The sequence below is a fragment of the Acomys russatus genome, chromosome 27 (genome assembly GCF_903995435.1).
Source record: "Acomys russatus chromosome 27, mAcoRus1.1, whole genome shotgun sequence".
Lineage (NCBI taxonomy): Eukaryota > Metazoa > Chordata > Mammalia > Rodentia > Muridae > Acomys > Acomys russatus.
Genome location: NC_067163.1, coordinates 55,950,832 through 56,195,338, shown reverse-complemented (window position 1 = coordinate 56,195,338; position 244,507 = coordinate 55,950,832). Strand labels below are relative to the sequence as shown.

The window sequence follows — 244,507 nt, the reverse complement described above, 5'->3', positions numbered from 1 at the left end:
GTTGAGGCATAGGTGACACTTTTGAATGAAGGAAAGCGTATTGTGAATGTGTTGGTAAGGTTTTTAAAAATAGGGTGATGTTGCTTTTTGAGACAGAGACGTGGTTTGTCTTATAGTCCTGGCTGTCCTACACTCACTCTGTAGACCAGGCTGGCCTGGAATTCACAGAGATCTGCCTGTCTCTGCCTCCCAAGTGCTGGGGTTAAAGTTGTGCACTACCATGCCCAGCTAGCAGCCTGTACTTTTAATCAATTTATCTGTAAGCTGAAAGTTGTGATAAGTCTGTGTTGCTGGTCTCTTCCTGTAGGGCCAGTACTCCTCCAGCCTTTGTGTTTCCTACCCAGCAGCCCCTCTACTGTGGACTGCAGCCCAGAGGCAGAGAGATAGCCCCTTTCTGAACTCAGCCTGGTGGGAAGCTGGTCCACAACCCCTTTTTCTGTTTGGTTTTAGCTGTGTGATTGGTTTCTTTGTTTTTGCTGCTGCTGCTGGTTTTTTTTTTTTTTTTTTTTTTCCCCTTAACGCTCCACAGACTTGCCTATAGGTCTATCCCCATCCCATCCCACCCCCTTCGAGACAGGGTTTCTCTGTGTAGCTTTGCCTTTCCTGGACTCACTTTGTAGACCAGGCTAGCCCAGAACTCAGAGATCTGCCTGTCTCTGCCTCTAAAGTGATAGGATTACAGGTGCCCGCCGCCACCCCCAGTTGTACAGGCCAATTTTATAGAGCTGTTTTCTTTTTATTTATGAGTGCTTTATCTGCATGAACACCTGCAGGCCAGAAGAAGGCACCAGGTCTCATTATAGGTGGTTGTCAGCCACTATGTGGTTGCTGGGAAGTGAACTCAGGTCCTCTGGAAGAGCAGCCAGTGTTCCTAACCGCTGAGCCATCTCTCCAGCCCTCGTTTTTGCTTCTTTTGAAGGCTCTGTGGCACTGCAGTGGCCAACCTGAGCCTCCCAAGAGCTGGGATCACAAGCAAATCCCACCATGCCTGGCTTTTGGAGTTTGGCTTTGGGCTTTGATTGGAAGGGAGCAGAGCTTTTGTTTTTTAGACAGTATCTCTTGTTTGTGGATGATCTTGAACTCTGATTTTCCTGTCTCCACTGGGATGGCAGGCACGTGCCACCGTACAGGCTTTGCCTGGTGCTGCTAGGTTGGCATTTTAGCTAGCTAAGCCATGGTGTGGTTCTCTGTCTTTAGACCCTCTATGAAGGGCATTCTGCCCTTCAGTTCCAGTACACAAGCCTCTAGACAGGCTTTTTTTTTTTTTCTTCCCTATACGCAGGTAATACCTGCTAGTCCTCATTTCTTTTTTTTTTTTTTTTTTTTTTTTTGTTTGTTTGTTTGTTTTTCTCTTTTTTGTTGTTGATTTGGTTTTTGGTTTTGGTTGTTATTGTTGTTTTCTTTTTTTTTCGAGACAGGGTTTCTCTGTGTAGCCTTGGCTATCCTGGACTCGCTTTGTTGACCAGGGCGGCCTCAAACTCACAGAAATCCTTCTACCTCTGTCTCTCGAGTGCTGGGATTAAAGGCATGGGGGTGCGCGCTAGTCCCAAATTCTTAAAAGACAGAGACCACAGGATGTGGTGGCGCGTGCTTGTAATCCCAGCACTCCCGAGGCAGAGGCAGGTGGATCTCTTGAGTTTGAGGCCTGCTGGGTCTACAAAGAGAGTCAGGACAGCCAGGGCTACACAGAGAAACCCTGCTTTAAAAAACAACAAAGCTGGGTGCAGTGGCACACACCTGTAATCCCAGCACTTGGGAGGCAGAAGTAGGCAGGTAGCTTTGAGTTCAAGGGCAGCCTGGTCTACAAAGTGAGTCCAGGACAGCCAAGGCTACACAGAGAAACCCTGTCTCAGGGAGAAAAGAAAAACAAACAGCTGGATGTGGTGACTCACACATGTCAACACAGCGTTTGGGAGGATGAGTTGGGAGAAGCACTCCAAGTTCCATGCCAGTCAGGGCTACAGCAGTGAAATACAAGTAAACCAATAAAAGAATGCCTGGGCCAAACCCTGTGCCCCAGAGTGCGGAATTTGACAGAAAGGTTTAGATTGCTTTGTTTTTGTGGCTTGGTTTCAGGATCTTCATCCTTGAACCTAGGAAATTCTTAAGCTTCAACGCAAGTTTCTGGGACCGTAGCTAGCACCCCACTGTGCCGCCTCTCCAGGTACCTTTTTGTATTTTTGTGCTTTGCTGAGGTGGAACCAAGGCCTTGTGAACAGCAAGCACATCTCCTTCACTGAGCTGCACTACAGCTTCTCCCTGGGGCTCACTGTCCAGACCTGTCAAGACCCCAGTGCGCAGAGGACTCCAGGGGAGAGCCTCCACTGTCCTTCCTGAGAGGATTCCAGCTGTGTGTCCCATTGTCCACACCTGGGCACAGCTGCCTTCCCAACTCAGCCTAAGCTGGATTTCAGGTAGATTCTGCACATCCATTGTCAACTTGAAAGTTTTGTCCTCAGAACAGGCCAAGGGCCTGGGTCCTACCTCCCCAACCAGCCTCTGGAGGGATGTGCTTCTTGGAATCTTGTGCTTCCGCAGCGTGTGCCTGTGGCAAGTCCACAACAGAACTGCTGCCCTGTGACAACAGATGTCCCCATCTGTGTGATGTGATTCTAAGCTGTCTGAGAAGTTACCTCAGAGGTTGAGCATAGGGCTAGTTTTCTCATGAGAGTGGCTTTCCATCCCCAATAGCAAAAACACCCTATAGCCAGGCAAAGTAACATATACCTGTGATCCCCGCACTTAAGAGATAGACACAAGAGAGGTTCAAGATTATCCTCAGGCCACTCTGGGCCACACAAGGCCATGTCTTTACAACAGAACAAAAACAGCTAGAGGAGTGGTTCAGCAGTTAGGACCTAAGGTTAGTTCCCAGCACCCTTGTCAGGTAGCTCCAGGGGGTCTGACACCTTCATCTTTTCTCCATAGCTACTCCAACACTGGTAGCCTTTACACCTGATTAAAGATAAATCTAAGAAGTAAAAGCCCCTAGATCCAAGTCAAGTCACTTGTTAAATCCCCAGAACCCATGTAGAAGTCAACTATGACTTGGCAAGATGGCTCAGAGCTGACATAGTGGAAGGGAAAGTCAAGTCAGACGTGAGCCCAGCACTCTGGAGGCAGGGCCAGGTGGATATCTTTTGAGTTCGAGGCCCACCTGGCCTACAAAGTAAGTTCAGGACAGCCGGGGCTGTTACACAGAGGAACCCTGTCTTGGAAAAAAGCGGCGTAGGGGATCAACATTGTGGTTCAAGTTTGTAGTCCCAGCATTGAGGAGGACATGGAGACAGTTGGATCCCTGGCGCTCGTTGGCCAGCTGGCCTAAGCAAAGTAGATGGAGCCTAAAAGGGCATGTACACTTTCCCTTTGGCTCTGACATGCTTTTGTATAAATACACACAGACCCCAAAAAAAAACCTGAGTGCTTTTAATCCCAGCAGTTGGGAGGCAGTGGCAGGCGGATCTCTGTGAGTTCAAAGTCAGCATGGTCTACAAAGCGGGTCCAGGACAGCCAAGCCTACACAGAGAAACCCTGTCTTGAAAAAACAAAAACAAAACTGAAAGTCAATCAGCTCTAGAGACTACAGTCTTCAGGAAGAATCTGGTAAAGCTAGGTGTTGTATAAACAAGAGTTTGGGCATCATATATATAAACAGGACATGACTGCTCTAAGGTCTGGTCTGGGGAAGGTTTTTATTGTAGATAGGAGTCAGAGTACAGCCTCTGCATTTGTACACAGCAGGGAGAGAAAGTAGATGGAACATGGTTAGCAGCCTGGATTTGGCCATGAGAAAGGGAGGGAGAGCAAAAAGAAGAGAAGGACATGATCAAAATAGAGGGGCCCAAGAGAGGAAGACCAAAGAGGAGCAAGAGCAGGGATGCTCTAAGTGGCAGGCTGACAGAATGAGAATTGGGGGAGGGGAGCCCAGGAGCTGGAGAGGCCTAGGGTAGGGTCAGGGTGGGCAGAGCCCTGGTTAGATGAAACTGAGGAGGCCTGGAGGACAGCTGCGTTGATGGACTCATAGGTACCACATACAGCTATTTGTCCTGTTTCTTTTGGGCCTGACAGGCATAATGGCATTTGCCTTTAATCTCAGCACTTGAAAGGCAGAGGCGGGCTGGAGAGATGGCTCAGCAGTTAAGAGCACTGACTGCTCTTCCAGAGGTCCTGAGTTCAATTCCCAGCAACCACCTGCTGGCCCACAGTCATATATGATGTGATCTAATGCGCACTGTATACATAATAAATAAATCTTTAAAAAAAAAAAAAAAGAAAGAAAGGCAGAGGCAGGCCTGGTCTATACAGTGAGTTCCAGGAGAGCCAGAACTACACAGTGAAACCCTGTCTCCTGAAACAAAAAATTCATTGCTCTGCATGTCACCCAAGACTAGGTCCCACCTCTGGTGGCAGTTCAGTACAACACACCTGAGTCACTGTATAGTCCTATTGATAGGTTTCCTCCCTCATTTCCCTAAAGGGTTAAGTACAAACTGCTCCAACGGGTTGCTGTGAACCCGGAAGTGCATCTTTCACTGTCCTCATCTGCATGTTTACCATGGGGGATGGGACATGCTCCTACACTGGCCACCAGAGGTCAGGACAAACCCAGGAGCCAAAGACAGCTCAGCTTGTTCCTGCCCAGTAGGGACACTGGAGACCTCAGCCTGGAATGAAAGTAGCCAGATTGAAGGGTGGGAAGGCAGGGACAGCGGTGTATTTAAAAGCAGTGAGTGGGGGCTGGAGAGATTGCTCAGAGGCTTAAGGTTTAAGAGCGTTTGCTCTTCCCAAGGTCCCAAGTTCAATTCCCAGCAACCAGATGGTGGCTTACAACTACCTGTAATGAGAGTTGATACCTTCTTGTGGTGGGGAGGCATACGTGTGGGCAGAATACTGTATAAATAATAAATAAATCCTTAAAAAAAAAAAAGCAGTGGGTGAAGGGGCTGGGCATGGTAGTGCACTCCTTTAATCCCACCACTAGGGAGGCAGAGGCAGGTGGATCGAGTTCAAGGCCAGCCTGGTCTACAAAGTGAGTCCAGGACAGCCAAGGCTACATAGAGAAACCCTGTCTCGAAAAACCAAGAGTAAAAAACAAAAATACTGGGTGGCCTGGCGTGACCAGCATTTGGGAGGCAGAGAAACCCTGTCTCAAAAAACCAAAAAATTAAAATTAAAAAATAAAAGCACTGGGTGGTCTTCCAGAAAATCTAGGTTCCATACCCAGCACCCATATCATAGCTCTCATTTTCATTTGTAACACCAGTACCTAAGGACCTAGTGTTTTGGTTTCTGTAGGTATGCACATTGTGCATAGACATACATGTATACAAAACACTTACAGAAATATATATGTGTATATATGTACACATAATGTTATGATTAAGCCGGGCGTGGTGGCGCACGCTTTTAATCCCAGCACTCGGGAGGCAGAGGCAGGTGGATCGCTGTGAGTTCGAGGCCAGCCTAGTCTACAAAGTGAGTCCAGGACAACCAAGGCTACACAGAGAAACCCTGTCTCGAAAAACCAAAAAAAAAAAAAAAAAGTTATGATTAATAATTAGAGCCGGGCGTGGTGGCGCACGCCTTTAATCCCAGCACTCGGGAGGCAGAGGCAGGTGGATCGCTGTGAGTTCGAGGCCAGCCTGGTCTACAAAGTGAGTCCATGATGGCCAAGGCTACACAGAGAAACCCTGTCTCAAAAAACCAAAAAAAAAAAAAATTAGATAAGGTAATAAGGTACCAGATGCTAGATATTATGTAGTAGAGAAATTTATTAAATGAGCATGGGGTGGGGGCTGGAGAGATGGCTCAGTGGCTAGGAGTGCTGCCTGCTCTTCCAGGGGTCCTGAGCTCACAACCATGTATAATGTGATCTGATGCCCTCTTCTGTAGATAAAGCACTCATATACAATAAATAAATAATATTTTACAAAATGAGCATGAGGGGAAAAGGAAAATGGTTAGGGGTATCCCAGACAGAGACAGAGACAGAAAGAGTAAGAAGATGGGGGAGGAGCAGAGAGGGGGCCCATGGATGGTTTGTCCTTTTATATGGCCCTGGGCAGGGTCACACCCCTGTGGCAGGTAAGCAATGACATCATAGGTAAGCAGACTGAAGAACTCTAACACAGACACTTATACACACATATACTGGCTTTTCTGTGTAGCCTGGCTGTCTTGGAACTTGCTTTGTATAGCAGGCTGGCCACTCAGAGATCCACTTGCTTCTTCTGCCTGCCCAGTGCTGGAATTAAAGGTGTGCAGCAGCAACAACAGCAAAAAAAGACAGACGAGAAGAAAGGGGAAGCCTTGGGGACAGGGAAATGAGCCTGTCAGTCTGGAATCTGATTGAAGCCTCCAGCCAGTAGGAAAGCAAGAATTTCAGCTCAGTTGCTAAGTTCTTAATAGCCTCTTGCCCCTTCCCTGCTATCACTTGGAATTTCTGTAGGATCTCATAGGGAAAGGATGTGGACATCTCCCGACACCCTGTGCAGCCCTGGTGGCCCTGTTTCACTTCACCATATCCCATCCAGGGCCTCTGCAGAGCCACCCCACCTCCTCCAGAGGAGCAAGAAGACGCCTGCAAGAGCTCAGTGGGTAAAAGTGGTTACAATCCCCAGTTCAATCCCCAGGACCTACATGGTAGAGGGAGGAAACTGATTCCTGCGACTTGTCTTGGTCTTCAAAATGAGTTCCAGGACAGCCAGGCCTACACAGAGAAACATTTGTTTGTTTGTTTTTTCGAGACAGGGTTTCACTGTGTAGCCTTGGCTGTCCTAGACTCGCTTTGTAGACCAGGCTGGCCTCAAACTCACAGCGATCCACCTGTCTGCCTCCGGATTGATGGGATTAAAGGCATGCACCACCACGCCTTTTCTTAAAAAAACAAGGGCTGGAAAGATGACTAAGTGATTGGGAGCACTGATATTCTGGCAGAGCATCACTCACATGGCAGCTCACAATTGTCTGCAACTCCAGTTTCTGGGGATGCAACACTCTCATACAGATATGCTGGCAAAACACAGTGCACATAAAAATACATTATTTTAGCAGGGAAGTGGTGGCACACACCTTTAATCCCCAGCATTTGGGAGGCAGAGGCAGGCAGATTGTTGCAAGTTTGAGGCTAACGTGGTCTACAATGTAAGTCCAGGATAGTCAAGGCTACACAGAGAAGCTCTGTCTCGAAAAATAAAATAAATTCTTTTAAAACTAGAAAGCCAGGGGCTGGAAAGGTGGCTCAGAGATTAAGAGCACTGACTGCTCTTCCAGAGGTCCTGAGTTCAATTCCCAGCAACCACAGGGTGACTCACAACCATCTACAATGAGCTCATGTAGGTATACATGAAGGCAGAGGACTATATATACATAATAATAAATCTTTTAAAAAAATATAAAACCGAGCCGGGCGTGGGGCGCATGCCTTTAATTCCAGCACTCGGGAGGCAGAGGCAAGCGGATCATTGTGAGTTCGAGGCCAGCTTGGTCTGCAAAGTGAGTCCAGGATGGCCAAGGCTACACAGAGAAACCCTGTCTCGAAAAAACCAAAAAAAAAAAAAAAAAAAAAAAGAAAGAAAGAAAGAAAGAAAACCAGGCCAGAGAGAGAGAGATGGCTCAGAGATTAAGAGAATTGTCTGTTTTTCCAAAGGTCCTGAGTTCAATTCCCAGCACCCACGTGGTGGCTCACAACCATATGTAATGTGATCTGATAAAAACATATTTTAAAGTCTCCTATCTGAAGGAGGTGGCCTGATGTGTCTATAGAGTCCCCAGCTGTTTCTAATCCTCCATGTGACCCTGTGCCCTCTTGTGGCCTCAGAGATGACTGACATACATGTACATACTTATACGAAAATATACATACACACATGCATGACTAATTAATAATAATAAAACTTTAAAAGATATTTAAGCCTGGCGCAGTGGTGCACGCCTGTAATCCCAGCACTCAGGGAGGCAGAGGCAGGTGGATCTCTGTGAATTCGAGGCCAGCCTGGTCTGCAAAGTGAGTCCAGGACAGCGAAGCATACACAGAGAAGCCCTATCTTGAAAAAAACAAAACAAAAAAAGATATATATTTAATTTTTTTTTTTTGTTATTTATTGTCACATAGTCTGTGTAGCCCTAGTTGGCCTAAACTTGCTCTGTGGGCCAGGCTAAGTTCATAGACATAGACATCGCCCTGCCTCTTACCTCTTGAGTCCTTGCATTAATGGTGTATGCCAGTGTGCCCATCATAGAAAAAAATACATGCCTTTAATAAAATCTCCATCTGAGATTCATGAACTGGCTACTCCCCCAAGAAAAAATCCAGGGTTTCCAGGTGCCAGCATGACATCCCCTCAGGGACTGGACAGACACTCCCAGAGCGACTCTGTGCCAAGGCACTGGGGAAATGGCTGGAGACCCTGTAGACACATCAGGCCACCTCCCTCAGGGGACTTTGAAATATATATGTTGTTATTGAGGAAGTGTGTGTGGCAGAGGTCAAAGGACAGCTCTGTGCAGCTTATTCTCCTTCCATCTTTATGTGGGCTTCAGGGATCAAAATTAGAGTGTCAGACCTGCTCAGCACATCCACCAGCCCCAGAGAGGGGACATAGGTCCAACATATGGGAGATGGGGACAAGCAGGGACAAGTAGGGGCAAAGAAGAGATATCTTGGCCAAGGCAGTCATTCTGGCGTTGCAGGAGGGTCAGGAGTTCTTGGTTATCCTCAGCTATGCAGAGAGTTGAGGTGAGTCAGGGCTCCATGATACCCTGGCTCAAATACTTGGGAGAGGGATGAGCCAGAGAAATGGCTCTGCCATTAAGAGCATGTGTTGTTTTTGCAGAAGACTGTGCACGTGTGCATGTGCATGCACACGCACACGCGCACACGCACACACACGCACACACACGCGCACGCACGCACACACACACTTTTTTGTTGTTTTATTATTTTTTAATTTTAATTTTTCAAGACAGGATCTCTCTGTTAACCTTGGCTGTCCTAGACTCGCTTTGTAGACCAGGCTGGCCTTGAACTCACAGCGATCTGCCTGCCTCTGCCTCCCAAGTGCTGGGATTAAGGGCATGTGCCACCGCATCTGGCCATATTTTTGTTTTTCTTTTTCTCTTTTTAAGATTTACTTATTATTTATACAGTATTCTGCCCACACGTGTGCCTGCCCACCACAAGAAGGCACCAGATCTCATTACAGGTAGTTGTAAGCAACCACGTGGTTGCTGGGAATTGAACTCAGGACCTTTGGAAGAGCAGACGGTGCTCTTAACCTCTGAGCCATCTCTTCAGCCCCCATATTTTTGTTTTTCTAGACAGGGTTTTTCTGTGTAGCCCTGTCTATCCTAGAACTAACTCTGTAGACCAGGCTGGCCTCTAACTCAAGAGATCTGCCTTGTCTCTGCCTCCCAAGTGCTGGGATTAAAGGTGTGGGCCACCACCACCTGGACCCTTAAGTGTTTAACATTTGCTTTTGTTTTATCTTATGTGGATAGGTGTTTGGCTACATGTATGTCTGCATGCCTGGTACCCACAGAGACCAGAAGAGGGTATGAGCAACGGTATTCTGCCATATGGGTCCTCTGGAAAAGCAATGGTTACTTTTAACTGCTGACCCCTTAACATTTTGTTTTGAATATTAATTTTTTAAAAGGCAGGGGGCGGGGCTGGCTGGGTAGTGATGCCTTTAGTCCCAGCATTCAGGAGTCAGAGGCAGGTAGATTTCTGTAAGTTTGAGGCCAGCCTGGACTATAGACTGAGTTCTAGGACAGCCAGGGCTGCAGAGAAAAACAAATGAGTGAATAAAGTGATGAGCTGGGGAGATCAAAGCATGAGGTCCTAGAGCTCTGACTCCCAGAACAGTGAGAGCAGGTGGGCATGGCGGCCACCTGTCAGCCCAGCCAGTGAGAGCCCAGCCAGTGAGAGCAGGTGGGCATGGCAGCCACCTGTAAGCCCAGCATTCAGGAAGTAGAATCAGAAAATCCCTAGAGTATAGGGGTCCAGCTAGACTAGCAGACTCAGTCAGCTTCCTGTTCAGGAAGATACCCTACCTAGATTTATAGGGTAGACACATTGAGGGAGACAAGTGACATCAACCCCAGGCCTCCACACATGGATACACACACGTGTGCACACACGTGTGCACACACAGAAGACCACTTACCTGTTTGTGTGTGTGTGTGTGTGTGTGTGTGTGTGTGTGTGTGTGTGTGTGTGTGATGGAGATGGCTCAGGGCATAAAGGCATTTGACATCAATCCTGATGAGCTGAGTTTGATCTCCAGGGTCAACGTGGAAGGAGAGAACAGACTTGTGTAAGTTGTCCTCTGGACTCCACATGTGTACCTGCACCATAGCCAACAAACACACACACAGACAAATAAATGTAATAATAAGCTAGGTATAGCCGGGTGTAGTGGCGCACGCCTTTAATCCCAGCACTCGGGAGGCAGAGGCAGGTGGATCGCTGTGAGTTCGAAGTCAGCCTGGTCTACTAAGCGAGTCCAGGACAGCCAAGGCTACACAGAGAAACCCTGTCTCAAACAAAACAAAACAAATAAGCTAGGTGTGGCTTTTATTTTTATTTATTTATTTATTTTGAAACAGGGGCTTTCTATATAGACCTGCATGTCCGGGAGCTCACTATGTAGACCAAGCAGAGGCAGGCAGATCTCTATGAGTTCCAGGCCAGCCTGGTCTACATAGTGGGGTTAGGACAGCCAAGGGTGCACTATGAGACTGTTTTTTAAAGGGTGGGGGAGAGGAGATAATGTAATAAAAATAGAAGCCAGGTGTGGAGGTACATGCCTTTGATCCCAGCACTCAGGAGGCAGAGGCAGGTGGATCGCTGTGAGTTCGAGGCTAGCCTGGCCTATCAAGCAAGTCCAGGACAGCTAAGGCTACACAGAGAAACTTTGTCTTGAAAAACCAAAAAAATAAAAAATAAAAAATAAAAATAAATAAATAATAAATAAGTCATAAAAATAAAAGAAGGAACAAGAAGACAGAAAATGTACTTTAAATAGTAAACAAAAGCGGTTGGAGAGATGGCTCAGAGTTTAAGAGCACTGCTCTTCCAAAGGTCCTGAATTCAATTCCCAGCAAACACATGGTGGCTCGCAACCATCTATAATGAGATCGGGTGCCCTCTTCTGGCCTGCAGGCACACATGAGGGCAGAATACTGTATAAATAATAAATAAATCTTTAAAAAACAAAAAAAGCTCCCTCGCCTGGCTTTCTGCTCTAGAGGGGACAGCAGGTGGACACAGGCTGCCGACCCCATTATTGCTGTTTGTGGAGGTCCCCTGTCACCTTGCACATCACTGACATCTACAGAGACGTCCTGAGAAGACAGAGGGCTGGGATAGGTCAGACGTCCTCCGAAGGGAACAGAAGGATTGTCCAACATCTGCCTAGAGCCCTCTCCATGCTCTGGTCCCCAGTTCTGGAACCAGATCCTGTAAGTGGTGGTGGCATATCGAGGCCACATACGAGACCTGGAAGGAAACAGGCTGAGTCAATCCTAACCCCTGGAACAACGTGTAATGGCACAGGCGGGACCCAGAGGCACAGGGATGTGGCTGGAGAAAACGCAAGGAATGCCTCAGGGCTGGGACCCAACCCAAGTACCTCAGGAGCCCCCATTCACTGTTTTCCCTAGCCTTCCCCAGGAAAGTGGACTGCAACTCTCCAGGAAGCTCTGCCTCCAGAACATTCTCTGGCACTGAGAGAAGGAAGTCCCTGTTGGGCCACACCCAGGCCCCTCATTCACAAGATGGATTTCTCTCACCAACGAGTCCTTAGACTGAAAACCTAGATGACAAAGCATACTTTCTCAGAGCCTACCCCAGGTCATGTGTCACTTGAGTCTGAGTGGCTTTTGCATACAGTATGACCCAGAGACAGCAACAACATGATCCGATGAAGCAATTTATGACCCACGGCCACTTTATCTTTCTAGAATCCTCCAAGATTGTACCCAAACACTGCCATGCTCTCAGCCTTAAACTCCTGGACATAAGAAATCTTATTGTGTCAGCCTCCTGAGCAGCTGGGGCATTGATGTGTTGTGGGTTTGTTTGTTTGTTGATTGCTTGAGACTGAGGAGGATGGAATTAAAGGCAACTTTAGCTATGGTGCTTTTTCAGTGACGTCTTTGATCCATACACAACAGCAGGGGCCTCTTACACCAGTGCTCAGGAGACAGGATAGTTCCAGGTCAGCCTGGGCTACATAGGGAGAATTTTTTTAAAGGTGGGGACGGGGAATCCTAACATTTGGGAAACAGAGGCCAGCAGGAAGATAGCTGTAAGTCCAAGGCTGCCCTGGGTTACAAAGCGAGACCTTGTTTCAAATAAAATCCAACAGAAGCCAGGTGTGGTGGCATAGGCCTTTAATCCCAGCACTCGGGAGGCAGAGACAGGAGGATCTCTAAGTTTGAGGCCAGCCTGGACTACATAAGCAAGTCCAGGGCAGGCAAGGCTATGCAGAGAAACTCTGTAACTCTGTGTGTGTGTGTGAGAGAGAGAGAGAGAGAGAGAGACAGACACACAGAGAGAGAGGGAGAGAGAGGGGGAGAGAGAGACAGAGACAGAGAGAGAGAGACAGAGACAGAGACAGAGAGAGACAGAGACAGACAGACAGACAGACAGAGACAGACAGAGACAGAGAGAGAGACAGAGAGTTCAGTGTCATTCAGAGCTCCATAGTAAGTTTGAGACCCTGATCCAGCTGCACCTGTGATCTCAGCAATTGGGAGGAAGAGGCAGAAGAGTTCTAGGTCACCAATAACCCATGGGAAACTTCCCTAGGAGACACTCTGGCCTCACTGCCCTCCTCCAGGCTCTCAGACACTGTGTGGAAGTCCTCAGGACTGAGCGTTTGAGGGGTTGTCCAGTTGGCCACACGTGTCCCTTAAGCGAAGGACATTTCTTTTTTTTTTTTTTTTTTGGTTTTTCGAGACAGGGTTTCTCTGTGTAGCCTTAGCCATCCTGGACTCACTTTGTAGACCAGGCTGGCCTCGAACTCACAGTGATCCACCTGCCTCTGCCTCCCGAGTGCTGGAATTAAAGGCGTGGGCCACCACGCCCGGCTGCGAAGGACATTTCTAAATACAAGATCTGCTATTTCTCAGTGTCTTCCTCGAGACTTCCAGACCAGGCTACTACTGGGAGCACCCATTAGTTTCTGACAGGACCAGGCCTATCCTTGCAGCCTGGACACAGATACGCTCTTTGCTCACTAAGGCTCTGATTTGCTCATGCTCTATCTTTCTAAGCATGAGAAAGCACGAAACTTCTCTTTCTCAGTGTCTCTCTCTCTTCCTCCCTTCCTCTGTCTCTGTCTCTGTCTCTGTCTTTCTCTTCCCTGCCCTCACTCTCTCCTTCTCTCTCAACTTGTTTCTGGGGCTGGAGAGATGACTAACTCAGCAGCTAAGAGCAGTAGCTGCTCTTTCAAAGGACTGGGCTTTGACTTCCAGCCCCCAAATTGGAGGCTCACAACAGCCAGGCAGGACTTCAGGTAAACATCCAAAGAGCAGGTGCATGGTGCAAAATGTTCCAGCAGGGGGCAGTGTCCTCCAGACAGCAGAAATCTGAGACACCCACCCCAAGTGATCACTCTTTGGGTTGGGTTCAGTTACCTGTGAGAGTGAAAGAAAGGAGGGAATGGGGAAGGAAGAAAGTGAAGACACCACCCGCCCTAGGTATCTCTCTCTCTCTCTCTCTCTCTCTCTCTCTCTCTCTCTCTCTCTCTCTCTCTCTCTCTCTCTCTCACACACACACACACACACACACACACACACACACACACACACGTCCATACATAGGGAGGCAGAGAGAGATGGCCGCTTCTCATCCACGGCACAGAGCCTAGAAACGCGGGAGACAGAGACACCTTTTCTGTGCCTCAGCTCATGTGTAAACAGGTGTGGAGACGCTGTCTTCAAACCCTACAGAAGCTCCAGGTGGCTGTGAGTGAGTTCACTTCCTCCCTTCTTCCGGGGCAGCTTTCTCTTTCAGAGACTGAAGTGCTCTTCGGTCCCTGTGGCTCACTGGCTAAAGCACTTGTAGATCAGCTGACACACACATGCCTGAGCCCACGTATCACGTATGGGTGCACATGCCTGTCGTCTCAGCAGCTGGGAGGTGGAGGCGGGAGGATCAGAGGTTGGTAGCCATCCTTGGCTACTAAGAGAATTTGAGTAGAGGCTAGCCTAGGTTGCATGAAACTATTTCTCTCTCTCTCTCTCTCTCTCTCTTTTTTTTTTTTTGGTTTTTCAAGACAGGGTTTCTCTGTGTAGCCTTGGTTGTCCTGGACTCACTTTGTAGACCAGGCTGGCCTCGAACTCACAGCAATCTGCCTGCCTCTGCCTCCCGAGTGTTGGGATTAAAGGCGTGCGCCACCACGCCCGGCTTTGCAGGCACTCTTAAAGGACAGACCTTGGAGCTGGACGTCGAGGTATCTGGGTGATCTTCAAGAGCAGCAAGTGCTCTTAAGCTCCCAAGGCATCTCTCAGCAGCCCACTTCCCTTTTCTCTCTCTTCTTCTCTGTTTCCTTTGCTAACCAGGCTATTCTCACACTCCTCTTCTGAAGTGTTGGGGTTGCAGGTTTGAGGCAGCACACATCTGCCTTTTGTATTGTTTCTCAAAAGAGGGTCTCCGTTGCTCAGGCTAGAATTCAGTATCCCTCCTGCCTAAGCGTCCTGTGTGTTGGGACAGGCCTGGGCCCTCGCGGCTGTAAACCTTCATGCCATGGCGGTCATTGTCAGTACTGGTGGAACCGCTTTCTCTGCGGAGGAGACTTCTGAGGAGGAGATCAGCAGCGGGTCTCCGGCTGGCAGAGGCCCCGCCTTCCCGACGCCTGTGGGGCCCGACCGGGCCAGTTCCCACTTCCCTATATGGGTGTGAATGTCACTTGGCCGGTTCGCCGACTTGGTTTCCCAGACCCAGGAAGGGCCACGCCTTGGTGAAGAGATAGATGCAATCGCAGCTGCCACTAGGAAAAGGAAACCCATCCTTTGGTCACGTGGCTCGCTCGTGCTTCAGTTTTTATTTTCAGAACTAGGTCTAGCTATGTAGCCCACGGTGGCTTTGAACTCCCTGAGATCCTCCTACATCGGCCTCCCTAGCGTTGGGATGACTGTTGGCTACCACCTCGCCAGCTCATTTTGACCGAGGTCTTTTGGGTGGTTTGGGCCCTGGGCAGCCTGCCACCTGGCCTTGGTGCTGAGGTTCTGGAAATTTCACTAGGACATCTGCCCCGAGTCTCTCTGCAAACAGAGTTCATTCCAGAGAAAGAAAAGGTTTAGGGATGACCGTAGGCTTCTGGCTTTCCTGCCTCCTTTTCCTAAATTCTGGGATGGCAGGTGTGCACCAGCAAGCCTAGTTTATGTGGTGTTAGGAATGGAACCCAGGACATTGGGCACACTAAGCAAGCCCTCTATCAACTGTATTGTATCCCCAGTCTAAGCTCAGGAAATTTGTTGGTTTGTTTTTTTGTTTTGTTTTGTTTTTAAGATAGGGTTTCTTCTGTTTAACCTTGTCTGTCCTAGACTTGCTTTGTAGACCAGGCTGGCCTCGAACTCACAGAGATCCGCCTGCCTCTGCCTCCCGAGTGCTGGGATTAAAGGCGTGCGCCACCATGCCCGGCCAGGAAATTTGATTATTTATTATACCAGTACAGGAGTAGTTTATTTTGTACATTGATTTTGTGTGGGAGCATACATGTATCACAGAACACATGAGGAGGCTGGTGAGCAGCAGCTTATGGGTACTGGTTCTGTCCTTCCATTATATGGGTGCCAGGGGATCAGACTGAGCTTGTCTAGCATGCATCTTCACCTCCTGAGGTAGCTTGCTGGCTTCAGGAGTGGTTTTCTGTGAACACTGTGGGCAGTGTAGTGAGCGAGACGGTAACGAAAGGGTTTCTGTGTGTTATCCTGCCTGTCCTGGACTCGCTTTGTAGACCAGGCTGGCCTCAAACTCACAGAGATCACCTGCCTCTGCCTCCCGAATGCTGGGATTAAAGGCATGCCCCATCATGCCTGGCTGATTTTAAGATTTATTTATTTATTTATTTAGGTTTTTCGAGACAGGGTTTCTCTGTGTAGCCTTGGCCATCCTGGACTCACTTTGTAGACCAGGCTGGCCTCGAACTCACAGCAATCTGCCTGCCTCTGCCTCCCGAGTGCTGGGATTAAAGGTGTGCGCCCACCACGCCCGGCGGATTTTAAGATTTTTTTTTTTTTTTTTTTTTTGAGACAGGGTTTCTCTGTGTAGCCTTGGCCATCCTGGACTTACATTGTAGACCAGGCTGGCCTCGAACTCACAGCGATCTGCCTGCCTCTGCCTCCCGAGTGCTGGGATTAAAGGCGTGCGCCACCACGCCCAGCTAAGATTTTTTAAAAAGAGATTTCTTTATTATTTATACAGTATTCTGCCCGCATGTATGCCTGCCTGCCACAAGAAGGCACCGGATCTCATTACAGATGGTTGTGAGCCACCATGTAGTTGCTGGGAATTGAACTAGGGACCTTTGGAAGAGCAGACTGTGCTCTTAACCTTTCAGTGCATTTTGTTGGGTTCTTTCCCTCCCTCCCCCAGATAGGGTTGCTCTGTTTAGCCTTGGCTGTTCTGGATCTCACTCACTGCTCGTCACTCTGTAGATCAGGCTGGCCTTGACTTCAGAGATCTGCCTACTCCTGCCTCCCTGAATGCTGGGATTAAAGGTGTGTGCCACCACCACCAGGCCAAGATTTAAAATGTTATGTCTGTGCATGCTTTGTCTGTTTGTCTGTCTGTAAGTGTGCCACATACACATACCAGATCCCCTGGAACTGGAGTTACGGAGGTTTGTGGGTCATCGTGTGAGTGCTAGGAGTCAAGTCCAGTTTCTCTGCAAGAGCAAGTGTCCATAACTGCGTCTAGATTTGAGATTTAAGTAACACAAGCTTCGGCTAAGATGTAACATTACAGCTGGTGTAGATCAGTTGCAGTCGCTGTGTGTACCCGCCTCTGGTCTCTTCTGCGTGCAGTGGAGGAGTCAGAGCCCAACAATAATTGCTGACTCAACAATAAATGGTACATGCATAGCACTAGTGAAACTGAGGCAAGAGGACTATGTGTTCTAGGTCATTCTGGGCTATATAGTCCTAGGCTAGCCTGGGCTACACAGTCAGACTGTCTCTCAAGAAAAACAAGAAAAGTCATGTGTAGAGTAGTAAGGGATCACTTATGGAGGCTGATTCTTGTGCTTGCAAAGCTTCTCAATTAGTATCAGGAATTAAAGTAGCATTTGTACCCTTCTGTGTGCCAGTACAAGGCACTTTTCACATGCTCAGCGCAAGCCTTTGAGGTTTCCGGTTTTGTTTGAAGCAGGGCCTTTCTATGTATCCCTGGCTGGTCTAGAACTTGAGATGCTCCTGCCTCAGCATCCCCAGTGCTAGTATGTGCACCATTAGGTCTGGCTCAGGGTTTTCTGATTTTGTACATGTGCCTGGCCTCTTTAGGAAGTGGCGGGCATGGGTTTGTCCCCAGTTCTGCCAAACACCAGGCTCGACATTACCAGAATGTGGTAGCTCCTGGAGCAGAGGTGCCAACAGCGTGTAGGGAATATCTTCTCTTCATGTTGACCATGGCTGCCTTCCTCAGCCAGCGACTCTGTGTTGGCCTTGTCACTTGGGGACAGTTTGAGCTCACTCAAGGAATCATGGTGCTTCACCTCCCCCGCCTCCTATCCTTGTTACTCTTTGAATTTACTTCTCTTCCAAATATTTCAGCTTACTTGTCAGCTTAAGTCTAGCCCTTCTCACACAAGCACAGGGTTCAAGGTTTACACACTCAGAGCACTTGAGTTTATTCTAATTCTCAACCCATTATCTTATTTGATGGCTTCCTCCTTAACATTAGTACAGCAATTTCTTTGTTCCCAAGTTCTAGGATCCCCCCCCCCCCCCAAGACAGGGTTTCTCTGTGTAGACTTTGCTGTCCTGGACTCGCTTTGTAGACCAGGCTGGCCTCAGACTCACATCAATCTGCCTGCCTCTGCCTCCCAAGTGCTGGGATTACAGATGTGCGCCACCACACCTGGCTTCCAAATTCTAGGATTACAGGCATGTGCCCCCAGCGATGGAGCCCAGGGCCTCACACCCACAAGCAATGCTCAATCACTGTCACCTCCTCTCTCTAGTCACACAGCAATCCCTACATTTCCCAGGCTTGTCTCTTGGGCTAAAGTGGTCCTTGTGCCCCAGCTTCCCAGGTAGCAAGGACAACAGGTGATCAGTGTCACTGTGTCTGCTCTACTTATGGACTAAGGTGTGTGCCATCAGAGCTAGCTCACCAGATGTAATTTATTTTTCTGTTTTTTGTTTTTGTGGTGGTGGGGGGGGGCGGTTCAAGACAGGGTTTCTCTGTGTATCCTTGGCTGACCTGGAACTCAGTCTTTCCTTTTCTTCTTCAGACAGACAGACACACAGACACAGACACAAACTGACAAGGTCTCACTATATATGTCCTGAAACTCACTAGGTATACTAGGCTCACCTGGAACTCAGAGTTCAGCCTGCCATGGCCTCTCAAGTGCTAGGATTAAAATATGTGTCACCACACCCAGCTACACAGAACCATAATTTCTTGTTTTGTTTTTCTAGACAAGGTTTCCTGTGTAGCCTTAGGTGATCTGGAACTCACTCTCAAGACCAGGCTGGCCTTAAACACAAAGATCCACCTGCCTCTGCCTTCCCAGTGCTGAGTGCTGGGATTAAAGGCGTAAGCCAACACCTGGTTTAGTATAGCAATTTCTTTTCTTTTTTTCCCCCCAAGACAGGGTCTCTCTGTGTAGCTCTGGCTGTCCTAGACTCACTTTGCAGACCAGACTGGCTTCAAACTCACAGAGATGGCCTACCTCTGCCTCTCCAGTGCTGGGTAGCAATTTCTACTATTGCTTTAATGTAACATTCTGCCTGGTGTAATCGGCTTGTTTCCCTTTATTGCATTTTTTTTTTCTTGGCTCATAGATTCCCTCCAGTGACACGTTCCCTTTGGTAACGTGTGCACCTGGCCACGCCTGCGGTACAGAGCACTGGCCAGCATTGGTCGCTGTGTGCATCTTGATCTGGAGGTCTTTCTCATCACTGCCTTCTGCATTGCCTTCACTCAATGGGCTATTTGGTTACCTGTTTAGACAAAGCTGGGCCCTGGGGCGGGGGTTGTAAATCAGGCAAGGGCTCTGGGATTGGGGGCCAGGCATGGTAGTGCACTCCTGTCATGTATTTATTTATTTCTGGTTTTTCGAGACAGGGTTTCTCTGTGTAGCCCTGGCTGTCCTGGACTCACTTTGTAGACCAGGCTGGCTTCGAATGCACAGCAATCTACCTGCCTCTGCCTCCCGAGTGCTGGGATTAAAGGCGTGGACCACCACACCTGGCTTCACCCCTGTCATCTTAGTACAGGAGAGATGGAGGTAGAAAGATTAGGAGAGAGAAAAAAAAAAAAAAAAAAAAAAAAAAAAAGAGCCGGGCGTGGTGGCGCACGCCTTTAATCCCAGCACTCGGGAGGCAGAGGCAGGTGGATTGATGTGAGTTCGAGGCTAGCCTGGTCTACAAAGCAAGTCCAGAATAGCCAAGGCTTCACAGAGAAACCCTGGCTCAAAAAACAAGAAAAAAAATAATCAAAATTAAAAGAAAGAAAGAAAGAAAGATTAAGAGTTTAATACTGGGGCAAGAAGAGATGCTGCCTAAGAAAACAGAGGGGCTCTGGATGAAGTGCATGTAGTGAGGTGCTTAAATAGCACAACGTTGCAGAAACTGGGTGTGGCGGCTCATACTTGGCATACTTGAAGGATCAGGAATTCAAGGTCTCTCTCCGTTACCCTGACCTTTTAAGGCCAACCTGGGCTACATGAGATCCTGTTTAAAAAGGAATGGGGGAGGGGTGAGATGATGACTCAGAGGTCAAGGGCACGTGGCTGTGGCTGCTCTCCCAGCCCAGGTTCGATTCCTAGGATCTGCAAGGCAGCTGACAATTGACCGTGACTCCAGTCCCAGGGGATCTGACACCCTCTTCTAGCCTGGGGGAGGTAGTACACTGTACTTGGTACAAACGGGCAGTCAAAGCAATTGTTCACATAAAATACTTTAAAAACGGTAAAGCAGCCGGGCGTGGTGGTGCACGCCTTTAATCCCAGCACTTGGGAGGCAGAGGCAGGCGGATCTCTGCGAGTTCCAGGCCACAAACAGGGTGGGCGGGATGGCTCGAAGTGTGAAGGTTCGTGCCACCGAGCCTGAGGCCCTGAGTTTGATCTCTGGGACGCCTTCAAGTTGTTCCTCAGCTTCACACGCTTGTTATGGCATGCACACCGGCACCCAATAAATAGAATAAAAATGGACGCGCCCGTCCTCCCAACCAAACAAGATAAAACCGAAAGAACTCAGAAGGCAGAGAGAGGCAGGCAGATATTTGTGCAAGTTGTGAGTTCCAGGTCAGCGGGGGGCTACATAGTGAGGCCTTGTCTCAAAGAGGGAGATAAAAAGTTAAAAGGGCGTGGTGGTGCACGCCTTTAATCCCAGCACTTGGGAGGCAGAGGCAGGCGGATCGCTGTGAGTTCGAGGCCAGCGTGGTCTACAAAGTGAGTCTAGGACAGCCAAGTTAACAGGCTACACCGAGTAAAGGGGTGAGAGGAAATGTAGGGCCGCTCCAGCCCCACATCTGTCCCCCTGGTGTGGCAGCATGCGATCGACAGGCCTAGGGTGGGGCTTCCTCTCGGAAGCGCACGCGTCCCAGTAGCATTCAGGAGATTCAGTGATGCTGAACCCCCACTTAGTATCCTCATCCAGGCACTTCTCAGAAAAGCAGGCGAAGGTCGAGCTCGCCGACGGCGTCCTCAGAAGGGAACCAGCGGCGCGAACCTGAAAGATTCTCCTCCGAACGGGGTGGGGAGGAGGGAGGGGGCCGCGTCCCGGGACTCTTTTCAGAAGGTGGCCGCGACTCCGCTGGGAAGAGCGTCTGCGCTCCAGCCGCCCCGGGTCTAACTCAGAGGCTGCCGTCAAGGCCCCACGGCCTCCGGTGCATTGTGGGTGGAGCGCCCCTGCTGAGCACGGCGGGGGAACCCTCCGCTCAGCCAAGCTGCTGGCCGCCCGGCGGTCCAGCCGAACCGCCCTCCAGGGTCCCAGCCGGCCACGACTTGACGTGTCCTCCAAGACCGCACCCCTCGCGGCATGGCATTCCCGCCCCAAACCTAAAGCCCAACCCCACGGCGACTCGACTGGCCCTGCAACCCGCTGCGATCTTCCATTGGATGCTTATCTGTCAATCATCCTGTCCCATCGCCCCCTCCCTCGGCCCGCCCCATCCACCGGCGCGAGCCGGAGAGCCAGCCGGCCGGCGCGCTCATTGGCTGCTGGGAACTGTCTGTCCGAAGTCTGGCCACACCCTCCGTGGGGTGCGGATCTTGAGCGCCCCGGCTAGACTTCATTGGCCTGCGGCGCCGCCACTCGGAGGGACGTGCCTCAACCCGGAAGTGTGAGAGGCAAAATCTGCCTAGCAACCGGGGAAGCCGGGCTGTGAAGCGGGCAATTTCAGTGTGAGAAGCAGCGGTGAGACCGAGCGGCGGCTCCGAGCGCGCCGCGGCAGCTCCTTCCGCCCGGGGTCAGCGCCCCGGCGCGCGCACGCGCACCCTCGCTGCCTTGAGCGCTCCCCGCGTCGCCCGCGCAGTCGGTCCGTCGGTCCTCTGTCGTCCTGTCGCCGCCGCCGCCGCCGCCTCAGGCGCCACCCGAGGGAGCCGTCGCCGTGGGACGCGACCAGACCAGACCCGAGCTCTCTGCCCGAGTCCGGCCCGGGGGCCCAGCTGCCGATCGCGCGGAGCCGAGCAACTTCGGTGAGTGCGGGGCAGGCGCCGCTGCCGGGGTCCCCGGCTTCCGGTGCCCCGGGCTCCCCCGGCTTCCGCTTGGCCGGGCTGGTGCGGTTTCCCTACAGGACTCTTTAGGGAACCCTGGGTCTGAAGGTCCCCCTGTTTCTGAGAGCTCCCGTTCTCTGCGGAGGAACCCCGCGTGCCTGAGAGTGCCCTTTTTCTGGGGTACTCCTTCTTTGAGGGCACCTTTTTTAGGGGACTTAGTGTCTGAAGGTGCCCTTTCTTTATAGGACCTCACCTCTCTCTGAGGGTGCTCCTTCTCTGGAGAACCCCTGCCCTTCCGAGAGAGTACCCCAGAAAGGGGGACCCTGTATTTCTGAGGGGAGCACCAACTTTTCTGAGGATGTAACCTGAGGGACCCTTTTTTATCCACATTCCCCCCCACCCCCACCCTTGTCCGTGAATCCCTACGTGTGAGGGGGAACCTCTTTTTCCGAGAACCCTCAACTCTCTCAGGGAGTCTCTCAGAGACATCTACCTTCTGGAGAGGACCCCCATTTCAGACCTCCTGAGTTCCCAAGGGGGGAGCCCCTATTTCTGAGACCTTTACCTCTCAGAGGTACCCTGCCTCTGTAAAGGTCTGCAGTCATTCTCTGAGCCTCCCCGTCCCCCCTTTTCGAGGGTCTCTAGCCTCAGCCCCTGGATTCTGTGAAAGGTGGCATTTTTCTCTGGTGAGCGCCCCCTCCCTTCCTTTCTGGGATTCCTTGCCTCCCTCAGGAAGGTTCCACTTCCCTTAGGAGACACTTCTGAGGACCTCTTTCTTCTATGGAAGATGTCTGTTGGGGAACCCTTCCCCCCAATATTCATTCTTTCTTTCTCTCTCTTTTCTTTCTTTCTTTCTTTTTTTTTTTTTTTTGAGAAAGGGTTTCTATGTGTTACCTTGGCTGTCCTAGACTCAGGTTGTAGACCAGGCTGGCCTCGAAGTCAGAGGGATCTGCTTGCATCTGCCTCCCAAGTGCTGGAATTAAAGGTGTGTGCTGGCACCGCCACCCCCCCCCCCACCAGCTGCTCCCCCCCCCCATCTTCTGACAGATATTTCTCTGAAATTATCTCCCTGCTTTTCTGCCCTCATTTTGAGTGACTTCTTTCTTTTTCCAAGTTTCCTCAAATAATCTAAAGTGCTCCTTGGAAGTTTCCCCGACTCTTCTGAGCTGTCCCTAATTTTTTGGCAAGCCATATCCCCTCCGCTTTTCTGGTGGTGTGGGGGTCTCACTGTGTAGCTCTCACTGGTGGCCTTGAACTCATAGAGTTTTGGCTGCAGAGACTCTTGTGAACTGGAATTAAAGGCTGGTGTCATCATGCCTGAGCTCCCCACATTTAAAAACATTCTTATTTTTTTATAATTTATTTTTTACTTTTACGGGCACTGGTGTTTCATGGGCATGTGTGTCTGTGTGAGGGTGTTGGCTCCTCTGGAATTGGAATTACAGATAGTTATGAGCTACCATCTGGGTGCTGGGAATTGAACCTGTGCCCTCTGGAAGAACAGCCTGTGCTCTTACCTGTTGAATCATCTCTCCAGCCCTTTATTCATTTATTTATTATGAGGTTCAGTCATGTTACTTTATAGTGTAGGCTGTCCTTGAATTAAGATTTTTTTTTTTCCAGCCAGGCATGGTGGCGCACCTCTTTAGTCTCTGCAGTACTTGGGAGGCACAAAAGATTGTCCTGGCTCAGTCTAGTGAGTTCTGAGGTTACGAGCACTGTGCCACCATGAGGGCATACTATTTTTATTTTTCTGGGTGATCTCTAGGTCCCCCTTCTTATCTCTCTTTCCCTCTTTCCTTTTTTTTTTCCTCCTCTGTTTAACTCTGGATGTCCTCGAACTTGCTCTGTAGACCAGGCTGGCCTCAAACTCATAGCAATCCTCCTGCCTCTGCCTCTCAGGCGCTGGGACTAAAGGCGTGCGCCACCGTGACCTGGTCCTTCTTTCTTTTCTGAGGCAGTGTCTTACCCAGGCTGGTCTGGAACTCACTCTGCTCCCAGGGGAGCTACAAATTCATGGTCATCTTCCTGCCTCAGCCTGATGAGTTACAGCATTGCAAGTGTGAGCCACTGTGCCTGGCCATTGTCCCCACTTTAGCTAGGTATCCCTTTTCCTTATAAAAGATGCTGTGCCTTCCTCATTTTCCTGCAGGGTCCTGCAGCATCAGAATTCTACCTGCTTGTCTGAGATTTTTCCCTTCGTGAGATTCCCCTCCTCAATCTCTGTGGGAGAGAGTTATCATTTAACCTTGGAGCTGTCAGTTTCAAGACGCCTCTATTTCTGTGTGGTATTCAAGTCTCTATCATGAGGGAAAGACTTCGGGCCTGGGGTTTCTCAGTGGTCATTGTATTTTACTGTGTAGCCCAGGCTGTTCTCAAACTGCTCATGTATGTTGCTAGGCTGTCCTTGATTAAGCCTCCAGAATGTTGAATTTTTTCCCCATGACTTTTATATCAGTTTTCAGAGGACTGAGACTTGGGGCTAGAGGGACCTATATGCAAAAAGCAAAACATAGTCGGGCATGGTGGCACATGCCTTTAATCCCAGCACTCGGGAGGCAGAGGCAGGTGGATCTCTGAGTTCGAGGCCAGCCTGGTCTACAAAGCAAGTCCAGGACAGCCAAGGGTAATACAGAGAGACCCTGTCTCAAAAAACCAAAAAAAAACAAAAAACAAAAAAAAAAACATCTTCTTCCCTTCATGTCTTTCTAAGTCCTGCGATTTGAGGTTGTTTTTCTTTTCTTTCTTCTTTTATAAATTGGTTTTTCAAGATAGGGTTTCTTTGTGTAACAGAACTCCTTCTGTAGACCTGGCTGGCCTTGAACTCACAAAGATCCACCTGTCTCTGCTAGGATTAAAGGCGTGTGCCACCACTGACCAGCTATCTATCTATCTATTTATTTATTTTTGGAGACAAGATCTCTATTATGTAGCCCTGGCTGGCCTGGAACTCACAGAGATCTGCCTGTCTCAGACTCTGAAGCACTGAGATTAAAGTCATGGGCCACCATACCCAGCCTTCTTTCTTTCTTGGGACAGGGTCTTGCCATGTACCTTAGACTGACTTCAGACTTTTGGCAGCTCTCCTGCATCAGCCTTTTGGGTGCTGGCATCACCATGTACTGTTACATTCTCCTGACATGCAGGCCAGTGTCAGAAGACTGTGGGCCTGAAAGACAAGGCAGAAACATTGTCTCCCTATTATCACAAGGTCAAGCCTATGGGACGAACCCACTTCCTGCCCTGTCCCTCAGTCCTCTCTACAGAGAGAGAACCTTCCCTTCCTGAAGAAAAGAGAAGAAAGTGCTCCTTTGCTCTTTCAGGGCTTCCTGCTGCCTTGAGCCCTCTGATTCACCCCTTGATCAAAAGAGGAGCCCCAGGTTGTGGCCTTGGTTTGAAAGGACAAAAGCAGGAAATGGGTCATCCTAGATCTGGAAAAGGTGCAAAGGGGGCAAGGGACAGACGGCTCAACTACATTTCTGTTAGTTTTAGGTGACTTCGGCCTGGCCCAAGGGAAGGTTTTCCATGGTGTTTACAAATCTCCTATGTGCCTTTTTAGTGGCCTACCCTGGATTCCAAGTTCACTGCAGTAGCTAATTTTATCTGCTTTGCCAAAGGTAGCGCTCTCAGGAGCCTCAGGAGATGAATGCTGGCATTGAGAGATGGTCCACAGGACAGAAATGAACTCAGTTTGAAATCTGAGTAAGTCCTAACAGCCTGGAGTCCACAGGCTGGTTTCAGGCTGGGAACCCAGAGGGCTGGTATGAGCAGAGCGCTGACACGGGTGAGCCTGTGGTTTAGCATTCCAACAAGTTGTGTCCCCCTGATGCAGCTCGACCTGGCCTTCTCTTTCTAATTTGACTTAATGCAGTCTCTCCCTGTTCCTTTCCATCCTGGTCTTGCTTAATTTGAGTCCTTTGTGAAGACTCCTGCCGAGGCTATAATTTGAGTTCTAAATCTGTCGGTGGACCATGTGGACACAAGTTTCAACTCGAGCTATTTTCTTCTGTGGAGAAGCACTTGGAGAGTTTCCTGGGTCCTCAGCTTGTGGGATAGTCAAGCCCAGGCAGGAGGCTGCTGCAGACCTGTTGCTTTTCCATTGCTTCTTACTGGCCATCAGTAGGCACTGGCCTTAGTGAGGAGGCGCTTGGGTTTAGGGCGTCCTGGGATGACATGTGCATGTATAATCGCTTGAAATCCAGCACATAGAGTGTTAGAAAATGAGGTGGTGACTTTGAAGGAAGAATTGTTTGTTATTTGTTACTGTAACAAAATGGCTGAGTCAGGCTACTTTATAAAGAGGTTTATTAGCCAGGGGGTGGTGGTGCACGCCTTTAATCCCAGCACTTGGGAGGCAGAGGCAGGAGGAGCACTGTGAGTTCGAGGCCAGCCTGGTCTACAGAGAGAGTTCCAGGACAGCTAGAGCTGTTTACACAGAGAAACCCCGTCTCAAAAAATAAAAAAAATTTAAAAAAAGGTAAAGAGGTTTATTGGCTGCTGAGATGGTATAGAGTATTACATGGCAAGAGACAAGGAGCAGGCTATTGGTGTGTGTAACTGTACATATGCACACATGTACTCTTTCTTAATTTTTATCTATCATTATTTTTCTTTCTTTTTTTTTTCGAGACAGGGTTTCTCTGTGTAGCCTTGGCTGTCCTGGACTTGCTTTGTAGACCAGGCTGTCCTTGAACTCACATCAATCCACCTTGCTTCTGCCTCCCGAGTGCTGGGATTAAAGGCGTGTGCCGACGTTTATGTATGTGTGCATTAAGAGGGAGTTGGCTCCTCTGGAACTGTGGGTACTGGGAAATGGACCTGGGTTCTATGGAAGAGCAGTAAGTGCTCCTAATTGCTGGGCCATCTCTCCAGCTTTTCTCTTAAAAGGTTGCCAGATTAACCAAGGGGGCTTTATGCTGAGGATTAATTTTCGCTAATTCCAAAGCCACCCCTCATATTGGTGATTGGACCCAGTCTCTCATACATGCTAAGCAAGTACTTTTACCATTGAACTGAGCTGTATCTGCAGTCTTTAAAATTTTTACCTATGTATTTTATGTGTAGCGTGTTTTGCCTGCATGTCAGTCTGTACACCACATTCATACAGTGTCAAAAGAGGGAGCTGAATTCCTGGAACTGGACTTGTAGGTAGTTGTGAGCTGGGAATTGAACCCTGGTCCTCTAAAAGAGCAGCCAGTGCTCTTAACTTCTGAGCCACCTCTCTAGCCCTCCCACCCCAATTTTTTCATTGTGAGACAATATCTTGAAATGTTGTCTAGTATGACTTTGAACTCACTGTAGCTCAGGAAGGCCTTTTTTTTTTTTTTTTTTTTTTTTAAAGATTTATTTATTTATTTATTTATTACATAAAGTGTTCTGCCTGCATATGAGCCAGAAGGCCAGAAGAGGGCACCAGATCTTATTATAGATGGTTGTGAGCCTCCATGTGGTTGCTGGGAATTGAACTCAGGGCCATTAGAAAAACAGCCAGTGCTCTTAACCTCTGAGCCATCTCTCCAGCCCCGCTCAGGAAGGTCTTGATCTTGGAATCTTTGCAACTGATATCACAGGCTTGCACCATTAGCACATCAGATAACTTGGTTAAATTTCCACCTCCTTTTTTTGTGGAGGAAGGGCATGGTTGAGACAAGGTCTCAGATTGCCTCTGGAGTCACACTTGCTACATAACCAAGACTGGCCTCAAACTGCCAATCCTCTTGCCTCCCATCTTTCCAGTGCTAGGATGAGGGACCACCACACTTGGCTTTTAGCTTAGTAGTAACAGCACAGCTGTGATCTCTGTGCGGGGGTGGGGTGGGGGGCACTTAGACCTCATCTGTACCATTGCACACCAACACCTCCTTTCTGGAGGCTTTCCCTTTGATGCTTTTTTTCTTTTTCAAAACAGGGTTTCTCTGTGTAGGTTTGGCTGTCCTGGATTCTCTTTGTAGATCAGGTCGGCCTTGGACTCAGAGAGATCCATCTGCCTCTGCCTCCCTGAGTGCTGGGGTTAAAAGGCTGCGCCACCGCACTGGCCATCCCAATCTAATGGAGGCGTTTTCTCAACTGAGCCACTGCACCCAGCTTCCTTTGATTTTTTTTTTTTTTTGGTTTTTCGAGACAGGGTTTCTCTGTGTAACCTTGGCCATCCTGGACTCACTTTGTAGACCAGGCTGGCTTTGAACTCACAGCGATCCGCCTGCCTCTGCCTCCCGAGTGCTGGGATTAAAGGCGTGCGCCACCACGCCCGGCCTTCCTTTGATATTTTAAGGGAGATGTTTTTCCTAGTTGTGTGGCTTACCAAGTTATAACACTAAACTAGCATGCTACTAAATTTTGTACTGCACACTGCTGTGATAGAGGTGAGGACGCCTGCGGCCAGGAGGTGCTTGGTAGCGTGAGGCGAGGGGTGAACTTGAGGTAATGGACTGGGTGGTTAGCACAAGTTGCTTATGAGGTTGAGGCCCTGGTCGGGGCTCCCAGACCAGAAGGGGCTTGATATTTTGCCATGGCTAAATATCCTCAGACAGAAACAAATGTTGGAAGGTTTTCAGTTTTTCTGTGTTCTGTAACCAGGTGTGAAAAGGATTTGCTATGTGTTTGCTTTGGCCTTGGCGTCTCCCTCCGTCAAATGGGGTAATTTGTGAGTGAAGGGCAAGCAGAGAGATGTATAACTAATTAGACCGGAGGCAAAATAGAAGATTATAATGAACTTGAAGAATTGTGGGAAGCCAAAAAGTAGGTGAGCTGTAATCTTAAAGCCAAGTATAGGACGCAGAGCAGTTACCTCCGAGCTTCAGAATCTTGAAAAGTGAACCTTTGTCATGGCAATGATCAGATTTGGGAACAAAAGCCTGGGAAAGTGTAGTACAAAGGCATTTGACTACACACAATAACAGCACTTTGAGAAAGCCAGCGTGTGGCTTAGTGCCACAAGGAGATCGGAATTCACCTGCGCCCCAGGGCCCAACAACTCTAGAGAGTTGTGGGGAGGCTAACTCAGCCTCTGGCCTGAGAGGAGTCTGTGGCAAGGTGGACTGGAATCGAGGGCCAGGACACTTGTGTCTTCACCTCTGCTTTTTGGGATAGGTTTTTCTATGCAGTTATGGCTGTCCTGGTACTCACTGTGTAGCCTAGACTGGCCTCAGACTCATGGTCTAACTTCTGCCTCGTGAGGGCCAAGATTATAGGCATGTGCCTCCATGCCCACATAGGATACTCTTTATTTTTTCTTAGTAATTAGCGAAAGCCCTATAATCACGGTGGGTGAATAGTGTGGCAACAGATGGATAAAACCCAGAGGGGGAGTAATGGGTGAAAATCTGAACCAGGCCCTCCTACGTTGGAAAAAAGTCAATCTTTTATAGCCCAGGCGGGCTTTAAACTCCACACCTAGCCAAGTATGGCTTTCCTCACTGCTCCTTCTGCCTCTACTTCCTTAATGCTGGAATTACAGAAGTATACCCTGTGTGCTTAGTTACTTTTTTTTTCCAGCAGTGTCTCACATAAAATTAGGATTGTCTGTCATCTATCTATTTAAACAGGGTATTAATCTGTAGACCTGGTCAGCCTTGAATTTACAATAATCAACCTACCTCTGCCTCACAAATGCTGGGATTAAAGATGATGCTACCATGCCTGGCTTGACTTCTGGCTTTTAAGCTCCTTCCCTCCCAAACACTCTGTTTTTCTTGTAGCCCTGACTGTTCTGGAACTCAGTCTGTGAACTAGACTGGCCTTGAGCTCACGGGGATCTGCCTACCTTGGCCTCCCGACACACTGGGCATCTTTAACCTGGGTTCTGGGGCTACAAGACAGTGATTTATTGTGTCACCCAGGTTGACAACATGTGACAATTCTGACTTAGTTTCCTGAGTGCTGGGACTATAGACATGAGCCAGCTTTGTTGTTGTTGTTTTTGTTTCTTGTTACAGGGTTTCCCTGTGTAGCCCTGGCTGTCCTAGACTTGCTTTGTAGACCGGGCTGGCCTCAAACTCACAGCGATCCACCTGCCTCTGCCTCCTGAGTGCTGGCATTAAAGGCGTGCGCCACCATGCCTGGCTGAGCTAGTTTATTTTTACTTATTTAATTAAAACATCTTACATTTATTTATTTGTGTTTGTGTGTGTGTGTGTGTGTGTGTGTGTGTGTGTGTGTGTGTGTGTGTAAATAAGCAATTTAGGGGATTGGGATTTACTCTCCCCCTGAAATTACACTATCTCTTGAGTCACAGATGTTGCTGTGGCTGGTGGCGCCTTCACCACATCCGAACTCTTTTTTTTCCATTTGAAGGATCTTTACAGCAATAAAAAGCCTTGAGTAGTTAGAAACAGTATTGATTTAGGTACTTTTATACAGCCGTAATGTAACGTGGTTATCAGTTGGTGGGCAGCGCTGAAACAAATGTGGGCACAAGCATTGCGCCTGTCCAGCTCTGGCCTAGGAAGTGTTGGTTTATGTAACTGAAATAGCCAGGGAAGTCAGGGTTTCCTTCCTGCTGGAGACAGTACTGGGGCATTTGTTCCCTCTGGGGTGTTGAGGATAAAAAATAAGCAGCCTCTTTGGGAACTGTCTAAATGAATGGAGGCGTTATTTGTACTGTCCAGTGTTCTGGCTTGCTCTTGTTTGCAACCCTGCCCTTGGTGTGTAGTGGTGTATCACTGAGGGTGGATAAACTTCTGTAAACTGGCCTGTCAAGGGTGTGTGAGTACTTAAGAGTTCTAACCATGTATGTACTGAACGCCAATACTCCTAGCACTTGGGAGGCTGAGGCAGGCAGACTGTAAACCCAGCCTTGGCGATTCAATGAGACTTCTCACTCTCTCCCCCCACAGAAGATCTCTGCTTATGGCAGGTTTTTCTGTGTGGCTATCAGTAACATGGCTTTATTAATTTATTTATATTACGTACATTTATTTTTGGGAGGGCATGTGGTTAGAGGACAACTTTTCCGGTGACTTACATCCTTCTACCATATGGGTCCCAGGGATTGACCTTAGGTTGTCAAGTGAATAGTGTTGTCATTCATTTGTTGAGGTTCTAAGGATGAGAACCTAGCTTCTCATTCTCACCAGGCAAGTACTCTTACCAGTGAACTACATCTCCAATACCATTTAAAATATCATTTTTAGCCGGGCGTGGTGGCGCACGCCTTTAATCCCAGCACTTGGGAGGCAGAGGCAGGCGGATCGCTGTGAGTTCGAGGCCAGCCTGATCTACAAAGTGAGTCCAGATGGCCAAGGCTACACAGAGAAACCCTGTCTCGAAAAACAAAAATAAAATATCATTTTTAATTATATTTATTGATTGATGGCTTAATTGATACAGGGTCTCATTGTATAGCCTTAGCTGGCCTGGTACTCACAGAGATCTACCTGCATCAGCTTCTGGAGTGGTGTGTGCCACTGGGTGTGGTACCACTCACTGTTAATCCCAGAACTTGGGAGGCAGAGGTAGGCAGAGCTCTGAGAGGCCAACCTAGTGGTCTATGGAGTGAGCCTCCAAAAAAAAAAAAAAAAGCATGTAGTACCACACCTGGCCACTGCTGCTATTCATCCACTTATTTATTTTTGTTTTTATGAGATAGGGTTTCTCTGTGTAGCCTTGGTTGTCCTGGACTTGCTTTGTAGAACAAGCTGGCTTTGATGGGCAGTAATGGCTAATGCCTTTAATCCCAGCACTCAGGAGGCAGAGGCAGGCGGATCTCCATGAGTTTGAGACCAGCCTGCATTACAGAGTGAGTTCCAGGACAGCCAGAGCTGTTATACAGAGAAACCGTGTCTCGAAAAATACCCCCCCCCCCCCACCGCCACAAAAGCTGGCTTTGAACTTACAGCAATCAGCCTGCCTGTGCTTCCTAGTACTAGGATTAAAGGCGTGTGCCACCACGCCTGGTGACTGCTTTCTTATTGGTATTATTGTGGTCCTGGGGATCAAGTCTTGGCGTTGTGGTGTTTATTAATTATTTAAAATACATTTTATGTATATGGGTTGTATTAAGGTTCTCTAGAGTAACAACATATAGAATGAATCTGTCTGTCTATCTATCTATCTATCTATCTATCTCTGTAGAGAGAAAAGGGGTTTATTGGAATGACATAGGCTGCAGTGCCTAGCTGTGAGTGCGAAGTCCACGCAGCCAGGAGCTGCTCAGTCTTCAGGCTTGACGTCTCAGCTGGAGTCCTGAAGAAGTAGGCTCTCACCTCAGTGAGGCACGGACAGGCTAGCAAGGCAGGGGAAGCAGGCAAAGAGCAAAAGCTTCCTCCTTCCGCGTCCACATACAGATTTCCAGCAGAAGGTGTGGTCCAGATGAAAGGCAGGTCTTCCTGCTTAAAGATCTGGGTCAAAGGCCTGTGTCTTCCATGTTCAAGGTCCTGACTAGAAGTGGACTCACCCACTTCAAACCGTGGGGGTAGGGGCTGTAGTGGTGAAATCTCTCACAGGTGTGCCCTTCATTTTTGGGTTGTAGTTCATTTCAAATGTAGTCAGGTTGACAACCAAGAAAAGTCATCGCATGAGTGTTTGGATTTTTGTATGTCTCTGCACCACATGTGTTCCCGGTGCCTAAGCAGGCCAGAAGAGGGTTTAGGATCCCATAGAAGTAGAGTTACAGATGGCTGTGAGCTGCTGTGTAGGTGCTGGGAATGGAACCTCGGTCCTCTGTCAGAGTGGCCAATGCTCTTCACTACTGAACCATCAACTCCCGCCTCATGAATGCCTTACCAATTTGTTGCATTTGTTTGTTTATGTACTTATTCATTGTGTATATGTGTGGGTGTTCAGTGCATGCCGTGGCGTGTGTGTGGAGGGCAGAAGCTGAAAGTCAGCAGTTGGCCCTTTTCTGCCCTGTGGGCCCAGGGGATTAGCTCTGATCATTAGGCTTGGGGCAGCAAGTACCTTTCCCCGCTGACCCATCTTGCCATCCCTTCCTTCTGCCTTTAAAAAGTAATTAGAACAGGGTGGTGGTGGTACACGCCTTTAATCCCAGCACTTGGGAGGCAGGCAGATCGCTGTGAGCTCAAGGCCAGCCTGGTCTACAGAGGACAGCCAAGGCTACACAGAGAAACCCTGTCTTGAAAAACCAAAAGAAAATAAAAGAAATTGGAAGTTTACTGTTTGATGTAATTTCTCATGTCAGCAAAAAAAAACCTCAGCAATGATAGCCTGCCTGAAGCGAGTGCTGGGTCTCTCTGGCCTGGAAGTGAGCAGAAAGGTTGCTCTTACTGAGCTGCCTGTCCAGGTCCAGGCAAGGAGACAAGCCTGAACGTCACAGGCTTCCCTGGAGAATGCCCCTCCTTGCTGCAGCCAGTCTCTGGGAGTCTGGGTGTCAATTTCTGGGAGGTTTCGAAGTGAAACTTCACCACTCCTCTAAGTTCCTCACCTAGCTTCTGTTTCTCCCCTGGAAACAGGCCAGGAGGTTCTGTGGCATTTGAGAGGTTTATGACGGCTGTTGGCAGTAGCTGATCCATGGCCATTGGCCGAAAAACAGGAGAGTCTGGGATGGTCCCTGAGAGCAGAATGCTCAGTTCCTTGAGGCTCTGGCAACCACCATGCTGTGTGTTCTAAGTTTTATGGTTTTTTTTTTTTTTTTTTTTTTGGAGACAGGGTGTCTCTGTGTAGCTTTGGCTGTTCTGGACCCGCTTTGTAGACCAGGCTGGCCTTGAACTCACAGTGATCTACCTGCCTCTGCCTCCCAAGTGCTGGGATTATAGGCGTGTGCCACCACGCCCGGCTATTGTTCTAAGTTTTATGGCATGCCTTTACACAGAGGTAACAGCTTTTTTTTGTTTTGTTTTTGGTTTTGGTTTTTCCAGACAGGGTTTCTCTGTGTTAGCTTTGGCTGTCCTGGACTCACTTTGTAGACCAGGCTGTCCTTGAACTAACAGCTATCCGCCTGCCTCTGTCTCCTGAGTGCTGGGATTAAAGGTGTGCACCACCACGCCCAGCTTTGTTATTGTTTTTTGTTTTTGGTGCTGAGTGTGGAAACCAGAGACCTGTTCATTTTAGGCAAGCCCCCAGATACACAGCTACTTTCCTATCTGCACTTCCCACTTGCTTTGATTAATTTTTGACAGGCCTTGCTGTTCCAGGCTGCATAGAACTCCATCTTTCTGTCTCTGCCTACTTTTGGCTACAGAATTTCAAGATCTTCCTTTGTTGCATAGGTTGGTCTCCAGACCCTGGGCTCAAAGATCTCTCCACTGTGTATTCTCAAGTACCGGGGACTGTAGGACCATCTGTTTTTTGTTTTGTTTTGTTTTTATCTTATGAACTTATCATATGGCCTAGGCCAATTTGGAATCCAGGGATCCTTGAGTGTTCCTGGCATTACAGGTAGTACCGCCATCCCTGGCTGTCCTTAAATGCTCACAGCCTTTCTCTCTCACCCTTACCGTTCTGGAATTATAGTGCTCACCGCCCTATCTAGTTTGATGAAAAAATTCAGGGCAGGAGAGATGGTCTAGTGCTTAAGACTGCTCCCTGCTCTTCCAAGGAGTCAAGTTCAGTTCTTACAATTCACATTGCTTACAGCCACCTATAGCTACAGCCCCAGGGGACCCAATACCTCTTCTGGCCTCATTGGGAACCTGCAGACATGGATAGACATCTTACACGTCTTATAAATAAAAATACAATTTTTTGGTTTTTTGTTTTGTTTTGTTTTTTAAGACAGGGCTTTTCTATGTAGCCCTGGCTATCCTGGAACTCACTCTGTAGACCAGGCTGGCCTCAAATTCAGAGTTTTGCTTGCCTCTGCTTCCTGAGTGCTGGGATTACAGGCGTGTACCAGTACCGTCTAGCATAAAAATAAATCTTAAAAAAAAAATTAGCTGGGCCTGGTGGTGCATGCCTTTAATCCCAGCACTTGGGAGGCAGAGGCAGGTAGATCGCTGTGAGTTCGACCAGGATGGCCAAGGCTACACAGAGAAACATGTCTCAAAAAGCCAGGAAAAAATTCAGACAAAGGAGATACTAGGCTTTTCTTTCTTTCTTTCTTTCTTTTTCTTTTTCTTTTGACACAGGATCTCTGACCCAAACTCACGATGGAGTCCAGGGTGACCTTGAACTCCTGATCCTCTTGCTTGCACCTTAGTGCTGCACGATACGGATATGATACTTGACCAAGTTTGTGTGTCCTGGGGCTAGAACCTGGAGTGTGTGCACGCTAGTTGAGGGCCCTACAACCTGAGCCCCTTGACTCTTGCGGACTGTAAAGTTAGGAATGCATATGCCCCCTCTTTTATCTGACTAGGAAGGTGCCATTTTGACATTGCTGTACTGGGGTGAGGCTTGATGTTAATCCTCTCAGGTCAATGATTGGACAGGTGTTTACCCTTGAATATGGGTTGTGTGTCAGGGCTGAGGTCAGAGAACAGAAGTGGGGCGTGTAAAGGGCGGCAGGAAGAGGGCGCTAAGGAGAGTCCTGCTAACTCCTCACTGAGCTGGGCGATTGGAGACAGCTTGGAAGTCGCCATGGAGGAGTAGTGCCACTGTGCTGTAGCTAGCTCTCACCTCTGGGCTCCCGCTGCTCCTGAGAAGTGGGTACTGGCCCCTCCTTATTTTTTGCTCTTGTGCCCCAATTTGAGCACAGAAAACCAGTTTATGCTCTCCTTTTTTAAATCATAAGCTTCTTTGTGAGAGGGCCTGGCTGCTGTACCCACAAACTCAGAGACCCTGAAGGGCAAGGTGGCCAGCCAGAGCACTGGTGTCCTGTTGTACTGTTACCAGGTGACCTTCAGGGACATGCTTTTGAGGGGCTGCCAGGGAGGTGTGGGGAGAATTAAGAGGCAGACATAGGCAGTGCCTCTCAGCGTGTGGCAGTGTGGAGCTGGTTCCTTCCTTCCACATATATGTTCTGGGATAGACTCAGGCCTTTCTGTCTCACTCGTGAAGGCAGTTGTGCCTTTGTGCTGCATGAACGGATTGTTGGAAGCCATGCTTTCAACACAGCCTTGCCGCAGACTTGAGCTGGAGTGTGGCTAGTGCCTTCTGCTACCCGGTGACCTTAGGAAACGTACCTAATTACATAGTCTCTGCCACTGTGTTCTCACCTGTGGTGTGGGTGTGGAGGACACAAAAGGTGCTCCATTAAGTTGCTGTTACAGAGCTGTAGGACAGCAGACTGCGTGCTTGAGGTCGGCCAGGGTTGAAGCTGCCCAGGAACAAGCCAGTCCACTGCTGTGTGACAAAACTTTTCCTGGGGGATACAATGCACATGTCCACTCACCCCAGGTAGGGACCCCACAACACACCAGTGCAGGTCCTACTAAAGTTCAACTCGGTGAACCCCTGGGTTTTTATTGGGGTTAGTTATAGAAGCAGAAATGACTTGCAGACAGCTGCATCACCAAAGCCCACCCTAGCTTGGGTGACAGCACACAAGTTGGGAACCTGGAGCACACTGCATAGTTTTTGGCAGCTCAACAGGTTAGAGAGTAACTTTCCCGGCAGCTCAGATGGTTTCTGCTTCTTTCAGGCAAGCTGCTCTGCAGCTTAGTTCTGCTTACTCTGGCAAGGAGGGTCCTAGAGAATCTGCTCAGTTTCAGGGACTTCCTGAAGCTGTTTTGAATTTTTTATTTTCCTGTTTAAGGAGCTTTGCTGCTGGATAGAATGTTTAAATCTCAGAGGAGAGGAGGGGAGGGAACTTAGCATCTGTGCTGGGCTGCTGGCTAGGTGTTTGCCACACAGACTTGCAGAAGCATAATAAGGTGAATGTTGCTGCTGCATGTGCCCTTGCAGAGACCTCACTTCAAGAGTGAGAGCAACCCTGGTCTGACTTGCTGAGGGTCAGAGATGGGGCTGGACCAGAAAGTACAGACAGCGCTGCAGCAGGGACGGGGAGATGAGAAAGGCCTATGTAGTCGGAGGCTGGGTATTCTAAGAGTGTGGGCAATGAGGTCTTTGACTTCCTTTGAAGTCAGTGATGGAACTCAACATTCTGCATAGAAAAGCCCAAAGTCGCTGCTGGTGGCGCACACCTTTTATCCCAGCACACAGGAGGCAGAGGCAGGCAGATCTCTGAGTTCAAGGACAGGCTGGTCTACAGAGTGTGTTCCATGACAGCCTGGGCACAAGAGTGAGACCCTTTGCCTAAAACAAGTAAAAATAATCAGGAAGTCAAATTAAATAGATTGAATTTAGCCCTGTCAGACATTTAGGCTTCTTGTAAGGATCTGAAATCCTTACAAGGATTTATCCTGGAGTGCTGCTGGACTTTCTAGGGGGTGAGAGTTGAGGTGGGCAGGCTTTTACCCAGTATCCCAAGCTGTCCTGGAATTCATGCCACCAACACCCAGATATTTGACTTCATATTTAAGCCTTTAAACGCCTCTGTTGATGGTTGCTTTTCTTTTTTTTTCTTTGAGACAGGTCTGGCTGTGAGCTGGGGTTTGCCACAGACTTGTAAATTCAGCCTTCTGAATTCTTGGTTTGTACATGTGTGCCGCCATACCCAGTAAGGGCTCACTCTTGACATACGTGAAGTTATTCCCCCTGCCCCATTGTATTGGAAATGGAATCTGGGGTCTAGTGCATGCTAAGCGAAGCACCCTACCTCTGAACTAGTTCCCAGCTCTCCTTTTACTTGATTGAGTCACCAGCTTCAAGACTGGCCTTGAACTCCTGTAGCCTAGGCAGTCCTGTCTGAGCCACGGGAGTCAATGGGGTCCCCAGCCTGTGCGAGTGGGCCTTCCTGTCTCATGCTGGAGCATGCTGCCTTGGGGAGGGTTGTGTAACCGTGAAGGAGAACCTAAGTGTTCCGTGAGTGTGGAGCTTCTAGTCCTAGGAGGGGCACGGTGCATGTTTTCTGTTCTGGGTAAGGTTGAAGATCTGCTGCTGAGCAGCTAGGGGAGGGATGTGAACTGATGGGAAGGTTTAGAAACTTAGTTTCCTTAATCTGTTTCCCAGGGGTATTTATTGGCTATCAGGGTCCATCAGGAGACCGAGCCTTCTCTGAGCGTGAACATGCCTCCTGAGGTGCTGGTAGCTAGTCTAGACCTCTCTCCTTTTTTCCCCTTCTTCCTTTCCTCCCTCCCTCCCTTCCTTTTTCTCTCTTCCCCAGCCTGGGTGTACTTTTTGTTTTGTTTTGTGAGACAGGCTCTCTCTCCCTCCAACTGGCCTCAGTTTTAAGCAGTCCTCTTTCCTCTGCCTCCTGAGTGCTGGGGAGTTATGCCTGTGCCACCACACTTGCCTTCTTTATTCCCTTTGAGATTTTTCTGAAGAAACACGCGGGGGCCTTGCAGCACTGTTTGATAACAGTAATCTCAAAATTGATCAAAGCCTACAGAGTCAGTTCTGCTTTGCTTGGGAACCTACATAGACACTTCATTATGCGTTTTTGTTTATTTGGTTTTTGTGTTTTGTCTTTGAGACAGGGTCTCGTTGTAGCCCTGACTGTTCTGGAACTTGTAATAATCCTCCTGCCTTAGCTTTCCAGGTTCTAGGGGTAGGTCTAGAGGGATGGTGCAGCATTTAAAAATACTTACTCTGGGAGACTCGAGAGATGGCTCAACAGTTAAGAGCACTGATTGCTCTTCCAAGGACCTGGATTCAAATCTGAGCACCCACATGGCAGTTCCCGACTGCCTGTAACTCCAGTTCCAGGGGATTTGACACTTTTGCACAGACATGCATGGAAGCAGGATACCAATGTGTAAAATAAAATTATGTATACATATACACACACACACATACATATATACATACATACACGTTGGGTGGTGGTGGAGCACGCCTTTAATCATAGCATGCAGGAGGCAGAGGCAGGCGGATCCCTGTGAGTTCAAAGCCAGCCTGGTCTACAAAGTGAGTCCAGGACAGCCAAGGCTACACAGAGAGACCCTGTCTCAAAAAAACAAAAACAAAAACAAAAAACCCAAAACCAAACAAAAACCCTTACTATGGAGGTTGGAAAGATGGCTCAACAGTTAAGAGTCACTGTCTGGAGCCTGGCGTGGTAGCACATGCTTGTAATCCCAGAACTCAGGGAAGCAGAGGCAGGCGCAATGAGTTCCAGGTTAGCCTGGTCTACAAAGTGAATCCAGGACAGTCAGGGCTACATAGAGAGACCCTGTCTTGAAGAACCAAAAAAGGGAAGAAAAAAAAAAAAAAAAAAAAAGAGTTACTATCTGACTATCTGCAACTCCAGTTTCAGGAGATTCAATACCCTCACACAGGCAAAACAACAGTGCACATTAAATAAAATAAGATTTTAAAAAAGTATTTCCAGAGGATCCAGGTGTGGTTCCCAGAACCACATGACTGCCCACAGTTATCTGCTCACAGTTCCAGGGGAGCCCTTTCTGTCTTAGGCAGGGTCACAGTTGCTGTGATGAAGCATCATGACCAAAGCAAGTTGGAGAGAAAGGGTTTATTTGGCTTATACTTCCAAACCACTGTTATCATTGATGGAAGTTAGGGCAGGAACCTGGACGAGGGTGCTGCTTACTGGCTTGCTTCTCATGGCTTGCTCAGCATGCTTCCTTTCTTCCTTTCTCTCTTTCTTTCTTTGAGACAGGGTTTCCCTGTGTAGCCTTGGCTGTCCTAGACTTGCTTTGTAGACCAGGCTGGCCTCAAACTCACAGCGAACTCTGGTTGTTCTATCTTTCTGCCCCACTCTCTGTCAGCTTCTAGAGTATGTGCCTGCTGGCCTCTCACCTGTCATGCTCTTGGGACTGGTGTTCTTCTAGTTTTTGCCCAACAGTTAGGAATGCATTTTAAGTTTTGTTCACCAGAAACTTGAAAGGAACTTTCGAATAGAGAAGTGCCGTGTCCAGTGGGGCACACTGCACTTGCTGAAGGTCCTGGGACCAACCCCAGCCTCTGCTGTAAAAGGAGACCCCAACATGGAATTTAGCCCTAACCTTTTTTTTTTTTTTTTTTTTTTTTTTTTTTGCTTCTCTTCTTCAGTACCTTCAGTGTGTAGGAACAGGCTTAGATGTTAGTTTATTTAATAGTGCGTTTAAAAGATATTTAGACTATTTTTTTTTTTTTTTTTACAGTGGTTGGTGTGTAAGGAGGCCTGGCTATTATTAGCAAAGGTCTTCCCCCCCCTCCCCTCCTCTCCTTCTCTCTCTTTGTCTTCCTCTTCCCTGGGGTTTTGGGCATGCTGGGCAAGGACTCCACTGTTGAGCTACAGCCCCTGCTAGAGAAGTGTTTTGAAAGTGTTTCACTAACAGCTCGTTCTTAGAGCAGAGGAAAACACAACAAGGCTGGTAATTAGGGTGTCTGCAGCATGGACAGTGGTGTGAGCAGCGGACGGCCTCATGTTTCATAAAAGCCAGCCCAAGGCATCGGGGCAGGGCGGGTTCCACCCAAGCAGCTGACCAAAGGCCTGCACTTACTGTCACTTCATCATTTGTGCCCCTGGCTCCATTCCTGTCACAGAAGGAAACCCTGTAGTGTTTCACCTTTGCTCTCCACCCAGTACTTTCTCAGCTGGAGAAGTTGACACTGCCCTTTGCAGCAGCCCACCTGTCACCAGGCCACATGGCTGTGTCATTAGTATGACACAGCTGATGCCTCCTTCTTTAAGCAGGACTGTTTGTCACCTTGGTGACTCACAAAGGGCTCAACAGCTCAGACTCTGAAATTCTTACCTTGGCCTGGAGTTTCAAGGTTCCCACTTGACCACAATTGGTACTGTTCATGGCTAATTAAGTTGGTATTAATAGGAACCAGGTGAGGTACGTGAGGTAACATTTTGCTTGTTTTGCTGTAATGCACACCATCTGATTAATCACTGTGGTACCAGCCGCTCTTAGAGAGCAACAGTGCTGTGTGCAGCAGAGGACCTGGATACTGCCTACCCATCCTCGCACAGGGATGGAGTAGGAGGTCTCTGAGCTACAGCTGGTCAAGTTTGAGAGATTATTATTATTATTATTTTGGCTTTTTTGTTTTTTTGAGACAGGGTTTCTCAGTGTAGCCTTGACTGTCCTGGACTTGCTTTGTAGACCAGGCTGGCCTTGAACTCACAGTGATCCAGTGCTGGGATTAAAGGCCTGCGCCACCCCTGCTGGGCGTGAGAGATTTTTGTTTCAGCTGAAGTATTTGCATTTCTTTGCCAGGCCCCCGCCCATTGGTATTTTGTATATTTTTGAGCTTGAAGAATGCTTCTCTCCTGAGGTTCTGCAAGATGCTGCTTTAAACTTGGAAGGCTTAAGTGTGGGGAAGAGTCAGTGACAAAGCTGCCAGCCCGTATGTGGTGTGTGGAAGGACCCACAGAGAACGCGCAAGGGCTTCAGGAAGGCAGTGCTGGGGGCGAGGGTTTTTTTGTTTTTTCAAGACAGGGTTTCTCAGTGTAGCCTTGGCTGTCCTGGACTCACTTTGTAGACCAGGCTGGCCTCGAACTCACAGGATCCACCTGTCTCTGCTTCCTGAGTGCTGGGATTAAAGGTGTGAACCACCATGTCCAGTGAGGGTGAGGATTTTGTAAGGCTGTTCCACAGGAAATATTTTTCAAATTTGGAGTGAGACCCACTCATGGGTGGAAGTTTTCCCAACTAACACAACAGAAGTCATCAGATTACGTTACAGTTGTGCACTGACACCTGTTTCAGTTACGTGTGTTACAGAAAAGCCACTTCAGTAGTTTTCAGGAGTCCAGGTATCTGTTTTATCACCATTTTAAGGCTGGAATAGGAACATTGCGGGAATCCATTTTGGTGATTCTGATACTGACAACTGCCTTGTGACATTAGGCTTTCTTTTTTCTTTTTTGTTTTCTCCCCTGCCCCTCCCCCTTAAGACAGAATTTCTCTGTATAGCCTTGGCTGTCCTGGAACTCAGCGACTCACCTACCTGAAGGCTTTAAAAAAAAAAAAGATTTATTTATTTATTATTGTATACAATTTTCTGCCTGCACTCCATAAGTGGGCACCAGATCTCATTATAGATGGTTATAAGCCACCATGTGGTTGCTGGGATTTGAACTCAGGACCCCTGGGAGAGCAGACAGTACTCTTAACCTCTGAGCCATCTCTCCAGCCCCTGCAAGGCTTTCTTTTATTTTTTAATGTATTTTTATAGATTAAAAAAATGATGTGTATGTGTTTTGCTTGCATCGGCATCTGTGTACATGTGCTTGGGGACCAAGGAGGTGGAGAGCCTCTATATAGGTGCTGGGGATAAAACTCAGGTCTACCACAACAAGAAGTGCCTTTAACTATTGAGCCAACTCTCTAGCCCTGGGTTTTTGTTTGTGTGTGTGTGTGTGTGTGTGTGTGTGTGTGTGTGTGTGTGATGTCCATTGGTGTTTTGCCTACGTGTATGTCTGTGTGAAGATGCCAGATCCCCCTGGACCTGGACCTGGAGTTATAGAGTTGAAAACAGCCATGTTGATATTGGGAACTGAATCTGGGTCCTCTGGAAGAGCAGCCTGTGCTCCTAACTGCTGAGCCATCTCTCCAGCCTGGCTTTCTGTTATTCTCTCTCTCTCTCTCTCTCTCTCTCTCTCTCTCCTCTCTCCTCTCTCCTCTCTCCTCTCTCTCTCTCTCTCTCTCCTCTCTCTCTCTCTCTCTCTCTCTCTCTCTCTCTCTCTCTCTCCTCTCTCTCTCTCTCCTCGTCAGGGTTTCTCTGTGTAGTCTTGTCTGTCCTGGACTGGCTTTGTAGACCAAGATGGCCTCGAACTCAGATCTGCCTGCCTCTGCCTCCCGGAGTGCTGGATTACAGGCGTGTGTCACAGTGCCCGGCTTGGCTTTCTTTTCTAGAGGTTTCTTTATGATGTGTATGAGTGTTTTGTCTGCATGCAGGTCTGCTTGTGCACTAGATATGTGACTGAGGTCAGTAGGCATAGATCCCCTAGAACTGGAGCTATGGACGGTTGTAAGCCACTGGAGTTTTCTGCAAGAGCAGCCAGTACCCTTAACTGCTGGGCTCCAGATGCGTGTGCTTTCGAATTAACACATTTCACTTATTTATGAGCATGTGTTTGTGCGGATGGAACTCGGGTAGTTAGGTTTAGTCGCGAGCTTCTTTAGCCATGTTGCTGGCCCGAAATAGGTTTTCTATGAACTTTGTACTTTATTTGTTGAATTGTAATTGGCTTTAGGTGCTTCATAACCTCCCAAACGCGCTTTCTTTCTGGTTATATAGTCTCCTCGGTGCTACTGGAGAGGGCTGGGTGCAGGTTTGTGGGTTTGTTTTTTTTTTTTTTTTTTTTTTTTTTTTGATTCAGTCTTCTCCAGAGTCACAGGCCAGATGTGGGTGACTAGAGGGGGACAGTCGCCCACCTCCGTGTCTGGGAGTGGGTAAGTTGAACTGTCCGTGGCTCAAGGGAGGAAACTGCTCAGCCAATCGCACCCTCTCACAGGAGGTCAACACTAAAGTTCCTGAGGACCTCGGGAGGCTCAGGGCGCAAGTCTAAGAGTTGCCAGAGGTGGCCGCGCAGGGCTGGGCGAGGTCAACGTGAGTCAGCCCTGGGCGCGGCCGAGTAGCGCGCGCTAAACTGGCTATGGCCTGCGGGGCGCGCAGCAACCGGTGTAGAAAACCCAGCCGCCTAACTCAGAGTCGCGGGTCTTCAGGGCCGGGAGGGCGGCGCTTCTGGGGAGCCCCGCCCACAACAGGACACGCCCACGAGAGTCCCTTCCCCACCGGGCCCCGCCCATCCGGGCGCGGACGGGCGGCGTCGCCTTTAAGAGCTCCCCGGTGTTTTGGGGGCCGCGGGCCGGGCGCGCTGACCTGGTGCGCATGTCCCGGGCGGTGACGCCGGCGCCGGGCTCCATGTGTGCGGCCGAGGGGCGCATTATCTGGCCGGCGGCGCGGGCGGGCGGAGCGGCGAAGCGAGCGCCGCGGGCCCGGGCGGCCCCTCAGGCGCAGCGAGCACGCGCGGCCGGCGCCCCCCGCCCCCCGCCCTGTGGACACGCACGCTGCCCCCGGTCCTGGTCGGCGCGCGGCCCGGTAAGTTCCAGCAAACTTGGCAAGGCGGGGCGGGGGCGCGGGAAAGTGGGAGCGCGGTCGCATTCGGCGAGCTGCGCTCCGGTTCTCTCTGCTCGCGCCGCAGGAAAGTTCCCCGCCGCCCGCGCACGTGGGGCTGGGGGCCGGGGTCCCGGAAAGTGACCGAGCCGCTTCGCTACCTCTTGAGCTTTTCGGACAGGGAGGCCGCCCCGGTGGGGGCGGCCGGCGCACAGCACGTGGGCGAGTGGCGTGGGGTTAGGGTCCACGCGAGGGTCGGGGGTCCCGGCCCGGCGGCGGCGTTGAATCCGGCAGCGGCGGCTGCTGCGGCGGCGGAGGATCCCGTGTCAGAATAAGAGTCCCCGCGCGCCCACGCCTGCAGGGCCGGCCCTCCCCCCCGCCCCCCCGTCCTGCTTGGGCTCGCGCCCTTCCTGCTTGACCCCGGGGAGCCACGGGACCCTTCCCCCTCTCTTGGTTCCTGGCTTCCTCGTGGCCCTCCACTTTAAATTTGTCTCCCGGTCTACGAGGTAGCCCCATTAATTTCTTTTTTTTTCTTCCACCTGGAACGGGTTGGCATCAGTGACTAGACAGCAGCAGCTGGCCTTTTAAAGGGATTAATGCCAAGAATCGGAATTGATCACTTCAACAAGGAAAGGCTTCTGGGCAGGCCTCAGCCGCAGCCGGACACTGATACTGGTCTGCGCTCTCTGGGACCCAGAAATGAATGGGAATCCCTCCTTAGGACCTGTGTGGCAGCCTGGGGTGCGTGTTTCCTCCTTGCCCCTGCAGTTTAGCAGAGGCCGCAAGTTCTACCTACCTGACCCATTGCAGGTAGTTTACCCTTATCTTGAGGCTTTGGATTCTTTAGGACAAAGTCCGGGTGAGTCTCCTGAGTTTTAATTGTTTTCCTTCATGGCATTTACTTCTTTTTGCCTTCTCAGAGTACATAGCACTCCCCACTTTCTTTCTCTTTCTCACTCTCTCTCTCTTCCCCCCTCCCCCGCTCCGTGTGTCCGTGTCCGTGTGTGTCCGTCCGTGTGTCCGTTCACAAATCGACACCTGGTTGTGGACTTGTTCTGGTCTCTTTCTGTTTTTCCGTGGTTACAACTTTTCTTTAAAGCAACATAATGCCACAGCACTGTGTGTGAATACCCTTCAGTCCGTGGCTTAGACCTGTCTCTCAGATATGAGAACCCACTGTGTGGGAGTGCCAGGTTTCTTTTGCAGTTATAGCAAGTATCAAAAAGGATCCCTCAGTTGTAGGGTGTGTAATGCCTACTTTCCAGTTGGGTTGCAGCTTCAGAGGTCCTGCTGTCTCCTGGAGCTGCTTAGTGGAGGGACAGAGGTGGGCTCGGGGTTCCCTCTCTGCATTAGAGCTGGGGAATGCGGCTGTTTTCAGCTTGCCTCTGCGAATTCCCCCAGCTCCAGAATATGAGGCAAGCTCCTTGTACCTCTGCATGGAGGCGTAATCTGGTGACAGAACAGCATGCCAGCCTTGCTGTGTCCCCAGAGAACAGAATCCAGCTGGTCTTTGAGGGGCGCAGCCTTTGAAGGGCTGCTCCTTTTGACTCAAGAGTTCTCTAGAGGAAGCAGTAAGTGTGGGGATTTTTGAGAGCAGTTCCCTAGATTTTCTTCACTCAGGACCGACTTCTCATTCTTCATTTGCTCCCTAAAATAATGAAACATTAAAAATAATGTTCCTTTTGTAAGTTTGTTTGTGCTCACGGGCACGTGTGGAGTCAGAGGACAACTTTCAGGAGTTGCTTCTTCCACCATGTAGGTTCTAGAGAGCAAGCTTAGGTGCTGAGGCTCGGGGCAGGCATCTTTTTACCCGAGCATCCTGCCATAGCCCTCTTTAATTCCAGGGTTGCCTTTCTTTTTGGAAGCAGTGTAGGGCAGGAAATGGAGTGTTTGCGTGTTACTGATTGATCGCCATGCCTTATTAGTTCCACTTTGATGACATTTCTTTAGTGTCATGTCATCTCTATTAATGTGTCATTTGGCAGGTCCTGTGATGAAGCATGTTGTGATGGTGAGGATCTGTACAGTGTGGGTTCAATCCTCCTGGGGAAGCTTTCTGGAAGCTGTGTGTCTTATGTGCCGCCCCACCCCCCACCAAGGAGCTATTTTGTGTTGTTTTGGTTTTGTTTCCTTTTGAGACGGGATGTCACTCTAGCCAAGGCAGTCTTAGAACTTACTCCATAGCCCAGGCTGGCCTCAAACTTGGTACAGTCTTCAGCCTTTATTTGAGTAATAAAGCATGTTGTGTTAAGACTTAGATGCTCAATTCTCCAGTAGCTGTCTGACTTGTTCTGCATCATTTATTCTGTGAATTTCTGGTATTGCAAGTAGTGATTTGCAGATTGATTTATTCAGTGCATGTCAGTATGTATACTATGCCTCTGGCTCTATACTGGGAAGCGCTGCTTGGGAGAGGGGCAGTAAGGTTAGTGGGCCAAGAAAACTGAGAGGGGAGAAGGGCTGAGTAACCCTGTGGACCTGAGATGGGACTTTTCCCATTTGGAGTCATATAATAAGTAGGGGTTGAGTGCATCAAGAGAAAAAAAGAGTTTCTGAACAGAGAGTGCTTGAGCTGAAGGAGGACTCCAATTGTTCAGCATGTGTGTGTGCGTGCGCACGCGCGCGCGTGCGCGTGTTCGTCCATCAGTCCGCCCATGATGGGGGGGGCGCGCGGCCCATCCCCAACAGGCTTGGCAGGCTGGCAGCTGGGATTTCCCCTGAGAACAGTGGGACTCATCAGAGGGGGCCAGACAGCCCAGGCCAGGACCTCACTAGGTCTGAAGAGACAACTGAAGGATGTGGGTGGGAAAGCAGCCGGGCACTCCAGCAGTGGTACTGTTGTCCTAGGTCTGGAGCCTTGGTGTTCAGCCCTTCCTGAGAGGGGGGCTTAAAAGCAGCCCCAGCACAGCAGCTTACTGCCTGGACTCCAGTGTTTCTGTCCCTCTCAGGGAGTGGCAGGGCTATTTTCTCTGCCCTTGTAAGTGAAGTAATTTATGCTCAGTGTAGAGAGCTGGGAAGATTATGAAATAGGCTGGTAGGTGCAGTTTTAGAGGAGCATGGCTGGGGTTTCCTCCTGAGAACCAGAAGAACAAGTTGTCAGTGCCACGGTTGGAGGCTGAGTGTGGGCATGGTCAGCGTGGATGCTGCTTTAGCAGCTGGCAGAGGGTCAGGTACCGCTTGGATACAGTGCTCTTTGGGTTGAACTAGGAAGGCAGTGGTTGAGCTGATCACAGCAAAGTAGCCATCCCTGTTCTACCTGGTACCAGAAGACTCTGCCAGCATGGTCCAGGGCTTTTCAGTCAGGAGAATATTAGACCTGATTCCCCGTTCCTCCTCTCTCCAGCTTTCCAGGCTGTGTTTGTGACCTCTTTTTGTCTGATGAAAATGTAGGTTACTCTTTTAGAAGACAGAGGAATTTATTCTAATAGAATACCTGTAGGTAGCCTCAGTGTGGGGCTGGGAGACCTCAGGTTGCCTAGTCAGAGCCTCTTGTCACCTTGTGGGCTGCACTGGTCTTCTCACTTCATCCTTGTTTCCCAGGCGAGATCTTTAGGGATTTACATTCCATATTCTGTTCTAGTTTCAGTTCTGGGGGTCTTCATATGAAAGGGCTGGTGACACCTCTGTCAGAGCCTAGGGCACCCATCTAGACTTGGGGGTGGGGAGAGGAGAGGAGCTCCTAGCAGGTGGAGGTGGGAATTATGGTGGTTTGAGGTTGTAGGACTGGAGGCTGCTTTCCTCAAGGGTAGTGAGATGCCTACCAGGTAGAACTGCAGCTGGGAGAGAGTAAAGGCCACTTGTTTGAGGGATTTTCTAGCAATTCCTCTTGCAGTTCTTTGCAGCTCTGAGCATGACCCCACCTGGCTGGCTTGCTCTTTCTGTTCCTATAGCCTGCCTGAGGTGGTGCCTTTGAGTGCTTTAGACTGCTGCATGGCCTGACTGAGCCTGCTCTGTCAGCCTTTGAGCCCCGCCTGCCACTGCTAGTGACTGGCTGCTGCTGAGTCGCCCTTTGCTCTCCTTTTCTGGAAAGGGGTGGTGCTTCCTATCTGCTTGGGGAAGCCGTGTGGAGAGTTAGTGAGATCAAGAATGCTCACAATCTCTTCATGCCTGGGGTGTGGACATGGGCTTCACAGTGGAGTGCTGTGAGGGGTCAAGCCATAGGGCATCCTGCATAGAGCACCTTCACTGTGGAACCAATCGTCCATGTCTGTGTACCCTGTGGAACCTCACCTCAGCCTTGTGCTTGGCCTCGTGTTCCATCCAGATGAAGGAGGCAAAGTCCGATACCATGAGGAGGTGCTTGAGAGTGTCACCTTCTGGGCTGTTCTCTGAAGAACACATCCCCCACCTCCCCCTCTCTTTTCCCGTCTCTCCCTCTCGCCTCAGGCCTCTCTGGCAACACCAAATGGCCAGATTGGCACTGTCCTTCGTAAAGATCCCAGCACCTTGCTTCAGGGAGCCTTAGCTATTACTAGGCAGACCTGCCATGGGCCCTGGAAGCTTTGTATCCTACTTAACTGTCTCTGTCAGGGTGTAGCCGCTGGTGGGTTGTGGGGTGGTGCACACAGTGGCCCCTGGGCACTCTAGGGACCTTGATTTTTCTAGAGTCTCGTCTAGAGAATTGCTCTTCAGCCAGCTTGAGTAGGCAGAGCTCTCTTTCATTGCTCAGTTTAACCTTTTTTTCACCTTGGGTGGGCCACCTGGCCACATAGCCTCAGCTTGTTCATAAGTTGGCAAGTGATTTCTTATTTCCTAGGATGGCTGTAAGGAAAGTGGGAAGTGTCAACAGTGAGTGTTTCCATCCTCTGTAAAGCCTCCCCAGTGAAGTACTCAGATTCAGCAACTGGGCCGGCCTTCCTTCCTTTCTTTTTCTTTGTTTGGGAGGGGATAGGGTTTTTCTGTGTTAACAGCCCTGGCTGTCCTGGAACTCACTTTGTAGACCAGGCTGGCCTCAACCCTCAGAGATCCTCCTGCCTCTGCCTTCCAAATGCTGGGATTAAAGGTGTGTGCCACTACTGCCTGGCTAGGGTATTTCTTTTTCTTTTCTTTAAATTTTTTACTTTTGAGACTGGTTACCACTGTGTAGCCCTGGCTGCCCTGGCACTTGGTATGTAGACCAATCTGGCCTCTTAATTCACAAAGATCTGGCTTCTCTTTATGGTGGAGTCCCACCACAAGCCAAAAGTGTGCAGGTTCGCTTGTTTGTTTGTTTTTTTTAGATGTATTTATTTTATTTTGTGAATGAATGTTTTACCTGCAGGTATGTCTGTCCCAGGTGTGTGCCTAGTGCCTGTGGAGGTCAGAAGAAGGCAGCAGATCCCCTGGAACTGGGGTTACAGGTGGTTGTGAGCCACCTTGTGGATGCTAGGAACAGAACCTGGGTCCTCTGCAAAAGCAGCCATTACTCTTAATTGCTGAGGCATCTCTCCAGCCCTGAATGTGGAGGGTTTGGGAGTAGGACTCTCATCTACATGTTGGTCAGACTTTCCTGGGGGAGAGAAGAGCACCTGTGTGATAAATCAGCTTTCTGCCCTACCCCAACACCGTTGTAGACACAGCCTCACCTTAGCTGGCTGCTCACTTCAGCTGGGGAGCTGAATTCAGGTCTACATTTCTGCTCCTTTGAGTTTCCAGGTATGGGTTTTGTAGAGATACAGAGCTGTAGCTTCCTGTGTGCCCATCCTTATTCTTGGTCACAAATGGAACAGTTTTTCCCACCTGCTTTTGGAAGTATGACTAGGGAAACAAATCAGCAAAAAGCATGCACATGTGTGCACTGCTGCTGCACATGCTCCACCTTGTCCTTTGAGACACTTTCTCCTTGGGCCCGGAACTCACTTATTCTCAGCTTGGCTGGCATCTAGCAGGGCCCAGCAATCTTGATATCTCTGCTCCCACCACAGCACTGGGGTAGGCAAGGAGCTGTGCTCCAGTTGTTACATGGTGCTGGAAGCTGAGCTCAGGCTCTTGTGCTTGAACAGCAAGCAGATCCTTTTACCTTCTAAGCCATTTACTTAGCCCCCTGCTTCCTGGTTTTTGACAGTAGCTCAGGCTATACTTGAACTTGTGGTGTTCTGCCTCTGCTTCCTAAAGGCTGGAATCACAGGTATGCACCCTAAGTGCTTGGTCAAACCAAACTGTCTGAGAGCTGGATTGAATTGGTTGAGTCACTTAGCCTGTGGCATACTTGACTTGGGTGCAACTGACTGGATGCCTGCACTTTCTCAGATGTCTCATTTGGTGCTCTATCTTGTGAGTAGGTCAGCTCTTACAAGTGGTGGGGTTTATTCAGGGGATTTTTTTTTTTTTTTTTTTTGGTAAAGCATTTATTTACTTATTTGTTTGTTCATGCATGCACTATCTGTATGTACACTTGCATGCCAGAAGAGGGCATCAGATCCCAGTATAGATAGTTATGAATCACCATGTGGTTGCTAGGAATTGAACTCAGGACCTCTGGAAGAGCCATCTCTCAAGTCCTCTCCTCAGAAGATTCTTTTTTGCTTTTCCTGAGACAGGGTTTCTCTGTGTAGCCCTGGCTGTCCTGGACTTGCTTTGTAGACCAGGCTGGCCTCGAACTCACAGTGATCTGCCTGCCTCTGCCTCCTGAGTGCTGGGATTACAGGCGTGCGCCACCACTGCTTTGCTTATTATATAATTTTTTGAGACAAGGCCTCACCATGGAGCTCACTGACCTGGCTTCATGAGCCAGCTCCATCCTGGGGCCTCTCTCATCCTCATTGATCGGAGCATAGTTATGGTGTGTTTGCAGTTTCCTTTTTCTTTCTTTTTTAACTTTATTTTTTATTTTTATGTGTATGAATATTTTACCTGCATGTATGTATGTGTGCAGTATGCTTGCCTGACACCAGAGGAAGCCAGAAGAGGGTACCAGATCTTCTAGAACTGGCGTTATAGATGCTCGTGAGCTGCCATGTGGATGCTAGGACTAGCACTCCTGTCCTTATAGGAGCAGCCAGAGTTCTTAACCAGACCTGCAGTCCCGCCTGCCTTTTTCTTAACTTACTTGGTAGATGAACTTTTCACTCTAGGAAAGTTTGCTTGCTTGTTTGTTTGGGACAAGGTCTTACCATGTAGCTCTGTCAGCCTAGAAATTGCTACGTTGACCAGGTTGCTCTCAGACTCACAGAGATCTACCTGCCTCTGCCTCCTGAGTAATGGAATTAAAGGAATGTGTCACCATGCTCAAAAGGGATTATTCTTTTTTCTTTTTAAAGATTTATTTATTTAGATGTATACAGTTCTCTGTCTGCATGTACACCTGCACACCAGGAGAGGGCATCAGATCTCATTATAGATGGTTGTGAGCCACCATGTGGTTACTGGGAATTGAACTCAAGCCCTCTAGAAAAGCAGTCAGTGCTCTTAACCTCTGAGCCATCTCTCCAGCCCCAAGATTTCCTTCTTTCTTTCTTTCTTTCTTTTATTAAATGTTTGTTTGCATCAATATGTATGGGTGCTGTATGCCTGGTGCCCATAGGGACCAGAATAGGGTGTGGTATTGGAGTTATAGATGGCTGTGAGCCACCATGTGGGCTCACATCTGGGAACTGAACCAGAGTCCTGTGCAAGTGCAGCCAGATCTCTTAACCACTGAGCCACCTCCAACCTGTGTGTGTGTGTTTGTTTGTTTTTGCAGCAAAGTTTTGCATAATCTTTTCTCCTGTCCACCTGTAGAAGTTATAGTTCCTGGTTCTGAATCCTGGGGGTGAGATGAGCGCTTGACATCAGTAATGAGTGGTACTGCCTGGCCTGCTCGCTCGCTTTCCTTCCTTCCTTCCTTCCTTCCTTCCTTCCTTTCTTTCTTTCTTTCTTTCTTTCTTTCTTTCTTTCTTGTTTTTTGAGACAGGGTTTCTCTATGTAGCCCTGGCTGTCCTGGACTCACTTTGTAGACCGGGCTGGCCTCGAACTCACTGCGATCCACTGCCTCTACCTCCCAAGTGCTGGGATTAAAGGCGTGCCCCACCACTGCCCAGCTTTAATGTTTTCTTGGTATAAGGTCCTGTGTATGAGTTATAGTGTGACTATATTTGTCAGGCCATTGCATTAGAAGTGGAACTGTTAGGCCAAGGGTGCTGCTTAATGATACTAGCATGCTTAAGGCCCTGGGCTTTGTGCCACAATATAATAAAGAGCACCTTTTTGGGGCTAAGGAGCTAGCCTAGTGGATAATGCAGGTGTGAGGACCTGAGTTTGGATACCTAGAATCCCAAATAAAGCTGGACACAGAGCATGCACCTGGAATCCTAATGCTCCTACAGAGATGGAAATGAATACAGGAGAACACTGGGCTGCTCAAGGGGTTAGCCACCCTGTTGTAAGTAGCAGTGAGCACTTGGAAAGGACATTCTATATCCAGGTGAAACCTGAGGTTGGCTCCCTTCCCCTGCATAGGAGCTTTGACATGCATGCACCTGGATTGGCACACAGGAACACACACACACACACACACACACACACACACACACACACACACACACACACACACACACGGGGGGGGGGTGCAGATTTTAATAAATAGCTTTTAAGGTAGCAGACAGATGTAGCATCCCCAGTGGGCTTTCCTCTGTGCTCTGCTCTGCTGAACCTCATACTTCAGTGTGAGCCAGGAAATTCTTCATGGTATAAACTGGAAATTAGGGCCCCCAAAGGGGAGAGACTTCCCACTTCTGAGTTGCAGAAGGAAGGTGCCTGCCAGCTGGTCCCTCCTAGAGTATCCCTGGTCAGACTGTCTGACCTGTCGTTTATTTTAGATTTGCTCAGTTTTTTTATATAGGTCCACTGGCCAGTTTCCTCCCTCCTGGCCTTGTCTGCTTTTGAGCCTAAGGTCATTGTCGGTGTCTGCTGAGGAGAGGACAGGACGTGGGAAGGAAGTGATGTAGGGCTGCTTCAGGAATCTCAGGGCTTCCTGCCCCAGAAATCCAGTGGGTGATGATTTAAAGCTTAAGCAGCCCTTCCCTGTCTCATTAAGAAAGTAAATCAGCTAACTGTAGGTGCACTTGAGGTCCAGAGTTGGCCCTGCCAATGGGAGCAGCAAGCAGCACACCTGTCAGCCTCACAGCAGCGTTAGCAATGCCGGAGCTAGTCCAGGGGGAGGCAAGATTGGCACGTCCTGCTAAGGGTGATGTTGGCACAGCGCTCGGTGTCTTGCACAGTCCCTTAATCTGTACTGGAGTTAGAACCCCGGGCCCTTTGCATGCTGCCTTCTTGCATGGTTTTTATGTAAGGAGAGGTCCAGTCTGGTTACTGGGGTGCTTCTCACAGTGTCACAAGAGAGGGAGCTGAGGGGCCTCCAGCGCCCTAGGTGAGCCAGGCTCTTGGCTTGGGATTGAGTAGGTGACTTTTCTTATGTTAGAGATTTTGGGGAGTGCAGAGGGGGTTTTCTCTTTCTAGAGATAGAGACAGAAACAAGGACAGGTGGCCCCAGGGATGGAACTTGTGGAATGAGTGGCCATAGGCTGCTTCTTGCTGGCAATGGTGGGAGCTCCCTGTATGTTGTCCTGACTTGCTGGAGTAGTAGGAAGGAGACTGAGCTGCTCGTGGTCATCAGTGAGATTCTTGAGTCTGAAAGCCACTGTTGGCTGCTTTAAAAGTTACTTATCTTTTTAATGGGGTGTGCGTGTGTGGAGCCCAAGGCCTTGTGTGTGTTAGGCAAGAGCATTACCACTGAACGGGCTCCCTCCCCTTTTGAGTTATTTTAAAAGTTTATACAGAGGCTGGGGATAGAGCACTAACCTAGCATACCTGAGATTCAAACCCACAAAAAACAAAAACAAAAACAATCCATGGACATATAAGAGCCTGAGCTACCATTGTGGTCCTGGAGTACAGTGCAGCTCAGGCTTTTCATTCCCACTGTGAAAGTGACTGGACAGAGGGGTGAGTCTCTGAACAGACAGCTGCTTAAGGCAGGCCGGGATGGATGATAGAAACACAAGGGTGGCCAAGTGGCCCCAGTCCCTGCCCAGGCTGTGAGGAGCCTCTGCTCACTCTAGGGTTCAGTAGGGTATCTCTGGGCCACCCTCTTCTATTCTGGGCAGGGATATGGTTTCTTAGGAGCAGTGGAGCGGCCCCTTCACCTCTGGACCTGGAGTTTATGGACAGTGTAATGGGCAGTTGTTGGGAAGCACAGGCTGTTAGTCACTGTTGAGCACTGTTCAGCACAGGAGCCCCTGAAGTGTACCTGTACAGGACGGTGTGAGCTTCTGTGCAGGGAAGCCCTGGGGAGGAAAAGGCCATTTGCCAAGGCAGATTGGCACTCCCACAACCATGGGTTTGCCTTCCTGAATAAAAGAGGATAGGTGTCAGAGACAGTGGACCGATTGGTGGTCGTCAGCTGGAGTCAGAGACTAGGGAAGTTTGTCCATTTGCTTGACAGCTGTTGGGAGTTTCTTCAGGCTCTACCCCTGCTGAGCCCTGGGATCCTGTGATAGGAAAGGTGGTCCTGACTTGACTCTTGAGGGCACTGAGCTGGGGACAGGGAGGAGGCATAACAGAGTGCCCTGAGACAGGAAGGACAGCGGAGTGTTCGGGATGGCAGTTGAGTAGGGACTGGAGGGTAATATAGTCCAAGATTGGCTTTGAGTTTTAGGGGTGCATAATTGGTAGTTAGGCAGAGAGGGAGAGACTTGGGTCCTAGAGAGGCAAAGAGTGAGTGAGGTAGCCCAAAGCTCTGGGTGGCCTTTCTCTCTTTGTTGCCTTGAATGGAGATGTGGTGAGCCCATGTGACTGTCTGCTCTGGTAAGCTCAGGGAGTGAGGCTGACCCTGGAAGAGGTGTGTTTGCCTGTATCTATCACTTCCTGACCAAACAGTAATGCTTGTGCAAGGTGAGAGTGTGGGGAGAGTTAAGATAAAGGCAGGGTTCTTGCATATGCAGGAACAGCCTGCTGTGTTTTTCTTTCAAAGAAATAATAAGAGAGGCAGGTGAATGCTTACCTTAGCTGGGAAAGCGCTTTCCAGCAAGTCCAGGGTTTAGGAAGAGGCTTGGGTCTGACACTAGAGCCCTGAGAGCTGGTTGGGAGTTCATGTGTTCTATATTCTGAGGCTATTCAAATTTGGAGGATTTTAAGTTGTTACTTACGTAATTACTTTTTTGAGACAGGTCGGTGTAGCCTAGACTGACCTGGCACTCACTGTGTAGTCAAGGCTAGTCTTGAACTCCAGGTCTCCTGCTTCCATATCTAAGGAGCTGTGGGTCACTATATCTGACCTGGCTTTTTATTTTGAGACAGGCTCTCATTGTAGCCCAGGCTGGGCTCAGATTCAGTGTCGTCATGCTTTAGCCCTCCCAAGCGTGAGCCGTTGTACCTGGTGTCCAACTTGAGTTTTCCAGAAAGACCCAGGGAAGTGGCTAGGATGATGACAGGTAAAGATGTTTGCTGCCAAACCTGGCAGCCTGAGTTCCATGCCTGGGACCTGTATGATGGAAGGAGAGAACTGACGGACTCATCTCTGCCTGTGTGAAGTGTGACATGCACATCTCACTGACAGACAGGGTGGGTGGGGGCTAAAGAGATGGCTCAGCAGTTAAGAGCACTTGCTTTTCTTCCAGTGCACACACATAAGACAATCTGGGGACTGGAGCGACGAGTCAGTGGTTGAAGTGCTTGCTATTCAAGCATGAGGACCTGAGTTTGGATCCTCAGCAAGAACTATGTCTGTAATGCTAGCATTCACTGTGGGGTGATGAGCTGGGAACAGGAAACACTCCTGGTTTTCACAGCCAGCTAGCCTGCCATAAGCAGCAGTAACAGTTGCTGCCTTAAGGTGGAAGGCCATCTTTGACATTCACGTGCTTACACACATGTATATACAGTAGTGGCTGTTGTGACGGTGTTGTGCGCTGCTCAGGCGATTTGAGTTCTGACTCTTCTGGTAGGCTTGAGGAGAGATGGGTGTTCCTCTGAGGACACTGGCTTGAAAGTGGGGAGGGGTGTGGTTGTAGGTAGGAGACTTGGGTCAAAATGACTTAACATATAAGTGATCACTAGGTCTCTGTCAGGGTCCTGCTTGGAGGCTGGGTAGGAACCAGACTGTGCTGTGCTCTGGTGAGAGAAGGCCTCTGCACACAGCTTTCCCCCTCTTGAGACAGGTCTCCCTGTGTAGTTCAGACTGGTCTTAAGCTTTGGATTCTCCTGTTTCAGTTTCCTATCACTCTGGCTGCAGACATAATTCGTGTGACTCTAATTAGCTCCTGTGTTGTCTGTCGTGTGCTCTCTCTCTCTCTCTCTGTGTGTGTGTGTGTGTGTGTGTGTGTGTGTGTGTGTGTGTGTGTGTGTTTGTATATCTGTTGGAGACAAGGTAAAGATGGTTGTTGGCTTATGGAACCGGGAACCAGCCTGGGCTTTGTCTTTAGCTCTGCAGACCCCTCCTCTCTGCTTGCAGGTTGGCAGGCAGGCGCTCTGAAGTTCGTGTCTTGTCGGCAGGGTCTGGTGGTTGTGTTGGGTGTGCTTCTGGGACTCACCAAGGCTTCTAAGAGAAGAGGCAAGGATTGATCTGCAGCAGCCTCTGAGTCTGCCTGGAGCTCCCCAGGTCATGCAGGTGTACACAGGGCGCCACTGGGAGTCCCAGGAAGGCTAGTAAAGGGTTAAGTCAGTGTGTATATTTAGGAGGGGACTCTGGTCCGATATGCACTTCTTAGTATGGGAATGTTTTCCCAGCCATGGGGCAGTCTACAAGTCTGATTGTCTCTGGTGCTGAAGTGGTTCAGAGCTCTGTCTGGGCCTGGTCCATGGAGAGCCCAAGGCTAGGGTCCCGTCAGAGTCGGTAGTAGAACCCAGGCCATCAAAGGCAGAGCAATCTGAACACCGTCCACACCTGAGAGGCCTAGGCCTGGCTCTATGACTTAGCTTCGGAGGTTTCTCATCTGCCAAATGGGATGTCAAGGGAAGTGCTGCGTGTGAAAGGGTGTCATGGGTGGATGTCGGTGCTATCTCTTGGGGGTGGCTCTGGTTATGAGGATTAAAGGATAGATATTTATTGGGCATAGATAATAAGGGCAAGAAGACTAACCCTTAAAAAGCTATCAGCATGTAGACCATAGTTACTTGTTCACCATCTTGGATTGCCAGCTTGGTGCGGACTTGAGCTTGAAACTAGCAGAGATTCCTGAGGATGTAGGTCTGTCTGGTGCTCATAGGCCCCAAGTCCTGTCATCTGGGAATGTGGAGGGGCTAAGGTTATAAGGTCATTCCTGCAGAGCTGGGGTTAAAGGGGAACAGTCTTACTCTAGACTGCAGATCTCTCTGTGGCCATTTCTTTAGTTAGACATGCTTCCTCCCCACCCCCTTCCTAAGACGCTTTTGCAGGACAGTGAGCTGTCTCAGAAGGTAAAAGTGCTTGAGTTCCATCCCTGGGTCCCACATGGTGAAAGGAGAGAATCAGCTCCTAGACAGATTTAGTGAAGGGGTCCCAGGCAGCTAGAGAGGTGGCTCAGTAATTACGGGCACTGACTACTCTTACAGAGCACCTGGGTTTGGTTTCCAGCACCTACTTGGTGGATCACAATCATCTGTAACTCTACTTCCTGGTGTTGCTTTATCAGTATGGCCTAATAATGTTTATTATTTGGCCTATAATTATTGCGGCAGTATTTTCTAACCCACTAGCAATCACTGAAGACACAGACACTTGTTATATTTTAAAATAGCCTTAGTTAACCTGGGGGAGGGCAGATATTAATCCCCTAAACTACCTCCCATATACTTCCCAGGTATCCAATACCTGCCCCAACCCCATGCCATCTGGTTCTAATAACTTCTATCAAGCTACCTCCCATCCATAATCCCAAATACTTGCAAATGTTTTTCCTCTGGGCCAAGTCTCCATCCACGCCGGCCATGTGCTTCTCCTCCACATAACCCTTGGCACAGCCTTCTTCCTCCTCTCCTCAGGTCTCTCTTCCTCCCAAGATTCTCTCTGTTTTCCCAAGCCCTGGAACTTTAGCCACACCTGTCCCATTTGCCCTGCCCAGGTGTGATAGCTGTTTATTGGTCAAACAGGTTAGGCTCTTAGGCAAGGTGGATCACAGAGACAGCAAACAGTACTTAGCATCAAAATATACTAGACCAACCTCTAACAACTTCCATGAGATTTGATGCCCTTTCTGGCATCTGTGTGCACCGGACATGCACGGGGTACACTGAAATACAGTGATACAAAATAAGTATCACTGAGAGGCAGACCGGCAGATCTTTGTGAGTTTGATGCCAGTCTCATCTATTAATATCAGGCCAGCAAGGGATAGACACACAGACAGACAGACATACCCTGTGTTGTGTTTTGCACATGCCCTCCACGCTGGACTCTGCCTGTGGGATAGGCTGCCTTGGTGCTCAAGGTTCCAGGCTGTGGATAGGCATGATGGTGCTCCTGTGTTCCCTCTCCCTGGCATCGTTTGGTGGGGGAATCTGTTTGTTTTGCCCCCCTTACATGGAGTTGGATGTGCTGGGAGCTGCTGGGTCTCTGACCAGCACAACGTTTTGCACACAGGCTTCCAGGAGATTTGGGGTGTTCTATTTAAGGGAAGAGCATGGCCAAGATGAAGTGGTCCTCTCTATTCTCCTGGCTTGTATCCTGGGCTTCTCTTGCTTGTGCTGTAAGGTGAGGTTGGGATAGGTGTATCCCCAGGGAACTGGCATACTGTAATAGGCCAGGGCTGGCAGGGAAGGCAAGGTCTAAGGTACTTGGGCGCTGCTCTTTGTTTTTGTTTGTTTTGGGGGGCGCCGCTCTTAGATCACCAGTCACAGACTTTCCTGTTCATTTGGGACATTGCAGGGATTGGTTGATGCTGGGGCTTGTCTGGGTGTGGTAGAAAGCAGGTCCTAGGCCCCCTTTGCAATGTGACATCCCTGTGCATGCAGGGCCCTGGAGGGTTCAGTGGCACAAGTAGTTTAATCTTGAAATCGCATAACATGGCTTAGATCCCCAAGAGCACATGTGTGAGTCCCACCCAAGAGCTCCCTGGAATAACGCTGTCCTTGCCAGAGACTCCGGCAGGGACAAGTAGTAGGTGTGGAGTTTCACTTTTACAAGTTCTCTAAACTACGGTAGTGTTTCTACTTTTAATTTTATGTTTCATTCATTACTGTATAGGCATGGGAAGGATTCAGAGGACATCTTTCAGGAGTCATGGAATTTTTTTTTTTTTTTTTCTTCCTTTTTTGGTTTTTCGAGACAGGGTTTCTCTGTGTAGCCTTGGCCATGCCATCCTGGACTCACTTTGTAGACCAAGCTGGCCTCGAACTCACAGCGATCCACCTGCCTCTGCCTCCCGAGTGCTGGGATTAAAGGCGTGCGCCACCACGCCCGGCTAGGAGTCACGGAAATTGACTTCAGGTTTTCAAGCTTGGCAACCTTAGTCTGCTGAGCCATCTCACTGGCCCATGTAAACTTTTTGGGTGGTGGTGTTTAGAGGCAGGGTTTCTCTAGCCCTGGCTGTCCCAGGGCTCGCTCTGTAGACCAGGCTGTCCCGAGGCTCGCTCTGTAGCCCTGGCTATCCCGTGGCTTGCTCTGTAGACCAGGCTGGCCTTGCGCTCCCAGTCCTCTCACAGCCTCTGCTTCCTGAGTACTGGGGTTGAAGGATGTATTGCTACCAACTGAACCACACACTTAAAAATGGTCACAATAAGCCTGGCGTGGTGGGACACGCCTTAATTCAATCCCAGCACTCAGGAGGCAGAGGCAATCAAATCACTGTGAGTTCGAGGCCAGCCTGGTCTACAAAGTGAATCCTGGACAGCCAGGGCTACACAGAGAGACCCTGTCTCAAAAAACCAAAATGGCCACAATAACCTAGGAGGTGGTGGTGCACGCCTTTAACCCCAGCACTTGAGAGGTACAGATAGGTGGGTCTCACCTTGAGGCTAGCTTGGTCTACAAAGTGAGTTCTAGGGCTACACAGAGAAACCTTGTCTTAAAAAAACAAATAAACAAAAAGTCACAGTAAGCAAGGCTGGCTTGTTTACAAGGTGAAGCAGGACAAGCTCCATGCTGTGGGTTTGGGGCCAGTCTGGGCTGGGGTGTGAGACCCTGTCTCCAAAAGGGGGAAGTTAAGAATTTTACCTTACATGCATTTACTGCACAAAAAAACACGACCTCAAAAATAATCTATAACTAAGAACATGGATCTAAGCTCCAGTGTTTGTTTTGGAAGAGACCAAGGCATACACATTGAAGGCTGACCTATTTCAGCTGCTAGGGGATTTAAAGAAATGCGTGTGGCTCTAGAAGGTTCATTGTGACATCATCTCGGGTGTAGAGTATTGGAGCACAGAAATTCCTTGGTTTGTTTTTAGCTCCTGTAGGGGCAGGACCTGGATGTGCTTCCTCCAGCTTGGCAAGGTTGACCCTTGAGCCCCGGAAACTACCAGGAGACACTGCCCTGCTTTGGGGGGGGGGGTTTTGCAGGTATTCATCATTTTTGTTTGTTTGTTTGTTTGTTTGTTTGTTTTCCTGTAGCTGTTTGTCAGTGTGTCTGGTAGTTGGAAGTATGACACATACTGATGTGTCTTTGCAGAGGGCAGCTAGGGGAAACTGTCCCTACATTTCAGCCTGAGTCCTCAGGGACCTCAACAAGAGGCCCTTGAGCAGCACACACTAGCAGGACATCCTGTAGTTCAGCTCCCTGCCCACAACAGCTCCCTGGAGGAGTGTTATTTCCCACAGGGCCAAGGCTTATTCTCAAGGCTGCTCTCCTCCTTGTAGCCCAGTGGGGCCCTCCCGGGTTTCTGATGGCTGTTTATCAGTCTAGGTTCCCAGGCCCCTCCTCCAGCTGTTTGTAGAACTCAGGAAGACATGTTCCTCACCATTATGGGTGTTGCAGTGTTAAGAAGGAGCTTCTGGGCTCACCAGGAACTTCCTGTGTCCTGTTGTCTGGATGCTTCCAGAGCCCCTGGGCCTGTGGGTGCTTCCAGAGCCTGTGACAGAGGCACAATTGTTGGTACTTTTGGTGCTAGGGACCCACTAGCCTTTAGCCCTCTCTTTCCCTTTCTTCCCGGGGACTGAGCAGGCAGCTGACTTATCACTAGCCAGCATGTGAGCCTCCTCCATGACATGGGTGCTTTGGAGGTCCTAAGGACTTTGAGGACTGTATGCCAGGAAAGGGATGGGGGAAGAAAGGAGTCCTCATAGGGGAGCAGTCCCAGATTCCCAGCAGAGAAGCTGTTTCCTCTTTTTCTTGTCACGCTTCCTTCAGGTGTCTGACAAGCTTTTCACATACCGAGCATCTCAGTGCTAAGCACTTCAGACCTTTCTGAGGCCTAGCAACCCTGGCCTTTCTATCTCAGCACGCAGGTTTCTGCACTTCTCACCTGCTGCTTGGACTTTGGGAGGAGTGTCCATGTCCAGATAGGAGCTGAGACAGTTTTAAGGAATGGCTTCAATCACAGTAGCCAAAGTAAGAAGTAGTGGTTTCCTGAGGAGGTCCTGCCTGGAGCCGGGGCTGTCACTTGGGCTGTAGCACAGTCCTGAGGGGCCTCCGGGAGGGAAGTGGCTTTCTCAGAGGGCTGTGGATCATCAAGTGCCAAAGCTGGCCAGAAGCACTCTCAACAGGGAAGGGAGAGTGTGATGAAGGCTCCAGCTTTCTGATCCAGATACATCCATGAGTGGGCTCAGGGTGGGATACTGTACCTCTGCAGTAAGGAGGGATGGGTTGGTTAGGGGCTGAGTAAGGACCACTTACTTGCCTACAGTGCAAAGCAGAGGTTCTAGGGTCCATTTCAGCATTTCAGAGGGGGAAAAGAAAAAGAAGAAATGGCGATGTGTACAGAGAATCAATCTCCAGTATCAAGGCAGCAGTGAGTTCCCAGCAGTCACAGGGAGGAGGCCTTTCTAGACTCAAGGCTGGGCCTTTGGGACCTTCAGCTCTGAGAGAAGCTGAAGCAACAGCTGCTCTCTGGGAGGCCCAGGCTCCTGCTGGGGGTGGGGCCCACATGACTGCCACCTAGCCTTGAACTCTTTTTTTTTTTAAGCTGACTTTTTATTATTTTTTAAAAATTTTATCAATTTATTCATATTACATCTCAATGGTTTTCCCCTCCCTTGTATCCTCCCATTCCTACCTCCCTCCCATTTTCCCCTTACTCCCCTCCCCTATGACTGTGACTGAGGGAGACTTCCTCCCCCTGTATATGCTCATAGGGTATCAAGTCTCTTCTTGGTTAGCCTTGGACTCTTAATGGAGGATGGAGTTTGTATTTATGACTGGTTTTGCTCCTAGTGTGTGATGGAAACAGATAGGGGTTCAGAACAGGGTCCCACCTGAGCTGCACATCCCAGTCTACTTCACTCGGCTGGATGCACTGGCTGGGAATGCTTGTTTGAATGACAGGACTTGCACCAAAAATGGCAAGAATGAGGGAGTGGGCTGCTTTGTGTGGCAGTAGCCTGGGCGAAGGCTCCAGTGTAGACAGGTGGGCAGGTCTGAGGAGTTGGGGGAAAGGCAGGCTTACTGGAGTCCTGATGTTTGTGAGTTTGTGCATGTCCACGTGTGAACCACCAGAAGGTGCTGTGAAAGAGCTCTGTGTCTGTGTGTGTGTCGGTTCTGTCTTTAGGGATGCTGGGAAGACAGTGTTGGCTCATTGTAAGAGGAGATGCTTCATGGCCTTTGTTACCAGGTGAGCTATGGATTGTGGGTGCCAGGACTTGAGATGGTGGGCAGGTCTCTACCATTCTCATTCCTTAGTGCCAGCTTGGGTTGCCAGGGAATGAGCCGTATGGGCAGTTTCCCCGTTGGCTCCTTTGTTCTCCTGGGATTGTCTCTCTAAGTCTCTAGTCTGCTTAGTCTGACATGCCCCTGCTTCTGGGGACATGGTTAACAAGGCTTTGTGCCCTAGGGAGAGCAGGTACTGCTCAGGTTCCCTAGGGGTGACTGGAGCTGGAGGCCAAGCTATTCCCTGTGCTAGGGTCCCTCTGCCCTTTTCCTGAGCAGCTCTGCAGTGCTCAGTGCTAGCTAGCCCTTAGAGGTGAGGTTTCCTCTTTACTATTTGAAACTCTGTCATGTGTCAGTCAGTGCTCAGCTCTGTCATGTAGGCAGACACAGCCAGAGGGAGCATTGGCTGTGGCTGTGTCCCAGGAAAACTATTTGCTTAAATATGTATAGCAGGCAATAATAGGGTGCTGACCCCCAAGTTGGAACTGAATGTGGTCTGGAGCAGAACTCAGCGACAGAGCACATAGTGTGCATATTGCCAGCACTCATCCAGGCCACCTGGGTACCTGAAACCTCAGGAGTGGTGGCATACACCTTTAACCCCAGCCCTCAGGAGGCAGAGGCAGGCGAATTTCTGAGTTAAGGCCAGCCTGGTCTTCAGAGTGAGTTCCAGATCACCTAAGACCACACAGAGAAACCCTGTCTAGAAAGACAAAACAAGGAATTATGGTTCTGTGTAGCTGGGTGTGGTGGCACATATTTGAATCCTAGCACTTGAGAGGCCATGGCAGCCTGAACTCTGAGTTCCAGGTGACCCTAGTAGTTCTAGGACATACACAGTGAGACTTGTCAGTGGTGTGTGTGTGTGTGTGTCTGTGTGCCTGTGTGCCTGAAAAGGAAAGACCGAGTCTTTAGTTTGAGCTAATCCTTCTCCACCTGCCAGTACTGTGGTACCTACTTTGGTGCTCCACTAGTGCCTGCTTTGGTGTTTCTCCTTCTGGTGTTATGAGTTGTACTCCTTGATGATTTGGTGGTATGACTGCTAGGACCATTAGCAGAGGGGTTCCTGGTGAGCTTTTTGAAGGGGTGGGTGCTTGGTTTGTGCAGGACAGGTGGCCTCTGGGTCTGGGAGGGGCAGAGACAGGATCAATAAGTGCTGGCTGGGTTTTTGGGTCTGTCAGGATGGCTTGGGAGTCAAGGTGACAAATGTTTGGGTGTAGACTGCACAGGTGGTGGACAGAGAGTAGAGGGGTAGTACACTCACGCAGGGCCAGGCCCTTCCTCAAGTGTCAGTGCCTTCAGAGACACCTCCTGTGTTGCCTCTTGTATTGGCTATGAGTAACCTAGGGGACTTCTGCCCCTGCCTTTACCCTGGAGTTAAAGGAGCATTCTCCAGGCCTTGCCCTAAAGGATCAAATGACAACAAGAGATGGGTAAGCCACAGGGCCAAGGCTTGATTTCATGTGCATGGCCATGGCTCCCATGGCTGTCTTCCTATTAGAGTGTGGTGTCTCTCCAATTAGGACATGAGGTTAGGGTGGGTTATAGGAGAGGATGTGTGTGAAAGTGGAGGACCCAGGTGCAGGGTCAAAGCCAAACCATAATGATTTGTCTGGGGAGGTAAAGAGTCTCTCATGAGCTGGTAATTGTGCACTTAAGGGTTACTTGATATTTTAAATGTATGAGTTTGACATAAAAACAGCAAAGCTTTCTGAACCCAGTTAGTGAGGCGCAAGGGTGACTGTATGATTCCTTTTAGTTTTAAGAAATGCTCCTTATTGTGGGAATGCAAAGTGGGCTCTGCTCGGTCTCCTTGCTCCTTGGGAGAGTCACATTGATTGATTGGTGGGGCTGCTGCACTGGGCTCTCCATCCCAGCCCTCCTACTCAGCTACAAGCTCTCGTAGCACTAGCTGTGTGTCAGACAGTCTAGGTTCCGGACTTGAAGCTAGGCAGAGTCTGACTGCACTGCCTGAGCCACACTGGGTGGGGGTGGGGGGCCTGGAGGCCACTAGTGGGTACAGCAGGTGGCAGCAGAGCAGGCAGCTGTTGAGTTCAACACTTCTCCAGGATAGAAACCCCTGGAGTGCGGCGAGGCTATGTGGATTAAGCATTTACTAGATGTTTTAGGTGTTAAAGTGGCTTGGTAGTTTATTTTAGGTCTTTTTCAGTATAGAGTGGAGGTTAGAGAACTGGTGTTTATTTCTATTATTTTGGAGCTAGTATATTGTTTTGTTGCCCAGGCTGTTGGTTCAAACAATATTGCCTCAGCCTCTTGTGTAGCCGTGACTACAGGTGCAGGCACACCTCTCCTGATGACCTGGATTTGAGATTCTGTCTTTGCAGAGGTTTTATTTCAACTGTGAAATGGCCACAGTGGGAGGGTGCTTGGTGTATAAGGCTGGCCAAAAACGAGGTTCATTTGTGTGGATAGACGGGCAATGAGCTGGTCTCTCGAGTGTGTAGACGACAATACTTGAAGTCCAGTTTGTATGTGCACCAGCTTGTGTGTATGCAGGCATGTGTGTACATGTGTGTGGTTCAGCTTGTGACATTTGGCTCTTCTTACCATGTGGCCTTCAAGGATTGAACTTAGGTTGTCAGGCTTGCTGGTCAGTGCCTCTACCTGTTGAGCCTTCTTGCTTGTCCAGAGGTTTCTTGAAATAAGGAAACATTTGTCACCCTAGCAGAGAGGACAGTGTGGCCACTTGCAGAAGTAGCTGAGATTCCAGACATAGTTAATGTCAGAACCAGCAGAATTGAGGTAGGCTGGGTATTGTACACCTCTGATCCCAACACAGAGGCATGAAGATAGCAGAGAGTTTAAGGATAGTTCTGGGCTATGCAGAGAGATACTTTAGGTTAACCCAGAAATGAGGTGATCCTCCTGCCTCTGTCCCCGACTCTGAGGCTGTAAGAGAATGGCTCTCTGCCCAGCCAGTCCTCACATTTGTGTGATAAGCACTCAAGGCCCAACCCTGTGCAGCCTCTGCTGGGCTCCTGATGGCGGAGGCATTGTGTTTGTAGGTTAGTTGTGGAGAGAATTCGTACCTCCTTGCCTTGAGTAAGGGATTCTCTTCCTTTCTTTCTTTTTTTCTTTGTTTCTTTCTAACTTTTGTGATGTTGGAGATGGAACCCAGGCCTGGTATATCAGACATACACCTAGCTCGCGCGCTGCGCCCTCCCCGCCGCCCCCCCTTGAGACAGTCTCTGTCTTGTCCTAGAGTCAACCATTCTCCTGCCTCAGTCTCAGGTGAGTGCCAGGACTTCAACATGACTGCAGTTTCTTTTTTATTTTTGTACATCACATTTTTATGCTGTTGTAAACAGATTGTGTTGTGACTTTAACTTCTGACTGGCTGATGTGCCTCTGGGGAAACACATCTTTCTTTGTGCACTAATGGCCTGTGACTCACCATAGTCAGGGTCCTGCTAAATCAGACCATCACAGATTGAGAACATACAAACAGGAGTCAGCCAGTAAGTGTGTTTATGACCATCTGACCACTTAACCTGAATTGGGTCTCTAGAAACAACATGGTGGAAGGGAGGAAGCAGCTTTGTGAAGTTGTCCTCTGACCTCTATATGCAGTTTCACTGCTTTCTCTCCTGGGCGTGGGGCTGTAAGCTAGAGGTTTGGGCATGGCCAGTAACCAGGAGACATGATCAGGTCGCATATTGCTAGCCTAGGAACAAGCTGAGACTTGAGCCGAGAGGTGGCTTCTGCAGAATCTGTTGCTTTTGTTCCATGGTAAAGTTGAAATCATGACAGGGTGAGGTCTATCTCCTGGCCTTGATTCTGCAGAGTGCTTGGGCACCTATACGAGGGTTTCCTGCCCTGGCAGAGAAGCCTTAACCTGGTGGGATAGGCAAGTGAGGGTTAAAAGCATTCGTTGAATTTCACTGTCTGCGCTGAACCGAAAAGTCAAGCCGGAAGGCCCTGGTAGCGTCTCTGGCAAGGACTTTACGTGTGCTGGGCCTTGTGCACCTTAATATCCAAAGGCCTCTCTGGCAGTCACACTGGTATTACTAGGCAAGTTTTCACACCCATGAGCCACAAATTAATGAAGTGAGTTTTAAAATAAAGGTTTCTTGTTGGGCGCTGTGGTGTACACTTTTAATCTCAGCACATAGAAAGCAGAGACAAGCTGACTTCTGAGTCCCAAATCAGCCAGAGTAACATGATGAAACCTTGTCTTATAAACTGAAAGCTAAGTAGAAAAGGTTTCTTTTTAAGAATGCCTATGAGTGAGTGTCTCACCTCCATGTAAGTTTGTGTACCGTATGTGTGTGTGTGGTACCTGACTGGAGTTAAAGAAGGGTGTGAGCTGTCGTGTGGGTGCTGGAAACCAAACTCTGGTTCTCTACAAGAATAGCCAGTGCTTGCAACTGCTGAGCCAGTCCTTTAAAAATAAGAAAAACAGCAAAAGCCGGTTGCTTATTAGTACATCCTCCTGGCAGTCATAGGAACCCAAAGAGAACAGAGATGATATTGATGCTGGGTAAGCCACGTGCATAATATTCTGAAAGTGGGACCCAGCCTGACACCACAGACCCTGGGACCTGACATGGAGCTACTCTACCCATGACCTGGGACTTCGTGGGCCACATGCCTTATCTATCTATATGTAGGCAATCTCTTCTTCCCTGGGCACTTGTGCCCTCCTCTTTCTCAGAGACAAGCCTATACTTCTGCAGTGGTGATGGATCAGAGAGGGGACCTGGCTGATCGTGGCACTGGGCAAGTTTCCTGAGTATAAGATGCATCAGCTCCCTGGTTTATAAATGGGGTCTGCCCTGAGGCTATCCCCACGTTAGGTCAGCACCATGCCAGTGTGGTTTTACCATTCTGTTACTCCAGGCTTGCTGTGAGGATGAGCCCTTGAAGTACTTATTGTGTGTTCTGGGTGATAAGTGGGGACTATCTGGACTTGGCCTGGTACTCACTGTTGACATGCTTTTATTGAGAGTTTAGAAAACAGGTTTAGGGTGCTGTTCACAGGTTACCCCATGTCCACTGGGCCTTAGAAATTGATCCTTGTGTGTGGTCTCCGTTGTGGAGGGCAGCAACGGCACATTTCACTATTCCTGTGGCTGGAGGCCTTTTCCTCTATTGTGGGTTCTGGAGACCGACCAGGGTCTTGCTCACAGTTGGCAGGCTCTATTACACCCCAGCACTGGAGAAGTCTGAAATTTCCCGGGTTCCCAGCTATTCTTTGGAACTCAGTGTTTTTCTGTCTTTTGGTTTAGGTTGGCCAGCACATTGAGTCAGCACGTCCACATAAGTTGCCTTTTGACAGAGCTGTGGCCATGGCCGCATGGTGAGACCAGCATTCCAGACCCTGAGGCCAGGTGAGTGCTGGAGACTGCTGTCTGTAGAATGGAAAGCTGCCTCAGACAACCTGCACACATCTAATAGAGCCCTGCTTGGGAAGAGGGGCCAGAGAGTTGGGTCCCTGTGGTAGCAGGTATGACCCTTGAGCCTCAGGATTAAGACACCATGTTTATTGGTTACCAGCTCAAAGGCCTAAGGAAGAGGGACCAGAGGCTAACCTTTGACCTCCAGATCTTTCTCCTCCCAAATGGCTAGAATTATTCTTTAGTTACTGCATAGCTCTCGTGTGGAAAACTTCAACTCTGCAGAGCACAAGAGGCCAGAGCCCCAAATGGGGAGGAGGGACATTTCTGTTGCCATTAGGGCCTGCAGTGATATTTTGGCTCAGGGCCATGTACCTGTAAAAGAAGGAGGAATCCAATGGTATTCTAGAAGTAGGACATAGCCTCAAACCCTCTTAGGACAGCTGCCTCCTTTTCCAGACTGTAACATGCAGCTCAAAATAGGTGTCTTGCTAATGGCTCATCGCTACCCAATGGTATCTAGTTAGACACTGGCTGTGACAGTGTAGGGTTAAGGGCTTGCTTTTGTTTTTTTCCATGTTTATTTATTTTGTGTGTATTAGTTTTGTGTCTGCATGTATGTCTGTGCACCACTCGCATGCCAGGTACCCAAGAAGGTCAGAAGAGTGTATCAGATCCCATGAAACTGAAGGAGGGCTGTGAACCACTGTGCAGGTGGTGGGAATTGGTGAGCCCCTATAGGAACAGCAAGTGCTCTTAACCTTTGAGACCTCTCTTCAGCCCCTTATTTTGTTTTCTGAGACGGTATCGCCATGTAGTCCAGCCTAGCCTTGAACTCACCTTGATCTTTTGCCTCAGATTCTCAAGTGCTCAGACTACAAGGTATGTAACCATCAGCTCTGGCTGGTTTCTTTTCTTTCTTTTTTCTCCTTCCTTCCTTCTTTCCTTTCTTCCTTCCTTCCTTCCTTCTTTCCTTTCTTTATTTCTTTGTTTGTTTCTCTTGAGATAGGGTTTCTCACAGCCCTGCTGTCCTGGACTCACTTTGTAGACCAGGCTGGCCTCAAACTCACAGAGATCTGACTCTGTGTTGGGACTAAAGGCTTGCACCACCACGCCCAGTTTATGAATTGTTTCTTTCTTTTTCTTTTTCTCTTCTTTTCTTTTCTTTCTTTCTTTCTTTCTTCTTTTTTTGGTTTTTTGAGACAGAATTTCTCTGTATAACAGTTCTGGCTGTCTTGGAACTTGCTCTATAGTCCATACTGGTCTTGAACTCATGGAGATCTGCCTGCCTCTGCCTCCCAAGTGCTGGGATTAAAGGCATGCTCCACCACGGCCCGGCTTCTGGCTTGTTTCTTAAGAGTGTTTTATTATGTAGCCCCAGATGAACTCCAGAGAATCCTCCTGCCTCTGGCTGCCAAGTGCTGGGATTGTAGGTTTTAATTTGTTTCTGTGTATCTTGATTTACTACTAGGCCACATTCACTTTTGTTGCTGGGGTTTCCTGATTCTTGGTCTTCAGTGTTCTGGGCAGCTCTTGTCCATCACCAACGTGCACACAGACCACATACGCACCCCAGCAGGAAGCCTGCTCCCTGTGTTGTCCTTGATCTCACTTGTGGGGGGGGGGGGGGGAAGGCGGAGCTTGTTTGTTTGCAGTGGGTGTTACTCATCCTAAGTGAGTGCCTTTAGAAAAGCCTATGATTCCCAGAGAAGGTGGTGCATCCTGGCCGCAGCACAGTTGGCTTTGTTTTTGTGCTGAGGAGAATTGTGCATGTTGCAGAGTCCTTGAGACATCTTTGCTGGAAAACACCCAGCTGTGGAGGAGATCATGCCCTACCGGATTCAGCTGTGTTTTTACCCTACAACCAGCCCCAAAAGCTATCCTGTGGGTGGTGGGAAAGGATGTGACAGGGAGCTTGTTTCTATGCCAGCACCTGGGTGAAGGAGGTGGGAGTGGTGAAAGAGTTTCTAGGTAGAGACACCACAAGGTGAAGGCAGCAGACACAGCTGTGCATGAGCTCCTAGGTTCTGTCATCATGAACCTAGTTTCCTAAAGGAAAGGGGTGTGTGTGTGTATGTGCGCTTGCTTGCTTGCTTGCTTGATTCATTACCATGTGCATGTATGACATGCATGCCAATGCAGGATGTGCACACTGTAGCAGGGTGACCATCATGTGTTGCTTTCTACTGCATTTTCACACCAAACGGCACTTTGTAAAGAGATTTTTTTGGAGTCACGGTTTTGGTTTTAGGGCAAAGGGGGAAGAGTTTTCCCCCCTGTTAGATATTGTAGAAGAAACAATGTCTCTAGGGACCAAAAGAGAAGAGCAGAACTTGAGATCACACCTGAGTTCTGACTCTGTGTTGGGAACATGGTAGTTGTGTCAGAAAGGCCCACAGCTGTGGCCCAGACCAGGAGGGACAGGTGATGCCCAGCAGCAGCAAGTCCTGGATTAGATGTGTGGAGTCCACTGCAGGGCTCTGAGGTGCAGGTCATGGAGGAGTGCTGGCCTAGTCAGGCCCTGCCTTTATCACTAGTGTCACATGAAGCACAACTGATGGTGACCCAGGTGCCAGATCGAGGCTCTTTGGAGGGCTGAAACAGGAGCTTTGGGGCCCAGGAGTCTAGATTAGCAAAGTGAGATCCTATCTCTAAGCAAATAGAAAACGTGAAAAGTCTCCAAACTCATTTTGGTGCCCAGTCCCCTTTAGAGAATGTTGGGGAGCCTGTGTGGCTTCTCTTGTGGAGGAGATGAAAGCAGCATGTACCCTGCTTCTAGACGAAACTCGATAGCACCAGGATACAGGAGGGAAGCTTATCAGCATGGATCAGAAGCCTGTGTTCTAGACCACACTTGTCTCAGACTACAGTTCTCTGGTCTTCGCCTCCCGATTACAGGGGTAATAGATTTGTGCTACCACGGCAGCTTGTGAGCATGCTCTGTACACAAGTGACCAGTGTGGCACTGGATAGTATAGCAGAGGGAATTGGGCTTTCATACTTAAGTAAGTACCCTTAGTGGCCAGCACAGCAGTTGTCTGTCACATTCACCAAGTAATATGAATATATAGAACTGTAAGTTTACTTTTACAGCTATAGAATGAATATTTTTGTTGTTGTTGTTGTTGTTATATTTTGGAGACAGGGTTTCTCTGTGTAGCCCTTGCTGTCCTGGAACTTGCTCTGTAGACCAAGCTCTGTAGATTTAGAGATCTCTATGCCTCGACCTCCCCAGTGCTGGGATTAAAGATGTGAGCCACCACTGCCTGGAAGAGGTGCAGTCAGCCATATTCAGTGGCTACCAGTGTCTGGAGGGTGAGGTGGGTTGTGTTGGTGGGTGAGTTTCCAGAAGGATATACACTGGCTATTTTGTCTCAAAGATCAGTTTATAGGAAATGTACATGTCATGTTAACTGTAGAACCAACTCACAGAACCCAATTATGGCAAACAAAAAATGACTTAATGTATAGGGGGTGGAGAGGACAGGTGTGTCAGCAGAGAGGGAGGGATGGGCTATGACATGATTAAAGATGCCACCAAGTGCGTGTTCTAAGCATTGGCTCCACAGAGGCCAGGGGCCTGGGGAATGGACGTGTTCTATCATGCCATCACTACTACTTTGTGGATGTGTTTGAAAAGTTTAGGGTCAGATGGCTCAGTAGATAAAAGCACTTCACCATCAGCCTGTTCCAAGTGCCCCTGCCACCCCCCACCAAAACCTCACAGTGCTCTATCCTGAACTTAATGCCTCAGCAGCAACTGCTGGCCTTAGGCCGAGAATATGTTGTGACAGTATCTTTAGTGTCTCTCAGAGTTGATTGAGGCTGCTTCTCATAAATACATAGTATAATAGTATAAAATGACAGGAACTCCCCCTCCCCCACCTCTGTGTAGCCTTGGCTGTCCTGGAACCACTTTTGTAGACCAGGCTGGCCTCAAACTCACAGAGATCCGCCTGTCTCTGCCTCCCAAGTGCTGAGATTAAAGGTGTGCGCCACCACTGCCTGGCTAGGAATTACTTTTAAGACTATTTCAGACACTGTTGGGTTTTTGTCCATTCATTTAATGATTTATATGAAATTCAGGCCAGCAGCTCAAATAGCAGGGGTTTTGTTGTTGGGTCTCTTGTTGTTTCGTTCTGAACCAGACTTCCATTGAGCAATGCTGGGGTTAAAGGCACACACCACCACTGCCTGCTTGTTCTCTTCAGAGTGGGAGCTGCTGTACATCCAGTGAGCTCCCCTGTCCATTCCTTTGTTGGTAAGATGTTTTGGATACCAGGCCCTCACGGGGAGAAGCTTTTTGTGTGTGTGTGTCTGCTTCACTGTATTGGTATTTTGTTTGTTTCTTGAGACAGGGACTCACTTTGTAGCCCTGGCTGTCCTGAACTCAGTATGTAGACCAGGCTGTTCTTGGACTCATTGAGATACGCCTTCCTCTGCCTCCTGAGTACTGAGAACATACAGTTTCAGCTTACTGTGTGAGTGTGTGTATGCACTTGTATGCATGTTCATATGTGTGCACATGTGTGCCTAGAGGCCAGAGGATAGCCTCAGTATTCAGGTGCCATCCACTTGGTTTGTTGAAAGTTTATTCACTGGCCAAGCAGGCAAGGCTGCCTCTCCTGAGCTTCAGCTGTGCTCATGCCATCTCCTTAGTGCTTTCTAATGTGTGCTGTAGGGGGTGGCAAAGCAAGCCTTTCTCCCCAGCCCCAGAATACCCTTTTTGTTGCTCTTGGTAGCTTTTAGTGAGGTGTGTGAGAATCTACTACCAACTCCAAGATATAGAAAGTTTAACCTGTGGTTTAGTCTATTTTAATTAATTAATTTTGAGGCAGTTTATCCATGTAGATCTGGCTACCCTGGAACTCACTCTGTAGACCAGGCTGGCCCCAAACTCAGAGCTCTGCCCACCTCTGCCTCCCGAGTGCTGGGATTAAAGGTGTGCCACTACTGCCCAGCAACCCATGGTTTATTTTAAGATTCTATAGAGTTGGGTCTTTCATTTTTTAGTTTTTTGTTTTGTTTTGTTTTGTTTTGTGCCATTGTCTCAGTCTGTAGCCTGTAGAACTTACGCGGTCCTCCTTTTTCATTCTCCCAAGTGCCAGGATACCTATGTTGAAATCTACTATGACCAGCTTGGTTTGGCGTTTCTAGATGCCTTGCTTTGCTCTTCAGGCTACTTGTGGAGAACAGGGCTGCACAAGTGTTGCTTGGCCTGTGGCTTTGTATGCTTTCGGTGGCTAGCTTCCTTCTTGGCATGAAGACTCTTCAGGCTTAGTTTACAGGAGGGGAGTGCGGGAAAGCAAGCATGCTCTAGATTGTTAGCGAGTGTGCATCCATTGCCTCTTCTGTGCTGAGCACTGTGTCTGCACTGGGCCCTGGTGACACTGAATAAAGGAGAGGGTTAGAAATATATAAACAGATGGATCTATAGATAGAGGCTGCAAGTATCAGCTGAGACCTGGTGGGAAAGCCTTAGGCAGGGAGCAGAGCCAGCCTTTCCATTGGGTTTGGGGGGTGGGGTGGGGTGGAGTGGCAGAGGTCACTACAGACTGCAAGCCTTGTGCCCAAGGCCAGGGCCATTGCTTTTTCCTCAGCATGATGTGACTGAAGATATACTTCTTTCATGATCTCCTGTGTGACAGACACTTCATGTGGCAGCACAGCTTTGTGGGCTGGAGGTGGCTGAAGATGCAGGTGTGTGCAGGGGGAGCTGTCTCCCACAGGCACGGAAGTAGTTAGGGTTCTAGCTTGACTATTCTTTGCCATGGGCTGTCGAGCCTCCTTTTTTAGAAGTGGGCTTCAAAGCCCACTTCTAGCGTTTCCCCACCTCTACCCCACCCCTGCTCTGGAAGGAGCTAAAGCTAGCTAGCACCTCTGTGGCAGACGGTGCCTCTGTGAAAGAGATATGAGACACGTCTGGTCCCTCTATGTGTCCTCATGGGAACATTTCTTTTGAACCTTTAAGGACTTTGCATGTCCTTTTCAGGTACCAGTGTGGATGAAGGGTCAGGATGGGTCCTATAAGAAGGTTGGCCTGCTTGTAAGGCTTATGGATTCCATTTTATGATGCTAACTGTGTCGGGCTTAAGTGGTGATTATGGCCTGCTAGTCCTCACAGTGCCACCTCAAGTCCAGGCCTTGGGGTATTACACAGCTCTCAGTTTTCCCTCACATGCCCACACTAGGCAGGACGTTGCTCTTCCTGGGCTTTAGGACACAACTTGAGGTCAGGTGTCTATGTGGGGCCACTCCTAGCTTTGCCTCAGAAAGACACACTGGAAGACGGCGGACTCTTAAGATGCCATCCGTAGCCGGTATGTTCACTATCTGTAGACTTGCTTGCTGCCTGCCTCCCTTGGGGGCTCTGATGAGGTCAGATGCATGGCCATTTCTTCTTGTCTGCCTGGGCTGAAGGGATGGCTTTCACCTCTGTTCCTAGAAGGGGTTGTAGAGGAAAAAGTATGCTGTGGCCAGGCTGCTGTGTGGCTGCTGTCCTTGTGACATTGGCAGCACTGAGCTGGGTCTAAGGAGGCCTCTGTCGCTCATTGAGGGTGTTTTTCTGGGGATGACTTGTTTCTCCAACACTGCCAAGTTCCTTGCCAAGGTGTCAGTATGTCACCTCACATAGGAGTCCAGTACAAACCTTGACTGTGTAGCACTGAAAAAGAAAGCCTTGATTTTGCACGGAATAAATAGGCACCACCAGCAACTTCCTTGGGCTTGAAATTGTACTCCTTAAATATTGACAACTTACTTAAATATCTTACCTTTTCTCTCCTTCTCCTCTTCCTCCTCCTCTTCCTCTTCCTCCTCTTCCTCCTCCTCCTCCTCCTCCTCCTCCTCCTCCTCCTCCTCCTCCTCCTCTTCTTCTTCTTCTTCTTCTTCTTCTTCTTCTTCTTCTCTCTCTCTCTCTCTCTCTCTCTCTCTCTCTCTCTCTCTCTCTCAGACAATGTTTCCTCTATGTAGTGTTGGCTCTCCTGGACTTGCTTTGTAGAGTAGATTGGCTTCGAACTCACAAAGATCCACCTAAAGGCATGTGCCACCATACCTGGCCCATTACTTGAATGTCTTAAACCTATTTTTATTTTTATTTTTTTTTAAGACAGGGTCCCTATATAGCTCTGGCTGTCTTAGAACTCTTCTGTAGTCCAAGCTGGCCTGCCTCTGCCGGGATTAAAAGTATGCAGTACCACACCTGGCCTTTAGTTTTCTTAAGTACATCTTAAGAAACTTACTTACTTTATCTATTTGTCTGTCTGTCTGTCTGTCTGTCTGTCTTTATTTATCCATCCATCCATCCAGGGTTCACTTTGTAGACCAGGCTGGCCTCGAACTCACAGAGATCTACTTGCTGGGATTACAGGCATGGGCCATTGTGCCTGGTGAAACCTTATTTAATGAAGCATTTTTACATATCTTCCATTTAAAAAAATAAGATTGTAGAAAAGTTTATTTACAAAGACAAACACTGGAACCGTCTCTCCTCTTCCCTACCCCAACTCCTAGCCTTGCAGAGTCACTAAGTTACTGAGGTCTCCTCAACCCTGGATTTTGTTTTTAGGCAGGGTCTTACTCTAGTCCGATATGCCTGGGCTCTCAACCTTCCTGGGTGCTGAGATGATAGGTGCCACTCTGCCCAGGTGGTTTTCTGTACTCAGGGGCAGCTGGGTGGGCAGCTCTGTGCATACTGGTGGCTTAGCGCTGTCTGTTGGTCGGCATGGTCATAGAAAAGTGGCCTTTACTTACAGACATGGGCAAGAACTGGAAGTGGGAAGAGGAGCTAAGCAGGTTTTGTGTATGCATTTGTGTATGTACATGCTAGTGAGCAGTGGGAGTGCATACGTGTATGTTTGTAATGTTGGGCGAGGTTTGTTTGTGTGCTGCTGGCGGGGTATTCTGCAGCTGAGGGAATAGAAGTGTTTGGTGTTTCCTCTGTCCTGTGTTTTTGTCTGTTGACAAGTTGTCTGCTCTGGGAGTGGGGTGGGTGTCTGATGCTCTTCAGTCAGACATCTTGTCTTGGGACTCAATCTCTCTCCTTGCCACTGTTGGCATCTAGGTGTAGCCAGGTGTTCCTTGGTCAGGTCTGGGAACCTTCAAGTAGTCATTGGAGGCTGACAACTGGCTTTGGAAGTACATCCTACCCCACCCCACAGGACAGAAGCCCCTGTGCGTCATGTATTTTGTTTTTTCGGGACAGGGTTTCTCTGTAGCCTTGGCTATCCTAGACTCACTTTGTAGACCAGGCTGGCCTCAAACTCACAGAGATCCACCTGCCTCTGTCTCCTGAGTGCTGAGATGAAAGGCATGTGCCAACACAGCCGGCATTGCTTGGTTGTTTTTAAGAGTCCATTTTAAGACACTAGGTGAAAACCTTAGAAGTCCCTTGTCTAATCGCCAAGCTCTGCAGCCCCAGTGTGGGCTGGACAAGGTGCTCCACTGGGTTTGGAGTAGAGTGCTGTCACTGAGACGTGCAGTTCCTGAGGAGGGCAGCAGGGCTGACACCCAGTGTAGATTCCTTCTGGGACTGCTGTCCTTCCCTCAGGACAGTCTAGCCTACTCAGAACCTTACCAGGAACGGAAGTGTGTGGCCAGTATGTGTTTCCTCACCCTCCTTCATGTCCCTGCCTGACAAACCATTTCAGGGTTTCACTGGTGCACACAGTCCCTCCTCAAGCTGTAGACGCCCCAAGACCCGTTCTGGTTCCCATAGCTCCATTCCACCTTAGGGCCTCAAGGGCTGTAGAGTGCTCAGGTTCCCTGCCCCTCAAGTCCTCACAGGGCCATCCCTCAAGTCCTCACAGGGCCATCCCTCAAGCCCTCGCTGAGCTCTACACAGGAGCTGGGTTAAAGTTTCACTCTCTGAAGCATCTGAATTTGTAGCAAGTCACTTTGTTGTCTAAGAGGCCTCTTTACCTTCAGAGTTCCACATGTGTGAAGTTCTTAGGACAGGCTGGAGCTGGCCCTCTAGCTTGCTGCTTGTCTACTCTTTTCAGGGACTAAGCCTTGGAGTCTGAATTTGGGTTAAATTTGCTGCTTGCTTCTCTTTTCTGAACCTGCCTGCCTCTAAGCAGGTGTGCTGTGGCTTGTGTTTGGGGAATCAGGCCTGTCGGCCACTATGTTGGGGGACACTGTAACTGGGCTGGCTGGTAGTGCTTGCTCTGTGTGGTTTTGTCTGGGAGAAACAGTAGGCTACATTGCCTGAAGGTTGGTGTCCCATTGTGGCACACAGTTTCATTTGGACATAGCCATGCACATTGTCAGAGCACTCAGCATAGTGTCCCCCCACAGCCAACACAGGGCCAGACAGCATGAGGAGCCGGGCTGCTCCCACAGTTGCTGAGACACAGAACCTTACTATATAGCTCTGACGGTCATCAATTCACTCTGTAGTTCAGACTGCTCTCAAACTCATAACAATCCTCCTGCCTCAGTCCTTTTGAGGTTGGGATGATAGGTTACTGGTATGCATTTTAAAGCTCATTACTCAGCAACTTGAACTTTCCTCCTTCGATCTGTTTTCAGTATCACTCATGTCTGGTGAGGTGGGGATGGGGAACTCACTCCACTCTGCTCTCTGCCCTGGGTCACCCCCCCTCCTTTTTTTTTTTTTTTTTCTTCCCTAAGTTGAATTGGATCCTTTTTACTTGGCCTCACTGAGGCTGGACAGTATTTAAAGGTTAAGACTTGGGTTTTCGAGTCTGGATTCCTTCCAGAAGAGTCCTAGCCACCCTGTCATTCGGATGTGTGGCAGGAAGTGGCTTGGGCCCACCCAGGCAGGTCTCGTGTCTGTTCTGCTTTGGAGGAGACCTGCTTATCACAACTTAGCTGCTTTCTCCCTTGTACTTCCCTAGATGCTCAGGGCATGGCTACAGGAGCATGGTGTACTGTGTCGTCAGAGTGGACCCCAGTTGCTGATGGGGTCTTGGACCCCAGTTGCTGATGGGGCAGTGGCCAGGCCTTCAACTTGGGACACCTGGAGGCCAGGAGGAGCTGGGCCCCAGGGCCTCTGTGCCTTTTTATTGGGCTTTATATAATGTTGGGGGCAATGACATTGGCACCTCGACATGTCCTTCCGTTGTCCCGTCCTTCTCGCTTGACCTAGTGCAGGCTGCTTCATGAGACCTGCTTTCTTCCAGACAAATGATGCCCCTCAAAGCCCCAGGGCAGAGGGTGTTCTCAAAGGCTCCATAGTTGCATCAACCTGTAGTCTGGAATTTTCCATCCCTATTCCAGAAGAGCCCAGTGCTTGAATAGAACCAGATAAAACCAGAACAGCCCCCTTCCCCTATCTGTAGCTTCAGAGCACACCTGGCTGTGTGTCCAAGGCACTGCCTTGCCCCTCTGTGCTCTGTGTCCATACCCCTGTGCTCCCCAGGATCATCTCCCATGCTGCAGTCCTGTCACCTCCCCCACTGTCCATCTGGACTGTCTCCATTAGGACTGAGTTCCCCACCTGGTCTCTGCCTCTCTGCCTACTCTAACCACTCAGTCCTGTCACCTGATATCCTTGGCCATTTCAGTCTTTGCCCAGCTGTGCATTCCTGAGCACGGAGTATAATCCCTAGCCCCTAGGTCAGCAGCTCCTCTGGTAGAGGCCCAGGGATGCCACTGAGGGAAGCGGTGGGAAGTGTTTTCCACCTCCCTTCCCCTCTTCTCCTCCCCTTCCTCCTTCCCTCCCACAGTGCTAAGGTTTCCCAGGTTACAAACATCAGCTGTCAGTTTTGTCCATGCCTCACCCACTTCCTGCCGCTCCTCCCTCCATGTCTGGAGTACGCATTATGGGGTTTTGCTAGTTGAGGTTGAGCCCCCACAGTCGGAAGGACCAAAGTCTAAGGCCTGTTGAGTGCTGACATGCTGCTTAGTTTCAGCATAGAGAAGTTTTTCATTCCGCCACACACACAAATAATGCAAAATCTGAAGCTTCTGGCTCCAAGCACTTGTGGGAGACTATGACTTGTGTCTGTGGCTTAGCAGGGGATGGTCACTGGCCTACCATGCTTAGCCTGTGCTGGGTGCCTTGGCTCTGGAGTGCTGGCAGCACCAACTTCCTGCCCAAGCTCCTCCCTCCAGTTGCTTTGTGGCCTTTGACTGAAAGGAAGCAGCCTCCAGGTAGCAGTTAGTAATGTTTGCACTGCCCCAGAGACCCACCACCAGGACTCAGCCCCTTGCTCCCAGGGCTGGCAAAGGCGCTTCTGTAAGACTCTTGGTGAGGGAGCCCTGTCTTGCACCTCTACTCCCCACTAGCCTTCAGGCCCCAGTGATGGTTGCTGTGTTGCTTGCTTTCAGTGTTGTGGCCCCACTCATTGGTAGCTCGATGACCCTTCATACCTCATTTCCTGTGCTGCTGCTGCTCTGCAGGTGGTGTCTGATGGGGCAGCTTTCTTGTTCCCTCTTTAGGGGATTTTGAAAGTCACTGTGATTTGCAAGTGAGTGATTTAGCAGCCCCTTTCTCTGGCTCTTAGAATGCTTCCTAAAGGAAGCTAGTTTCTTCCTGCCCACTTTGTGCCTGCAGTACAGTGACTATCAGCACTGGTCCCGGGGGATCTTGGTCTGCTGGCCTTGAGGGTTGAGGCTCTGCTTACCACAGAATGCCATGATGGGCTGGGCTGGTTATTCCTCAAGGGCACAGCCTTGTCGTTCTCAAAGTGGGGAGGTAAATCCCAGGCATCCCCTCTCTTGCCTTTCCCCCTCCTCTGGATCACTCCATCCCCGAGGCTGGCTCAAGGTTCTGGGCCCTGCTTGAGTTCTGAGCAAGTGCCTATTTCCATGTCTTGGAGGTTCATAGGGATATAGAGAGCAGTTCCCCCAACCCCTTTCAGACCCTTGCTTTTCCTTATCCCTTTCCTAGCAATGAAGAAGTGAGGCAGTGGGCTAGAAAGTGGACTACAGGCAGGTCCTCTGGATTCAGATGGAGCTCACCAGCAGGCCTAGACTTAGATTTTTTTTGTTTGGTTGGTTTTGGTTTTTCAAGACAGTGTCTCTCTGTGTAGCCCTGGCTGTGTTGGAACTCTGTAGACCAGGCTGGCCTTGAACTCAAAGAGATCTGTCTGCCTCTACCTCCCAAGTGCTGGGATTAAAGGAATACGTCACCACCACAAGTAAGCTTCACTCTTAAGAGCCATAATGTCCCTCAGTTCCCACATGTCCTTATTTATTGTCAGAGATCCTGGGCTCCCCATCTGTCCTCTGTCCAGGCCTGGATGTGCTTATGTCCTGTCTGAGGCTGCTGTCAGTCTACCTCCTCACTTATTCCAGAACTCTGAGCAGCTCTGCTTTAGGCATTACCCTGACTCCCCACGGCAGTGGCTTGTTTGTTTTCATGGGGAAACAAGACAAGACTGTCAGCAGGTCTGATAGGGTATGTGGTCAGACAGGTTGGAAGAAGAGCAAAGCTGTAGAACTCCAGAGCTGAGAGGGATGATGGTAGCATGGAGGGCTGGGTGGGTGCTCAGGTGATGTGGGCGTGGGGCTGGCTGGGGCGGCAGGAGAGTTTGGGCCAGATAGAGCCACCCTTTACTGAGTTTGTTAGGGTAAAGCACCAGTCTTACCTAGGTGGTGCTGAAGAGGTGGCTCTTGGGTCCAAGGATTTGTGAACAGAACCACAGGAATAGGGGTGGACTCTGGTCTGCCCGTGGGAATGCATAGTTCCCAGGATGCTCTAGCCTCCCAGAACCGGCTTTACCCAGGACAGGCCTTTCCCTCTGTGTTGGGCAGGTGCTGCAGCACCTGAAAGGGAAGTACCCTGCTGCCACGTTGTAGGACCAGAGCACTTCCCCATCAAGCCTACTGGAGGTGTGAGCTGAGGCTCTCTGCAGGGCTATAGTTACTGCCAGATGTCCCAGGGAAAACTATCCCCTGGATGCCGCCAGAGCTGAGCCAGATTGTTTTTCCCTGTTCCTAGTGAACTCTGGGTTGGTTCTCTCAGATTTTCTCTAGGCTGGTGTTCTGCAGGGTTAAGTAAGACCTGGCTTCTGAGCGGCCCCTTTAAGAGTGTCTTGTCCCAGACTCTGCTGTGGAATGCCAGCAAGCTGTCCTCCTGTCTCTGCGAGGGTTAACAACACTTCACTTCAGCTGTGTTGTCTGGAACCGGTTCAGACTGGTTTTCTGGAAAGTGCTTTGTCTCTCTGACTGAATCCTGGGAAGGGTCATGTGGAGCCCAGTGATGTCATGGGATCAAAAACTGACTCAGCAGTTTTTTCCTTTTTCCTTAAATCAAGATACGTGTGTGTCACAGGTATAGGGCCATGGTAGTGGCACCTCGGGATGGACCAGTGTGTACTCTGTTCAGACTGTATTTCTGCCAACCAAAGACCTTAATGTGACTCACTTCTGGCTCCCTGGAGGGGCTCAGCAGAGGTGAGCTCAGGCACACAGGTCACCTCTGTCCAGGTCTTACACACACCATTGCAGCACTGGTGTGTGGTCCTGGGCCCAGTACAGGTCCCTGGGCTGGTTTTCGACCCACAATAGGCACCATTCCTCCATAGAAGGACCCTTTCCAGTAACAGCTGCCACTGCTTTCCTCCCACTTGGATTCCATGGCTTCTCAGAACTGGCCACACCCCAGAGGCCTGTGGGGGGGAACATTCCCCCCCCCTCGTTTTAGAGGGGCTTCTGTGGCCCTGTCTTTGTTGTCCTTTCTCCAGCCAGCTGCCTCCTTGAGGGAAAAAAAAAAAAACGACCTTCCAAATTAAACTTCTCAAAAGGGGTCTCCTCCCTATCCTGGTTCAAATGCTGTGTCCTCCTTTCATATACAGAATGAGTGAAGAAGCATGCCGAACCCGCAGTCAGAAGCGAGCCCTTGAGCCTGACCTAACGGAGGATGATGTGGAGAGCAAGAAAATGAAGATGGAGAGAGGACCATCAGAGTTGACCGTGGACGGAGGCACCAGGGTGATGCCAGAGCTGGGTGCAGGCCCAGCCCAGGGCTTACTGAGGACAACAGAGGCCATGGCCACAGTATCAGGCGAAGGGCTGGCAGGAGACGGGCCTGTGGACATGCGCACCTCACACAGGTGAGTGAGAAGAGCCAGTGGACTGGGTGCTGGGCAGGATGGCCCTGAGTTCTAGGTTGGGATGCTGTCAGTGGCAGGTCCATGGGTCTCCTAGGAGTGGAAGCCCCCACTGTTGGTGGGTGAGTAGCCACTTCTGGGCTTGTAGGAGGACTACTGAAACATTCCTTTGGTGTGAGTGCCTCAGGGAAGCCAGACTGCCACACCCTGTCTTGTCACTTCTCAAAGGAGGGGCCTCCCCGCTCTGTTAGTCTATTCTGTGGGTTTCCACTAATTACTTCAAGGAAACTTTGCTGGTACCCAGGCTTTGCGACACTCATAGGTGAAAGCCTAATGAAAGTCAGACTCAACCTTCTACCACGACTTCACTGAGAAACCTTTTCCCCCCAGCATCTGCATTATCCTTTCTTCAGAACACTCTAGAATAGAGCATTTACCCTGGACTCCCACCGAGGGCATAGCCTTCCACCCTGCGATGAACTTCCCCTGATACCCCTCTTATGTCTACTGGAATCCCACACACCCTTGGCATCCCAGCCCACCTCATGTTTACCCAGTGGGGTCCACTCACTGCTCCACTGGTGGAGTGAAAAGGAAGCTAGTTCTCCGCATGTTTCCTATAGTGCATAGCAAAATCCAGAGTGTTGGAATCCTGAGGGCTTACAGATCAGCTGGTGCACTCTAGAACCCTGATGACTCGGAGGTCAGTGTGAGGCTGTTCTCCCTCCTGTTGGGAACATTTGGGGAGGGTTACGTACACATTTACACTACACATATATAAGAACATTTTCTAAACTTGTCACTAGAAAGGCTTTTCTCCTCTGGGCAAATCCCTGGAATATGCCCATCATCCCAGGAGTTGTGAACAGGAAAACAAGGAGTTCAAGGTCATTCTCAGCTACATGTGGAATTGGAAGCCAGTCTGGAATGCAAGGGCCCTGTCTTAGTAATAATCTTGCTTACTCAAAAACTTCTCTCCCACTCTGACTGCTTTCTGCTGCCCTATTCTAAACTTAAGGGCTTATTTTAAAACAAGTCAAAGCGATAGTCTTGGATTCTTTCCTCCCTTTGACTTTCTGGGTTCTTAGCCCTCAGGTAAGACCTCTGATGGATGAACTCCCAAAGCCGAGGGAGAGGGAGTTGGTTCTTTGGGATATGCCAGATCAGTTCCATACTTTGTCCATTGTGGCCTGTCCATTTGTGAGGTGCACTGGTGAAGTCCAAATTTAAGTGTTAAAGGGTGAAAGAGCCCCTTTTCTGTTGCTGAACCCCAGAGCTACCCCAGGCCTCTGAACATTTGTAACTCTCCTTGGCCTGTTGGTTCCAAACTGTCCCTTAGACGTGTCGCTCATTGATGGCTTTCTTATGACACTTAAGGATGCAGAGAACAGATCACCCAGGTATCTTGAAGTGAGGGTTGTCTAGAGCCCCCAGGGTCCTGGCTGATGCAGGTGTAAGAGTGGAGAAGAAACCCAACCCCACCCTGCAGGCCAGTGGGCAGAGGGAGGACCAGTCACGCGCTCTAGCTGTGCCTTGGCAAAACATCCCAGCCACATCTTGGTGAACTAGTCACAGGTTAATGAAGTGACAAGAAATGTGCTCTTGGTGGCAAGCTCTGCAGTGTGAAGACAGTCTGAAGGGACCAGCCCTGGTTTCTGTGTTCGGTATTCCTTGGAGTATCTGGTCAGGCTCACCTTTAGGGATCTTCCTCCAGCACTGTGGGTGTCAGGCAGGAGTTGGGTTCCAGGCAGTCTTGTGGAGTGAATGTGTCCACCTGGAGTAGTGATGGGGAGGGAGGTACTCATGCTTTGAAAGACTCACCACAGCAGTGTCCCTGTATTTAGAGACTGCATTATCAGATGCATACAGACAAAGACTTGCAAGCCTAATACCGTATATTACCCCAGCTCAACCTGATAAACTAGGTTAGACAGAGCTAGTACAAAATTCAAGTAATTAAAATTGTATATGCATATAAGGACCAGTGTGTGCAACATTAGTGGCCACAGCGTTCCAGGATCTGCAGTTAGATGAGCTAACCAGACCTGGTGGCATGCCAGCTATAAATTGTGCCAATGTAAATGAGTTTGTTCTTAAAGATTTTTGTTTGTTTGTTTTTTGTTTTCTTTTGAGACGAGGTCTTACTGGTAGCCCTGCCTGACCTGGGACTATGGATGTAGAATAGGCTAGATTTTAACTCAAAGGGATCCGTTTTCCTGCTTCTGCCTCCCCTTGCTGGTTGCAGATGTATGCCACCATGCCTGGCTGTTTTCAGTGTTTGTTAGCTGGCGCGCGCATGTGTGTGTGTGTGTGTGTGAGCCTGTATGCTCACGGAGACCAGAAGTCAGCCTCGGGTACCACTTACCAGGAGCTGTCCACCTGATTTCTTAAGACAGGGTCTCTCACTGACCTGGGGCATGGCAATTCAATTTAGTCAGGCTCCTTTTGACAGTGAGCCCCAGTGAGCCATCTGTCTCCTTGTCCTTAGTCCTGAGATTATAAGTGTCACCAAGCCCCGCTGTCTTCCTCAGTGCCTGCACTGTAGCTTTGAAAAGTGTGCTTCTAGGTCCTCAACCCAGACCAAGAGACAAGCATTGGATGATGCTCTAGGGATGCGGCCACTGACCTAGAAGGGTATGGTTTCCTGACTATGGACATCTCAGCTCTGGCAGATCACCTTTGTTTGTTTGCAGGTTTTATGTATATGCCTATCCTCTTTATTGCCTGGCTTTCGTTCCACATTGTGTCTGTGAGATTATGTGTATGCATATGCTCACTGCTTCATAGCACAGACAGTGCCCTCTGTCCCTGTGGGTTCTGCACTAATGGTTTCAACCAATCACAAATCAGAAATAATGAGTGGGCTGGGGAGGATGTAACCTAGTAGTAATGTTTTTCTCTGTGACAGAATGCCTGACAAAATCTGCCTCCTTAAGAGAAAAGTTTAGTTGGTTAGTGGTTTGAGGATATAACCCATTGTGGCAGGGAGGAATGGCGGCACGCACGTGAGGCAGCTGGTCAATGGGGTGTCTGTGATCAGAAAGCAGGGAATACTGGTATGCAAATTGTCTCTTCCTTTTTATGCAGAATTGGACTCCATTCCATGGTATGGTGCTGCTTTTATCCACGTGCTTGCTGATAGGCTAAAGCTGTGTCTTTTAGGTGATTCTAGACCCTAGAGCTGACAGTCAAGATTCACCATCACAGGTAGAGCACAGGCCTAGTACAGTGCCCAGCATCAGCAAGAAAGGGTGATGGATCTGTGCTTGTGCCTAGCGTGTGAGCACTTGCTGGTGCTAGTCCCCAAGCAATGTGACATGCTTGCTTGCAGCCCTCACGGTAAGTCAGGTGTTCTGAGTGATGCTTAACACAGCATGTAGAGGTAATGTGCAACAGTCACGCCACATCACACCAGAGGCTGAAGCATCTCAGATCTGCGGTGGTGAGGAGACTTGGGATCACCAGGGTATTGGTACCAGATTTTGACTGTATGCTTCTGGAATTTGTTTTACTTTCTCTTTATGTGTGTTGGTGTATGTGCCCAAGAAAGGGGTATCAGCGCGCTGGAGGTCCAGGCAGTTGTGAACTGCCTGATGTGGGTGCTGGGAATTGATCTTAGGTTCTCTGCAAGAGCAGAGAGCCATTTCTTCAGCCTGCTTCTAGAATTCTATTTAGCTGTTTCAAGACTTGTCTTTTTTTGCTGGGTGGTGGTGGCACTCGGGAGGCAGAGGCAGGCAGATCTCTGAGTTTGAGGCCACCCTGGTCCGCTCCAGTACAGTCAGGGCTACACGGAGAAACTCTGTCGGGGTGGCGGTGGGGCAAAAAACAAAACAAAAAACCCTATGCCACTGCCTCTCTTTAATTCAGAGGTTTTCTGGCACTCATGTATTTTATATGTGGAATAAATTGCGGTTGAGGGTCATCTGGGGATTATACTGAAGAAAGCATCAGCTCTCCTTCCCAAAAGGCAGCAAATTTCATAGTGAGACAGAACTGCACTCCTAAGTACCCAGAAGCCTGCGGAACTCGCAGCATTTTCCCTGGAAGCACCTCCTAAGAACTTCTGGCCTTGCGAGAGAACACTGGGGTGTGGCCTGGCACTGCTATACATCCTCCCACTCCTTGGTGAGGGTAGGCAGAAGACCAGCAGCTTATCTGGGGTGTGGGGCACAGGGTAGCACTCTACCCATCATAGACTTGAAAAGATAATGGCCACAGCTGTCACCCCAGCACTTAGGAGGGCCAAGTGTTAAAGCATGGCCTGGGCTTAGGTAGTGATACCTCTCTCAAACAAAGAAGTAATTAAAACATGAAGAAGAAAGCAATACAGAGTTTAAAGTGATCAATTGAAAATGTTTAATATAAAACAAGACAAAGTTGCTGAGGAAAAGAGAGCAAGAAAGAAGGCAGATGTGTATGGAAAGTGGCCAGTGGGCAGATCTAGCTCAGTCACACACTGTCTCTAAGTGGCACCCTAGAGATCCAGGGAGAGAGAGACCAAGCCAGCAGCGGAGCTCTGGATGACTTGATGAATGATGAAGGTAGATTAGAGACTGAAAGTACCATCTCACAGCATCTGAAGCAAGATAGAAGAGTGGCTTTGGGGGTGGTGGTGTCGTCGTCGTCTCACTGTAGTTCTGGCTGGCCTACAACACATACAGATTCTTCTCTGCCTCCTGAGTGCTAGGATGAGTGCACTAGCTCAAAGAAGGATGTTTTATAAAGATAGATAAAGAAGAAATTGTCATGAGCACATGTGCCCATAGCCACAGGATCCTGAATGAACGAGGCTTGGAGCAGTGGATTCGTATTAGAAATAGATGATATTGGGCTGGTGAGACGGATGGCTCAATGAGTAAAAGCACTTGCCGTTCAAGCCAACAGGAATTTGATCTGCAGAACCCATATAGATGGAAGGAGAAACCTCTGCCCTTCACATGCACATTGTGCTGTGTGCCCCACCCCCATCATGCACAAACATGACAATAATAAATTGGAGGGGGTTGACACAGTGTTTCTCTGTGTAGCCTTGGATGTCCTAGACTTACTTTGTAGACTAGGCTGGCCTCAAACTTAGAGAGATCCGCCTGCCTGGGCCTCCCAAGTGCTGGGATTAAAGGTGTATGCCACCACACCTGGCTGACAATAATTTTTAAAGACTAGAAGTTTGTTTGTTTTGTTTTGTTTTTAAAGACTAGAAGATTTTTGATGTCATGGTTTACTCTGGGTAACTGATGAGGCAACTAGGCACAGCAGGGTTGCAGAGAATATAGCCATTGCTAGTGTAGTTGGCCTGGCCAACATCTGCACAGCACAGGATAGCTCAAGGATGCATTGAACATCTTCTGGGTTATCTGTAATAAAGATGATAGACAATGGCAAATGCTGGCGAGAATTATAGAACCAGGGCCTCTCCTATGCCCCTGCTCAGGGTGTAAAGTAGCATAAGCAGACATTTCCCTCCAAATCTAGACATGAAGCAGTGACTAAGAAAAAATGGAATCACTTCCCCCACACAGGGGAACCTGGGTGTCCATAGCCCTAGCAATGTAGTATATACAAACCCAGAGGAGATAATCCTGGTGTCTGTAAAATAGGTTAACACTGCATTCACAGGAAGGAAGCAGAAAACATTCTAAGACACAGGCGAACCATGCCTGGTCATGCTGAAGGGGCCATGGCAGACCTCAGTAACTGACCACACATGAATTACAGGGCATGACCGAGAAAACGTATTCATGAGACCCACAAAATGGCTCACTGGCTTTAAGAGGGGCTGGCCACTAAGTCTGATAGCCTGAGTCTGAGCCCTGGGACCCAGAGGCAGAAGAGGAAACCGACTTGAGTCTCACAAGTTGTCCTTTCACCTCCATGGGCAGGCTCTGGCACATGTTACCCCATACACACAAAACAAACAAAAATGTAATTTAAAAGTTTAGATTAAGATGTGGAAAGAGCCAGGTGTGGTAATTCACGCCTTTAATCCTACCACTAGAGGCAAAGAAGTCAGGTGGAGCTCTGTGAGTTCGATACTAGCCTGGTCTACATAGAAAGTTACATGACAGCTGGGGCTCTGCAATAAGACCCTGTCCCCAAAACAAACAAAATCACAACGTAACACCCCCCCCCCCCAAAAAAAAAGATGGCTTAAATTTTATCTGTGCATGGTGGCTCACGCCTGTAATTCCAGCACAGGGAGAGATAGGCAAGAAGATCGCTGTGAGTTCGAGAACAGCCTGGTCTACAAAGGGACTAGGACAGCCAAGGCTACACAGAGAAACCTTGTCACAGAACCCCCCAACCCCCCCTCAAAAGATATGGAAAGGAAGGTATGAATGGTTCTCTGGGGCAGGTGTGTGAGAGAGTGCAGGTGAACATTGTGTTTCTTTCGTTGTTGAAGTGGAGTTTGACCAGTTTAGTCTGTCTCCAGACTCCCTGTCTTCCTCCTACTTCCACTTCCTAGTGCTGGAATTGCAGGTGTGTGTCTCCACACTGAATAAAACCGTGGGACTGAGTTATATGTGTTTCCTTTCATGTAGATGTTTAAGAAGCAAAAGGGCTTTAGCAGTCTGGCTCAGTGGTAAAGCACTCCCTTTTTGTGTGCAAGGCCACGTGCTCCACTTCACATTCCAACAAGGGGATGGTGGTGGTGGTGGTCAATCTGGTTCTGTAAATGCACTCATGGAGACCGAGTCCACAGAAGTTACCCTGGGCTCGTGTGCAGGGTCCCTCGGCTGTGAGATTGTGGGCTTTGCTGCCCCTCCCCAACCCTGACCTCTGGCCACAACTAAGCTGGTACAGACAGAATAAACTGCTACCCCCCCCCCCTCCCCTCCCAGTCTGGATCTAGCCGCTGAGCTCCAGTTGGCCCTGCATTCCTCTCTTCATCCTTCCTCTCCACCTCCCCAGTGCTGGGACTTACATGGGCCTTCTCTGTGCTGTCACTTGCTTGGGCTGCTGCGGGATGAGTCTGAGCGTGGTGTCCTATTGGAAAGGAAGGCAGTGCTGACAGTGTGGTTTCCTTGAAGGGAATGACACTGCTCCCAGCAAGGCTGTCTCCATGCCGTCATGTACCCTGAGAGGGCTGTAGGGTCTGTGTTGCTTAAATTGGCGTTGGAGTCCAATGGCTCCTTCTAGCCTGTTCCAGGTCGATGCTTGCACCTGCCCTTCAGGTAGCTTTGTCTTCCTCCCTCCCTCTTCCTTTGTGTCACTAGCTGTGTACTACAGGATGGAGCCAAGCATAGGCTGTGGCACACCTTCCCCCCCCCCCCCCCCAGGGTTTCTCTGTGTAGCCTTGGCCATCCTGGACTCACTTTGTAGACTCACAGCGATCCGCCTGCCTCTGCCTCCCGAGTGCTGGGATTAAAGGCGTGCGCCACCACGCCCGGCTGTGTGGCATACCTTCCTTTCAGTCAGCATGGGGTCTCGACCTTTTGGGAACTTGAGGTTGAGCTAATGGAGTTGGTTAGTCTTTGGATTTGTGGAGCTCAGATCTTGGTCTGGTACTGTAGCTTCTAATAAGCAGAACACCAGAAAGGCCATTTGCCACCTGCCACAGGCAGACACCTGGGCAGGTGCTGGTGTTCATGTCTTTCATGATAGGTTCACCGAGAAAGGATGGAAGGGCATCGGCATAGCACACATACCTGTGTCCTGTGTCCTCCACAAAAGCCAAGTACTTTGAGGAGTGCAGAGGAAGGGTCGTGTAGGTGGCCTTGCCTGATCTGCAGTGATGGGGCAGGGCTCAGATCCATAAATGGTGCCAAGGCCAGCAGTCAGGTCCTCATTGAAATGCCTTTCACCAGTGGCTGCTTGGGACAGAGGGCACAGGCAAGGCTGGAATGACCACCCCATAAAGAGACCATGCTAGCAGGGATCTGCAAGGCACAGTGAGGAAAGGGCCCAGCACACTGCCCACCTTTAATCCCACACTCAGAAAGTGAGGGTAGGTGGATCTCTGAGTTAGAGACCAACCTGGTCTATCTACGGAGTTCCAGGTCAGCCAGGCTACACAATGAGGCCCTAGGTTTGTTTTTTTGTTTTTGTTTTTGTTTTTAAAAGGAGGAAAGGTTTAGGTAACTGGGGAGATACATCAATTTCTGTATAAGCTTGAGAACCAGAATTTGAATTCCCCAGAATCTGGCTGGAGAGATGGCTCAGAGGTCCTGAGTTCAATTCCCAGCAACCACATGGTGGCTCACAGCCATCTATAATAAGATCTGGTGCCCTATTCTCACATGCAGGCAGAGCACTGTATATATAATAAATAAATAAATCTTAAAAAAAAAAAATAATAATTCCCCAGAGTAAAATCTGGGCAGGACATAGTGGCTGCCTTGGGAAGCCAGATGGGCTCTCCAGGACAAGCTGGCTGACGAGACTAGACTAGCTGGAGTTGTCAGATACTGGCAAGACATCCTGCCTACTCAGTGTATTAGGTGGAGAATTACCAAGAAAGATGCCCTAAGTCAACTCCAGGCTTCTACATACATGTGCACGCATACTATAAATGCATGTACACACAGAGGAAAGATTTGCACGCGCACCACAGGTGAACATGCACACAAAGGAAAAGCTCACTTATGCTCTAGGGATATGATTGTGTTCTGGAGCCCAGTGCCTTTGTGTTTACGGTAAAGCCATATACTATGTGGGAGTGTAGGTAGAGGAAGCTGCCCAGCTCTAGGTGGCTGGGGTGGGAGAAATGAGCGTTCCATAAGCATCTTTATGGGCACATAACACATGGCTTATGGGCAGAGCCTCCCCGTGACGGGTTTTGACAGGCATATACACTTGAATCAGGTTTTTTTAAAAAAGCTATGTTATCAGAACCTTCTCCCAAAGAGCCTTCCACAGTGTTCCACACATTCCTACCCTCTTGTTATCTGGCTTACTTTGGTTTGAGGTCTTGCTTTAGTTCCACACTGCACATGGGTTCTGATTTGGGCTGAGTACTGCTATGCCTACCATGTGGTCATCTCATGGACAATGACCAGCCTTGCCCTTGGCCCATGCCCAGCAGTCGCTGGCAGGCTCCTGGAGTCTGCGCAGGTTCAAGTCTCTGCCGCTAGGTTCCTGGCCAGCATCTGGGCCAGGGCCTCTGCTGTCATCTTCCTCCTCAAATGAAAGCACAAGGCCAGGTCTGTGAGAGGAAGGTGACTGACTGGCCATCATAAGCTGGATTTCAGGGTTACCACACAGCGGACAGCATGGGCACAGGTTGGAGATGATCTTCCCCACCTGCATTCTTCTGGAGTGCATCCTGAATAAATACCTGCATTCCATCTGTTGTGATAATGTCTCAGCGTACAGCCTTGGCATGTGCATGTGTGGTCCTTCGCCTCCCATCTCATGAAGTTCCTGTCAGGAAGCCTGTGTCGTACACTGTCCTCCTGCTCTAAGGGTAGGTGTGGCTCCTTGGGCAACTCTCAAACCTGTCTTCCACCTTGAATCCTTTGTGTGTCCCCAGTGCATCCGTTGAGTGCTGGTACTTGCTTCCTTTCTCTAATTCTGTGTGGTGCCTGGATTCAGTGAATACTGGGTAATTTGAAGGTCAGGGAATGTCTCCTTAAGCTCAGAGAGAAGACCACAGGCTGTCTTGTCTCACATCTCTTGTGTAGACAGGTTCTGCTGTGGGAACTTAGGTCCATGCCCTTAATACTGGTTCTTGGCTCTCTTAACCCAATAGCCATCCCTGAACTCAATATGGATGGCCCTTTCCATCTCTGTCTCACTTTCTGCCGCTCTTCACTGTGGGCTGCTTGTCCCATCTTGTCTTCCTGCCTGTTCCTTTACCCCATCTTCTCTCAAGCCTCACTGAGATGGGAGGACCTGCCTTTATGCCTGGTTGTCTGGGATGCTAGGATGTTGTGTTTCAAAATTCTCAAAGTGGCCCAGCCCACACCTGGGCGTTTCCCCTTACATTAGCTTCCAGTGGTGGAGGGGACCCCAGGATCCCAGGCAGCATCTGCCGCACAAAAGCCTCTGGGCTGCTATGACGGCTGGTCATGGAGTTCCCTCCTCTCTTTTAACACAGTGGTCCAGGCTGACCTCGGGCTAATGACAATCCTCCTGCCTTAGCCTCTCAGACTTAGAGGTAACACATGTGTTGTGTGTGGTTTGCTGTTTCTACTGTCAGGCCTCTGCCATTCCTGTTCACATTTGGCCATGTGTTCGCTGAGCTCACCTTCCTTGGAGCTGCTGCCTTGCCAGCCACTGTGGCAGATAACTACATTATGCAGGGACACAAGCTGACTTGCTGCTGTTTTTTATTTATTTTTAACAAAAATTTTTTAAAAATTGTTCAATTTTTATTTTATATATGTTGGTGTGAGGATATCAGATCTGTGGAACTGGAATTATAGACAGTTGTGAGCCGCCATGTGGGTACTAGGATCTGATCTCAAGACCTCTGGAAGAGCAGCTAGTGCTCTTAATTGCTGAGTCATCTCTCCAGGCCTAAGACTTTTTATTTTATATTTGTGTTTGCCTGCGTGTGTGTATATATATGTGCACCACACATGTGCCTACTGCTCACAGAGGAACTGGAGGTGTACCTGCCTGTTAGCTGAGCCATCTCTCCAGCCCCATCTGCGGCTTTTTAATTGGTATTGTCTTCTGACCCAGTGCTCCTTGAGGGAGTCCTGCCTTCTGTCCTGTGGCAGGAGAGTGGAGTGAAGAGTCTGTGGTGTGTAGAGCTGCTAGAAGCAAGAGTGGGTGCCAGGACGGACAGGGCTTGGGGACTCCAGGTGCTCAGGCAGGACTCATGCCAGAAGGTAGACTGTTCCAGCCTGTGAAAAAAGCTCTTTAGGAAAAGAGTAGCAGGCCTGCTGGGACAGGGCTGGGCTTACTTGGATACTGTCAAGAGGATAAGGTCCGATTAATAATGAGTCCGCAGAGATGGCTGACAACCTGGTGTGGTGGTTTGGCAAGGCTTCATATGCTTCCTGCCACCCCCTGTCTGTCTCATCACAGGGTAGGACTTTTCACACTGCCGAAGGGACAACCCCTCGGGGAGTGTGTGAGTTTCTGAAAATAAGAGACTGGAAGGGGGATGTGCCCTAGACACCTGAGGGCGGAAGGACACAAAAAGCCAGGGAGATGCTGAGTTCCCTGAGGCTAAGGTTCAGGCAGGTGCCATGGTGACGTAGACGGCCCTGTACTCCCTCAGGAGTGGATGGTGGGGGAGGTAGTTTCTGATGGCTGGAAAGGTGGGAGACATGCCAGTAATTGCTGTGTGTCCCCATTCTTAGATCCCAAGCCATGGGACTTTGTGTGTGTGTGTGTAGTTTGTTCTAGGTTTGGAACACTTAGTAGATTTGCATAGAGGCTACACTAATGAACCTCTTAACTGTTCCTGCTTTTAGTATAAATGCTACCAAACAAGTACTTACCTTGTTCTTAGAGACAAGATTTCACGCTGTGTAGCCATGGCTGGCCTTGAACTCTGTCTCTTGAGTACTGGCTTTAAAGGTGTGTGCCGCGTGGCAGAGGCAGGCAGATTGGTGTGAGTTCGAGGCCAGCCTGGCCTACAGAGTGAGTCCAGGACAGCCAGGACTACACAAAGAAACCCTGTCTTGAAAAATAAATAAATAAATAAATAAATAAATAAATAAATAAATAAAAGATGTGTGTCACCATCCCTGGCAGTGACTTATATTTGAAAGCACAGCCTTGGCAGCCAGGAAAAAAGTCACCATGGGTCATTACATGTTGGGAAGACAAGACTTGGGACTCCACACAGTGGCCCAGCCTCCCAGGGAATTGAGACTTTTTCTGAAACTGAAGGGATGGCTTGACAGCTAAGGGTATTAGCTGTGCTTGCAGAGCATTCATGTTGGGCGTTGGGCAGCTCACACTTGACTATAAATATAGCTCCAGAGATCCGATGCTTATGGGCAACTTTGTATTTGTGGAATATGACTGTGGACATCTAATGTGGTGGGATATTTGAAGATAGTTACTGATTGAATTAAAGGTGGCTTTAGTAAGCCTCTGAAATGGCAGCAAACACAGCACTTTTATGCTTCTTGGCTGGTTGATGGGTCGTGTCTCACTATACCCATGTAAGTTGAAAGTTGTAGGGGTAGGGGTTTGTCTCAGTATTAGAGTGCTTGCCTAGGAAAGGCAAGGCCCTGGGCTCAATCCTCAGCTCCTAAATAAACAAATAAACAAGTACAATTTGAGAGTTGTCTATGTTAGCTCACTTTGAATCCACCCAACAGAGCACAGAGGTTGGTGCTCTGGCTGCGCTTTCTGATTTCCTATTATTGTAAAGCCAAAGTCCCAAGTCAATGGCCATACTGGCTGCTGGGCCGTTCCTTGTTTCTGTACTCGCTGGTGGCTGTTAGGATGGAAGTGTGTGTGCAGGAAACCAATGTTTGTAATGATGAAGGAGAATGGTGGTGCTGCCGGGTGTGGCCCTGTGTCCTTCCTTCACAGCACTTTTCTGCAGCTGCATCTCCCAGTGACCCTGCCTCATGGGTGTGTGTGGAAACCACCGTGTTCCAATCTTTTTGTTTCTTGAATATTTGCAAAGCCCCCTTGTGTTCCCCAATATGATTGTTAGGAACTTCACAGGTGTATTAACCAACCCAGACTCTCAAATGTCCTTTTAATGCTCCAGGACCCCATGCGGTAGTCAAGTCTTCCACCCCTCAGGGTAGTTCCGAGGTTTGCTAAACAAATTAAGTGTCCTGTACTGTCAGCATACCTGTTGCAGCTAGCACTGGCCTTGAGCCTCTTGTCAGGTCAGCATGTTGGTTTCTTTCCCTCGCCATATTATGCCCTTTGGTAAGAAGCCCTGCACTGCCTGTGCTAAGTGTAGGGCTCTGGTGACCTCTGCATGGTAGGCTGTCCACCTGAAATACTCAGGGGAATGGGACCTGTTCTCCCCAAATAACTTGTGAACCCACATGTGTATTGGCAGTGCCATTGGAATGTTAAAACACTCATTTCTGCAGGCAGGCACAGAGGGTCTCCAGATACTCTACCATTAGTGTCCACAAGGCTCCCGGCTCCACAGAACCCACGGTGCTGAACTTTGCTCATCAGAAATTTCTACTTCATTTCTGGCCACCAGCAATTTTTTTGTGGTGTTGCAGTCTTTGTGTTGACCGTTTGGGGGAAGTGTCTACCAGGTACACAAGTCTTTACTTCCTTCTTATTTTCTTCCAGGAAAGTACATGTGTCTCACCATAGGGCTGCTTCACTTGTCTGTCCCCTTTGTCATAGAGTATTGAAAAAACACATTTCAGGTCCTGTGGTTGGTTGGTGTTCTGTGCCATAGGCGGAGTGACTGTGTTACGACTTCAGCTCCCTTCTGTCCATACACCAAGACATGCACTGCCTGACCTGGAGCCGCTACACCTTGAAGCTGGGCTGTCTGAAGGGGCACACCAGGCAGCTGTGCTGGTGTCTATACAGGCTCCTTGTGGTTTTTCCCAGCATGCAGGCCAGTTTTGTTCTGCTGGTGAGCAAGCTTGGCCTCTTCTCTGGGAGGAGTGATTACATACATTGCTGTAGGTCCAACTTCTGTTTTGCTGGGGCAGTGTATGGTATTTTGGGGGAGGAAGTTGGCCTCCAGGGCAGGAAGATGCTGGGTTGGTACTACAGCCACTGGCTTCATTCTCATTCGTTTCAGTCCCCCTGCTGTGGGACTGATGAGAAATGAGGGCCCCATTCCCATCTTCACACTGTCCCGTTTCTTACCGACTTGGGAATGCTGCTGTGGATGCTGCCGATGGTCTAGGACTTGAGCTATGAAAAAGATGTAACTTAACATCACAGTGAGACACAGTAACCTGTCAGAGCTGGCAGTGCGTGGGGACCAGCACCGGTGCATGTGCTTGTTTCTGAGCAACCCCCATACCCCACCTCACCCCTCCCCCCCCCAACAGTGGCATGTCATTTCTAGATTGTTTGCAAAGCTTGGCTGAGTGACCCTGGGCAGTCACCTAGCCCTCCCATGACTTGTGTCTTTTCTTTTCTTTTCAGTTTTTCGAGACAGGGTTTCTCTGTGTAGCCTTGGCTGTCCTAGACTCACTTTGTAGACCAGGCTGGCCTTGAACTCACAGCGATCCGCCTGCCTTTGCCTCCTGCTGGGATTAAAGGTGTGCACCATCGTGCCTGCCTGACTTGTGTCTTCTTTTGTACCCTGGCACTGCTGGTTGATATGGAAGGGCACACTGTGGACGGCAGGGGTAGCCACTGCAAAGGGTCAGCAGTTTTGTAGCCGTGAGGGTTCCTGCTGATGGCTTCTGCTGTGTTTCTAAGCCAACCACATTGGACTTAGCTTTCCTAAGGCGCTAGCCAGCTGTTCTGGCTTAGTTGGGTAGATAGCAGGCCTCTGAGCACTTTGGCATGCTGCTGTGGTCCCCCCAACTCCTTCCACAATCCCCAGCTGCTGTGCTCTGTCCTAACCTAGAAAGAGGCGGCAGTGCAGGCTGGGTACCACCTAGCTTTCCTGTTCTGTGGACAGTCAGTCCTGTAGGCCACCTGCTGCCTCTCCCTATATCTCACTGTGTTGGAGCTTCAGAACAGCAGTCAGACGTGAACGCTCAGGGAAGAGTGAAATCACCTTCAGAAATCCCATCTGAGCTGCTTACCTCTGTGGTGGGAAAGTGGAGCATGTTCTGCCTTCCAGGATCCCAGTCAGAGGCCTTCAGATTATAGCTGGGAGTCATGGTGATGGATGCTGAGCAACACCTCCTAGCAAGGTCCACTGCTCACCCTGAGACAGGCCAGCGAGGACGCTGTTGTATTCACACATGTCATCATACCCAGTCCTGGGGTTGCGGGTCAGATGTTGTCTGGTGGCAACTGGTGCTCACTGTTAAAGCTCTCTAGTAAAGTAGGTGCTGAGCATAGTGGCACTCGCCTTTAATCCCAGCACTCGGGAGGTAGAGACAGATGGATCTTTATAGAGTTCGAAGCCAGCCTCATCTACATAGTTCCAGAACAGCTGGGACCACACAGAGAACCCGGCTTGAAAAAGGGGGGGAGGGTGTTGCAGGGCCGCACGCTCTCTGATAGTACTTTGTAGAAGCGAGTTTGGATTTGGGTAGGCAGTGGTACAGGTTCAGGCACATGCAAAGGCTCTTAGCTTTTGAGTCGGATGCAGGTGGTACCTGAAGTAGCGGTGCCCTCAGGCCTCCCGTGGATCCTCCAAGGGGTGCGTCCCTACCCTTTGTCTACCCCACAGCTCTGGTCATCTTGACGCAGCTTGTCCTACCTGTAGACAGAAGGCTGCCCCCACTGCCCTGTGTGGGGAGCTGCCACGTGTGGGCCTGATACAGTGGTACACAAGCCTCTCCTGCCTGCCGTCTTGCTCCCTGCTTTGTCCAAATTAGTGTCCTCCGTTGGGGACAATCTAAGGAAAGAGGCGTAGGCCCCTTGGTGTAGTGGTTTAAAGCAGTGCTGTGTTGGAGCTTTTGCTGCTGAGTGGTTCTGTGGGCTAGCTGGTCCCATGTCAGCTGTTTTGGGTCTGCTGGCTCCACCAGACACATGCAATCGCTGACACTGACCAAACCTATCTCCGTCCTCTCAGACAAAGAACTTCTCCCTACACCCTGTGGCCTGGGACACTTAGACGACTCCTGGTGCCGGTCTTCTGAAGACCTGTATGGAAGCTATCAGACTACTGTGACCTAGCTCAAGGATTCAACGGTGCAAAACCCTTTGAGGTGGTTTGGTGTTGAGCAGCTGCCAACACATGCAAGGTTTTCACTTAGACCCCCGATGTCATTGACATACTGAGTGAACGGGGAAAGGTGGATCCCATCCTTCATCTCCTCCTTTGCTACCCTGTAAGGCTGAATGGACATCTCCCCTAGACTACGTTAGGGGTCTCTGGAAGGTTCCCCTCTATTCCTGACTGGAGGCCTTCCTGGAGTACTAACCGTGTTCCATGCCCCCAGATTGCAAGTCTGTGGCCTGTCAGAGCATCTGTCAGGGGAGTCTGGTGTTGCTGAACATTGCTGTCTGTGGCCACCAGGGCGTTGGCCTGCCAGCTTTGGAGAGACAACCACTGTGGCTTGATAGCAGGCTATGCCAATCTCAGAGTTTGTTTTGAGCAGACAGCCCCATCTTCTCAAGGTAGAACAGGTCCTTTAGGGCTAGCAGAGCTGCCCCTCGGTGAGTGTTGGGGGCCAGAGCAGCTCCCCCCTGCTGTCCTACTGCCTTGGAGCTAGAGAGAGGAAAGAGTGTATCTTCAAGAGACAGAAGTCAGCACAGCTTTGCTGTCTGTCTTTGGGGGGCAATCTCAACAGCCTAAGTCACCAGGACTCTGCAGCCACAGCTTTATGGGTGCATCTCCTCCACAGAATACTGATGCCTACAGGAGCGTCACGGGGGTGGGGGCAGGCCCCTTACTCTGTGTAGAAGCCCCCTGGCCTTTTCCATTCCAGCCAGCTCAGTCATAAACAAATCCAACTCTCCCACCATGGGGTGATGGGAGCACTTGTTCTGGAGCTGCACACCCCTGCCAGCAAGGCACTGTACTCCTCCTGTGCCCTTAATGGGAGCTGAGGCTGTGCCACACCCATGTGAGGGGAATAGGCTCAGGTTGGGGAATCTCTTCTGTCAGTCAGAAACAGATGCCACCTAGAAGGAAGGCAGGCCTGTTTAGGGTTCAGAATAGCAGTGCTTTCCATGGCATGGTGTTACCCGTCCATCCAGTCCCTTCTGTCTGTCTGTTCATACACATAAGCATGTATTAGGTGACAAAGGTGAAAGCAGCCTCTTGGGAAACTGAGGGGCCTCTGCAGTTCCAGGGTCCGCCTTTGGCTTATGGCCCGTGGGGTTAATGGGTGCACACTTGAGTCCATTGGACGGTGGCGAGGCAGATGTGGTGGGGTAAGGTACAGAGGTGGAAGTCAAGCTAGTTTGTATTGTACAGAGTTTGGGTGCAGAGGAGTAGGTGGGTGGGTCATGGTTTAGCCAACTAGGCCTCAATGCTGGCCCTTAAGAGGACTTGTGGTCCTGGGTGAGGTGTCTTTGAGCCAGGTTGCACTCCACACACACATAGTGTTTCAGACCTGTTGGACAGATTCTGACCTTGGGTGCTACGTTATTTGTGTGTAGTGTGGGTCTGGGCAGCTATTAGTTTGAAACCTTTTCTTTGGCAGTTTGAGGTGCATGGGAGTGCTTATGTTTAGAATTTGTAGGGCTTCTTGAGTGAGCATCCCCTTAAATAGGTATTATGGGCCTTTTTTTTTTTCCTTTAAGATTTTATTTTTAATTATTGGGGGGGTGGCTGTACACTCAGGTGCTGGGTCTGAAGATCAGAAGAAGGCATCAGATTCTCTGAAACTGGAATTAGAAACAATTGTAAGCTGCAGTGTGTTCTGGGAACTGAACTCATGTCCTTTGCCAGACCAGTTCGCCCTCTTAACCACTGAGCCATTTCTCTATCTTCTACGGCCATTGTTTCTTCATTGTTTCCATTCTGTTCTACCTGTGAACTTGTCTGCTCTCCTGTTTCTTGTTTGTCACAGCCAGAGTTTATCCCCACTGTATATTGGGTGCCAAAAAGATGTGAGTTTGAAAGGATAGGGCCTTCCCAGGGTCACGGGCAGCCCCATTTGAGAACCACTCCCCAAGGCCCACTCCTCCATGAAGGTCCTTCCTCACATCAGGCTGAGGGGACATAGGTAGGAGCTGAGCCCCTCCTGTGCAGGCACTTCTCCAGGACACTGCAGACATCCCTGGCAGGAGACAGCTTTTGGTGCTGATGACCAGGCTCACACTTTATTACTGTGTGTTCTCAACATAGGCAGGCAGGACAGCTCCACACAGCATCCAGATACATGCAGTTGTCCCAGATGGCCTGGTCGTGCGACAGCCATCTGTATGCTGCTCTCCGTGCTCTTCTTGCTTCGTTTTGTTCTCTTGCCTGTGGGTTTTATAAGTTAAAAGTCTCCCTTGGAAATAGTGCCTGTGACTGATCCACGTGTTTTTGTTCCTAAGTTAAAAGCTGTCTAGAAAAGTACAGAGAATCTTGAAGGTGCTTCTGTTAAAAACTGAGCCTTGGAAAGTTTTTCAGTGTGGAAAGGAGATGTGTGGTTTCCTGTTTGTAAGAGGTGACCACAGGTGACCGGGTGCCTAGGATATAGGCACAGTCCCTGGAGGCTGCACAGGAAGGGCCTGGGGCGAGAGGAGCCTCCATTTTCTAACAGTACCTGAACCCTTACCTCTCTTCTCAAAATGAAGGCTGTGTGTCACAAACCGGTTAGAACTGCCCGTTGCCATGGTTTTCACGTTGGAAGGCACAGTTAAGGGGTCACATGACCAGGGAGGGAAATGCCTTTGTCACATGACTTTTTGGTGGCCTGATTAGCATAGAGGAAGTTCACTCCCGGCTGGCTGCCGCTGGGATGCTGAGTGATGGCAGTGACATCACCTCCGAAATGAGTTATTGATTAGTTTGGACCCAAGATGGGGTCAGAGAGCAAAGTGGTCAGGGCTGTCTTACAAGGAAGCCTGAGACCAGGATGGTCTCTGTCCTCATCCCTCAGGGAATCTCAAGTTTTTTTCGACGCTTCACCTCAGGAAGATAGAAAAGAGATAAACCCCACAGCCGGCTGTCCTTCAGTCTGCATGCCCAGAAAGCCAGTCCTAGACTCTAATTCTGTCCTAGATGCCTCTCAGGCCTTGGTGCCAGTCCACTCGGGTACCCTCCTGGGCCAGTACCACAGCCACAGCTCTGGGCAGGGCCTCTGATGCACAGTGTGCAGTTGATGGTGTGCACAGCCAGTGGGCCTGGAATTGGAGCTGCTGGGTCACCTTGAAAGCTGATCTCTGGCAGTGTGGGGCCCACGGGACCATCATCAAGTAGAGACATGGAGTGTTTGAAGAGACTCAAAGGAGCTGCCCAGGGTCGCTTTTAATTTTTTTAATTATTTGTTTGTTTTATTTATTTATTTTTGTTTGTTTGTTTTCAAGACAGGGTTTCTCTGTGTAGCTTTGACTGTCCTGGACTCACTTTGTAGATCAGGCTGGTCTGGAACTCACATTGATCTACCTGGTTCTGCTTCCCAAGTGATAGATTCGTTTATTTTTATGTGCATTGGTGTTTTGCTTGCGTATGTGTCTGTGTAAGGATGTCTCTGATCTCCTGGAACTTGATTTATAGTTATGAGCTGCCATGTGGGTGCTAAGAGTTGACCCTGTGGCTTAACCACTGAGCCATCTCTCCAGGGTCCCTTATTTATTTATTTGTTTGTTTGTTTTTGGTTTTTCGAGACAGGGTTTCTCTGTAGCCTTGGCTGTCCTAGACTCTCTTTGTAGACCAGGTTGACCTCGAACTCACAACGATCCACCTCTGCCTCCCGAGTGCTGAGATTAAAGACACAAGCCACTACCACCTTGACTCCAGGCTCCAAGGTCCCTTCTTTTGTTTGTTTGTTTGTTTTGTTTTGTTTTTTGAGACAGGGTTTCTCTGTGTGGCCTTGGCTGTCCTAGACTCACTTTGTAGACCAGGCTGACCTCGAACTCATAGTGATCCGCCTGCCTCTGCCTCTTGAGTGCTGGGATTAAAGGCATGTGTCACCACACCCGGTCTATGGTCCCTTTTAAAGGACTGGTTTCTGGGCTGCTAAAAGTCTGACATTCAAGAACCCCCAAGCTCTCTAGACCACAACCTTGAGCCTTCAGACTTCATCCTGAGCTCTGACCTGACAGTCTGGCAGCCATTGCACTAGATGAGGCTATGACCAGTGTTTATGTATAGCTGCCATGTGTGTCTGAGTGGGAGCCAGGCAGCCAGAGACAGAAGCTCCAGAGCCAACATCTGTCCCCTGTACATACCCTTCTTGAGAATATAGCTTTCAGGAAGTGGTGGTGGGGACCCAGAGGCTCTTTACCCAGTGACTCACCTCACTCTGCTCTAGCCCAGAGCAGAGGAGCAGATCTGCACTGTGACTTCAGTTAACCTTATCCAATTTGTCTCCTGTGTCACAGTGCCACCTAGTGAACATGTCTTGAGCTGCTTTTCCAAAAATGATTGGGTCCTCAGCAGGGGACTAGAGTATACACCCAGGGCAGTCTGCAGCCTGTCCTCTGTGGGCAGCTCCTTCTCTAGGACTTGCTACCTACCCCTGTGTTGCAGCAACAGAGCACACTTGGTCCTGAGGATTTAGAAGCAACAAATGTATATGCCCTCTAACACACTTCACAAAGATGGAAGTCTAATGTTGGGGTGCTCTTTTAGCCTCTAGCCAGGGTGGACAGAGTGCTTGGTATTGTGGAAGTCTGGTAACAGTGCGCACCACTCCTGCTACAACTGAGCTTCTGGGGAGCCATGTTTGGCTACTTACGTACAGGGAGAGTGAACTTCCTACACACCACAGCATGTGTATTAGAAGGTTGGTGACAGTGGTGACTGTTGCATGGTAGTTTTCTCTGAAACTTTGAGGAGTAATCAGGGCTGGGGGCAGAAGGCAGAGTGTGACAGGTAGGGCGGGCAGTATTGGTGTCCTCAGGACAGAGCCATCATGCTCTTCAGACCTGAGCATGAAGTCAGCGAGGTGAAGGTCCAAGCCACCACAGCCACTTGCCATGTGTGTTGTGGGTAGGGTAGCCCAGCAGATGGACCCAGGTCCCCTTATGAAGTAGAGGAGAGGCTAACAGCATGCCGTTGAGGGTGGGCTTTCCACTGGTTGGGTCCCAGGGTCAGCATGTAGGAGCCCTTGGCTTTGGGAGTGCTCACATCCCTGAGTACCTGCCCAGCACTTGGGAGCTGGGCTAGCAGACCAAGGTCTGATGCTCAGTGTGTTTACCCATGACAGGGCTCCAGAGCAGAGTAGCACTTTTCAAAGTATCCATGCTACAGCTGGGGATGATGGGGCATGTGGGGAGGATTGGCCTTTCCTGGTGCTCTGCTCTGCTAACCACCTGTGGCCTTGCTCTGACAGTGACATGAAGTCCGAGAAGAGACCTCCCTCGCCTGATGTGATCGTGCTCTCCGACAGTGAGCAGCCATCAAGCCCAAGGGTGAATGGGCTGACCACAGCGGCCTTGAAAGATACCAGCACTGAGGCGCTCCTGGTGAGCCTTTGAAGGGCCCGCACCTGTACCTGGGAGCCTGCCCACCTGCCCCTTGCAGAGCCTATGCTGAGGCTTTTCCCAATTCTGTGCCCTTGCTCTCAATAGAAAAGCAGCCCAGAAGAGCGAGAGCGGATGATCAAGCAGCTGAAGGAGGAGTTGAGACTGGAGGAAGCAAAGCTGGTCCTGTTGAAAAAGTTGCGGCAGAGTCAGATACAAAAGGAAGCCACGGCACAGAAGGTACATGTGCTGCCTACCCCAAAGCCTCGTCAGAATCTGCAGATCTCAGGACTAGGGAGGCTGGCTCAGGGCAGAGGCCCAACCCACAGTGCCTGGGCTTCATGAGGCTCCAGGAAGTGATTTTAGGGTGGTGGTGGTGGTGCCAGACCATCCACACACCAGCTCCTGCTAATACATCCTGCTCTCTTGTAGCCTGCAGCTTCCTCAGGGAGCACCGTGACCACCCCTCCCCCACTCGTGCGGGGTACCCAGAACATTCCTCCTGGCAAGACATCACTTCAGGTTAGTGTATCCTTCTGCCTATTGCCCAGCACTGCTTACAGTCAGGCTCCTGAGCAGCCCTGGTCTTGAGTCCCCTAGAAGCAAAAGCTGCCCATTCCTTCCTTGTAAGCTGGCATGGGGCCTCCACAGATTAAAGAACCAAAGTGTGGAGTGTACCTCAAACTGCACAGTCACAGACTGTGTGCAGTGGTGATTAACCAGTGAGATTGAAAGTAGAATAGCTAGAATAGGACAGGTGCCCTCCAGATGGACGTCGCTCAGCTCAGGCCTTTGCCCACAGGCTCCGTCATACCCTAATAATGCCTTTCTCTGGGTTCCAATGGCTCCTTATAGCCTCGTGTGTATAACAAATTAGGTATCTTAGCTAATCTTGGGGTTTTTTAATATGTTGGTTTTAATATGTTACCTTAAAACAAAAAACCAACCTAGGGCTCTGGCTTCATTGGTGGAATGCCTGCCACGTTACAAAGCCCTGAGTGGTGGCGCACACCTTTAATCCCAACTCTTGGGCGGCAGAGGCTGATGGATCTCTGTCAGTTTGAAGCCAGCCTGGTCTACAGAGTGAGTTCCAGGACAGCTGTTACAGAGAAACCAACCCTGTCTCTGAAAACCAAGAAAACAAAACAAAACCAAAATCAAAGAAAGCCCTGAGTTCCATCCCTAGTACAACGTAGACTGCTAGGCTGTTGGCTCAAGCCTGTCATCCCAGCACTGGAATGTAAAGGCAGAGGGAATTCTAAGAGAAAAGAAGAGCACACGTGAACCCGGGCCTCTGTGTCTTTGACAGACCTCCTCCACCCGAATTCCTGGCAGCATCATCCCACCACCTCTGGTCCGAGGTGGGCAGCAGGTGTCTGCCAAGCTGGGACCACAGGCCAGCTCTCAAGTAGTCATGCCACCACTTGTCAGGGGGGCCCAGGTGAGTCAGGGATGTGTGCGGCATGTGTACTGGGGCAGAACCAGGGGTGGGGCCACCCCTCCCGTGCATTGCCAGAGGTGGTTGGTCTCAGTGGCATTCCTTGTCCCCTACCCCCCAGCAGATTCACAACATCAGACAGCATTCCTCCACGGGGCCACCTCCTCTCCTCCTGGCCCCTCGTGCCTCAGTGCCCAGCATGCAGATTCAGGGACAGAGGATCATCCAGCAGGGACTCATCCGTGTTGCCAATGTCCCCAACACCAGTCTGCTCGTCAATATCCCTCAGGTGAGGTCAGAGCCTAGGCGGGAGGTTGGGATGGGGGTCCAGGCAGGTCTCACAATGCCATTATGTCTACTGTGCTGGGCTGCTGAGACCTTGGGGCCCCTGAGGAGTGGGCTGGAATTCTAGGTGTGTGAAGATCTTACCAGCAGATTGGCCATTAGCAGTTAGAAGGTGGGGGCTGCTCAGGGATGCAGGCATGTAAGAGACAGCACACTTTGAGGACAAACTGAGGGAAAGAATGGGGAGGCCACTAGAGGGTGACCAGAGCCTTCTCAGCCACTGCTGCAGCCCCTCCCCCAGCTCCTGCTGACTTGTTCCTCAGGGCAGCCTGGGAGAACAGATTCCCCAACAGCACAGTGAGCTATTCTTAGCTATGTGTCCCTCCACCTCTGTGCAGTCTCTGGGGTGGGGAGGGTCTGTCTCCACCCCTGGGTAGCAGGATGGGAGGACAAGGGCTAGAGTTAAGAGTTTTGTCTGACAGATGAAATTACCCAGTCTGCAGTTCTTTTGCTGACGAGCTGAGTTCTTTCTTATTTGTCACGGCCCACCCTCCTCAGACAAGACAGGGCTGGACTCTGGACATCTCTGACAAAGGGTCCTTGAAGTCCCATTCCAGTGCACAGACAATGGCCATCTCTGCCGCCTCTTTGGAAGGGTGTGTCCCAGCTAAAACAAAAGACCTGGAGAGTGGGAGCAGCTCACACTAGCCCATGTTCCATCTCCACTATACCTCCAGGGAGGTCTGGGAGTGATGGAGTCAGGGCCCCAGCCAGTCACAAGCTGGAGGCCTGAGCATCCAGAGCCCCAGAGTAGTGTTTGTGGGCCTTGGGTAGCTTACCCAGGGAAATCAGCACGCACCGTCCTCTCTCCATCTTCTAGAGATCATTGACAACACCCCACAGCACCCAGGAGCCCAGGCACTGACATGGTCATTCTGTGCTTTGTGAATACAGTGATGGGCCTGGTAGAGACCACCCTAAAGGAGACGTGAAGTTGGGAGTGTCCAGGGCTGAGCGAGCAGTAACTGCATTTCCCTGTGGCTCTGTGCACACTTAGGACTAATCCAGAAACAACACTCTGGCTGTGGACTGCACTGCAGCTTGGTCTTGATAGGCACAGAACCTGAGTGGCTTCGGCTATGTCCTGGGCTTAGCTTTATTTCATTGTCCCTGCAGCTGAGGATTTTGGTGGGAGTGGGCTGCTTAGATTTACTTTCTGGTTTTTGTGTTGCTTTTGTTTTGAAGCAGGGTCTCACTGTATCGCCCATGCTTCAGGTCTGCCTCCCTTGCTTCTTAGAGCTGGGGCTGCAGGAGTGGGGCCCATACCAGCTCACATTCTACTCTTGTGAGGACTCCAGTGTGCATCTTGCGTGGAGCCTGCTTTAGTGGTGTTTGGAGCCTCACTTGGTTGTCTTCCACAGCCTGCTGCAGCCTCACTGAAGGGGACAACAGTTGCCTCTGCTCAGGCCAACTCCACCCCCAGCAGTGTGGCCTCTGTGGTTGCGTCTGCCGAGTCTCCAGCTAGTCGGCAGGCTGCTGCCAAGCTAGCCCTGCGCAAGCAGCTGGAGAAGACGCTGCTGGAGATCCCCCCACCCAAGCCCCCTGCTCCAGAGATGAACTTCCTGCCCAGTGCTGCCAACAACGAGTTCATCTACCTGGTCGGCCTAGAGGAGGTGGTGCAGAACCTGCTGGAGACGCAAGGTGAGTGTGCGGCCGCACCGCTGCAGCCGCTGAGAGACACATCCTACAGCTGCGCATCTCAGGCAGCCATGTTGCCACTAGCTCTTCTGTGAAGTCAGTCCCTGGTGTGGGGGTAGTTAGGTGTAGAGTATCTGCAGGAGGCTGACTGTTACAAGAATGTGGGTTATTTATATGAAGCAGGATTTTTCAAAGCCTCTAGTTTTCTCAGTCCCCGAGGATGGATAGGAACACCTTTACCTGGCCAGGTTTGTTTGTGGGGGGTGGGGGGTGGGAGAGTTATTGTTTGTTTATTTTTGAGACAAGGTGTCTCTGTACAGCCTTGGCTGGCCTCAAACTCACTTTGTAGACCAGGCTGGCCTCGAACTCACAGAGATTTGCCTGCCTCTGCCTCCTGAGTGCTGGAATTACAGGCATGCGCCACTGTGCCAGGCTCTAGGTTTGTTTCTTTACTGTCACTGGGGATGGTACGGATAGGACACCTGTGCATTCCCCCTGTTCCCAGCAGCACTAGACAGGAACGGGTGTGCAGATGGCCAAGGACCTATGATCCATCTTGGTGGTGAGCTGGCAGGCAGGTTAGTGGTGACCAGCCTCTCCTCCTGCCCTGACTGGCTCTGTCAGATACCAGGAGCAAAAAAAAGGAGGTAAACGTGACTTTAGTGCTCCCTCTTCTCACACAGGTGTGGGGGGCAGAGCTGTGTCCATTGCCTCCCTGGAGCTGGGAATCCCGATCCCTGCACACTTGAGTTGAGGCCACACCTAGCAGCAACCCAGAGCACTGGTGGCCCACACTACACAGTCCCTCAGTAACTTTTTTTTAAAGATTTATTTATTTATTTATTATGTATATACAATGTTTTGCCTGCATATACACCTGCATGCCAGAAGAAGGAACCAGATCTCATCATAGATGGTTGTGAGCCACCATGTGGTTGCTGGGAATTGAACTCAGGACCTCTGGAAGAGCAGGCAGTGCTCTTAACTGCTGAGCCATCTCTCCAGCCCCCCTCATTAACTTTGCTCAGCACTCTGAGCACAGACTTGCACTAAAGATAGGCACCAAGCACCGTGACTAAACAAGGCCTCTCTGTGGCCTGGGATTAGAAACCTACAGGTCTTGGGTTCCCTGAAGAGACCAGTGTGCATTGCTGGGAAGCTTGGGTGCTGGCATTCTGTACTGGGATCTCATTGTGGAGAGAGGCGCCCACTTATGCAGGGAGCTAAGTGCATACAAGTGCACTGTGGAGTACGAACAGTCAGCCCTGACCTGTCACTGCAGTCAGGCTCCCTCTGCTGTTACTGAGGTCAGGTCCATGCCCTCATGTTGATGTTGCAGAGGTAAGATGGGGTCAGGGCTGTGCACAGCTAGTGCCGCTACTGTCTCTTAGCTCTGGTGCCTCCTCGGAGTTGAGTCTGCAAAGTTCCTCAGTCTGCCCCATGCTGCTGTGGCCTGCAGTGAGACCCAGAGTGCCTGTCACTCAGTAGTGCAGCTGTTCCCGAGTGCAGCCGGGCTCCTCGTGGGGCCCAGACCTCACTCTGCTGCAGCCACACAGTGAGGAGCCTGCTTGTCTCCTGTCTCGGTGTCCTCAGGGTTTGGGTAGCAGATCCCCAAGAAGAGAATAAAGACCCATTTGCCCACAAGGCTGGCCCTTGCGGAGTAACTGACATCTTTGGCACATCTGTCGGTCAGAATGCTTGCCATGGTGAGGCCAAGCTAGGCAGTGCCAAGGGCCTTTGAAGAGTTGGTGTCAGCAGTGTGCAGCCGTAGCCTGTCTAAAGGGGTCCACTGTGGCTCCAGGGTCCTGTGGGAGGTGCCCACCAGGCCACTGCCCACAGTCATTGAGGTTACTTTGACTAAATCACCTCTCCTATTGCAGCGGGCAGGATCTCTGCCAGTGCAGCTGCTGCCGTGTTATCCCGGGAGCCCTACATGTGTGTGCAGTGCAAGACAGACTTCACATGCCGCTGGAGAGAGAAGGGTGGGGCTGTCATGTGTGAGAACTGCATGACATCCAACCAAAAGAAGGCGCTCAAGGTGGAGCACACCAGCCGCCTGAAGGCCGCCTTCGTGAAGGCGCTGCAGCAGGAGCAGGAGATGGAGCAGCGGCTGCTGCAGCAGGGCGTGGGCACTGCCAGCATCAAGGCTGAGCCTGCAGCCCCTCACCCCACGCTAAAGCAGGTGAGAGCTGATGTCCTTGCCGCTCCTAGATGGCAGGGTGTTCCAGAGGCGTCCCCTTCCACCCACCTTCCTGGTGCTTAACTGCAGGCTAAATTGCACTTAATGTTGGCATTTGGCAGAGAAAACACTAGTTTGCAGTTTCTTTAGATTTTGTAGCTCTTGCTCCCAGTGCACTGCAAGAGCTCTGTCTAAAATGACTGCCGAGAGCCCAGCTGGGCTTCAGCAGGAGCACCTAGGCTAGCTGGAGGAGAGGAGTGGGTGTGAGGCCCGCTCTCCAGAGCCTGCTTGCCCCAACACCGTGTGGACCTGAACCTGCACCCACCCGTCTTTTTTTTTTTCCCCCTCTCTCCCGTTTTCTTTTTTGAGACAGGGTCTCCCCATGTTGTCCTGGAACTCACCATGTAGACCAGGCTGGCTGCAAACTCAGAGCCCCACCTGCCTCTGCCTTCTGAGTGCTGGGATTAAGGTGTGCATCACCATGCCCCGTGTGCTGGTCCTTTTTGTGGTTTCTGTCTGCTCACACATTGTACCTCACCAAAACCATTTTTCCCCCACAATCTCCTGCAGTGTCTGGAGCCGGCGGGTGTTGGCACTGCCATCATGGCCAGGCCTGTCCAATAGGGCACCCTCAGCCAGTTTGGATTAGTGTCACGGACCTTGCTGACATACCTTTCAATCCCATTCATGTAGGTGATAAAGCCCCGACGTAAGTTGGCGTTCCGCTCAGGAGAGGCCCGTGACTGGAGTAACGGGGCCGTGCTACAGGTCAGAACCCGGCCAGGGCCTCGCCCGACCGCAGACACGACCTCAGTCACCGCTCTTGGTGTGCTCGTGCTCTACACTCTCAGAAGTGCTCTCCTCTTGCTCCTCCTCTCAAGCCTGCCTCTCCTATCTCCTCCTCTCCCTCTTTCTCCATCCCCTAGTGTAACTCACATGGCTCTTTTGACTTTGGACTCTAAGGAACCAAGTGGGTGGGAAGAGGTCAGCCAGACAAGGAGAGGCCACTCCACGTAACTGGCCACCCCTGCCCACCATAAGCCTGGTTCTCTTTTGCTTCTGTAGGCTTCCAGCCAGCTGTCCCGGGGCTCGGCCACAACGCCTCGTGGTGTTCTGCACACGTTCAGCCAGTCACCCAAACTACAGAATGCAGCCTCCGCTACGGCCCTCGTAAACAGGACTGGCAGACATTCCGAGAGAGCCGTGGGCACCAGCAAGGGCTCTACCTCCAACTGGAAAAAGACACCCCTGAGCACAGGTACGCCTCTGCCTCTATGGGGACTGGTTGCCACTGGGCTACCTCTCCTTGTTTGTGAGATGTAGTGTGGCAAGGGCTGCTCTAGGGCACAGAAACTCGAATCATTCCCCAACACACTCCTCCTTACTCTTAACAAGGACATTATCAAAAGTAGCACAGAGGCCTATACTCCAAAGCTTCCTGTGAGCACAGCCTCTTTCTCCCATCCCTCCTGGGGCAAGTGGCACCTTGCCTCTAGAGAAGGGCTTGGCTTCTGGCTCCTGTTGGCCTGTTTCACCTTCTCGTAGTCCCACCCACCTCAGCCCTTGCCTGCAGTTGATGACGCCAGCCTCTGTCTCGTCTCTCTACCTGGAGCAGAGCAGGACCATGAAGCCAGAGGGGGGTGAGCCGTGCTGATGTTAACAGGGCATCACTAGGTAGATCTCTTCATGGCCTCTCAGCCCAGCCCTAGTGCTTCCTGGCACACTCTGCTGATCTCAGCATTCCTTGCATCCTGTAGGAAAAACAGCTGGAGAAATGGGTGTGTGCCAAGGAAGCCTTGGCAGGCAGTGGAGCAGGGGTGGTGCACAGGGGTCTGGGCACACCTGGGGTATTCAAGGCACAGAGCCAGGAACTTGTGGGCTTGCGTGAAATTACCTCATGTAGGTGGTGCATGCCTTTAATCTCAGCACTAAGGAGGCAGAGACAGGTCTACAGAGTGAGTTCCAGAGAAACCCTGTCTTGAAACCCACCACCACCACCACCACCACCCTCCCCCCCCCCCCCCCCACACACACACACACAGACACAAAAAAAACAAAAATTATGCCTGGTGAGCTAGCTCTCTGATGGCACACACCTTAGTCCATAAGTAGAGCAGACACAGTGACACTGATCACCTGTTGTCCTTACTACCTGGGAAGCTGGGGCACAAGGACCTTTTTAGCCCAAGAAACAAGCCTGGGAAATGTAGGGATTGCTGTGTGACTAGAGAGAGGAGGTGACAGTGATTGAGCATTGCTTGTGGGTGTGAGGTCCTGGGCTCCATCGCTGGGGGCACATGCCTGTAATCCTAGAACTTTGGAGGCAGAGGCAGGTGGGTCTAATAGGAGGCCAGCCTGGCCAACACATATGTATTTGCCTTCACCTCTTATTTGTGTGCTGTCACACGTATGTAGGCTCAATTTTCTTAACAATTATACTTTATTATGAACTTACTAACAGAGCGTACCTCGCTTACAACCCGACTAACCCAAACAATAGGAAAAGGAGATTAAAGAATACAGTAATGAAACCTTAAGGATATCACTTCTGAGGAAAATCCTGGTGTAGTCAGCAGGACCTCAGCAAACCCGCAATTCAACCAAGGTTGCTGCTGGAACCTGGAACAGCAGCTGAGACCCAGAGCCTCAGCTGGAGCCCAACGCCATGAAGCTTCCCTGGAGCAGTTCTCTCTAGGAGGGTCTCTTGAAGTGTTGATGAGCAGCTCAAACAATCCCAAGTTATCTCTAAAGCCTCCTGTTTTGGGCTTACGTGGGTGCGTGCCTGCATCTCCTCTCAGAGTCTTTCAACTGGCAACATCCAAGCTCCCCCACGAAGTGGTTCAACTTCTAAGTGGAAAAATATCCCACTTTCTCACAAGTCTGTTCCCCATCCCACACTTGGGATCAACACAAAAACATGTTTCTCTGTCCTACATATATAGGGGAGAGTTTCCACAGTCACACTATTCCATGAGGCTCCATTGTATGAGGCAGAAGCCCTTGTTTGACTTCACTTATCTCTTAGCCCTTGAGGTTTATCACCTCAGCATCGTGGAGGTTCTGTGGTCACGGCCCTCCTCATGGGTCTGTTGGGTATGTGCTGAGGTATCCCTGGCTTGGTCACCCTTGCCTGACTGGCTCATTACTGCCCATCACTGTCCTCGCTTACAGGTGGGACCCTTGCCTTCGTCAGCCCAAGCTTGGCAGTGCACAAGACCTCCTCGGCTGTGGACCGTCAGCGAGAATACCTCCTGGACATGATCCCTCCGCGCTCCATCCCCCAGTCAGCCACATGGAAATAGTGGGAGCCCGGCCCAGCCGAGGACAGGCCTGCTGCTCTCCCACGGCCTCTGGTCTAGGACACAGACTGCCCTCCTAGCAAGTTGCTGAGACAGCTCAGGCCTTGGCTGATGCCTTGCTGTGGCCAGGAGACTTCTCCACCATTGTGCCCAGGATCAGAACCAGGGACCTTCCCCGTGGGCCTTCTCCTTCCTTTTTGCCTTTAGTTTGCCCGACACCAGCAGAAACTTGGACCTTGGGGCCAGCTCTGCCTGGCCTGCATGGGTGGGAGCTCACCCTGGACACTGTGACATGCCCGGCCATGCTGGCACGGGGAGGCTCCCGAAGCTGAGCCGGGGTTTTGTTTTCTTTTGGCTTTTCCCATCTTAGCTCCCCAGTCTGCCTCTTCATGGCCATCTATAGGTTGAAGTTTGGGTTTGTTTTTGTTTTTGTTTTTAATCACCTCACGATGATGATGGAATTAAAAGTGAACTGTGTAGACCCAGGGTTCCTGTTGTGCACAGTGCAGTCTGGCAGGCCCACATAGCCCCAGAGGGTGCTCTGAGTGTTAGCACCCAGGGATGGCAGGTGCCACCCTGTCTGTAGTTGTGTTTGTTGCTGCTTGCTGCAGCCCCTGGCTTCCACACTTGGCAGAATGAATCGCAGCTCAGACTCCGCCAGCCCTCTAGAGGCTCCAGAGAGGTGCTGGGCCCGCCATGCTGGATGGCCCAGATGGCTGCTGGCAGGGAGGCTGCTGGGTTATTTTGGTAGGTTATTTTATTAAAAATTTATTTCCTTTTTCTCTTCATTTTGATGGACACCATCTTAAGATGCCCATGCCTGCCAAGAGGCACTAGTTGGGGCCCCGCCAGAACTCTTTGGTTGGGGGTCAACAGGGTTTACTTCCCACTCAATCCACAGGGATGCCGTGATGCCGTAAGGCCGGGTCTACTTTAGCTTCGTTTTGTTTCCTCCTCCCCCACTCTTTAACAATTGGTTCCGTGGTAAAAGGCAGAAGCAGCTGTGTGCGTGTCCTGCACGGTGGCATGCACGGGCGGGCGGCCTGCTGCATGTCTGCAACGATTGGTCGCTGTTGCTTCCGGATCCACCCCTGGCTTCCCGTGACACAACACAGTTAGGGACTTTAATTTAAACCTTTGTTCTGCAGGCACTGCCCTCTGCAGAAACGCCCCCGCCTCCTTCTAATAAAGGCTCATTTAACCCCGTGCTCACGAGTGTGGAAGTCCTCCATCTTTAGGAATCGTTTGTACATGTGGGAGTCCCAAGTTTTGGAAAAAATCTTTTGTGTAAGACCCAGTTGCTCGATGCTTTTGAGTGTGTTACTTCCAGGGATGGATTTGGGGGAGTTAACAGAAATTGACTTTTTGTTTTTATTTTTTAGGGGGGGGCGTGTTTTTACACCAAAAAAATATATGTATGTATAAATATATGCAAGCATTTCTTACTCTTCGAGTATTTTTGTGCCTGGCAGGTCAGTTCCTTTTACCCACCCATCTGAGCAGCTGGGCCTCTCTTCAGTGACATGGGCCCAAGTCTTTTGGCTCTTTGAGGCAGCATCACTGGGTGGCCTCTTGGCCAGAAGTCCTCAGTCCTATGCAGTCACTAATCAGACCATGTCACCTGGATCTGGAAGACCACCCAGTTGACAGGGTCTGACCAGAGAGTTCTATTGCCCTGGTGCATTTCTGACCTCCCTACCCCTCCAGACTTGTAAGTCTGATGACTCCTCTCCATCGTGACAGCTAGGCCTTGTGGACCCCATAAATGTGCACATCATAAGGGGTAGGGTCCTGAGGATGCGCTGTGATGAAGCTTCATAAGGAGGGCCAGAGTGTGAGGTGCCTTAGTTTACTTGAAAGCACTGCCTGTTCCTTTGCATTGCACTGGCCTGAGCAGCAGGTCCTCATACTGAGTACAACTCCTGGGCCAGGAGGATCAAGTGTTAGGGTACGGTGTCAACCACAAAGCCCAGAGCCGCCACCCCTGCCAACGCTGGCTTCCTCTGTATCCCGATGAGCTGGGTCTTGGGCTCCTTGGGACTCTTAGAGATCCACCAGCCCTGTCTCCTGAGTGCTGGGATTAATGGCTTGCACCTCTACAGCTGGCTTAGAACTCTTAAAGAATGTTAAATGTGGTTGGCATGGAGCCTCGGGAGGTGAAGATGGAGGTGATGGTCCCTACTTACTCCATTGACTTCCCAAAGGCAATCAAACTTATCAACGGCTGTAGTCAGCGAAGGCCACATACAACTCCATTTCCTCCCCTCACTGCTGGGGACAGGTTTGAAGGGGCTGAGCACAAGACAGATCTCTGCCAAACTTCTGTTGTCACCCGGGGTGGGGGTGGGACAGTGGCCCCAGGAGCAGCCTCAGGACCCGACCTTCCCCCATGCCCCCCCACCTCAGGGAAGCCAAAGCTTGCCCCAAGCAGAAGGGAGTAAGGGACGGAGTGCTGCTGGCTGTAACACACACCCGTGCCACATTGAGTCTCAGTCCAAATGGTGTTTAGGGGGAGGGTGGCCCTCCCCGTGCTGAGTCACGGCAGCCTGAAGACCTTAAAACTTTGCAAAAAGTGGTCAGTTTTATAATCCTCAATGTGTATAACAGACAGTTACAGTAGTCAGGGTATGGGGCTGGGGCAGCTGCCACTTGTATTTACTGTGACTAAGTCTTTGATAATGTTTTGGTTTTTTTTTTTAAGAGTTTGCCACCAAACCAGAATAGATGTTCCAATAAATGAGCTGAAATTGGTAGCAGTGTTGTATCATTGGGAATTCTGAGACCCTGAAGGACAATAAAGAAGTAGACCAAATGTCAACTGTATTGTTCTTTAATTTCCTGGGCCCAGCATTTTGTCTCAGCTTCCGGTGGCCTTTCTTAAGGAGAGGAGTGAAAGGTAGGGGTGCACATGCCTTTTGAATATGGCAACCCACCACCCCGCTGTGAGTTTTGGGGGTTTTGTTTTGTTTTTAGTTCAAGACCGTTTCTCTGTTATCTTGGTTGTAGACCAGGCTGGCCTCAAACGCCTGCCTCTGCCTCCCAAGTGCTGGGATTAAAGGCGTGCGCCCTCATGCCTGGCTCACCACCGTGAGTTCTATCAATAACATCCTATTTGACCTAAACAGTCAGGGGTTTCAGGTGAGAATCCCAATTGGCCTCCCTGCTGGGGGTGTTCTTTCCCATCAGACAGAACTGTGGGTTCATTCAGGTCCGCTTTTGAAGCAGAGAAACAGCAACCTTTAGTTCTGTTCCCTAAGACCTGCACCGAGGAGCTGCTGTAAAAGCTGTCAGCTGACACCAAGACCAGTCAAGAAAACAAGCCAGGTGCAGTGCTCATCTTTAATCGAGCCCAGCACCCAAGAGGCAGAGCAGACAGATCTCTGAGTGTGAAGCCAGCCTGGTCTACTGAGTGAGTCCCAAGACATAGTGAGTAGCCCAGGCTGGCCATAGCTATGTAGCAAAATCCTGTCTCAAACAAACCTGGAGGTGTGGCTCAGCGGTATGACCCACGCCTGTAATCCACCCCCCACCCCCACCCCAAGGGCTGGGGCTTGCCAGGAGGGAGACCACCTGCTTAGTAACAATGACGTTTTGGGTTCCATCCCCAACACTAGGAGGAGGGCAACGGGAAGTGGGTGGTATAGTTCAACTTGTGTGAAGGACTCACTGAGTGTGCTGGGCCACACCCTTCCCCAAGCCCCAAGGATGGTGTCCTGCCCCCATTTTTCAGTACAGAGCACAGCTCATGTCCACAGGCCCCTCAGTCCACCATCCTCGCTGGTTGTTTCTCCCTGGGCTCTGGCGTATTCCAGCCAGCAGTGGAGTTTAGGCCCCTCCCTCTTGTAGCCTCAGTTTCCCCATCTGCCGATGAGGCAGTCAGGGCCCAGCATGAGTAAAGGGCTCACACTCGACCTCCAGGGCACCAGAAACCTGTGGAGAAGGGGAGCAGGGGCTGAGCACTGCAAGACCCACAAGCAGGCAGCCCCTCAGACCACGTGTCCCTCCCAGTGACTGTCACCAAACGCCTGTAATATCACAGGCAAGACTCCCAGCTGCCTCCTCGCTCTTCAGGGTCCCCTCCGTTTTCTCCTTCCTTTCGTATTCCAGCCCCAGGAACGTCCCCAGCATCATGCTGTTGTGTGCCATTTTTAGTGGTTTGGGCAGGGCCCCCAAAGCGGCTCCAGGTTCTCCCCGGAAGCCACTGCCCCCTGGCGTTCCTCACAACTACCTCCACATCTTGTCTTCCGGTCTGCTTGGCCTTGCACGGCATCCTTGTTGAAGGCAAGGATGGCTGACGCCTCTTCTGAAAGTCGCAGGGCCTAGTCCAAGACATGCAGAATGGGGCTGCACACCTGTACCCGCCGCACTTGGGAAGCGGAGGCTGGAGATTCCAAGTCCCAAGCCAGCCCAGGCCGCATAGTGAGATGTCTGGGGTAACCACGCCTTGCTCTAGCATGACACACACACACACACAAAGCCACCATCATCACTACCAGCAACAGTAGCAACCGGCCTAAATTCTTGCCACAGGGAAAGTACCGTCACCCAGGACTCCTAGCTTCAAGCGACCTGAGTACAAACCATGGCTGTTGCTGTACAACTGACACCTGTGTAGGCCTCAGTTTCCACATCTGTAAATGCTCAGTTCCTGCCGACAAGCAGTCCCCTCCTCCCCTCCCGCTGATCTCAATTCGAGCATCATCACACCCCGAACTGAACTTTGTCCAGTTCGGGGAGGGACCTGAAAGATCAGAGTTCGAACTTCCCAACCCCCTTTTTAGGTCTGACGCTAGAATATACATGCCTTTCTCTAAAGCGCTGAATCCTCCCCTCCCTCCTGCTCAGTGACAAGGTTCCACCGCTAAAGCCACTTGCGAGGAAGAGCGAATTTATTGCAGGTTCCAACCTGGAACTTGGCGTGCACGGCCGGCCCGCAGCTTCTCTCCGCCGGGGCCACCCACCGCGCAGCAGGAGCTCATTCCACGCAGGCGCAATGCTTCTCTCTCTTCTCTTCGCGCCCCTCCCGGGGCCTTCTCGCCAGAAATCGAGGGTGCGCACGCGCCCTCCAGCAATTGGGTTGTGCAGGAGGATTCAGAATCCAACAGGGGGCCTCTGTGGGCCGCCGCCTTGGGGGAAGGGGAAGGGACAGGGCGCGTGCGCAGTGGCGCGTGGCGACTTCGCGGGTTTCCCGAAGCTCGCCCGTCGCGCGTGCGCCGCCCTGGCTCAGGGCCTGGTGCGGCGGGAACAGCGAGAACCCCGGCTCCTAGCCGGAGTCCCCGGCCCGCAGCCAGCCATTGCGCGCCACCTGGCCCGCCGAGGGCCGGGCGGACGGGCTGAACTGTAGCAGCTCGCCGATCAAAGATTTGCATCGTTCAGACAGTTCGAGGCCGTCCGGATAGAGCACGCCGCGCTTCTGGCGCCGAGGCAGGCCAGCAATGTCCGAGTCGTCGAAGGGCATGCACCCGGTGACCATGACGTAGAGCACAACGCCCAGGCTCCACACGTCGTATTTCTTGGGGTCGTAGGGGATGCCCAGGAGCACCTCAGGTGACGCATAGGCGGCCGAGCCGCAGTAGGTGGTGCTCAGGTCTGGGTAGCCGTGCGCCTGACGGCCGAAACCGAAATCCGTGAGCTTGACGCGGCGCTCGTCAGGGCTTAGCAGCACGTTTTCGCACTTGAGGTCGCGGTGCACCAGGTGGTGGTCGTGCAGGTAGCGCACGGCGCCAGCGATCTGCGAGAAGAGTTCCCGCGCCTGCGACCCCGGGATGCGCCCGTTGCGCTGCACCGCCTGCAGCAGGTCGGTGGCTGCTGCCTCCATCACGATGTACAGCTTCCCGTTGCACACCTCGATGAACTCGAAGACGTGCACGATGTGCGGGTGCCGTACTCCCCGGAGGATGGACAGCTCTCGAGGCAGGAACTTGTTGACGAAGTCCGGAGGCGCTCGCCGGCGGTCCACCACCTTGATGGCCACCGTCCCCTTATACTTCTTGGAGGTGGCCACCTTCACCTTGGAGTAGCTGCCCTCACCTATCGTGCGGCCCAGCTTATAGCCAAGTTCGCTCAGGAGTTTGTCGCCCGACATGATGGCGCCCGGGGCGCGCGGGGAGCAGGAGGTGGCTGCTGTCGGGGGGCGGCCAGACACCGATCTCGGGCCTAACCCATGGTGCTTGGCACCTGCACCCCTGTGCCCCCATGTGCCCACTCCCAAGGCTGTACAGCCGCGATGACTTTTATTGCCCGGGTAACAATTTCTGCCTTGTGAAGTGACTGCGGGCGTCACTCGGCCTTGGGGTGGGGACCCTTCCGGCTCCCCCCACCCCGCGGACTCCCTAAACCCTCCTCAGGCTTTGTGACTCAATCGCCCTGAATGGTTAGTTCCTCATGAGAGGCCACTGGCGAGGGGACTGATCACTAGTGTGGAACAAGATGGGTTTCTCCCCGAGGTGACGGTGCTCGGCTCGTGGTGCCCAGCCTGTCGCCTTGGCCCCTGAAGGTGATGGGTGGAAAGGGACATCCTGTGCAAACCTCGAGCCTGGCCATCATCGCTCAAGAAGGAAAGCATGTGAACGCCAAAACTTTTAGTGCAAGGTACAAGGGCGTCCAGGAGAGCTCTAGGTGCCAACCACAGTCATGCCCTATTAGAAGCCTGAGCAAGGAATAACTTCCGGACCGCAGCAAGCTAACGGAACGCTTCGGAATCACCGGGGAACTACCCGGGCGACGGAACTTCCGCCACACTCAAAATGGCGGCCGCGCGTCGCCTCACTTCCGCTTTTAACCGGAAGTTGCGGGTCTTACAAGTATGGCGGCATCGAAGGTGAAGCAGGACATGCCCCCACCTGGGGGCTATGGCCCCATCGACTACAAGCGGAACCTACCCCGCCGGGGATTGTCGGGTCAGTGTGGTCCTGTTCCAGGTCGCAGGCTGGGCTTCCGTTATGCGGCTAGGCGGGAGCGGGCGTCAGTGTCCTCAGTGTGACGGGAGGCAGAGTTCGAATCTTGGTTCTGTATCGCAACATCCCGGGAGGACAGACTGTTCATTGCCCACATTTTCCAGTCGGCTCCCACAGGTTGGGAAACTAAGCCTGCGAGAAGCTCTAACCTGGAATTTAGGGGCTTTGTTTTGTTTTAGGCTGACTTCAAACTCTGCAGCAGAGGATGGCCTAGATCTTTTGCCTCCACTTCCGAGGGCTGCACCATTATGCATTTATTTATTTACATTTCAGATGGAGCCTATTTTATATCACCGGCTGGCCTCAAACTCGTAGCAATCCTACCTCTTCCAGCCGATTGATGGGATGACAGACAGATTTTCCCAAGGCAGGAGGTTCTGTGTTTTAGCTATAACCTAGCATAGACCCCAGGCTAGTAGCCTCCTCAGTGCTGGTTCCTCACTGGTATTCTCTACCCACCCCCACTCCCCACCTCCACAGGCTTTCATGGTGTCCAGGCCACTCTGGAACTCCTGACACCCCCACCCCACCCCCAACTTCTGCCCCCATAGTGCCCAGGTGACAGGCATATGCCCACCATAAAGCGCTTTAAGTAACATGTAGAATTTTATTATTGCTCTCAACGGGGGAAGAATGTGAAAAACATTAAGGTCCCTATCCTTGGTGCTCAGAGTTCCAGAACTACATTAGTCAGGACTTGGGGCCCGACTAATAGAGTGCCTGGTTAGCGTTTCCAAGCCCTGGGCCCCATCCCTAGCACTGCGTGAATGGACTGGTGGTGCATGCCCCCCATCACAGCATTTAGGCTAAAGCAGAAGTGTTGGGAGTTTAGGGTCATCCGTAGCTACATGACGCTGTCTCACCCTAGAAAAAGGCCAGAAAAGAAAAAAAAAAAAAAAGAGCTTAAGAACTTGGAGAGATGAGTTGGTGGTTAAGAGCGCTTGATGTTCTTCTGAAAACCTGAGTTTGCTGACTCCGCACTCTATGAATTAAGGCTTCTAGAAGTTTAGATTTTTGGTTGGTTGGTCAGTTGGTTGGTTTTTTTCAAGACGGTTTCTCTGTGTAGCCTTGGCTGGCCTGGACTTGCTTTGTAGACCAGGTTGGCCTCGAACTCACAGCGATCCGCCTGCCTCTGCCTCCCGAGTGCTGGGATTAATGGCGTGTGCCACCACTGCCTGGCCCTAGATTTCTTTTTTTTTTTTTTTAAGATTTATTTTTCATTATTATGTATACAGTGCTCTGCCTACATGTACACTGGCAGGCCAGAAGAGGGCATCAGATCACAATCTGAATGGTTTGTGAGCCACCATGTGGTGGTTGCTAGGAATTAAACTCAGGACCTTTGGAAGAGCAGGCAGCTCTTTAAACCACTGAGCCATCTCTCCAGCCCCAAATTTTAAATTGTTTTGTTTTGTTTATTTGAGACAGGGTTTCTCTGTGTAGCCCTGGCTGTCCTGGACTCGCTTTGTAGACCAGCTGGCCTCGAACTCACAGAGGTCTGCCTGCCTCTGCCTCCCAGGCAGAATTTTAGATTTTAATTCATCAGACTTCACTGTGCATATTATGCATGCAAACTATGCAATTTTTTAAAAAAAGCTGCATGGTGATGGCACACGCCTTTAATTCTAGCAACTTGGAAGGCAGAGGCAGGCAAATCTCTGTGAGTTCAAGGCCAGCCTGGTCTACAAAGTGAGTTCCAGGACAGCCAAGGCTACACAAAGAGACCCTGTCTCCAAAAAACGAAAAATCACTTGAGGCCTTTTTGGTGTTCGTGTTTTAGCTGCCAGGACAACCAAGTACAAAAGTGAGTGACCTAGTGTCCTATCTCCAGCACTTTTGAAACAGATTACAGGTTAGCGCTGTGACAAGAAACAAACCAATCTCCCCATCACCCAGGGTCTCACCTAGTTACTCCTGCAGTGGGTCAGTCCCTCACCCACTTACTCTCTCTCCCCTGACTTTCTCTCTTTCTGTTACATTTATGTGTGCAGGGGTGCTGGTGCGCATGTGTCTTGGTGCGTTTGGAGGGTAGGGGAGAACTTGAGAGAAGAGTTGCCTTACCACATGGGCCTTGGGGATCAAATTCAGGTTTGGCAGCAAGCCCTCTTACCCACCGAGCCATCTTGCCAGCCTTTTAGGCGTCTGGATGCTTACGTGTATGTTTGCACGCTGCATGCATGTCTGGTGCCGTGCAAACTAGAAAAGGGCGTTGGATCCCCTGGAACTGAACTTACAGACAGTTGTGAGCTGCCTTGGAGCTGCTGCAGACTGAACCTAGGTCTCCTGCAAGAGCAGCCAGTGCCCCGCGTCCCCGCCGGAGCTGGCCCTGGCTATCCTGGAACTTGCTGGGGTTAATGGCCTGTGCCGCCACTGCCTGGCCTTCTTCAGTTTTTAAGATTTATCATTGTGCACTAATGTGTACGGGGCGCGCGGGACTGTGGAGGTCGGAAGACGGCGTTGTGAAGTCAGTTTTCTTGTTGTGTGTGGGTTCCCTTTGCAGCAGTCGTGCTTACCAGCTCGCCCACTTCTCTCTTTGTTTTTTCGCTTTCTGAAGTGTAGCACACTAGGCTAGCGCCCTGCTTCCTACGTAGCATGTGCCCGTAGGGCTGTGCCTCGCCTGCGCTGGTGGACGCAAGTCAGCAGAGCTTGTTTGTTTGTTTATTGGTCTCTTTATTCTATTTATTTACTTACTTATTTATTTTTCTTTTTGGTTTTTTGAGACAGGATTTCTCTTTCTCTATGTAGCCTTGGCTGTCCTGGACTCACTTTGTAGACCAGGCTGGCCTCGAGCTCACAGCGATCCACCTGCCTCTGCTTCCCAAGTGCTGGGATTAAAGGAATGGGCCACCAATACCCTGCATTGTTTATTTTTATTTATTTATTTATTTTTGGTTTGTTTTTTTTTCAAGACAAGGTTTCTCTGTGTACCTTTGGCTGTCCTGGACTCGCTTTGTAGACCAGGCTGGCCTCGAACTCACAGTGATCCGCCTGCCTCTGCCTCCCGAGTACTGGGATTAAAGGTGTGCGCCACCACGCCTGGCCTTATTTTTTGTTTCTATGTATTCTTGCGTTTATTTATTTTAGGGACAAGCTTTCATTGTGGCCCTTGAATTCTCTCTGTAGCCGAGGATGGTCCTTGTGTTCCGTCACCAGGCCTGGTTTACATGGTCTGGCTGTATGGCCTGGGCTGGTGCCTGCCAGGAAAGCACTCTGCCACCTGAGCCACGTCCCAGCCCTTCCTTTGGTTCTGAAGTCACAATGTGCCTTCTTCCTCCAGCTCCTGACCAGCTGCACTGGGCACTATCGCCCTATACCATTTACTCACTTACTTACTTACTTACTTACTTACTTGTTTGTTTTATTTAGAGACAGCGTCTGGCTATATAGCCATGGCTGGCCTGACATTCTCTATGTAGACCAGGCTGGCTTCTATGTAGACCAAACTTGCAGGGATCCACCTGGCTGAGGTTTAATTATATGTACATGCACATATGAATGCAGGTGCCATGGAGGTGGCAGGTTCCCTGGAGTTGGAGCTGTGGGTGGTTGTAAATCACCCAGTGTGGGTTTGGGAACTGAGTTCCTCCTCTTAACCATGGCTCCAGCCCTGAGACGGCTTTTGTGTAGCCCAGGCTGCCCCTCCTCCTCTGCCACCACTCCTCTGTGCAGACCCACTGCAGCCCCTGCTGGCTGCAGGTGGGCGAGGACACCGCAGCACTGGTCCAGGGTTTGCGCACAGCTGCACTTCCAGGCTGGCTGCCCATGGCCAGTCCTGACCCCATGAGCTCCCAAACTGGCTGGTGGGACTCATTATGTCAGCATTCCTACCTGTGGCTCTGCTCCTGGTCACTGGCCCCTGCTGTAGCCTGGGGAAGCCCCTAAGCTGCCATCTGCCTGACTGGCCGTGTGTGCACTGCCCCTTCCTCTCAGCTAGGCACCTCTGCTGTTCTGTGTTGTGCAGAGTACTTTCATTGTCGTCATGGTTATCATTGGGTTTGGTACTTTGGTTTTTGGAATAGTCTCACTCTGTAGCCCTGGCTGGTCTGGAACACACCTTGTAGCACAGGTTGGCCTTGAACTCAGAGAGTTCTGCCTGCTTCTGCCTCCCGAAGGCTGAGATAAGGTATGTGCCACCAAACCAGTTTATGTGATTTTTTACTATTAGTGACTTGAGTCTATTTGGTCCTGTGTGACTCTCAGATACTCACTCTACAGATGTTTTCATGGCCAGAGCCCGTTACCTGTTTCTCGTATGTAAGGGGTTGGTGCTTGCAGTCTAGAGTACATGTGTGTCTTTCTGGGTGTTGGGGTGGGAGGATGGCACTACACTGTGTGTGTCTTCTCTGTTTAGACCAGCGTTATAGGAACACTGATCTAGACATGGTTGGCATCTAACGCTCAAAAGTTCACCTGCCTCTGCCATCTTTTTTTATTTTTTTATTTTTTTATTTTTCTTTGGAAACAGAATCTCATGTAGCCTCAGCTGGCCCCAAGCTCGCTATGTAGCCAAGGATGACCTTGAACTCTTGATGTCCCTGCGTTCGCTTTCCATGTGGTGGGATCTTAGGCATGCTCCAGGAAACCTGCCTGGTAGGCGGGCAAGCACTCCCCCACTGAGCCCCATCCTCTGAGAGAGTAGCAGTCTGGGCTAAGAAGATGCCTGTCCCCCCCTTTATTGGGGCATCTTTGTCCAAAGCCAATTGGCCATAAAATGTGAGGGTTTATTTGTGGGTTGTGGACGCCTGGTTCTGTGCTGCTGGCAAACGTGACTGTCCTTGTACCAGCATGACTTTCTATACACACAGCTGCTGGGTGAGCTTGAATCCTGCAACTTTGCTCCCGAAAGCAGCCATTGCTGCCCTTGTCGCTTGCACAGGGATTTCATGGCCTGCCCATGGGTTTCTGCAAGGGAACAGCAGAGGTTCTGTTATCACAAGCTTATTGATTCAGGAAAGAGTTAGGTGGCACAGGGTGGCAGTGCCTCCTACACCGTTAGCTGCTTGGGCCCTGAAGTGAAGGTTGTGAGTTCTACACCTCCTGAAATGTAGCCCACCCCAGTGACCACTGTAGCCGGCCAAGTGCAGATGCTTTCTCCATGCAGCCAGGTCACACTTGGGAGCTCACATGCAAGGACCAGAGCTCCCCACCAGGGCCTGTTCTGAGAAATTGCAGGGAGCAAGCCCAGTAAGATCCTGGCTGAATCTGAAGATCAGGGCCGTAGGGTTCTCTTAGCTGTTAAAAATGAGGTTGCAGCGCTGGGTGACTATACCCCACAGTCAACTGCCAAGGATGGTGGTGAACATCGGGGCTCCCCCAGAGAGCTTGTACCTCCCAGCCATAGCAGCCGTGAGTGGGGGTCTCTGAGTCTGAACTGGGTGAATAAGAAATGTTTAGCGCCTGGCCTACCCGAGGGTCCAGGCAGCCCTTAGAGCCCAGCTGAGGCCCAGTCAGGCTGCACCCCACAGTGTGTCCTGCCCCCCTCCCCCGTGGCCCAGCCTTCCCCATGCTATCTGTAGTCACTGGTGGGTGACCCGTGGGGCTTGTCCTGCCAGTCAGGATTGGCACTGCCCCTGCTGGTCTTCAGTAATTATTTATGACAGCCCCTGTCTCCCCCGGTGTAGGGCAGGTGGTTTACCCTGCTGAACCCGCAGTGCCTACACCACCCTGGAGTCAGGAACAGGCTGTGCAGACCCCAGGGCACCAGGCCTTTGTCCTCCTAGAACAGTGGTTCTTAACCTTTCCAATGCTGCAGCCCTTAAATACCATTCCTCATGCTGTGGTGACCTCATCCATAAAATTATTTCATTGCTATGTCATAGCTAATTTTGCTACTGTTATGGATGGTAATGTAAATATCTGATATGCAGGACATCTGATATGTGACCCCCGTGAAAGGCTCGTTCGTCCCCACCAAAGGGGTCATAACTGTTGTTTTAGACCCTGGCACTCTCTTGTGTCCTTGCTGATCTATACCTTCCAGAAAGGACTGCCTAGTACCCTGACTGTAGCGCAGGAGAGGCAGACCGTCCTGGGGAAGCAGAGGACAGAGCGAAGAGGTCAGACCAGTGCTACTGATTGGGGTCCTGGGGGGTGCCGTGCTCAGCGCGAGGTCTCGTTTCTCTTGCAGGGTACAGCATGTTCGCTGTGGGCATCGGGACCCTCATCTTTGGCTACTGGAGAATGATGAAGTGGAACCGGGAGCGCAGGTAGGGCCCTGCCCACCACCGGTCCTACCCCTGCTTCCTGTCCTAAAGCAAAGAGCTGGCCTCAGGGCCCCACAGCCAGCATGTGGCTGGTAACCAGGCCGATGGTGGGCTTGCTGCATAGAGGCTACACAGCGAGACCTCAACAAAAAAGAAACTGAGCCAGCCGGGCATGGTGGGCACGCCTTTAATCCCAGCACTCGGGAGGCAGAGGCAGGTGGATCACTGTAAGTTCGAGGCCAGCCTGGTCTACAAAGTGACCAGGGCTACATAGAGAAACCCTGTCTCGAAAAACCAAAAAAAAAGAAAGAAAGAAAGAAAAAGAAACCGAGCCATGGGAGGGAGGTCCCCTGGAGGCCGGTGAGACCAAGACCATGAGTGTCTTAGCGTCACTGGAGAGAGAGTCCTGCCAGAGGCCTCTTCCCGGGCCCCTCTCTGGGCTCTGTTTCCTCACTCCCTGTGGGGATAATAGGGACTGCGGGAGGAAGGCTTGCAGGCCCAGCACCCTGCTATTTTGAGAACAAAGGGACTTGGTTTTGTAAGGCCAGATCCTGGGGATGGGTGTGCCCCCCTCCATACAGATCATCAGGCAGGGCTATTTTTAGGGTTGAAAAAAAATTATTTGAAAGGAAAGTGTGAAGCCAACAGTTTTGTGCCTGCTGTAGCCTGTGCCAGCTGCACTCGGCCTTGCCCTCCTACCCTACCTCTGGTGGCCAGCCCTGCCCCACCGCCCCTCCCCGCCAGCGCCCTGGGGCCTGTCGTATCTGTGTCCACATCTGACCCCAACTGGGTGTCGTGGTTTCCTAGGCGCCTGCAGATCGAGGACTTGGAGGCCCGGATTGCCCTCATGCCGCTCTTCCTGGCGGAGAAGGACCGGAGGTAGGCCGGGGTGGCAGTCCAGCGGGGCTGTCTGGGCCTGGGAGGGGCCCCGGGTCAAGGAAGGGACAGAGTAGTTGCTGTGAGCTCAGCCCCGCCCCGTGGCCACAGGATCCTGCAGATGCTTCGGGAGAACCTGGAAGAGGAGGCCATCATCATGAAAGACGTGCCTGACTGGAAGGTGGGAGAGTCTGTGTTCCACACCACGCGATGGGTGCCGCCCCTCCTCGGCGAGTTGTACGGGCTGCGCACCAAGGAGGAGATGTTGAATGCCACCTTCGGCTTCACCTGGTACACTTAGGGTCCAAGCCAATGCCCGTAATAAAGAATAGTCAAATAAATGCCATCATGTGACTCAGTTGCGGATCCCTATCCGACCGACCGGCTTCTTCCCCAGCCATCACAGGGTTAAGTCACCCCCAGTTCTTTGGCCAATGGCTGCACACAGCGCCTCCCCACAGCTCCTGATAGGCAGGCGCTCGGTCACAGGGCTCCGCCCCCAGGGCATGCTTAAAAGGCAGCGGGGAGCCGCTTGCCTGTGCAACCATGAGCAGCAGTGCACCCAGCGATCTGAGCCCTGCTGAGGGACCAGAAGAGAGGCGCTTTCTCAGGTCAGCAGGCCACAAGGGGCCTCAACCAGGGTTGCAGGCTGGAGGCAGGAGAGTGACTGGGATGGGGCCTAGGGGCTATTGGGAGCTTGCCAGGAAAACCACTCTCTAGGTAAGCCAGCCTTTCCACTTGCCTGCAGAGAGGGCTGTGGCTTGAGATCGATACGATGAGGGACTTGGGGTCAGGCAGAGGGTTTGAGTATCAGTGGCCACTGGGAGCCACAGAAGGCCCGGGATGGGGTTAGGATGCTGTTTCCAAAGCCCGATGGGGTTAGGATGCTGTTTCCAAAGCCCAGGGCTCATTTCAGGCCGGAGACCGTGTATGCATGCCACCAGGTAAGCAGGGGTGCTGGGTGTGAGGGGAGAGCACCTGGGGTGCCCTAGAAAGGGATCCCATCAACACTGGGTGTGAAAAGAGATCCCAGCCTTGCTGCCCCATCTGAGGAGCCTCAAATGACAAATGGGCGGTCCTGCTGCTCCCAGCCACTCTGCCCCCAGAGCCAGTGCTGCCCTTGGTGGGGTTATCTTCCAGGACGTCCTGCTGTCCCAGCTGTCATTATAGTTGCAAGGCGGGTGGAGGGAAGAGACAAGTACCCCCACCCCTGCAGAGCCCACCATGGCTGTCAGACAAAAAAGGAGATGCCTGTGCCTGAGTGGGGGCCGTCCTCTTCCCACCTTATTTTCTGGAGACAGTCTCTCTCACTGTCTAGACTGGCTGGCCAGCAAGTTCCATGGAGCCTCCTGTTTGTACCCAGTGCTTGGGTTACAGGCACACCTATCGTACCCAACTGTTTACCCCCGCCCGACCCCCATGGGTCCTAGGAATTAAACTAACTGCAAGGCAAACAACTTAACTGCTAAGGCATCTCTCCTCGCGTGTTTGCCGTGCAGGTGTCTGTGGAGGTAAGAGGCTTTGGGTGCCCTGAAACTGGAACTGCCCGTGTGGGTGCTGGGAGCGGCACTCAGGTCCCCTGCAAGAGCAGCGCTGGCTCCTAGTCAGCCCCCCAACCTTGTTTTTCATAAGCAGGCCAGTTGGTTGCCTCACCCTCCAAGTGCTGGGATTCAAGTATGTGCCACCATGTCTGGGCCTTATGTCCTGTCCCGGAAGCTGGGCAGGTAGCCAGTGCCCCCTCCAGCTAGCCACCACAGGCTCCTTTCCTTCAGGGCCTTCTGCTCTCATCTTTCTGACTGGAAGAGTCCTCTCAGCAGTGGTTTTTCTTTCTTTGAGGCAGGGTCTCTATGTAGCACCGCCTTAGCCATCCTGGAAATCACTTTGTAGACCAGGCTGGCCTCGAACTCCCTGCCTCTGCCTCTGAATGCTAGGAGTAAAGGTGTGCGCACCAAGCTCAGCTGTGACGTGTGTCTTGGCGTGGCACTGAGCCTTGCTCATCCTGTTCCCAACAAGTTCTAACTTTGCTCCAGCTGTTCCTAATCCTGTGTCATTCCAGACTTGCTCCATGTGCTCTTGCTTCTTGCTTTTACCTTCCTGGGACTCCTGTCCTCTGGGATGCCTGCTGGGCAGTAGGCACCCCAGCCCACCAGGCCACAGCTGGACAGGAAGTGAAGAGGGTTGTTAGCACAGAGACTGTCCTACCCCCAGCTCTGGTTTTCTATCAGAACACACCTACATTGCCAGCTTGCCTGCCCTTCAGCAAGCCGAGGCCCCCACCTCTGCCCTGGTCCCTGCACTTCAAGGTGCTCAGTACTTGCTACTGTGTTTTAAGACCCCCTTTCCCCGTAGTGCTAGGTGTGGGACCCACGGCCTCAGCCATGCTTGGCAGGTGCTCTGCTGAGCCACATGCAGCATTAAGCTGCTAATGACTTTTGAGGACACTCATGAATTCTGTAAGCTGTTCTTGCCTTCAGCTCTGCTAGAGGTGGTCTGGAGATGAGGCGGGCTCAGCCAAACCATGGTAAAGCCACCACACACACACACACACACACACACACACACACACACATAACCATGCAGTCTCATGCCAGGCATGGTGGCACACGCCTTTGATCCCAGCACTCGGGAGGCAGAGGCTGGTGGATCTCTGTGAGTTCGAGGCCAGCCTGGTCTACAGAGAGTCCAGAACATCCAAGGCTACACAGAGAGACCCTGTCTCAAAAAACCAAATCAAACAAAGTCTCACAATGTACCTCTGGCTGACCATAAACTCACATGGATCCACCCACCAGCCTCATCCTCCCAAGTGCTAGGATTAAAGGAGTGGACCACCAAGCCAGGCTCAGATATCTTGATTTCACTGTCCCTGAAGATGGCTGTCAAGGGTCTCACAGTTGAAGGTCCCCCTTCCATTTTCCTGAATGAGCTGCCAAACTAATCTGCAATCTTCAAAAAAACTACTTTCACAAGCCCTATCATCAGTCTACTTCCTGGCTCCCGGATCAGAAATCAAGTTCTTTTAAGGTTTGGTGTGAGTGGGCACACCAGCTATAAATCTGAGGGGAGGATTAGGGGTCCAGCGAGACCTTGCAGCACAGGGGGAATCAGTCTGCTTTCCTTCTGATCTCTGGCTCACTCAGCTTTGGGGCAATAAAAACCACCGCTGAGCTACTCTCACCACCAGAGGGCGCACGCGCCACAGGCTGCTGCAGCTGCCATTTCAAACCAAGCTGGTGGGATGGGGAAACTGGGAAAGAGATGGACCCTCAGCTCAGGGCCACTGGGGCTCCTCGTGGGTTAGGACGAGGCGAGTGCCTTCGGCCGGGTCTGGGCAGCCATCCTCGAGTTTCTGTTCCCTGTCTGCCTCTCTGAGCATGTTGCCCAACTTTGCCCGCAGCACCGCGGAGGCGGCAGCCCTGGAGCGGGAGCTGCTGGACGAGTACCGCTTTGGGCGGCAGCAGCTGGTGGAACTATGCGGGCACGCCAGTGCGGTGGCTGTGACCAAGGTACCAGCCCCCTTTGCTCGGGGTTACATCAACCCATCACTCAGGTGGGGAAAATGAAGGGTAAGGGAGCTCACCGACAGGCCAGGCCAAAGAACCCAGACACGGCAGAAGTGGGGTCCCCAGAGACTCATATGGGGAGACACCTACAGGGTGGGGCTGAGACCTTTGAGGTACAGGCCTGGGTCTCCCATAGGTGTGACCTACTTGACAGCCAACCCTGCCATCTGCGCACCCCTAAATGTCCCCATGAGGAAGCAGGTCCTGAGATGGGCAGGGTGGGGCCGCAGTGGGTCAAATGAGGTCTGTCTGAAACGGGGTTCAAACTAGGTGTATCTGGCTCAGCTAAATGTTCACCCCAGAAGTGCCCCAAGATGACAGGAGAGTGTTGTGACGTCAGAGGCTCTTGCTGAGCTGGGCCTTGGTATATACAAAAGCTCAAGGAAGGTCCGAATGTACCCTGCATTTTAAAAAGACAATTCTTTTCAAAATTACATTTTGCCCCCTACCCCTGTGTGTGAACGTGAGCCTGTGGAACAGGGAGGGTAGTTTGTAGGAGCTGGTGTTCTTCCACCATGTGGGTCTCAGGAAAGAAACTCAGGTCCTTTCAGAAGTTTGAAGGTAGCCTCCTTTACGGCCCTCTTCTGTAGCCCAGCCTGCTCTTGTGGTGGCTCACAGCTGCCAGCGCTGCAGTTTGGGGCCTGAGGCAGGAGGATTGCTGCAAGTTCAAGACCGGCCTGAGCTAGAGTGGGAACCTCTCAAACAACCAAAAATACGCACGAACGAACTGGGCGTCTGAAATAGAATGCACACAGACGGGAAATAGCGAGAAGGCAGGAGAGGGACAGAGAGACAGCGCCTGGGCGGGCGCCGAGCTTGTAACTTGGAGGTAGCTGCACGAAAAAAAGTGGGAGTGTGTTGGAAGTGCATGCGGGCCTGGGCGCAGAGGCCAATTCAGTTCGCAATCTAGCTGGGCAGAGTTGGCCTGCCCTGCGCGCAAACCTCCTCTCTGCCACAGCTCCGACCCTCTGCCTCAGTTTCCCCCCATCGAGTCGCCCTTATATGCTATATCCCAGGCGTTCCCCTTGCCCTCGCTCTCGCGCAAGCAGAGGACGGTGCTGGTCGTGTGCGGCCCGGAGCAGAATGGCGCGGTGGGGTTGGCGTGTGCCCGGCACTTGCGGGTGTTCGTGAGTAGCAGGGGCCTAGAGCAAGGGACAGAGCTGGGGCTGGGGTCCCACTGGGCACAGGAGCCGGGGCGGACTCCCTCCCGCCGCCATCGTCACCAAACCCGGGTTCCTCCAGGAATACCAGCCCAGCATCTTCTGCCCGGCGCGATCGGCCGACGCCCTGCACCGCGACCTGACCACGCAGTGCGAGAAGATGGACATCCCCTTCCTGTCCTTCCTGCCCGCCGAGGTAGCTGCGCCCACCCTGCCCTGCCCTGGCCCATCCGAATGCAGACCCTGACCCCGACCCCGCCCGCAGGTGCGACTTATTGACGACGCGTACGGGCTGGTGGTGGACGCTGTGCTTGGCTTTGGAGTGCGGCAGGTGGAGGCGGGCGGGCCCTGCGCGCGCGCGCTGGCCACGCTGAAGCGGCTCTCCATCCCGCTCGTGAGCCTGGACGTCCCTTCAGGCACGCTACCCACGGGCAGCCTGATCACCCCAGCCCGTCTTCCCATCTACCCCAATGTCTCCCCATCTGCACCATCCCCCCTACTGCCCCCAGCCTGTTTTTCCCTTCCAACTTTTTCAACCTCAGTTTCCGCATCTGCCCTCATCCTGTCTCAAACGCGTCCTAAGGATGGGGATGATACAAGTGGCTACTCCAAGGGACCCGGTGTCCCCTCAGTCCTGGTGTCCGGCTCAACGGGCACTATCCACTGCTGGTCCTGTTACAGGACAGACTAGGCAGAAACCACGCCTGCGAGCTGCTAGGGACAAACAGCGCCCAGTCCTCTGTGGGGCGACATGGGGGTGTGCCTAGCTGGAGTGCCCCCGGACCATCCTCGTCCAAGGTCAAGTCATATCTAGTCCGAGGGAGGAGATTGTAGGTAGTCCTGGGAAAATGAGGGACCCTGCAGTTGGAAGCCTCTAGTCAGAGAGAGGAGCAGGCGGCTTCTGGTTAGTGCCTGAGACAAGAAAGAAGTCCGGGTTGGTTGTCCACAGACATTCCTGGGTGGATTAGGGCGAGGGTAGCGTCCTGACAGACCTAACACAGGTTGGGCCTGAGAGCCAAGACGCGCAAGTCCGGAGCCGGGTGGAGGCGGGGGAGGGAGAAATCAAATCCGGTGGGAAGGTGAGGGCACAGTTCTGAAGGAGCAGGTCTTAAGTCACAGTTCACAGCGGTAGGGGTGAGAAAGGTCTGGTTTGAGGGAGGCGGCTCCTGTCGGATGAGGAGGGAGGCATGGCTCTAGCCAGGCGGCAGAAACGGTGTAGCGGGAGGGTGGAGGCTGTCTGACCGCCCCCTCCCCGTGGGCCCGGAGGGAGGCAGGGCAGAGCTCCGGCGGGGGGACCGCGATCCTCCCAGCTCCCCCTCTTCTACCCTTAGGCTGGGACGCCGAGGCTGGCGACGACGCGAAGGATGCGGTGCAGCCCGAGGTGCTGGTGTCCTTCGCGGCGCCCAAGAGCTGCTCCAGCCGCTTCTCCGGGCGCCACCACTTTGTGGCCGGCAGGTTCGTGCCTGAAGACGTGCGCCGCAAGTTTGGCTTGCACCTGCCAAAATATACCGGCACCGACTGCGTAGCCCCGCTATGACCCGCACGCGCTGGGACCCGAAATAATAAACATCTCAACCACTTCTTCCCCCGCCTCTTTTGTGCCAGACCAGGGAGAGGGCCGGTGAAGAGGGGACTTTCTCTCCGGGATCGACGAGAGGAACTGCGGGGTGGGGGGGGGGGTGGGGCTTCCTAGATTGGAGGGTAGACCCGAGAGGGACTTCCAGACTGTCGGGGCTGGCCTAGAGTACTTAGAACCATAGTTAGACAGCATAGAGAACTCCAGCCTTCTAAAGAACTCAGCAGCTTCAAGTTTAAGGCCAAATGGCGCCCCGCCACTCGGTTCAGGACACAGTTGGAGTAGGTGGGAGGAAGGAGCGCGGACACAGGGCAGTCCTAGGGCGGAGGCGGCGCGGGAGGCATCGAAGAAGGGCTACCCAGCGTGGTTTGTAGGGGCGTGGCTTGCGGCCGCGCCCCTCCCCATCAGTCCCTAGCAGCATCCAGACCCGCCCCAGTCGAATCCCAGAGCTTCGCGGAGCCGCTCCGACCTGGCGATGGCTTCGCCGCTGCCCTTGCTCTGTCTCTGCGTCGCCGCTGCGCAACTAGCAACGGCGCGAGGTGAGATGCTCAGGGACCCCGAGGCCGTCAGCCACGGGCGCAGAAAAGTAGGCGGGGGAGGGGAGGGGGAAGCGACACCTCTCCAGCTTCCCAGAGAGCGGGCGAAGGAGACCTCTTCCATCTTCTCAGGAAGGTGCATTAGGCCAGGGCTTTGAACTCTTATTTGTTAGGTCCTCAAATCTGTGCAAAGGGGTCGGAGCTGTCCCGCCGTAGGGCTGGTGACAAGCCCATTTCTCGGAAGACTGAGGGTCCAGAAAGAAGGGGTTCGTCTGTACCTGTCACCCCTCCTAGTCCATCTTTGGAAAGCTGGGGGCCAGAGTAGCCGAGGACTTAATCTGATGACACCTTGCGCCCCATCTGGAGAGTAGGTCGCAGGAGGAACTTCCAGGAAGAGAACGAAGCTGTCTGCAGGCAGAGGCACAGTTGAATGCGCTCGACTTAGCTTGTATTTGGGCCTGTAGAGACAGTGGGACGGAGAGTCACCAAACCTGTAGAAAGGGACAGGGCTTCAGGGTCCGCTGCTAGTAATGGGAGGCCTTCCAGGGAGGGGCTGCCTGCAGTCCCCAGGGCTTCTGGCATCCTCCGTTTTCTACCTCGTGAAACGCGATGGTCAACGGTTTCCCTGTTGCACTAGAGGTGGGTCTCACTGGTCCCATCTTATGTCTCCTCGCACTCCCACAGACGCCACCCCCACTGAAGAACGCACCGAAGCCACCAAGGGTCTTCAAGGACAGCTGCCAGACCTCGGCCAGCCCTCGCCAGCCCTGGAGGACTGGGTGGGTGAGTCACCTCAGCAACCCGCCTGTGTGACCTGGGTCTGGTGGGCTCAGCGGGGAGGGTGGGGAGAATGAGGAGTCCTTGGACACCGCAGTTTCTGGAGGCCCTGACTCCAGGGCTCTAAGCTGGAGGGACTGGCAGGAGGTGGGGACCCCAGCTCAACGTGCGATGCCCGCAGAGGCCAGCGAGTGGACGTCATGGTTCAACGTGGACCACCCAGGAGGAGATGGCGACTTCGAGAGCCTGGCCGCTATCCGCTTCTACTACGGTCCCGCGCGTGTGTGTCCAAAGCCACTGGCGCTGGAGGCGCGCACCACGGACTGGGCACTACCTGCTGCCGTGGGCGAGAGGGTGCACGCCAATCCAGCGCGCGGCTTCTGGTGTCTTAATCGCGAGCAGCCGCGAGGCCGCCGCTGCTCCAACTACCACGTGCGCTTCCGCTGCCCGCTGGGTAAGGGCGGGGCCTGTGGATTTGGGTGGGCGGGGACAGCGAAAGTGCGACCCTGAAGAGTAAGGCCCTAGATGGGTGTGCACTGGGGTGGGACCCTGTGAGCGTGGCTTAGATGAGACACGCCCACCAGCCTCCGGGTATTGGTTTGAGGGGAGGAGGTAAGTTGCAGCAAGCAGTGCCCTGGCATGCCAGGATCCCGTGCGCCCATCCTGAACAGCTCGGTGCTGGGAGATGACTTGAGCCCCTATTTAAGTCCGATGAGGAACAGCAGCGCACCTGGCAGTGAGCAGAGGCCGCACCTTTGCACTCTATGGGTTTTGAGCAGGACTACTGTCTGCCCTTGCACCCCTGCAGTCAGGGCGCGTGTATGCTGGGAAAACCGGACCCGCATAGTCCAGAGAGCCCGCTGCCAGGGGCGGGGGGGGGGTGGGCAGCTCCATCTCATCTCCCGCCTTGTTCCGCAGAGGCAGCGTGGAGCGCATGGGGCGCGTGGGGCCTCTGCTCTAAGAGTTGCGGGCCAGGCCGTCGCCTGCGCCGCCGCAGCTGTCAAAGTTCGTCTGGGGACACGTGTCCTGGGAGCTCCCAGGAGGCACAGAAGTGCTTGAGGTCCCGTTGCCCAGGTAGGAGGGGCGGGGCCAGAAGAGGTGAGGCCAGGGGTGGGGCCCGCATAAGAAAGAACCCAGAGGACGCGAGTGGGGCCTTGAAGGGCAGGGCTTGAAGAGGCCCGGCCATTAAAGGGTCCAATATTGGCAATCCCTTCCCTGTGCTGTGACTGCGCACATCCGAATGCCCTTTTACTGGGCGTAAAATCCAGGTCCCTGCGCGCGCTAGGCAAGGAGACTACACAGAGGGGTCGGTGGAAGTAGAGCAAATATGAGCAGACCTGAGGGGTCATTTCCCCTGGTGTACACACACAGATACCCCTCTGTGCAGACTGAAGGCAGCTGCATACTCTGGGTCTGTCCTGTTCGCCCACGCAGACACGCACTCACACCCTGGCAGACACCATGCCCAAGCCCTCTCAGGGCCAGAAAGCAGCCCAGCCAGGGGGGGACTGGAAATTCCACTCGGGCCCGGGCTACACAAACACGGTCTGCAGACAGCTGCAACAGGGCCCTCATAGGGTGGGGGCACGAGGTGGCCAATGGTGGGGACCCCACCCCACCCGGCGCCTCTGCCCCGAAGTTTCCACTGGAATTTTCCACTTTGTGGAGAAGCAGCAGCCTTGGAAAGGAGACAGATGTTGTCCAAGACAGTGCCCTCGCACCCAGCGCCTGCCTAGGTGTCCCCGGCGTGAGTCCCCGCCATCGTTTGCTCCCTTCTCTGCATTTCAGGGTGCAGTTCCTCCCTTTGGTCCGGCTCTGCCCACTTAGCCTTGTCTCCAAACTGACTTAAGCCCAGATGGGGGGCAGGGTTACATGTCTGTTGAAGGACTGAGTGCAAAGCACTCCCCAAGAGCTCTTTCTCTGCCCCCCCCCATGTTCTCCTAGGGTGTAGCTCTGACACCTGCGGGTGCCCTGACCACGTCCTCTTGGGCTCGGTGGTCACCCCATCTGGGCGACCCCTGCCAGGAGCCAGGGTCTCCCTACGAGCCCGACCTGGCACAGTAGTCACCAGTGGCACCCATGGAACCTTCCGGTTTCCTGGAGTCTGTGCTGGCACCAAGGCCAACGTCAGCGCCCAGATGAATGGATTTTCTGCTGGTACAGCCCAGGCCAGTGCCAACAGCTCCACCTCAGCTGTGGTCACCATCGTCCTTGAGGAGTTAGGTGAGTGTCCCTGCAGCCAAGAACATGTGAGTGACAGAGGATGTTCCATGCTAAGGGGGAAAAAACACGATGTGACTCACTTGTTGACACTACGGGGTGAGGCGGGCTGTCCCTGAGAGAATGTGAAGAGGAGAAAGGGGTCCTTGGGGTGGAGCTGGGTCATGAACTTGGCCAATTCTGATCCCCCTCAGGGAAGCCGTATCTGGTAAAGCACCCCGAGTCCCGAGTGCGAGAGGCAGGTCAGAATGTGACCTTCTGCTGCAAGGCCTCGGGGACACCCATGCCCAAGAAATATTCCTGGTGAGTGTCTACTTGACCCCAGGGGGCCGGCTTTCGGTGGGAGAGGAGAGCACCCTGCAGCACTTTAAAAGCCTTCTGAAACTAAGGTGCTGTGATGAACGCATGACCCCAGCTGGCACTGAGACCATGAGCTGAGGCAGGAGGCTTGTTGAGAGTTACATAGTTGGGAGGGGGCGTGTCTCAAAAGAAAAGCCTGGCGTAGTGGTGCATGCCTTTAATCCCAGCACTTAGGAGGCAGAGGCAAAGTGAGTCAAGGACAGCCAAGGCTACACAGAGAAACCCGTCTGGGGGCGGGGGGAAGGAGGAGGAGGAGGCCCCCTGGGGCCCATAAGTAGTGGCTGGAGGATCAAAAGTTCAAAGTCACCCTGGGCCACTGAGCCTAAGACTCATGAAACCATGTCTCAACAAAACAAAAACGTAGGAGGGGCTGGCAGCCTCAGTCTCCCCTTTGTACAGGGTGCAGAAAAGGCGAGGCTGCCCTTGCCTCCTAGGGACAGAGGCGGTCAGGGCCACCATTCCTAGGGTCCCCACGATGCGGTCCATCTACTGCCTTCTTCAGGTTCCACAACGGGACCCTGCTGGACCGGCGCCAGCACGGCTCTGGGCCACATCTGGAGCTCCGAGGGCTTCGCGAGGAGCAGGCCGGGGAGTACCACTGCAAGGCCTGGAACGAGGCGGGCGCCGTGCGCTCCCGCGCCGCGCAGCTTACGGTGCTCGGTAAGCGGCCCGGCCCTGCCCCCCCCCCCGTGAGCCCCAGCCCCAGCCGCCCCACCCCAACCTCACCCTCCCTCCCTTGACTTGGTTGTGTGGACTCCCCAGCTCCCGGCCAACCGGCCTGCGACCCTCGACCTCAGGAACACCTGATCAAGCTTCCGGACGACTGCGGCCAGCCCGGCGGCGGCCCCACGTTCCTGGACGTCGGCTTGTGCGCGGACACGCGCTGCCCGGGCCCCGTGGGCTCTGGCCCTCGCTGTGGGGACGAAGGCTCTCGCTGCTGCTCAGTGCTGCGCCTGGAGAGCAGGGATATCCGCTGCTCCGGCTACGTGCTCCCGGTGAAGGTGGTGGCCGAGTGTGGCTGTCGCAAGTGCCTACCCCGTCGGGGGCTGGTGCGCGGCCGCGTGGTGGCAGCGGACACCGAGGAGCCCCTGCGCTTCGCTAGGATCCTGCTGGGGCGCGCGCCCATAGGCTTCACCTCCTACCAGGGCGACTTCACCATCGAGGTGCCGCCGGCCACCGAGCGCCTCGTGGTGACCTTCGTGGACCCTCGCGGCGAGTTCGTGGACAGCGTCCGCGTGCTGCCCTTCGACCCTCGCGGCGCCGGCGTGTATCACGAGGTCCGTTCGCTGCGCAAGGCGGCGCCAGTGCTGCTGGACGCGGAGCTCGGCGGTGCAATCCCGCTGGGCGGTGCGGAGGAGGTGGCGGCGCCGGCGCTGGGCGAGCTAGTCCTGCCTCCCGGGACCTTCCACCATCCTGACGGCCGCCCCTACGTGGGGCCCGTGGAGGCGCGTGTCACCGTCGTGGACCCTCGTGACCTGGCGTCGGCGGCCGCGGCGTCCAGCGACCTGCGCTTCCTGGACAGCGCGGGTGAGCTGGCGCCGCTGCGCACCTATGGCATGTTCGCGGTGGACCTGCGCGCGCCCGGCTCCGACGAGCAGCTGCACGCAGCGCGCGCGGCCGTGCGCGTGGACGCCGAGCACGTGCGCATGCCCGGCCACGCCGAGGCTCTGGCGCTCTGGTCGCTGGATCCCGAGACCGGTCTGTGGGAGGAGGAGGGGGCTGAAAAAGGAGGAGGCGGCTTCCGGCGTGAGAAGGCGGCGGCGGCGCGCGTGCGCAGGGAGGAGCGCGCGTTCCTCGTGGGCGCGCTCACCGTGCGCGAGCGCCGCCTGTTCAACCTGGACGTGCCCGAGCGGCGCCGCTGCTTCGTGAAGGTTCGCGCTTATGGCACAGACCGCTTCGCGCCCGCCGAGCAGGTGCAGGGCGTGGTGGTGACGCTGCTCAACCTAGAGCCCGCCCCGGGCTTCACGTCCAACCCACGCGCGTGGGGCCGCTTCGACAGCGCGGTCACCGGGCCCAACGGCGCGTGCGTGCCCGCCTTCTGCGACGCCGAGCGGCCCGACGCCTACACGGCTTTTGTGACCGCGGCTCTGGGCGGCGAGGAGCTAGAGGCCGCGCCGTCGCGGCCTCGCGCGTCCGCGGCCACCGTGGGCGTGACGCAGCCCTACCTGGAGCGCCTCGGCTACCAGCGCACCGACCACGACGACCCGGCGCTCAAGCGCACCGGCTTCCGCTTGAACCTTGCGCGTCCACGCGCGGGCCACGAGTCCGAGGCGCACGGGCCAGTGTATCCGTGGCGCCGCCTACGCGACTGCGAGGACGCGCCAGTCACCGACAGTCACTTCCGATTCTCGCGCGTGGAGGAGGACAAGTATGAGTACGACGTGGTGCCGTTCCGCGAGGGAGCGCCCGCCTCGTGGACCGGCGACCTGCTTGCCTGGTGGCCCAACCCACAGGAGTTTCGCGCGTGCTTCCTAAAGGTGCGGCTGCAGGGCCCGCAGGAGTACATGGTGCGCTCGCACAACGCGGGCGGCACCCACGAGGCCACGCACGGCCGCCTCTACGGGCTGCGCGACACCCGCAGCGTGCGCCACCCCGAGCACCCCGGCATCTCGGCCGCCTGCGTGGAGTTCAAGTGCGGCGGCATGCTGTTTGACCAGCGCCAGGTGGACAGGACACTGGTGACCATCACTCCGCAGGGCAGCTGCCGCCGCGTGGCCGTCAACACGCTCCTGCAGGACTATCTAGCCCGGCACCCGCCGCTGGCTCCGGCTGACGACCCCTCCGTCTTCGCCATGCTGGCTCCGCTCGACGCGCTGGGCCACAACTATGGCATCTACACGGTCACCGACCAGAGCCCGCGGCTGGCCAAGGAGATAGCCATCGGCCGCTGCTTCGACGGCTCCTCCGACGGCTTCTCCCGGGAGATGAAGGCAGACGCGGGCACCGCTGTCACCTTCCAATGCCGTGAGCCGCCCGCCAGACCCAGCCTCTTCCAGCGGCTGCTGGAGAACCCGGCCTCGGCGCTTGGTGACATCCGCAGGGAGATGGGCCAGGCCATCCGCGATTCCCGGATTGCCCAAACCCAGGCTGGGGACACCGGCCCTGTCGGGGTGCGCTCCAGGCAGTGATCTGGTCCACACCCTTGCTCCTCTGCCTTGCTTTGGACTCCTGTGTTTTTAGACAGCCTTGCCCTATTTGCCCCAGGCTTCTGGGTCTCCTTTCCTTTCCCTGCCCAGAATTTGGTCCAGACAAAAACTATGGGTGGTGGTGGAAGTTTTGGGCAGGCAGCTGTGGCTCTGTGACCAGAAACAGAATGTTCGGCTGTGGGTAAACCCGAGGCCTGGGCCTAGCTGAGGCAGGCTCTGGCGCACTTCCATGGCCTGTTCTTCATTTCCGATGCCCCAGATCGAAGCCTGTTGGTGAACTTTGTGAATCCCCCTGCCCCAGCTTTAGTTCTGAGGTCATATTTATTGAAATAAAGCCCCAGTGGGTGGGTGTGAGTGGGGATCCAGGCTAGCCCCGTGGTGGTTTGCCGTTCCCATGGTGCTTGGGAGTGCCCTTGGGGTTTGGGGGCAGGTGCTATAGGGCCTAATTAAAAATGCTTTATTCCCAACCCATTGTGTCAGTTGAATGGGTGGGGCTGAGCCACACACCTGACTGAGCAGACTGTTAGTTATCGCAGCCGCCTGACACCCAGGCCAGCCTGGGCTACAAAGCCAGCTGTTTTGAAAATCAAAACCCACCAAACAAGAACAGAAGGCTTGGGGGCACACATGGTCCTGCATGTCAGAGCTAAGGGTGGCCTGGCACACCTGTCAGGTGCCGCGCTGCAGGTGTCAGGTGTGGCAGTGACACGTGTGTGCAGAGTCAAGGCCCTGACCAGAGAGCACAGTAGCTCCATAACGGCTGCTGGCTGGGCCTGGGACCTCCTGGCAGCTGTGCTTGGCTAGCAGCCCGGAACTGCAGGGTAAGGAGGGGCCCTGTTGAGGAAGCTTCTGGGACAGGTGGTAGCCATCACCACCTCTGTTGCCTTGGACTTCCTCAACATAGGCCACTGTGCTGGCCTGGGCACCTTCACGGAGAGGCCCAGCCATGCCTTGGCTAACCACAGGGGCTTCGGGCACCACTCCTAGCCTCGGAGTGATGGGAAGTCAGGATATGGCAGAACCGTGACTTGCTCCCAACTCCAGTGAGCAGGCTGGTTGATGCCGAAAGCTCAGGTTGTGAGTCCCAACAGGAGTGGAGACATCAATGGGGGCCTGGGGGAGGGGTCTTTGGCGACCTTAGACTCACTATATAGTTGAGGATGACCTCCTGCCTCCATGGCCCAGTACTGGGACAGAAGGCCTGTACCCAGTTTATGATGGAACCAGGGTTTTGTGTATGCCAGGGAGCCACATCCCCACCCCAAGAAAGGAGGATCCTATGCCTGCTGGACTCAAAGCATGGGGCCTATGAAGGAGTGGGGCTGGGCCTCCTCTTTACCTAGGGCCTACACACACGCACCTTCATTTGCAGGTTCTGGCACCAGCTGGTTAGCTGTGAGGGCTGAGCAGCAGCCACACACACAGGAGCCGCTTTGGAGTCAGCTTCTGTGGACCCCAATTCCTCCCCATGTGGTCTTTGCACAGATGGTTCCAACGCTACTAATTCTCAGACTTTGCTCACAAGCTTCCCGGTGTGGCAAGCACCTCCCGGCAGGAGCCATCTTCACCCACAGCAGGAACACCTTCCTATACCCTGAGGGATGTGGACCCTGAAGGTCCAGACCCAGGGGCTCTGCTTGAGCTGTACATGACAGGCCTAGAGCCCCACTCACCCAGAGCCATGCAGAGCTGCCTTGCAGAGTCTGAGGCTGTCCACTGCTGCATCCCCACAGCGGGGATGGGGAGCCGGCTGCAGAGTCCAGGCCCTGATGAGGTGTCTGGCCCTCTTGCCAAATACCTTTCGCTGAGAAAGTGTTGGGGCTCCTCTAGCTGCCAGCTGGGGCAGCCAGCTGGGGTTTAGGGGGCGACTGGCCTGGCCCTGGCCCCCTTGGTAGTGCGGGGTGGGGTCCGTGGGAGCCCCTCTCTAGCTGGGCCTGGAAAACCGTGGCTCTCTTTCCCTCTCTGCTACTCACTGACAGGACGGCATCCACCCCAAGCTCCACACGAGGAAATGGAGGCTCCAGGAGGAGGGAGTTCTGCCCTGTGCTGGCAGCTGCCCCACTTCCACTCTATCCTGGTGCTCAGTCCCAGCCCTCCTTCTTGGAACATCAGCCATAGCTTCTGGAAAATCCATCACCCCCTCCACCCCCACCCCCCAGGGCTGCCAGGACACGCCCCTTGGCCAGGGGAATCAGAGCCAGGACCCCCTAGAGACCCAGCTCCTGCCACTGTGAGGTCAGCTCGGGGCACAGGAGGCCCGGTGTCCCGCCCCCGACATTTTAGATTTTATAATTTTAGAACCAGGGGTTCTTAAAATTCCTCACACCGTGCCGTAGAGAAAAATCTTGGACCAGTAAAATGCTTAGAACAAGTCTGAAAACATCAGCATCCAAGAGGAAGGACAGCAGGACAGACATGCACTGAGGGCTGCTGGGATGTGGCCCTGAGACTGTGCTTGCTTCAAGGTGCATAACATATGGTGTAGTGGGGTCCTAAGATTTGTTTTTAGGGAGAATGACTGCTTGGGTCGTGTTTTGTAACTATACATCTCACTTAGGGCCACACAGCTAGCGTGGTCACGTCACCTGGGGATGTAGAGATGGGGCCTGGTGTAGATGAGGCTACCCTCAAATTCACTGTGCAGCCAAGGATAGCCTAGAACGTCTGCTACCTCCTGAGCACCAGAAAGCGGGTGTGAGCTACCACACCCAGCTAGGAACTGGGTCTTGAAAGATGTGTAGGAGTTCGACGGGGAGGTGAGGTAGGAGGGGCAAAGCCTGGAGGGTCAAGCAAGACAGACACTGCGGGAAGGGAAGCGGTTTCTAGACGGAGAAACCTGTGAGGTCCAGTTCGTCCTCTCTGCATCTGCGCATGCGCGGGTATGTTTAGGTCGGAGGCCAGAGCACAGCTTTGTGGCGTTTTCTTTTCTCCTTCATGTGGTTTCCAGGGATTAAACTCAGCTCCTCAGGCTCCTGTATGCAGCTCCTTGACCTGCTCAGCCATCTTGTTGGCCTGGCCTGGGTTACACAATTCCTCAGGACAGACCCCTCTGACCTGCTCCACGACCCCCAGGAACTCCATTCAGCTTTTAGGACGTATGTCTCTGGGGGCATTGGGGTCTCTTCTCTCCACATGGCCCAGCACCCCCTCGCCTGCAGCTCAGTCCTGGCAGGAGCATCTCTGGCTCATCTGGAGGGGCCTCGTGAGCCTGGCGGAGCCACCCACTACTTCCCCACTGTCTGTCTCTCTCATCAGCCTCAGAGGTGGGTCTGCCCCAGCCTCAGACCCCAAGGGCCGGAGCTGGCCTGCCAGCACTGGCTTCAGCTTAGTAGGGGTACATGCCCTGGGGTGGGAACAGAGGCCAGGCCCAGCTTCCAGATGGGGGCATTGGCAGGTGACAGGGAGGGGACCGGCGTGTGGAGAGGGGACTCCCAGCTGCTGGAAGCAGACACAAGGAGACAGACATGGCCTCACCCAGGCCACTGCCCTGGCCATAGAGCCAAAGTGTCCATCAGCGCCAACCCCGTCATTCGGCCCAAGGTCAGGCTTTCCTGGTCACGCCCTATCTCTGCCCCTTACAGTCAGATATTCCCTCCATTCCCACCCTGTACCTTCTGGTCACTTTACTAGGGTCCATAATCCTATGACACCTGCAAATCCATTAGGCAGAACACTAACCTCTAGCTCACAGGGGTGTGTGTGCAGGCATATGAGGTCCCCATGGTCACCTCAGCCTAGGACTGAGGATTGTTTGCCTCATACCCTCTCATGTCCTACAGAGTCCAACTGACCACAGCTGGGTGCACTGGGCACACCCCACCCTCTTAAAGCCCAAGGGAGGAGTGGGCTAGGGGAACCCCAGGCCTCCAAGATCCCAGCTGCTTTTGATGCAGAGGCCTGCATCCCGTCCTGTGCTGACTCAGCCCTGGTCGGGCAACACCGCCAAACCTCAGCTATGTCCTCAAAGGCTGCCTGGCCCCAGACGGGCCTGGAACATGGCTGAGCTGGGCTGAGGACCAGGCAGGCAGAGGTGAAGCCATAGCTCCCACCCCCTCTTCCTGCCTGAAAGTTTCTGGAGACATGAATGGACACGTCCTGCCCCCCTCCCCTGCCCCGGGGCCAGGCTATCCCAGGCTGCTTCGTGAAGTGTCTAGGTTAGCCCACTGTCTTGTGAGGATCCTGTGTGGGACACAGACATACACAGGCACACATAGGGAACACCCTGCTCCCAAGATGGCTACATGGAGAGCTATGCTTAGATTAATGAACCCCAGTCAGAAGGTCAAGGTGAAACAGGCACAAAAACTCCTTGTAAGGCCAGAGTTGGGTCAGCAAGAGGGCCAGAGGGCCAGGTCTGGAGGAGGGGATTTTCTTTCTTTCTTTCTTTCTTTCTTTTTTTCCTTTGGCTTTTTTTGTTTTGGTTTTTTTTTTTTTTTTTTTTTTTTTTTTTTTTTTTTTTTTTGAGACAGGGTCTTTCTGTATAGATTTGGTTGTCCTGGACTCGCTTTGTAGACCAGGCTGGCCTCGAACTCACAGTGATCCGCCTGCCTCTGCCTCCTAAGTGCTAGGATTAAAAGAGTGTGCCATCATGCCCAGCTTTTTTTGTTTGTTTGTTTTTTGTTTTTTGAGACAAGGTTTCTCTGTGTGGCCTTGGCTGTCCTGGACTCACTTTGTAGACCAGGCTGGCCTTGAACTCTCAGCGATCCGCCTGCCTCTGCCTCTCGAGTGCTGAGATTAAAGGCGTGCGCCGCCGCCACCACCAGGCTAGAATGGGATTTTCAATATGGACTTTCAAGAGTGAATAGGAGTTTTCTGAACCAGACTGAGAAGACTGAAAGTCTCGACTCTAGTTTTGCTTTTGTTTGTGAGGATTTCAAAGGGACAAGTTGGGGCTGGAGGGTGGAGGGGAATGTGGATCCCGGACTTTATCCCAAGGCCCAGCCTTTTCCCTAGGAGCCTCAAGTGCAGTGCACGAGGCAAGACCACACTCAGTGGGAACTGCAGGGGTGCACGGAAGCAACCTTAGCATTCAAGCCAACAAGACTGGATTAGATTGGGTTAGGCCCTGCCAACACCTGAACACAGGCCATCTGTTTGACGCCTATTGGGACAGGTTTTGCTATGTGGCTCAGGAACTTGTCCTGGAACTTGAGAGCCTTGCGTTACCAGCATTACTAGTGTGGAATTAAAGGTGAGTGCATACATTCTAGTGGTGTCCCTAGTCATGGCTGGGGAGACAGAGGCTGGGACAGTAGGAACGGGGCCCCTGACAACCCTGCACTGCACCTTCAGCAGTGGCTACCGCTCCATCCCAAGCTAACTCAAGCCTGGGGGGCTGGAGAGATGGCTCACAGATTAAGAGCACCATCTGCTCTTCCAAAGGTCCTGAGTTCAATTCCCAGCAACCAATGGCTCACGACCATCTATAGTGAGATCTGGTGGGCAGCCACACATGCAGGCAGAACATTGTGTATATGATAAATAGATCTTAGGAAGAAAGAAAGGAAGGAAGAAAAGAAAGAAAGTCAAGCCTGGCATGTTGGTACCTATCACCCCAGCACTTGAGACGTGGAGGCAGAAAAATCAGGAATCCTCCATCATCCCTCGGATAGTGTAGTGAGGAGTTCGAGACCCGCCAGGGCTACATAGAGAGTCCTTGTCTCAAAACAAAAACAACAAAGAAAAAGAAATAACAGCTAAGTAGCTATACCCAGGGCTCCTTGGCGGAGGAGAGCCAGGCAGGCAGACCTTCTGGGAGGCCTGGGCCCCCCGGCCTGGCCCCGCTACTGTCTGGCCAGGCTGAACACAAACACACAGCGGCTAGCCCTACGGAATCTAGGTTGTGGTCAGGCTGTGGCTGAAGAAGCTGTTGGAAAAACACCAGGCCCACGCGGCCAGGCCCAACTTACATTTCAGGAGCGGCTGCCTGGCGCCCAGCTCTGAGGAATGTCGCTGGCAGGCCTTGGCACCTGCTGCTGGGCAGGGCTGCACAGATGTCCTGATACTGGCCTTCTGGGTGTCCTGGGGGAGCAGGCCGAACACTTCGCCCATGTCTGTTTGCATCGCCACTTTGAACTCATCCCTTTCCACTCCTAAGCCTCCTTCCCCTAGGAAGTGCTGGCTGCTGGCCCTAGGGCAGGAAGGGCAGTTCTGCCTCCATGGCCCCCTCCACTCAGACTCTGGGCCTCTGCTAGTCCTTAGATCAACAGGAATGTTTCACTTATCCATCTGTGTGCTGGATGCTGAAGCGTTTTCCTGGCTTCTGCTCGCCGACCTCTCCCGCAAGGCTGTTCCTTTGACCTCTTCTCATTATAGACAGGGAAATTAAGGCTCAGAGCGTTTCCTTCCAGTCTTTGCATTGCTGGTGGATTCTGAAGGCAGGAGTTAGTTTTTTTTTTAGGTTGACTGCGCCCCCTCGTGGCAAAAGATACAACTGCAACTTGAGCCATGCGAGGTTCCTTCCTGCCTTTGGTTGATTTGGGTCACACTCCCGTGGCTTCCACAGTCCCTTCAGAGGCAGCAGGGGGCTCGAATGCGTCCACACTGGGTCATCATGGAAATTCTTGAAGGTAAAACCGGCCCTCTTCCCTACGACCCAGGCCCTATCCCTCCTAAGTTCCACAGCAGGACTAAGCGTTGCTAGTGGCTCTTGCAGAAGAGACCTTGGGTAGCATGCCAAGAAAAACTAGTAGAATGGAGGGGGACCCCTGGCGTTTTTACCACTCCCCTCAGCCTGTCCTGCTTGTTATGCTCCACAATGACCCGAGGCTGGGAGTGTGGGTCAGGGTCTTCACCATGCTTAGGGAATTGAAAGGGTATTCGGGTCAGCTGCCATCCAGCCTCCACCCACCAGAGGCTGCCCTCTATAGGCCCTGCCCTGCTGGAGGCCTGGAGACCCCAAGGCCTGTCCCTGGTGGGGGGGAGGGCTGGGGCTGGGCTGATCCACACAAGGAATACAGGCCATCACTTTCACTACAGTTTTTTGTCATACAGCTCACTCCTCCCTAAGCCTTCCTGTGTGATATGTCTATATAATTTTTGTATTCAATTTGCATTTCATTTGCATGGGTCTTTTTAATTTTTGTTTTTGTTTTTTTGTGGGCGGTTTTTTTTTTTTTTTTTCTTTTGAGACAGGTTTTCTCTGTGTAGCCTTGGCTGTCTCAGACTCACGTTGTAGACCAGGCTGGCCTCCAACTCACAGTGATCTGCCTGCCTCTGCCTCCCAAGTGCTGGAATTAAAGGCATGCACCACCTGGCTGCATGAGTCTTCTTAGCATGCTCTTCCTTCCTTTCATTTTTGGTTTTTCCAGACAGGGTTTCTCTGTATAACATCTCTGGCTGTCCTGGAACTCGGCCTCGAACTCACAGAGATCCACCTGCCTCTGCCTCCCAAATGCTGGGATTAAAGGCGTGCGCCACCATCGCCTGTCCTAGCCAGTTTTCTTTCTTTCTTTCTCTCTCTTTTTTTTTTTTTTTAAGATTTATTTATTATGTATACGGTGCTCCATCTGACCGTACACCTGCACACCAGAAGAGGGCATCAGATCACTTTATAGATGGTTGTGAGACACCATGTGGTTGCAGGGAATTGAACTCAGGACGTTTGGAAGAACAGTCAGTGCTCTTAACCTCTGAGCCATCTCTCCAGCCCCTTCCTTCCTTTCTTTCTTTTTAAAGATTTATTTATTATATACAGTGTTTTTGTCTGCTTGTAAGTCTGTGCGCCAGAAGAAGACGCCAGATCCCATTATAGATGGTTGTGAGCCACCATGTGGTTGTGGGGAATTGAACTCATGACCTCTGGAAGAGCAGTCAGTGCTCTTAACCTCTGAGCCACCTCTCCAGCACCCCCTCCCCCCAAGCCGGTTTTCTTAAGCCTACCTCAGCCACTCAGTTCTCCATCCAGAGGCCAGACAACTGGGGTCCCATGGGGGCACAAAGGCCTGTGGGAGCCTCAGATGGAGGCCTGTCAACAGCGCTAGGATGGTGCTGGCCTTTGCCAGGCTTCTGGGCAGGCAATACCCTCTGGCACCTGTGCCTCACCTCACCAGAGAAGCTTCCAGACCATGCAGCATGAGCTGTGCACGCCAGGGGTGTGAAAGGCAGCATGACCACTGCCTTCAGCTTCTTTGCACCTCAGCTGGGATTTGTCTTAAAAGGCTCTTCCTCGATTGTATATTAATTGGCTGTAAGAAAGAGTGAGGCTCTCAGAAATGGAAGGATGGCTCAGTGGTTAAGAACACTGGCTAAGCTGGGCGTGGTGGCACACGCCTGTAATCCCAGCACTCAGGAGGCAGAGGCAGATCTTTCTGAGTTTGAGGGCAGCCTGGTCTACAGAGTTAGTTCAGGACAGCCTCGGCTACACAGAAACCCTGTCTTGAAAAACAACAAAAAGAGGCTCTGATCCATTCTATATGCAGAAAACCCTCAAAACTTCCAGCGTTGGAAGCCAGATACAGAAGCCAGGTGGAACGTGTGGCCCCACTGGTAGACTGCCCATGGAGGATGAGTGTATTCGGTCACTGTAGGTAACTGCTGAAAGGCACTGTTCAGCCCCTCAGGATCAGGAGAGTGCAGCATGACACACTCAGATGGGCAGGTAGTTGCAGACTGCATCTGGCCAGGTCTCAGGGACAGGGTGGTCCCCACTTGCCATGGGGTACAGGATGTAGGAAAAGGGGCACTTGGCTGCTGTGTGATGGTGGCTGACAGGGTGGGGTCTGGGTCATGGGGACACTGACTGGCAGGTGGCTCCATGGGACAGGCTAGCTGAAGGCCGTGAAGTGAAGGCTTTATTGGTTGCTGCTGAGGGGAAACAGGGGACAAGACTTCAGGTGGCAGAGGCAGTGATGGCACACTCAATTTCTCCCCAATTCTCAAAACTCCCAAACCAAACATCAAAAGAACCAAAACAGAAACACAAACCAATCCCAAGTTAGAGTTAGGGCTATGGCACACTTCCCAGGGGGATTTAGAGCTGAGGATGGCATCTAGGTTGTCACCGGTACCTAGCAGGCCTGTACTGAAGACACTGGAATGCAAACAGGTCAGAAACTTTAATGGGGTGCTCGGAACAAGCCCTAGATGAACAATCCACTTTCAGCCATTCTACTGATGTTTTAAAAAATCATGACAAGGTGGGGAGGTGAGTGACCAGAAATAAAAGAGGCGGAGCCACAGCCAGGACTTCTGAAGTGAGCAGCAGGGCATAGGGCCAGCCAGTCATGCTGGCACTCACCAGGGTCCCCACACTTAATTAGACACATCTGAGTTGAAGCTACCAGCATCTTCAGCAGATGATGAGGCTGGCTGTGAGGCAGTGGCCCTCTGCCAGCTACCATGGGCCTGGAAAGACAGGGGCAAGACAGTGAGCAGCCACCCAGTTCCAGTCCCTTAGAGCGTGCTAGCAGATGAGCCCCAGGAAAAGCCAGCTGAGCGGTGGGGGGAAGGGGCGGGCACTGAGCCCACTACATGAAATGCCTCAGGGATGTTAGAACCAAGAGTCTGGCCACTGTGGCCATGGCTCATGGGCAACAAGAGCCCTTCCTCACAGGGGCAGGGGCCTACTGTGTGCAGTGTGCACAGGCACACACATGGGGTTACGCTGTCCTGTGTGAGGACAGCTGGATGGGTGTCCTGAGCTCAGGGAACACTGTCCTTGCACACTGTTCCAGGCAGGGTAGGTGTGGTAGAGGCTCTGTGAGTGAGGCCATGGTGGGTGAGTGCTGAAGTACCTGGTGACAGACAGTGGCCATGCTGGCAGAGTGACCTTTAAGAAGAGCCACATGGACTGGGCGTGGTGGTACATGCCTTTAATCCCATCACTGGGGGTGGGGCAGAGGCATCTCTGAGTTGGAGGCCCAAGCGAGCCAGCCCAAGCCCATCCCTGTGGACACTGTCCTGAGCCCCAGGGCTGGTTCTGAGGAAACTTCTGGGAAGCCATGGTGGTGGCACCAGGCTCCACTTTCCAAGAGACGCAACATCTGAGCTACTCTACTTCCCCAAAGCCCTGTGGGGGTGGGGAAGAGGTGTCCCAGGGTGGCTGCAGCTGACTCACCAGGGGTTGTAGACAGACTCCCCCAGGTGGGGGCTGAAGGAAAGCCAGTGTCTGCAGGGTGAGAACCATGTCACTTCCACTTGTCAGTGGGAAGGGGCCAAAGGAACCTGTGAGAAGTGGGCGGGGTCAGGTGGGTGGAGAAGGGTCCCAGCAAAAGCTGGGCTAGCAAGTCATAGAGGTTTCTAGGTGGCATCTGTCCAGTCCCTCACCAAGAGAGATGGCGACGCACGCCTTTAATCCCAGCATTCAGGAGGCAGAGGCAGGTGGATCTCTGAGTTCAAGGCCAGCCTGGTCTACAGAATGAGTTCCAGGATAGCCAGGGCTACACAGAGAGACCCTGTCTCAAAAACTAAGGTGGGGGGCAGGAGAGAAAGAGGAGACAGACAGAAGGCAGGCAGGCAGGCAGGCAGGCAGAGACACTGGATTTGACTCCCTAAAGTGCCTGCTCTTTTCCGTGTGTGGTGACACTTTTGTCGCTCTGCTGGCACTGGCTGGCTGAAAGGTTTGGGTCACCTCTTACCCCTCAGAAGGCTTACAGTTAGGGAGGCCTGGCTGAGTCACCTGGGCTGGGTGTGGGCTGGCAGCTGGTCTGTCCCCCTGGGCCTCCGGCCTTGGTTGCAGTAGATGTTTTCCCCGTGTACATGGTGGCTTCTTCCTGAAACTTCCCTGTGTTCTTTTTGTACCGAATTCTTTTGTTGCCGAACCAGTTGGAGACCTGTGAACAGATGGACAGATAAGGAGGCTATCCTGCTATGGGCCATAATGGGGACAAACCATCTGAAGACTGGGTTGGGGACCTTTTCTCTCACTGCCCAAAATGAATGGTCCTGGGCTGGTTATAAGAGGTTGTGGGCTGGCACAATGGCTTACTGGGTAAAGGTGCTTGCTGCCAAGTCTGAGGACCTGAGTTCAATTCCTGGGAACCACATGGTGGAAAGAGAGAAACAACCAACAAAGTTGTCCTCTGATTCCCACGTTCCCTCAGTGACAGGCACCACATACACAGTAAAAGTGGCATGGATTATTAGTCACACACCCACACAGATAAATACACAAATGTAAAAAATAATGCCCATCCCACACAAACAAAAAAAATAATAATAAAGAAAAAAAAAAAAAAAAAGGCCCTGGGTGTCATGGCTCACACCTGTCGTCCTACATTCTGGGAGGCTGACGCAGGAAGACTGCTGTGAATTCAAGGCCAGCCTGGGCTACAGAGTGAATTCCAGGTCAGCCTGGGCTAGAGTGAGACTCGGGCTCAAAACCAAAACCTAACCCAACTGAACAAAACAGGGGAAAGGTCCCTAATAACGGCAGTTTCTAGCAGAGCAAGGCTATGGAGAATCTGGCACCAGCAGCAGGGGTCAGGGGTGTGTAGTGTGTGGTGTGGGTGTGGGGACCTGCCTGTTCCTCACGCTCTCCCTGGTGCCCAAGCAGCCATGTTTACACTTCATCCAGAGGTGCATGTCCTTCCCTCTGCTCCGGCCATGCTCTGAGGCCATCACAGCAGCCCCCACATGAGCAGGCAGCTGTACCTGGGTCTCCTGCATGACTCTGAGCTCTGTCACAGAGACATAACTTAACCAGCCTGGGCAAGGGGCCAAACGAAGACAGTGCCTAGGGGGGGGGGACACTCAGCCTTTTCAACTGTGACCCAAGAAGGAATAGGTCATGCCAGAGTGCCAGTGTCCACACTGACTGCTGTGGCAGACACGCTGCCCACACCGCTTGCTCGAATGCTCCAGTCCGGCCTTCCTGCCTGTATGCTGCTGCCTGGACTGACTGAGCTCAGGGATGCTCTCTTAGCACTCTGGCCTCTGCCCACAGTGCCAAGCCACACAGTCAGAGTCTCACTCTCCCACAACCGCTCCTGCAGCAAGCACATGGGCCCAGGAGCCTCTGCCCTGTCACAATCTCCTAGAGCTCACAGCAGCACCTTGACACCCCATATCGTACCACAGTACTCTCATATCCCTCTCCTACAAGAGGGATAAAAGTCCCCACCAACACTCTAATTCACTGTACAGAGCTGGGATCTGAGCCAGGCCAGGCGGAGACACACAACCAACACCACACACTAAGGAAGCTCCCCAGGAGTCCTCCCCACTCACTAAGGACGCTCCCCAGGAGTCCTCCCCACTCACCAAGGAACCTCCCCAGGAGTCCTCCCCACTCACCAAGGAACCTCCCCAGGAGTCCTCCCCACTCACCAAGGAACCTCCCCAGGAGTCCTCCCCACTCACCAAGGAACCTCCCCAGGAGTCCTCCCCACTCACCAAGGAACCTCCCCAGGAGTCCTCCCCACTCACTAAGGAACCTCCCCAGGAGTCCTCCCCACTCACTAAGGAACCTCCCCAGGAGTCCTCCCCCCTCACCAAGGAACCTCCCCAGGAGTCCTCCCCACTCACCAAGGAACCTCCCCAGGAGTCCTCCCCACTCACTAAGGAACCTCCCCAGGAGTCCTCCCCACTCACTAAGGAACCTCCCCAGGAGTCCTCCCCACTCACCAAGGAACCTCCCCAGGAGTCCTCCCCACTCACCAAGGAACCTCCCCAGGAGTCCTCCCCACTCACCAAGGAACCTCCCCAGGAGTCCTCCCCACTCACTAAGGAACCTCCCCAGGAGTCCTCCCCACTCACCAAGGAACCTCCCCAGGAGTCCTCCCCACTCACCAAGGAACCTCCCCAGGAGTCCTCCCCACTCACCAAGGAACCTCCCCAGGAGTCTGTCTCCTTGCAATTTAACTTCTTCCAGGGCTGGTAGGCTCACCTGAGACACGGTGATGCCGCCCTTCCTGGCAAGCTCTTCTTTGGTCTCTTCACTGGGGTAAGGGTTGCTCAAGTGGGAATAGAAATATTCATTCAGTACTTCTGTGGCCTGCTTGCTGAAATTCCGCCTCTTCCGCCTGCAGACAGAGATCCTCAGTCTGCAGTTTTCTTATCCTGGGACTCTAGTCAACTCTCACATCCCTAATCCCTGGCCATCTATGTGTGCATGAGTGTGCATCTATCACACTCCACCTCGGTTCTTTGAGGCAGTCCCTCTCACTGAACCTTGAACTCAGTGATTTGGCCACTAGTCTGGCCAACAGACCCCACGGAGCTGCCTATCTGCACGTTCCACACTCCCAGGACCTGGGTTGCAGCAGCTTCTGGCTTTAAAAAAAAAATTATTAGCCAGGTGTGGTGGCTCATGCTTTTATCCCAGCACTTGGGAGGCAGAGGCAGGTGGATCACTGAGTTCGAGGCCAGCCTGGTCTACAAAGCAAGTCCAGGACAGCCAAGGCTACACAGAGAAACCCTATCTTGAAAAACCAAATTAATTAATTAATTAATTAATTTGTGTATGTGAGTGTGTGCACACACAGACACATGCATGTCAGGAGACAACTTTCTGGCAGTTTGTTCTTTCCATCCAATATGCGGAGCCATACCAACTAAGACTTTCTCCGAGGCCCTGAGGAAAGGGCCAAGGGAACTCTAGTCCTGTGTCCTTGTCCAGGAGGGGGCTTAACAAGGCCATCTGAGGCTCAAGCCAGTGCCTCAGAGGAGTCAAGTTTGCAGCCTCTGGGGAGCTGACTTCCCCCTGGACTGTGGCTAGCAATCCTTAAGCAGATGTGTCTGAGGTATCCCGTGTACTCTTGCCAACACTGTCTGGTTTAGCTCTCTCCTGACCCTGGGCATCTCCCCCGCTGCAGATAGTATATAGGATGGTTTATTTCATAAACTTGCTTGGCGTAAGCCATCACCTATGCACGGCCTCGTGGTCCTAGCTACGTAAGCCGCCACCTATGCTAGGACCTTGTGGTCCTAGCTATTGGTTATTTTTCCTTCCTCATGACACTTTACTAATCAGGACCCTGATTCCTGTAGGCTTGGGTTGTGCTTGGGGTCAAATATGGGTCTTGAGACTTTTGCAGCAAGTTCTTCCTGTCCCCCCGCCCCGCCCCCCAGCCATCTTGCTGGCCCATGCCTGACTGCTGGGTATACAAACTGAGGTCCATCTGTGTGCATAGCAAGCACGTGACTGACTGAGCCACAGTCAGTCTGATCCTGATTTTTTGCAGTTTTGAAAGCAGCAGTTGGGGGCCTGAGAAGTGCCCCAGTGGGTAACGAACAAGGATGAGGGTCTGAGCCTGAGTTCTCTGAACCCATGTAAGAGCCATACATGTCAGTGCATGTCTGTAGTCACAGGGCTCCTGTGACAAGACGGGAGGTAGACGGGAGAATTCTCTGCAGCCAGTGGCCAGCTAAGCCTGGCGTACACAGTGGAAAACAACAGAGACCTCGGGCAAAGTAGAAGATGAAGAGCAGTCCCTGAGGTTGTCTTCTGACGTGCCAGGGCACACATGCACCTGCCGTTAACATACACAAGTTAAAACAAAGCAGCACTCAGTACTTTGGGGCCTCCCCTGAAGAAGCCGTGTGAGGCCTAGCTAGACTCTCTGGAAGGACTTAAATAAATCCAAGACAGGGCTGGGCTCAGCGGTAGGGAGAACATGTGCTCAGGGCTTGCAAAGCCCAGGTCAGTACAGCACAACATGCGCATGTCAGAACTAGCACTGGTCCCACTTCTCCTCCTAAGGGACAACCCTTGGGGAAGGCGGTGGCTCGAAGCCTCTGACCTGGCGTCCAGGAACCGGGAGCGCAGGGTCATCACAGCCTCACAGGTGCTCTGCTTCAGCTGCCTCTTGATGGCGCTGAACTTGCTGTGGATGATGGCCACCATGCGCTCCATCTCCCCAGGGGACACAGGCCTCACCCTACTCTGCTCCCGGAGAAGGTTGGTGACGTGCGTGGTGAACTCGCGACAGGCCTGGGTGGGGAAAGACGGGCCAGCCTGTGACGAGGCAGCCAGGTGGCGCAGGGCGGTAGGCTCCACATCTGACCACGTTTGCCCCCCCCCCCCACACACACACAGCTCACAGGCAGGTCAGCTCTGAGGAGTGAGGGAAAAGCGATTTTGCTGAGCCAGCCGCCTCTGCCTCTGCAGCGCCTGCTCTGCCACAGAGGAGGGGCTCCTCGTGTCCACAGCTGGCAGGGTGGCTGGTGCGTATTCACGTGAGAAACTGTCTCGTGCAGAAAGATCACCTGTTCGTACTTGTCTAGCTCAGAGTGGTAAATCTGTCGGATCTGTGACAGCTTGGCCCTGTAGTCTGAGTGCTCAATGCTATTGTCATTTGGACAGCCACCTGCTGTTGCTGTGCCGCCTGCCGCAGCTCCTCCTCCTCCTCCTCCTCGGCCTCTCTTCTCTGGCCTGGACACACCCTCAGCCATCAGCATGTTGTCCAGCCTCAGCAGCTGAGCGTCAGGAGGGTCCTCTTCCTGATACTGGATGCTCACGGCTAGATGAAAGACACAGGCAGAGCGGAATGCGTTTTCTGCAGAGAAAACCGGCCTGAGCCAAGTGGCATTGGCACTACGGCTGGCATCTTTTTAAAGCATCGTGTGTGGGTAGTGCATGTGTGAGTGCATGCATGCATCCTATGAGCCCAGGAAGGCGGTGTCACTCCCTAGAGCGGGGGTTACAGGCAGTTCTAAGCTGCCCAGTGTAGGTGCTGGGAACTGAACTCAGTCCCCTGCAAGAGCACAGAGTGCTCATGACCTACAAGCCACCCGCACCCCCCTCCCCCGCCGCCACCCCTTTATTACCACATTGGAGCAGAGACACCTAGTAACCCACTGGAACAAGAGCACAGTGGAGAGGGTGCCAGACAGTGCGGCCCACGTGGGTTTCAGGGGCAGTGCCTGAGTCCTAAGTGCTGGGGAGGAGGCCTAGTGGTGCTGCTGTGACGCAAAGGCGGTGCAGGCTGGAATGACGGCTCAGTGAGTAAAGGAGCTTGCTGCCAAGCTCGATGACTTGAAATCAACCCCCAGGACCCACAAGGTAGAAGGATCCAAGTCCTGCAGCTTGTCCTTTGATCCATATGGTGCCTCTCCCTGACCGCCTACAAAATCAGAAATGTGAAAAAATATGAAGGGCAAACAGCTCATCACTGGGACTGGGCTAGAGTGAGACCTTGTCTCAAAAAATTAAATAAGCCAGACGTGGTGGCGTATGTCTGTAATCCCAGCTCTCAGGAGGCAGAGGCACACAGATCTCTGTCAGTTCGAGGCCAGCCTGATCTACAAATCGAGTCCAGGACGGCCAAGATAACATAGAGAAGCCAGTCTCGAAAACAAAAGCAAAAACAAAATAAGTAAATAAGTGAAGCCCAATCAAAGACATGTGACATCAACTGCTGGCCTGCACACATATGCACGCACACACTTGCATACACATGCACACACACACATATGCACACACATACTCTTTTATACCCACACCACACACCCTGCACACAAACACGTTCCACAATACTCATCACACACATTCACGTCCCCTGCACAAATAAATGAATATGGGAAAAAAAAAGAAAGTAAGTTTCATAAAAGCTGGGTACAAGAGCATGGAGGCTGACCTCATCCACTCGCCTCAAGAAAGAGTAAGAAGGGGTTTTGGAGAGAGAGTGCTAGAATGGGCGCCCAGTGTGCCCAGAGCCTTCTACAGAAGACAGAGGGGAAAGGCCTGTGCACCCACGTCTGCTTCTCACTCTCTCGCCTCCCTGTCACATGCTCTCCCTCCATTGGCACCCCACCCCTGCGTCTTGTCATGGCAGTCACCCCCAAAGCACGCACCACAAATAGAAAGATAGAAACGATTTTTAAAAGCTAGCATGGAGTTGGTTAAACAAAATGTGGCAAAGTTACAATTCATGAAATACTGCTCTGAAGCCAGCAGCAGCTGTCACTCCAGAGATGTGCTGGTGTGAGGCAGGGTCTCACCCTGCACCGCAGGCTGGCTGGGGTCCTGCTGACACACCTGCACCAGCCTCTTGAGCCCCAGGAGGAGAGCATGAGCCGCCAGGCCCTGCCTCACAGCCTCTGCGATGCCACTGAGTGTATGAGCCTCCTCTAGCTGCACCCCCCCCCAACAAAGTACAGTGAGAGAACCAACTCCCACAAAGCTGTTCTCTGACTGAAACACACACTAAAAAAAAGGAGGTGTACGCCTTTGATCCCAGCATTTGTGAGGCAGTGGCAGGTGGATCTCTGAGTTCCAGGCCAGCCCGGTATACAGGGCAAGTTCCAAGACAACAAGGTCTACACAAAGACATCCTGTCTTGAAAAGCCACAACAACAGCAGCAATAACAGCAACAAAAATAATAAAATTTAAAAGAAAAGAAAGAAAGAAAACCTTTTTAAAAATTAAAAGATCATTTCCAGGCTGGTGAGATGTTTCAGCAAGTAAACAAATGTGCTGGCTGCTAAGCTTGCGGACCTGAGTTCAAGTCCCCAAACCTACATGGTGGAGGGTGGAACACTGTCTTCTCCCCTCCACACAACATGCACCATCCCCACACAAAAGAAGAGCGCTGGAGAGGTGCTCCAGCTCCTAGAGGACCCATGTTGAGTCCCAGGCATCCACACCGCAGCACAGGACGATTTGAGACTCCAGGGCATGCAACGCCGCCCTCTTCTGGTCCCCGCACAGACACACACAGGCAAATGCCTACCTCTCTGTACGGGCATATGCCACCGCTTTCTATGTTTCTCAGTGTAGCTCACCCTGGGTCCTGTGCGTCTCGTTATGACACAGCCTAACCCTGGCTAGAGGAGTAGCTGGAACTCCCTTGCTCTCCTGTGTCCTCACACTGAGGTCCTATAGGTGGGGCCCATGGTGTTCCCAGCTTGTACTTCCCTCTTGCCTTGGCATCATGGCTGCCAGGCTCACAGCTGGCTTCAACAACTTGCTTTGCTCGAGGTGAGCACCTGCCTCTCCACCCTACCCCAACATAACCGAAAATGTACCCCACTTGAGCTGTCTGAGCCTGTGGGCAGAAGGCATGCGCAGCAGGACGTGTGGCCGTGCTCTGAGCCTGCCACCCCTCAAGGGATACCTGCCTGGGAGTCTGAAGTGCAGGGAACAGAGGCAGGCCAAGACAAGCCACAGCCTTCAGGCACTGTACCGGTCTGTTGGGAACAGGCATCAGGCCTTTCTCTCTGAACTGCTTAGGTCAAGATGCCTGCAGCACAAGAGTGCCCCGCCCGAGTGCCCACACCGGCCTGAACTGGCTCCTCTTTCTGCTCACCAAGTAAAAGATGCTCAGAATCCAGCTTTCTGAGACTACAGTCCTAAAAATCTCTTTTTGTTTCTGGGTCTGAGGTGCGTGCAGGGGGTTGAGAAAGGGTCTCACTTAGCTCAGGCTCACTATGTAGACTAGGCTGACCTTGAACTCCCAACCTACCTACCCCTCTTTTCTGGGATTAGTCACATGACACCACACTTGGCTATGTCTGTGCTTTTGAGACAGGGCTTTGGTATGTAGCCCAGGTCACTCTTTAACACACATACACACACACTGTCCGTCTACCTCTGTCTCCCTCTCTGAGACAGGTTAGCCCTTGTCCTGGGGTTTGAGGCTGACCTCAAACTCACAGAAATCCTTTTAGCCGGGTGTGGTGGTGCACGCCTTTAATCCCAGCACTCGGGAGGCAGAGGCAGGCAGATTGCTGTGGCCAGCCTGGTCTACAAAGTGAGTCCAGGACAGCCAACGCTACACAGAGAAATCCTGACTCGAAAAATCAAAAGGAAAAAAAAAAGAAAGAAAGAAAGAAAAAGAAAAAGAAATCCTCCTTTCTCTGCCTCTGAAGTGCTGGGATTAAAGGTGTGCAACACACGTGTGATAACACATGGCCAGTCGTTTATCCCCTAGTTTTAATCTCCAAGCGCAGGGATCACAGTGTGTGTGTGTGTGTGTGTGTGTGTGTGTGTGTGTGTGTGTGAGAGAGAGAGAGAGAGAGAGAGAGAGAGAGAGAGAGAGAGAGAGAGATCTAGACTATGGTCTAGGCTGATTTCCTTGAACTTGCTATTTAGATGATCTTGACCTTTTATTTTGAGACAGGGTTTCTCTGTGTGGCCCCTGGCTGTCCAGAAACTCACTCTGGCGGGGAGTGGTGGCGCACGCCTTTAAACCAAGCACTCAGGAGGCAGAGACAGGTGGATCTCTCTGTAAGTTCGAGGCCAGCCTGGTCTATAAAGCAAGTCCAGGACAGCCAGGGCTACACAGAGAAACCCTGTCTCAAGAAATCAAAAAACAGAAACTCACTCTGTAGACCAGGCTGGCCTTGAACTTACATCAATGTGCCTGCCTCTGCCTCCCAGAGCTGGGACTAAAGGCGTGCGCCACAGGCTGGCCCTGAACGCTTGATCCCTTGCTTCCTCCAATTCCTGAGGACTGCTGACACCGAGAGCAGGAGATGCTCTGATCCTCCAGCTGAGGAGGAGGCCCAGGAAGGGCCAGAATGAGTTTAACATTGAATTAATATGGCACAAAAATCAACTGCCACTAAGACAAGGCTTAAACCCTTGGTCCTTCTGCCTCTCCCTCCTGTGCATGGCAGGCGAGCACTACAAGCTAAGCAGGGTCTTATCTACTCCAGTAAGTAGAGCTGGGACAGAGGTCAGGGGTGGGAAGGGTTCAGTGCCAAATATTCTGGGAAAGTGCACAAGTTTGAAAATTCTTTTCTTTTCTTTTTTATTTAGGTTTTTCCAAGACAGGATTTCTCTGTGTTATCTTTTGTTTTGTTGTTTTGTTTTTTGTTTGTTTGTTTGTGGAGTTCCTTTGTGAAGCCTTGGCTGTCCAGAAACTCACTCTGTAGACCAGGCTGGCCTCAAACCGATCCGCCTGCCTCTGCCTCCTGAGTGCTGGGATTAAAGTCTCTGTGTTACTTTGTAGACCAGGCTGGCCTTGAACTCACCGAGTTCTGCTGCCTCTGCCTCCTGAGTGCTGGGATTAAAGGTGTATGCTGCCATGCCTGGCCTTTTAATTTTTTTCCTTCTCTTTAGCGTGTGTGTGTGTGTGTGTGTGTGTGTGTGTGTGTGTGTGTGTATTTTTGTGTGTATGTGAGTGTATGTATGTGTATATTTGGTATATTTGTGTGTATGTGAGTGTGTATTTTTGTGTGAATGTGTGTATGTGTTTTTATATTTGTGTGTGTGTGTGTGTATGTGAGTGTATGTGTATATTTGTGTGTGTATGTGTGTTTGTTTGTGTGCGTATGTGAGTGTATATGTGTGTTTATGTTTGTGTGTGTGTGTGTGAGTGTATGTGTACATTTGTGTGTGTATGTGAGTGTGTGTGCAGTTGGTTCTCTGTGCCCACCACCTGGGTCCCAGGTATCAAACCCACTGGTCCAGGCTCTTGTGTCTGAGTACAAGATCCCCAGCTGGCAGCGCTGTTTTGGGAGGTGGTAGAAATGAGCAAGTGTAGCAAGCAGCTCCATCTTCCCTCTCTACAGCCTGGAGCTGCTCCTGCCACCAAGCTCTTCACCATGACAGACGGTGTCCCCCTAAATCAGGGGCCACAACAAACCCTTCCTCCTCACGTGGCTTTAGTCAGGTGTTTTATCACAGCAGCAAGAGAAGTGGCTAACCCAGCGCAGCACAGTGCGCAGGCCCTGGGCCCCTCGGGCACTACCAAAAAGAAGAAGACAAGGGGCTGGAGAGATGGCTCAGCGGTTAAGAGCACTGCCTGCTCTTCCAAAGGACCCGGGTTCAATTCCCAGGACCTACATGGCAGCTCACAACTGTCTGTAACTCCAAGATCTGACACTCTCATACTAAGGCACATTAAAATTAAATAAAATATTTTTTAAAAAGAAAAAGACAAAAGGAGAAGAGCAGAGAAGACCTGGACACACATCTGTACACCCCTGGGTCGGCACACACTGTTCACAATGGCTAAGGGCACATCCATGCATCTGTCAGATGAAGACACACACACACACACACACACACACACACACACACACACACACAGTGGAGCAGGGTGCTGTACTCAGTGGAGCATGTGTCTAGCATGCACAGGGTCCTGCATTCTCCAAATGTGCATGAGCCTGCTGCAGTGATGCACACCTGGCATCTGAGCACTGGGGAGGCAGAGGCAGGAGGATTAGGAGTTCAAGGGCAGCCTCGCCCATATAAGTTGAGGCTAGCCTGGGATAAGAGACTCTGTCTTAAACAAAACAAAAAGGGGAAAGCACACAATAGAGCACCATTTGGCCTCTCAATCAGTATGAGTTTATGACATAACTACAACAGACATGCTTGCAGCCTTTCCCCTCCATGAAGTACACAAACGCAAAAGCACTAGCGTGTACAGTCACCGCACAGGAAGTGCCTGGAGCCATCAGACTGATGGAGGCAGGCATCCTGTCAGGCCTCCAATCCCAGCACTCAGCAGACTGAGGCAGGACAATCAAAAGTTTGAGGGCCATGTTTTTGAGACAGCTTATTCTGTAGTGAGTCTTGAAACTCACTATGTACACCAACTTGGCCTTGAACTCACAGAGCTATGCCTGCCTCTTCTCCTAAGGGCTGGGTTTAAAGGTGTGAGTCACCATGCCTACCTTTACTGTTGTTGTTGTTGTTTGAGACAGGGTTTCCCTGTGTAGGGTTGGCTGTCCTGGAACTCACTCTGTAGACCAGAACTCGAAGTCACAGAGATCCACCTGTTTCTGCATCTAGAGTGCTGAGATTAAAAGCATTGAGTCTCGGCTGGGCGCATTGGCGCACACCTTTAATTCCAGCACTTGGGAGGCAGAGGTAAACAGACGGCTGTGGGTTCGAGGCCAGCCTGGTCTACAAAGCAAGTCCAGGACAGTCAAGGCTACACAGAGAAACACTGTCTCGAGAGAAGGGGTAAAAAAAAAAGCGTACGTCTCCACACCTGGCTGGCTTTACTTAATTCTGAGACAAGGTCTTTTTATAAGGAAGGCGAGTTTCACCTTGAACTTGCAACTTCCTGCCTCAGCTTCCTGAATGGATGACAAGACTATGCTACCTGGCTTGGCCTTTTCTTTGCATGTATATGTGTATGTACTGTAGGTGTACAGTGTGTGTAGGTGCACCTTCATATGTGTGCAGACCCATTGTTGGTAGCAATGCTTCCCTTGATCATTATCCACTACACACACACACACACACACACACACACACACACACACACACACACACACACACAGTGTACTGATGTTTTGCTCCTGTGGCTGTCTGTGCACATGAGATCAGCCTGCTTGCAAGGTAAGAAGGCAGCTTCATATCCCTTGGAACGGGAATTACAGATGAGCCACACTTGGGTACAGGGAATTGAACCCGGGTCCTCTGTCAGAGACGCTGAGCCATCCCTCCAGCCCCTCCCTCCTTACATATTGAGTTAGGGCCTCTCACTGGAATCCTTGATCTGGCTAGTCAGCCAGTGTGACCCTGAATCCTCTCACTAGGGAGGCTTCTCATGTGCAGGCTTCCTCACACACAGTTGGCTCTTCCTGCTGGCATGGCAGCTGATTAAACCACCGAGCCACCTCCTCAGCCACAGCGTTTTTCTCTTGCTTTTGTTTTTGTTTGGAGACAGGGTCTCATGGTGCCTAGGCTGGCCTGGAACTTAAGCTGTAACTTCTGATCTCCTCTCTTATCTCTCAGGTGCTGGGATTCCTCCCTTCTTTTTTTTTTTTTTTTTTTTTTTTTTCCTCCCTTCTTATTATTGTTAAACCTTTTATTTACTTTATATTACTTTGTTTGTGAGATGGGGCATGTGCCATGACACTTGGATGGAGGTCAGAGGATAACTTGCTAAAGTCAGTTCTCTTCTACTATGTGGGTCCTAGGCTGAGGGTGGTAAGTGCCTTTACCCACTGAGCTAGCCAGCCAGCCCACCCACCCACTTCTTAAACGTATTTGCAGAAGCAAAAGAATTCCATGGAGATAACCCTGGATGATTGAGTTAGAATAAAACTCTATTCTTGAATTTTGAAAGATGGCAGAAGCACGTGCTCCCAAAGAGCCACGCACGAGGGGCCTGAGCAGCTAGCCTCAGGACCGCCTACCGGTCTTCCCCTTGATCTCGCAGAGCACGCTGAAGAGAGCAGACTTCATCCGGTGGCAGTTCAGGGCGTGCTTTCTGAAAGAAGCAACAGAGGGATGGTGAGAGAAAGGAGCAGGGGCCCTCATTCCCAACAGACCAGCGCCAGCCAGCCAACCTGACACAGGTGCCACACACTGTCAAGACAGGGAAAGCACGCATCACTTTGATTTCTACAAAATTAAAACAAGAATGTGCAGTCTGTGATGGTGAACTTTGATTATCACTTGACTGGAATGCCAGGAGCTGTGCACGGGCGCACGAGCCTTTAATCCCAGCACTCCATAGTGCACCGTGCCTAGTGTATATAGAGTTCCAAGCTAGCCAGAGCTACACAGTAAGGCCCACTGTCAGCAACAACAGAAATGTTAGGAGTGATTTTCTGTGGGTCTGGGGCCATCATGGTCGCATAAGGAGTCCAGGCTAGCCAGAGCTGTGTAGTGAGACCTTATCTCAACAAATAGAACCAGAAAGAAAAGCCGTGGTCCACAGCAGTCAGCCCAGCACTGCAGAGTGAGGAGGAGAACCAAGAAGAGTTCAAGGCCAGTCTCAGCCATACTGTGAGGTTTGAGTTTAGGGCTAGCCTGGGATACAGGAGATCCTCCCTGAAATAAACAAACCAAAGGCTCCACAGTAAACAGGAAGCAGGGGGATAGAGAGATGGCTCAGTGGTTAAGAGCACTGCATGCTCTTCCAGAAGTCCTGAGCTCAATTCCCAGCAACCACATGGGGCTCACAACCATCTGTAATGAGATCTGATGCCCTCTTCTGGCCTGAAGGTGTACATGCAGGCAGAACACTGTATACACAATAAATAAATAAATCTTAAAAAAAAAGAAAAGAAAAGAAAAAAAGAAAGAAAGAAAAGAAAGAATGAAAACAGAGAACAGAGATGTCTCAGCAGGTTAAGGGCCTTGCTGTGTAAGCCTGACAAATTCCCTAGAAGTCGGCCCTCTACACATGTGCTGTGGCATGCCTGTGTTCACACACACACACACACACACACACACACACACACACACACACACACACACACGTGCGCGCATTCGAAAATTAAACTAACAACGAAAAGAGTTGGTATGAAGGCTCAGTGGGTGAAAGCGCCTGTGTACGTCCTGAGTTCAGTCCCTAGAGCCCACAGAACGGTAGAACTGACTATGACAAGTTGCCTTCTACCCTCCACAGGCGCTATCCACAGCCATCAGCACAAAATAAATGTCCTTTAAGAGAGCCTGGCACTCAGAACTCACTCTGTGAGTTTGAGGCCAGCCTGATCTAAACAGTGAATTCCAGGACAGCCAAGGCTACACAGAGAAACCTTGCCTTGAAAATCCAAAAACAAAAAACAAAAAAACAAAACCAAAAAACCCAAAACCTAAACAAAAAAATAAAAATGCATCCTTTTTTTGGTTGTTTTGTTTCAGTTTTTGAGACAGGGTTTCTCTGTGTTACAGTCCTGGCTGTCCTGGACTCAGTTTTGTAGACCAGTTTGGTCTTGAACTCACGGCAATCCGCCTGCCTCTACCTCCCAAGTGCTGGGATTAAAGGTGTGGGCCACCACACATGGCCTGCACTGCCGCCGCCGCCACTACCACCACCACCTCTGCCTGGCTAAAAATGCATCTTAAAATCCACAAAAAAGGGAAACAAAAACAAAAACAAGAGCAAAACAGGAACTACCCAGGGGATTAGAGAAATAGGCTAGCTGTGCCCTCCATGGCATTAGGTGGCAGGAGAAGGAGCTGTGATGTGTTAGAGGAAGGAATCCTGGGCAGGGGAGGGCCATGGTGCTAACTGCCAAGCTGGCACCTTCCTTTATTTATATTTTTATTTTTTTAAAGATTTATTATTTATTATAATACAGTGTAATAAGTACAGTGTTCTGCCTGCATGTAACACCTAGCCCAGAAGAGGGCACCAGATTTTACTTCACGTGGTTGCTGAGAATTGAACTCCCGACCTCTGAAGAGCAGGTAGTGCTCTTAACCTCTGAGCCATCTCTCCAGCCCCCTAACACCTTCCTTTGGGTGTTACTCTGCCTCCTGCTCCCAGGACTGTTCTTCCCTTCACGTCCCCTGTCATAGCAGCAGACACTGCTGAGCCAAGTGTCCCTTCCCTTCAGACATTTCCTCAGAGGAGCTGGCCCTGCCAGACCCCAGGGCTTGGCCTGCATGCTTCACACCAACCAGGAAGGGCAGGGGTGTGGCTCGGTGGGAGAGGGCCTGCTCAGTATGCTCCAGACAAGCTAACCTAACCAATTCCAACCTCGGATGGAAACAACTGAAAGAATAATTTGGCTTACTAACAGGTTGCACAGGCTTCCCCCATCATTATTTTTTTTTCTGTTTCTTTTTTATATGTGTGGTGCTTTGCCTGTGCACCGTGTGCGTGCCTGGTGCCCACGGAGACCAGAAGGTGTTGGATGCCCTGGAACTGGGTTACAGATGGTTGTGAGCCACCATGCGGGTACCGAGAATAGAACCTGAGTCCTCTTTCCAGGCCTGCATCAGTATCTTTTAAATAACACTATAGAGCCGGGCGTGGTGGCGCACGCCTTTAATCCCAGCACTCGGGAGGCAGAGGCAGGCGGATCGCTGTGAGTTCGAGGCCAGCCTGGTCTACAAAGTGAGTCCAGGATGGCCAAGGCTACACAGAGAAACCCTGTCTCGAAAAAACAAAAAAACAAAAAAATAAATAAATAAATAACACTACAGCATATATAGCGTATAGTGTATAACATAGATAGGAAATAGTATAATAGCTATTTTACAGGGCTGCTGAGGTGGCTTGGTAGGCAAAGGTTCTGGCCGTCAAGCCTAATAATCACGGTCCAGTCCCAGAACCCACAAGGTGGAGTGAGAGAACTGATTCCTGAACGTTGTCCTCTGACACACACACACACACACACACACACACACACACACACACACACATGAATTAAAAATTAACAAAAAGCTGCTTACAAAACAAAACACGCCAGGTATGGCGGCGCACGCCTTTAATCCCAGCACTCAGGAGGCAGAGGCAGGCAGGTGGCTGTGAGTTCAAGGCCAGCCTGGTCTACAGAGTGAGTCCAGGACAGCCAAGGCTGTTACACAGAGAAACCCTGCCTCGAAAAACAAAAACAAAACAGGACACAAAACACCTGCATAGCTTCAGGCGTTCTGAGTCATAGTGTCGTCGGTGTCACACAGCTCCTAAGAAGCTCAGCACCTGTGCTTTTGCCTCTGTTGTGGACTGAGCAGTCAGTCCCGGAGCCAGTTCTTGTTGGCCACCCGCGGCCCGCCCCCTTTCCGCAGAGGCACTGCACACAGACAGCTGCTCTTGGAGAGCACTGGCCTCCTCTCTGAGGAGCCGGCTCCGTGGTTACGAGCACGTACTGTTCTTGCAAAACACCTGGGTTTGATTCTCAGCGCGCACGCGGAGGCGCGCCACCTCAGGCATCACACATTCACATGGCACAAGACACTGCTCACACGCAACGTAATAAAACAGATCAACGTCAAGGTCAGAAGAGCTGTAAGCAATGCTCTGCCCCCTCTGCCTAGTGGGCCCCCTGGGCCATCGGCATGGACATAAGCCACCCTTCCTCCATGCCCTGCACACCTTCCCAGTGTCACATGGGCGCTGCAGCAGGTTCTCATGTTGGCAGAGTGAGTTTAAGGACAGCCAGCGCTACATAGAGAAACCCTGTGTCAAGGGGGGGAAAAAAAAGGCCAGGCGGTGGTGGTGCACGCCTTTAATCCCAGCACTCAGGAGGCAGAGGCAGGCGGATCGCTGTGAGTTCGAGGCCAGCCTGGTCTACAAAGTGAGTCCAGGACGGCAAAGGTTATTATGCAGAGAAACCCTGTCTCTAAATGTCCCCGCACCACCCCCCCCCACACACACACAAAGGTAACAGCTCTGGCGACTAGACTTCAGGAAGGTAAGAGTACGGAGAACTCTGCCGTTGAGGCCTCCAGGCCTGAATAGCAATGAGCTGCATACAGCTGGCCTAGGCTCTCAGCACAGACACAACAGACCTGTAGTTTGGGGCGTGTAAAAGAAGGTAACTAGCATTTCTAGTCTGAGCACTGCATGGTGCTGGCCCTTGAGCAGTGACTGGGCACAGATGCAGGTTTCATCAGATCCCAGGTGCAGCCCTTGAGCTGGAAGGCAGGGCCAGCGACTCCAGGCTGCAGCCGCACTAGCACAGGGCTAGGTGACAAGTGGCCTGCCGATGACACTTGAGTCTTGGAGACTGGAGGCAATCTCTACAGGAGGACATGGGGACTCGGGCTAAGCTCAGAGACTTTCAGAGGTCTCACAGAAGGCCCTGGAAACCAAGTACCAAAGAAGAGGAGCCAAGGACAAGCATGCCAGGGAAAGGGGCCTCCCAGAGATGCCAAGTGAAGGTTGAGCACAGGGCTGGGGAGAGGGTGGAGGTGTGGGGGCACGCTGAAACAGCAGCTATGCGCTCAGCCATCTTGTTATGAAGCAACAGGAAGTAAAGCAGCAGGTGCCAACACCAAGTGTGTGGGAGGCTGGGTTTCTACTCTGTTTTAAGAGGCTTGGCCAAGCTGGGGCCTGCTAGCTCCCAGACTGAGCAAACACCTGCCTCCCACAAGCAAGGCTAATCCAAAATCCTCCTCCAGCAACCCTCATCTCACACAGCACCGAGGCTCCCCTGTCCTCAGCCTCCATGGCCAGATCCTAAACAACTAGAGACTCCCCTTTACCCGGAGTAGAGCGGGCATCTGCTCCACCCAGCTCCAGGCTGCTCACACTGGTCTGCCCAGCCCAGCCAGTTCATTCTGGAAAAAATCCTAGCAAAGCTCTTGGCCTCTGCCTAGACAGGCAGACAGACAGACAGACAGACAGACACACACACACACTGCACCTCACGGCATGGCATGCCCTTCCTCTTGGAAGTAGTAAGCAAACTTTTCCTTCAAAAGCACTTGTCTCTTGCCGGGCATGTGGCACACGCCTTTAATCTCAGGGGCAGGTGGATCGCTGTAAGTTTGAGGCTAGCCTGGTCTACAGGGTTTCTCTGTGTAGCCTTGGCTGTCCTGGACTCACTTTGTAGACCAGGCCGGCATCAAACTCATAAAGATCCATCTGCTTCCCAAGTGCTGGGATTAAAGGCGTGCGCTAGCACACCTAGCCTCCCTAGAACTGTTATTACAGATAGCTGTGATCTGTCATGTGGATGTTGGAAATTTAACCTGGGTTCTCAGAAAGAGCAGGGCTCTTAACCACTGAGCCATCTTTCCAGCCCCAGGATGAGTCTTTTTTTTAATTTATTTTTATTTTATTTTTTATCTATTTATTTTTTTTAAGTAAATTTTTTTCACTAATTTTATATGTATGAATGTTTTACCTGCACATATGTTTGTGCACCATGTGCATGCCTGGTGCCCACAGAAGCCAGAAGAGAGCTTCAGATCCCCTGGAATTGGAACTATCTACGGTTCTGTGCTCCTATTTGGGTGCTGGGAATTGAACCTGGGCCTTCTGCAAGAGCAACAAGTGCTCTCAACAGATGAGCCCCCTCTCTAACCCTAACCCTTTTAAAACAGGACCTCATGCAGCCCAGCCTGGCCTTGAACGCACTCACTAGCTGAGGGCGACCATGAACTTGTGGTCCTCCGGCCACAGGATGAAGGACTCGGCCCAGGCAAGTGCTCTACCAACACTTGGCCTCCAGCCTTTTTCAAGAGACTGCAGGCAGGAACTTTACCTCTGAGTCATGCCCCTAGCCCTCCACTGAGGACTCTGGGCAAGGGCTCCACTTGTGAGCCACGCCCTCAGTCAGCCCTTCCTGGGGAATTCTAACCCTGTGCTTATCACTGGGCCGTGACTCAGCAGCTACCCACCGGTCACCAGCCATAGTCCAGTGAGACTGACCCGTGACTGCAGAGTGCGACCAGACAGCTTCATCTCTTGCCTTGACTTGGCAAACCCCACGGTGAACCAGGCCTGAAGCACACTCTCTCCTTGACCGCAAGCAGAATCTGTGACTGGAAATGTGGCTGTCACATTATCTCATACCTCCCTTAGCTGATGAAAAGCCAGGTGCCTTGCTTCTGAGAGCCACAGCAGAGAGCACTGGGTGGCAGCTAGGAGCTAAGGGTGGAGGGCCAGAGGCCTGCAGGGCACGGAACTGTCAGTAACTGCGAGGGTCTGAGAGCGAGGGAGGAACACCTTAGGCCACTCTCTCTGTACAGCCGGGAGAGCCTGTGCCCAGATTCCTGACACAACAAAACTCAGATCTCAAATGCATGGCTTATTTTATTTTATTTTTTTACATTATTCACACCAAATTTTATTTTTTTATCACCACATATGTTTAGTATATTGATAGTAATAGTCTAGGAATACATATGTGTACTTATTATTTGGGAGTTTCACATCATGTACCCTAATCACACTCAGTTCCCACTCCTCCCAGGTCTTTGCCCTCCCTTGTGATCCCCCCTACTCTCCCCCCGAAAAAAAAAAAAAGGAAAAGAAAACATCAACAAAACCAAAACCAAAATAAAAAATAAACATAAGTCTAATCTGTGTTTCCCATCTACTCTCTGGAACATGGTCCAACTTCTGGTGGTTATTCCAAAAACAAACAAACAAAAAACTCCCAAAAAAACGAAACACCTGATTTTCCTAGCACCACTACCCCTCTACATGCCAGATTCTTTTTTTTATTAATTTATTCATATTACATCTCAATTGTTAGCATGGCTTATTTTTTAAATTACTTATTATTTTATTCTGGGAGGTCTAGAAGGATGGCTGAGAGGTAAGAGTACTCATTACTCTTGCAGAGGACACCGGTTTGATTCCCAGCACCTACACTGGTAGCTCACAACGTTCTGTAACTCCAGTTCCAGGAGATCCGTGGGCTCCAGGCACATGTGGGGTACATACATGCATGTGTGTATGCATGCAGGCAAAACACCTATAGTCACTAAAACAAAAATTTTAAGAGATTTCAGGACGATCTTTTTTGAGATAAGCTATATTTCTTCATCTTCAGCCCTCCTGAAACTAATGACAATCCTCCTGCCTCAGCCTCCCAAGTGCTGGGATAATAGGTGTGTGCTACCACCTCTGGCTATTAATTCATTATCATCTTTTTGTAGTCCTGGGATGGAACCTAGGACCTTATGCGTGTTAGGCAAGCACCTCCCCTTGGCCTGCATCCACCACCATGCATGTACATTTCAGCTGTGTCTTGCTCCACAGCAACAGGGGGCTGATGTTCTTCAGGCAACTGTAGACTGTGGGGGGGAAATGAGGCCCATGCTGAGCCATCTTGCCAGCCGTGTACTTGTGTGCGCAAGCGCATGTGCATTTTTATGTAGATGTCAGTGACAACTTTGTGGAGTTGGTTTTCTCCTTCTGCCTTTATATGGCTTCTGAGACCCAAACTTGTCACCAGGCATGGACCCCTGAGTGTTGTGCACGCTTACCTGCTGAACACCCCCTCTCCTCTCTCCCCCACCCCCTTAAATGTCCAGCCTGGAATTCTAAGTTCTGCCTCCAAGTGCTAGAACAAAAGGATGTGCCACACCCATCTTCTCATGTCATTTCTATTTAATCCTACTGTCTTCTAGAAAGAATTAATTTGTAAATTAATTTGTTTTGCAGCATTGCTACTCTTGGGGAAGGCTTTTCAAGGACTGCCCATCACAGTAAGGCAAGACTTCTGCACATGTCACTAAAATCAGACCTCCCCAACAAAAGCAAGCTGCCACGTGATTACTTAGAATTGTTTGGAAATTATAGTAAAAATCATGACACCCTTTGGTAGAATAGAGCTTATGTCTGGTACAGTTCTGTCCCTTGGTCCTAAGCATGTGGTAGTTCCTTCATGATGTTTGCCCCACAGATACTGAGTAAGTTAGTTAGGGATGATGGGGACAGAGCAATGAGCTTCATTTCTCACCATGTTTTATGTGAGTCTAAGTAGTTTGGAAACAGAATTTTAGTATTTGTTTTGTTTTGTTTTTCAAGACAGGGTTTCTCTGTGTAGCCTTGGCTGTCCCAGAATGCACTCTGTAGACCAGGCTGGCCTTGAACTCACAGAGATCCTCCTGCCTCTGCCTCCTGAGTGCTGGATTAAAGGTTTATGCCACCTTGCCAGGTACATTTTAGTACTTTTAATTTTTTTTTAATTTTTTTATGTATGTGCATGTGAGTATAGGTGCGTGGGAGGCCAGAAGAGGACGTCAGATCCTCAGAGATGGAGTAACAGCTGGTTGTGAGCTGTCCAATGTGAGTGCCAGGAATTGAACCTAGGTACTGAACCTGGGAAAAGCAGCAAGCACCGTTAACTGTCATCAATGGACAGCAGTTAAGTGTTAGTTTGGGGTTTTTTGTTGTTGTTGTTGTTGTTTGTTTTGTTTTGTTTTGTTTTTGTTTTGTTTTTTCCAGACAGGGTTTCTCTGTGTAGCCTTGGCTGTCCTGGATTCACTTTGTTTTGTTTTGTTTTTAATATGGAACTCGTCACGAATTTGCGTGTCATCCTTGCGCAGGGGCCATGCTAATCTTCTCTGTATCGTTCCAATTTTAGTATATGTGCTGCCGAAGCGAGCACCTGGACTCACTTTGTAACCAGGCTGGCCTCAAACTCACAGAGATCCTCCTGCCTCTGTAAAATAATTTTTTAAAAGTTTTTTTCAAGACATGGTTTTGCTATGTAGTCCTGGCTGTCTTGGACTTGCTTTAGAGACCAGGCTGGCCTCGAACTTATAGAGATCCACCAGCCTCTGCCTCCCGAGTGCTGGGATTACCACAACTCCTGACTTTAAAGGATTTTAAATGGCAGCCCAGCTTTAGTTTTAAAAGGATTTTCATACTACTGTACAAATGGGGGTTGGTGTGGTACTTTTGTCTCACATTGAGAAGTGAGGCAGGAGGATCCAGGTCCTAAAAACGTATCTAAAGACATTTCTCAGTGCAGGGATGAACCCAGATCTGCCATGGGCATCTACATATGGCATATATTTGCATAAACAGATACACATACACATAAATAAAAAATAAAAAATAATTAAAACGCTACACAGGCCAGGGCTGAAGGCATCCAGTTGAACCAAAACGGCAACTTCAGTACGAGACCCTGTCTACAAAGAATAAAGTAGAGTGACAATGCAAGACACCTGGTGTCTTCCTTGGGCCTATGCGCGTGCATGGACACAGGGACAGACATACACACACACATTGGGGGACACACACACACAATTTAGCAACTGCAGTTGGACAGGTGTCCCACAGCACACTGAGTGCAGCATGAGCCGGGCATGGGGAGATGGACAGGTGCTCTGAAGCCTTTGACGTCCTGGCTCTCATCATATCTGAGCACTGCCGAGAAGGAGCTGAGGCAAGGCTTCCAGGAAGAATACTGATACAGGCCAAGGAGACAGATAGCTCGGTGGATGCAATGTTTGCCTTGCAAACATAAGGACACGAGTTTAGTCTCCGGAACTCACATGAAAAGAAAAAGGAAGAAAAGCAAATTAGGGATAAAGCAAATCTGCACATCTGGACCAGGTGTGGTGGTGCATGCCTTTAATCCCAGCACTGGGGAGGCAGAGGCAGGTGGATTGATGTGAGTTCAGGGCCGGGCTGTTCTACAAAGCAGGACTACAAGAGAAATCCTGTCTCGAAAAACCAAACAAAACCTGCAATTCTGCTCCTCAAGTTTAGATTAATGAGATCTCTCATACTAATGTTATCTGACTCTGGAAAGTTCCAAATGGTACCCTGAGCCTCACAATCTTTGAAGGACTGAGTGCATACATTATGCACATATACATACGGTGACTTGTGTCCTTATACATACTGTTCCACAGGCACCGAGACAAAGGCACTGTGCAGGTGACAACACGAGCCTTGCTGCTTTGTTTAAAGGACACTTTATGCCATCTGACTTTAGCTGGGCATGGTGGTGCACACCTTTAATCCCAGCACTCGGGAGGCAGAGGCAGGTGGATTGCTGTGAGTTCGAGGTCTACAAAGTGAGTCCAGGACAGCCAAGGCTACACAGGGAAACCGTTTTCGAAAAACCAAACCAAACCAAACCAAACCAAACCAAACCAAAAACCACACTATCTGACTTTACTAATTAAAATTTAACCTAGGGTCCAGCCAGATGCCTCCTGTGGGAGCTTGCTGCCAAGCCAGACCCCGGAGATAACTGAGGGAACGAGATAACTCATTAAGTCATTGTCTCCTTACCTCTACTCACTCACACACAAACGAAAAGCAAGTAATAAAAATTTTACAAAATTAAGCCAGTGAGGTGGCATAAGCCTAAAATCACAGCACTCAGGGAGGCAGAGACAAGTGGGTTTTTGTGGGTTCCAGGCCAGCCTGGTCTACAAAGAGAGTCTAGGACAGCCAAGGCTACACAGAGAATCTTGTCTCAAAAAGCAGAAAATCAAACAAAAAAGAAAAACAAAACAAATACAAAGAAGTGAGTTATCCTAAGATTTACATTTAAAAAAAAAACTAATGTCAGGGGCCTTTCTAGATGACTTGGTGGCTTTAAGAACACTGGCTGTTCTTGTTGAGGACCATGTCATGCGGCGACCAAACGGCAGAAGCTACAGCTCCAAAGGACTCAACACCTCCTTCAGGCTTCTGAGGGCAGCCCCCGCGCCCCAATCTCCCTAACACACACACACACACACACACACACACACACACACACACACACACACACACGGCAGATACACTGTAGAGGAATGCTAATTCAGAACATGTCTGCTCTGGCAATCCAAAGACCCTCTAGGTGTGTGTGATCCAGGTGGCATACAGACACTCCTTTAATCCAGGAGACAGAGGCAAGCAGATCTGAGCCTGGGACGGAGCAAGTATCAGGAAAAGTAAAGCTTAGGTCCAGGTGTGGGGCTCATGCCTTTAATCCCAAAGGAAGGCAAAGTTAGTTGTAGAAGGAAGCACCCATGCTTGAAAGGGATGTCTAATGAGCAGCAGAAAATGTGACGAGCCAGAGATTTGACAACATATGTCCAGCTCTCACGAGAAGAGAGAGGAAAGCTACTTAAAAGGCAGTTTTTCAGAGAGAGGAGGCAGCTTTACTAGGACAGTCATAGAGAGATGGGCCGCAGAGAGAGAACTCAGGAGAAGATGGAGCCAGAGAATGAGAAGGAGCCAGAAGATTAGAGTAGATTGCTGAGTTAGTTTGAGGCCAAGCAGAGCAATTCCAGCCCGAGAGAGAAGCCAGACTGAGTAAGTCAGCTGGGAGAAGAGTCTGAGCCAGAACAACTGGGTTGAACCAGCCCAGAGCTCAGAAAGAACAAGGAAGGGCGAGCTTATTAAACAGTAAGCCTCTAGGCCTAGGTTAGATTGTATGGAAGCTAGAAACTTCCAGGACTAGGCCTAGTTAGCAGTAGGGGGCAGTAAGCCTTTCAGATAACAATTGAAACAGGCAAATAAAAGATATTTTTACAATATACACAGACACAAATACATAAATAAAAAATAAAAATATCCTTTAAAAATCATTAATATAGCCTATCATATTTACAGGCTTTATAAAAACCTAGAAGGATCATGTTAGCAAATGTGGACCCAGTCTGTTCACAAAATGATGGGCAAAGCTCTCAGAGAAGGCTCAGAAAGCATCCTCACCTTGATAAAGTATACTGGGAAACCTAGTCAGGAATGGTGCTGCAGCCTGTAACCTCAAGAGGCAGCGGCAGAAGGAGAGTGCCTTGAGTGACAGGCAGCCTGGGCCAGAGCAAGGCCCTGATTCAAGCACCTCCTGCCACAGAATGGATGATGGCGCTAGGATGGCAGCACGGACATGTGCTCCCACAACTGGGGGACACTGAGGCGGGAAAGATCTCAAGTTTGAAGTTAACCTGAACCATATGATAACACCATGCCCTAAAAACTACAACAGTAATATCTGAGAAGCACATGTTGGCACAGCAGTCAGGACAGCTCACTGCTGTACCCGCCTGCGACTGATCAGAAAGGGAACACTGTAGTTCAGATCTGCCAGTCACCACAGCTCAGCCACCGTCCACCGAGAAGGTGGAGGAGGGAACAGTCTATTGGGGTGCGGTGCAGACTGCATGTTGTGGGTATTTTTGTTTCCTTGTGGTGTTAGGAATTAAACAGAGGTCCGGGCCATGCCAGCTAGGCGCCCTGTCGCTAAGCTATACCCCAGCTCCTCCAAGTTCTGATAGAAAAGCATGATGCTCAGTGGTAGCATGTGTGGAGTCGAGGTCTAATTGAGGGATAATGAGGTCATCAGTGGGACAGCCCCTACCCCACTTAGGAAAGAGAGCCCAGGGCGAGGGAGGTGCTTCAGCTGGTTAGATGCTGGCAGCCAAGCCTGGTGATCTGAGCTCCTTCGTGGGACATAACTGATGCGATGAGAGAACCAATCTGTAAGTTGCCCTCTGATCTCTGTACATGTGCTGAGGCACACACACATACACACATACACACACACACACAAAAAAAACCTTAATAAATATATAAAAAAATCAGCTGGTGGAAGAGTAAAGTAATACAGCCATTATAGAAACCCATAGAGGTCCCTCAAAAATTTTAAAAATAGAATTACTCACGTTGGAGAGATGGCTCAGAGGTTAGGAGCACTGGCTGCTCTTCCAGAGGTCCTGAGTTCAATTCCCAGCAACCAACCACATGGTGGCTCACAACCATCTGTAATAGGATCTGATGCCCTCTTCTGGTGTGCATGAAGACAGTGTACTCATGTACATAAGATAAACAAATCTTTAAAAAAAAAATAGAATCACTATATTAGCCAGCTATACTGCTCCTGGGCATCAGCCTAAAATCGTCCCTATCCTACCACAGAGACACTTGCACATCTGCGTTCACTATTTCCTTATTCATGATGCCAAGAGAGTGGAAACAGTCTAAGTGTTCATCAACAGATAACTGGATAATATAAATGTGGTATAGGCCTGGAGAGATGGCTCAGAGGTTAAGGGCATTGGCTGTTCTTTCCAGTGTACCCAAGTTCGATTCCCAACACCCACATAGTGGCTAATGACCAACTAATTCCAGTTCCAGGGCATCCAATGCCCTCTTCTGGCCTCCCTGGGCACCATACACATAAGTGGTGCACAGATATGCATGCAGGCCACACACTCACACACATACAACACAATATAAAACAAAAAATACATTTAAAAACTCATCATATACAAATATTCAATATTAAAGAGAAAGGAAATTGTAAATTTGGATGGCTCTGGAAAAAAGCCATATTAAGTGGAGTGACAACACTCAGAAAAACAAAAGTTGGGGCTTTTAGAGGGCTCAGTGGGTAAAAGCACTTGCTGCCAAGCCTGAAGACCCACGTTCAAGCCCCAGAGCCCACACGGTAGCAGGAGAGAGCAGAATCTAGAGCAAAGCACCTTCTGACTTCACATGCATGGCCAACCTCCTCAAAGTAGATGCTAATTAAAACAAACAAACAAAGAAACCCAAGTTGAGCATGGTGGCCCACGCCTGTAATCTCAGCACTCAGGGAGGCAGAGGCAGGCGCATCTTTGTGAGTTTGAGGCCAGCCTGGTCTACAGAGCTCGTTCCAGGACAGCAAGGCTGTGCAGAGACACCCTTCTCACAAAACCAAGGAGGAGGAGGAGGAGGGAGGAGGAGGAGGGGAAGGAGGAGGAGGCCGCCACAGAGGGCACTACTAGGTGACCAGGAAGGATGGGAGGGGCAGCAGGAGCATCTAGGAGATGGGAAAGTGGCAAAGAGTCTGGGTGAGGGAGTTCCAAGAGGGAAAGAAACCACAAAAACACACTTTGTTCAAGAATGTCATTAGCATCTAGCACATGAAATGCTTATTAAAAAAAAAAAAAAAAAAGTTAAAGGTTCCCTTGAGAAGAGGGAATGCAGGCAGGCAAGGCACCAGAGAGCATCTGGAAGCAGGAAGCAGCCCTCACCAGGCTGGGAATCTGCAGCTGCCTGGACAGTTGACTGTCAGCCTACGTGACCTAGGGAACGCTGTCAGACTTCTCCGATGGACTAAGAAAGTTGCCTTTGCCATATGTGTGAGGCCTCCAGACAACCCGTAGACCACTCTGCCACCTTCCCAGTTCCACTAGCTTGTCCCAACTCAGCAGAAGCAACTCCCAGATTTAGAGTGTACCCTGAATTCTCAGGCAGCTCCTTGCTGAGTCTGCCAGCTTTTGCTGAGTGAAGGCTTCCTGGCTCCTGGCAACTGACATCACCTTAACATCTCAAGGCTTTGTCCCAAGGCAATGCAGCCGGCACACAGTCCCAGGGGAGGGCCCAGAATTTTTGACAGCTGTTCAGAGTATGACTCAAACACTGATCCAGGACCTGGAGAAGAGAGAACTCTGGAGTCCTCAGTCCTAAGCTGATGACCTTTAGAAATTGCTCACCAAGGAGTAGGGGACAGCCAGTACAGTAACCTATGGCACACCCACGAAACCACAAGAGAGAAAAACCTCCCATGGGCACGGTCAGTGGAGTGTTGTGAAATCAGCTAGATTCGATGCAATCCCTATCAAAATCCTAGCACCCGTCTTCACAGAGACAGAAAAGGCAACCTGAACTGTGTAGACCCGTCTTCCCCAAGGGGGGGGGGGGGGCAGGAAGATCAGGAGTTCACGGTCATCCTTAATTACATAGAGGATGTGAGGCCAGCCAGGGCTACAGGAGACAGCATCTCAGAAACTAGCCCCTGGGCTAGTGAGATGGCTCCTTTTGTCACTAAGCCTGAGGACCTGAGTTGATTGCCTGTACTACTCCAGAGAGAGAGAGAGAGAGAGAGAGAGAGAGAACTGCCACCTGCAAGGTGTCTTTTGTCCTCCTTGCGCAAGAGCATGCTCACAAACATATACAAAATACATGAATAAATGTAAGAGCAGACCAAACAAGCACTGTCCCACCTCACCCCAAAAGGAAAGGATCTGCTTTGAAAGAGAGGTCCTGTGGCCCCTACACATACGGGCAGTGTGATCTTCATGTGGGTCCCCTAGGGAGTAGCAGGTGCTGCCTGTGACATGGACTCTGTTGCCTGCTTTCTATCACTTCCCCTTCCTGGCCTCAGAGGATGAGGATGAACTCAGTCCTGATTCTCCTTGATGTGCTGGGGTGGGTTGATGGGGGGGGGGCAGCTCCCCTTTTCTGAGGATAAGGGGAAGAGGGATGGGGAAGAGGGTGGGAGAGTGGGACTGGGAAAAGAGGAGAGAGGAGGATATGATGAGGATATTTAATTTAAATATTTAAATTAAAATAAATAAAATAGAGAGGTCCATCTCGCTTTCTCTCATCTAGAAAAAGCAGCCTGTCACGTGCACCTCATTCAGATGTGTCTTGGTCACAGAAGCCTTACTGTCCTGTGTCACAAATGTCCCCGGAGCTTATTTGGAGGGTCCAGCAGGGAATGCAGCTGCTGAAGGCTGGAAACAGGAGCACAATCCTCCTCCTTGGGAGAGGCCTTCCTCTGCCACCAAGCACAAAGCTTTGGGAGGGGCCAACATGCAGCAGAGATGGGAGGGGACATCGGTTGAGGCAGAAAGTTCAGCCCTGGCTATGGATGGGTCACAGTCAGCTAATGCTCATACCTTTATCTTCCTTCTATCTGTCCTTTCACAAAATATAGCTATAAGGCATTCTAGTACACAAATCGGTACTCACACACATAGAGTAGTGTGAATTTAAATTCATTACACATTTACTTCATTTTAAAAACCTTTTTAAAATGCTTATAAAGCCAGGCGTGGTGGCGCATACCTTTAATCCTAGCACTCGGGAGGCAGAGGCAGGTGGATCACTGTGAGTTCGAGGCCAGTCTGGTCTACAAAATGAGGCCAGGACAGTCAAGGCTACACAGAGAAACCCTGTCTCAAAAAACCATAAAAAAAAAAAAAAGAATGCTTATAGATTTACATGTGTGGGCGTTTTGCCTGCATGTATGTATGTGTACTGTGTGCATGTCTGGTGCACATGGAAGCCAGAAGGTGCCGGATTCCCTGGGACTGGAGTTTTGGATGGCTGTGAGCCAAGGTGTGGGTGCTGGGAACTGAACCCAGGTCCTCCATAAAAGCAACAAATGCTGTTAATCTCTAAGCCACCTCTGTAGACTCTACTTGATTTTTTTTAGCTTGACTTTCTAGTAAATAATTAGCTTCTTTGATATTTTAGCTGCTGTATTGTTACATTTTGAACAATTTTTATCAGTGTACTGTGTGTGCATGTGTGGAAGTCATTGGTTAACTGGGGCCGTGGATTCCCTCCTTCTACCAACTGGGCTCCAGGAATTCAACTCAGGTAATCCGTCTTGGAAGCAAATGCCTTTACCTGCTGAGCCATTTGCTTTTCTTTAAACACACCTGACAGCATAACGGGGGATGGAAAGTTCTCAATGGACAACTGAGCTAACCTGCCCTCAGTTACCGAGACAGAGGCACACTGACAGACCAACTGGGGCAGAAAGACTTGTAAAAGCCTGGTCCAGCCGGCTCATCAGGAGAGATGCAGTTGGCTCGACTTCCTGGGTTGACAAGCTACCTGTGCCTGTGCCTCAGCATCCAAGGTAGATAGATGCTTAACTCCCTTATGCAAGGCACTGTATTGTCCACATACGACCTTCACACATCTCTTGTACTCCAGACTAACTTTATTTTTGTGTGTGGGTAGGGGCTCATGCATCCATGTGCATGCAGAGGCCAGAGACAGCATAAGATCCTTTGGAGAGCCTGGAGAGATGGCTCAGAGGTTAAGAGCACTGCCTGCTCCTCCAGAGGTCCTGAGTTCAATTCCCAGGAACCACATGGTGGCTCACAAACATCTGGTCTGCAGGGATACAGCAGGCAGAGCACTGTATATATAATAATAAATAAATCTTTTTGTTTTTTTGAGACAGGGTCTCTCTGTGTGGCCTTGGCTGTCCTGGACTTGCTTTGTAGACCAGGCTGGCCTCGAACTCACAGCAATCCGCCTGCCTCTGCCTCCCGAGTGCTGGGATTAAAGGTGTGCGCCACCATGCCCGGCTAATAAATCTTTTAAAACAAAAAAAGATCCTTTGGAGATGGAGGCACTTATGAATGGCCTAACATGGAGGATGGGAACCAAACTGGGGTCCTTGACAATAGCAGCAAGAGCTCTTAACCATGGACCATCTCTCCAGCCCACCTCTGTGCTTTAATACTTTAATGTGTGTGAGTGTTTTGCCTGCGTGTCTGTTTGTAGGATATTGGATTCCCTGACACTGATGCTACAGATGATTGTGAGCCACCATGTGGTTGTTATAAATCAAGCCTTGGTCCTCTGCAGCAGCAGCAACAGGTCTTAACCACTGAACCAACCCTCCATCCCCACTCCCATATACTTTAAATCATATCTCATCTGGGTGGTGGTGGCCCACGCCTTTAATCCCAGCACTTGGGAGGCAGAAAGAGGCAGATCTCTGTGAGTTTGAGGCTAGCCTGGTTTACAGAGTGAGATCCAGGGCAGCCTAAGCCACAAAGAAACCCTGTCTTGAAACAAACAAACAAAGATCACATCTCAAATTATTTATAGTATTCAATGTGCAAATGATACTTTCATAGTTGTATCCAGTGCTGTTTAGAGGATTGTTGGGAAAGAAAGTACATGCTCTGTTAAGATGTATAACATTTCTTAAAGATTTCTTTATTATTTATACAATATTCTGCCTGCATGTGTGCCTGCACACCAGAAGAGGGCACCAGATCCCACCACAGATGGCTGTGAGCCACCATGTGGTTGCTGGGAATTGAACTCAGGACCTTTGGGAGAGCGGCCAGTGCTCCTAACCTCTCTAGCCCCTAACATTTCTTTTTTTAGGGGAGGGGGTTAAGATCATGCAGCTGGGCTTTCCTGGAATCAGTAGTAGTAGGCTCCCTATGTAGCTAAGGATGACCCTGAACCCCTGATCCTCAGCTTCAGAGTGCTGAGATAACACAGCACCCTGTCTCTGTCTTCTCTCTCCATGTGTGTGCGCATGTGTTTCTTGGGACAAGATATTAGCTCAAACTTGTTCTGTATCCCAGGCTGATCTCACACTCACAGTGATACCCTTCAATATATTTCCTTTCTGCTTCATTTATTGGGTATGTGTGCATACGTGTGTGTGCACGTGCACAACGGTACATATGTGGAGGTCAGAGGACAACTTTCGGGTATGAGTTCTCTTCTTCACTGCGTTGGTCCCAAGGGCTGAACTCATGTGATCAGGCTCAGCAGCAGACATCTTGGCCTTCTGTGCCATGTGCCAGCCTCTCAGTAGACGTTCAGTGTGAGGCAGGCTGAGTCTGAGGAAGCAGAACTCCCAACAGCAGAGGGCTGGCTATCCTGTGAGGGAAAGACCCAACCGCACTGTGCTGTCTCTGGAGTGGAAACCCCTAAGGACTGCAGCTCCCTGAGGACTTGGGTGATCTTCAGAACCCTGGGCTTCCATCAGGAGAGCTCCAAAGGCAGGAAGGAGAACCGGATGCCTTCAAGGTCTCAAAAGTCACACAGGAAGTGTCAGGGACTAATTTTCATAATTATTTTAACAGATGAGGAGTAATACTCCTCTCCCCAATATAATAATAATAATAATAATAATAATAACAACGATGACGACGACGACGACGACAACGATGACACAGCCTGGGCTCAGTATATAATCCCAGGCTAGCCCTGAACTACATTTTTTCCTACCCAACTCACTGATTAAAATCTGAACAATATGATGCCAGGTGTGGTGGCACACACTCCAGGAACCAGAAGCACGTGAACCTCTGAGTTTGATGCCAGCCTGGTCTACAGAGTCAGCCAGGGCTACACAGAGAAACCTTGTCTCAAAAACCAAAACTAAACAACAACAACAACAACAAAACCCCAAACAACAACTAAAAAACCCAACCAACCGAAAAACAAAACAAAACAAAAAACCAACCAGGCAAATAAAAACCTGGCAGTATGCTACGACAAAGAGTTGATATGTTTTAAGATTTTATATAAAGAGGTGAAAGACCGAATGTGATGGTGCATACCTTTAATGCCAGCCTCAGCAAGCAAAGATTGGAAAATCTCTGTGAGTTTGAGGCCAGCTTGGCCTAATTCTAGACCAGTCAATATCATTAAGTAGATCCTATCTCAAAAAACAACAAAAATCAAGGGGGCTGGAGAGATGGCTCAGAGAGACTAAGAGCACTGGCTGCTCTTGCAGAGGACCCAGGCTCAGTTCCTAACACTCCTAGTTCTGCAGGAATCAGGCATGTCGTTGGTATGCATACCCACATGCAGACAAAACACACAGGATACAAATAAATACATCTTCAAAAAACATCAGCCCAAAAGAGGTCGGGCAGCAGTGGTGAGAGATGCTTGGTGGGTACAGACCCTTGCCACCCAGCCTGAGGACCTGAGTTTGATCCCTTGAGTCCACGTGGTGGAAGGAAACCACTGACTCCTCCTGTAAACCACACTCTGACCTCCACATGCGTGCTGTACACATGCTACACGCATGCACGCAACATGAAGTAAAAAAACAAATGTAATAAAAAGTAACTTATTAGCCTTAAAACAAACAAGCATTCTTTGAAAAGTAGAGACAAGTAATTGTATTCCGCTGTGAACACTGGTGACCTGGGGCAGACCAGAACCTCAGCAGATCCCAGCCTTGGGGCTGTGCTGGGCCACAGATGCCTGAAGGCCATAGGTGAGCAGAGCTCAGCTCCTCAGCAGCTCCCCTTCCAGAAGGGGACACGTCACAGCGTCCTTTAGTGGTGACAGTTCTTGGGTCTCATCTTTTCTCTCCCCAGAGCTTAAATCTTCTAGAACAGTGGTTCTCAACCTTCCTAATGCTTCAGCCCTTTAATATAGTGCCTCATGTTATGGGGACCCCCCCAACCATAAAATTATTTTGTTGCTACTTCCAGCCCCTACTCAGACACTAACCAAAAGGCTTTGCAGGAAAGACTCTGCTCCAGTTTCCTCCACACACTCTCAAAACTCAGGAGCACACTGGGGCTGCCACTGACTCTCCAGCACCTGATTGGTGCTCAGAGAGCAGGACAGAGGAAGAGGAGAGGCGGTGAGGGGAGACATGTTGGACATATATCACAGACGTGCAGGACACATGGGGTGGGGTGGGGGTGGAAATATGGCTGTCGAGATGGCTGGGGATGGGGGAAGAGCACTTGCCCCTGCAAGCCGGATGACATGAGTTCACCCCTCAGAACCCACCGCAGAACAGGCTCTTTAGCGCTGTCCTCTGATTAGCACACACACATCACACACATATGCTAATAAAAGACACATTTAAAGGTGGAATGGAAAGAGCTGGGGGCAGGGAAGCACTCGGAACTTTCCAGAGAGAGGCTATAAAACCAGAGCCAGCACTCCTCACAGGGCGCGGGGAAAGTCTGCAATCGCCTAGCAGGAACACAGAGCTCTGTGCTCAGCAAAAGTGGGGGCAGCTGGTTGCCTAGTTTGTAGCCAGGGTCTCAGGTATTTCAGATTGGCCTCAATATGTAGCCAAGGTGTGCATCGACACATGCAACGCTGGCCATCAAACCCAGGGCTCCTTGCATGTGTACTGGACGGCCCAGCTCTATCAGCTGAGCTGCACTCCCAGTCCCAAGGGTGTTTTTATAGTTACTTTAGTATGCTGATTTCACTGCAGGGCTACACAGAACACCCTGTCATTGCCCTCACCCTAAAATAGACCCTTTCAAGAAAGCCTCATCCCCCAAAAGGAATTCAGCCCTTTCCTATTTTCTGATCACCCCAGCAGGGTGTAAACACAATAATCTGCCTTGTAAAGCAGTTTCCCACAACCATGGCTGGTGGACACTGGGTACAGGGACATGAGACAAGTGGAAAACTGTTTTTTGTTTTTTGAGACAGAGTTTCTCGCTGTAGCTCTGACTGTCCTGGAACTTGCACCGTAGACCAAGCTGGCCTTTAACTCATAGAGATCTGCCTGCCTCTGCCTCCAAAGTGCTGGGACTAAAGGTGTGCGCCACCAACAACTGGTTGCAACTGGGATGAAGGTTGAAGAGATGGCTCAGTGGTTAAGAGCACTGGCTGCTCTTGCACAGGACCTGTGTTCCATTCCCTGCACCCACTTGGCAGCTCACAACTGTAACTGTAGTTCCAGGGGATCTAATGCCCTCTTCTGACCTCTATGGGCACCAGGCATGTACTTGGTACATACATATTCATGCAGGCAGAACACTCATACATGTGTTTATTTTTTATTTTTTATTTTTTTTCGAGACAGGCCTTGACTGTCCTGGACTCACTCTTTAAACCAGGCTGGCCTCGGACTCACAGCGATCCACCTGCCTCTGCCTCCCAAGTGCTGGAATTAAAGGCGTGCACCACCACTGCCTGGCTGTACGTGTGAATTTAAAAATAGATCTTTATAAAAGAGAAAAAGGAAAAGAAAACGAATGACATCATAAACCCCGAGTGAGACTTGAATACTCTGTGTACTTAGGCTTTGGGGTTTTTTCTCCCAGCTTGCCTCTTTAGGGCTTCTCCCTTCTTAGCTGGGATGTCTTTTCTCTGGCTCCTGGAAGCTCCGGATGCTCTGCTCCTGGGAAACATGAGGCCCTCTCCCAAATAAACAAACAGAGAAATAAATAAAACGGAAAGAATCCTTGTGGTGTGGTTAGTGGGTGGCACATACCTCTCATGCCAGCACTCTGGAGGTGAAGGCAGGATGAAGAGTTCAAGGTTATCTTTTGGGGGTTTCTCCGTGTAGGCCTGACTGTCCTGGAACTCACTTTGCAGAGCAGGCTGGCCTCAAACTCATACAGATCACCTCAAGGTTATCTTTTACCACATAGTGAGTTTGAGGCCAGCCCTGTAATAAAAACGTGGTTGGAGGGGGCGGGGCTGGAGAGAGAGCTTAGGGGTTAAGTGCGTGCGCCACTCTACCAGAGAACTTGAGTTCCCTACATAAAAGTCAGGAGCACACACAAATGCACATTAACACACACACACACACACACACACACACACACACACACACACACACAACTTTAAGAAGAAGGGTGCCCTCTATGTCCACCCAGCTCTCTGTATATGTTTCTGAAAGTTCTCAACGGGTGCTTCATTACATCGCCCTAGTTCAGCTCTGCAGTCGCTTCTCTTCATCTGTGTGCCTTGTAAACTTGCGGTCCACACCTCCCAGACACCCCCCCCCCGCCACGCCCGCCTATAACAGATAACCGGATGGATTATCCATCCAACGTCTGGTGTTTCCAGGGCTGGCCCCCCATAACTCCGACGCCCCCTTTTCCTCACGAAGCCACCCTCTAGTCCAGGACAAGCTCCTCCATCCTTCGTTTCCCTCTGTCCCGAGGCCGCTCCGCCGTTCCATCATTCCAAGTCCGGCCGCACCTGTCCCCATCCTCATCCCGATCCCGCCTCCGCCCGTTCCCTCGCTGCCCGGGAGCCGCACCTGGCCTGAGCCTCGTCCAGGCTCTGGTCGGTGATGGCCATGATCTGCTGAAGGACGTCGCTCGTGTCATGGCCCAGTGGAGCTGCGGGCGGCAGGCGGCGCGGGGCGGGCTGCGGCGGCACGGGACTCAAAGGGGAAGCCATGAGCGACGGGCCCGGCGGGCGCTGAGGGACAGGTCCTGCCCGGAGCTCTCGCGCGTGCGCAGCAGCCAACCGCCGCCGACCAGGCGCCACGCCTCCCTCACGCCCACCAACCAATCGCCGCTGGGCACCGCCCACGGAAACGCCCCTTCACCAATCGGCGCGGAGCACTGCCCTCTCCCTCGTGACGTTTCCCAAACAGCCTTCTCAACGGCTGCTGAGGACCCGGTGGAGGGTTGTCTAGGAAACGGGGATTCTCTTCGGCATCCGCCCCCCCAGGCACGCCCCCCGCGGAAGTCGTCACCAATCAGTGCCTTGCGCTGTTCCCCCTTTTCAGCGACTTGCCCGAAACTTGCCTTCTCAACTGCCGCGGAGAATCCGGTTGGCGGTTACCATGGTAACGACTACCGGCAATCTGCTTAAATCTAGTGTGCTTTATGGCCCCCCTCCCCCTCAGAGACCCTCACCCCTTGTACCATTGCTTCTGCCTCCTCTCTGGTCCCGGATCTGCTCGGGGTCCCACTTTTTCACAGGTCCCAGGTTCTCCACAAGCCCCCCACATCTATGAGTTTTCTTTCTCAGAGGCCTGCATCCTCACCGCCCTTCACCTTCCTAACTCCCTTCCTCAGAACTTTTCAAAAAATGTGAGACTGGGCATGGTGGCACATGCCTTTACTCCCAGCATTAGGCAGGCAGAGCTCTGTGAGTTCCAGGCTAGCCTGGTCTTCACAGTGAGTTTTGGGGCTATGAAGAGAGAGAGAGACAGAGAGAGAGAGAGGCCTTGTCTTAAAAACAAGTAACTTGAGACAGTCTCATGTAGCCAATGCTGTCCTCAAAATTGTTATGTAATTAAAGTTGACAGAGGAAGCTGGGCAGTAGAAACAGGCAGACCTTTGTGAGTTCGAGGCCAGCCTGGTCTACAGAGCGAGTTCCAGGAGAGACAGGGCTGAAACAGAGAAACCCTGTCTTGAAACACGAAGAAGAAAAAAAAAAAGGTATGAAACTTGACAGAATTTGCTATGAGTGACGAATGATTTCAAACTTTTTTTCTGCCTCCTAAGTGCTGAGGTGAGTGGTGTGTGCCACAGCATCCTGTGTGGTTGTGGTGATGGATCCAGGGCTTCATGTACCATGGTGTCAACTACAGCTGCACCCTAGTTTTCCCACGTCTTGAGACAGGGTCTTATAAAGCCCAAGCTGACATCAAATTTACTAGTAGCTGAGAATGCCCTTGAACTCCTGCCTCGCCTTCCTTCCACTGGCCCAGCTGGCTCCTCAGAACGCTGGGTCCTCCCTAGCTCTCCACAGCTCCTCAGAGTTCCCACTCTCTAGTCCTGCCTCTTCCTCAAGTCCTCCCACACCTGAGTCCCAAGCTCCTCACAGCTCTAGCCCTCCTCTCCAGTCTCCCCGTGACTCACACCCTTGTCAGAGCTCTTCCGACCTCTCTGTTGTGGGACTTGTTCTGGGGGAGCCACTCCAGAGAAGAAGTTAAGCTGACCAAAGAAACAATTTCACTCAAGTCCGATTGTGTGAGCCTGGGCATTTATTGAGGTTACTTACAGATGCATGGGCAGCCACAGCACTGCAACGTGTTGTCCCCTCCCCCACCACCATGGCTTTCTGCATCTTCAGCCAGGAGAGCTGCCCCATCCATGTGTTCTCTCCTCCTACAAGAGCATGTCAGTGTCCCAGTCTGCTGAGGCCATGTGTCAATGAGCTGCTGATCCAACATGGCAGTGACCAAACACAACCTGCCGAGAGAGCTGGACAACTGTCCTCCCTAAGTCCTGGCCCCTCAGGCACGGTCCCCTCTGGCTGGTCACTAGAACCCTGTTTTTCTCTGGAGCTTTCTGGTCCCCTTTCACCGGGCTGAGGGGCCGGATGAAATGTGAAGACGGCATGAAGCAAGCCAAGGCTGGGTTCTTTTTCCACTGGGGAAGTCAACTCTTTGTACTGTTTTATTGTTTTGTTTTGGTTTTTTGGTTTTTTGAAAACAGGGTTTCTCTGTGTATCCTTGGCTGTCCTGGACTCACTTTGTAGACCAGGCTGGCCCCAAACTCACAGCGATCAGCCTGCCTCTGCCTCCCAAGTGCTGGGATTAAAGGCATGTGCCACTACCACCCAGCTTATGTATTATTTTATTAAGAACCAGCTTAGAACTGACCTCAACCTGTTTGTTCTTTTCTTTTAAAAGTTTTGTTAGCCGGGTGCAGTGGTGTACACCTGTAATCCCAGCTACAAAGAGAAACCCTGTCTCGGAACCCCACCCTCCCAAATTTTTTTTTGTTATTGTTTTTGCATGTGTGTTGCATTTGCACACCACGGCACAAGTGTGAAGTCAGAGAACAACTTTCAGGGCTTTGTTCTCCCCTACCATATGGGCCCAGGGATCGAACCTGTGTTGTCAGGTTTGGCGGCCCAGGGATCGAACTCGTGTTGTGAAGCTTGGCAGCCCAGGGATCAAACTAGTGTTGTCAGGCTTGGCGGCCCAGGGATCGAACTTGTCAGGCTTGGCGGCCCAGGGATTGAACTCATGTTGTCAGGCTTGGCGGCAGAAAGTGTGCTTCTGACCTTAGGCCTGCTCATTCCTCCAACCCCAACACTCTAGGTCTGGCAAATGCTAGCAAATGGCTAGAAAGTGAGGGCTGCTGGCCAAATGCCTACCCTTGGGTGGACCCCAAGTCAGACAGAACTCTCATCAGGACAACAGGCTCCTCAAGCAAAAGAAAAGGGGACACGAATCCCTCTCCAGAGCCACAGAGCCTCCAGAATCTGTTTGCTCAGACACAGAGTTCAGGCGAAGGCTTGGTGAAGGTTTAGCACAGTTGGGAAGCCATCTTCTTTCTGTTGTTTTTCGGTGGTGGTGGAGGAGAAGGGGGGAGGGGTGGGGGGTGGGGGAGATTTGACAGGGTACCCAGCAAGAAATGCAAATGTGTAAAATCATGAAGGAAACCCTAGGCTTGGCCCCAGCCACAGGAAGTAACAGAACTCTAGAAGGCAGGCCTTATACAAAAGGTCAGCCAGCACAGCACCACACAGGCCTGATCTAGCGGGGAGGGAGAGGGTTCCCCTGGCCTAAAAGAGACAAACACCTGATGCCACTCAGCCGAGGAGAGATCAAGAGGTAAAAGCTGGGTTAGCAGCATGGCCCAGCACTTAAAGCGACTGCCACTCTAGTGTGAAGACCAGGATTTGGAACCTCAAAAATCCACAGAAATAAGCCAGGTGTGGTGGCGCACACCTGTAATCTCAGCACTTGGGAGGCAGAGGCAGGTGGATCTCCATGAGTTCGAGGCCAGCCTAGATTACAGGGTGAGTCTAGGACAGCCAAGGCTACACAGAGAAACCCTGTCTCAAAACAAACAAAAATTCACATAAATGCTGGGGTGAAGTGACCACGGTAATTCCAGCCCTGGTGGGCAGAGACAGGGGATTCCTCAGAACAAGCTGGCCAGTGAGACTAGCTGTATTGGTGGCCTCTGGGTTTGACTGAGACCCTGCTTCATTGACCAAGGTAGCCAAGCCTCCAGGGATGAATTCTGACAGTAATTTCCAACCTCCACATGCACACAAGAGCACACCCACACATGTGCAAACATACACACACAGCTAGGCACCTTCCTTTAATCCCAACACTCGGGAGGCAGAGGCAGGAGAATCTCTGTGAGTTAGAGGCCAGCCAGGGCTACACAGTGATACCCTGTCTCAAAAACAAACAAAAAACCAAAAAACCCATAAAACTTTTAAGTGAAAAGGAAAGAAAAAAAAAAAAACACAAAAGCAACAAAAACAACATAAAAGCTGACAAGACAAATCCCTTAACAGAATCTGGATGATGCTGGTAGAAGCCAGCCAAAAATACAGGTAAGACAGAGCTGACTTTTGGAGGCCATCAGGGTCCCCAGCTCAGGATACCCAAACTGACACATGTCCAGCAGGCCCAGAGCTCTGTGGAGGTAGGAACAGCATCTTTCATGGACACCTGCCTGGAGTTCTTGGGAGATCTCTGGCTGTAGGTGTACACTGCCCACACTGGATCAGATCTATCCAGCTTTCTGTCCAGTCTCATGTCATTTTCCTTTTAGAAATGGGTCATGTGACAGACTCTTTGGTAGGGAGCTGGCCTTGAGTGTGCAATGTCCCAGCAGTGCAAAAAGCAGGCACATCTACTGTAGAGACACAGACGTTTCAGCTCGTTACAAACTGATGCTTTAATGCCTCAAGAATTTGGCCTCAGATAAGACAGAGGTTCAAATTCCTGCAGTGACTCGGCATGTGAGGCCGAAGTGAGAGCATAACCCTGACTCCTCTCTGGTGAGCTGGAGCAGGGAACCGAGTTCCTGGCCCACACCGCCTGCCAAGAGGCCTCTCTAGGCAGGGAAGGGTTCATCCCAGGCCTGGCATAGCTGAGGTCTTGGGGGTAGGGGGTGGGGGGCCGGGGGGGTAAGGTAAGGGGGAGGCCGAGAAGTACAAAGTCCTGGTAAACTTGTGACTTAATTCCAGGCTCCATGGGCTGCTGAAACTCTTTCATCAGGGAGTTTTATGGTCCCCTCTGGCTTTTCTGTGCCTTTTCCAGGCTGTGTAGTCAGGAACGGCCTCATCTCAATATGGTGAATTAGGCTTGTCATCCCAGCACTCAGGAAGCCAAGGCAGGAAGGCAGCTGAGAGTTTGAAGTCAGCCTCAGCTACACAGTGAGTTCTAGGATGGCCTGGGATGCTTTGTGAGATCCTGTGTCTAAAAGCACAGGGCTGGTGAGGTGGAGGGAGTTGGGGGGGGGGGGGGGCGGGGCAGACGCACAGAAGGAAAAGGCTCATATAAACCAGAAATCACCCTAGATTCTTAAAGAGGGAGATAGGTGGAAAGACACTTGCAGAAAGGACAGAAGCAAAAGGAAATAGTTGCAAGACTCCCGAGAGACAGAAGCTGTGTGTTCTATCATATAGCTCTGATCCCAGCACACAGGATTCCGAGGCAGGATGATGAATTTTAAGGCCAGCCTAGCCTATGCAGCAAGTTCAAGGCTAGCCTGTGCCAAGGATTCCACGTTGAAAGATTCTTGGCAGCCCTGAGCCATGATAGATAATTCCAGGACATAAGGACAGATTGTCTGAATTAATGACAAACTACAGCAACAGCAACAGCAACAAAAACCCTTGTCAACCTCAGAGTTTCAGAGTGGAAAGGGCCTGGCCTGTACCATGTGGTTCCCTCTCCCTCACACTAATAGGGACAGGTGGGCCCTCAGAGGCTGCTCCACACTCCTGAAAAAAAAAAAATCAGCTTCAGTATGAGCCCTTGGGAGGTGGAGTCATGAGGATAAAGAATTCAAGGCCATCCTCAGCTACAAAGTGGGTTCTGAGTTCAAGGCCGGCCTGGGCTACATGAGATCCTGTCTTAAAAAACAAAGCCAAAAAGTAGCCTCAGGAACACAGCACACCCATAGGCTCCCCTGTAGCAGGGGGTGGCATGGCCTGGAACAGCTCTCGCCTTTTCTATCCCAACACCTACGGCACCATGCAGGAAGAAGCTGCGCACAGGACATACTAGACATACAGTAAAAATAGGGAAATTCTGTTTAAAAACCCTAAAACCTGAGATGATTGAGAGCCAGATTGCCAAGCCCCCTTTGGATGCTCTCCCAGGTGCACGGAGACGTCCCCAAATCCCTGTGTCCTGGGACCGGCAGATCTGCGGGCCTGGGAGAGCTGAGGGGCCGTGCATCTGTTGGGCTAGATTGAGTCACAGGCTCTGCAAGTGGTCACGGGCTGCCGACAGTGGAAGCTCCTGCCTCCTGCCTAGGTCCAAAGTAGCTAAAGGGAGGAGTCCATCAGCGGGTGGCCATTCTCAGGAAGCATGACCCGGGTGCTGGCACCCGTCCGGGCAGAAGACGAGTACCGGGCAGACTTGTGTTTAGACCAGCGGGAACACACGCAGCAGAGAAGGCGGCGGAAGGTGCGGCGCATCTCAGCGTCTCGGCAGGAGTACACCACAGCGTTGACCAGGGAGTTGGCCTCCGCCAGGAGCAGGAAGTACTTCTCCACAGCCAGAACGTTGCAGGATTTACAGTCCAGGCCATCCAGGAGCAGGACCACCTGGCCCGGCGTCCAGCACACCACGAATGCCCCTGCAGGACAGAGGCGGGGATGGGGGTGGGGGGGGTGGGGTGGGGGTGGGGGGGTGGGGGTGGGGTGGGGGTGGGGGGGTTGACAGCATGAGCCACCTGGAGACCTGCCCAAACAGCTGTATGCTAGGGCAGGGACTGATTGTGTGGCTCATAACACACTCCCTGTATGGGTTGGCCTGCTAAGAAGGGACAGACACCTCTCTCTAATTTGTCTGTCAGAATGACACCTTTCCTAACTAAGGCAAAGTATCCCAGGGCCCTGGAAGCTTCCATTGAAGATTTTTTTTTTCACTAAGAGATCAGACAGGAGTTCATCACAAGACAAACTGGCTACAGAGTAGGGGATGGGAATCACTGGGGAGAGTCAATCTTGGGTGGGTGGGGGGACAGTGTTTCTTCTGTGCCCCAAAGCCAAAGAAACCACACTAAACCCCTCCCACCCCACCACTAAAAACCTCAAAGAGAGACTTATCGCTAAGAGTGAGGCCCCAAATTCAATTCCCAGGGCGCACACAGAGTAAGGAGAAAACTGACCTCCCTTGGACTTCCACAAATGAACTGTGGTGCATGTGCACACACACACAAAATAAGTTACAAAACGATTTATTTTATTTACATGCGTGTATATGTGGGTGCTGTTCTGGGGTCTAGAAAGGGGCATGAGGTCCCCTTGCACTAGGGTTGCGAGCAGCTATGAGCTGCCTAATGAGGGTACTGGGAATCGAACTTGGATCCTCTGGGAGAGCAAGAAGTACTCTTAATCACTAAGCCATCTTTTTAGCTCGGCCCCCAACAAATAATTAAACCCCAAATGGGAGCCAGGTGTAGTAGCACACACCCATTAACCCAGAGAAACAGAAACAGGAGGATGGGTCTTCGTGGCCATCCCCAACCACATAGAGAGTTTAAGGTCAGCCTGAACTTCATTAGCCAGGGCTGGCTGTGGTGGCGCACACCTTTAACCCCAGCACACAGGAGGCAGAGGCAGGAGGATCTCTATGAGTTTGAGGCTAGCCTGGTCTATAAAGTGAGTCCAGGACAGCCAGGGCTAGCTACACAGAGAGACCCTGTCTCAAGCCACTGCTCCCCCTGCCAAAAAAAAAAAGAAAGAAAGAAAGAAAAAGAAAAAGAACCAGCTAGGCACAGTGGTCCATGCCTATAATGCCAGTACTCGAGGAGGCAGAGGCACGCGGATGGCTGTGAGTTCGAGGCCAGCCTGGTCTACAAAGCAAGTCCAGGACAATCAGGACTAAACAGAGAAACCCAGTCTCCAAAAATCAAACCAAACCAAATAACAACAAAAATCAAAAGTCCAGTGTGGTGGTGCATACTTTTAATCCCAGTACTCAGGAGGCAGAGGCAGGTGGATCTGTGTGAGTTCGAGGCCAGCCTGGTCTACACAGTGAGTTCCAGGACAGCCAGGGCTACACAGAGAAAACCTGTCTCAAAAAAAACAAGAAAACAAAACAAAGAAAAACCAACCAGAGCTGAGGATATAGATCAGTCAACAGAGTGCTTGCCTAGCCTGCACCCAAGCCCTCAGTTCAATCCAGCACCTAAAATCCGAGAGGACAAAACACGCCTACAACCCTGTCCCTGGGAGACGAAGGCAGAGGGGCCAGGAGGCCGAGGTCATCCTCCATTACTACGCAGAGAGCCAGCTTGGGCTACAGGAGACCCTGCCTCAAACACAACCAACCAACCAAAAAGGACCCCTAAGTGGTTTCCTTTGGGAAACATGAAAACTGAAGGCTGGCCCCAGAGCAGAGCATCTTTTCCTATTTGGAGTCTCCACTTGGTCCTGCCATAGGGCTTCATCTTTTATTATTTTTCCCTGTCCCCTGCACTGAGGACACCACCTCCCTGGAGAACACCCGCCCTCTCTTTCCTGCTATAGCATCAGGTCACTGGTTCAGTTTCCCAGGGTCCCACGGACAGGTCTGGGTCCCAGAAGCTGCTGTTCAGAGCACCCACTCACCCAGGATGATGACAACAGTCTTGACCAGGCTGAGTGTCGTCTCTCGGTAGCGGGGATGGCAGCTGACGTGCTCCGCCATGCGCTCCACCCGTCTGCGCACATAGAAGAAAATGCGCGTGTAGACGGCTACCATGAGCAGAAAGACAAGCAGGCTGGACAGGGCCCACACGGCCAGGTAGGAGCGGCTAAAGAGGGGCACCATTTGTGAGCAACTGTCCAAGTCACAGAGGCAGTGCCAGAAGTGTGCAGGCAGCAACCCCAGACCCAGCGCAGCTACCCACACACCCACAATGAGGGTGACCACACGACCCTGGGGAAGGCGGCTGTGTAGCTGCACGGCCATCACGCTCCGGTGCCGCTCCACGGCGATAGCCAGCAGTGTGGCCACGGACGCCGTCAGGCTGGTGTCCAGCAGGCCCTGTCGAAGGAACCAGCCTTTGATGGAGAGCCTGGCAGTGCGTGGGCCAGTATGGAACATGAGGAAGAGGTAGGCCATGCCAGCGAACAGGTCAGCGGCAGCCAAGTTGCCGAGCAGGTAGTATATGGGCTGGTGGAAGCGACGGTTGGAGGCGATGGCTGCAATGACCAGCAGGTTGGTCAGCAACACCAGCACACTGACTGTCAGTCCCAGGGTCACCACCACGACATCTTTGGGGCACCAGTGAAGGCTCAGCTCTTTGCCACTGTTGTTATAGAAAAAGCCGATGCTCTCATTGTAGTAGCACTGGCCCATGATGACCACCTGTGGACACAGAGAGAGATCAGTGCAGGGGGGCCCTGCTGGAAGGCCACATGAACAGGCAGTGGGCAGAAACAAGGAGCAAGATGGGGTGAGGGCAAGCTATCCACCCAGAGGCCCTCTGTGCAAGGTGTTTGTGGTGAGGGTCAGAGTGAGCTAAAAACAGCAAGCTCTGTTTATCTATGGGGAGGCAGGGTCTCACAATCACCCAGCTGGCCTACAACTTGCTGTGAGACCATGCTGGCCTCAAAATCAGAGATCTGCTGGCCTATGCTGAATGCTGCCATGAAAAGTTTTTAAAAGATCTCTGATAGGCTTTAACCCCCCCTCCCCGGTCCCCCTTCCCCCTCCTTCTTTCTTTCTTCTGTCCTTGGCTGTCCTGGAGTCACTTTGTAGACCAGGCTGGCCTCGAACTCACACAAATCACAGATCCACCTGCCTCTGCCTCCTGAGTGCAGCCATTAAAGGCGTGCGCCACCACGCTCGGCCTTTTGGGTTTTTGTTTTTTCAAGACAGGGTTTCTCTGCGTAGCCTTGGCTGTCCTGGAGTTGCTTTGTAGACCAGGCTGGCCTCGAACTCACTGAGATCCACCTGCCTCTGCTGGGATTAAAGGCGTGCGCCACAATGCGAGGCCCCAGCCTTTAAAAAACAAAACAAAACAAAACCCTAGGAACCCAGAGCAAATGCATCTACATGGCAGTTCAGGGCCACGTGCCACTAATCCGTGACCTGACCGGGTTGGTCACCCGTGCTTTCCGAGGAGCAGTTTCGGTGAGCACAAAGGCGGCGTGAGCTGCTAGGAGATCACACTGGGGCCAGGGTCCTTGCACGGTGCAGAGGCCAGGGGGCGTGTGCACACCAGAGGAGGTCCCTAGTCAGCAGGGAGCTGAGGAGACTTCGTGTGAGCGTGAGCAGAGTACTCTGAGAGCCCGCCCACAAGTTGAGTTTCAGGCAGCATTCCGCGGAGGAGCTCTGAAAGCAGGCCATTCCGCGGTGGGACGGACGACCAAGGAGGCCTCCAGGACAAAAGAAGGTGCTGCAGACGACCCTGGGAGGGCTGTGGAGAAGCGGGGGCGGGGGGGGCGCTCCTGGCTTTCTCCCGCAGACTGCACCCACCCTGGTCCGATTGGTGCTCGTCTTACCTGGGCCTCCAGTCAAGCGGCAGATAGGGCGGGCTCGCGGGGAGTTGATGCGAGCCAGAGACCCATGGCCCTGCAGCGGTGCAGTTGCGCGGCTGGCGCCTGGTGTGTCTGAAGCCCCCGGCTGAGGAGGAGGGAGAGGCGGGGCCTCAAGGCCACGCCCCCACCTGCCCCAGCTCTTGGCCCCTGGGGGTGTCCCGCCCCCTGCAGAGTCCCACCCCCCACATGTCGGAAGTATGGTGTCCTGAAACTCCAGCGGTCTCACCTCCTCCCCGCAGCCCCATTTTCCTACGTGGGACACCCCCTCTACTCCGTCCCCCGAGGACCTCACGTGCTTGCCCTTTCTCGCCTTTAGGGCTGAGTCACCTGGCAGCTGGAAAGAGCCACAGTGGTGGCTTCTGGGGGGGAGGGCGCCCTGTCCAATCCTGTATCAAGCTGCAAACCCCGCCTCGCTCAGTCATGGTCAGTCTTCCCCGCTGGACCCCCGCCCCACTGGTGCCCCAGACCCTGTGCGCCACCCTGGCTTCCCCTGGTCTCGCCCCAGCCTGCCGCTGGCTCTGGCCTGTGCCTCCTCCCCTGACCTCCCCCAGTCCGCAGCACACAGCTCCATTGTCCCGATTATCTGCACCGAGTTGTGTTTGTGTAGAACCGGATCAGGGACACAGAGCTCTGGCAGAGCCTGAGTTACTCATCTTGGGCTCCAGGCCCTGCGCTAATTGCCTGTGAGTTTCTTAGGGTGATTTTAGAAGCTTTGGTTCAGTAATAAAGGGGTAAAGAACGTTGCTGTTACTGGTCTCTTCTTTGTCAGTCTTCCCTGGCAAAGGCAGATATGCAAGAACATACAAGATTTATTTTATTTTAGGTTTTTTTGAGACAGGATTTCTCTGTGTAGCCATGGCTATCCTGGAACTCTCTCTGTAGACCACGCTGGCCTCGAACTCCGGGATCTGCCTGCCTCTGCCTTCCGAGTACTGGGATTAAAGGTGTGCCACCACCGCCCAGCAATTAAAATTTTACTTTATTTGTGCATGTGCAGAGGTCAGACAATTTGCAGGAATGGGGTCTCTCCTTCTACCACCACGTGGGTCTGGGAGATCCAACTAAGGTGGGTCAGGCTTTAGAGCAAGCACCTTTGTGCTCAGCCATCCCACCAGCCACAGGATACAGTTTTATCCAGAGGTTGTAAGAACTCAGACTTGGCCAGCACACTTGAAAGGCAGAGGATTTCTGTGCGTTCTATGCCAACCTGGCTTACAAAGGGAGCTCCAGACCAGCCAGAGCTATATAATGAGACCTTGTCTCAAAACAAATGAACAAACACACACACACACACACACACACACACACACACAGAGAGAGAGAGAGAGAGAGCGAGAGAGAGAGAGAGGGAATGAGAAAGATAGAAAGGAAATCAAAGAAGGTGACTGGGCTCATTGCACCAACCTATTCCCCTGGAATCAACCCTTAGGAGGCAAGTGTCGGCAGGGCCAGGAGCCATGATGGTCAAAGTAGCTAGACACCTGTCTCAGCGGTCAGAGACTCGGGTAGACCCCAAGGGTCTTTTGACCTGTATTGACTATTGAGTATAGACCCCGAATCACCTGCACCTGTGTTTCCTCGCTGTCTTATGCCTCCTCTGTCAGGGAGATGTTGGCACACTTCAAGTGTTTTAGGACTTCCACAGGCTGTGTAGTCTTCCTTACCTGAACTCTCTGGTAACCCCATCTCTCCCCACACCCCACTGAATCAGTTTGGGCACCAGGCAGGGGGCATCTAGGGAGATATGTAGGGCCATCAACTCAGTTCTGGGTCCGTTGCGATGGTAGGTGGTCAGAGATGCTCCTCAGATTCCTCAGGCTCTGGGTCAGCACAACAGCTGGCCTTGGACACAGCCTCACTGTCCAGCTTGGAGAGTAGCCGGGCTGTCTCCTGGGTGATCTCAAAGTGCTTGGGCAGAGGGTTCCGGCGCAGCGTGCTGCCTTCAGGGGAGGAGGCCGCAGCAGGGCCCAGGCCTCGTACCCTCAAACTACCTCGGGGCACTGCCGAGACAGTGACAGGGGTTTCCTCACACAGCTTGGAAGCCACCAGAGCCAAGCTGGACAGCTGATGAGTGACCGGCCGTATACCTCCCCGGGGATACTTCACTGGCTGCCGGCTGAAGTGGCCCCGGGATTGCGCTCCCAGGAGCAAGTCCTCAGGGCCGTGGCTGGGCCCTGTGGAATGACAAATGCTAAGCATCCCCAGGTTTTCTGGATCTGTCAGCCAAGCAACCCTGAGGTGAAGTGAGGGCTCCCCAGAATACCCACCTTCCCCTGTTCCATCTCTGGTGTCTTCTACCTCCTCCTCCTCCTCTTCCTCCTTGTGATCTCTCTGCAGAGTTGCAATCTGCAGGAAGAAACCCAGAATGTGACTGTGTTCTAGGATCTGTGGGTACGGCTCAATGGGTTAAGAGGATTCACTGTTGGGGCTGGAGAGATGGCTCAGTGGTTAAGAACACTGCCTGCTGCTCTTCCAAAGGACCTAGGTTCAATTCCCAGCACCCACATGGCAGCACACCTGCACACTTAAGTTAAATAAAATATTAAAGAAAAAAAAAAAGAGGATTCACTGTGTAAGCTAAGGACACAAGTTTGAACGTCTAGCTTTTTAAAAAGCCAAGCACGGCTTCGAGAGCTTGTAACTTTATATTATAGGGTGGAGACAGGGTCCCCAGAACTCACTGGCATGCCGGTCCTGTTGAAACAGCATGCTTCAAGTTCAGTGAGTGATCCTGTCTCAATACATACTGTATACAGGTGGTGCTCATTTGTTGCTCACACCCTGTGCTCATGGCAGCTAGCAGAGCCATACCTTCTTTTCTGGTGCTGGGAACCAAACCCAAAACCTCGCAAACACTAAAAGAGCTCTTTGCCACTGAGGTTCATTTGCAGGCTGGCTCTGGCTCCTTCCCTGCTTCTCTCGCCACTCGTTAGAATACTGGACTGCACACTGCACACAGCCCCCGCCCCAAGGCCTCTGCACTGGCTGTTCCCCAGGTTTGCCCATGTCCTATTCCACCCCCATAGCCTGCCAATCTTTGCTGAAACCCACCTGTTCTGTAAGACCCACCCACACTCTATTTTCTGCCACAAACTCCTCCAGACCTAACCGTGGGCGTCCCTTACTCCACGCTCTTTCCTTCATGGAACCGTGTAATGTTTCGCATGTCCAACTTCATGCTTATTTTTGGTCTTTTCCCTCCTGGATTCAGACACCAAGAGAAGGCATCTTTGAATATCTATCTAGCTCACTGATGTACCTGCAAGGCCTGGTGCTTGATACTTCTAAAGACGGGTGTTGACCACGCAAAAGGACAGAGAGCTGGCCCAGGCAGGGGAAGACATTTTAAAAGGAGGGGCTGAGGGGGCTGGAGAGATGGCTTAGCGGTTAAGAGCACTGTCTGCTCTTCTAGAGGTCCCAAGTTCAATCCCCAGCACCCACATGGCAGTTCACAACTGCCTGTAACTCCAGTTCCAGAGGATCCAACACATTCTCACAGACATATATGCAAGCAAAACACCAATGCAAACAAAATAAACAATTAAAAAAAAAAAGGAGGGGCTGGTGAGATGGCACCGTATGCAAAGGCAATTGCCACCAAACTGTGAGTTTGATCTCCAGAGCCAACATGGCAGGAGAGAACTGATTGCTGCAAGTTGTCTTCTGACCTCACACCCATACCTGTATGCCCCTTCTACTAAATAAATGAATAAGTTAAAAAAAAAAAAAAAAAAAAGCAGAGCTAGAGAGATGGCTCAGAGGTTAAGAGCACGGACTGATCCTCCAGAGGTCCTGAGTTCAATTCCCAGCAACTACATGGTGGCTCACAACCATCTATAATATGATCTGATGCTTTCTTCTGGCCTGCAGGTGTACACACACACGCAGCCAGAAAACTGTATACATAATAAATAAATAAATCTTAAAAAAAAAAAAAAAAGCTGGGTTGGGGGTGGGGGGGTAAACATCCATAATACCAGTTCTACTAGAGGAAAGAGACCAAAACTAAACACGAAGTTGGGCACACACAACATTACACAGTCCCATGAAGGAAACAGCGCGGAGTAAGGGACGCCCACGGTCAGGTCTGGAGGAGTTTGTAGCAGGAAATACAGTATGGGTGAGTCTTATGGAACAGGCGGGACAGGAAGGACCCCTGAGAATTACCAGAGGCCACTTGGGTCAGCTAGACTAATGCATGATGCGTGGCCGAAACAAGAGTGGAAGGAGGCGGCTGATTGTGAAAACTGTCCTCCGACACGCCCCCCACACGTCATGGCACACATGAGCACACATGATTCCCACACACTAAGTAAGCTAATTTCTTTCTCTTCGCCCTCCTCTCTCTCCTCTCTCTTTCTCTCTCTTTAAGACAGGGTTTCTCTGTGTAGCCCTGGCAGTCCTGGAACTCACTCTGTCAACCAGGCTGGCTTTGAACACCCAGAGATCCGCCTGCCTCTACCTCCTGGGTGCTGGGAGTAAAGCCATCCACCACCACGCCCAGCCTAACAAGTCAGTTTTAAAGGGAAAAGGAGGTGCCCACTCAACTGCAATTCTAGCACTCAAAGCACCGAGGCAGAGATACTCTATCTCCAAATCAAAAAAGCAGTACAATAAAAAGGCAAGTAGGCTGGAGCTCGAGAGATGGCTCAGTGGTTAGAGCACTGGCTGCTCTCCCAGAGGACCCGGTTCAACTCCCAGCACCCACAGGGCAGCTCAGAAACTGTCTGCAACTTCAGTCACAGATAGACAGGCAGGCAAAAACAACAGTGCACATTAAAAAAAAAAAGGTAAGTGTGTCATCCTGGGTACCTAGTAGGTTGAAGCAGGAGGATTATTAAATTTAAGGCCACTCTTGCTTACAGTGTGAGTTCAGGGCCAAACTGGTAATTTAAGGAGATTCTGCCACAAAATAAAAAAACCAAGCGGCTGAGTAGGGAAAGGGCCCGGGTGGTGGGAGGGCAGCTTGTCCTCTGGCCTTCATACTCGTGCCATGAATAGTGGGTGCCTACATACTTTCTCTCTAAATAAATGATTCTACAAAATTCAAAAGAAACATAAGAGAGAGCTGGGAGCGTGGCTTAGAGGTCAGCACACGCCCTCGCTTCAATATCCAGCTGTGCAAAAGAAGGAGAATTAAACACACACAGGGCCCTCCCCACATCTGTGGGCCAAGGAGGCTCCTACCTCAGGAGGTGTGACATCGGGACACTTTTCCAGGCCACTGTGGTGTTTGGGGTCTGGGCTGGAGTCTGAGGCTATGGTCAGGGGCTGTGTGTCTTGGGCAAGAAGTGGGGCTGGGGGCTGGGGGCTGGATTGGGGGTGTACGGGAGCCAGGCCAGGGTCCTGGTGCAGCGGCTCGGAGGCCAGAGGGAGCTCGTCCATTCCGAAGATCTGCTCATAGTGCACAATGAGGAATTCAACAAGCTGAGCCTGGTGACCGGAGTCCAGCAGACAGGCCACAGGGCTGGGACCTGCGGCCCTCGGTCCATCCGGTGGCCGCAGCAGCGTAGGCCCAAATACAATTCCCAAGTTGTTGGCAGACATCTTGTTTTCTTCAAAGCGAGCAGCCACCCTGAGGATGGTGGGGAATTGGAGATATCAGTGGAAAACAAGGGTAGGACCTGTAGGTTAGCCTAGAGACTTGGCCAGGCTACAGCAAAGTAGTCCCTGGTCACTGCTTGAGACCAGCTAGTCACCATAGATAGTGCCGGGGTTAGGTGTGGGTATCTAGGGTTCAGAGCTCAGAAGAAATATGAAAGGTCAGAGGTTAATACGTGCCACATAGGTAAGCAGTTACATGTCCAGGGAAAGAGGGCCATGGTTCGAAGCTTAGGGACCCATGCACACCTGAACAGATGGGCCACCAGGTGCCGCAGTGTGCTGTAGTTAGAGTCGGGCAGCTGCACCAAGAGGGTCTTCAGCGAGCAGATAACCTCGGGGCTGGGGCTGGGGGTCCCAGGGTTGTCCCCAGGGTCTGCATGCAGGGTCTTTGCCAGAGAGATGAAGGCGTCGTAGGAGTGGAAGGGGACCACGGGTTCAGTGAGCTGGTGGGGACAGGAGTGTGGGTGGGCTGCTGAGGGTCCTCAACCAGAGGCTGCAGGCCTCTGCCCACCACCGCTGGCCTGGAGCCACCTACCTCCTGAAGAAATCGCTTGAGGACACTAGTGATATCGTGAGGGGAGTTCCCCGACAATTCCACCAGGGCTCGCCCATTCTCAAAGGCCTGGCACAGCCGCTCCACACGCACCCGAGACCCACTGACCCGGTAGATGCCCTGCAGGGTAAGGGACACCTGGCTTGGGAGCTGGCCATTAGTGGGGACAGGTCACTCGTGGGGACAATGGAGCACGAGGATGTCGCCTACCTGTAGGCCCAGGGCACGGTGTTCTATCTCAGCTGTGCATCTGGTGACCACAAAGGGTACCTCCTCAGGGAAATCTCTGGGGAGTTGCAGGAAGTCAACCCCAAAGAGAGGCGTCCTGGCCGGAAGCCGCCGGTGTCCGCAAAGGATGAGGAGGGTCTCCAGGCAGCGCTTGTGACAGGTCAGAAAGCACTAGGGGAAGGTCACATGGGTTAAGAGGTCAGCTGGGGACAGGAAGGTTATGAGGGGTCCGCAGGGGGTGAGGAGGTCATCACGAAAGGCAGAAAATGGAGAGTACTTGAGAGATTGTCAGACCTGACCAGTGAGATGGCACAGGAGGTAAAGGTGCTTGCCGCCAAGCCTGCTGACCTGAGTTTGATCCCCGGGACTCACACAGGAGAGAAATGACTCTTTTAAACTTACTCTAGAGGCAGGTGGATTGCTGTGAGTCCGAGGGCAGCCTGGTCTACAGAGAGAGTCCAGGAAAGCCAAGGCTACACAAAGAAACCCTATCTTGAACAATCAAAAACTTAAAAAAAATAAAAATAAAAATAACTTACTCTAACACTCCCCCACATATATGAGTCTCGTGCACCCTGCCACACATGCACAAATAAACATTGTGATGAGAGAGAGAGATCTGCAGACAAAGGTAGGTCCTAGAGCAAAAAGGCTGTAGGGATCTTGGGTCAGTGTGTTTGGTGAAAGTCTGCAAGCCGGTAGTGGTGGCGCATGCTTTTAATCCCAGCACTCATGAGGCAGAGGCAGGCGGATCGCTGTGAGTTCAAGGCCAGCCTGGTCTACAAAGCGAGTCCAGGACAGCCAAGGCTACACAGGGAGACCGTGTCTCGAAAGAAAGTCATCAGAGGACGTTAGGTCTCGAGTCTAGGCCACACCTCTTCACACTCTGTCCCGCTGACCATGAACGTTTCACACTCTCTGCACTTGGCTGGACCCCGAAGCCGCCGCAGCCGGTGGGTCTGTGCGGCCGTGGACAGGGTCCACTTCCTGAAGGGGCTGCCTACTCCGTTCTCCAGCCCATCCCCCAGATCTGCAAAGAGAAAGGGTCAGGTGGTCAGGGTCACCCTCTTGATCCTGTAAGGCCACCTGCCCCTATGACCAGCCTTACCAGGGTCTCGCTCCTCAAAGTCATCGGAGGACTCCGTGCCTGTAGAGGACGCCTTCACAAGCCGCCTAGTGCCAGCACCTGGGCTCAGAGGGGCACAGAAGTGGGGTTATTATGGTGGTCATACAACAGGCATGTCTAAGGAGACAGAATTGGTTTTCAGGACTATCAAAAAATCCCAGAGATATCCTTGAAAATAAATAAATAAATAAAAGGGGTCAACAACCAGGGGTTAAGAGTTCAGGAACGGACCAGGCCTTTGGTGGTTTAGAAGAATCTCCCACCAAGACAGTGGTCAGCACTTGAGGATCAGGGGTGTCGGGTAGATCAAAGGCCAAGAGGTAAGTTGGAGATTGGAGGACACGTGGTGGGAGGCAGAAGGGCACAGGTGTGTAGGTGGAGAGGGGCAGGTGCCATCCTCACCTGGGCTGGCGGTAGGAGAATCCAGGGACCGGGACTCACTGCCACCGCCTACACTGTCCACATCGCTGCCTGGAGTGGGGCCTGGAATCCCTAGGAGCACACGTCAATCAGGCTGGCCCAAGCCCAGGCCCTCTACCCGTAAGGCCTCAAAGAACTCACCCTGGCTGCCTAAGCTGGCATCCTCCCAAGGGCCAGGCTCAGACGAACCCTCCTCCAGCCTCGTAGGTAGGGGCCCTGAGAACTTCTTTTTTGTGTCCTGAGGGGAACTGAGAGAAGAGAGGTTTGAGGGTTTGATCCCTAAGAAACTGGCCTGGGTGACAATGAGTGAGCATGCCATGTGGGTCCCAACTCCAGGGATGTAGGTTTGCAAGTGCTGGTGTCCAAGACTAAAGTTTTAGTCCCTAAAGTGTCCTAGCCCCTACCATCCTAGGGCTTGCATAACACAGCAAAAGTCCTTCACCTTGGCCAGAGATGGTGACGCATGCCTGTAATCCCAGAACTCAGGAGGCAGAGACAGGTGGATCTCTGTGAGTTCGAGGACAGCCTGGTCTACAAAGAGAGTTCCAGGACAGCCAGGGGTATCCCTCATGATCCTGTAAGCACCCCTAATGAAAGTCATCAAGTCATTTAAAAGCAAACAAACACATGAGGGGCTAGACAGGTGGCTCAGTGGCTGTTCTTCCAAGGCCAAAGTTCAGTTCCCAGCATCTACATTGGTGACTCACAACGTCTATGTGACTCCAGCTCCGCAGGACCTGATGCCCTCTTGTGGTCTCTGCGGGCACGTATACACAGGTGGCATACACACATACATGTAAATGAAACGGCACTAAGCGAGTTCCAGGACAGCCAGCGTTATCTAGAGAGACCCTGTTTCAAAAATATCCCAGGGTCGAGCAGTCATGGCACACGCCTTTAATCTCAGCACTGAAGAGGCAGAGGCAAGAGGATCTCTGTGAATTTGAGGCCAGCCTGGTCTACAGAGAGAATTCCAGGACAGCCAAGGCTACAGAGAAAAACCCCATCTTGAAAACAACAAACAAGAGCTGGGCGTGGTGGCGCATGCCTGTAATCCCAGCACTCGGGAGGCAGAGGCAGGCGGATCGCTGTTAGTTCGAGGGCAGCCTGGTCTACAAAGTGAGTCCAGGACAGCCAAGGCTACACAGAGAGACCTTGTCTCAAAAAAAACAAAAACAAAAAAAAAAAAAAAGAAAAAAGAAAACAACAAACAAACAAACAAAAAAATCTCTAGAATATTAAAGCAAATGGAGACTAGCTAGGAGCAAGGAACTCAGCTGGGATGGGAGGGTGACAAGAGAGAGTCACAGAGGTGGACATAATCACACTATAGTATATACATATATTAAAACCTAGCATGGAGCTTCTGGGCTCACTCCAAGCCCAGCCCTAGTGCCCACCTGTGCACTGCAGGCGTGAACTCCTGGAAGACGAAGGCGGGAGATGGCGGTGGCGGGGCTCCAGGTTGCAGCGCTCGCACAAACTCCTGGTAGCGCTGGCCAGGTTCAAAGGGGGCACAGCACTCAGCCAGGGCAGAGAAGGCGCGGGGTCCTCGCTCCGCCTGCGCCCCTCGCAACTGAAACAGACCCAGGGTCACCTGGAAGGATGGATATGTGCATAACATGAAAAGACGACCCAGCTAGCTTCCTGAGAGAGGAGACTAACTCTTTTTTTTTTTTTTTTAACAAATTATTTATTTTCCTTTTTTTGTTTTTGTTTTTTTTTTGTTTTTTTGGTTTTTCAAGACAGGGTTTCTCTGTGTAGCCTTGACTGTCCTGGACTCACTTTGTAGACCAGGCTGGCCTCGAACTCACAGCGATCCACCTGCCTCTGCCTCCCAAGTGCTGGGATTAAAGGTGCACGCCACCACGCCCGGCAGGAGACTAACTCTTAACCTAGAAGCAAGGCCAGTGTTTGAAGATGGGGTCTGTCACTGGTAGCTTGGAAGGCTGGGATGGTGGTGTTAGTCAGGGTATGTATGGAGCCTGCAGTAAAGATGGCATCCTGGGGTCCCAGGGATGGCTTAGGGACAGAGGAAAGGAGTATTCACTACGATGAACCAAGAGTGACCTCACCCGCCTAAGCACTTCGTCTCCTTGCACCACCAGCTTGCGGACATGCGACACTATCCGCCGCTTGGTAGTCTCCAGATCCTGCTGGCGACTATTGGCCTCCCGGACGCAGGCCTGGTACAGAGCCTCCGCCTCTTGTGCCTGGGGAAACCGAGGCAGAGAGGGCTTAAGTGGACTGGAGTTGGGGAGAGGGGAGCGGCCAGATGTGAGGCGGTCTTGTTGCTATGTCTGCACCTTGGCCTGTGCCTCCTCTCGGGAGCGCCGTCTGCGTTCCTGCTGCTTGCTGGATGCGGGAGATGTCTGGGGAGGAGGGTCCTCAGGGGACCCCTGGGAGCGCACACGTAGGTCCTCTCTGCGTTGAAAGTACTGGAGCTGGGAGCGCCGCAGTGCCTGCACCGCCTCATTCTTGGGGGCAATAAGAGGACCATAAGCCCTCCGTCCCCGCGGAGGCTGCCCTGGACCCCGCGGAGGCTGCCCTGGACCCCGCGGAGGCTGCCCGTCTTTGGTGCAGGGCCTTACCATGCGCTTCTGCTCTTTCAGCCACTGCTCCTTAAACTCCTTCCTCCACTTCTCAATCTCCGTCCTTTTGGCCGCCAGAGGCTGTGGAGAGGAGGATGGGGATGGATGGGGAAGGTAGCCTCAGCACCCTCCTCTGTTCTGTTTCCTCCCCACCCGCTTGCCTGGGGGGGGGGGGGCTCTACCCTAGATTCCACCTTCCATACTCGAGACCAGAACACTTTTCTGAATCTGTTTTGTTTTTGTTTTCCCCCCAACCAGGCCTGTTCTACCTGAGACCCATGTCCATGAGCAGAAAGTTGTGTGGTCACCCCATCTTTGCCCCAGGGATCCAGACATCCTGAAGTTTTATTCCTGACAAGTGCCATCCTGACAACCCCTATTGGTGCAGTTTTTCAATGAAAACCTTTTACATTTTATTTTTATTATTTCTATGTGTGCAGGCATGCGCACATGAGCATGGGTGCCTATGAAGGATAGAGGCATCAGACCCCAGGGAGATGGAGTTACAGACGGTCGTGGACTGCCAGTCACGGACGCTAGGAACCAAGCCCAGGCCTGGTGCAAGAGCAGTGCGTACTCTTAACCCCTGGTTCACTTCTCCACCCTCCTTTTTAATTTTTATTTATTTGTTCGTGTTTGGTATGCATGGGGATGGACTCATGCCAAGGCACGTGTGTGGAGGGCAGAAGACAGTCTGTGGGAGTCAGGGCGTGCCTTCCTCCACACGGGTCCCAGGAATCAAACTCAGGTCACCCGGTTTGGTGGCATCTGCACCTGCCAAGCCAACTCAGTGGGTTCCTCGTTTCCCGTTTTGTTACCGGGGCTTGTGAACCTTTTAGTGCTATATTTCCAGCCCTTCCTTTTTTTTTTTTTTTGTTTTGTTTTTGTTTTTTTGAGATAAGATTTCTCTGTGCCTTGGGTGTCCTGGACCAGGCTGTCCTCGATCTGCCTGCCTCTGTCTCCCTGAGTACTGGGACTAAAGGCATGTACAAACAACGACCAGCACAGCCCTTCCTTTTTAAAAACCTATATTGCTATTTTTTAATATTATCATTTCTTTTTATTGTGTGTGTGTGGTGTGTGCAGGCATACATGCCATGGCATGTGTATGGAGAAGGTCAGAGGACAGCTTTATGAAGTTGGGTCTCTCCCTTTATGTGGGTTTCAGGGATTAAATTCAGGTCTTCAGGCTTGTGTAGCAAGTGCCTTTACCTTCTAAGCCATCTGGCTGGTCCGGAAACCAATCTTTCTTTCTTTTTCTTTTTTTGGCTTTTCGAGACAGGGTTTCTCTGTGTAGCCTTGGCTGTCCTGGACTCACTTTGGAGACCAGGCTGGCCCCGAACTCACAGAGATCCACCTGCCTCTGCCTCCCCAAGTGCTGGGATTAAAGGTGTGCGCCATCGCCATCCGGCCTTTTGTTTGTTTGTTTTTTTGAGACAGGGTTTCTCTGTGCTAGTCTTGGCTGTCCTGGAGTCACTTTGTAGACCAGGCTGGCCTCGAACTCACAACACAGCAATCTGCCTGCTTCTGCCTCCCAAGTGCTGGGATTACAGGTGTGCGCCATCACGCCTGGCTTTTTTTTTTTTTTTTTTTTTAATGACAGGTCTTACTATAAGGGCATTGGCTGGTCACCACCTCAGAGATTCTTGCCTGTCTCAGCCTCCCCAGTGTTGGAATTTAAGGTGTGTACCATCATGCCAGGCTTGAAATCAGTGTTGCTTCTTTTTTGATTGTTCAAGATAGGGTCTGATCTGTAGATCAAGCTGGGCTTGAACTCAGAGATTCCCCTACCTCTGTCATGCACCACAATGCCCTGTGACACTGTGACACTATATTTCTAAGCTGAAGACTTTTAAGATTTGGGGCTGAGGGTGTGGTCCTGCTGGCAGAGGCTTTCCCTAGTGCCCTCTCTAATGAACGCACAGGGGTGTGTGTGTGTGTGTGTGTTACAGTCTCACAGGAAGCCAGGTTTGAATCTCAGAGCCTGAGCATCTCTGGGCTCTAGGTTCTCCCTGAGTGAGACTGCATGGAGCTTCCTCTTGGGTAGTGGGGGGCAGTGAAAGGGGAAAGGGGGTAAGGGGAGGGGCGCTTACCTGGTAGTAGTCTCTCTTCTGCTGGGCCAACGTCTCCATGGCCAGGGCTCCCAAGCTGAGGTCATGTTCCAGAAACAAGGTGTAGATGTACTGGAGTGGCATTTGGCTCTGTGGTGGAGGGGGCGGGGCTGGTTCAGGAACTGACTGGACAGGAGTGGAGGACCTGGGGGGCGGGGCTATGGGAGGGTGGCTACCTGCTGGAGAACAGCGGCCTTGCCAGCCTCGGCGATCTTCACGATACTTTTAGCAAACTCAAGCTCTGGCGGGAGGAGAGACAACGGTTTACAGGCTGCTGGACTTCTGGTCTACAGCCGTGGGGCTGGGTAGAAGGAAGTCTCACCATAGTTGGCTCTCTTGTCTGTCCAGGCCAGCAGCTCCTTGGCATAGCGGCTCCATGCCTTAGCATGCTCCAGGGCAGCATCCACACCACCCTTGCTCCGAATGAGTCGCAAGTCTAGTTCTTCCTCTGGGGCAAACGGGGAACCCCCTGAGCTCAGGCCCCTGTGGAACCCTTCTTGGAACCCCTGTGGCTTCTGTCCCACACCTTCATGGCTCCCTAAAAGCCTCTTTCGGGATCCTCATAACTTGCACAGTCTCTACTCAAGACTGGGGAGTCCTTTAGGACAGGGGCACGGAGTCACTGTGGAGTCTCCCTACATTAGCACAGAACAGGGTCTGCAATGCCTTGGTGAAGAAACGCCCTCCACCCTTGCCTGAAATCCTCCCCTACCTGTGAGGGGTGCAGGACCTTCTGGGGAGGGGTCACTCCAATGGCTGGCTTCATTGCTCTGAGGTAAGAGGATGAGAGATGGCATTGAGGGGCAAGCAGAACAGAAGGCAGGCTTCCCCACAGAGCACCCCATCCTGTTCCCTACCTCCTCAGTCACCACTGTGGCTGTGGCAGCCTGGTCAGGCTCCAGGTCTTCTCTGAGTACAAGGTCTCCAGCCAGGGGGTCGAACACCCTGGGGAGTGGGAAAGAAAGGTGTTAGGAAGCCACTTCCGCCTAGACTGTGCTTTCCTGGGGAAGCATCCTGGGGATGCTAGGACGGTTGAGGAAGGAGGAAGAGATGTAGTCTTTGATATTGTCTGTGATTTAGAAAGTGTGATCTGGGAGCCGGGTGAGGCCGTGGTTTAGTTTGTTTTGAGGCAGAAGCAGGCCTTCAACTCACTGTGTTGGCCTCTACTCCCCGAGTGCTGGAACTACAATCACGTGCCACCATCCTGGCTCGTGTGTGAAGTCCTAGGGATGGAATCCAGGGCTTTGTGTATGCCAGACGAGCATTCTATCAACCGGACTCCAGCCACCTCTCTGCCCTTTTGTGGTACAGGCAGGATTAAAAGCTGGGCCTTGTAAAGGCTATGCACCTGATTACCACTGAGCTACAACCCCATTGCCAGGTGAGGTCTTCTTCTAAAAACAAGACTTGAGAAATGTTTGGAAGGCTGTAGGTAATTCTGGGTTCATAGAGTGAGATTTTAGCTATTTCAACCATTTTAAGGGATCATGAGGTTTTGTGTGTGTGTGTGTATGTGTGTGTGTGTGTGTGTGTGTGTGTGTGTGTGTCTCAGGACCACATTTGAGATAGACTCAAAACACCTGTGTATCTAAAACACTAGAGGGCATAGGTGTTTGGGGTAGGAGTGGGGGGTCGGGGGGTGGCTCCTATCTTAGGCTCAGGATGTTGGAAGTCAGCATATCCTGATGTGAGGCAGCTGATACCCAGATAGTTAGGGAGCTCAACCAGATGGAGTGACACAGGCTTAGACTCACACATTCCCCAGTGATATCTCCAGGTTGTCCAGGCTCTTGAAGATGTCACTGTACCTCTTCCTGCCCTCGGGAGCTGGGCTCAGCTCTGGGGTAGGGAAAAATAAGATAAGTTGAAGCAACCACTGCCTCCCTCCACCCAAGGTGGCGGCAAAGCAAAGCAACCTGCATACACTCCAACCAACTCTAAAGCAGAGGTGGGAAGGAGAGAGAGAGAGAGAGAGAGAGACAGACAGACAGACAGACAGACAGACAGACAGACAGACAGACCTGAATGAGTCCAAGACTAGTGTGGAATAGGACAGTGAGCTTTGGTGGAGTCTTTTCAGATCCGACAAATGGACCCAGGCAAAATCAAAGAGATTGTTCACAGTCACAGAGACACCCACACAGGCGTGGACCCATAAGCAAAGGAAGAAAACAGATGCAGCTGCCATATGAATGCTGGAGTAGAGAGCTGGCTTGACAATGGAGCCACATGGACCCCAGGCCAGACAGATGGAACTGCACGTGGGACGCACAGGCACTTAGCCTGCGGCATAAACACCCGCGAGTACGGCTGAAACCACAAGGGACGGGACTGAATGACACCCGACACACAAAGGCAGCCGGGAACATAACCCAGACCTAGTCTCAATTCTACTGCCACCCGCTGTCCTGACGCCCGCTCCCCACCACCCCCGGGCTCCCAGAAGGGATCCTGGCCACGACACCCTGCCCCCATCCATCATACAATCAGAAGCAGAAGCAGCCACTTCCCCTTCCTGGGCCCCTTCCCCCAGGCATCCGGGGTGCCGGCTCTGCAGGTTAATCGGAAGGTTAGGGGCTGGCGTTGTGTGTCCTGTGCGCTTTGGGGGTCTCCAAGGTGCTCGGGGCTCCCCACGTCTCTACCTTTCCAGTACTCCTTTCCCGGCTGTCAGGTAGCTCAGGGGTAAGTTGGGTTCCCTGCTTTAGGAGCTGAGGAGCGGTGGTGGGAAGCTCTCGGGTGCCCATCCCCTTACCTGTCTCTGCTGCGTCCATGGCGAGGCCCAGGGGCTGGGGGATGGGGTGGGGAACGAACGGCGGTGCTGAGATAGGAACAGGGCAGCCCGCCGCCCCGGACCAGCCCCGATTTCCTGCCTCTGCCGGCCCAGTGGTGTCGCCCCGCCCCACCCACACCACGCCCCCAAGGCGACCACGCCCCTCCCGGAAGCTGCCACACTACAGCCCAGCCTTCATGTACATTCCGGGCTCCGCAGTTGAGCCTCAGCCGGTCAAGGGTCTCTTCTGCAGATTTCTGTACCACCGGAAAGCCCGGTAGCACTCTCTTCTAGCAAGCCTGGGGTGTTTGCTCCACAACCTTTCTCACCTAGAGACTAGATTGAACTCCCGAACCAGGATTTTAGATCCAGGGCGCCCCCTGCGAAGAACTGAGGTCAGGAAGACTGAAGCGAACCCGAAGTCTCTAGCACCCTGCAGCTTTTTTTTTTCTTTTCTTTTTTTGAGACAGGGTTTCTCTGTGTAGCCTTGGCTGTCCTGGACTCACTTTGTAGACCAGGCTGGCCTCGAACTCAGAGACCCACCTGCCTCTGCCTCCCAAGTGCTGGGATTAAAGGTGTGGGCTACCATGCCTGGCTTTTTTTTTTTTTTTTTTTTTTTTTTTTTTTTTTTTTTGAGACAAATGGCTATTTGGCCTGGATGGCCTGAATTCGGTGTTGTCCAGGTCAGCCTCAAGCTCAGAAATTCCCCCTGCCTCCGCCTGCTGAGGGCTGGGGTTAAAGGTGTCTGGTTGAGTCAGGCTCTTGAGGTGGTCACCTTAGGGACAGGCAGGGGCATAAACACCTTGCATCGGGACTGACAAGAACTACCCAGGCTCGGGAGCCCCACCCCTGTATGAATCATCTTTTGAAAAGAAGGAGACTATTCAGGGGATGGCTGAGGACCCCAGCCAGTAGCAGCCACATTTCTGATATGAGATGGTGGCTAGGACCAGAGTGAGTATTCTTCATCTCGGTGACAGCACTGAGGAAGGCACTCTGTTAACCTCTCAGGGCCTGTCATGTTAAGCCCAAGAAATACAAGAATGTGCACAACCTAAAAACCTCTAGGTCCCAGCTCCAGGGTTGGCCTATGAGGTGCTGAATGGCCACAGAGGGCGTCCTTCTCCTTGGGCCTGTGGTGATGCCAGGCCCTATTTTGGTGACCACTTGGCCCCTCCAATTCCCAGGAGCCCTGTGTGGCACAGACAAGTGAAGGGAGGCTTCGTAAAATTGCAGACGTCGATTTATTTACCAAAGGTGCTAGCCAGGACTGCTTCTTCCGCTAGCCCGGCCAGCGGATGCCCACAAGGGTCCCAGCTCAGTCTTCCAAGAGCAAGGCAGGGAGGCCTCACTGTGGAGAGGGGAGCGGTGTTCCCTCTTGGGGCAATGGTGGTGCTCCTGCCCAGCGGCAGCCAAAGTAGATGGTGGATGCCAGCACCATCATCTCAGGAAGGCACTTTCAGCTTCGGGGTCCCCAAAAAGAACTGTAGGACACGGTCAGCCAGGAGTGCCAGGCAGAAGTCCAGGGCCAGGACCTGGCCGATGACCAGCTTGAACTGTCAAGGAGGAGGTAGGTGAGCTGGGCCAGTGGCTGTGCCAGGCTGGCTGAGCCGGGGACTACTACTCAGAGCACTCACCTCCACAGGGATGTCCACGAGGCCGAACTGGCTGTTGAAGTCAGGTGAGGAACCAAGAAGCAAGCCAACAATGGCCAGCAGTGACACCGCCAGGCTCCACACTAGGGGCTTGTTCTCAGGCAGGCTCTCCATGAAGGGTGGGCCCTGTGAGGAAAACACACAGCTGCTTGGGGAGGGCTGAGCAGGCGGTGGGCCAGGGCGCTATGGGCCGGCACGCGGGGTCTCACCTTGTAGTTGATGGCAAAGGTGGCCATCTGCATAGCCATCGCCATGATGTACACAGTGCTGTTGACCAGGCTCGGCTCAAACTCCTTGTACAGATCTACAAACTGCTCCTCCCTGCAGGGCACGTGGGTGTCAGCACCCCTCTGCTGCTCAGGTGCCCTCTGTGGCTTCCTGCTGCCCCGACACAGCCAGGGCCTGGGCAGCTGCCTATGCCCTCCTCTCTTCCTGAAACCCCACTCACTTACTTCTCAGGGCTTCGCGCCTGGGCCTCGCGGTAAAGGTAGACGAGGCTCAGGAAGTGGACGGAGAACTGCAGCATCACCGTGAGGATGGTGTACAGGTTGAAGATGTTGGGCAGGGGCCGCTCCCGGGAAAGAGTCTTGAGAGGCTGTGGGGCAGGCAGGACTGACAGTCAGAGCTAGCTTACTCAGCCCACAGGCAGTGAGAGGACGCTCTTGCATCCGCAGGCATCTTGTCTGATGTTGACCCCAGGGTTGTCTGTGCCCTAAGTAGTCTGTACTCCATGGTAGCAATGGAGGGCTGTCAGGAAACAGATTTACTTTCTCCACCCAGAAGACTGAAAGAGCCTAGGGCCCGGGGGAATGCCTGGTCCAGTCTGCTAGCCTATTAGGGTGGCGTCTGAAATGTCCCCAGAAGACCCAGGGAACATCTTATGGTAGGGCTTCGGAAAGTGACTGGATACCTAAGGCTCTGACCTCATCCCTGGACTGAAAAAAGTTTAGACAGTAGGGCGAGCATAAAGGGCGTACGGCCATGGGGACAATCCCATATGGGATTGTCTTCTTTTAGCTGCTGTGAGGTGAGTAGCTCTGAATATGGCCTGAAACTTCTGGAAGCCTAGGCCAGCCAGATCTTTTGTTTCAAGTGTTTTGTGCAGCCTTGCCTTTCCTCACTTCAATGGGAAGTTAACACATACACCCTAGGGCCACTGGGACCTCCATTTCACCACATCAACGACCAGCGCAGACTCCTGGTTGTGGCAGCACCCTTTCCTCAGGAGGCCTCCCTGGCTGCCCCTGAGGCTAGCCCCTGAAGCCTGTGACACATTTTCCCCCCCTCACAGCACTGTGTGTCCTCTGCTTGCTCTCATTCATCATTTCCTTTGCTCTGGGGCTGTGACCTGCCTGAACCCCAAGCTCACAGTATATCCTAAGCTATGCGCTGTCACTGGCAGCCAGCCAGGTCTGACCCTGCCTGCCTGCCTTAGGCAGTCTCAGGGACACTCCTGCCTCTGGGCTCTAAACTGTCTGTAACTTGGGGATGACAACTCCAGTCCACATGAACTCTTGAAATGCCCTGTGGCCAGCCCTAGGTGGTCCAGGGCACACCTTGGAGCGGGAGATGAAAAGGAAGCAGCCGGCCAGCAGCAGCCCCTGCAAGGTGGCCTGGAAGTCGCTGAACTTGACACCTTCCAGGTAGAGGACACTTTGGCTATATGCCAGGATGAGGGCATTGAGGGCCAGGATCTTGAACATCTGCAGCGTCGTCACCAGTGTGCAGCGGCCCTGCTTGATCACGTGGCAGACTGTGGGGAAGCAGGGCATGAGTAGGCAGGGGGCTAGGTAGGTACAGGTGTGTTTCTGGGCATGACTGGGCAGGGTGCTGGGTGAGCATGGCTCCAGGCATGCGCAGGGCTAGGTGCTTGGGACTCACTGCACTGGATGGAGGAGAGCTTGGAGGTGAAGGGTGCTGCAATGCTGGCATCCCCCAGCTTCACAATGGGGGTGCTCTCGTCCTCCAGGTCCCGCAGCACCTGGCTCAGGCGGTCCTGTGGAGTGGGCAGCAGGGGTCAGGCTTGGCTAGCAAGGGTTGTGGGCATTTCTAATCCAAACACTCACCCTGTGAGAGGTTGGTGGCTCCTCAGAGGACAGGAGTGTGGACCTCTGTTTGGTCGATCTGGAGGAGACTCTGGGGCCACTGTTGCTCAGGACCGGACTGTCCCTTGGCCGTCGTCGCCGTTCCACAATCCTCTCAGGGGCATTGGCCAGGAGAGCTACACCTGAGAATGCATTGGGAAGGAGTGATGGAAAAGTGCCCCAAGTGCAGGCACCAGACCTAGCTAGTGCCCACCTCCCCATTTCACCAGGCCCTGGGGGCTGGCCGGCTTGCTTTGTTGGTGAATGGCTTGGCAAATAGAAACATTTACCGCCCATGCCGGGCATTCATGTAAACATGAAGAGAACCCACCCACAAAGCTGCCTTTACAGCTGTGTGGCAGCAGGCACACCTCCACCATCATGCATACACATCAAACACTACTAATAAATGTATGTTAAAACAATGGATGAGGGGTTGGAGAGATGGCTCAGAGGTTAAGGTCACCGACTGCTCTTCCAGAGGTCCTGAGTTCAATTTCCAGCAACCACATGGTGGCTCACAGCCATCTATAACGTGATCTGATGCCCTCTTCTGGCCTGCAGGTATACATGCAGGCAGAACACTGTATACACACTAATAAATAAATCTTTAAAAAAAAAAAAAAAAAAAGGATGAAAAAGGAAAAAGCAAGCCTGTCTCTAAAAACCAAAAAAAAAAAAAAAAGGAAGCCAGACTGGGGAAACAGCTCAGTGGAGAATGTCTGCCTACCCATGCTCAAGTCCCCAAATTCAATCCCAGAACCATTTTTTACCCCTTCAAGACAAGGTTTCTCTGTGTAGCCCTGGTTGTCCTGGAACTCCCTCTATAGACCAGGCTGGCCTTGAATTCACAGACTCACTTGTATCTGCCTCCCAGCGCTGGGATTACAGGCGTGCGTCACTACTGCTTGGCCAGAACCAACGTTTTAAAAAAAGCAACGCTTTCAGTTTGTAGAGAGAGAACTAGCATTGGTAGCATGAAAATGTGACCAGTTAAAAAGAAAAAAGAAAGCAGAAGCCACAGCAGTTCAGAAGTGTCAGGCCATGCTGGTGCAGAGCAGGCATAGTTGTTATTGCACCTCTCTGGGGCTTGAGTTCTATGCCAGGCATCACAGTGAGATCCAGGCTCAAACAAACACAAACATCCCATCAGACCCTTAGCCAGGTGCAGTGGCACACGCCTGTAACCCCAGCACGCAGGGGCTGAGTCAGGCTGAGCTCTGTGAGTTGGAGAAAAGCCTGGCCTACAAAGTAAGTCCAGGACAGCCAGGGCCACACGGATAGACAATGTATTGAAGAAGAAGAAGGAAAAAAGAAAAATCACATCAGACCCTAAAACAAAGAATGGAAAACTGCTGGCCACCAAAGAAACTAATTACTCAAGAGAAAAGTCAATAAAGGCGAGAACTCCAGACAATGCAGCTAAGATGGAAAAAACAGAAAGACCAAAGCTCAGCCTCTCGGGTCCAGGACTGTCAGCCCTTGTCCTGCCAGGGCCCTGTGGCAGCCATACCTGATGGTGAGATCTACACAGCAACATTCCTAACTACTTCTTTCTCCCTACTCTTTGCCCCTGCTCCCACCTGTCTCTGACCTTGTAGCCCCTTCAACATTTCTTCTTTGAACAACAGGGTTGCATGGAGCCAGGCTGCCCTTGAACTTGCTGCACAGGCAAGAATGAGCCTGAGCCCTTGATTCTCTTGAGCTCTGCCTAAATGAGTGCCAGTGCCCAGGGAGGACAGCAATTAAAATTATGTTCAGGATAAAATCCAGGACTTTGTACATAAAAAGAAGTCATCTACTGCTAAGCCACACCCCTGACCTCTCATTGGAGGATTCTGAAAAGAGCCACACCCCCAGCTCCTATCAAATGCTCCTGTCTCTGAGCAACAGGGCAAGTGGGATGTCCCCACACCAGAAGCGAAGGAGCCGAAGCTCCCAGCTATTGGAGCTCACCCACGTCTGCATGTTTCAGGGCTCCCACATCATTGGTGCCATCTCCACACATGAGGGTCACATAACCCAGCTCCTTCAGGCTAGTGATGACAAATTCCTGCATGGTAGACATGAGATAAATGGGGCTGCAGCTGTCCCCAAGCCCCCCGGTGCCAACCCCAGGGTCCTGCACATACCTTCTGCTTGGGGGCCACACGGGCAAACACCTGCACATGAGGGATGAGGCGGAGCAGCTGCTGGGGGTCCACAGCCTGCAGGTGAGCCAGGCCGTCACCTGTGAGGCACAGTGCGTGCTCCAGGGCCAGTGCCTTAGGGGAGCCCACGGTCAGAGGCAGCACGACGCTGCCATCAATGGAGCGCCACTCACATGGCTGGCCTGTGGGTCACATTTGTGGTTAGGGTTGGTACACCTGATCCACCACAGCCTCACCCAGAACTTGGCCCTGCTCTGGGCATTTCACAGGGAACAGGCACAAGACCCTCAGGGACAAGTGAGGAGCCCGAGCTTTGCTCAGCAGCTGTATGATGGGCCTGGGTGTCAGCTCTCAGAAGTCAAGCCACCTTCTGTCTGTACAAGTTACCTGACACTGGCCCCTTAGTTAACAGCTCTCTGCACTGCCAGCCTGAGCCTGGGTCCTCTTACAACCAGGATCCCTCCCATGCTAAGCCCATGGGACCCACTTTTATTTCCGCAGCTCAGATCCAGGGCCAGGCTGAGGGAGGTCACTCATCAGGACTCTGCACTGACTTCCCATCTGAGGCTGTCTCAGATGGGAGGTTTAGTCAACCTGTTTGGTTTTCCCATAAAGCAACAGTTATGATCATCACTTTTGGGTCACCTGTCTACAACTCTTAGGTCCAAGAACATGGCATACAAGGATAGAATGGAGACCTGGGGTCAACAGAGCAGTGTGGTTCTCTTGAGAGGCAGTGGGGGGGGGGGTCTGGAAGTCTGCCGAGGTGGTGCACTAACGCCTCCATTCCTCCACCCTGCATCGGGGTACCCACTGCTCCTGCACTGAGTGCCATCAACTGACCTGAGTAAGAAGTGGATTTACTTTCTTTTGCAGGAAGGGTTAGTTCTAAGGCTGGTCTCAGAAGATATGCATGCAAAAGCTGGCCGGAAGCCACTGTATAGCATTCTAACAGCAAATTAACAGCAACCTTCTCGCCTCAGTGTCAAGTACTGGGTAGACCAGAATGCACCCTGACCATTGCTGGGTGGACTTACTTTTGAGTCCCAGCCTCCTTGCTTATAAGCAAGATGCCAACAGGCAGTACAGTAATTTACCTCCTCTTCTACAAAATGCATGGAGCTGCCCACAGTGCAGACAGACATGACATGCCTTTTCACCCGGGGATCTGCCACCCGTGGTGTTGGGCAGCTGGCAATCCCCTGGGCAATGGCACAGGACTGGCCTGCCCAGCCCAAGCTAGGCAAGGACAAGGCATGAGTCCCTCTTTCTGGTAGTGTGCACGAGGCCTGTTGTAAACAAACACGGCAGACTCAGGGATCACACCCGCACACCACACTGCCCATGTTCCGAGGCCTCCATAGTGGGCTGACGTCAACTGTGATCAGCAGTGAAGAGTGGTAACACATTGGTCCTGGACTAAGGCCCCAGCTACCTGGCCTCACCTTTCTCCGAGGGAGGGTGCAAGATGAGGGTATGGGCCTTGTCAATGAAGTGCAGCTCCTGAGCCACATGGCAAGCAGTAAGTGGGTTGTCCCCTGTGATCATGACCACCTAAGAGACAGGGAATAGGCCTTAGCCAGAAAGATTTCTGGGCAGAACTTTTTTCTTTTTTTAAAGATTTATTTATTTATTGTATATGAGTGCTTTATCTGTAGAAGAGGGCATTAGAGCTCATTATAGATGGTTGTGAGCCACCATGTGGTTGCTGGGAATTGAACTCAGGACCTTTGGAAGAGCAGGCGGGGCTCTTAACCACTGAGCCATCTCTCCAGTCTGGGCAGAACTCTTATCTTGGTCTCACAGCTCCTCCTAAGAAAGGACGGGTGGGGGGTGCTGTAGAGATGGCTCAGTGGTTAGGAGCACTGACTGCTTTTCCAAATGACTTGAGTTCAATTCCCAGCACCCACACAGCAGCTCACAGCTGTCTGTAACTCCAATTCTAGGGGGTCCAACACCCTCACACAGACATACATGCAGGAAAAACACCAATGCACCCAAATAAAAATTAAAAAAAGAAAGAAAAGAAAGGATGAGGGAAAAGGACCCAACCTCTATGGGAGAGCACCATCTGTCAACCCAGGGCTGCTATACAAACGGCAAGGCTGTGCTAGCCCTGAGGCTGAGCTGACAGCCAGGGTTGCTATACAAATGGCAGGGCTGTTAGCTGTGAGGCCGAGCTGGCAGCCAGGGCTGCTCACACACTAAGCACATGCATGCTGAGTCACACTTCAGTCCCAATTCACTGCTTCCTGAAATAATTCCTTTTACTGGTTTACATGGTAGGTGTGTGCTCCTCTGGAAGAGATGGCAGGTCCCTCACTGTATAAGTTATAGCTATTTTATGGTGCTGAGACCCAAAATCTGGTCCTCAGAATTGAGCAGCAACTATCCTTTTTTTTTTTTTTTTTTAAATTTATTTATTTAATTTTAATTTATGTGCATTGGTGTCAGATCTTGGAGTTACAGACAGTTGTGAGCTGCCATGTGGGTACTGGGAATTGATCCCAGGTCCTTTGGAAGAGCAGGCAGTGCTCTCAACCCCAGCCCCGCAGCAACTATTCTTAACTGCTGCACCAACCTGATCGCCCTTTCTGCTTTTGAGCCTGGGTCTCTCTATGAAGACCTGGTGCTCATCCAGGCAGAGCTGCCATCCCAGAGCTCAAGAGAACCAAGGCCTCAGGCTCATTCTTGCCTGTGCAGCAAGTTCAAGGGCAGCCTGGTTCCATGGAACCCTGTCGTTCAAAAGGAAAAATTACCTCCAGCTTCTGCCTCATCGTCACAGAAGGTCTGAGGAGCTAACGTGTGCTGCAGGAAGGGCCTTGCTACAGTTCTGAGCACCTGCTACACTTATTTTGAGCTTAGAACCTGAGGTCTCCTCACTGCTGAGACCCAGAGGCTGGCACAGTCCCCTGTGGCCACCTCCCTGCCCTGCAGCAACGCTCCTGCTCTGCTCTTACCCGGTGGGATGCATTCTGGATCTCCCGGATCACAGCCTTTGAGTCAGCCTTGAGTGGACAGGAGACCACGATGAAGCCCACAAACTTGAGGCTGCACTCCAGCGCCTCCCTCTTGACCTCTCGGGCCTGTGGACAGACAGGGAGGGTACCTTCACTCTCTGTGCTTCCCACAGCCTCTTCACATGTCCCAGAGCGGAAGCCAGTGAGGAGAGAAGCCCACAAGCCTCAGCAACTAGAGCCACTATGTACGTGTGTGATGTGCCAGGAGAGGAGAGATGTCAGAGTCAGGAGGGAAGAGGCAAGGCAGGTGCAAAGTGGGGTCCAGCTACTCAAGATGGGGCCTAGACTCAGCTGTACCTGTACCTTAGGATTGTGAGTATGGACACGGCAGAGCCCTCTGTGGCTCAGTTCAAAAGTGGGTGTGCAAGGCCACCACCATCAGGGTACTCACAAGTAGAAGGCAGGTGAGAGGGACTGCAGAAGGCGCAGTGGGGCAAGAGTGAAGGTGGAAGCTAAGGTGCGCAGGTCCAGGGGACAGGCGGGGCAGACAGGGCTTTCCAGGCCCAGAAGCAAGGCAAGCACATGCAGGAGGACAGAGGCTGAGCTCTGGGCAGAGTGTGTCTTCAGAGTCAAGGCTGTCGGGTGACAGTAAGTTCTAGATGGATGCTTGGCTACGGGTTGAGCAGACTGGACCTGGACCAAGAAGCAGGTCAAAGGACAGCTGCGCTGTTGGAGATGGGCAAGAAGGGTGGGGCAGACGGAGGAAAGGAGTGGAGGGGCATGGACCCCCGAGAGCCTCTGATGACCACGTGGCAGGGATAAGAATGGTGGGATGTGGTGGGATGAGGAGGTGCCCAGGACACTCCAGAGCAGAGGGAAGGAGCTAAGGCCATGACACTCCTCACCTGCTGATGCGTGAGATGCCCTAGCTCCTTGTACCCCAGAGCCAGGACACGGGCTCCTTCCCGAGAGATCTCAGTGTGGATGTGGTGGTAGTCAGGTGGGCACTGGGAAAACTGCAGGGAACAGAGGGGGGCGTAACTGCCTGATCCACGCCTGCCCCTCAACCCCAGGGTTGGGGCTGGCTCACCATGGAGTGCAAGGTTTCGGGGGCCCCCTTCACAGCCGCGATGTAGCAGAGGTCAGTGGAGCCGAGCTTCTCGTAGGAGGCGAGCACGGACATTCGCTTTAGGGCACTGGCAAAATGAAAGCGCTGGTGAATTTTCAGCCCCTGAGTTTTAATACTTCGGGGGAATACTTTCTCATCTGGAAACAAATAAGTACGAGTCCTGAGGGGCTTCGCTCCAGAGAGGTAGCCAAGCCCCCCACACTCTGCCCCAGCTTCCCCACCCCAGCATCCCCAGGACCCTGCTGGTCACAACAGGCACACTGGATCAGCCAGGGTAGGCTGAACACTGACCCAAGAAGAGACCGATATGAGGCTAACCTGGGCACTAGCCTGGAGGAATGTCACCATCATGGGCCTGCCCAGCAAGGAGAGATGCTAGTCCCTCACCTTTGGTCAGTGTCCAGTCCACAGCTGTCAGCATGGCCTTTTCCAGGGGATCACCCACGAGGGTGCCATCATCCAGCTGCATGAGTGAGTGGCAGGAGGCCAGGGCCCGGTGTGTTTCTATGGGAATGCTGGACACTGGGGTCACCTCTTTCCCATCTCTGCAAAGACAGGGACAGCTGGTTAGAGGTGGACAGAGGTGAGTGGTGAGCTGGAACTCTACTAGACACTACCTCCTGAGCTGCCAATACCCAGTGTGCTGGGCACTAGGGATACCTCGGTACGGGGAGTGGGCCTTGTGAGGCTACTAGCCTCAAGGATGACTCCCGAGGCCCCACAGATGAGGCACCAGGTCTGTGCTGGCTGTTCTGGGCCTGTGCCCATCTCCCTACCCTGATGCTACTCCCACTGAGCACTACGTAGGACCCTCTGTGATGGGACCTCAGGCCAGGCTAGGGGCTGCTGGAGGGGAGGGGTTGGAGCAGAGTTCCTTTATGCTCACCTCAACCCGGCCACACCTCGCACCACCAGGCTGTCACTGGTCAAGGTGCCCGTCTTGTCAAAGCAGCACACTTCAACCTTGCCGGCGAAGGGGATCCGGAAAGGCTCTGTGCAGTACATGTCTGGGGGTGGAGGGTGGAGGGTGGAGGGTGGGACCCAGGGTCAGGAGGGCCCTCCAGGCTCCTGCCCTGCTCTGTACAATGCCCCACCAACCACTCAGCACTCACAGAGCTTGGCCAGGGCGATGAGGGAGGTGTTAACAGCCAGGGACAGCTCAATGGGCAGTTCAGGGGGTACAACCGAGGTGAGGATGAGGGTGCACTCCAGGAAGAGCTTGTACCGGTTCCGGCTGGGGTCCTTAGTCCCTGTGGAAACAGGGGCTGGCAGGCCGGGGCAGGGATGGGCCACGGAACAGGAGCTGTTAGGGCGTTTACCTTCAACCCACACATATGCGGCAGCAGCAATAGCGAACACCAGGAGGAAGAGGATAAAGATGAAGGTCTCCAGGTTGTTTGCAGTGACCCTCTTCACCCCAAAAAGAATGGTACGGAGCAGCTTGCCCTGCAGGGATGGGGAACACAGCCTTCCTGGGAGGCCTGTGGGGAACAGTGGCCTCCCCTCCTTGAGAGCACTGCGGCTACCTTCTCTTTCTAGGGCACAGCAAAGCCTGCCTCAGACCAAGAAGCAGGCAGACAAGAGCCCAGACAGGCTTACACCAAGAGTTAAGGAAGCCGGCCATAGGTCCACAGGGCCAGAAGGGAGCGCAGGGAAGGAGGGCAGGGAAGGAGGGCAGGGAAGGAGGGCAGGGAAGTGCAAAGAAGCCAGAAGGCTGCAGCAGAGCACCCCAATTAGCACCCCTCTCCTGGAATAGTAACAGCCAAACTACCTTGGGCACACTCACTGCTAGCTCAGCCCAGGGAGAGAAGGCCTGCACTAGCCTTAGAGCCAGTGTTCTAGAAGGGTCCATCACACACTTCGGGCCTTCTTACACGTGATCAAGGTCCATACCTGGGATGTGTTGAATCCAGTTCTCAGGACGTAGGCCACACATCCACTGTCGACCGCTGAGGAAGAAGCAGAGGTGTGTCGTGAGCACCCTGTTCCACCTTCTTCACGCTACAGCAGGTGCAGGGCACCCAAGACACCCTTGAGGCACCTACGCTTCAGGCCTGAGGTGGCCTTCTGTGGAGGGATGTGCTGTACCACCTTGGTGCCCCCAAAGATGACATGCAGCCGGGCATCAGCCTGCAGGTCCAGGACACGGTCTGGGCTCAGGTCTTCAATGGGCTCCTGAGAAAGGACACCTCAGATTGGGATGACTGCCTCCCCTTAGCCTCCAGAAGCTGCGGCATCAGTAGGCTGCGTGCCTGGAGGGCTGGCCTCCATCGGTTTGCCTGACTTCCACGTGTATCCCCTACCTAGACCAGCAACACCCATCCACCTTGGCAGGTGTCGTCTCCTCCTCTAAGGACCTGTGGAGTCAATGCCCTGTGGTCTGCATGAGGAGCACCTCCTCTTTTCCAGAGAATCTAGGAGGACTCTCGACACCCATCCCAACTGAAGAGCCTGGTCTCTCTCCACCTGACCCCCCCACATCGATGGCACTGAGTCCAGACCACCTGCCTCCTCCACATGTGTCCCAGCCACTGGCTGCTCCTGCCCTATGCCCTCATGATTGTGGAGTGAACTATACACCCCGTCCATCACCTTCATTTGCGGCACGGATTCCCCAGTGAGCATGGCCTCGTCCACGATGCAGCGGCCCCGCAGCAGAAGTACATCGCACGGCACCAGGTTCTCCTGGGGGGAGCGGCCTGCAAGGTGCAGGCAGAAGGGTCAGCCATGAGCTACGGTACACTTCTGCTTGGGGGGAGGGGAATGCTGCCTCACCGATGGACACGATGTCCCCAGGCACAATCTCATCACTGGCCATGGGCCTCCACTTTCGGCTGCGGTAGACCTGTGAGTGTGAGCAGAGAGTCTGTCAGCATAGAACGCGCATGGCGCCCCACCCTCCACCTGCCCCAGCAGCCACACCTGTATCGTGTGGGGCTTGTTGCCCATCTTTCGGATCTCTGACATGTTCCTCATCTGCTGCTGCACCAGGGAAGCCTCAAAAGCCACCAGCATGGACAGAGTGAAGACACTGTAGTACCAGTACTCGTCCAGACACCAGAGGCCAACACAGAGCACCTGAGGGCCAGCGGCAGGTCAGCCAGTGGCCTGTGCCCAGAACCCCGCTGGCAAACTAACACCACTGAGGGCAGGGAGAGGTGGTTGGAAGTCTCAGCCAGGCTCACTTGTGCTAACGCAGCCCAAGGAGCGGGGCAAGGGCCAGAACTGTTGTGTTACCTGAAACACGAAGAAAGGGGCTGTGGCTCTCTCCTTGAAAAGCTCAGAGAAGTCGGGAACCACCATCTCGGCCCTGCAAAAGACCACACCCAAATTCCTGGATGAGGCTGAAGATGTGGAGGCCCTGGCCCCTCACCCCCAGCTGGAAACCTCTGTGCAGGCTTCTACCGACACAAGACATCCAAGGTGGGAGGCTACACTCAACTTTGCTCTTCCTCACCTGCTCACTTGCCAGGCGCAGACTGGCTGACCATGTGCTGCTGCTTTACCCACTGAGCCCCTGCTGAGCCCGCGACAGGCTCCTCCCAATACTACCCACCCCAGAGCACGGTCACAACAACTGCCTGGAAGCCGAGGATCCTGGTGACAGAGCCCAAGCCCCACTGGAACTGGATGTTCTTTTTCTGAAACAGGTTCTCAAATAGCCCAGGCTGTCCCCAAACCCCTTACGGGGCTAAGGAGCTCTGAACTCATCTCTCCTCCTCCACCTTCATGTGCTGGGAAGACAAGAGTGTGTCACCAACATCAGTGTATGTGGCGGTGGGGATGGAACTCCCCCCATCTGTAATTGTTAGGGGAACTCTAACCCCTCCTCCTCCTCCTCCTTCTTCTTCTTTGGCTTTTTGAGACAGGGTTTCAAGCCAGGCATGGTGTCGCACGCCTTTAATCCCAGCACTTGGGAGGCAGAGGCAGATGGATCGCTGTGAGTTCAAGGCCAGCCTGGGCTACAAAGGGAGTCCAGGACAGCCAAGGCTACACAGAGAAACCCTGTCTCGAAAGCCAAAGAAAAAAAAAACAAAGAGGGTTTCTCTGTGTAATACCTCTTGATGTCCTGGAACTCTAAGAGATCTGCCTGCCTCTGCCTCTCTGAGTGCTGGGATTACGAGTGTACACCCCTGTGCTTGGCCAGCCCCCACTTCTACAACTAAAATTTCCCCCTTTCCTTTCCTTTCCCTCCCCTGCTCTCTCTCTCTTTCTGAGGCACATTCCTACTATGTATCCTTGGCTGGCCTGGAACTCACAGAGATACAACTGTTTCTGCCTCCTGAGGATTGGGATTAAAGATGTACAACACAATGCAAGGCCCTCTTAAAATGTCTTTTGTTGATAAGCGGGAAGGGTGGCATGTGTGTGACACAGTGCATGTGTGTGACACAGTGCATGTGTGTGACACAGTGCATGTGTGGGGCTCAGAGGAGAACTTAGAGGAGCTGTTCTCTCCTTACACTGTGCCCTGGGGTCAAACGCAGGTTGTCACACTTGATGACAGGGGCCTGTACCCACTAAGCCATCTTGCTGGCCTTGAAATTTTGTATTTTTCTGAATAAGCCCTAGGGTTCAATCAACTAGCTTGTCCCTAGGGCATCTCCTGGCCTAGGGCATGTGGCCACCCAGACTGACTTGGGCCTCTTTGGCTCTACTTTGAAAATCCAAGTGCAGCTAGGTGTGGTGGCGCACGCCTTTAATCCTAGCACTCAGGAGGCAGAGGCAGGCGGATCGCTGTGAGTTTGAGGCCAGCCTGATGGACAAAGTGAGTCCAGGACAGCCAAAGCTACACAGAGAAACCCTGTCCTGGAAAAAACAAAAACAAAAAAACAAAATCAAAATCCAAGGGCACTCACACATAGTGGAACTTGAGAATTGAGAAGAGGAAACCACACAATATCCCACAGTTTTAAAAACAAAAACACCCACAATGACAGCGTAAGAATGTATCCCAGGGGCTGGAGAGATGGCTCAGTGGTTAAGAGCGCCGCCTACTCTTCCAGAGGTCCTGAGTTCAATTCCCAGCAACCACATGGTGGCTCACAACCATCTATAATGTGATCTGATACCCTCTTCTGCAGATAAAGCACTCATATGCAATAAATAATAAAATAAATAAATCTTTAAAAAAAAAAAAAAAAGAATGTATCCCAGGCCATTCATGTGGTTAACACAGGGTTGTAGACCAGCAAATGATGCTTCTAACTCAGTACTGCATGTGGTAAGTTACATTTCCTGAAAAGCAACTGAGTCATCAAAGAATCTTGGAGGCAGCTAGGGCTGTGGCTCAGTGGCCGGACTCCTGTCTAGCATGCTGCAGGCACCAGGCTCCACATACAGCACCCCAGGGGGAAAACGACCTCCTAAGATGGCCACAGGTTCCCTGACTAAGCACCGTGTTGGGGCAAACGGTGGGTCTGGGGCCCAGCTCTGGCCTGCCCTCTGCCAGCTGCGTGTCAGCACCTCAGGTTAGTGAGAGACTAAAGAAGGAGAGAAGGAGGCCTCACGGAGCGCCTGTCATCAGACCCAGGATGAAGCCGGCACCTATGTGCTTAGTGTCTCCTTCTGCAGTGTTCGGGTGGATCCATTCTAGCCCATTAGGCAAGCCTTCAACCACTGCGCAGGACTCCAACCCCACCGACTGTGCGTCATCACCATTTCCAGTGTGCTGAGACGCACATGAGCATAAAGTGGAATGGACATTTCAAGGTAGGCCAGGGGGTGGTGTCGTACACAGCACTCGGGAGGCAGAGACAGGCGAATGTCTGTGAGTTCAAGGCCAGCCTGGTCTACAAAGAGAGTTCCCGGACAGCCAGGGCTATACAGAGAGACCCTGCTGGGGGGAGTGGGGGCGGGGGTGTGTGTGTGAGGCATGAAGACCTAAGTCTAAGTGCCAGAATCCATGTGAGGAAGCCAGGTGCAGTGGTACGAACCAATAATGGCGGCATGGGGAGGCACAGCCAGGACTGCTGCTGCTGCTACTCAGTAAGTCTATTTAGTGAGCTCCAATTCAGAGACCCTGCCTTAGAAAACAAGGTGGGTGGTTCCTAGGATGACACCAAGGAAGCCAGCCTCCAGTTTCCATGTATATCTGCACAAACATGCAGCCCTACACCCCTCCCCCCAAATCAAGAGGGGAATTACAAGAGCCCCAAAACAGACAAAAGGAGAACGGGTCACTGAGGTGACGACAGGACAACGTCCCTAACCAAGGTCTCACACCACAAAGCAGAGGCTCCCAACTCCTGGCCCTTTCTCAGTCCTGTTGGCAGACAAGTTTGAGAGGAAACTGGAGCAGAGGTTTCTCAAATCAGGCCACAGCCACTTAGCATTTTGGGTTAAAAAGCAAAGCCTTCTGCCCTATTGCCAGGGCTCCATGACCAGGAGCAGAGCAGCGCTGCACGGGGCTCCATGGGAAGGACAGAGACTCACTTGTTGCTCCCAAATTTCTTCTCTGCAGCTCTAATCTCCGAGTCTTCCTGGAAGCCTCTGCTGCTCTGATAGTAGGAGAAGGCATGTCCCACTGGGAAGGCCACTGGGATGAACTGCTTTTTCTCCAGCGCATCATAGGAATATTTGATCTTCTGGAATTCAAATGACAGCACCTCCAGCCCATCTTCACCCTGGAGTGCAAGGCATGTTTGTGGCAGATGGCCCCTGCCCTGGGGAACACTGGTCTCAGGAATATCACCCAAGTGCCTGTCCCAGCTACCCTGCAGGGTATGTATCCCTACCTACCTTGTCACGGTGCAGGGCCACCAGCTCAGTGGAGCCATTGTTGGGGGTGGGCACCACCTTCACAAAGGTTGCTCTGCTGGGGTCATACTCCTGTCAAACACCAAAGGTTGTTACCAAGCCCTCCTTAAGCCAACAATGCACGCCCCTCACAGGGCAGAGGACTATCTCCAGGCTCCAGTGCTGGCTTGGCCACACTCTACTTGGTCACTGGTTTTGTAATATAAAGCTGATATCCAGGGCACACTCACCACCCAGGATTCTGACACTGAACTCAAATCCATAAGGAGCACCTAGCATGCTCTCTAGTCACATGACCCGCATCTTGCCATAGCCCACTTGCCACCACACTGGCTGTCGCCGGCTTGCTCACTGCTCCCTAGTCCACTGGACACTCAGGCTTGCCTGTATCTAGGTGAAGAATTTTGGCATCTGAGCCTGTCCCACCTACAGCCTGAGGGCGGGCACACACAGCCAAAGACAGCTATGAACATGACACAAAACCGTAAGCATGCTTAAAACACCCACCATGAGATTTTTCTCCTCTGGGTTCCCCAGAGGGAATGACGTTGAGGATGCCATTGTGTTATGACGTCACGAGGTTGGTCATGACTCCTTCCTCCGCACTTCCTTTGCACAGAGCACACACACTGAGACCTTAGCACCCCTGATCTCTTCAGGCTGATGCTTAAACATCACCTGTTCTGGAGACCAGATGACCCCATCTAAAGTCCCCTGGGAACCCTCTTAGTGCTGTCTTCTGCAGCAACAAATGAGTCCACCTTCTTCCCCAGTGGTTTTTTTTTTTTAATCCATGCTACTTTCTTGACACAAGAAACTCTCCCCCATGAGCTGTCTTTGCTAGGCCTTGCAATAATTGGAGGTGGAGGTGGGACACACAGTGGGGACCCTGAAGGAATGCATGAGAAAGCATAGAGAAAAGAGAAACAAAGACACAACATTGAGCTTAAACTACACAGTGGAAGACAAACCTAAGGTGCCATGTAGGGTGCTGGCCTGCGGGTTATTTTAGCTGCCCTCAGTGACCCTGGAAAGAGGTGTTTCAGCTTTCACTTTACAGCAGGGAGAAACTGAAACCCACACCGAAGGCTGCTTAGCCCCTCCCACTCACTTCTCCATCCTAGGACAGGAAGCTCTCAGCTACAGAAGTTTAGCTACAGCCCAAAAGGCAGAGAGAATGCTAGGATTTGTGTGTCCTGCACTGCCTCACCCCACTCCCCAAGCCAAGCACAGAAATCTGGTCCACTCTGAAGGATAAATATTAATGAAGGAGACAACACGGAGCACTCTCTGTACTGAGGCCTCAATGTGCACCCAGAGCTAGAGTCACTGTACCATCTCCCTGCATACCCTGACAAGCCCTTACCTTAACCACCCTTATCTTACAGACAAATAGCATGAAACTCTAAGCTATTATGTCGCTTACAACTAGCTCCTGCCCATTTTCAGCAACACCAAATTAAACTGCACTCTCCTTGGGGTCTAGCAAGGGACAGAGGTTGAACATTGGGCCGTAGAACTTGGCTTTATAGATTAGGGGTATTACCCCACAGGTCTAGCCTAACACTTAAAAAAAAAAAAGTAGGAACCAGATTTGGTGGCACAGGCTTTTAACCCCAACACTCTGGAGACAGAGGTGTGCGGATCTCTGTGAGTCCTAGCCAAGGCAAGGGAAAGAAAAGAGAAACAAGGTGGGAGACAAAGGACAAGGAACGCGGGGCTGGTTCCAAGAATAACGCCATATGGGAGTTAAGAAAACAATTGACACAAGCAATAACATATGGGTCCTGCTATGTCTGTCCCAGGGGTTCCTTGTGTATTAAAACGACCACACCACAGTCGCATGGCGAGTCACAGTGGGGTCAGAATTAGCCCTGAGCCATAGAGGAGAGGGCAGAGGGCGCCCATGGAGACTCGGGTCTTGCAGCTGAGGTCTGCAGACCTGACTTTGGACACGCAAGCCCGCTGCAGCCCCCGGATAAGGCCCTTTAGTACCTGGGTCCTTCTCGGGGTCGTGCGCGCGCACTTACCGGGGTGCAGGTGAGCGCGCAGTGCGCGTGCACAGACCAATGCCCCGACAGGACAGTGAGTGCGTGCGCGAGGCAGATGGTGGCGAGCGCCAGCAGCGCGGCCTCAGGGATCTGGGTCCAGTTGCTGCCCCAGCCCCAGCAACCGCTGGCGGCGGCGCCCAGCCAGGCTGGGTATAGCAACCCGGCAAACGGCAGCACGGTGAGGCGCCGCAGAAGCGCCAGCCTCCGGTATGGCCACACTGCGGCCACCAGCTCGTCGCCGCTCGCTATGAGCGCTGGCCCAGCAGCCAGGACCGGCCGCGGCTGCGGCCCGGGCTGAGGAGGTCCGCTGCTCCGGGCCCCGCCAGGCCGGGCCCCGCAAGGAACCGCGTTGCCCACCACCGCCATCTTTCCCAGCGCTGCACTGTCTTCCGGCAGAGGCACCGCCTCACTTCCGGTATGTTTACTTACTTCCGGTGAGGCCTGAGCGCCACCGCGAATGGCCTCGGGAATAAGAAGCGCTTAGGTAAAGCGCTGGTTAGATCGGGAAGTGTCCGCTCAGGGCGCCGCCATGACTGGCTGTGGCTGGAAGGAGTAAGGGCGCTACCATGACAGAGAAGAAATTCAAGGTCCTAATCGGCTTGCTAAAGGCTGCCACGCCGGACTAGGACCGGAAAAGACTAGGCAGGCAGGGCGGGCTTGACATCACCGAGAGAATCTGAAACGGAAGAGCCAGTCGTTGTCACCAGCTACTCCGGCATCTGTCACTCACGAGGACTGCAGCCTCCACACGCACAGGAGAAAAGCCTATCCAAAGGGCTTTAGGAGGCCGTGCCTTTTGAGGGCAGGGACTGGTAGGAGGCGGAGCATTGGAAAGGTAGCGGTTTGCAAGCCATACTGTGATAAGTACCCAAAATAGTCACATTAACATAAATGGAAAAAATTGATATTTGTATGAAACGCATTTTATTCGGCGTTACCCAACTATTCTGTACAAATGCTATTTTTTAACACAACCATAAAAGGATTTTTGTTGTTGATTTTCCTTTTCTTTCTTTCTTTTTTTTTTTTTCTTTTTTTTTTTTTTTCCTTCGAGACAAGGTTTCTCTATGTAGCCTTGGCTGCCCTCGCTTTGTAGACCAGGCTGTCCTCGAACTCATAGCGATCCGCCTGCCTGTGCCTCCCGAGTGCTGGGATTAAAGACGTGCACTACCATGCCTGGCTTGTTATTGATTTTCTTTCTTTCTTTCTTTTTCTTTTCTTTTTTTCTTTTTTCTTTCTTTTTCTTTTTTTCTTTTTTTCTTTTTTTTTTGGTTTTCGGGATAGAGTTTTTCTGTTACACAGAGCCCTGGCTGCTGTCCAGGAACTCTGTAGACCGGACTGGCCTCAAACTCAGAGATCCTCCTGCCTCTGCCTCCGGAGTGCTGCGATTAAAGGCGTGCTTTTCCATGCTGCCCCAAGTCCCCCACTTGTTGTTTTGTTTGTTTTTCAAGACAGGATTTCTCTGTGTAGCCTTGGCTGTCGTGTACTCGATTTGTAGACCAGGCTGGCTTGAACTCATAGCGATCTGTCTGCCTGTGGCTCCGAGTGCTGGATTTAAAGGCCTGCAATACTGCAAAAGGCTGAGATGAGGTCTCACCACGCCCAGCTCATAATAGGATTTTTGAAGAGTAAAAAAAAATTCCTATCGAGTATGTATTTGTCTCCTCTGTGTCTTTGTGTGTCTGTCTCTCTCTCTCTCTCTCTCTCTCTCTCTCTCTCTCTCTCTCTCTCTCTCTGTGTGTGTGTGTGTGTGATTTTTCTGGACAGAGGTCTGAGTCTTTTTTCTTTCCAGAAAAGCCAGTTTCATCTAAGCTCTGACAAAAGGAAAAAAAAACTCCCTTTTGTTTCCGGAAAAACCCCATAAAATGCCATTTGGTAGAAAAGGTGTAATTTTATTCTGCCTGCATGTGGCCACTTCAAAAGACCAGGAGACAGATGCCAGGGGGGATATCCTGGGGCTATCCCTTTTATACTCCAGAGACTTTAAAAACCCACAGTCGGTCCCTGTCCCAAGTGAGAGGGGACACACTCTCTCACCCCTTCTCTCTGTCCTGTCAGACACTAAGCCTTTTCCCCATTCTCGTAAGCTTTTCTTTGGTCAGCTTAGCTTGGACGCCAAGCTTTTTGTCTCCTGGCTGCTTTTATTTTGACTAAGCACACTCTGCTATCTGGTTATCTCTTAGGCCCCGGGCTTCCTTCCCGCTGGAGAAAGAGCGGCAGACCCCTGGTGTCTGATTTGGGCATTAGGCTAGCCTGCGCATCCTCAAGCCTCCCTCGGGAGAGCGCCGAACCCGAGCGCCCCCTTTACCTGGGCATTCTCCACCATCTGACTGACTTGGCCAGGTTGCAGAACAAGCCCAGCCAGCTTCGGAGAAGGGAACAAGATTCTACAGTCTCTAAGATTCTCCATATGTGTATGCCCACCTGTGTGTAGACCCCACTGGGGCCCTAAGAGTGCATCAGAAACCTGGATTTGGAATTACAATTAGTTGTGAGTTGCTCCACTTGGGTGCTGGGAATCGAACTCTGGTCTTCTGAAAGAGTAACAAGCACTCTTAACCACAGAGCCCTTTCTCTAGTGCCCATAATAGGATTTTCAAATATTGCTAATTATGTAATAATTAGTATGTGTGAGAAAGTAATGTTTGGGCTGGAGAGATGTCTTAGAGGTTAAGAACACTGCCTGTTCTTCCAAAGGTCCTAAGTTCAATTCCCAGCAACCATATGGTGGCTCACAATCATCTATAATGAGAGCTGGTGCCCTCTTCTGGTGTGCAGGTGTACGTGCAGGCAAAACACATAATAAATAAATCTTAAAAAAAAAAGAGAAAGTAATGTTTTAAATATAGGTGTGTGTGTGTGTGTGTGTGTGTGTGTGTGTGTGTGTGTGTGTGTCACTAGATGGGTTCTTGGGACAGCAGTCATGTCATCAGGACTGAGGGCAAGTGCCTTTACCCCCTGAGCATGGCACTATGCCACAGCATTTTATTTGATCACTTTCAGGCATTGTTTGTATTTTGTTTTGTTTTGTTTTGGGGTCTGCTTAAGTCCAACACAACTCAAACATCAGGTCACTGCACATGACAAAAATTTATTGTGATCAAGCTGCTACTGATCAGTCTGGGCTGCAGAACAGACTCAGGAGCTGAACTGCGACCCTGAAGGGACGTTGCACAGCACATTCAAAGGGTGAAACTATAAAGTAAGGGGGAGTGCAGTGGCTGTAGCACTGTCCAATCACATTTGACATAAGGGTTGAGCTGGGGAGTTTCCATCAGTCGGGATAGGAGTGTGTCCTGGGCCTGGGAACAGGAGCTTAACTGACGCTGCCAGCAAGATGGAGACATTGTTCTTGAGGTGTCTGGGCTCTGACAGCTGTCTCCTTACAACAGAAGCCGCCGTTCAGCTCTTGGGAAGTCAGTCCCCAGCTCCCCTAGGGACTGGGACCTTGAACTGAGTTTCTCCCTATGATTAAATGGAGTCTGAAAACGAAATGGTAGTACCTAGGAAACCTTTCTTTTGCTCACTCCCAACAGTTTTTGACTCAAAGTCTCATGGAGCCCAAATCTGCCTTCAACTCACTACGCAATGGAAACTAGCCTTGAAGTCCTGGTCCTCTTGCCTCGGCCTCCCTGTGCTGAGATTACAGGTATGGGTCACCACCTAGGAGAGTTCCACAAGCTTTTTCAGTTTTTTTTTTATTGTATAATTCAGTTTTTGTAGGTTATAATTTGCATGTTCTTTTGTACGCATATGGGTGTTTTGGCCTAGTGTACCTCTCCATCAGATCATGCAGTGTCTACAGAGGCTGTGGGGAGTCCGATCCTTTAGAATTGTTGTTAGTCACCATGTGTGCACTAGGAACCAATCCTGGGTTGTCTGCAAAGTGCTCTTAACCACTGGACCACTGCTGCAGCCCCTTGTAGGGTATTCTTTTGTGGGGGGTGGGGGAGTAGTCTTATAGTATACAAATATAAGACTTTGTGAAAGGAGAAGTAAATGCAATTAGATTTTGTAAACAGATCATAATATTAATAAACTAATAAGCACAATATATGTGAGCAGAGCACAGTAGCCTAGGCCTTTAGTTCCAAAGCTCAGGAGACAGAAACAGGAAGATATCTGTGAGTCTAAAAACAAGTTGGTCTATATAGTGAATTCCAAACTAGCCAGGATTACATTGTGAAACCCTACCTTACAAACAAACAAACAGGACATGTTTGTTTCTGCCTACTTTACAATATAGACTGTTTTTCAAAACATTTATTTATTTGTTTGTTTTGTGTGCCTGTGTGTCCACAGAGGTCAGAAGAGGGCATTGGATGGATGCCCTGGCACTGGAGCTGCAGAGTTTTGAGCTACCATGTGGACGCTGTGCTGCTAATCATCTCACCTGGGTCCTCTGGAAGATCAGCCACTTCTCCTAACTGCTGAGCTGTCTCTCCAGCCCAGTTGTTTTTGTTTTTCGTTTTGTTTGTTTTTTGAGACAGGGTTTCTCTGTGTCGCTTTGGGTGTCCGGGAACTCAATTTGCAGTCTAAGCTGGCCTCAAGCTCACAGAGACCTGCCTGCCTCTGCCTTCTTAGTGCTGGGAGTAAAGGTGTGCGCCATTATGCCCAGTTCCAACATTGATTATTATTATTCTTTCTCTTTTTTAAAAAGATTTATTTATTTATTTTGTATACAGTCTTCTGCTTGCATGTACACCTGCACACCAGAAGAGGGCACCCCATCTCATTATAGATGGTTGTGAGCCACCATGTGGTTGCTGGGAATTGAACTCAGGACCTCTGGAAGAGCAGACAATGCTCTTAACCTCTGAGCCATCTCTCCAGCCCTTTTTATTCTTTTTTACTGTTACTTTGCTTGGTAGTACAGGCATGTCATCCCATGTACAAGTGAGCCTGAAGTAGGAAGATGACAAGTTCATGGTCATTCTGGGAACTTAATGGGACTTTCTCCAAATTTAAAAAAGAGTAATAGGGCTGGAGAGATGGCTCAGTGGTTAAGAACGCCACCTGCTCTTCCAGAGGTCATGAGTTCAATTCCCAGCAACCACATGGTGGCTCACAACCATCTATAATGAAATCTGATACCGTCTTCTGCAGATAAAGCACTCATATGCAATAAATAAAAATAAAATTAAAAAATAAATAAATAAGTAAAAAAGAGTAATAAAAGTGTTGGCTAGTTCAATGTTAGAGTGCTGGCTTAGCATTCTTGAAACCTTGGGTTTCGTTCCCAGTGAATCAAACAAAATGGAAAAAACCCACACAGCCCCACGACTGTGCAGCCTGCTGTTGCATAGCAACATTTTCTCAGTTGAAACAACCCAACTGAAACAAGTGAAGAAAAGCTTGATAAGAGGACTGAGGGAGGTCTAAAGGGAGGCCTTTTCTTCTCCTCTCTTCCCTCTACCTAGCCCCAGGAGATCAATCTCCAGTCCTTGGGCTTGGCAGCAAATGCCCTTGCCTGCTGAACCACCTCACTGCCTGACTCTACAGAGAGGTCCAGTGAGAGTCAGGAAATAGCTGGGCAGTGGTGGCACACGCCTTTAATCCCAGAGGCAGGCGGATCTTTGTGAGTTTGAGGTCAGCCTGGCCTTCAAAGTGAGTCCAGGATAGCCAGTGCTACATAGAGAAACCCTATCTCGAAAAACAAAAAACAAACAAACAAACGAACAAAGAGTCAGGAAATAACAATTCAAAGTCTGATGAAGTTCCTGAAACTTAGCAGGTGCACAGATTCATTCCTCCCCAAGGTTATAGAAGAAGTCAAGTCACACAGAGAACTCTGTGTGCAGCTTGGAGTCATCGCCCATTTGGGGGGTGGGCTTTCAACGATGTACCTACTTTTCTGTCATCCTTGCCCTTTTAAACAACCGCTAAGCCATACTCCTGTGAGTAACAGCAATAAAGTCTGATTCAGTATTTTCATTACGTTCATCTGCCCTCTGTTTCCTCTCTGGCTGAGTTAATGTTCGTTCACATCTCTGTAGGAATGATGTCACACAACGTAAGTGGTGCCTGCACAAACGGGGACTGACAAAACCAAAGATGGGGCAGTAAGTGCACGGTCCACTCAGTGGGTGCTGACTGATACAGGCGCCCGCCCGCCCGAGGCTGTGTGAGGGGAGAGCATCTGCAGGGGGAATCCCAATATGGCCACCTTTCCCTTGTGGTGGAGAATGATACGCCTCCCGACTGTGGCGGTAGTTCCATGCTCCCTGCAGTGGATGACAAGACAAGCCATCGTGTCTGAGCTGTATGAGAATATGAACTAGCTGCTGGGGGAATCCCAGGGTGACCATCTTCTTCTACTTGGTACAGGGCACCCTGCCTCCATGATGCAGAAGACCTATCTCATGTATGAGAATGCCTCCAAAAGCTGCGGTTGTCCTGTGATCTCCACATGCATGTGGACACATGCATTTCTGGGCATATATTTTGAACACATACATGAATATACGTACACACAAACACATACACAGAAAACCAAAAAATTAAGATAGGGTGTATTAGTTACGTGTGATGACCAAGGCAACTTAGAACATAATGCATTGAACTGAGTCTATGGTTGGAGAGAGTTAGGGTCCATGGTGGTAGAGCGAAGGCATGGGAGCAGAACCAGTAAGATCTGTAAGTCGAAGGCAGAGGGAGAACACTAGAAAATTTGTAAGTCTTTTGAAACCTCAAAGTACCCCCCCACCACCACTAGTGACAAACATCCTCCAACAGGGCCACGTCTCCTAATCCCTCCCAAAAAGTTTCACCAACTGAGGATCAAATCCATTAGAGCCTGTGAGAGCTGTTCTCAGCCACACAGGAGCCAGAGAGATGGCTCAGCGGTTAAGAGCATATACTGCTCTTGCAGAGGACCTGAATTCAATTTCCAGGATGGGGTGGGCAGCTCACAGCCTCCTGGAACTATACCTCAAGTGAATCTGACACCCTTTCAGACCTCCATGAGCACCTGCGTGAGAGAGGGGTATCAAAGACCTCAGAGAAAGATTACATTAAGGCTTTAGATTTCTTGAATGCTAATGAACAAAAACAGCAACAAAGCAACAAAAAGAAACAATGGTTGCTGAGAGACATTGGATTATAGGGGGGAAAAAAACACCCTGCTGATTATACCAGCCTGAGCATCTCAAAAATCTCCTAACCTGAGGATGGAGAGCAGGAAATATGCTACCCTGGGGGAAAGGTTTCTGCATATGTTCATATAGAAGTATAGGCTTTGAACTTTTCCAAACCTGCTTTATTTGGGGTTCTCAAATGCTTATACCTCCCTTCCAACCCTCCTACCCTAGTTAGGAGAGAAAATAAGTTAATGGAAACAACAAGAGAAGTAGACCTTTTTTTGACTCAGTTCCTCGTAGTGTAGTCAGCAGGATCCCAGCAGACCTGTTAAACAACAAACCAGCAATTCAGCAAAGGTGACTGTGACTGCAGCTACTTAGCACCTGGATCAGCAGCTGGAACTTTGAAGCATCAACGGGGAGCAATGTACAGCCAAACAATAGGAAATGATGCCAAGACCAAACAACCAAAAAGCCAAGCCTCTTGTTTTGGGGCATATATGTATGTATGTATGTATATAGCCCCTCAGAGTCTGTACTAGGCTGTTTATCAGTTGGCAAAGACCATGTCCCTGCAAGTCCTCTTCTAGTGGACAAACATCACTAATTCTCTCCTAAGTCTGTTTTTGGCGGGAAAACACCACACACTCTCACACAAATCTGTTTCACACCCCATACTTGGGATCAAAACAAAAACATATTTGCATCCACTACACAGGAGAAGACTTATGGATTCCATCCAAACGGATGAACGTCAGGTTTGACAGAGGGAGCTCCTCCCTGAAGATCTTGACCACACACAAGAAGAAACAAATCAGGCTGGGTGTGGTGGTGCACACTTTTAATCCCATCACTTGGGAGGCAGAGGCAGGTGGATCGCTGTGAGTACGAGCCTACCTGGTCTACAAAGTGAGTCCAGGACAGCCAAGGCTACACAGAGGAACCCTGTCTTAGGCGGAGGTGGGGGGACAGGACAAGAAGAAACAAATAAAAACTGCAGCAGGTAATGTATATGTTATTCCCTTTATGGGAACAACTCTAAGACTGGCTGAGGCATAAAAGTCTATACATAACCAATAAATCTTGTAGGCTACAAAATCCTCAGGACTTATCATGCCATTCTTTTAAATGACATAGATAAAAATTGGTATTACAGAGTGGTACACAATCCAGATGGTTTAAAGAAAAGCAGATCCTTCCCCTATTTATACAAAGAGCAAAACAAAAACAAACAAAAAACAAAAAAACCAAACTATAATTGATCCATGCACTGCACATCCCATACATGTGCAATTGCAGAACTATATTTCTTATGAGAGCTTATGTATTTACAGATAAAAGGACAAAACACCAATAGAATGGAGGTGGCTTCGACAAGACTCATCCGCCAGGATGCTGAGACGCTGACACATTTATTGTAGCATCCTGCATGATTCAGCCTCAGACAGCTTCAGTTGCTCCTTCATCAAAACTTTCTTGTGAGACAACATCAAAGCAGCTAGTTCATTTGGTCCAGCCTTTCAGGCTGTTCCAAGCAGAACTTAATTTTTTTTTTTTAATATATTTTTCTTTTCTTTTTTAAACATTTGCTCGTTTATTATTATGTATACAGAGCTCTGCCTGCATGTACACCTGCAGGCCAGAGGAGGGCATCAGATCACGTTATATATAGATGGCTGTGAGCCACCATGTGGTTGCTGGGAATTGAACTCATGACCTCTAGAAGAGCAGTCAGTACTCTTAACCGCTGAGCCATCTCTTCAGCCCCACAGAACTTAATTTAAGCCTGCGTTTTCATAGCATTTAGAGACTGGACAACAAATGTTACTGATAGCTTCCTTAACTACTTTCCCAATTCTCTTGGGACCCTCAAAAGGGATACTACATCCCAAATCAACAGCTAGCAGAATCAAGAAGAACACTGTCCATTCCCTTAGGTTGGAGTGAGTGGGTTTTGGTCATTTAATGGGCTGTGGATGTTTGTTGTCATTTAGGGGAGTTGGCTACAAGCTATTATTGGTCCTGATCGGGGGGGAAAAGGTACAGAAGCATAGACTCAGTGATTTTCTCTCTTTATTTCTCTTTTCCCTATTTTTCTTTCTGTCTTAGATAAGGGGTAGGGGGTTGAGGAAAAATGGGGTATAGGAATATAATACAGAAATAATAGGAAAGATGGGTATGTTATTAAGTTGGCTCTTCAAGCATAGAACTATTGTTATTCTTAAACATTTTAATACATTGGCCTAGAATTTTGTATATTGATACAAATTTTAACCTTTAAAATTTTTTTTTTTTCGTTTTTTGAAACAAGATTTCTCTGTGTAGGCCCGGCTATCCTGGAACTCTCTTTGTAGACCAGGCTGGCCTTGAACTCAGAGATCTGCCTGCCTCTGCCTCCCAAGTGCTGGGACTAAAGGTGTGCGCCACCACAGCCGGCTTTAACCTTTTTATCAAAACACATATGTATAATGTTTCTACTCTTGTATAAGATTTTGGGGGCTGGAGAGATGGGTCAGTGGTTAAGAGCCCTGTCTGCTCTTCCAAAGGTCCTGAGTTCAATTCCCAGCAACCACATGGTGGCTCACAACAACCTATACTGAGATCTGGTGCCTTCTTCTGGTGTGCAAGCTCACATGAATGCAGAACATTGTATAAATAAATAAATAAATCTTTAAAAAAAAAAAAAGATTTTGGACCTATAAAACTCATTCATAAATACAAGGTTTTACTTCCAGTCCTTTTAAAAGCTGCTATTACAAAAAAAGAAGAAAGGCTGGGCGGTAGTGGCACACATCTTTTATCCCAGCACTTGGGAGGCAGAGACAGGTGGATTGCTGTGAGTTTGAGGCCAATCTGTCTACAGAGCAAGTTCTACGACAGTTAGAGCTGTTATACAGAGAAACGCTGTCTTGAAAAACCAAAAAGAAAGAAAAAAAGAAAAGAAATATACACCCTAGGTTGAACAGATAAATAGCTAGAAACAAACAATTTTTTCCTGTTCAAATTTACTAAAGATAGATATGATTATGCACTACGTAAATTCAAATAGATTGGTGGTCTTAAAAACCTCAGAGACCTACAGAATATAACATTTAAAGATGTTTTTATTGTTGTATGCTTTGATCTTTTTAAAATTTAATTATTTATATATTTATTTTTGGTTTTCTTTCTTTCTTTTTTTTTTTCTTTTTGGTTTTTTGAGACAGGGTTTCTCTGTGTAGTCTTGGCTGTCCTGGACTCGCATTGTAGACCAGGCTGGCTTCGAACTCACAACAATCCACCTGCCTCTGCCTCCCGAGTGCTGGGATTAAAGGCGTGCGCCACCATGCCTGTCTTAGGAACAGAGATCTTCACTGGCAGAACACTCGGGCTATGAAAACAGAGGGAATGAGTACTTGTAACCTGCTTAAACTCTATCGCCCCTGTGGTGAGACCTACTTCAGTTCCCAGCATGACTGTAGCTCCTCTGTTAATACCAGCTCTTAGCATAATAGAAACCGCTTTGACCCCAAGTCTCCATTTTTCTTTGTTTGTTTTTCGAGACAGGGTTTCTCTGTGTAGCCTTGGCTGTCCTGGACTCACTTTGTAGACCAGGCTGGTCTCGAACTCACATAGATCCGTCACCCTCTGCCTCCCGAGTGCTGGGATTGAAGGCGTGCGCCACCACGCCTGGCTTCCATTTTTGATTATAAGGTGAAATTGAGTTCACGTTGTCAGGCCCTCGTGCCTGACACCAGGAAGGTTCAATGCTTGCACTAGGGAGGCAAAGGTGCGGTGCTTAGAACAAGATCGATTCTTTTATGTTTAGCTGGTCAAAATGATGTAATGCTGCCCTCCTTGCTTCCCACCTGGTCAGTTCTTGTTCCAAGTTCAAGTACACTTCCATCAGTCTGATGTTCGAACCCTAACAGTATTAATGTGCGCCCTAACTGAGATGTGTGAACAGGAGATGTTCCTTTCTCCAATTCCCGATGCCCGGAGGCCATCAGGTCCTAGCCCAGTTTAATTTCGATGGGCTGGTTGCCTTTCTAGTTGTGAGGCAGCAGGATTACTGCAATGAACATTCAGTGTGAACATTCGGTGCAAAGGGGGAGGAATTGTAGGTGCTGAGTACAGCTCTATCAAGGAGGAGCAATTAATGTTTAAATGCAAATCTCCCCTGAGCTAGGCCAGGTCTGACCCAGAGTGGAAGCTTGGCCTAGAAGGGCGGGCCTATGGTTGTCATTTGAGTCCTACACGTCGTCCCTGGGAACTGTCATTCAGGATTTGCTAGCCAATCGGGGCGCGGGGGTGTGCCGTCCAATCAGGAGCCCCGATGGGCGGCGGTAGGCGGGTTCTTCTTGGCCGCCATTCTGTGGGCTCGGCTCCGCGGCAGAGGGAGGTGCAGCGTGCTGCGCTGTGAGCGCCGCTGCAGGGACCTTTGAGAAGCCCGCGGGCGAGTCCGGAAGCCGCGCCATGGTGAGCGAGGGCGGCTGTCCTTGCCGGCTGTGGTGGATCCTCCCCGGGGCTTGGGCGGGGCCGGCCGCGGCGTCCGGTGCAGTGCCGGCCCGGCCCTGTGTCCTCTTCCCGGCGTCCGCGTCTGCGCAGAGCGCGGAGCATCGCAGCGGAGGCTCCGCCCTGCACTGCAAAGCGGCGGTGCAGTGTATCATATAGTCCAGTTTTGGGTTGTATCAGAAGGTTGCAAAACTCTAGGGCGTCTAGTTTCTGTTACTTTATAGAAGTTCTGGATTTGCATTTACTATTTAGGTTAAACATTCAACTGGAGTTAGTACTGTGACATTTTAAACTTTATAAAAATGTTATGTGCATTGGTGTTTTGCCTGCATGTATGTCTTTGTGAGGATGTCAGATCCTTTGGAACTGCTGTGAGAGCTCTCAACCATTCCAGCCCCAATATTTAGAAAATCTAAAAGTCCGTCTGATTCATTTCTTTGTCTATAGACACATCGGTTCTGCCAATAACATTTTACCATTTCCCCTTTTGTTGAGTTTTCTTTGCTCCTTTGTCAAAAAGCATATGTATTCTATATATGTATAGTGTGTGTTTATTTTTGGGTTTTCTTTTTCTTTTCTTTTTTTGCTTTTTTTCGAGACAGGGCTTCTCTATGTTATCTTGGCTGTCCTGGACTCACTTTGTAGACCAGGCTGGCCTCAAACTCACAGCGATCCGCCTGCCTCTGCCTCCCCAGTGCTGGGATTAAAGGCGTGTGCCACCATGCTTGGCTTATTTCTGGGTTTTCTGTTTTGTTGATTTGTTTTTTCTTTCCCAAATGATATCCTACCTTGATTGTTGTAGAATTATTGGCAGTCTTTAAGTCTGTGTGCTGTTCTTTTGGAATTGTGCGAGCTATTTTGTCTCCCCCCCCCCATATAAACCTGAGAATCGGTTTTGTTTTTTTTTTTCATAAGTTATTAGGATTTGTATCGCTATTTATAGTTCGGATTGAGGAAACCCGACATTTTAATACTGACACTTCCTATTCTCCCTAAGTATGGAATATCATTATTTTGTGGGTGTCTGTTTATTTGTTGTTTTTGGTATTTCGAGACAGAGTTTCTCTGTGTGTAGCCCCACCTGTTCTGGTCTCACTTTGTAGACCAGGCTGGCCTCGAACTCACAGCGATCCACCTGCCTCTGCCTCCCAAGTGCTGGGATTAAAGGCATGCACCACCACCGCCTGGCTGTTTTTGTTTTTTTCTTTGAGAAAAAGTCTTGCTATGTAGCTTTGGGTGGCCTGGAACTTGCGATGTAATGAAGCTAGTCTCAATTCAATAGTGATCTGCCAGTCTGCCTCCCTACTGCTAGATTAAAGCTGTCTGCCCCCATGCTTCGCTCATCGGATCCCTCCGCCCCTTCTTTGAGACAGGTTCTTTCTGTTATATAGCCCTGCTTGTCCTGGAACTCACCCTGTAGACTAGGTTGACCTTGAACTCACAACTGTCTGCCTCAGAGTGCTGGCATTAAGAACTTGCATCAGATCACATTACAGATGGTTGTGAGCCACCGTGTGGTTGCTGGGAATTGAACTCAGGACCTTTGGAAGAGCAGGCCGTGCTCTTAACCCCAGAGCCATCTCTCCAGCCCCTCCATGCATTTTTTTAAAAGACCAATTTCTCTCTTTTTAAAAGATTTAATTTGCTGGCATGGTGGTACATGCCTTTAATCCCAGTACTTGGCAGGTGGATCTCTGTGAGTTCGAGGCCAGTCTATGTTACAAAGTGAGTCCAGGACAGGCAGGCCTACACAGAGAAACCCTGTCTCCAAAAGCCAAGAAGAAAGAGGAGGAGGAATGTTTCTTTAATATGTATGAATTTTTTACCTGTGTGTAAGTATACTGTGTGTGTGTGTGTACCTGGTGCCCATGGAGACCAGAAAGGCATGCTGGGTCCAATGAAATTGGAGTTGTGGGGTGTGGTGGTACACGCCTTTAATCCCAGCACTCAGGAAGCAGAGGCCAGTTCGAGGCCAGCCGGATCTACAAAGTGAGTCCAGGGCAGCCAAGGCTAACATAGAGAGACCCTGTCTCAAAAAAAAAAAAAAAAAGAAAAGAAAAAAGAAACTAGAGTTACAGTCCTGGCTGTCCTGGACTTGCTTTTGTAGGCCAGGTTGGCCTCGAACTCACAGTGATCCACCTGCGTCTGCCTCCTGAGTGCTGGGATTAAAGACGTCTGCCACCACCACACGATGAAAAGGGCTGCCTGTGAGGGATTCGTGGGCGGCTGAGGTGGGCGCCTTCTTTAACGCAGCCTTCAGCCTTCTGCTGCATCCTTACGTTCCGCTGAGCCAGCCTAGAGAAGGCAGCGCTCAAGATGAGGGTCTTCTCAGATGCTCCCTAGAGGCGTCTTTGAACGTGCCTTTGTAGACCAGGCTGGCCTTGAATTCACAGCGATCCGCCTGCTTCTTCCTCCTGAGTGCTGGGATTAAAGGTGTGCGCCACCACGCCCAGCCTCCATGAGCAATTCTTTCTTTTTTATTTTATTTTATTATGTATACAATGTTCTGCCTGCATGTACACCTGCAGGCCGGAAGAGGACACCAGATCACATAGGTGATTATGTGGGTGCTGGGAATTGAACTCAGGACCTCTGGAAGAGCAGTCAGTGCACTTAACCTCTGAGCCATCTCTCCAGCCCCGTGATCAATTCTTGACGACTTTGCTTTGAATGGCATCACTCACACAGTAGTGCAGCTTGACATAGATGTGGAAAGCCTGTCAGCATCTGAGACACTTGCTTCAGAAATGTTTCCTAACCAGACGTGGTAGCGCATGCCTTTAATCCCAGCACCTGGGAGGCAGAGGCAGGTGGATCGCTGTGAGTTCAAGGCCATCCCGGTCTACAGAGTGAGTCCAGGACAGCCAAGGCTACACAGAGAAACCCTGTCTCGAAAAACCAAAAAAATCACCACCACCAGCAGCAACAAAAGAAGAGTTTCAGATGGCCTCGGAGGCCACTGTTTGAAAAGATGAATTTGTTAATGCGCTTGCCAGTCGGGGCTCAGTGGGCTCAGTGAGCTCAGTGAATTGGCTGCACGTTGCCAGGGCCCCTTTTGGGATGAGAATTGTGTCTCTTTTGGTCCTTGTAGAAGAATAATTAATTCTTTTTGAAAATTGCCTTGAGATTTATTTATGTGTTCGTTCGTTTGGAGGCGGGGTCCCACTCTGTGTCCCTGGCTGTCCTGGACCTCCCTGTGTGGCCTCCAGCTCACAGTGACCGGCCTCCTGAGCTCGGGTATCTAATGTACCATGCTGGCTGAGATCTTTAGATATTGATCATGTAGTGTTTGGGCTGCTTGATTAGATTTGTAATACAGGGAAAATAGGGCCCCCTTTGGGGTTCTTTGTCTCATTAATAAAAGAATTTCAGAATGGACTCATGGAAGCCCAAGGGTAATTTTATGTGTTTAAAAGAGGAACTGTGGGGCAGGCGAGCTGCCTGAAGGAGAGGGGACCAAACAGTGCCATTGAAGCTGGCACGGAGGTCAGATGCATGGCCAACAAGCCTCACAGCGGGGAGGGAAGCTTCAGAGATGGCGTCAAGAAAACTCTGTGTGTGGCCGGGCGTGGTGGCGCACGCCTTTAATCCCAGCACTTGGGAGGCAGAGGCAGGTGGATCGCTGTGAGTTCGAGGCCAGCCTGGTCTACAAAGTGAGTCTAGGACAGCCAAAGCTATCACAGAGAAACCTTGTCTCGAAAAACCAAAAAAAAAAAAAGAGAGAGAAAGAAAGAAGACGCTGTGTGTGTGCGTGTGTGTGTGTGTGTGTGTGTGTGTGTGTGTGTGTGTTGGGGGGGGGGGGGAGAGGTGAGAGCCCAAGTATGCTAAAAAAAAAAAAAAAAGGATAAAAAGAAAACATGCTTTTCTTAATAATTCAGAGAAGTAGGCAGACTTAGCGGCCCTGCATGACTGGACTGCGCTAGGGCTAGGGATTCTGGGAAGGGAG

The 244,507-nt window shown here is 51.4% G+C and overlaps 9 protein-coding genes and 1 non-coding gene across 15 annotated transcripts; 4 read left to right on the top strand and 6 right to left on the bottom strand.

The window, feature by feature from the left end:
• Nucleotides 1–21,738: 21,738 nt before the first annotated feature.
• Nucleotides 21,739–112,821, top strand: Gatad2a (GATA zinc finger domain containing 2A). Of its 6 annotated transcripts, none has more exons than XM_051170002.1 (13): nt 21,739–21,878; nt 67,729–67,830; nt 81,600–81,857; nt 102,767–102,899; nt 103,005–103,136; nt 103,329–103,418; nt 104,206–104,337; nt 104,456–104,623; nt 106,041–106,320; nt 108,198–108,499; nt 109,190–109,264; nt 109,562–109,754; nt 111,668–112,821. In XM_051170002.1, exons 3-13 carry the CDS (start codon nt 81,601–81,603, stop codon nt 111,796–111,798), a joined length of 1,893 nt encoding a protein of 630 aa, XP_051025959.1. In that variant the 5' UTR covers nt 21,739–21,878; nt 67,729–67,830; nt 81,600; the 3' UTR covers nt 111,799–112,821. The 6 variants fall into 6 exon arrangements, with proteins under 6 accessions (XP_051025959.1, XP_051025958.1, XP_051025955.1 ...); XM_051170001.1 differs by having other exon boundaries at nt 21,751–21,878; nt 104,459–104,623; XM_051169996.1 differs by lacking the exon at nt 21,739–21,878 and adding an exon at nt 43,731–43,793.
• A 3,696-nt stretch (nt 112,822–116,517) lies between these two features.
• On the bottom strand, nt 116,518–118,620 carry Tssk6 (testis specific serine kinase 6). Its single transcript, XM_051169858.1, has one exon. It carries the CDS (start codon nt 117,878–117,880, stop codon nt 117,059–117,061), a length of 822 nt encoding a protein of 273 aa, XP_051025815.1. The 5' UTR covers nt 117,881–118,620; the 3' UTR covers nt 116,518–117,058.
• On the top strand, nt 118,531–126,174 carry Ndufa13 (NADH:ubiquinone oxidoreductase subunit A13). Its single transcript, XM_051169859.1, has 4 exons — nt 118,531–118,694; nt 124,879–124,957; nt 125,762–125,833; nt 125,942–126,174. Exons 1-4 carry the CDS (start codon nt 118,601–118,603, stop codon nt 126,129–126,131), a joined length of 435 nt encoding a protein of 144 aa, XP_051025816.1. The 5' UTR covers nt 118,531–118,600; the 3' UTR covers nt 126,132–126,174.
• Nucleotides 126,175–126,248: 74 nt separating this feature from the next.
• On the top strand, nt 126,249–132,126 carry Yjefn3 (YjeF N-terminal domain containing 3). The gene is made up of 6 exons (XM_051169734.1): nt 126,249–126,441; nt 129,228–129,336; nt 130,410–130,520; nt 130,636–130,749; nt 130,819–130,969; nt 131,885–132,126. Exons 1-6 carry the CDS (start codon nt 126,377–126,379, stop codon nt 132,088–132,090), a joined length of 756 nt encoding a protein of 251 aa, XP_051025691.1. The 5' UTR covers nt 126,249–126,376; the 3' UTR covers nt 132,091–132,126.
• Nucleotides 132,127–132,534: 408 nt separating this feature from the next.
• Cilp2 (cartilage intermediate layer protein 2) lies at nt 132,535–139,609 on the top strand. Its single transcript, XM_051169707.1, has 8 exons — nt 132,535–132,668; nt 133,350–133,448; nt 133,624–133,896; nt 134,361–134,516; nt 135,387–135,665; nt 135,857–135,965; nt 136,525–136,682; nt 136,785–139,609. The coding sequence occupies exons 1-8, from the start codon at nt 132,605–132,607 to the stop codon at nt 139,148–139,150; spliced, it is 3,504 nt and encodes a 1,167-aa protein (XP_051025664.1). The 5' UTR covers nt 132,535–132,604; the 3' UTR covers nt 139,151–139,609.
• Nucleotides 139,610–148,404: 8,795 nt separating this feature from the next.
• On the bottom strand, nt 148,405–184,809 carry Pbx4 (PBX homeobox 4). The gene is made up of 8 exons (XM_051169923.1): nt 184,638–184,809; nt 162,153–162,226; nt 154,316–154,569; nt 153,850–154,040; nt 151,995–152,130; nt 149,787–149,940; nt 149,226–149,332; nt 148,405–148,513 (listed from the first exon to the last, which is right to left on the bottom strand). Exons 1-8 carry the CDS (start codon nt 184,778–184,780, stop codon nt 148,421–148,423), a joined length of 1,152 nt encoding a protein of 383 aa, XP_051025880.1. The 5' UTR covers nt 184,781–184,809; the 3' UTR covers nt 148,405–148,420.
• LOC127210379 (U6 spliceosomal RNA) lies at nt 170,662–170,768 on the bottom strand. The gene has a single exon (XR_007833289.1). It is a non-coding gene; the product is annotated as a U6 spliceosomal RNA (small nuclear RNA).
• Nucleotides 184,810–190,528: 5,719 nt separating the features above from the next.
• On the bottom strand, nt 190,529–194,913 carry Lpar2 (lysophosphatidic acid receptor 2). Its single transcript, XM_051169611.1, has 3 exons — nt 194,762–194,913; nt 192,881–193,622; nt 190,529–190,902 (listed from the first exon to the last, which is right to left on the bottom strand). The coding sequence occupies exons 2-3, from the start codon at nt 193,611–193,613 to the stop codon at nt 190,589–190,591; spliced, it is 1,047 nt and encodes a 348-aa protein (XP_051025568.1). The 5' UTR covers nt 193,614–193,622; nt 194,762–194,913; the 3' UTR covers nt 190,529–190,588.
• Nucleotides 194,914–196,411: 1,498 nt separating this feature from the next.
• Nucleotides 196,412–210,302, bottom strand: Gmip (GEM interacting protein). Its single transcript, XM_051169788.1, has 21 exons — nt 210,183–210,302; nt 209,185–209,269; nt 208,288–208,375; nt 208,143–208,200; nt 207,753–207,878; nt 207,607–207,671; nt 207,413–207,520; nt 205,320–205,400; nt 205,035–205,205; nt 204,804–204,941; nt 204,129–204,325; nt 202,870–202,976; nt 202,711–202,800; nt 202,291–202,368; nt 202,058–202,212; nt 201,165–201,353; nt 200,937–201,074; nt 200,648–200,844; nt 199,985–200,372; nt 197,065–197,143; nt 196,412–196,971 (listed from the first exon to the last, which is right to left on the bottom strand). Exons 1-21 carry the CDS (start codon nt 210,199–210,201, stop codon nt 196,589–196,591), a joined length of 2,940 nt encoding a protein of 979 aa, XP_051025745.1. The 5' UTR covers nt 210,202–210,302; the 3' UTR covers nt 196,412–196,588.
• A 974-nt stretch (nt 210,303–211,276) lies between these two features.
• Atp13a1 (ATPase 13A1) lies at nt 211,277–229,360 on the bottom strand. The gene is made up of 26 exons (XM_051169542.1): nt 228,968–229,360; nt 226,920–227,009; nt 226,614–226,804; nt 223,416–223,488; nt 223,101–223,256; nt 222,954–223,023; nt 222,771–222,877; nt 222,224–222,353; nt 222,072–222,127; nt 221,498–221,624; nt 221,291–221,428; nt 221,065–221,185; nt 220,566–220,723; nt 220,140–220,315; nt 219,955–220,065; nt 219,050–219,175; nt 217,535–217,643; nt 216,072–216,271; nt 215,896–215,992; nt 213,922–214,082; nt 213,737–213,851; nt 213,412–213,608; nt 212,308–212,450; nt 212,065–212,176; nt 211,838–211,981; nt 211,277–211,756 (listed from the first exon to the last, which is right to left on the bottom strand). The coding sequence occupies exons 1-26, from the start codon at nt 229,352–229,354 to the stop codon at nt 211,646–211,648; spliced, it is 3,606 nt and encodes a 1,201-aa protein (XP_051025499.1). The 5' UTR covers nt 229,355–229,360; the 3' UTR covers nt 211,277–211,645.
• Between the last annotated feature and the right edge of the window lie 15,147 nt (nt 229,361–244,507).

Excerpts from the sequence above, each read along its gene's own strand:
- Ndufa13 (XM_051169859.1), top strand. The coding sequence starts at position 118,601 with ATGGCGGCATCGAAGGTGAAGCAGGACATGCCCCCACCTGGGGGCTAT. Across the intron at positions 118,695-124,878 it reads ACCCCGCCGGGGATTGTCGG|GGTACAGCATGTTCGCTGTG; the intron begins GTCAGTGTGGTC and ends TTTCTCTTGCAG. Across the intron at positions 124,958-125,761 it reads AAGTGGAACCGGGAGCGCAG|GCGCCTGCAGATCGAGGACT; the intron begins GTAGGGCCCTGC and ends GTGGTTTCCTAG.
- Lpar2 (XM_051169611.1), bottom strand. The coding sequence starts at position 193,613 with ATGGGCCAGTGCTACTACAATGAGAGCATCGGCTTTTTCTATAACAAC. Across the intron at positions 190,903-192,880 it reads GACTGTTGTCATCATCCTGG|GGGCATTCGTGGTGTGCTGG; the intron begins GTGAGTGGGTGC and ends TCTGTCCTGCAG.
- Tssk6 (XM_051169858.1), bottom strand. The coding sequence starts at position 117,880 with ATGTCGGGCGACAAACTCCTGAGCGAACTTGGCTATAAGCTGGGCCGC.
- Gatad2a (XM_051170002.1), top strand. The coding sequence starts at position 81,601 with ATGAGTGAAGAAGCATGCCGAACCCGCAGTCAGAAGCGAGCCCTTGAG. Across the intron at positions 103,137-103,328 it reads AGGAAGCCACGGCACAGAAG|CCTGCAGCTTCCTCAGGGAG; the intron begins GTACATGTGCTG and ends GCTCTCTTGTAG. Across the intron at positions 109,265-109,561 it reads GTAACGGGGCCGTGCTACAG|GCTTCCAGCCAGCTGTCCCG; the intron begins GTCAGAACCCGG and ends TTGCTTCTGTAG.
- Pbx4 (XM_051169923.1), bottom strand. The coding sequence starts at position 184,780 with ATGGCTTCCCCTTTGAGTCCCGTGCCGCCGCAGCCCGCCCCGCGCCGC. Across the intron at positions 149,333-149,786 it reads CCAGCCCACACCCAGCCCAG|GTTCCTTTGGCCCCTTCCCA; the intron begins GTGACTCAGCCA and ends CACTTCTCACAG. Across the intron at positions 148,514-149,225 it reads GAGTCTGTCTACAACCCCTG|GCCCATGGTAGCTGGCAGAG; the intron begins GTGAGTCAGCTG and ends CTGTCTTTCCAG.
- Cilp2 (XM_051169707.1), top strand. The coding sequence starts at position 132,605 with ATGGCTTCGCCGCTGCCCTTGCTCTGTCTCTGCGTCGCCGCTGCGCAA. Across the intron at positions 133,897-134,360 it reads GCGCTTCCGCTGCCCGCTGG|AGGCAGCGTGGAGCGCATGG; the intron begins GTAAGGGCGGGG and ends CTTGTTCCGCAG. Across the intron at positions 134,517-135,386 it reads CTTGAGGTCCCGTTGCCCAG|GGTGTAGCTCTGACACCTGC; the intron begins GTAGGAGGGGCG and ends ATGTTCTCCTAG.
- Yjefn3 (XM_051169734.1), top strand. The coding sequence starts at position 126,377 with ATGAGCAGCAGTGCACCCAGCGATCTGAGCCCTGCTGAGGGACCAGAA. Across the intron at positions 130,521-130,635 it reads CCCGGCACTTGCGGGTGTTC|GAATACCAGCCCAGCATCTT; the intron begins GTGAGTAGCAGG and ends GGGTTCCTCCAG. Across the intron at positions 130,750-130,818 it reads TGTCCTTCCTGCCCGCCGAG|GTGCGACTTATTGACGACGC; the intron begins GTAGCTGCGCCC and ends CCCCGCCCGCAG.
- Atp13a1 (XM_051169542.1), bottom strand. The coding sequence starts at position 229,354 with ATGGCGGTGGTGGGCAACGCGGTTCCTTGCGGGGCCCGGCCTGGCGGG. Across the intron at positions 220,724-221,064 it reads CGAGGTGTGGCCGGGTTGAG|AGATGGGAAAGAGGTGACCC; the intron begins GTGAGCATAAAG and ends CTGTCTTTGCAG. Across the intron at positions 211,757-211,837 it reads TCGTGGACATCCCTGTGGAG|TTCAAGCTGGTCATCGGCCA; the intron begins GTGAGTGCTCTG and ends CCTCCTTGACAG.
- Gmip (XM_051169788.1), bottom strand. Across the intron at positions 208,201-208,287 it reads CCACAGTGGTGACTGAGGAG|AGCAATGAAGCCAGCCATTG; the intron begins GTAGGGAACAGG and ends CTCTTACCTCAG. Across the intron at positions 202,369-202,710 it reads TTCTCCTACCGCCAGCCCAG|GTGCTGGCACTAGGCGGCTT; the intron begins GTGAGGATGGCA and ends CTCTGAGCCCAG.